This window comes from Pituophis catenifer, unplaced genomic scaffold, assembly GCF_029215685.1.
Source record: "Pituophis catenifer annectens isolate HBS135680 unplaced genomic scaffold, rPitCat1.0.hap2 SCAF_2, whole genome shotgun sequence".
Classification (NCBI taxonomy): Eukaryota; Metazoa; Chordata; class Lepidosauria; order Squamata; family Colubridae; genus Pituophis; species Pituophis catenifer.
Window position 1 is genome coordinate 253,478,202 of NW_027256882.1, and position 288,358 is coordinate 253,766,559.

Sequence of the window (288,358 nt, forward strand, 5' to 3'; positions counted from 1 at the left end):
ATATAAAATATATCCCAGATGTCTAGCCACACAGAGTAACTTAGTTTTCCCCGATTACCACAAGGCAACTATTAGTTCAGTAACCTTTTGACTTGGGGGTAAATGGGGCATTATAAGGCTGGGAACTACAGCACCTGTTTTCTATTTAATAAAGACCTCTGCACACTTTCCCTTAGCTGCTTCATGTGTTTTTGCTTAGCATATTGTTAGGTGATTATGATAAGGTTCTTTCCTCAGAACTGGTGTAGAGATTAGACACTTAAGCAAAATGAGTGGGTAAGTTATTTGCTACTCAACCAAATGTATAGGCATCCAGAGAAGTATTTTTTTAAACTGGACTAGGATTCTGGGTTTTGAGAGTTCTGACTAAGTTACAGGATCCTAACCATAATCAACCCCAATGTCTGTTACAAGTCTTGTTTTGTATAAGCAGTTCCACTGAATTTATGCAGAGTGGTTCTGATTAAAAAATCTTTCTTATTCAGATATGATTTCAGTAATAGATACAGTACATTATTCAGACTTGCTGTTCAGTTAATATAAAGTCATATTTTATGTGAATATTATTTCTGAATATAAGAAATGTTCATTTTCAGATAAGATAATAGCTATCTTTTAAAACATATACAACTTGTTGCCGACATACAGTAATGAAAGTATGTATTGCATTATGGGAAAAACAGATTGTTGGTTCAGTTCAGAACAACATACAAAATTCACCATTACTTGCAAGATTGCACAATTTAATTACAGAAAAAAGATGATAATATTCTGTATCTACCTTCTATTATTAAAATTAAACCATGTTTGTAGATGAATGCATCTTCAAACAGCTGCTTAAATGTTATCTTATAACACTGGCAATTACATGAAATTAAGCTACTCTCTGAGAAGCTTTTTCCAATGGAACATTTAGGAGATTATATAATATATTCCTCACCCAAATATAACATATTCCTTTCAGTAGGTACAATGTAAATATATTGCATTTCTCTATTAAACAAAACTGCCTTCGCAGTGTCTGCTGTATTGAAGCGTTCCCTGATGATTTGGATGACCCAATGTTGGTGGCATTTCATAGGGCCTCAAAGATCTGGATATTCCCTCAGGAAATTTAAACCAACCCTAACTACTTCATTGACTTCACTGACTAAAATAGAACAAATTTTAGATACCAGGCATATTATTTTGGACATTTATTGATCATGAAACATTTTTTGTTTCAACCTCTTGTGCACTGCCTAGTCATTGTTATGACATAGCAGTTATATAAATATGTATATGTATAAAATGGACATATTATTAATGTGATTTATTAATAATGTATCATATACATTAGCACTTATGGTGAATTCTTTATCTGAGAATGAGTTCTACTAAGGGATATATTAATTACGTTTCTGAAAAGCCTTTATTTCCTGCCTTCATTTGCCCTTCTCCAAATAACCCTCCAATGACTGAAAAAAGTGCTTGAATCATATTAATCCATGGAAGCAAGAAAGGATGGTTAACAGAACTCATAATTGGATAATCAAAATCACTTTGTTAGCACAAATTAAGTTAACACAAATGTATATTCAAGCTTTTGAGTTCCTCAGAATTGTTCATCATATCTTTTAACATAGAGCCATGTTCAATTTCAGTTGTATTTCTCCTTCCCATTTTTTTTTTTTTTGTAATATCTTGTCTGATAAAGAATTCTAAAGAACTGAAATGTTTATGCATTGTTTTCTGATATTTGATGTAGTCTTTCTGGTCAGTCTGTAGTTTGACCAGGGATGAAACCAGGGATGAAATCCAGCAGGTTCTGACAGGTTCTGGAGAACCGGTAGCAGAAATTTTGAGTAGTTTGGAGAACTGGCAAACACCATCTCTGGCTGGCCCCAGAGTGGGTGGGAATGGAGATTTTCCAATATCCTTCCCCCAGGAGTGGGGAGGGAATGGGGATTTTGCTGTATCCTTCTCCGCCACGCCCACCAAGCCATGCCCACAGAACCGGTAGTAAAAAAATTTGGATTTCACCACTGGATAGAACCAAGATCATGTAAAGTGTTAGCATCACTTTATAATGCCTTGGTAAGACCACACTTGTAGTATTGCACCACGTGATTTGATCACCACGTATAAAAAAGATGTTGAGATTCTAGAAAGAGTGCAGAGAAGAGCAACAAAGATGATTAGGGGACTGGAGGAGCCCTGGTATGTTTAGTTTAATGAAGAGAAGGACTGGGGTGACATGATAGCAGGCTTTCAATATATAACAGTCTGCCACAAAGAGGGGGGGGGTCAATCTTTCTCCAAAGCACCTGAAGGCAGAACAAGAAACAATGAATGGAAACCAATCAAGAAGAGATCCTAGAACTAAAGAGAAATTGACAATTAGAACAATTAATCAGTGGAATAGCTTGCCTTCAGAAGTTGTGGATGCTCCATTACTGGAGGTTTTTAAGCAGAGATTGGACAACCATTTGTCTGAAATGGTATAGGGCAGTGATGGCTAACCTTTTTGCCATCGCGTGCCAGGAGGGGGGGGCGGGGGAGGGTCGCACGCGCACGTGCCCACACGCATGCGTGCGCAACCCCCTCCCCCCTCCCCCCCGCTCCTGGCACATGATGGCCTGGTAGGCCTGTTTTTCTTTCTTACCTGGTTCCAGATCCTCTCTGTGTATCTGGGAAGGGAGAAAACAGCCTTTCCCACTCCCTTGGAGGCCCTACGGAGGCTGAAAGGACCCATTTCCCAACTCTCGGTGGGACAGGAAGTGACATTTTTTGCTGTCCCCAGCTTCCAGAACCTCTCTAGGAGTCTCTAGGAGCCTCTCTAGGAGTCTCTAGGAGCCTCTCTAGGAACCTCTGGAGGCTGGAGACAAGAAAAAACGTCACTTCCTGTCCCACTGGGAGTCGGGAAATGGGCCCTTTCAGCCTCCGTAGGGCCTCCAAGGGAGTGGAAAAGGCTGTTTTTGCCCTTCCCAGATACACAGAGAGGATCTGGAGCCAGGTAAGAAAGAAAAATGGGCCTTCCCCCCCACCCCCAGGCCCTCCAGAGGCAGGAAACAGCCTGTTTCCCTACTTCTGGTGGGCCCAGAAGGCCCGAAAATCAGCTGGCTGGTGTGCGCATGCGCCCCAGAGCTGAGCTGGCGTGCCCACTAATATGGCTCCGCATGCCACAGGTTCGCCATCATGGGTATAGGGTCTCCTGCTTGAAGACCTCCAAGGTCTCTTCCAACTCTGTTATTGATTTTTCCATTCTTGGAGCCTGTTTATCATAACAATGCCCACAGAGGTAGTCTTTATTTTATTGCAGTAAATTGTGTCTTTTATTTATTACATTTATATAATATATAAATATATTTTTATATAACAGCTTTCCTTCAGTGAGCTTATGACACACAGTATTTTGCCTTTCATTTTAATTTCACAATTAACTTGTGAAATAGTTTAGTTTGTGAAGTTTTTTGAGACAGCAAACAATTGAAGATGGTTCTTTTCAGCTCTAGGAAAAAGCTAGACAGGCTACCTAAGCAGATGTTGTCAATTAGTTTGAAATTAAAGTCAGATGTGGGATTTCATCCTGTTCTAATCCTGATCCAGATTTGGGCCTTTACAATCAAGGAAGTTGAGCACCTGCTGTAGCAAAGATGATATGTCATCAGAACATTTCTCCATTTAACTACCTAGTTCCCTGCTCCATCTGACTTTATTTTTTAAAATATTCCTTTAATTAAAGCTAGGAAGCTGGCATGCACCAAAGTAAATGTATCATCTTCTATGTCAACTTTATTTACATGAATATCAGTGGTATCTATAAAGGCTCTTCTGTACAAGTGTAGGAGGTCAAGAATAAATTTGTTTAAACTGTAGATAAACTTTTATCTAAAGAAAAACTTTGCTAAATTTGATTCACAATGTCAAGGGCTCATTTGCTGCCTAGATTGTGAGAATTCGCTCCTAGGTTTTAGAAATCTTTTAGTGTTTCTAAATTGCTGGTATAACTGAAATTCTTTCTTCATTTTCAACGCTGGCACTCTTTCGTACTCCGTGCCTGTTTCCTTATATATTGGCACTGTATATTACCAAATAGGCCAAGGAACCAGTGTTATAAAATCAACAATATATTCTTAAATCAGTCAGTATTGATGGTGAAATATTTGGGCTTTTATGGCATATGTTTTTAACAAAGGAAAGTAATCAAACCTGAATCATTATTGGTAATTTCTGTTGAGTTTAGGCTTGCCATTTATTCCCTCTGTCTGTCCAATAGATTTTTTCCCCCTTTGTGGCCTGTTTTTAGTATAACAATGCATTGTGGCAGGCACTAGGATTAAGTCTGGATAGCTACTACATTTTTGTACTGTTGCACTAAATTATTTAGTCTTTTCATACATCCCATTGTAATCCCAGGCATTTTTACATGAAAAACAAGGCATTCCTACTTTAAGTTAAACTGCTGAGGTAATTTCCTCCAAACAACAAATAGGATTTATTAAGCCTGTCATTCACCAATACTATAAAAGTTTTGATTGGAAAAAATAGTCTTTCTATTGTAAAATGTGTTCTCAATCTATAGAGCTCAGCCTATCTCACTAAGTGTGGAAATTATATCTTTTGATCTAAAAACAGCACATAAATCATTTGTTAGCATAGTTCCCTTAAAAATGAATTATATCTGCTGCAATAAAAAATAACTTTAGTCACTATTGAGCTGAAAAAGGAAATGATCCAGAAAACATAGCAGTTTGATTCTTTGTCTTAATTCTTTTTACTTAGACCATCCTCTCTGCCTAATTGACAGATGTACTACCAGACAAATGAGTCCTAGATTTTTCTAAGTAAAGAATATAATACACCAACCTGAAGATTTATTTTTCAGTATTCTATGCCTGGATGTGTCAAATACCATTATTTCATTAAAATCTTTTCATCACCAGACTAAACCTAACAGTGCCACCACATTTAGTAATTTGTAGAAGAGGGATAGAAAAAGCAAATACTTACACAACAGTCCCAAATTTTAGGATAATTTTACCAAACAGAAATATTAGGCAAAAATCAACAATATATATTTCAACAGGGACAAATGCAATTAGATAGGGCAAATCAGAGGGGTGAGGTTGGTCTATTCTGGGCAGCAGTACACATAAAAAGGACCTGAATGTCTTGGTAAAATCACAAGTTGAATTTGAGCCAAAAGTATGATGTATCTGGGGGAAAAAAAGCAAATGTAATCTTTGGTTGCATCAGTAGTATATCATCAAGATCAAGACAAATCATTATTTTATATTTTGTGTCAGACCATACCTATAACATTACACCCAATTCTGGGTATCACATTATAGGAAAAACAAAAAGAGAGATCAACAATCAATATGGTAAAGGACTTGGAAGGAAAAACTTAAAAACAATAGTGGGTAGTACTAGTAGGTTTAGTCTGGTGAAAAGAAAACTGTAATGAAACAATGTGATTGTTTCCTGTAGAAGACAGGAAAGAATTGTTCATACTGTTCCAGAAGATAGGACAAGAAACAATGGGTTGGAATTACAAGGAAGGAGATTCTGTTTGGAGATCAGGAAAAAAGTTCTTAGTGGCAGGAGCTGTTTAACAATGGAGCAGATTGTCTTAGGGAGGTGATGGACTCCTTGTTATTAGGGGTGTTTAAAGAAAAGCTAGAGGGCTGTGTTTCAGGGATACTGTAGTAGTGAGTTTCCTGCACTGATCTGGGAACTAGACTGGATAATCTCCAAATCCTTGAGAGAGAATTATTCCTTTATTAATTTGCCCATTCTATAACTGCAAAACTCGTCAACTTGAGATAAGTCCTTCTATTAAGACTAAGAAAGGTGAGTTAATCTTTTATGTCCTTTTATTCTCCCCCCCACCCACCCATATCTGTAGAGTCAGCTATGTTGCATTCAAGGAGGATGTCATTTGGTCCATTCTCTCTCTTGTCTTTTTGCACAAAACCTTTTTTTTAATCTGCCAGAAAGGTGGCATTGATATTTCTTATTTTTGAAACCATTCTAATTGCAAATTTCAATATATTTTGTTTCAAGACAAAAAAGATTTAAAAAAAGAAATTTAAAAATAATTAGAAATTCTCTATGCATTTATCAATGAAAGGTGGCAGATTTATCTCCTAAGAGCAAACTGATTTTCCTATATTTTGTTGTATTTGGAAGGGAGGAAAAGAAATTAACAAAGAAAGAAGAAGAAAAAGAAGCTAATGAACCCTAGTGAGTCATCTTCAGTTATTACTCTACCATTTTTTAAAAAAAATGTTCATAATGCAATAAAACATACAAAAGAATATTAGTGCCAATAATATGTATTGCTCATTTGTCTGTTCCAAATACAGTGGTGTTTAAAAATTTGTGAACCCTTTTGAATTTTCAATATTTCTGCATAAATATGACCTACAATGTAATCATTTTTCTTAATAAATAAAATGAACAAGTATAATGCTATTAGAGAGCTAGTTTGGTACAGTGGTTAAGGCATTGGGCTAAAAATCAAGAGACAGCGAATTCTATTCCCACATTAGGCACAAAGCCATTTGGGTGACCTTAGGCCATTCACACACACTCAGGCCTAGAAAGGCAGTAGCAAACAACTTCTAAAATCTAAAACTGCCAGGACCCTAAGAACAACAACAACATCTGTAACATCATCAAACATCCAGACCTGCCTATCCCAGGTCCTTGATAAATACTCGATAGGTAGACAAAAATGCCAAACTCAGTCTGAACATCTGGCTGACTCTGTGAAATAATAATAATAATTAAAAAAACCCTGAATAATCCATTTCCAACAGAATTGGCAGTTTAGAGAAAATCAAATATAAAATATAAAAAATGAAAAGTCGGACAAAGAAAAAGCCCTAAAGTTTTGGACAAGCAATAGGAGTCACAATAGGAATGCAATATGGAGTTACACATGTTGAAAATGCAGTGAATACCCAGTATGGAGAAATTACAGGTAATTTTGAAATTAGGACAATGCTGTCCTTTTGGTTTTTGTGAACAGCGGCCCTTGGTTGCAACACTGGGTTCAACACTGAAGCGACTTTAGCACTCTCAGCCAGCTGCTACCACCCCAGGCTCTATTTAAACCACAGACCACCACTGCTTCTGAGAAATGCTCTACCTCAGATGCAATCACCCCAGTAACATTGTGTAAAGCTCCAGTTGCCTCCATCACTCTGTGCTTCAGAGGTACTATGTCCAATTTGCCCCAGTTATAATGCCTTGAATATATAACATTAGATCATAACCTGAGTTTTACAAGGCTTAGCTTAAATATACTGTACTTATACTAGGTCTTTGTCAGTCAGTTAGTGGTGGGTCTGGGTACTTTCCATTATACCATTATAGCAAAAAGAAACCAGGACATGGTGTAACACTGGTCAGCAACCTGCGGCTCTGGAGCCGCATGTAACTCTTTCACCCCTCTGCTGCGGCTCCCTGTCACTCAAAATATCACTCACAGCTGCCAATGTGTGACACTTGCCAGCACGCGATTTATTGAGCTTTTCAACCCCCGGTAGGCCAACCATGGATAAATCCAAGAAAAGAAAAATTTGGAAGAAAACAGAATGTTTAATTCAACTATGTATGCTAGTTTTGTGGCCGCTCAAGAAATAGTCAGGCACGGGAAGAGTTTTGTGGCGCTCGGTGTTTTCTTTTTCTGTGGGAAACAGGTCCAAATCTTTGAGTGTGTAAAGTTGCAGACCCCTGGTGTAACAGAATGTACTTGGCAATCCCATCAGCAGGTGGCCCTTGACTTAATGACCATAAGGGATCCTGCCCATTATGTTCATAAACTGTGGCAGTTGTAGAGCAGGTCACCCCCATGACTGACCCGATTTTACTACCTTTCTTTGCAACACTTGTTAAGCAAACCCGACGTTTTTGCCAAAAACTGAAAATAAATTTTGGTTTCCAGCAAAAACATCATCAGTTGCAGTCATGTGACCATGAGATGCTGCAAATGGTTGAAAATATGGGCTAGTTGTCAAATATCTGAAATTCAATCATGTTATCTGGGGGGGGTCTGATCTTCAGAATTAGGTTGTAAGTACCTTGGGGGGGGTCTGTTTGAACTTCGGTTGCATTGATTGGGGTGGGTTAGGGTGGGAAAGGAGATCAATTCACTTCCTGTGCAGATCTAAAGTTATATGTGGTAATACATTAGGATCAGTAGTTCCCTTAGTACCATGATGGTGAACCTGTGGCACATGGAACCATATCTGTGGGCATGCGAGCGTTGCCTTAGCTCAGCTCCAGCATGCATGCACGCGCTGGCCAGCTGATTTTCGGGCCAACCGGGCCCAGCAGAAATTGGGAAATGGGCCGTTTCCGGCCTCCGGAGGGCTTCTGGGGTGGATGGGAAAGGCCATTTTTGCCCTCTCCAGGCTCCAAAAAAGCTTCTAGAGCCTGGGGAGGGCGAAAAAGGGGCCTACCAGGTCCACTGGTAACCTTTTTGCCGTCACATGCCAAAAGCGAGGGGAGTGCAGGGGGAGCATTGAATTATGGGTGTGAGCACGCAGACACATGACCTCCCCCATGACCTCCATTTTTGGCACGCAATGGCAAAAAGGTTAGCCATCACTGCCTTAGTAGAATGATAGCATAGGAACTAAAGACCTTCAACAACCTCTTCCACACTGAATAAAAATAACCTGTGGTTAAGTTTTCAAAAAGTATACTTTCTAGTTTCTTTTGTGTGGAGGTGTCTTTTTCCTTTTATATTTGTAAACTGCATCTTTATTCTAGACACTGTGATCCCTGCATTTTCTGGTCTATTGAAATCCCATTTAGGGAAAAAAAAGAGGAGTTTCTTGTTGTCTTTTTCCTTTCTTCTTTGAAAAATCTTATAATAAGGAATGCTATTCCTTTTCTTTGTAGAGTGAAGAGATTTCAGACAAAAGAGAAACTATATCCAATCAGGATTAGCTATCTCTAGTTACTAAGGGAACTTCTTTATATTTCCATCATTTTAACATGAAACAATAAAGGCATTTTATGTTTTTTTGCAGCAATTTGGTGGAATTGCATTTCAGAATGATTTTATTTATAACTTTAATATTTGTTTGTTTGTGTTTTGGTTAAGACTTGGCAGTGATGTATTAATTTTCCAATAAAGTAAATTTACCAGTTCATGGAACTATGGTAAAATATTTACATAGCTGAAACTTGATAAGGAATGAATATCCACTGTTTAGAATATACCCTGGGATCCAGTATTACTTAGGCATATGAGGATGGATTGGGATCGATAAATCCTACTTCACCCTGAATCATTTTCAAGTAGAAATGAAACTATTCTTAAAACTCCCTTTTGTTTAGTAAGAAGAACCAACATGTGTAAGATTGATTATCAGTATAACATTTTGGAATCAAAAGTGCTTTGAACAATAAATAATGCTATATAACCCTGATGGGTGGCCAATAAAATTTATAAATGAATGAATGAATGAATGAATTTATCTATCTTTATCTATTTAAATTTATATAGTATCTTTTTCTGAATCTCCCTGGTACAGCTCAGAAATGATTATCTGAACTATAAACTTAACTTTTGGTAATTTTTGTTTGTGTTGTGTTTCAGACTTATCTGGAACTTATCTGTCAGTAGTTAATTTGATCCAGTATTGTAGTACTAAATTTAGATTTTTTTTTTCCTCCTGGTTGATGTGCATGATCTCTATCAGCTTTCCACCTGTAAAAATATAGATTAATATCTTTAGTTGCTGTTTTGCTAGAGGACTTGATCATTCAGAAAATACATTTATCAGGAATATTTAATGCCTCTGCAGAGATCTTCTCTGTGGAGCTGTCCTATGAAATTTCAGAAATAGAAGAGTAAGTGTGCTATGTTAGGTCTTTCTAAACATAAAAATAATATTTTTAGTAAAATCTCACTGGCTATGGCTTGTATAATAGATTTTGGGTTATAATCTCATTAGACTAATTTCATATGATTACAAACCTTGTTTTCTCTGGGCTGACCTGTTAATTTTTTTGGTGTGTGCAACAATAATTTGAATGACTCTGAGTCCCCATAGATCTTAATAAAAATTGAACATTACCAGTTATATCTTTTTGAGAGCTGTTATTTTGACTACCATCTATTCCGCATAGATTAATTATATTATGAATATTTGTTTAGCCCTAAATGTCTAGAATCTGAAGGAAACTTTGTAATTACTCATTAAAAAACACTGCAAGCAGTTCAAGTGTGAATTAATCAAATAAATAAAAGTTGACTAGAAAAAAAAACATAAATTTGTCTAAAAAGTATTTTCTGTTGATGAATGAAATAAGAAGCATGCAGGAGGCCAAATATGTTCTATTTTCCTGTTCCAAAGATCATAAAAATTTTACAATCCCCCTCCCTGTTTACTTAGTGTTGCTCTGTCCTAGATCTGACAATACATACTTCCAGTAACATAATGAAATCCATGGAAAGTAGGAACAAAGAATAGAGGAGGAAAGACATCAAATAATGGCAGCTTTTATTTCTCACTGTTGAACTGAAAATAGTTTGTAACCAAGGCTAAAAAAGCATTTAAAGCTTATTTACAAGACAATAAATAATACAAAACCTACCTGACAAACATTGGAGATAAATGCCATCATTGAATTCTTCTATTGTAACTGTCAATGTTTCCTTTATTAGATTCACTAGAATAAGGTTGAAGATGGGAAACATTTTTCATACGCCTTAAGAGTCCCAATCACTACACACCTTGGAAAATACTACATTTTCTCATATTTATTGGAATAAGATTAATTGCTGAGTTTTAAAAAGATATTGAAATCAAAAAATCTTTCTGAAATAATATTTGTGAGTCTTTATAGTCTGTTTACCCCGATGCCTCTTTCAAATGCTGCTGCCTTAGAACTTTACATTGAAATCTATAGGCATTAACCTATAAAGCCTAGAATGCCTTAGGACCATGTTACTGGAAGAACTCCTCCCATATTTCCTAATTAGACACAATTACCCCCATCAGATATCCAGCTCTAAATTTTGTTGCCCAAAAAGCAACTGGAGAAATGAGGAAGAACTCTGTTCAGTAGATTTGCCTGGAAGTATATCGCCCTTTTAACAACAGATAAAAGACCTTTTTATTTTCATAGGTCTTCTAGAACCGTGGTTTTTGTGAGATACTAGACAATCTGTGACCCATTGGATCATCCTTCCTTCCACATGTAATACAGCCTTGCATTATTTCCTCTTCCCCCCTCATGACTTTCAGGAGAGCCACGGTGAAGCCTTGTCCTCTACCCCCTCTGCTAATCTGCAGAACTGTCTGCTGTTTTGCAGGGGGAGGAGGGAAAAGGGGAATGGCAAACCATGAGAAAAATTGTACCCTACATCCCCATTAAAGCATGTTCCTATGAGCCCCCTCCAGGAAGGAAGAGAAAGGAGACACCCATTGTGGAACACACACACCCAGCCAGACTTACCTTGTTATCAGGCATCCCAGTCATTCCCTCATCTTTTCTCTTCCCACATATTTTCCATTTTTGTATTAAATTTATATGTCACCTATCTTGCTATTATTGGCTTTAATTGCTCCATTTCACCCCCCACAACCTTCAGCAGAACTACACGCTGCCTCTTCCTCGTCCTCCGCTTCCATCTCCTCTGCCTCCTCCTCACCTAACCTACAGAATTATCTGCCATTTTGCTAGGAGGAGGAGAAAAAAGGGAGCTGTGGACCATAAGAAAAACTGCATCCTTACTCCCCATTCCAGTATGCACCCAAAGACCTCTTCCCTTCAGGGAGGAAGAGGGCTCAATCATTAACTGCTGATTTACTAGTAGGCATCTGAGTTGCTGAGTATATATATGGGGCTATTTTATTTATTTTATCAGGTAAAAAAATGTATTTTTTTAATGGAACAGATCAGTGAGTTAATTCTTCTTGTGACCCTTCTCCATAAAATGTAGAAATCCAAACTGTTTGTAAAGAAGTAGTAGTATTTCTCGTCTTCATCCTTTTAGTTCGCACAATAATCTTAAAACTTATCTCGCACTATTTTACTACAAATATTCCTTTTTATAGGTGTCCATTTTGAATATTTTTATATGTGAAAATGTGAAAAATATGATAAAGAATGAGTAGAATGTCAAATTTACATATTTGTGCTCCAGAAATGGAAGTTAGTCAAGACAAACTGTTCAAGGCAATTTGGGCTGCGTTCTGAATATGAGAATTCAACTTTAAAGAAATTTCATAGATAGCATGGACAAACCTTTGTAAAAGTTAACATAACTAATTCTTAACATATATATACCCCTCCAAGACCGAGTGGCTGTGGCTTCCGGCATCCCGGTATAGTCAGCTGGTACCATCACTGACAATTGGGGATGAGATCTTGCTCCCCACAGAGAGGGCCTGCAACTTGGGTTCTCCTGGATTCACAGCTATCTTTAGAAGATCATTTGACGGCCGTGGCCAGGGGTGCCTTTTATCAGGTTCGCCTGATCCGCCAGTTGCATCCCTTTCTGGATCGGGACGCCTTGCGCATGGTCACTCATGCCCTAGTCACCTCCCGTATGGACTACTGTAATGCTCTCTACATGGGGCTCCCATTGAAAAGCACCCAGAGGCTCCCACTGGTCCAGAATGTAGCCGCGCGGGTGATTATGGGTGCAGCTCGTTGCGCCCATGTAACACCTCTCCTACGCGAGCTGCCCTGGCTCCTGGTGGTCTTCCGGGTGCGATTCAAGGTGTTAGTTATCACCTTTAAAGCGCTCCATGGCTTAGGACCTGGGTACCTACAAGACCGTCTTTTGCCATCAATAGCCTCCCACCGACCAGTTCGTTCTCACAGGGAGGGACTACTCAGGGTACCGTCAGTCAAATTATGCCGACTGGCAACTCCCAGGGGGAGGGCCTTCTCTGTGAGGGCTCCAACCCTTTGGAATGAACTGCCCCCTGAGATACTAAATATCCCTGATCTCCGTGCTTTCCGCCGTACCCTCAAAACCCTGATGTTCCAACAGGCGGGGCTAAACATATGAACATGTGAATGTTTTTAAAATGTTATCTAATTTTAGGTTCTATTTAATTGGGCCAAACTATGTTATAATAATAATTTTAATTAGCAATTTTATGATGTTTGTGTATCTATATTTTTCTTGACTGTACACCGCCTTGAGTCCTACGGGAGAAAGGCGGTATAGAAATATTATATATATATATATATATATATATATATATATATATATATATATATATATATATATTGTTATATATATATATATTGTTATATATATATTGTTATACCGGTAGGTAAAATGGATTTCATATGAAATATGCAATATAAGAAATAAATTAAAGCTGAACTTCTTGGGATATATAAGATGTAAATGCCCATTCATGTTCTTTAACATATTACCATATAAATATTATGTTTGCCTTATTCAGGCCCTGTAGATAACACATATGTTCTTCTGTTCAGGTTTGTACACAATGTATCAGTGAAAAATATATCATCATTCTGTGAATCTTGGCATGTTTCGTTCTCATTGGCATTCATTTATTGTAGACAAAATGCATAATCAGTCTTACTTATCTTCTGTAATCCTGCTAGCAAAGAACTAATGTATTCCAGTTATTGTTATAGCCCTTATTGCCATGGTATCTCTTTTGAGTTGCACAGTAACCTCATTTTTATGTCACATTCAGTTTGTACAAACTGTGTTAACTCTTTTTGAAAATGAGTTCCACTCTGTATTTACTTTTTATTCATTAAAATTTTAACTTCTTTTTTATTCTTAAGAAAATATCCCACAGCAAATATTATCACAGTCATTGGTTTTTCCCCTTGATATTTGAAACAAGAAATTGTCACCTGCTCCAGGTCAAAGATGACCTTACTCTAAAATATGCAATAAAATATTTGTTTCTCTGTGCTAATCCATAATACCAAATTAATCTGATGTCATATTTACTATGCAGCAGTCAGGGAGGTAAAAAAAATACAAGCAAATTATGTGGCCTATTTGGTGGTGTAGTCTCAGGGTCTACTTTTGCTGTGAGGTATTTGCTGCACACTCCTGCCTGAAGCAATTTTTGTTTTCTCAGACTGGTACCCTCCGGATATATTGGCACTGTAATTTACAAAATCTCTAGCAAATTACTAAATGCTGACAATTCTGATAGGTGTAGTCTCCATTCATCTGGAAGACAACAAGTTTTGAAAGACTGTTCAAACTGTTTGCAAGACAGCTACCGTAATTGTTTGTATTTTTTCTAAATGTAAATTTTATTGAGATGATCATAATATAAAATAAAAATAAAGATAATAGGGAAGTGGGGGAGGGGAAAAGGAAGAAAAGAAATGTGGGACAAAGGAGAAGAAGGGAAAAAAGCATTGACTTTTTTCAATGCAACAAAGTACAAAATTAGAATTACAGCCTCAACATTTTACTTTTATATACTAAATACTAGCCATTTCTATCACAACACACTACTCTGATCAGCATAACCCAGTCAAATTTCTATCTTTTTTCTTTCTTTTTTTTTGCTGGAAGCAGAAGAAGCAGTTTCCAGTAGAAACACAACTAGATACATTCTTTTCTCTGAGTAAAACAGTTAATTATGCCATCTTTGCTAGCTCCATCTATTTTTCCATCCATTGTTCCATAGCGGTGATTAATATATCTTTCCATTTTGCTCATAAAGAACTTTGGCTGCATACAGTAAAAAAAAAATCATTTTTTTCGAAGGATTCCTTATCCAGTAATCTTAAAAACAAACCTTCTTGGTTTTTATGTTCATTGTAAGAATATTCTGGATTAAAACATAATCTGGCCCCAGTATTTCTTTGCTTTATTCACAAGTCTATCAAAGAGGATAAAAAGTTTCTTCTTTACAATTACATTTCCAACATACATTTGAGACACCTTTATATATCTTTAACAATTTGTCAGGCATTTTGTACCAGTGATGCATCATTTTGTAAAAGTTTTCTTTCATATTATAGTTCAGTGTCAAACCATTTGTCCACATTGCTCAAGCATTATATCCAAAATTCTTTGCCTATTGAATCATGCAGTATTTCACATACTCATTTTCCAGTTCAGTTTCAAAAACATTTTTCAATAACATGTTCATCATTGGCACCAATACAATTTCAAATTTTACAGTTTCAAACCATAATATTTCTTGTCTAAATTAAACCTTTCTTTCAGTTTTATGTATGTGAGCCAATGACAGATATGCCCTTTTGATTGCAGTTCTGCTTTTGATTTGAGGTTATGCTCGCTTTGATTAAAAGATATTTCACCGTAAGTCTACCAATCATCATTTCTTTTCTAAAAAAAGCTTCCTGTTGTCTTCATAATTTTATTATGAACACATAAAAAAGCAACATAAACTAACAATCAAGAGAAAACAAAGAGTGAAAAGAGAATAAGGACAGAAATGTAAATGGTATTAAAAAAAGAAAGGAAAACAAAAATATATACAAAGAATAACCTCTGACTACTTCTTTCAAGAATATAATCTAACTCTTACATCCAACTCTTAGTTTAAGACTATAATATAATGTTTATTCCCCTCCCTCCCCAAAAGAAAGGGGAAAGAATTTTTTTTCTTTTTAAATTTTAACAATGATCAAATCCATGTCAAAATTTGACTTTTCTCTGTCTCTTGCAAAATGTCCCCAAAGAACTTCCAATTATAGATTAATTTCTTCGATGATTTCTTTTAAAAGAGCCGTTACCTTACCTTGATTACTTAACTTGAAAATTCTTCACTGATTTCTATGAAATTTGGCATGTTTTATTTCTTTATAATGGATTAAGTTTTTTATGTTTCATACAGTTCTGGTAAAAAGCATATAGTAATAACTGAGATTGTTAAGGTGTAAAATTTAAAAGGTTCTGGAATGTTTTCATGAAATTTGGAATTTTATTTTCTCCTAATGATCTAACTTGCCAGCAAGAATTGTCCTATTCTGATAAAATACAACAGAAAAGTTGTAGTCACTCTATTAGCTTATTTATTATTAGAATGCACTTTTATACCTTGTAAGTAGATTTTTGTGGCAATTGAAAATGTTAAGATTGTTCCTCTATTTTTACCTCAAAGAATACATATGGCTTAAAATAATTTGGGTTTATTAGGAATTTAGAATTATTATTAATTGTGATACTTTTACAAGGAAAAACCCTCTTGTATTACACTTTTATTTGTATATCATATAGTTATTTAAATCTGAATCTGACAAGGTCAGCATAACCTATTATTTTCAACTCAGACCTGACTATTTTTCAGGTTCTTGGAAGAAAATAGTGAAATGCTTTTTAAAGCCTTTACAATATATTAAAAACAAAACTTTTTTTTTAGTACAGGTAGCCCTCACTTAACAGACATTTGTTAGAAGTTCCAATCATGCTGAATGAATGATAGTTACAACTGGCCATCCTTTGTTGCAGCACCCCACAGTCATATGATCCAAATTTGGTTGCTTGGCAGCCCACCTTCATTTATAATCATAGCATGTGCTTCATCTTACCCCATTGCCTAACTCCCCCCATCTCTTCCCTTGTAGCCATTCAGATGAAAAAATTGATTCCTGTAACAGTCCATCTTTGTTTTGAGAGAAAATACCAAAAATATTTGACAATGGAATATTAGGGACTTTCGGTTTGCTGAAACTGGCTCATATGTTTTGTGCTAACACAGCACCTTGCTGGGAAAAAAGTGCAGCTTTTCACTAGCCTGGAATATTTTCTCTGTGAATCTTTAGAACAGGAAATAAAAAACAGCTAATGTTTCATGGGGCATGTGGAATTAGTTTAGGAAAAGCTGAACCCTTATCCTTCTGTCTGCCTCCTTTTTCCAGTGCTGTTTTGTCTATGCCTGCTTTCGAATATGTCAACAAATTTTCTTTACGCTCCAAAGTGGAGAATGCAATAGGTCTGAGGAGAATAGTGGCCCTTTGCATTTAGAGAGAAAATGTAGAACAGATGTGTATTCAAGAAGGTACAAGTTGATCTTGTTAAAATATTTGTAAAGAAAAATAGCTTCAGGATCTTCCAAAGAAAATCTCTTGAGCTCTAGAGATAGAAGAAAGGGGAATGTGTTTTGTTATTCTGATAGCATTCTTTCCGTACAAGAACTGATGATGAATCAAGATATGCTTCGATCTAGGAATCTAAATTGAAGAATTATAAGTAAGAACAGAAAGCAGTTATGACTTGAGGCTGGTTTATTGTTTTTTTTAGTAATTCTTAAGCAGAATGATAGTTTCATGGCCATCCTTATTTACTGAAAAGAATACTGTTGCAGCAACACAGCTAGTTCAAATAGAATGCTGTATATACCTAGGACTACAACTGTGTATCTAGGCTGTGAAAAATGCAGACAATTTGAAGTTGTCCAGATGTTTGCAGCTCATATGATAGCTTGAACAATCCTGACTTTATTATAAAATAATAGGTAGCATTTATGAATGATACCTTCCCCTCTAAAATAAACACTGATAAAATCTTAGCAATTATTTAAATAATTGTCATGTATGTTAGCCATATTTTAGGATTTATTAAGGATACTTTTGTTAAACTTTCTTAAAGAACAATACAGACAGTCCTCAACTTACAACCATTTGTTCATTGACCGTTCAAAGTTATGATGGTCCTGAACAAATGGTGGTTACAACCTGTCCTCAGAATTCAAGCTGTCCCACTGGCATGCACTTATGACTGGTTGCAGCACTCTGTGTTCATGCAATTGCTATTTATAACCCTCCCTGCTGGCTTCCTCAGAAAGGTAATGGGCAAATTGGCAGAGAAAGTTACAAGTAAGTCTCCCTTACCTGCGTACCCATCCCCAGCCCCTCTGCACTTCACCCACACTGGTCACTTGTGCATCCTCCCCATCCTTTGTTATGCGTCTCTTGCATTTTCTCTTACCCTCCACAAGCCTTGATGTGCACCCTCATGCACTCTTCCGGATCTTTGCTGATCATCCTTGGGAACCCTCACAGACACTCCCTGAGCCATCCCATGCCTACCTTGCATTCTCGCGACCCTCTTGTTCCATCCTTCATCTGGCAGTAAATGCTGATCTACCTGATAGCTTGCTTAGGACTGTTCGAGGACCACCTGTACTATATAGGAAAGCAGCACGTCTTACAGTATTTAAAAGTGCTGTAAGATGGAGTTTTATCATAATTGAAAAAAGGAATGGCTGTACTTTTTTAAAAAAGATTTTTTAAATCCCATCTTTATTATTTTTACCTATAATTCAAGGCAGCCGACATACAGTGTCGGATACTCCTCCTTCCTCCTATTTTCCCCACAACAATGAGCCTGTGAGATGAGTTGGGCTGAGAGAGAGTTACTGGCCCAAAGTCACCCAGCTGATTTTTCATGTCTAAGATGGGACTAAAACTCACAGTCTACTAATTTCTACCCTGTAATTTTAACCACTATACCAAATTGGCTATATAACTAATCCTTTTTTGTGACTCTGTCCTTAAGACATTTATAACAGATTGTTTTTCAACCAATATTGTTAACACCTTAACTACCATTATTAACTCCTTTACTTAGAACAAGCAAGCAAGACTATTTTTAATGAGATATTCAGTAGTAGTAGGGATTATAAAGACATTGGTACAGAACACACTTTCTCATACTCCTTGTCATTTTATTTGAAATATACTTACTATTACTGGTAATATATTTTGTACAGCTGCAAACACTTTGAAAATGATTTGGAAGTACCTAAGGCCTGATTTAAGGACACCCTTAGCTCCTCTCTATTACTTGTTCAAGTATTCAAGCTTGAAAAATGATGCCACTGCTTTGATAGTCACATTAAAGACATGCTATTATAATTATTAGATTTGATAGAACAGCATCACCTGTTTTTCAGGCTTATGTATTCGTTTGTACTTGGAGAGTACTGTAGTTCAAAACAGAGAAAAATAAAATATTTATTAATGTGTGCATTTTAAAATATGCTATTTTAATGTTTTACTGGGGAAAACTATAATCAATTTACCAGTAAATGTTGATTGATCCTCTTTCTTATAATCCTCAGGACAGTGAAAAGAAAGGATTTATGAATAAACTCTATGCCATTCAGGAAGTGTGCATAAGTGTTCAGAACATCCTTGATGAGGTGGCTTCTCTTGGAGAAAGGATTAAGAAGTAAGTGTTGACAAATGGTGCTTAGCTGTTCTCAGATTATGTCTATAATACTGTATATGTATTCCCATTCCAATTACAAAATGTTACGTATTCTGGACAAAGGACAAAAATGTTACTATAAAAATCACATCATCCTTACTTTGTCATTAAAGTTCTATCACTTGGACCGGGATTCTAAAGAATATGATATCTAATGTCGAACAGAAAGAGAAGAAGACATAAACCTACATTATAGTAGAGAGATGTAATTCCTTCTTTTATTAAGAACCTGTCCTGATAACCAAATATGAGATAGGCTAGATAATCTTAGAGAGAATCATTTAAACTTCATCTTTTTAAATGTTTTATTCTTTTATTTATTATTCAATTTGTATCTCACCTGATTCCCAAAGACTGTGAGATGCTCACAAATACAAACATTAAAACAGAATATACTCAGAAACCAAAACAAGGAATAAAGATGACAAAAATTGGACTTGGAACAGAAAAAAGAATCTAAGGGATCTTCATTCACTATTCTAAAGGCTGGGAGGAGAGCTGGGTCTTCAAGCCCTTTTGAAATACCATAGAGTAGGATCCATGCATATCTAGATGAGACCCTCATTTCAAGAGGGCGTGGCACTATTACAGAGAAGATCTGCACCCAGGATGTCAATAGATGACATTTAATTAAAAGTGCCCAGGTTGCACCAACATTGATTGCACCAATTAATCAAGCAATACTATGAGAAGGATTTGTGTACTTCTCTTTCAAGCCCAGTCAAGCCAAGCCAAGCCAAGCCAAGCGGCACAATATTGGGGAAGAATTTTGGAGAAAAAATTAGAAAAAATTGCATGAAGTTCAGTTTCTACAAAGTGTAAATATATGCTCTCATGGAGTGTAGAGCAAATTTTAGCTCCAAAATTGCTTTTTAGGGATTGGGTCCAAAGCGCCAACACATGCCATATTCTACACTCATGTGTATTCATAAACATGTTGGTTCTTTCACTGAAGATTAATCTTGTTCCATTTAAAGATCTATATTCTACCTGCAGTTGCTTTGGGTTTTTTTAATTTTTTTTCCTGTGAACTATTGTATTTCTGATCTATTAATTTTTCATTCAGTATATTCAACTGGACTATTCCATTCTTAAGCTGGCTGGCCATTGTTGCTCTCTGTGTGTTCACAGTCATCCTGTATTTCATTCCACTGAGATACATTGTCCTTGTCTGGGGTAAGTAGAGACTTTCCCCTCCAGAACTCTCTGTAGAACATAGAACAAATAGCTTTAAATCTATGAGATATATTATCTTTAGTGAATATCTGATAGTGGATGGAGAGTGTCCTGTTTTTCTAAATTCACAGTGATGCTCTAAATGTATCAGATGGAAGCTTATACCAATAAAATTGAATAATATTGCTGCTCCTCTTCTTCCTCATACACGTTTTCTTAACATGCACTTTTTATAAATACAAATATTGACCCAGTATTTAAAAAAAAATTAACGGGCATATTGGTACATTGGCATTCATGCTTTTGAATATATTGAGTCTGCATTAGCTGTTATCATTTTGGCATTCAAAAACCCAATTTGGCATTACTCATCTATGCCTTTCTGCCGAGTAAAATTATTTTCTTGCTGATAGAGATTACCTTAGAACCAGGAGTTCCTGTTTCCAAGGAAAAAGGTATGAAGCACTAATCAAGAATGGGTGTACAGCTAATCCAGCAGTCCTATGCAATTAATTTTACAATGACATTAAAGCATCAATACTGATCTATGTGAACTGTTGCTTTGTTCAGGCATCAACAAATTTACAAAGAAACTCCGAAGTCCATATGCGATTGATAACAACGAACTACTTGATTTTCTTTCCAGAGTCCCTTCAGATGTGCAACTGGTCTGTATACACCTTTGATGTTAAACCTGAAGATATATTATTTTTTGAAGGTTAATTTTCTAGTTAAATTGTGAGTTAATAGACAAGCAGTGCTTGAGTGCTTTGAAGCAACAGCTTCAGGGATTTAAGTTGATGAAAGCAGAAAACACCACTGTAAAAGAGCAAATCGTTTCACTAAGTGCACTGAAATATGAAGCAAGTCATGCAAGAATGCTGTGATGGCAATCCTTTGCACTTTAAAAGGTCCTCATTTGATGGAGGCATTTACATTCCCTGAAAACTGCCCCGTATTCATCAAAGAATACTATGCTAAGAATATTTCTACTGACGAGTGCCTATTTCTTCCTTGATTGTACAGTTATAATTGTAGCTTACCTTTGTACTAGAGCTCTACATTGTCCTAACTTTAAAAATGTCATTTTAAAAAAATTCTGGCTTTTTTAAAAAAATTGTCATTTGGCTTTTTAAAAGTTATTCCTTATGGAAAGTAGGGTAGGAGAAGGCTTTACTGAAATGTTTACTGCTATGGTCTCCTTTCCAACATATTGATTGTGTTATTTGTTTTGTTTTTTGTTTGTTTGTTTTCCTCCTTCCCCTTGAAATTTACCAGGATTTTTTAGGAACAGTGCCCATGTTAAAGTTTGCCAGGACAATATTGGTTTCTTCCCTAAATATTTCTAGCCCCATGGTGTAGTTGTATTTTTTTTTTTAAACCACCTTGGTTTGCTGAGTTGAAATTGATGTCTGAATTCTGTGTTTAAACAGGTGCACTATCAAGAACTGAAACAAGACCTTTCTCACAGCCCAAGTAAAAGGAAGAAAAACAACCTTAGTTAGTCAATTCCATGTGCTGGACAGATCAGCATCTGAACAAGGCATCACATCATCTGAGGAGAATTCCTTCTCTTTCTAATTTTTTGTTTATTTTCTTTTGGGTAGTGATTCTTTTTAAAATTTGGTAATCTTAATGAGAAATGTGTAAATACTGTACAGAAAGATTTAGCAGGGAAAAATATTCTTTCCGTTGTACAGAACTACAATGAAAATTTGAAATTTAGCTTATGCTTTAGCTTTCTGGATGAGAAAAGCCATCAATAGCATGAATGTGGAATGGTACATGACAGGCACGTACAAAGGAATAAAGATGTGTTAAATGTAATTTAATTCATGCTAATTAATATTAAGAAACCAAATAACTGATCTTTTTAACCCAAAAAGGATGTTCACTTTAAAGTTCCATTTTATACATATTAGTAGACATGCAGAGTAAAGCAAATTCATTTATTTTATCCATCATTGCTGCAAATAACCAGATATTATAAATTAACCAGAGCTTGCTGGAAGTAAATGAGTTACATGCAACATGCAAATGTTTTAATGGATCTCCAAAGATAAGGATTTCTTGATACTTTTATCATTCCACCGCCAGGTTTCGAAAAAAATATTCCTATCTCTAAAATTACTGCCAGATTTATAACTGATTCCATATCTAATTTTTATAAAACCTTTAATCTTGATTTGTAATTGTTAGCCTCATGAACAACTTGCATATATTTTGTAAGCAAAATCAGTTTTAAACACATTGCTTCAGATGATAGGTAATGAACATCTTCTGTGCACCTTAGTAATACCTTAGGTTTACATTGTCCTAGATTTTTATAGGAGTCAATGGAAACACATTGCAGGCAGATTTTTTTTCTTTAATTAATTAGTGGCCTATTATATACGTTTTCTATATTATTGACAATATGGAAGTTTAAGTTATTGTTATTACATAACAAATAGCTTTGGATATATAGACTTAATGACATATTGGAATCTTGAGTTGAGCCAGTATACTTTTTTAAAAAAGCTTACCACATAATTTTTATACAAAACTTTCAAGGGGATGTAAAGAAGATTAATTTGTGACCTCAGGGGGGGAAAAGTATTCAATATTCAATATTTCTCTTGACTTGGGGTTACTCCCCAGATTTTATTTCACTACTGCAATGGAAAGATATTAACCCGTATATTTACATTAAAATGTGACAAAGGGAGACATATATTCCTTTTTATCTATTCTTGAGCATGTCTCATGAAAACTGATTTTAGATTGTGTATTTGTTGGTTAAGAGATCTGTAAATGAATCTTGCCTAAGTATGCAGTCTGCTTGATAGAATACCAAACTACAGGGAAAGCTAACCCTGAACATGTTTCTTGAATAGCCAGGTAATTTTGATATGCATATGTATAAAGGAATTTTCTGGTTGCTTATTATTGATGGGCAATATTTAATTAATGAAAACAAAAACTTTTATTGATGTGAATATTGGGGAATAGAAAATAACTCTAGAACATTATACTAATTTAAAAACTTGTTGCAAAGTATGTGAAAGGTTTTTCCCTGTGATGTCATCATTTATTATTATCTATTACCTTGTGGGCATACATTTCCTGCACAAAATATTTATTTATGCAATTAAATATGAGTTTAAACTACATTAGAATAAGTGTGTGTCTCTCCCTGTCAGTGTGTCATCCATTTTCTTCATAAGAATGCAAGGGATCAGTGCTATGAGTGTTATTTTCAATTCTTGGCTCTTTAGCAACAGCTTATCCTTAGATCAGCAGTCCCCAGCCTTTGGGGCTTGATGGCTCTGCTGAGGTGGGGAGAGGGGAACTGCGTCATGTGAACAGTGGACTGGTGTGCATGCATGCATGACTCGACTTGTATAAGTTGAGCTGCGTGTGCGTGCGCAGGCCGCCACTCGCGAGAATCGAGAGTGCTCACTGTTCATGCGACCCAGCCCACTGCTCATGCGACCCAGTTGCAAATAAGCCACGGCCCAATTGTGGGCCGCGGCCAGGGGTTGGGGACTCATGTCATAATTTTAGCCTGAAAACAATTACAACTGATATTGGACTGCCTCCTAAATCTTCCCTCCTGGTTAAGGAAGGATAAAGCAGTCAGCTTCAGAATCTCCCACACTGCATTTTAAATCTCAAATTCCCTTTTATGTATATGAAGAAATGTGTGAACCGAGATAACCAACCTAAAGAAAGTCCTAATTTTCACTTCTGGGTACCATAGCCTTTTACCAAGCAATTCAAGCTTCCTATTTCAACCTGGTAAATGGCCTGTGTTCTTCTGGACTTGCTGCTTGAGAACACTCTTACTCCTATTTTCCACTTCTCTTCCTAAGGATTGAAGGAAATTCACCCAGTGAATGTCATAAAACTTGCTGTTTGAAAAGTTCTTAATATTTAAAAAGTGGGCTAGACAATATCAAAAGTGATTATGAAATTAGGCATGACCAAGCTTCATGTCTATATATCCATATAAGCTGCATTATAACTGTGAACTTAATTGGAATCTCTGAACTCCAAGCCACTTATTTTATTTATTTTATTTTATTTATATACCGCCCTACTCCCGAAGGACTCAGGGCGGTGAACAGCCACAAGATAAAAGTACATCATACAAAAGTTAAAAACCATTTAAAAGTATATTAAAAAATTTTGGCCCAAACAATGAATTTAAAAACACCCAATTTGTATAAAACTTAAAAGCAAATTAAAAGCACTTGCTCACCATTCAGCCACAAAAACTTCAGTCTGCAGTCTTTTTGCGAGGAGCAACTGTCCAGAACACATCTGGATGATCTCACAATCTCTCCTTTCTCTGAAGAGATTTTGTCAGCTAGGTCCACCTTCTGGTCAGCAACCTCCACCACAATGCTGTTTCCATACTGTCAGGGCCATCTAGCACTTCACTAAAAGGTTTCCCACATAAACAGATTTTATGTGGGCAATCAATCCCTAACCTGTTCTTTTAAGTCTCCCAAGGGCATACTCATCACTATTGTAACTGAGTCCATCAACCTTGCTGTTGGTCACCTTCTTCTCTTTCTTTCTACCTTTATTACAGCTTTTTGGGAGAGCTGTGTCTTGGCACAATACACAGATAATGTTCTGATTTTATGATGTAAGACTTCAGTTCAAATCCTGATTTGGGCATCTGGAAAACATCAATTGTAGAAAAATTTAGGAAGAAGTCTGGCCAGCTTGGGGCCAAATTCAAAGTGAACTTCTCAAATCCAAAGCTCTGGTCTCCCATTGATTAGCATAGAAAAATTTCACATACACCTGTGATTTTAAAAAAAACTTTAGAGAGCACAATGACATTTTAATTAATAGACAACAGATGGTCCTTGTTTAACAATAGTTCAGTGATTTTGAGCTTACAATGTGCTGAATGATGGATAGTTGCAATTGATCCTTGTACTTAGGACTGATGCAGCATCCCCACAGGCATATTATTGTGGGTTACAAATTTCTTTGTTGGCTTCCTAAAAGCAGTCAATGGAATAACCAGCAGAAGGTCAGATAGTGACCACATGCCATCTTTTCTTAATGACCCACAGGATTTAGTTAACAATGGCAACTGGAAGTGCCAGAATTTCTATAGTTCAGTGGTGTGGTCATGTGACTGTGCCTTATGACCATATTGCTTAGCAATAGAAATCCCAATTATTGTTGCTAAGTGAGGAGTAGTTGTATGTGATAACCTATGCAGTCTTCAAAAACTAGAGATGGGTGGTTGGGATTTGATTTGATTTGATTTGAAAAGTATTCTTCAAAATTAAAGAATATTTGTTTATTGGTCTCTTTCCTTGCAAAAGCCTGTACTATTATAGTTGCAAGAATAACAGAGTTGGAAGAGACCTTGGAGGTCTTCTAGTAGGGTTTAGACAGGAAACCCTACACCACTTCAGATAAATGATTATCCAGTATCTTCTTTAAAACTTTCAGTGTTGGAGCATTCACAACTTCTGGAGGCAAGTTGTTCCACTGATTAATTGTTCTAACTGTAAGGAAATTTCTCCTTAGTTCTAGGTTGCTTCTCTCCTTGATTAGTTTCCACCCATTGCTTCTTGTCCTACCCTCAGGTACTTTGGAGAATAGTTTGACTCTGTCTTCTTTGTGGCAGCCCTTGAGATATTGGAACACTGCTATCATGTTTCCCCCAGTCCTTCTTTTCATTAAACTAGACATACCCAGTTCCTGCAACTGTTCTTCATATGTTTTAGCCTCCAGTCCCCTAATCATCTTTGTTGCTCTTCTCTGCACTCTTTCTAGAGTCTCAACATCTTTTTTACATCGTGGCGACCAAGACTGAATGCAATATTCCAAGTGTGGCCTTACAAGGCATTATAAAGTGGTATTAACACTTCACGTGATCTTGATTCTATCCCTCTGTTTATGCAGCCCAGAACTGTGTTGGCTTTTTTGGCAGCTGCTGCACACTGCTGGCTCATATCTAAATGGTTGTTCACTAGGACTCCGAGATCCCTCTCACAGTTACTACTATTGAGCGAGGTACCACATATACAGTATATGTACATTTTGTTTTTCTTGCCTAAATGTAGAACCTCACTTTTTTCACCATTGAATTTCATTTTGTTAGATAGTGCCCAATGTTCAAGTCTGTCAAGATCCTTCTGTATCTTGAGCCTATCTTCTGGAGTGTTGGCTATTTCTGATAGCTTGGTGTCATCTGCAAATTTGATGAGTTCCCTATCTATCCCCTTGTCCAAATCATTGATCAAGATGTTGAAGAGTACTGGGCCTAAAACAGAGCCTTGGGGTACCCCACTGCATACTTCCCTCCATGTAGATGCAGTTCCATTGAGGACTACATGTTGAGTGCAGTTGGTCAGCCAGTTATGAATCCATCTGGAGGTGATGCTGTCTAACCCACATTTTCCTATTTTATAGTGGATTTCTATTTTTATCTACTTTATTGGTAAAGTTCCAGTAAATTATATCGACAGCATTCCTCTGGTCCACTAATTTTGTCACTTTGTCAAAGAATGCAATAAGATTAGTCTGGCATGATCTGTTTTTGACAAACCCATGTTGGCTTTTGGTTATTACTTTGTTTGCTTCTAGGTGTTCGCTGATTCATTGCTTGATTATCTTTTCCAGAATCTTCCCTCGTATTGAGATCAGGCTGATAGGCCCTGGATCTATTTACCCCCCCCTTTTTTTTTTGAAGTTGGGAACTACATCAGCTCTTTTCCAGTCCTCTGGCAGTTCCCTGGTGCTCCAGGATCTTTGAAAGATATAGTTCAGTGGCTCTGAGATCTCGTCTGCCAGTTCCTTCAGAACCTTGGGCTGTAACCATCCGTTCCTGGTGATTTGAACTCATCTAGGGTAGACAGGTGCTCACTTACCATTTTCTTCCCTATTTTAACTTGTGTTCCTAATCTGTTTTTTGTGGTGCTGTTTTTGATATGTTGGACTGTTTTTCCCCTTTGTGTAAAGACAGATGCAAAAAACGAGTTAAGTAGTTCTGCTTTCTCTCTGTTGCTTGTCACGTTATTCCCACTTTCTCCCAGCAATGGACCAATTGTTTCCTTGACTTTTTTCTTGTTTTTATGCCAAGGAATGTTTATAGTTTTAAGGTGATGAATCTGTCTTCCTTGATTATGCAAAGAGGGAATTTATCTAGAAACTAAAAATTCGGTCATTGTAGAGATTGCCTATTTAAGAGGCCAGTCACAAGTATATGATCAATTTTAATGTTGTAGCTGGAAATAGAAAAAAAGCTTAACAATGGATTAAACAAGAAATGATGAAAGAGTAAATTTGATAAATAAATTAGAAACCTATATCAGAAGGATGAAGGAACTATTCCAAACCTGATTGATCCTCTTAGCATGTCCACATCTACTTTTGATTAGCCATTCAATTTTAACTGTAGGCAAAAGAAGTCCTAACCTCCTTAAAGCACATATCTAATAAAGTTTTTAACCTATATTCTAGAATATTTTGAGCAAGTGAAAAAGTAAAAATCTTTCAGCCCCGAGAGAAAGTTTAACTTGATTTTGAGGGAAGAAGATGTAACACATCAAATTTTTTCACATAACAGCAGGGGATGATTCACATTTTGCAGAGGGTGCAAAATGCTTGCATGCAATTAAAAATTAATAACATTAGATGAGACGGTTCTCATGGTTATATTTATATATCATTTACATCTATTCAGTATAAGTTTAGAAAGCATGGCATAGCCTGTTCTAGAAAGAGTAAGAACTTGTTCAAAGAAAATTGATTAGAAATTTTTCAAATACTTGTTTTCTAGATTTTCTTTTGTTTTAGATTGTTACCCATCTGTCAAAAGCCTTTTTACAAATTTATCAAGACAAAACCCCCCACTCAGCTTAATGTAATGATAAGTCTGAATTCTTCTTAAATATATCCATTGCAAAACTTTCATAAGTGGACTCAGGACTTGTAGTACTTGGTTAATGACTGTAACTGGAACTAGGATTCAATCACTAAGTGATGTGTAATAAAGCAGATAAAAATAAAAAATAATCACATGGCCATGTGACCAACTGATGATGGCAGGTCTGATTGTAGTGATTAAGCAAATTCCATGTAGCCCTTCTGTGTGATGTCATATGACCATGAGTTACAATTTCTTGCCAGTTTCCCCATTGACTTTGCTTGTTGAAAGCCTGGAATTAAGCTCACAAATAGTGATCAAGTGACTGTGAGACAATATGACCATCATAATTGTGTTCTGTTACCAAGTGGCCAAATCATGGTACTGTGACTGCCAGGCATAATCTCTAGGACCAATCACAAGTCTCTTCATTCAGTGCTGGCACAACTTCAAATGATTGCTGAATGAGTGGTCATTCGTTTTCTTTTTGTGCTGACCTGAAAACAGACAAGAGAACAAGTAATTCTTCATGTTCCATGAACGCTCCAAAACTCATAATAGTTTGATAGAGAATGCATATTGCATTGTCTACATGGTATTTATGTTAAAAAAAAATAGTTAACAGTTTAAAAGCCATCAGATCCCATACGAAGAAAAGGTCTTCTTTCAAAAGTTTTGAACTAAAGATTAGTTGATCACATCAAATTGATACATCACATTTTTCTATGACCATTTAATATATAACACAGGAATTTGAGGACATTTTAGATAATTCAAAAGTATATCTTTATAAAAAGTTAATAAGGCTTGGACTTCCTGGAAAGTAATTGTGCAACGAATATGGCTGTGCTTTCAGCAGCTGACAACTGTGGTGAAATGAGAAGCCAGCAAACAGATTAAAGTGCCAAATTTCGTCTCTGGATAAAGAGGAGGAGCTGGGATTGCCCATAAACACTCAGTACAGAGGCTCCCAGTGTGGAAACTGTAAAACAGTGGTCTCCAGCAGGATTTAGAACTCTCGGAGCTGAGGGAAAGTCAGTTTTGCCCAAGCTGCAGTTTAGAGCCTTCAAACTTATTGGATTCCCCCACCTCCTTTCTTTATTCATGGACTTGCTTGTTAACTGCTTTTTGACTATAAAAAACCTTCAGAATTAGAAGTTTCATTGTACTGGGAGATTCTCCTTCAATATTCAGTGAAAGAAGTTTCATGTAAGTTTAAGAACTTTAAGAAATACTCTGAAATAAACAACAAACGGGAGAATATAATGTTGAATTTGAAAAGTTATACATGGACTAGGGGGCCAGATAGATTGGAAATAAGATTTTGAAATTATAAGAATTATTCCTATGGGTTGTTTAAAATCATGTTAAAATGTTTGAAGATTTATCTAAGTATAAGAAAATCCTGTTGAAAAGTATTGGGGATAAGAAAAAACATGAGAAGATTTTGAAGGCTGGACACTAGAAGCAACCAGAAATTAATTACAATTAAAAAAGAAAAGACGCACTAATATAGAATAAAGTATTTTAATTTTGGCAAAATTCAAGAATATTTGGGAACAAATTTCTATAATCTACTACCATTGTATTAGATAATTATATATACAATTGTAACTGTTTATTGTTTTAAAAACATACTCTGTCTTATTACATTTTTAATTTTTAAGAACTTATGTATTTTTTCTGATAATGTATATATTTTTTAACTTTTCAAAATCAACATTATAATCTCCCTTTTGCTGTTTATTTCAGAATACTTTTTAAAGTTCTTACAGTCACATTACCATGATTTGATTTGGTTTGGTTTGGTTTCTTTTTCTTTTTTGATAATTCAAAAAAGATTGTCTGCTACTATAAAATGAGTTTAAAAGAGGAGATAGAAGAGGATGCAACTGAAACTGTTTTGGATTTGAATTTAAAAATAACAAGTTACAAGAGAAAAAATATTTTACACTGGATTTACTAATAGGACACACAAATAATAAGAGTTACTTGGACAACTTTCTTCTCTTGAACTTATAAAAAGATGTGTTGTAAATTAGTTCTGAGAAAAGGCAAAATGAAAACAATTTTTGAGACACTGTTTAAAGGGGATAAACATCAAGATTTTTAAAATTGGCCTATTTGATTAAGGTTAAATACATATATGATCATTTTCTAGTAGCTCTTAATAGGCTTTTCTCAGTGAGGACTGAATGACAGAGCTTTAAAGATTTGTTTATACGTAAGATACGTAAGATATGGGAATAAGGGATTTTTAATAACGTACCGTGTGAAAAGTAAAAGAATGTGAAATTGATTTATTTGACTAAGATTAACATTTATGTTATTTCCAATAAACCTTAATGATTAAGATTGAATGACAGAGTTTTATAGCACCTTTTTCTTTTTACATGTTATATTTTTCTTAGCTTTTATTTTCTTTGTATTTTTAAACTTTAATAAAAAGTATCATAAAAGAGTTTGTAAAGTTAATTTTATGATAAGTAAAGCAGAGCATGTAAATTGTTATTAAGGAAGGAATGCTAATTAATGCACATGGCCATAATAATGAATAGCCATTAAAGCTGGGGGTGGGGGTTGGGAGAAGGAATCCTACTTTCAACCAAACTCAGTTTAGAATATGATTAACTCTTAACTATTGAGAAACTAGCATGTTTGTAACTCTAATGGGAAGTTCAGTTGAGCAGTATTAATAAACCTTCATAAGCCTTTTTTGAACTGGGATAATTCACTTTCTACTATTTATTTGCTACGTATTTAAATTCTATGTGATTGTAAATTATACCATCTATGATTCTTCTGTAATACTCCTGATTACAATATTAATACACAGTGTGCATTTATATTTTAGCAACTAGTCTGTAAAGGCCACTTTGGAGTAATGTTTAAGGCTCCAAGCTACAAACCAGGAGACCATGAGTTCTAGTCCTGCCTTAGGCATGAAATCAGCTGGGTAATCTTGGACCAGTCACTTTCCCAGTCCTAGGAAAAAGGCAGTGGCAAATTACTCCTGAAAAATAGTGCATGAACTTGGCAGGCAGGCACAAAGTATCAACACTTGCTCAAAGGTACTTATCTCCCCCATTAAAAAACCACTATTTTTGTACTGTTTTTATTTTGACTTGTAGACTGTTAGGTTTTTTTTTTATTGTGGGAGAAGCTCTAGGTAATGTAGAGTAAGAACACAATTAGCCGAATAACTATATTTCATTTTTATGTAATTAATAAATTTATATCCCATCTTTATGTTTATTCCAACACTCAAGAGGCTTACATTTTTGTACCATAAAATGTATAAAATGAAACAATTAAAATTCATTGAAAGCTTGGCAAAGAGTTAGTGTCTGTTTGTTTTCCAACTTCCTGAATATTGGAAAAGTGGGAGCTAAATGCACTTTCTTAAAGAGAAAAAGCATTGAAATAGATCAAGATAACTGTTGCTAAGTCTGACCAGCTCAGGAAGGTTACAGTTGGTATATTGCATAATTCTGTAATTACAGAAATAGGGTTCATTGTTCTTGCTGCCATCTACGAATCCAGTGACAACTTAAGGTTCAAGATTACTTTCAAAGGGCAACTCCACTCTTTCTGCGAGAATTAACCACATCCAAATCAAGTTTCATTTCAATCCAATCCAGTGGTGGAATTCAATTTTTTTTACTACCTGTTCTGTGGGCATGGCTTGGTGGGCATGGTGTGGCTTGGTGGGCGTGGCAGGGGAAAAATACTGCAAAATTCCCATTCCCTCCCCACTCCTGGGGAAAGGATATTGCAAAATCTCCATTCCCACCCCACTGGGGCCAGCAAGAAGTGGCTGTTGCCGGTTCTCCGAACTACTCAAAATTTCTGCTACCGGTTCTCCAGAACCTGTCAGAACCTGCTGAATAGCATCCCTGATCCAATCCCTTTATCAACAGCATTTTCACCTTTAGTTTTAGCTTGTTCTCCCTCATCTGGCATTATTGAGATTAATGGCATTCAAGGATACTAAGATTTGGGTTGCTTTAGAAATAATGAATGGATGGATAGATGAATGAATGAAGAAAAATAGTTACTAGAGAGCTGAGAGATAGATTATAGCAACATGAGTCCATTATGCCCAGCATCATCCCAACAGGAAAGAGCAAAAGCAAAACAAAACCATTCCTCCAATGCTTAACTCTGCCAGAGGACCCAGATAAAGTGACTGATGCTACTAAAAGCTTCCAAGTATAATCTCCCAGCATGACCAAATAGGTCTCAGACGAAACCCCAATTAATATGATTGCAGAAAATGTTTCATCCAGATGCAACTGCAACTGAAAAACTCATCCAAGAACAGAATATTTAACTGACCTATAATTGGAATAATGTTCTGGATGAAGGAAAAGCTTTTTCAGTAAAGGTCTTCTGTAGGACATAACACTCTGCACAGGAAGATATTGATCATCACCCAACCTCACCTGACTGATTTAATCAGCCAGAAAGGGCAAGGATCGAGCAAAGTCCTTGTATCTGTCTTCTGTCTTCATCTTTCTGAGATGCAAGTTGAAGAATATTCATATGAACCTGCCAAATGGTTACCAAGGTTACTTTTCTATGACCTATCCTAATACTGGAATCCAATTGAGGGGAATGATAGATTTTGCAAATAATAATGAAACAGCTCAATTTTCTGGCTTTCCTCGCCCCACATCACAATGGAGGATTTCTGCCTAATACAGAAAAGTATCACTGCCCCATTTCTGTGCAGGTGCAATGGAAACAAAGCTCATGGATCATCCAGGGCTCTAATGCCAAGACAAATTTATCTACTTATTAATAAAATAAATGTTGAGGCCCACATGATTCCACAATGACACTGTGGTTTAGAAATCCAAAAAGGCCAATCAGAAAATAAGTTGCTAAGAAGAAAGAATTAAAAACCCTCTGCCCCATAATACATCTAATCTAAAAGGGCCTGACAACCTCCAAAGGCTGGAGAAGAGCCAAGTTTCTAAGGCTCACTGAACGGCAGACAGGATAGAGGGCATTTCAAAATTATTGAAAACTATTCTAGACAGCAGGGGCTCCAGCACAGAATCTTATTTCCGATCGATGACATTGTTTCATTGGACTTGGAGCATGCCAAATGTGACCATGCAGGACAGATAAAAACCAGAGACAAGTCATTCTTCAGATAATCAGGCCCTAGGCTATATAGGGCTTTATAGGTAACAAACCAGTACCTTGAATTGCACTTAGAAACCTACTGATCATCAGTGAAATTATCAGAGAAGAGCCATTACATGAGCATTAACAAAACCTGCCCATTACAACTCACACTGCTGCTTCCATGTAGATCAGTGGTGGGTTGCTACCGGTTCGCCCCAGATCGGGCGAAGCGGTAGCGGCGGGGGTGGGAGGCTCCGCCCACCCACCCAGACGTCTGTGCATGAGTGAACCGGTAGCAGCCGAAATTGAAACCCACTACTGATATAGATCTTAATCAAGACGGGGTTAAGACTTCTGAGGCCTTGACATCTGATGTGCTACCTCTCCCACTTAGTCCCCACAATTGGTCCAGAAAAATATAACAATCAATGATATAGAAGGTCCCTGAGAGAGCAAAGAGAACAACCCAATACCAGCATTATCAATCCACACAAATAATTCCATCTCAGCTTTATGCCCTACTTTGAAATAAAATTGAAAAAAAAGTTTGGATAAATTCATCCATAAAAACTGCCTGGAGATGGTTTAAAAGAAAAAAAAAGTACAGATAAACTTCATTGCAAAATCTGAATCCCATTAAGTTTTGAGGAAGATTTTCATGGATATGCTGCTTTGTCTGATAAGGTAATCTTGGCAGGAAGGTGAGATTTCTTTGTACCTTGAGATCTGTGTAGAGGCTAGGAGGAACAAGAAGAATGTGTTAAGGCCCAGCAAGTTTGTGCTTTCGTTTAAGAGTGAAGCAGGATTGGGTTTTAGTTACTATAAAGAAGTATGTGAGAACAGTCTTTCTGTGGGGCTCGTAACTTTGAAAGTTCTCCTTTGTCCCTTTCAGAGACAGAAGAGAGAGAGACTTATTGAAAAAAAATACTCATGCTCTTTGATATCTCTTAGCAGCAGAGATGTGATCTTACTTTCCTATATCATCCCTTTTCAAATGAAAGACACTTCATTCAATGTACTTCCTCATTTGAACACAAAATAATTACCGCTTAGTACCACTTGGCAGTAATTACAGTTGCAGAAATGCAGATATTTAAGGCAATACGTTTAAAAATGAAGTACATATGTTTAAAAGAGTTTGGAACATTTATTTTTCTAAAAAAGTATATGCAAACTATTACATAAAAAATGACTTGTTTATTTCAGTATAAACAACAATATAAAGACATATATATCTTTTGGAAATTTCACATATACATTATCACCATAAAATGTTCAAACTTACAGACCTGTATTCTGAAAACCCATCAGTGTACCCATCAAACCATCATTATATAATAACTTGAAGATTAATTGAATTAATGCAGAACAATTATTTGAACCCACTTGTGCATTGTAACAAAATTCACACAAATGTAACAATGTCATTTGTTTGTTACGTGAATGAACCACATTGGGCCTCACAGTAACATTTTATCAATCCATTCAAGAAATTAAAAATTTGTAAAAAAACTGGTTTGTTCATAGCTGTGCTTATCAAAAAGCAAGAATCACACTAAATTGTTTAATCCTGGCATGTTGTAAAGCTAGTTTAAAGCTTCCTGAACTGATGAATCATTGAGAACTATATAGTTAGGGTAAAACTAGAAATCTCTTCAACTACTCCACAAAAGAAAGTGGACATTAAAGTGGATGATCATAATAGTTTGCATATTAGGGTTCTCTAATATGGCTTACAACCAAGCCAGTCTTCAACCTTTCACGTGTTGGGAAAAAACACAACTGTTCATGTGTTTCACTTATCCAAGCAAAAATTGCCACTGAATATTACAGTTTATGTATTTTAGGCAAGTCACACTAACTTTGAAGTTTGTTAGTTAAACATGAACCAGACATCTGAATTGTAATTATAATTTGCTGTAACATTGTGAAAAAAACTTGTTTCTGTTCTTCTGGGTCATTTTTAAGATCCTCAATAGTTTTCTGAAGATATTCTGGAAGTTTCTGAAACGTTTCAAGCTCTTTAAAATATAGATCTATTAACCAATGATTAGAAGAGTTCATATCAAGCTTATAACAGTCATCTGTCACCAGGAATGGATCTGAGAAACCAAGCTTTTTAAAGGTAATAGGAAAAGGTCTAAATAAGTCATATACAGAACAAAGATTTAACAACATCTTGCAAAATAAGTTTATCCATAATTCTTTGCGTTGTTTATAGAAGTTACTTTGTACTTGAGCATGAAATTCCTCAACTGTCTGTTCTGGCTTCACAATATTCAAAAGACGTTGCTTAGTTGCTGGACATTTTATGTAATCAAGTGGTAACTTTCCTTTAGAATCTTTTTGCTGTAGCAATATTGATCCTGTAGGAGACAAACATCAGTCAGAAATTATACACACACATGTAGACAAAAAGTGCCTAAGAAAAGTCTGGACTCTCCATGAATCTTAAAGATAAGCAAAACAACAAAATCAGATTTTATAAAACTAGATAAATAGCATAATTTAAATCAAGATTAGATGATGTTTTATAATGTGATTTTATCCTGTTAAGACACTATACCATGGCTATTAAAAAGTCTGTTAATGCATGTCTCTTTTTTTTGAGGGGATGCTTCATTGCACTCCCTAGAACCTCATAATCATATAACAATTGAGTCATTTTTTTCAAAACTGAGGGTTCCTTTGTTTTAAGTGGCACACAATTTATTCCTTAAACCCTTTAATAATGCAAATAAAACTTGTCAACAGCCAGGCTTGATGCAGACTCCAGCTAGGGATCCAAGCCACCTTTCCCCCCTCAAAAAAAAAAACAAACTTTCCTGTTCAGAGCAAAGGTTATTTGTTGTACATAGTTTTATGTATAAAAACAAACTACAATTCTAAGTATATTTTCAGTTGTTTGCAAAAATGTAAGCATCCTGATGGAATTGTAGTCAATGACCTGAAACAAACATGCCTCCAATTCAACCATGTAATAATTACAAGAAAGAAAAATAATGGTTTTGGAATAGGCTTCACAGTCCTCTAGAGTTGACCATTATTGAAAGTAATTTCAAATATGTAAGGAGATCCAACAATATTTCTCTTATCAAGGTGTTCTGTTAATTTTTACTTTCATGCACCCTTTAACCAAGTAACTCATATTACTTCTATTAAATTTCTTCTGAATAGACATATCGAATGCAATAGGGATGCAATAAGCATATACATCCAAAATTATTGTAACTTGGTTTTCATCAGCTTACATTATATTACAACAGGCGTCCCCTGGGCAATGATGATGTCACCGGCTGACATCACCATTAAGCACTTTGGTGCTTCTGACATGTAAGTATAGTATATTACAATATATTTCATCATATCTCCTTGCTGTGTTTGAAATAAAAGTCCCAGAAATCCTAATTAGCAATAATCATGATAGCTAAAATTCTAGGTTATGATCCCACTAAGCTGCAGAAATCTGATTAAGTAGAAGGAAGTGGGGTTTTCTCTCATTTTATATAATAGGGCCTCACCCATTGGGGTTGCTGGGAGTGAGCGTGGTGGTTCTTAGCTTGCCTATATTGGTGGTTCCTTGATGGGGGTACTGTTTACTTCTTGAGTGTTGCACTAGTGTTAATTTTAGTGTTAGTGTTACTCTCTGCTAATCTAGGTGTTGATTCCTAATGAGAAGGTGTTTTGGTCTTTTTGTTTCCTTTTTTGGATTTTGACTGTCTCTCTTGAGTGGTGTGTAGATGCTGTTAATCTTTACCAATTCCTACCAACACTGACAGGGCAAACACTAGCTTATAAAATGAGAGCAAACTCCACTCCTTGCAGTACTGATGATGTTATCTAGTTTGGTAATAAAATGTCTGCAAGAAAAGAACCAAGCTCAGAGAGCACTAAGGACCTCACAGTTCAATCTTGAGCTACAAATAGTCTCTTCTATCAGTAAATCTGATTACAGTATTCATTCTGGATTTTAAGTATACGTTTAGTCTATTTTTCATTGAACTTTCTGTATGTAGTTATGATCTATGAAAAGCACATTGTCTCTACTATTTTGGATTTAAAAAAAAAAAAACAACTGTCAAAATTTATTCCTTTTATTCTGGAAAACAATCTGGTTCATGCTGCAGCCTAACTATGCCTTGAAAGGGATGAGTTTCTGCGCTTCTATTTCATCTGGGATTCTCTTTATGCACCATGGCAACCCATGTCTGTATAGGCTAGAAATTTGGCCAATGATGTAAACATTTGCAATGGCTTTCCATTATGTTCTTACTTTGTAGGAAGTCATGCAAACTACGCTAATATAAAAGCTTTTTATATGATAAAATCTCAACACTGTCAAGGAAAATATGATTTTTTTGCTTCTACATGTCTACACTGAGTAGCTTACCTAGAATGCATTTACTTTAATTCAGCAAGTATGTAGAATTTGTACATATAAAAGTCCATATTAATCAATGTTTAAAAGCATGCATCCAGGACTTACTAGAAAGTAAAAGTAGAGACCTCTTTTTTCTTAACAGTGATCACTGTTCATATTTTGTTTTGTTAGAATAGGGAAAAAAATATTACTATGTAATTCACTGCCATATAGACATTATTCTAGTTAGGGAAAACATCCCATCAATTTAGATTTTACAGGATTGCAAACCACAGGATAAGAAATATATATTTTTTTGGAATTGGCAAATAACATGGGTAGTCATAAAGAATCTGTTATTTACATTTAACTGGAATGCCCTTTTCTGCCTAAAAATCGTTATGCTAAAACTAATACAGTACACGGAGGTAAGAAAAATGTTGTTGGATAATCCTGGCCAAATTATAATCTTTCAAAGTAACCTGTTTCATAGGGTTGTTGTGAGAATTAAAAGATGTGCAGAATATGGGGCACTAACAAACAGATTAATATTAGTATAACTGTGATGAAAGTTTATAGAGATGAAATTACCTGGAGTAGTAAAGAGAAATGTAATTAACTCTAAAACATTGATACTGCATTGTAGTTAGTTACTTAAAAAAAATAAAAGGCACACGGATGAAGAGAGTGAAAGTTTTGAACGGTTCTGAAGAATAAGAAATGTGAGTAATTCTACCCTGAATATGCAACACAGAGTTCTTGTCAAACTCTTGTCAAAACCTCTGACAGGCCAAAGCCTGGCAACTGACAGCAAAGATAAGTCTGAGCACACAGCCTGTAAAGTTGCCAGAAGACCTTGATGAATGAAAGAGCAAGTAGATCTTCTCCCTTAGGACAAGGGGATCATCCAGTGGCCATTCTTCATTGACACACAGGAAAAATGCACATCTGTCAGTGGAATGCCACATTCAATTGAGGACTTGGACTTGCTGTAATATTGGGTCTTGCATCACTTAGACCGATTGAAGAGAAGCCAGGTATTGGCTGGGCCTGTCATCTGCATGGTGCAGTAGATAAATAAAACACCTGGGAGATCATGTTACTGTTCTGGAAAATATACACTGAGAGGGAAGAACAGGGATATATTGATTGGGAAAGAATGTCAGACAGAGATCAAGCAAATAGCCTTTAGGGGGCAGGAGACAACTGCAAATACAAAGGAGCCTTCCAGAGCAAACAAAAAACAGCATTAATTTGTAATTTGGGATAAGTTTAGGTAAAAAATCAGGTACAGCACTTTTTTTTACTCTATGCAACTGAGTTATATAAATCTGGAAACAAGATAAAACATGAAATCAGAATGACACATGGCATAATAAAGATTACAAACTATGCTATGCATCTAGAGATATAAAATGCTCATGCAAATGTAAACCGTTATACAATGTAAGTAAGACACAAAAGGTGGTATAAGTGGCATCTACAATAGTTTTTTAGTGTTTTGCTATTAAAATAAGGCACCTTTTTCAGAAGAAACAACCCAAATAAAAGCACTTGGTTATTAAGTAGCACGAAGCAATCAGCTTAAGCATACTGCAGTTCATTGTAATATAATATAAAATCAAGTTTTGGGATAGTATGAAATGCAATCTATAGTGTTGTTTATTAAGATAATCTTTAAAGCAAATCTGCAATTCAGCAAATATGAAAAAACAGCCACAAATAATTTAACTGACAAGATGAATGAGTATAAATATGGCAAGATACACATCAATATTTATGAAAACCTCCAGCTTTCAAAATGACATTCCAAACAGCCTCCAATTTTAATACTCTGCAATTTTTAGAGATTCAAATTTCTCTAAACTTATTTAGCATAAATACACTCACCACCATGCTGAAGTAGAAGCTCAGCAATCGCTACATGTCCGTTTGACAGTGCATCATGCAAGGGAGTCACTCCATCCACTTGACTGAATAGGTTTACCTCTGGACAATGCTGCAAAATTTCACGGACGCACACTGTGCTACCATGGTTACAGGCTTCATGTAAAGGTGTCCAACCAGCATAGTCTGAATTATAAATTATGAGGAGTTTGAGGAAATAGCAAAATCCATATTGTTGGGATGTTCATAAAAATAAAATTCAAATTTCTAAAAAAAATAATAAACACATTTCTACACAAATAAACTTCAGTAAAAATCACACATAATTTGGTACTTTATTTTAAAAGAGGAAACATGACTTGAAAAGATGTATTCACTGCAATTTTGCAATCTAAAAATAAGTTTTCCACAAAGCAAATTAATATTAACAGTATTATTAAAATAAAGATTTTTTTAGAAGTCAAAATGGGGCTGGTTTACTAGAATTTAAACAATATTCTTATCCAGGGGATAAGGCTACCACTTTGAATTCATAATTATAAATTGGCTAGGTAGGAGTAATTTTTAAATAATTACTCTGCTTAACTGAAAATCTCAAGAATTATACGGAACAAATGACTGGTTCAACAAGCTTTCGTTCCAAGCTACCACTCAAGTCTTGCTTTTAATATATTTTTTTATGGGTAAGAAAATCATCGTGAAGAACGTTACAAACACATACCTTTCACAGCTATTTGGAAGGCTTATGGTAGCTATTTAATGCCAAAAAAAAAAAAAATCAACCACTTACCTTTAACATTAATATCTATTCCTGGTACAGTCAGAAGACGAATCAATTTCTTCACATTGTTGCTTTTGCAAGCAATATGCAGAGCTGTCTCCCCTAGAATGCAAAATTCATACAGTGTAAGCAAAACAGAAAATCAAGGCAATAAGCAAAGTGAAAGGAATTAAGGAGTGCTATTTGCCAGAACATTTATTCATCATAAATATCTCCTCTTCCCAGTGCAAATATCTTTAAAGAACACTTTTAAAAACCACCAAGCTTCTCTTCAGTCACAGATCCAGCAAGGATTGCACTACTAAAGGGTTAACCTAGGAATTATCTCTCCCTTCCCCCCACATTTGGTTGTAAAATGTTTCAGTCACATTATAAAAGCACCAAATGATCATGGAATACATGCACAAAAATGCTTGGATTTGAAGCCGTAAAAGTTTAGAATGCAGTTGCCCTCCCTTAATTATATTCATGAACCCACATTAAGTGCATGGCTTTTTTTGATACAGCATTTGTAGCTTAATTCAAATGAATGTTTCTGTCCAAGCACGAGTGCCTCTACACACTCAAGTATAATACGAAACTTCAAATCTGGTAACAGATGGTTTACTGTTTCTCAATAGGCTGTCTGGCTCATGTACAGTACCAGAATGAAAAGAGGGGGATGGGGGAAATGGAAGAGATTAAAACGAATAAAATGATCTTTTTTTTTCTTTAAACCCCCCCCCACATACAACCTCATTTAGAACTAGAAAAAGATTAAACAAAAAAATCTGCCACCCTGAAATATGAATTGCAAACTTCTAGGTAGTGTTGTAATTGCAGCAGGCCAGGTATTAAAAAACTATTAATCTACAATACTTTGGTGAACTGATTATATCAGAACAAGAGCATATAAAAAACATGTTGCTCAACATAAATAATGAAAACTTTTTTTAAAATCGTTTGCGCCATTGGATTGGGTCATTATTTATCTACATGTAGGAAAGGTAAAGTCAAGCTGTTTATGCTGCATGCGGCTGAATCCATCATAAGCCACTTTACCAGGCTTTGCTTTGTATTCAGAACATTATATTTATGCAAAGAATATTTGGTGGTGGTTATAAGAAAGTACAATATCTTACCTTCAACTATTTCTACATTAAATGATAATTATATGCCAATTTATTCTACTGTACACTCTCATTAATCAAGAAAAAGATATAAATTTTAAGTAATTGTTTCTGACACAATTCTTGAGAAATTGGCACAGACTGAGAACAAAATATAAAAATCCACGCAAAATTATTTTTTTAAAAAAAAAATCCTTTTATTTCAGGCACATAGTATAGGAGGAAGACCATTTTAATTGCATCACTCTTACCTTTCCTAACAAATGTCAAGCTTAAATTCATCATCATTTTATCACAGAAACCCTATCACAATTGTACTGTAGTACATTTCACTGAATTTGTGCTTTAAGTAGAACTTGGGTAAATTACTAAACTGATAATTTAAACCCTCAACATTTATCTTCCGATACAATGAACAGTAAAGCCTGGGGCTGAATGCCGAGAAGAAGAAAATACTCCACATGCTTAATAAAGATATATAATACAGCATGCCCTTCAGTCTTTGTTCACAAAATGTCTAGGAGTGGAGGGGAGCAAGAGAATTAGACTTTCAAATCAGAAGATAATGCTGATCCTTTCCAAGCACAGGTTGGGGTGAATTAGTGAAATAAGGCAGTCAGGACCCAAATGGATTTATTTAAGGTATACTATCAATTTAAAATTGGTGTGTTTGGCAAACGTAGGTAAAAGAGGGGGAAATCCTGCAAAAAAAAGGGGGGGGGCATTCACCCTTATATATATGACTTCTCATATTTATGCATCTGATGATGTGCAACATGTAAAGCAGGGAAGTGATGTCTGGCTTAACTAATTATGTGACATTGCTTTACTGCAAATCCTTTGATTTTTAGCATTAGAAGTGCACAATACCTTTAAGATTAATCTTATGGACATTCATCTGGTTCGCTGAAGAATGGCAATTTTCTTTGCCATGCAATATGGTAGGCTTGGTTTTCTTTTTGAGATTTTTTGGTAGATGAGCAGAGTTATCCTTGGTTTGTACACTGCAGATAAGCAAACATTGAAAAGAGGGCATGATAGGTTTACCTTAAACACAACTACTGTGTATTACAATAATAAAGTATTCATAATTCTAACTGCTTGCAATTAAAACAGAAACAGCAAAATTTAACACAGCAGCACATAACTAGCTCCAAAATTCAATAAAATTAGAACAATCAGTACGTAGAATATGTTAGACGGAAAGATACACACACCCTTGTACACACACAAACATGCTCATCACTGAAACAGCAAGGCACAATAATTTGCAGACATCACAGGTCACTTAGAGTTCAAGAAATGGGTCAGGTCAGAAGCTGTCCCTCAAAGCAGAATCCTACTGTAGTGGTGTTGTAGATGTTACTTACGGTACATCAGGCAGGACTTTGGTTTGGTTCTGCTTATCGCCACTTAGCATCAGTAATGCCCTCTGAGAGTCAGAGCATGGCCATTGCCCTATTTTCTTTTTCTTTTCTTTCTCACACACTCCAGCTTGTAAAGTAGGCAGATAGCAAGAAACCTGTTGCAAGAATGACATTTTGGTCTGAGCATGTTGAAAGATTTTAAAAGCATTACCAGTCTCCTCTTCTTGCATCTAAAGCTAACATCGTTAAATAATATCTTTCAGATAAACATACTCTTGAGTTTACACAACAGTTTTTTATCATTCTTAATGCCAAAGTAACTCCCATGAAACACATTTCTTATGCTTTTATACCCATTATTGGGAATTCAAAATGGCTCAACTTGCTATAACAGAAAAATACAAGGGAAAAAAGGAGCACAAGAAATTTAGTCCTGTCCTTCAATGACTGTGACAACATTGTGCTGTATCTATATACTGTAATGAAGCCTTCGGTCTATAGCACTGTTCTTCAAAGAGGGCTGAATCTAAGCTTTTTACTGATTTTTTTCCCTACACTTTCTTCTAGAAGGAGAAAACATGTGATTTAGCAACACCTAGCTTTTGAAAAATTAATATTTAAACTTTTTTTTTAATACCTTCAGTATGTTCTGTTCACAGGCTTTTTGATTTAGTGGAGATTGATCTGATCAGGACTAAGAAAAAGATGATTTTTATTTCCATCTTTCCTTCTGCAATTCTGTTATGCTTTCCTCCATGCAATTTGCCCCACAATACACAGAATAGGTAGGGAATTGGCAGAAAAGTAGTAATTGAAAATGTTGCCTACTGTAGTCTCAATTGAACCAAAGCCCCTCCCAAGCCTTCTTTTGACAGGAAGGACACAGTAGATGCAACTGATATATATAAGCTGAAGAAAAGAAGGAAAGCGCTCGTCTACTGATATCTTCTCCGCTGGCATTTCTACCATGATGTTTATCTTACTGAAAGATGCCTAAACTAGGGGAAAAATCCTTTCACTCAAATATACAGAGTGATTATTTGCTCAGCTGGAGCAGGGAAATGCAATGTTACTTTCCTCTGCCTGCCTAAAGTCCAGGATTATTAGCAGCCCAGGTGAGCTAAACACCACTACATCAATAATATCTGTTGGAAACTCTGTCTCATATATTCTAGCTTTAAGAACAATAATAAAGAAGATCACTATTTTTGTCACATTAAAAATTATGAACTATAGTTTCAAACGTTCAGACCACAATGTGAAATATGATGTCAGAAGTATGGGCATTTGCAAGAAAGGTGTCAGGCAATGACAATACGTGTGTCATGACCTGTAGTACATACTTTACTTTCTTATACATATGTAGCATATAACAACTGCACATAAAGAGAAAATATGTTCTCGTATTTGGAGAAAGCCGTCGTGTTTACTTTGTACCATGTGTACTGAAGTTGTATTAGGTTATGGTCCCTCAGGAAACACATAGTTTGATCTGAAGTGCCTAAACTTCCACATGGAACTATAATTATTTAGCCTCTTTCCAGGGTCCTACTTTAACGTTAAATGAAGGCCACAGCAGATAAGAGTACGAGCAAATAAAATGGCTTAGATAAAAAAAGATGAATAAGAAACACAAAGTCTCAGATCAGGAAATCTGAAGGTGCAACAAAACAGCTAAGTCGCTAACATGGAAAGTTAGAGATCTTAAGTTTCCTCTCAGAAGTCTTTTTAATTTTTGCCCCAGCCCTGCTTCTTATTTCACAAAGGAGGGGGGTCGGCCATCACTTCCTTTCAGGCATCACCTCACTAGTCTGTGAGGGAGACTGGTCTCATCAACTGTGCTGCCTTTTGCATGGTTAAAATATGTAAAAAGTATAGTAATTTCCATTGTGCAAACTCATGGCTGAGCAGTTAATGTAGAAGAAGGTGACTTGGCCTTCCTTCCCTCAACAAACAAAATCAATCTTTATTTAAAGAGAAAGCATAATTTCCTTTTTTTAATTTTATGTATTAATATACAAATAGTCAGTGTTGGAACAGTACAGATAAATAATACAGGTGTTCATATCAGAATACCTGCCCTCTCAAAAGGAAAATTCCGAAAGAAAATGTGATGTTCCATCGTAGGTAGACCACAAGATGGGAATGATCTGATACAGATACAAGGTTTTTGGGTGGAATTTTAAGAGAGACACTGCAGGGATTTCAATGTATTACAAATAATAAGAATGTGAAGATATGCAAAATACAAAGGTATGCAAAATGCAAATAATATTTTCACGCTCAGTTGGTTATCAGCCTTTCAATGCAGCCCAGGTCAAGATACAGACTGCACAAGTAATACTGGAACTCTTGTTTTCTTGATATAGGGTATAGCAACAGGATTTTGAAAGCTTGACACCATTTTTCCTTCCCTCCCTCGTACACTCGGGAGTTAAGGCAAAGCAAATTTTGAATTTCTTTCTAGTATTCTCTTAAATCAGGAATCTCCAAACTTGGCAATTTAATGACATGTAGACTTCAATTCCCATAATTCTCCAACCAGCAAAGGAGTTGAAATCCACAAGTCTTAAAGTTGCCAAGTTTGAGACTCCTGTCTCAAATCATCTCTTTAAGTATAGGCTTAAATCATGCTAATAGCTAATTGCTATCATACTGTTTCTCCAAGATCATGTTAATAGTTCTCCATATTTTGGTAGCTTCTTTATGTACTGTATATGACAGAGACCATGTTTTCCTTGAGAAAATGGGGATTGGGGACTTCTACAATCCATACACTAGGACTTCTGATAATCAGGCAGATTCACAACAAGAAAGAGAGAGAGATGAAGCCAACAGTAAAGGACAGGTCAGAATAACATTAAATGAGCAAATGGCACTTACCATTTTTTGAAGTGAAAGCAGTTCATTAGAAAGAAGAGTGCTGTTTTGGAAATACAGATTTTTAAACACAGCTTCTGCGACAAACATTCCAAGCCACAGAGATGGGATAGAAGAAATGAATACTTTCAATTCCTCATATGAAAAATCTAAAAATAAAGTGAGCAAACATTAAACCTTAGACCAGTAATCTGGAAAAAAAATCCCTTGTAATATTTGCTAAACATCACATCTTTGTAGTATTAATAAATAAATAATAAATATTTTAATTATCACTCATTTAATTATCTGAAGAAAAAACTGATTAAAATGATAAAAAGAGCAATAATTTCCAAGGCAATTTTTTATCAAGTTTTCACGCTTAAATTAAAAGCTACATATCTCTAAACAGAATCTGTACTATGTTTTAAAGTAAAACATAGATTCAGAAAAACCAATGAGTCAATTTGGCATTTAAGGAAACAAATACAAGGCAATATTCTTATTAATGCAACTAAAATTGTTACAATTTTAACTACAATCTCAAAACCTGTACCAGGAGAACCATTGCCAAATACTTCTATGTATTTAAATTTACATTATGTCTACCCAAATTTAATATATGGTATAAGCTATTAGTGATCAATACAATTTTCTACTTCCAAATCTTGGATGTAGCAGATAGTATCTGTTGAAGTTCTATATTGTCAAGCTGATACAATAATATAGCTCTTAATTACAAGCTCTATCATCTACTTATGGAGCATGTCATGCAAAGGCCAATTTTAAGAATATATGACTTAAAATATTTTTAGCCTTATACTTCACCATATACTTTACAAAAATTCAAAATAATTTATTAGGGAAGTATGGATGAGAAGTTCATTTTTTTTTTTACATTTTTTGATGGTATATATAATCAATTTGTATTCTGCATACTATATAGCCAGGTGTAGTGATTAGAGCATCGGGCTAGAAACAAGGAGGTTGTGAGCTCTAGTACTGCCTTAGGCATAGAGTGAGCTGGGTGATCTTGGGCTAGTCACTCATTCTCAATCCTAGGAAACCAGCAATGACAAACCACTTCTGCAATCTTGCCAAGAAAACTGCAGGGACTCATTCAGTCGCCAAGAGTCAACACTGACTTGAAAACGAAAAACACCCAAATTAAAAGTGCATACTAAGATAAAAAAAAGGAAGGTGTATGTTCCATCACTGTGCATATACACAGTGCCAAGCTACATTCTATTTTTGTATAGTTTGCTGTCCTTTGGTTAATATTAATATTAATAATACATGTGGGTTTTGTCTCCTTGGTCAATTTGTGATATTAAGGCACTCGGAATGTCTTAGAATAACAATGATTAATCTCATTTAAGTTAACAGTTACAATTTATAGTTTTTTATAGCATTAAACTGTTTACTGTCATAGTTGGTGTCTGTACCTAACTGATTTGATGGGTACTGAAAAAGGAAAGCAGGATTAGTTCTAATTAGTACATAAGTGAGAGACCACCAGGAATCTCAGGTCTGTAAACGAGGTGAAGAAATTAAGAAAAACATCCCCCCAAACATCCAGTGATATACCATCTCTGTATGTTTTGAAGAAAACAATATTTGACAAGGGAGATTTCAGTTTACAACAACTGCTAACCAATTTGGCCTTTTTTATGGACACAGGTAGTCCTTGCTTAATGAATGTTTAGTGACCATTTGCAATTGCAATGGTGCTGAAAAAATAACTGGTTCTCACAGTGGTCCTCACACTTACGACCGTCTCAGGATCCCCACGGTTGTATGATCAGCATTAAGGTATTTCACACCTGTGGGTATTACGACTGTGGCAGCATCCCCTGGCACAGTTTGTATTTCACAGCCACCTTTTGACAAGTAGAGTCAATGGAAAAGCCAAAAGTTAAACCATAAGTTGCGGTCACATGAGGTCTCAATTAATGTGTTGTTTAGTATTATGGCGGAATAACCTTTGGGGGGTAAGAGTGGAGGTGGGAAGCCCACAGCTATATAACAGACAGAAAAAAAATCCTCTCTACCCTATCAGGTTTTTTTTTTTTTTTAAATTGATTTATATGCCGCCCTTCTCCGGAGACTCAGGGCAGCTTACAATGCGTTAAGCAATAGCCTTCATACTTTTTTGTATATTTATACAAAGTCAGCTTATTGCCCCCACAAACTGGGTCCTCATTTAACCTATCTTAGAAAGGATGGAAGGCTGAGTCAACCTTGAGCCTGGAGAGATTCGAACTAGCAGTAATTGCAGGCAGCTGAATGATAATAACAGGCTATTAGTCTGCTGCGCCACCAGGCTCCTTTTAAAAGGAGACAGAGGAAGGTTTGTACTTTCTGAAGTACTTAACAGAAACATTCTGTTAAATGCCTTACAATAAACTAGAATTAAATCATTTGGTCACATTTTCTGTCTGATCTACCTTGGGAGGGCTGACAGACAGAGTTGCTGGTCCCAATTGAGGTCATTAAATGAGAACTGCCTGTAATCAACACCTTAAAATTACAGTATAAATGATAAAGAATTAGTGTAATGTTCCACAAATTCAAGGGACATAACATGGGTAGCTCAACAATGTCAATCACTGGATTCTGAGATAAAAAAAAAAAACCCTTGAGAAGGAACGTCAAGGAGAAAAGTTGCAGAGAATTAATAGTAGATGAAGGCTCTACTGCACATATTCCAAAAGTCAAACAGGTTTTTCATTTATATATAATATAGGCTATAAATAATAAGGGCTATAATGCTTAATGCTTAATTACTAATTATTAACATTACCATCACACGAAATGGCAATATAAGCAGCAAGGTCATCAGCTACAGACGGCAACATATTTCTGTCCATTATGAAGCCTGAAATAATCCAATATTCCACAACAGCTCCCAAAACTGCATTTAATAGCTCAGCTATTTCATGTTTGAAGACCTGAAAAAGAGTACAAGTTCTATATTGTTATTATTTACTAACATACACTCATATTTGTCTGTATATTATTCACTTTAATAAATAAAATGTTTTCTGAGTTGCTAGGAGTAAAGAAATTACTGCTTCAAGATAGTGGGCCCAATATGAAGCTACAAAAACTGTCTGATGTGGTCCAGATTGTTTCAAAGGTAGTTCAATATGATACAACCCCCCCCCCCCCGAAAGATCTCTTATCTATCCATAATATAGCAACGGTAAAAGGTACAAATACTTTTAAACTTATTTTTCAGCAGAATAGGACTTTTTTAAAGGGAAGTTGGAATTAATGAGTGGATGAAGCATGCTGAACTTCATAGAAATTGGTGGGGGGAGGTTGAACATCTTTCAAATAGGTTGGTTGTTTTAGCAGGCTGAGGGATGACACAGAACACAATTATCATTTTTGTGAATAATATATATGACAATATTGAGACTATGGGTCTTTTGTGCAAAAGAAAGGGATATTCATTAGGAATAACAATTCTTCTTCCTCATGTAAAGCAGGTAATTGTCAGGTTTTCAGGAGGAACGTAAGGGATTACTTTGGTGTTCTTTTCCATAGAAGCTAGCTAATACAGTTAAGGAAAAAAATATCTACGATTAGATTCCGATAACAATGAAGTAACACATATGATAAAACTAGAATGTCTGTTAGCTTTTAAAGATCTTTTTATCTTTCCACATGCTGTTAAAAGGAGGCTGGTCACAAGGATCACTATGAATGGAGGATGGGCCTGTCAACTGTAAAAACTATACTTGCATTAGACATGGTTACCAGCACTACAGGTAGCCTTTGAGTTACGAAAGTTGGGACTGGGGCAGCTATCACTAAGTGATGCAGTCATAAAGCAATCCAAACAGTCCCGGTTGCTGCTGTAACCCCAAGATGCACAGGTTGTTAAATGGGAAATCCTAAGTAAAAAGCACAGGAATATGTCAGGATGGCATGTACACAAGTGGAATGAGACTGAGGGAAGGAGGGCTTGGGTGTATGTATGTTAAGTGTAGAAAGGTTGAGGGAAGGACTGGGTGTATGTGCGCGAATGCAAGACTAAGGGAAGGAGGACAGGGCATGGCGTTTAGGAAGGCAGGAAAGACTTGTGGCCTTCCCTGCGGGCTATTGCATTGACTGAGAAAAAAACCCCATGTGTGTCTGTACTGTTGTCAAGAAACAGTCGCTAGATGTATACTTCATATGCACAGGTAATTTATATAATAATCTGTGTCATACTACAAAATATCAAGTCTGTATTACATTGAAAGTATGCAACAACGAATATTTATTAACAGAGCCTTTCTGAAAGTGGGACATCTAAAAATATTATTTTTCCTTCTTTATATTTATATTAGGTAAATAACTTACATCAATTCTCCTGTACTTTTCTCTGTATGAATATATAACCCAGTCTATTAGAATATTTATTTGTTTGTTGAAAAGCAATGAATCGTTTCCTAACCAAAAGGTGTTCAAAAGAACAGTCTGTGGCATCACTAGCGGATTATGTGAGTCACTTCCTTCATAAAGCCTGTAAAAGAAAATTTCATTTCTGGATTTAACTACTTAATTTGTTAAGACTTCAGTATGCTGCATATTTTCAAAACCTGTAGAGTTTAACAGTATAACAAAGAATCTATAGAATGTGTGATAAATAATGAAGTGATGTTTTAGGCTTCATTTAAGGCATGTAAAATGTAGAAGCTTGCTATCTTGTCATTTAGAGGCGACTTCTTGAAGAACAAAATATTTTAACCCATCTGTTATTTCAAACAAAGGACTACAATAGCTGAAGTTCAATAGCTCAACCACAGCATACAATAAATATGAGTACCAAGATTGCCTATTAGCAAAGCTATAATATAATATTGTTATCTTAATTTACAAGATTATTTTTGTTTGTATGTAGGAACTTCAAAACTAAGAAAGAAACCACATTAGAAAATATTATGGAGAGCAAGGCAGAAAGGTGAAATCAACATTAAATAACTCTTTATGGTCTAGCTAATCAGGGTTAAACAGCCATGTGCCTTTGGATACAAGACCTGTAATTCTCAAGAAACAAAGAAAATGATAGTTCACAATTTCTGGAGGATATCAGATTTCCCATACCTGAGCTAAAGTGGAATCTCATCCCACAAATATGTCCTTAAAAGTTGTGGGAAACATTATGATTTATATAGTAACTAAGATAAAGATTATATATTTCACAGGAAGGAACTGCATTCTGGAAATTTGGAACGGCTAAACTGTAATATGTAATATCTGTCTCTTAGTTCTCCAATGCACTTTACAGTGTATTACAGCAAATTGTGACCTTTATTTGCAGGTTGTGTAAAACAATTTTAATTTGCTGCAGTTAAAACTTCAAATAAAACAGAACACCTTCAATACTTAAACATATTATTTTTAAAATGATTTAAATACATGTCACGAAATAATTAATTATTGCAATAGGGCTGTACACCTCATTGGATTTGAAAGCAAAAAAGTGCTTTGCAGCATACAGACAAAAATGTAGGCCCTTGCTTGAAACTCTTGAAATCAAACATGTCTTTCCTGGGTTAAATGACAGTGTGCTGGGCAACTGCACAATCCCAGGAAAAGGCACAACTAAATCCAAAGTGATGTACAGCCCTAATATTTAATGTATACATTTCTAAGTAGAACAGCCTATCTTTGAAACAGAGAACATAATTTACTGTAAAACAAGATCCACTTTAAAAATATAAATAGAAAGGCTAAAAGGGAAAAAAAATACCTTCTTCGTAATGCCAACACTTCAGCCTCAAACAAATTCATAAAAAATGTCAGCAATTTTTTGTGAAAGGTTCTGTCCACATTTGTAGTTTTTGGCTCCGTGATTGAATGACAAATATTATTGTAATGAAGACAAGAACTGTAGAGGGAAAAAACCCCACAATAATTAAGATTCTATCAATTTCACATATTTTCATGTACCTTTGTATTTACCACCCAGACATTTACATTTAAGTCCAATTCTTTGGGTTCTGAGAGTGTTCTCCTTGTGGTTATATCTTACTGGAACAGAGGTCTAATTTTGCAAAACACTGCTGAGCATGAAAAAGGGTTGCTGATAGGTAGAGAAAGGAAATTGCACAAGGATACTTTCAAAATAAGGAAGTAACTGTATTTAGTTTTTATTCCGCTGCTCTTCAATGTGTACAGAGAAATATATAAAATAATATCTACAACAAAGTGTCATAATTCAGGAAAGTACAAGGTGCTTCAGAGATCATATATTTTTGATAATATATTGTTCTACAATTACAGGCTCCACTTATTATTGTGAGGTTGTTAAAAATCCAATATTTGTCTGACAAAACAGGTAAGCACAGCAATAGGTTTTTTTTTAAAAAAATAATCCTTGTATCTTTGTATACACTTGAACTAACATTTTGACAGTTTTAAATTACTTAAAAATGGTTTTGCTCATGAACCTCATCTTAGAAAATGTGCATCTGATAGTAAAGCAATTAACCTTTTTGCTAGCTTTGATTGCACTCAAAGCTTTTTAAAACTTCTTTTTCATATCTATTAATAGTAGCTGATCAGCAGAAAAAAATTCTTAACATTCACTTCATATGAAAATCAAACCAAAACTCTATTTGCTGCTTCCGCAATGATGTAACAATTTCATTAAGGTTTTACCTGACAAGTGTTTCTATCAGAGACCATGTTCCATTCTTACAAACAGGACATTGAAGAATTTCAAGGTAATACCGTAGCACAGAAGGTGATTTCCAAGGAGGATTATATTCGAGGAGAGTATACATTATATGAAAAAACTGGACAGAAAGGGTAGGGTCTGAATTGCCCTGCAAGCAAGCATGAATGTGTATCAGTTTCATGTTCTGCACCAAACTTAATCTGATTATTATTTTAGTTTAAAACTGAATGTCTTGAAAAATTTAAGAGTGATTTATTTCACACGCATACCCTATATCTTTCTATATTTTATCAAATAATATTCTTACTTTTGGGGATCTGTCATTTAAGCAGAATCTCTACTTCACTGCAATCTTCTTTCTTCATAACTAAGTTGAAGGTAGTATTACAGATGAGTTTGGCAAAGTTAAAAACTCTTACCCCTAACCCAAATACCATCTTCTCAGAATAAATGAAGCACTGCCTTAGCTAAATGGTATTAAATTGACCAACTATCCCATTACAAAATCTTTCTCAAGAAAACTATATACTGTCAGCTAAGCCATCTAACATTTAGGAGGTGAAGGAATGCTGATAAGCTGTGAAAAGTTACTGGAAGATGAGCAGAACTTTGGGAAAGCAAAGGAAACTAACTTCCTAGACCAGGAGTGTTAAACTTGCATTGTCACGGTGGTGTCCCGTGACGTATTGGGACTTCCCCCGCTAAACCGGGAGTAAACGTGGCCAGAGCATGACACATCCAGTCTGCGGGCTGCGAGTTTGACAGCCCTGCCCTAGACAATGTTCATTACATATTGCCTCTTTGTTCTTTCAAAACACCGCTATCTTTGTAGTCCTGCCCCCATTATCTCATAGTTCCATCCCAATAGTCTCACTGATTGCACATGATTTTTTATATCTAGTGAAATGTCTGGCTAATATAGCCAATCGTATATATAGTTTAAGTCTACAAAGAGGGTGTGCAATCCCAGCTTTCTTTAGGTCTCCCTTTAGGTCTGCCTCTGTCAATAAACCAATTTATGCTTAATGTAACGTGTCTTAGTCTTTGGTTTAAATATACACCTAAAAAATTATATCACAATGTACAAAGGTACAAAGATTACCACACAATCTTAATTTTCACAATCTCAGCATAATTGAGTTTCACTGTGGTTAACACTTATCATTTCAAGATGCGATTTTTTTTTTTTTTACAGTAACGAGTAAAATATTGTTCTCACCTGGAGGATATGCTCTAAAAGTGAATGAATTAGTTTAGCAGGAGGAATACAATCTTTTCCAGAGAAAAATTCTGTGATTGCAATTGGTAAAAAATGATCATCCACTAGTTCTTCCAATATCTTGTTTCCCCTGGAACAGGGAGCATTTTCAAGCTAAGAAGTAAACTTTTAAGAATTATTATTAATGTACTTTTATTAGGTGTTAACAAAAATAAACAAAATCTTTCTGGATTCGTAATATGAATTCATTGACTAATCAATTATAATTCTGTATGAACATAACTTAACAGCATAAATAATAACTTGAAATTTGGTTGATTGAGGAAACAAATTCTATTTTGACTGGTTGATAGCTGGTATTCACAATTTTACAAGAATCTTCATTAACATTTGTTTTTATCTTATACTTGATTATAAACAAAACAAATTAATCTAAATTTTCAGACCTAAACTGTTTTTAAGACTCCACTTCCCAAAAAAGTGTTACAGATATACTGTATTTAGATTAAAAATTGAAACTGTGAACAAATCTGTTGTCCAAAAAATATTCCCACAAGAGTGCTAGTACTGTAACTACAAAATATCTGAGACGAAAAGACATTGTTGTTTGTTATCACTATGTTTTAACCAGGGATTTCATGTTCTGTCAATATTAAGCAGGGTGGATAAAAATCAATGATTTTTTTTTATTTAAATCGGATTTTTTTTTATTTAAATCGGATTTTTTTGATTTTTATCAAATTTATTTTAATAAAAAACTTTTGGGGTAAAAATCTATCGTAACATAGTTTTCTATTTAAGATACATAAATAATTTAGTTTATTCAGCATGAAATGGAGCTTAGTTATGTAGCATGAGGCTGTATATTCTGCAACACTGGGACTATCGGTGAGTTAACAGTGGGTCAAAGGAGTAGCAGAGATGACAGTTGCTCTTTAAAAATTATGATTTAAATAGAGTTGATTTAAATCAAGCCTTTTTACTAGTGATTTAAATCATGATTTAAATTGTGATTTAAATCAACTCGATTTAAATCAAATCCACCCTGATATTAAGTCACCGTGTTATCTAATGTTATCATTAATTGCAGGATTCACACCCTAAACAAATGTTCAATTACTGTGAAATATGCATTTGTATTGAGATATTCCTGTCAATATTTCAATAGTCATAAAAGATAGATTTACAACAGTATTCAAGTGTACTTAATTACTCCACAGTAGAGATTTTGAGGTGATCCAGAGAATTAAAATACAGAATTTTGTGCATTTTTTGCACATGTAGACTCTTTAGTACTTGGGATTGCAATTACTATTACTGTTGCTGAGCATAACCAGTTATAACCAATGAAGAATTAGTTCACATTTTTATAGTAACAAAGTTTATTATTCCTTCAAGAATTTGTACATTAAACTAGTTTATTTTAAAGTTAAGAGCAAGCAATTCCAGTTCCATACTCGCTTAAGCAAAAACCTATGGCTGTCACTATATTATAGTATCATATATGCTTAGTATCTCTGGGTAAAAAAGAACCTGCTGAAATTCAGTCCTTCCAGAATAGCATTTATAGTGAAACAAAAGGAAAAGAAACATATGTGCATGGATACACTCTGTGTGTCACTTTTAGGCATTCCTTCTAACTTCATTGTTTTAGAATCTTACCTCTTTGTTGCAGTCTATCTTCTGGCCCATTTGAGTGTATTTGCTTAGCATTGCCTATCAGTTAAAAACAAGTTGTTCTTGTTACATTCAATTTGTTACATATAGTGCATAGAAATATTACATGACAAATTAAATAGGCATATGGTTTATCAATCCTGCTAATTTCTAATAATACTGATAATTATAGTCAAATTCATTTAAAGGACTTTGCAGCTGATTCCTAAGTCTAATTTTTTCTGATAATATTTTATATTACATTTCTTGTAAAATACGTATTACGTGCATATATATTACCTTATTGCAATTTCCTTATTTGACAAAGTTTCTAATAGGCAGACCTATTTTTAAGTGAATTGCTAAAACAGATAAAAACAGATCTATATTTCTGCTACTTTGCCTCTAAATGTCTAGTCTCTGATATTAGAATGTCAGATAACATTCATTTTAGATTAATTCTTTTTAGATTAATTTCTATAAAAACACCTTTGTACAATTTTTAGCAACTTTACCTTCCAAAATAGTTCAAATTGTTCCGAAAGACCCCAACAACCTGAAAAGACTTTGGAGGGTTCTAGAGGAGATAATGCCTATTAGGTTTCCATTGTTTAAAGTAGGTATCAAATTACCTGAAGTAACAAGTGTAAGACTGAAACAACTTTCACTATATTCAGTTCTGTCTGAAAAATATCTCAGTTGTTCTTGAATAGTATTCACACTTACTGAATAGGTTTTAATTTTAAAAAATGCTAATAACTAAGTCAAGCATCTCTTCTTTAAATACAGGAGGTTTCCAACCCCTTCCACTGGTAATCCATTTTTGGGATTTCATATCTGAGGTTTAGTAAATCTTAATGTAATATCTCAAGCTTCCTACATTTAACTCTTCACCCAAGGTCATCACTGGATGTCTTTGCTCTGGCTATTTTTAAATCAAGAGTTGGAAACCTTCACTAAATTGAAATTAACAATGATAGCCAAACTAAGTATGTTAGAATAATTTTGGTTCAACTCTATTTACATAAGTTGCATTCTTCTATTTGCAGTTGCTTTTGTTCCTGTTCTTTCATACCATGACAGCAAGAGGTTTATAAAGATTAGTGCTTGCCTGTTGATAATATATATGCTTGATAAGTGCATTTTTCATTTCATCAAATTGCGTATCAATCATTGCTTCTCTCGATTCTTGCTCATATTTAACATTTTTCTTCTGGTATTCTTCAATGTTGCTTTTAATTTCATTCTAAGCATTACATATAATACATTATTTTTTGTACAAGCAAGATGTTAGCCAACATAATAGTATGGACTCAAAAAATTGTAGTTAAAATATAATTAGAGCAGAAATACAAAGCTTAATATAAAATAGTACTGTTTATATTGAACCAATTGTAAATCAGAGGGAATAAGTTTGAAGAGAACCTGCTTAAACAGTCAATATATACAGTAGGTTTCAAATATCTATATACTATATAGTAGTTTTGAATATGGGGATTGAATGAGGAAATCTAGGCACAGAAACATATATCGTTCTTGTTCAAGATTAAGCCATGATACATGAAAAAACACAGCCCATCAGAAGATATTGTTTCTAATTCTGCTGCTTCTAAAAGCAATTTGGCAAAATTCTGGATGTTCTGGTCTTACAATCACAGGGTTTATATTGTTGTTCATTGGCTAATAGGCATGAATACTTTAGATTGGCTTTTTGCCAGTCATTTTTTTCAAAACCATTTGTGATATTGCAGAAGGAGTTTGCCTTGTCTAAAACTGGGAACTGTCTACATTCAATTAAAACATCTTTTGATTTTGCAATCTGGTCTAGTTGTATTCACAGCAATTATCATTCCTGGATTATTGTTAGTATTGAAACATGTTTTGGATAATTTTGAATGTATATTTTTAAACAGACAATTAAAAATATTATTAAGATTAACATGGATTAATTTAAGAGATTTGGAATAAAGAACTAGAATGCCTGACATTAACAACTTAATAGTTATGAGTCAAATAGTAATACATATTTTCATGTGATCTTATCATGAGTTTTATTCCACATTAGAATGTTCATGTTTATTGGACACATCAGAAATTCTTAGGAAAAGGCTGGTAGTCAATTTCAATATGCTCCAAGTATAAAATCATGGAGGGAATACTTGCATGAATATGGGCTTATCCTATCTAGAGAAGTATCCACAAATTTGTTACTATGGTTTTAAGAAGAACAAAAACATGTTAATTTTGAAAGCCAGTTTGGTCTAGTGATTAGGAGAAACCAGAAGACCATGAGTTCTAGGAAGGTGTGTTGGATACCTTCGCTACCTTATTTGTAAAAATAATAAAGGTGGAATATAAATAACATTATATAAATAAACAAAATAAAGAATGTAATCTTAAATATAGTGAACATGGAATTTGGGGGCATACCAAAGTTATTTGTTTATGACGGAAAGAGAGATCCACAATACTTTAATTCAGTGATATGTGCTCATTCTGTCTTGAGTAAAAAGAGTGATAAATTATTTTATATGATTAAGGTTTAATGCTCTGTTCAAATATTGAATTGCTTTCTCTATGTATTCTGATGTGTTTATATGCCTTTTCTTTCATTCTTCTGTAAAGCAAATAAAAACAATAAAAAATCAGTCCCTAATTTGTTTGTAACAGACAACTGTGACTAAGTGTATCTTTTGAACTTATGTTCTGCTAACATGAAGGAAAATGTAAAATCTGTATGTGTATGTGTGCCAACTGTATTCACATTTAACAAGTTACTATTTAATTGGGCTGAGGCTGTAATAACTCTTCCCTCCAGTTAAGCAATTCTTGACAGTCAGGATTGGTTAATCTCAAACATACAAAATCACAGGCATGCCCTGAATAGTGCCATATTTGATTCAACATAAACAAAATAATGAATGTAATGATAACTAATGATTCTCACTTTAGAACCGTATCTACTATTTTTTTATATAAAGTTCAGAAACTAATATGATACAGTCAGAAGTATTACACAATGATAATTTAATTTAGAACTAGTTGATCATGACTCATCAGCTATGTTTAAAGCATGGATTTTGTTTATATACTTGCCTCTAAAAGATAACTTCCTAAATAACAAATTGGGTAGCATGGAGCCCCAAAGAGTTGTTTCAGTTTTCCTTGATTTAATATTGTATTATTAGTTAAAACATGGGTAATATCCTTTGGTGTGCTTAGTGCTGTATAAATATTGGCCTCCCCAGCTTTTAGAACTCTGAAAAAAATGGAAAGATAAATATTTCAAATGTAAATATGATTCTATTTCAAAAGCTAAGTTTATAAAAATAATAATTCTTTCCCATAGTCTTTCTCATAATCACAAAATGGATATGTATTTTTCGGAGTAGAAGACGCACATTAGGTTTTGGGGAGGAAAACAAGAAAAAAAAATCTGTCTCTGCCCTCTGCATCCATTGGTATTCATTTGGCTAGCATCCTTGCAGAAACAGTAAACAGCCTGGTCAACTTCAGCACATTATTGCAGTCTGATTCAGCATGAGCAGCTGATTGGCGGTTGGATCAGCCTCCTGGAATAACGCCAATCAGCTGTTCAAGGCTGCAGGGATCATCACAACTCATCGCCACCTCTGCGCATTGCATTTTTGGCCTCAGCGCGTCATGTTTTTGGTTTCCGCGTGTCACATTTTTGACCTCTGCACGCTGTTTTAGATCCGTTCCAGGCTGCCAGGATCACCATAGCATATCGCTGCCGATCACCGCCTCCGAGCATTGCATTTTCAGCCTCCATGCGTTGCATTTTCAGCCTCCATGCATCACGTTTTTGGCCTCCGCACACCCTGTTTTTGGCCTCTCTGCATCGCATTTTTGGCCAGTTCCACAGAAACTGGCCAAAAATGCAATGTACAGAGGCCGAAAACTAGGTGTGCGGCAGCCAAAAACGCAACGTGCAGAGGCAGTGATCGGCGGTGATATACTGTGGCAATCCCTGAAAACATGACGCGCAGAGGCCTAAAACAGCCAAAGGGTGGGGGCTGGCAGATGGACGGGGCTTCGGCAACATTCAGTGTATAAGACACACAGACATTTCCACCCACTTTTTTTGGGGGGGGGGGAGAGGTGCGTCTTATACTCCGAAAAGTACGGTATGTGTTTGTGAATATAGGTGCTTGTATATGTATGTGTGTACATGTATGTAAATCTCTCTAACAGTGCTTCATTATCTATAAAACATTCTATCTATTCTTATTACTATAAGTGAATGTCATGAGTTCTTATTGTTCAAGCTCTATTAACTGTTTCAGGTAGAAATGATGTTAAGGAAAGAAATAATACTGAAGAGTAAAACACTGAAAGCTAAATAATTAAAACAACAATAACACTCAGACATTTTCTAATGTTAAATTTAAGGGCTCTCAACCTATTCCCAAATCAACAGAAAACTATTTTGGCTTGAAATTTGGTCTCTCCATAACCAATTTCTATCCTCTCTTGCCTGTGTTTGGAATCACTGAAGTCATCTGACTTTCTTCATTAGTAATGAGTGACAAAATCAATCAGATTTTATATCTTGTTGTTGCATTTGAAATAGTATTAAAATAAATGGAAAAGTACTACTTGAATGTCAGTACATCTAAGGATAACTTATTTCTGTCTCATGGATGGCAGTGAGACAAATATATCATGGAACATGACAGAAAAACGTTGCCATGGTAAATTTGTGCCATGGTTTGATGTAAATGAGGAAAGATCCTTAAAATAAAACATTGGTATACATGCGTGTTTATATACATTTGTATACCATCCCGCCTAAGATTATCATATTTACATTATACAGTACACATTTCGCACCCTCTCGACTTGCACATCTCACGCACTGCCACACACATCTTGTCCGCACCCCACCTCTTGCTTAAACTTCCTGACTCTCCCACACACCTTTGTGCATTTCCTCTCTGTAATGGCATGTGGGGATAGGATAGGATGGGTGGCTGGAAAATATGCTCAGGTAAGAGAGGGCATACCCACAGATGCATAAGGGGCAGAGGAAGACACTCAGAAAAGAACTAATTTCTCAGGATGTAAAAGAGATGGAAGGAGATTTGTACCATCAGACTTGCAATGTAGCCTTACAATAAATAAGGTAGAATTGGCTTATCTGGTTATATGTGTCCAATCTGATCCACTTGAGGTGGTGACACTCCCACACCAAGCTGCAGCCACTTACAATTGCCTAGGGCTTGTGGTTTCTTGCTGGTTCCCCCACCCTAACTTTGGTTGCTTCAGCTAGTGACTGTGGGATTCACTTAACAATAGCAGCTGGGACTACAGGGATTGTCATTGCTAAACAATGCTGTCCTGCTTTATGACCACATTGCCTAGAGATTGAAATGCCATTCCCAATGGTCATCTAAATCAAAGGCTATCTGTACAGAAACAGAATTTTGTTCCATTGCTTTGTGCTCTAAAAATATACCCACAATTAAAAAAGATACGTTTAATTGCAGAGATTAACTCATATTAAGAGCCTAGCAGATAAAGAATACTATTACAAAAGAACTGATATCCAGCTTAGTAACAAGAAAAAAAATACAATTATTTTCTAATGACTTAATCATTCATTAGATAAAATTTCAGCTCTTTTCCCTACCTTATCAAGGAATCCTTTCGTTTATTACCACTCATAATAAACAGAACAACATTCCATCTGTGGAAGGCTCCTGTAGCACCAGAACGACTGAGTTTTTCGCGCCATCTTTTAGGTGCAGATTGCATTTGAGGTGAATAAAGAGAATCGTTTTTAATTTTATAACCCCATTCATAAGTTGTTTCATCAAGCCATCTGCCACTTTCAGCACTATTAATTACGTAGTCCTTAGTTAGTACCCATTTTCCTGAAAAACAAATGAAGTATCAACCACCAAATTTTTGCGTAAACAAACTGCTGTCAAAGGTCAAATATAAAAATTAGCAAAAATTCTTAAGACAAAACAGTTAGAGATTAAATGATATTTTACATTACTATATTTAACTATTTAATTTTTTTTGAATGCATATTTTTTCTGGCCATCATTAAATCCTGATCTTAGCTTAAGACCTATACATCTATTTAATAGCATATTATCATATTTAATAAATAAATACTGTAAGCCTATGGAAATATATTCAAAGGTAATACATTACCTAATTTTTCATTATTCATTCATATCCATGGCAGCAATACCATGTCTTTTATATAAAAACAAACTTTAGCTTGCTTCATAGTTTGATGCCAATCAGTTTCATTGGAGAGCAAAGCAGATTGTGCCATTGCATAGTACTATTTTACCAGATGGTATTTCTATAGGTGCTAGCTTTGGATGCCAGCAATCATCTGATGGAAAGGTACTCTCAGCCTCTTTGGGACAAGCTATTTCATTATGCTATAACACTGAATTTCTGATTGAAATATGATATAGCATATAATGAAATAAAATGGATAAAAATAATGGTGGTTTGAATGAGTGAAATCATAATTATCAGATACTTAAATGCTATAACTACATCGTGCACACATAATGGTAATACAAGTTTCATTTATTATACATGTTATTAAAAATTCAGAACGAATTGAGAGACATTTGCTCAATCCAGAGGGGGATATTGTGGAATAAATATATGTGGAAAAAATTATGAATTACTGAGACTTAAATATGACATCAAAATTGAACACAATGAAAAATAAATCCATTGTTATACCAATCATGACTGAAGGCCTCAGAGTGATAATTAAGGGACTTGCTCAATATCTGGAAATACTGAATTTACCAGATCTGAACACATTATTAAAAAAAAAAAAACCAATGCCTCTGACATAGCCAATCTTTTCTGGAGAGCTATCCAAATCTCCCTATCAGTTTGGAGGGATACATTCCTCTTACTAGGATAAACTCAATTGGAGGCAAGTCATTATGCATTTATTTTAATAGAGATTATTAGAGATAACATTATTAGAAGATACATTTGGAGAAAAAATAATCAAACAGCTTTAAAGGTAATAGAATATAAAAAGAAATAAATTCAACAAAATTTTGTGTTTCCAGGTTTAGAGAAAGAATATCAATGAGATGAATACAAGTAGCCCTCGACTTACAACTATTTGTTTAGTAACCGTTTGAAGTTCCAACAGCGCTGAAAAAAGTGATGTCGCCATTTTTCACATGACTTTTGCAGCATCCCTATGGTCACGGGATCAAAATTTGGATGCTTCGCAACTGGCATCTATTTATGACAGTTGCAGTGTCATGGAGTCATGTGATCACTTTTTGAGATCTTCTGACAAGCAAAATCAATGGGAAAACCAGATAGCAGCAATAGCACTTAGACTTATATACCGTTTCATAGTGCTTTTACAGCCCTCTCTAAGCGGTTTACCGAGTCAGCATATTGCCCCCAACAATCTGGGCCCTCATTTTACCCACCTCGGTAGGATGGAAGGCTGAGTCAACCTTGAGCCAGTGAGATTTGAACTGCTGAACTGCAGCTAGCAGTCAGCTGAAGTAGCCGGCAGTACTGCACTCTAACCACTGCGCCACCTCGGCTCTTAATCGACTTAAGATCCATTTAATGGATTAAGTTAACATGGCATCTAACATAATACTGTCATCAACAATCCATGTTTAGGAGTGGAAGTGAGAATGGTTTGAAAGCTAAGGAGAGGAATAATGAATGTGTTAACATAAACTATGTCTTGAATTTTGGCCTTTAATTCATTCAGCTTAGCATTTTTACTTCCATTTCTGCACTTAATGGTGCAGAAGCACATAATGGTGCTTACTCAATGCATGATAATGTTGAATATATATAAAGAATAAAAGAAAAAAATGTATGTTAGGTTTTGGTTTTTTTACTCAGACATGTCAAATTATATTTTTCTTTGTATACTGTATAAGCAATAGAGAAATCCATGTCAAGGTCGCTGCTATATTTTCATATGCCATTCTTTTCCAAAGAATCATTATAAGCAACTGGTCTGAAATCATCTGAAATAACTACAGTATATTGTATTTACCTGCTGCACATGCTGCTAGAAACTTTTCACTCTTGCAAGGTCTTTTTGCTATAAGATGAGTACAATTTTTATATTGCTAAAGAAAAAAAAGAATTGTTATTAAAATGTGTTTGTGTTATTTAAGGATTAGCAGGCATCTTTATTATGGATCAGCATATTACATTAACAAGTAACTCTTAGTGGGATGCACACAGTAGTATGTTGGCTGCACAGAATATTCTAGCTTGCATAAAATAGTATGGGCATGTTTGGAGTAAAACTGAGCTTTGGTTGTACTTGTGGCAATGTGATCAAAATGTGACAAAATTACTATTGTGTCCTTACTGGTAATAAGAAATATTACCAGAGGTACAAGCATGACTAAAACTGGTAATTAAGGTTCTACCTTATCTTACTGAAAAACAATATGTGAAAACTTATAATGATCAAAGCCACAATAAAAGTCATAAGTTAATATCTATGCGTCCATTTAGTACTGTGCTTCCTTTTCTTATCTCATGCCTTAATTTCTTACTTTTTCTTTATTCTGTAAATGATATGTATCCTGAAAGAAAATAACATATGTATATATGTATCCATTTATACTAAGACCAGAAACTAAGTTCAATTTCCAATCAAAAACTCTTTCCAATAAAACTGCTGCAGGCCTGTAATTACCTTATGTATTTATCAAGTACTATCACTTACCTCACTGTTAAAGAAAAAACAGTCTAATTTCAGAAGCAACTGGATTAGAATCTTCTTTTCTTCATTCTTAAATCCAGTTAACTGAATCTTTGGTTTCCCTTCCATCTATTTAAAATAGTTATATGAAACAAAAAAGTATGACTGAAACTTCCGTTATATTGAGATCAATGAGTTTCTGTTCAAATTTTAGTAACATTATATATAGATAAAAAGGGTCAGCCCTAAGGACATTGCTTCATTTCTTCTAACCAGACAACACATAGTCAGTTTTGACTAATAGACTGCAGGTGTGGAAATGCAGCAATTTTCATTTTATGAATGGCCAGAAGATTAATGGCCATCAAGTACTTCTCAACAAAAGATATTCCCATTGGATACAATTACATTTGCAATTAGTAAGTTATAAGGGGTGGGGGGGACTGCCTGCTCACTTATTTTCATACATACCTCCAGTGTGTGTGTGTGTGTGAGAGAGAGAGAGAGAATGTGTGTAATTAACTGCCCAGGGCAGGTCTGCTAAGTAGCACATCTTTGAGGTCTGGCAATTTTGCTCTTGCTAGCTGAAGGCTCCTGATAAGCAACAATCAAGGAGTTCAATACCTGCAGAGTGACATTGTTCCTAGTCAGATCCCCAATAGAAGAACTTGGGAGCAAGCAGACATCTGACTGGGAGCAAATAGTGACTGGAGGATGGCATGGTAGCACCTTAATTTCCCCCCAACACTTTATCCAGATGAAAAGCTACCCACAGTGATTCTGAATGCTTTCTTCATGGTAGACAATCAAGTACCTATTCTTTGACAAAGTCCTCCAGTTCTGGTGAATATGGCTGCTTTCACAGGATGATTAAACCAGCCCGCCTATTTAATTTCTCTGATGCCTACTCTCAATTCTTAGTAACCCATCATTACCAGATGACTGATAATTATAAAGCTGACATAAATGCAAGCTTAACTGCCAGCACTTGTACTTTACTTTGTCAGCCTGATGGGAAGTCCTGTCTACTTTGCTATACAACTCCGTGAAAACTAAAATGCACCAAGTAAGCCAGCCAGTTATGCAATAAGTAATTGCTTCATATGATGCCAGTGTTCTTTCTACAGTTACAGGAATTATGTTTATGTCCATAGTTAAAATAAATATTGGGCTGTATCCAGGCATCCCACTCAAATTAAGAGGATGTAAAGGGTTATGCAAAACTTGATCTGCAATAATTTCGGTGTGATTACCTGAAATAAAACTAAAGCAGGACCTCAACTATTGCGACCAACAGAACAAATCTTTAATCCTATGTAAAAAAATGCTAAACAACAAACTCAACCTAAGCATGCACTGGACTAGATTCCAAAGCCAGTGACCATGGAAGAGCAATTAGCCAATTTGTTAATGATCTTACTCTCCTCAAGACATTTCAAGTCCAACAGCAATAACTATAGAAAGAAAGAAAAAACAGACTTCACAACATGTCTCTGGAGATTCTCAGTCATCCTGGTCATGGTTGTCCCAAAGGTATTTTTTTTTCCAGGAGGCAACTGGCCTTTCTGGTTTTTCTTTGAAGACGTTTCACTTCTCATCCAAGCAGCTTCTTCAGCTTCGACTGGAGCCTTCCATTCCCCATCATCCAGTCAGAGCTGAAGAAGCTTCTTGGATGAGAAGCGAAACGTCTTCAAAGAAAAACCAGAAAGTCCAGTTGCCTCTTGATGAAAAAAAAAAAAAAAGCACCTTTGGGGCAGACTCCACAACCATTTCTACCTGGAGATGGAAAGATCAGCATCCTAGCCACAGTGCCTCAAACTTCTTCCACCTTCTTAGAGGCGTTACGTATCTACGTTACGCCAGAAGCGTAAGGTTGGAAAAAAAAACCGCTTTGGGACGGTGGGAAAGATAACGGGAGAGATAATTGAGGAGCCTCTGCCTCCTTTAAAACGGTGATTTGTCAACCGCGGGTATCGTTCGCCATTTCACCAAAGCTTCAAAAGTGGGAAACATTCTGTCCACCGAGTCCAAAAAGCCCCTGAAGAAAAGCAGCCACCCGTCTGTTTCTCCATACCCCCCGCTCCGCCCGCCCCCCGTTATCTCCCCCCCCCAGTTATACTCAGCCGGCCGCTACCCAAACGGAGCCATTACCTCGAAAAGTTCCTTCCGGGCCCCGCGAGCTTCTTCAGTCTCCTCCCTCGTTCCCGCGCGCGGTTCAGGCTTCACTGGCTCCTCCCCCCGGATGTTTGAGCCGTTCCGGGCCGTCGCTACTAACGCTTGCTTGGTCTCCGGGGTTACGAGGCTCGGAACGCAGGGGCGGCTGGCCTACCTGGTAAGTGACGTCGGGATGCATTTCCCACGCAGTGGTGGTGGTGGTGGTGGGGGGGGGGGGAAAGGCTTAGGTGATACGTCGGAATCTGTGGGCCTTTTGCCTCCCTCGATCTCCGCTGGGTTTTCATTCACCTCTTAGTGTTCCGCGCCCCTCCCTGAGATTCAGGTTCTTGACCTGCCGTAAAAAAAAGTGTGGTGGCATTTTGAAAACTGTCCCACGCATTAATCCTTCCGTCTTGCTTCCCTGCAGCTGACGAAGTAGATCCTAATCCATGATATGTTGGATGTTTAAAGGTGTCTCGAGGATTGTAGGGTTTCCTGCCTGGGCAGGGGGTTGGACTAGAAGACCTCCAAGTTCCCTTCCAACTCTGTTATTCTATTCTATTCTATTGTCGTTGCATCCGGAGTAAAAGATATCCCTCGTGAGGGCGTATTTACATTGGGGCTCAGGCCATAGACTCGCTGTTTTCCATTCGCTGCCTTCCTCCTTCATGCTTGTCAATGCACTGAATGCAACAGGGTTTATTTTTCAGGAGTACACAAACTCACGTCTTTGCATAAGTCTATGTTGTAACTTTCTAGATAAAAATGGGATTAGAGCCGCCCATTCAATATAAGGCGGGCAGCTATATAAACGTTTTAAATAAATAAATGGATTTATACAGTGTAATAAAATACACTTAGGTAGCATTGATTCACTGTTGTATGGACTCTAGAAATAGTACCGTGGTTTAATAAACTACAGATTACATACATAGCTTTTACTGATGTATAACAAGGTAAATATGAGATGCTCTTGCTTACAACTATTTTTGCTTCTTTCATCACTCATTCTTCACACTGTATATTGCCTGCTACTTTATTATCACCAGTTATGTATAATTACTTACACTATTCTTTTGTTAGTTATGTACTTAAATTATTTTGTTATATGTATAATTTGTATAATTATAATATGTATACATATGTATAATATGTATAATTTGCAATCATTCTATTTTCTTTGTCAGACAAAACTGTTTTATGTCCTTAATTCCTTAATTTTAAGATTCAGATTCTTCATTGCATCATACAAACTAACATTCACTGATTTTATTCGGTTTCTCATTCATCAGTTATACTGAAAACTACATGTTGATTCATATCCCCAACTAACATCTCTAATATCAGCACAGCATTCCCTATATATTTATAATTATGTACTGCAAAACCACCAAGGAAGCATCATAAATTCATGTCTTACCCCGTACTTGATGTACAAATATCCATTAAACTGTTTATTCACTTGCATGCTTTTGTTTCCACCAGATGCATTTATTTATTTATTACTATCCTGTCTTTATTATTTTTACAAATAACTCAAAGCTGCGAACATATACAACACATTTTCCTCCTATTTTCCCCATAACAACTCCATGAGGTGGGATGGGCTGAGAGTGACTATCCCAAGCTTACCCAACTGACTTTCATAGCTAATATGGGACTAGAATTCACTGTCTCTGGTTTCAAGCCTGGTGCCTTAACCACTATGAAGCTGATGTTATATGAAACTGGCTGTTATACATTTCAGTAATCAATGATTAATTCCACATTTGCACAAAATTTCATAATTGGACCTACTTTGTTTTATCTGAATCAACAAAGATAAACTTTCTCATACTGACAAATATCTCAATGAGATATTGAAAAACATTGTAGAATATTTTTTTAAAAATATGTTACAAAAGAAAAACCTCATATATGGCTAAGAAACCAAGTTGACTTCGCTTTCCCCTATATACAATGAAAGACAAGACAGCAGACACCAGGAAGGACAATTATGTTTGACCTGGTGACAGAGTCACATGCTAGAACCAAAACATAGGCAACCCATGCGCCCCCAAGCCCACATCAAAACCAGTCCCCCTATAAAAAGTTTCAAAGCCTCCTTTTTCTCTGTAACCCCTAAGAACAAATCCCTTCTTATTGGGAAATAAACTGATCAACCTCCAGCAGTGCCTCGTGTCTTATTTGCCTGTGTTCTCCCATCTTGGAGAACAGGACCCAGAAAAATTCTTTTAACACTTAACTTCTAACAAAAACCTACCTGATAATGAAGGATTCAGCAAAAGGGGGAACACTAGGCAACTATAGACCAATTACCTGCTTACCATCAATTTTCAAATTGCATTGTGTAGTAGCCAATGCAGTCCAACAGCATCTAGTTGAAAACAAGCTCCTTCCAACTGAACAGAAATTTAGGCTGCACAAGACCAAACCTTAAGAACAAACGCATACAGAATGCAGTAGTTATGTGCATTCCTAGAATGGTGCATGTTACGCTTCTGCTCGACAAACTTCTCAAGACTCCAAGGTGCTGGTTTTGATCTCTTAAAGCCTACATACCGTGTTTCCCCGAAAATAAGCCCTCCCCCCAAAATAAGCCCTCCCCGAAAATATTTAAACCCATGGGTAGCCGGTCCCTGCCATTTCCTCTGGTTAGGGTTAGGGAGACAGAGCTGGAAGTCAGGTAAGATGGCAAGAGGAGCCTCCACACGCCCCACAATAATAAGACCTCCCTGAAAATAAGGCCAAGCGCTTATTTTGGGGTTAAAAAAAAATAAGACAGGGTATTACTTTTGGGGAAACACAGTAGGTTATTTGAAGGACATCTCTCCCCAGTTACATCAGTGTACTCTATTAGATCTGCCAGAGAATGCATGCTAGTATACCATCAGCTAGGTGCCTATATTTGGTGGGTCCCAGGAGATATACAGTACCTTTTTTACTGTGATGCTTGCCTTCTGGAACATTCTTCCCTGCCTGATTATATTATCTACAAACTTTTGATATTTCAGAAACCCCACAAGATCTTGTTATATTAGGCCTGGGGCTCCCAGAAAACTGGAGACATGCTTAGATGGCCCCATTATTGAGCTGGCTATTTTTATTCCTCTTCACCTAGAATTTGTATCTCTATGTTACTATTAATGTGATTTATATATTTTTTATACCTATGATTTTTAATATGTGGTTTTACCTACTGCTTGTTCATCATACTGAATCACCTTGGGCGAGATGGCTAGCTATGTAAACTTCATTACTAAAAAAATGATAAAATGTACATTTTTATGTATATGTTCTTTATGGTTAAATATTCGGTTCCAAAGGAAAAGATTTATTAAATATCTATATGGGAATTGCTAATAGCTAACATTCAGTGCTGTTTGTTATTTAGGTCCCCATATACTGTCTTTATATGACAGCTTAACATTTTAGGCTTATGTTTCATAAATGGCAACATCTATATAATTGATGCTAAAGTTGACAAGATCATTTTCCTTCCTCATAAGTACCTGTCTATTCCTAAGGCAGTTAACTTACAACTGAATAATATATGTGAATCATAGGTAGTAGTCATAAGAATGTTGTTTTCTACCAAGAATTGTACCTTCTCTGATATATTTGAAAAAATGGCTACATTTGGTGGAATTCCTGAGAATAACAGTTCTGTGTAATTATGGTTTATCATCAGAAAAACATATTTCTGCTCCAAAGCCCACCTCTGAATGGGCTTAATATTGTGAATGGGAATCTTGAGAGATACAGAACTCTGTTCTGTGAATTCACATGTGACTGCTAAAAATGCCTGTTTTTCCTAGCTATAAACAGAATAGATGCTGCCAACCCCTCATCCCCAAAAGAAACAACCATTGAGGGAAAGAAAAGAGAAATATTTTCATGTTTTTTATTTGCTAGCAATTTTACAATCAAGTTTTTATACCTATGTCACCAATCAAAAGGATTTGGACATTTTATTTTCTATATTTATTTAGAAATGGAGTGGAGAGGTGATTTTTCTCTTGAGTTTTTGAACTTGGATTGTTTGCTAAACTCATTTCCTGGAAATCTGGAGGTTCAACAGGTACTTGGTGACATTGATGAGAAAATAAAGAAAAATACTTCATGGTAAGCTGTTTTATTTTTTCAATATTGTATATAATTCAGTGACAAGAGTTTTCTGAATGTTTTTTAATTACTGTATTTATGCTGCTTATTCATTTATGAACTTTACATAACAGTTGTTTGAAACATGGAAGAACACAAATGAGGACCAGGTTTGTGGGGGCAATAAGCTGACTTTGTATAAAATAGAATACCGCTTAGGGGTGGCCAAAAAGCCCTACTAAGCAGGTATATAGAAAAGTATGAAGGCTATTGCTTAAAAGCATTGTAAGCCGCCCTGAGTCTCCGGAGAAGTGCGGCATATAAATCAAACTAATAAATAATAAATAAATAAAAATATCTCTTTTCAAATTGTTAGAACAACCACATTTTTGCAAGGCTTACATGGCTACTTCAGAAGCTTCTCCTGGCTATCTTTGCAGAACTGTGCAAGCATAATCTGTTTGATTCAAGTCAGAGTAGTTTTGGAAACATGACAAATTAGCATAGATGTCACAGCACAATAAGGTACCCTGTTTCCCCAAAAATAAGACATCCCCTGATAATAAATCCAATCAGGCTTTTGAGCAAATGCGCTAAAATAAGCCTCTCCCAAAAATAAGCCCTCCCTGAAAATATTTAAACTCAGAACTGGAAATCAGGTAAGATGGCAATAGGAGCCCCATCTTGTTCCATGCGCCCCAAAATAATAAGATATCTCCAAAAATAAGGCCAAGCGCTTATTTCGGGGTTCAAAAGAATATAAGACAGGGTCTTATTTTCGGGAAAACACGGTAGCATTATACAAACATAATTAACTTTATTTATTTGAATAAATACTGCATTTTCTGACCCTCTGGAATGAAATCAGCCCTGGGTATAGTAGTAATATGGTGATGCTATTCTAATCCATTCAACCTTTCTATGCAAATACTTCCATATGATATTCCTACAGAAATATTACTTACATTGGTCTTCCCAAATTAATGGCCAAACTGAATTCCGGGAGTTGAAATCCAGACATCTTGAAGGTGCCCAAGTGGGAATATATAACTAGTTGTTTCGAAAATTATAAAGTGATGACATTAGTCTTCTTTTATGACAAATTAAGTAACAAAATTATAGGGTGACATAAAATGTTGATATTCTGCAGAAAATAGGTAATATACTAAAAATAATGAAAATACTTGTTTTTCTTTTTTGGTGTAGTGTGGAACAATGCCTTAAGGAACTACAACTGGAATTAAATGAAACTTGTTCTGATGAGTTGTTGCAGGACACAACAAGTTTTCTTCAATGGCTAAATAACCATGATTTCAGTTCAACCAAATTCTCTTCAACCCATCAAGGAGAATTAATCAAGTTTCTCCAAACACTGGTGAAAATGCTACTTTTTATGTTTGTGACAGAAAAGTTTTATAGCACACTTGTCCTTTGGGAATTTAGTTGCTATTAGCTAGTGTAAAATGCAGTTAAATTGAAAAAATTGCAGAATTTTGTGCAGTGTTTTTGCACAAAACACTGTTTTGTGAAACTGTGTCTAGAATTTTGGACAATAATGTTTAGTTTACAAGGTTTTCAGTCTTAACGACAAATTTTAAAGTCATGTAGATTTTTCATTTCGGTACTTATCTCTTGAGAGTAGATCAATACTGTTTGATATAATCAGTTGCATCCAGGCTGCACATATTTTAACCTGTTCTTAGATAAGATTAAATTTGTAATTAGTTAAAAACATAATGCTAATGATACTTAAACCTGTATGGATACATAGCCTGTTTCACTGGTTTCATATAGAGGTAAATAGGAATGAGGAGCAGAATTGAGCCTGGGGCACATCTTGATCCTGTAAATCAGGCGACTTATGGCTAGATCCCTCCCCCCCGACTAGAATTAACTTTGGAGGAAGGATGAAAACCTATGAAGCATAATGCTCCTCATTCCCAAACCTCTAAACCAGTTCAGAAGTATGCTGTAGTTGATGGCATTGAAAGCCATCATGAAATCATGAAGGGCCAGAGCTCATCATGAAGGACCAAAGCCATCATGAAATCTATCCCATCAGAGCTCATCCACAATGGCAGTTTACAGTAATCCAGTAAAACATATTGCTCATTAAAATGTCCACAGTAAACATTATTAAAGTAAACATTATTAAAGTAAAAATGTATGCAATGTAGAATAATAATGAAAAAATAACTACCGTATTTTTCGGAGTATAAGACGCACCTTTCCCCCCCCTAAAAGTGGGTGAAAATTTAGGTGCGTCTTATACACCGAATGTAGCCCCGCCCACCCACTGCTCCCCACCCTTTGGCCTCTGCTTCACAGCAGTTACCTCCTTGCAAGCAAACAGCAAGAAAAAACAGCTCCTTTCAGCTTCAGCACAGCCTAATTAGCTCAAGTTGATTGGATCGGCCTCCCGACTCTCAGCTGATTTGCTCTCAGCTGTTTTGCACAGGGCTCTGGTAAATTGCTGGAGCAGATTTTCTTTTTCCTTGTGCTAATCAAGCTATGGTGAAAACAAAAATGAAAGTAAAGCAGGCTGTTTGCTGTTTGACGCAAGGAGGCAAAATTGCTCAGAGGCAGGGTGAGATTTCTTTTTCTTCTTTTCCTCACCAAAAAAGGTAGGAGCGTCTTATACTCTGGTGCGTCTTATACTCCGAAAAATACAGTAATCAAAATACAAGAAAAGTGCAGCATATCACTTAAATTGAAGTTAAAAAAACAGTGAAAACCAGTCACCCAATGCTCCATGGACAACTTTGATCTTAATCAGCTTTTAGAATATGATTTTATTTATTGTATTTTTATGTACCTGTATTACTTTATAAGTAACTCAAGGCAATAAAAATTCCTTCCTCCTATTTTTCCCACAACATCAATCCTGGGAGGTGAGTTGGGTTGAGAGTGAGTGACTGGCCCAAAGTTATCCAGCTGGCATTCATGCCTAAGGTGAGACTAGAACTCACAGTCTCATGGTTTCTAGGCATGGGTCTTAGTTCCTAGGAGAGGACATTCCATAAAGCCAGAGCACTAGTTAAAAAACATTGCCTCCTGGCTGCCATTCCCCTTACCTCATGAAGGTGCAATGCAACTCAAAGAAAAGAATATACCACAAGGGCTGATTTAGAAAGATGAGAGGAATTTGTTTTTCTTACAAATATGCACTGAAGAGAACCTGGAAATTTTTAATATGGAAGGTATAAAATATATATACTTATGCTTGTTTGTACTGGCAAAATGAAAATGAAATGTATATATTTGAAAAAAACCTAGACTTTAAGAGATAATGATGAAGCTTTACTTTGAAGATAAATATTACAGTATTTACTTTAAATAGATATTCATGTATTACATATATCATCTGTCATTTTCCTTTCATAGCAAAGGTTATTGAAGAATGAACAAAATCAAGAAGAAACAATTCTTCAATTTCTCCTTGAACTCTCCAAGCAGTGTGGTGTCTTATTTCCCTGTACCCCAAGTGGAGCATCTTTTGATTTCGTATCCAGTAGTTCCATTCATGGTATTGAAGACGATACAGCAGTGGATGTTCACTGCATTTGGGATGATATAAGATTACATCTTCGACGCTACTTAGTACATCAATTGCAAAGTAATCAAGAAACAAAAACTGGTACTTTACAACATCAACTGCAATTTAAAATTCAGTGTCTGCAGCATCTCTTATTTCTTTATCCTGAATCTGAAGTTCTAGTCAAGTATCAAAAAATGCAGAATAAATTGGTTAGTGATCTTTTGCAGAAATGTGCTCAGGGTAAGAGTGATGAAATGAATTTTGAAAAGATTGTTCATAATTACAAAAGTTCTATTCCTGCCTTCTGTGCAATGATAAAAGAAGATTTACATATACTAAGTGGAATTACTGATCCTTCTTCTGTACTGAAATTTATTAATGAAACTTACTTGGATACCTTCACTGAAGAAATCACCTTTGTTCTTCACATACTTTGTGAGCTTCAACTTAAAGAAAAGGCACTACATGCTATAAAGACAAGCAAGAACTCAAAGAAAAACAGAGGCATGGTTCAAGTTGGGGGTTAGTGACATTTTCTTTATAGTCATTAATTGTTTTCTCTTTATTGTTTAATTTCTGATACAAATTTTAACTGTGATTCAGCAAAAGATTTAAGTGCAGGAATGTAATTAATGTCAGTTTATATATAGTATACTGCCATATATACCTAAAGAAATGCAGTCCTAAATTTAGGATTACAGTTCTTCCCAACCCTGGCAAAATTCAGCAAGATAATCTTGCTCGCCTCCATTAACAAAGAAGAAGCAACCTTCCAATTTTAAAGGTAAATTTAGTGGGGAGGGTGGGGAGGTAGCTTTTCTTTTAAGTACAGTGTATTTATTATCCGCAAAAATGTCAAGGATATAGATTGACAGAAATCCAGTTTCTGTATTCTCTAACTGCTTTTATACATATAAGAAGAATGGGCTTATTTCGTTTTTTACCCACTAATTATATCTAGATTGAAGTAGCATATTTATAAAATTATATGTAGTTATTTATATGGATTATATTAATCTTAAACTATAACATTCATCATATTGTTTGAGCATACATAATTTGAAAAGAGTCATATGCATTTGAAATAAAAATAGAAATCTATTTCTGAAACCTGGACACATTGTTCAATATTGTTAAAGTAATTAGCATTTCTTATTTAATTGCCAAAGTAATATAAACCTTTATCAAATTATCTTATTAATTCTATAATATGAGAATGTGTTTGGACAGAACATGAGCTGCATAAATGGCCTGTCTCAGATTCTTATTTTTACTGCTGTCCTGCTGTTTCAAATTCCAATCTCTGTCACCACAATTGTATAATGGAAATGGCATGTGTAGAGATGCTGCTTGAGTATCTTCTTATCCCAGCACAATTGGGATCTGGCAGCTCACCAGATAACTGGTTAGTTTGTTGACAGTCCGAGTGGGGTAGATAATACAACATATTGTTTTCTTCATTTCAATCATGCATTCTCCCACATCGTGCTGACTGGCAAGGGAGACAGATTGGAGCATAAGGAAGGGAGGTTCAAATTTTCCTCTTTCTGTATGCTGAGCTGTATGCACAGATAAAGAAAGGAAAAAGAACACATCAGCTATTTTTAGGTGGAAGGATATTACTTTAAATGAATATTCAGTTGATGCTGTTATCATATAAATGAAAAAGTTTTCCATGTGTGCTCTTGGGGAACATCATCTGTAATAATTCTAATGTGTGAAATAAACAAATCAACAGATGATACTTCTCAAACTTTATAAGGAATAATGGTTGTTTTCTAAAAAAAATGAAAGTTACAAATCAAATCAAAATAACCTTTTCAAATATATTTTATGTAAGTAAACATTATTATTGAGGTGCAATAATTTTTGACTTATTTGTGAATTTATATAACTGAAAAAATAAGAGAGAAATATAATCCTCTTTGTATTATAATTTTATGGGAGAAAATTTTATGATCACTTTAGGTAAAGGTAAAGGTTCCCCTCGCACATATGTGCTAGTCGTTCCCGACTCTAGAGGGCGGTGCTCATCTCCATTTCAAAGCTGAAGAGCCAGCACTGTCCGAAGACGTCTCTGTGGTCATGTGGCCGGCATGACTAAATGCCAAAGGCGCACGGAACACTGTTACCTTCCCACCAAAGGTGGTCCCTAGTTTACTACTTGCGTTTTTTACATGCTTTTGAACTGCTAGATTGGCAGAAGCTGGGACAAGTAACGGGAGCTCACCCTGTTACGTAGCACTAGGGATTCAAACAGCTGAACTGCCGACCTTTCAATCGACAAGCTCAGCGTTTTAGCCATTGAACCACCGCGTCCCTTATGAGCACTTTAATATGATTTATTTGGGGTAGGGTGAGATTTTAAGTGACTAGACGTTTGCATATATGTGTATCCTTGAGCTGTTTCTTTGAATCAATGGGGTGATACTTCCAGATATAAGGTACATTCTTATAAATGGTACCTACCTATGAGCATGGATTTATAATAATGAACAATCTATAATCGCTTGATCTGAACATAATCTACCAGATTTTTCGGAGTATATGACGCACCTTTCCCCCCCAAAAAAGAGGGTGAAAATCTGGGTGGGTCTTATACTCGGAATGTTACCTCGCCCAGCCTCGCAAACGGAGATTTCAGAGGCTGAAAGAAGCCTCTGAAAGAAGCTTCAGAAAAAAAGTCTCTGAAAGGCTTTTATCTAAAATAATATGGCAAGCAACAAAAGAATCAGTAAAGGTTCTAACCAAACTATGCTAACAAATCTGGAGAATGACACAATAACCAACAGATCGGAAGAGGTTAATCTATATACCAACACTAAAGAAAGGAGATTGAACAGAGTACAGATAGTTCTTCAGAATAAAAGCCTCTGAAAGAAGCTTCAGAAAAAAAAGCTTCCAAACAGAGCTTCAGAAAAAAAGCCTTTTTTTCTGAAGCTCTGTTTTGGAGGCTTTCAGAGGCAGAAAAAAAAGTTTTTTCGGAAACAGAGTTTCAGAAGTTTCAGAGGCTGAAAAAAAAGCAAGGCACAGAGCTCACAATCAATGAACCTGTTGCTAAAATTCACCTCTGGGAACAGCTGATTGGGGGTATTCTGGGAGGCCGATCCACCCACCAATCAGCTTTTTTCTTATTTTTCTCCCCAAAAACTAAGGTGCATCTTATACTCTGGTGCATCTTATACTCCGAAAAATACTGTATATTTAGGGACACAGCCAAAACGTACATCCTAATATAATAAACTACTGGCAGAGTACATTATGGTCTCATTCTGCAGAAACAATACTAGAACCATCAGAGGAATATCAATTATTTCCCCCTTCTCTATTTCAATAAAGAATCAATAAAAACCATTAAGCATATATGATAATGATCACAGATGAACTTAGCAGTTAGGAAGAATATAGCAGAAAATGAAAATAGGATATAAAAATCATAACTTAAAGTTATCCAAACTTAACAATAATTTGAATCACCTTAAGCACCTTTTAGCATATTTAGCGTATTATGCTTAATAGCATTAGAATAATGAATGAATTGCATCTTTGGATTGGTTCAGAGTAAACTGATGAATAAAGAGGAAAAAAAAGAAAGCATAAAATGTAGGAATTGAAACAGAAGAGCCCTGTGATAATAGATAATCACCCGAAAGGTTGGAAATACTATGGTTGATTGCATCGTCTGTCAGTCATGTATTTAGACTGGATTTGGCATTTTTATCCATCTATTAAATCTTTCCCAAAGACCTGAGATAAGCAGATGTTGTTTGATAGTGTTAACAGTGTCATCACAGGATGTAAACTGTTCCAAGTAAAGCAGTTGACTAATGATGATTTTGTTAATGCTGATGATGTTCAAATGGTGCTCGATATTTGGGGATTGCACCCAAGGGTTCTGTATCTATTCGTACACCTTTGCTTTCTTTTGCCATAGTCATACTACTTTTACTTGCAAGTCTTTGTATTTTGTGATTTTCTTCAGTACTTTCTCTTCTATTTAGCTGTCTCCATATAATATTTAACAATATCCACCATACAGGCCTCTTTATCTTTCTTATTGACAATTGTTAAATATGAGTAGTCATGTGTCAGGTCCTTCTCTGTTTGAAGTCTCAGAGCACTTTAGCTGTTTTATTTTCTATTACTTTGTTATTTTGTAGTTCCATCAGTTCTTGCTTGCAGACAAATGGTATTTCTTGCAGATATTCCTATGCACCTTTATTAATACTTTGTCATACTATAGTTTGTAATCATTCTGTGTGATCTTCTTGCAGCAGCTAACCTGGTGGTCCACTGTGTCTTCAGCTTCTTTGCATAGATGGCACTTGCTGTCTTGCTTCTCAATTCAGTTTTGTATACTTGTTCTTAAAGCTTAGTCTTTCTTAAGCACTAGTCTTAGAACTAGTCCTTCTGTCGCCTTCTCTCTTTCTTTAAGTTTCTTGCTTTTAACCATTGTCAGATCTTGTTATTATCTGTTTTCCCTGCTATTTTTTTAAATGTGCTAGCCATGCAATGCTTTCTCTTCCCATATCACTTTTTTGTTCTTCTTTGGTGTTTCTCGTAGGCCAGTTTGGTCACTCAGTAAGCATTCCTGGTGTACTAGCTTCAGTATATATTCTTCACTATCCTTCAGATATTGTTCCATTCCCCTATTTTCTTCTTTAATTGTCTGATTTACTTGCAACATTCCATGCCCACTATTTTCCTTGCTAAATGTCAACATCGCTGCAAGGATGAAGAGCATGATCTAATATCATTATTTTTCTGGTCTTCCTATCCAGGGCCTTCAGTTCTGCTTGAGTCCAATTCACTGTTCCAGCTGTGTATCTTATGACTGGAATTGCCCAGGTATTGATTGCTTGGTGGTATTTCCACCATTGAATTTAGATTTTAAGATTTTCTTCACTCTCTTCATGTATTAACTTCTAACCTTTTTCTTGACTCCAGTGTGCTTGTTGTGGTCAGCTTGAAGGATGCTCAAATATTTGTAGTGATCATCTTCATACAGAGTCTTGATGGTATTTCCCTAAGACATCTTGATTCTTTTAGCCATCACTGGTTTTCTTATTTGATCATGAACGTGACACATTTCTATTGCAATATCTTGACTGGATATACAGACAGTCTGGAGCAGCAATTCTATTTCAGATGGTGGTTTTCCATACAGCTTCAAATTATCCATGTAACGGAGGTGGGATAACCTGGCAGATATTTTTCAGTTTTGATAGCTATGACCTGAGTTATTCAGTTTATTAGTATTGTTGACAGAGGAGTCAGTGCCATCACAAACAGTAGAGGAGATAGTGAGCCTCCTTGAAAGATTCCTCCTTAATATTAACCTCTCCCAAACTATACATTGACCAACAACCGTGCCTTCCATATTGGTATCTTTTAATCCTTGTGCTAAGTGTTTCTCTGGAACAAGCTTCAATGCAGGCAATCTTATTCTGTTTTTGTGCTGTTTTAGATGCTTAATGATTCTTTGTTTCAATTCTTCTATTTCTTTAGTTAGAGAGTTTTGTTTTTTCTAAGGCAGAGGAGAGAGTGCCTGATTTTGCAATGAAAACTGTCCTGCCATCCTTTATTGCCAACTCTCCCTGATTTGCCTCTACAGTCTGAATTACTTCTGGCTTTCTTTTCTTTTCCCTGAGTAGACCTTTGCAATTCTTCCAGTTCTGTTGATTCTTGTTGGGCTTGATCTGTAACAACAGATCATTATTTCTTTTTATATATCTCTGTTTACTTGCGATGGGTAAACCAGCTTCTGGCCCTGATTGCTCAGCCAACTTTCCTGAGTCCTGTAGACCATTTTTGATTTGATGTCCAGGAAGTCCAACACCTAACACAGCCTTTGACCTTCTATAGACGATGACCAAGTTGGAATGTGTTTCTGTAGTTTACGTCTCATATTTTTTATGGGAGAGACAGTCTTTCTCTGACTCCTCTGATGAGATCTATCCAACATGGTGGAACCCTCTGGCATAGGTCTCATTTTCCTCAGAGCACATAAGCCTGACAACCATGAAAAGGTAGTGCCTCACTGAGGATGGCAATTATTATTATTATTCAGGATAAACTTTTTTCCTCACCTCAACATAATTTAAACTGGTTCTCCTACTTTTTACTGTTAACATAAAAGTATTGAAAGAGAACTAATTTATTGCTAGAGAAAATTGTTGCCAAAATGTTATGACTTGGAATCAATACTCATGGAAAATGTATTGAACATTTTGGCTTCTGTTCTTGCATTTTATAGGATGTGATCTAAGCATACGGGTAGTCCTTGACTTACAACAGTTCATTTAGTGACCGTTCAAAGTAACAACAGCACTGGAAAAAGTGACTTATGACCGTTGCAGCATCATCATGGTCACGTGATTTACATTCGGATGCTTGACAACTGACTCACATATATGACAGTTGCAATGTCCTAGGGTCATGTGATCCCCTTTTGCAACCTTCTGATCGGCAAAGTTAATGGGGAAGTCAGATTCACATAACAACCGTGTTACTAATTTAACACCACTTACACTTAACAACTGGGACAAGAAAGGTCGAAAAATGGGGCAAAACACATTTCTCATTTAGTAACATAAATTCTGGGCTCAAATGTGATCATAAGCTGTAGTTGATAAATCACTGTTGTTTGCCAAGTCCCCTTCATGCAGTTTAAGGGGAAGTTTGCCATGACCAATATTTGGTTGGAATTTTCCTTGTGGTTTAATTGTTGTTTTGTTTTTGCTTTTTGTTGTGTTTTAATACTAGTATCTGAAAACACACAATTATTCAGGAAAATAATGAATGGCTTATAAAGATAAGATGGACCTTAAACATGATCTGCTATTTGATTTTTTTTCAGTGACCTTCAATACCTTTGACTGTAGATTGCTGATAACTCTTCCAAAACACCTGAATCAAGAAAGGCTGTACAAGTCCTGACCCAATGTCTAAATGCAGTGATGGACTGAATAAAGATCAGTAAACTGAAAATGAATCCCAACAAGGCAAAGAGCAGGACAGGTGGTTATCTGGGTTATAGGAGACGGGAGTGAGTAGGTTGCATATTATAAACGCTATTGCATTCTTGCAGAAAGTATATTTACATATTTTGAGAGAGCTTCCTGAACTGTAACTGCCCCTGGCAATTTTAAGTGATTACAATGTCCAGGAGTGCATATTATCACTATGCCCTTTCCTGGGCATGACAGCTACAGTTATTCATGCACTGTTAGGTTACACGAGCGAGTATAATGTCTTCAATGGGAACTACTTGTACTTTTCTACTTGGTACAGAAGATGCAAATGAGGCAGAATGTGGTATCTAGATTGCCAACAGGACACTTAACTATCCTGAAGCCAACTTCCTTTGAAACAACTACAGTGATCAATTGGCTGTCAAGCCAGATTCAGTTCTGCTTATAAGAACTAAACACTTGAACAGACTATATAACTGACTTTCTTCTCCATCGCAGTCTGGTTAATTACTGAGATCATTAGGGGAATGTGCTAAGAATTGCACAATGCCATCTGGTGGTTACTTATAAGTAAGTGGGTCTTTTCCATTGCAGCACCTTGATTCTGGAAGGCTTTTTCATCTGAAATTGCTGAGGTACCTATTATACTTTAGGTGCCTGTTAAAAATCTGTACAGGCCTGTCATGTATGGATGGTAGGGGAGTGGATCTGTTGTTACTTTTTTGTTAACTTTTGAATCATTATGGTTTATATTGCGTCATTATTGTATGTTGTATTTTCTAATCTGCATACGGATGTATTTGCATAGGAAGCAGTATAAAATGGGTGCAATAAAGAATGAAACAAAAGCTTCAAAAACTAAAAAGATTAGAAATATTTTTCTTGATGACATGATTAAACTTTGGGAAAAAGTTAAGGGTAATGCCCAATCTTTCATTATGGCAATGGAAAGTTTCTGTTACTTTATTAGAAGTGAAGGAGTTTCTCACCTTAGAAACTGACATATGCTTTGAAAATGAGAAGTGGAGATTTTAAAGACTCTTATAAACAATTGTTTGAGCTGAAGAAAATGTTTCATTATGTTCATACGATGCTGAAATGCTTGCTTCTTTTCAGCTTAGAAGATAAAATGTTTTCAAACTATTTTTTCTAAAAGAATTTTGAAAGTGATGCTATGAATATCTTACTATTCAAATCGCTTATTAACGCCATTATATGAAAAGGGAATCTTATTACTGTACATAGGACATTGGTATTCTTGGACAGGGTTACTTCATTAAAAAAAGGTTATACATAATTTATAATATATCTTATGTTTAAAAGAATTGTATTATAATTTTATTTTTTCCACATATATTGTGCAATAATACTTTGTTAAATGTTAAATTTAATTTGCTAGGAATATTTTCCAAACAAAACAGAATTTGGTCATTTTATCTAAATATTTCCAGTTAGAAACACTGTTTCTATCTCAAAGCCTCCTTTGCACACCTGGGTGTTCTTCCTATGGTTAGAAAAAAAAAGGGTAACTCACCATGCCCCCTAATTATTGCATTTTCCTCCCAAGCATAAAAGATAAAAATGATTTAATTTTTGGTCTGATTTCTCTTGAGCGGTCTGGACTCAATATGAGATTTATGTATTAAAGTATTTTCTTTAATAAAAAAAAGAGTGTGACAAAGAAGTTAAGAGAGAATTAAGTTACATTTTCTTAAAATCATACAGTAGTGTGTAAAGGAAACCATACATGCCTATGAGACTTAAAAGAAGAAGGATTTCTAAAAGGTCTCTTGAAGAGCTTCCTAAGGCACTTACACTATTGTTTGAGAAAAAAAATGTTACATGCCTCTTTATTAGACTCTTTTCAACACATATCAACCGTCTCCTGAGCAGAACTTAATTAAGTGCTCCTTGCTGAGATACTATTAAGCTGTGTGGCATTGTGCATGCTTTCAGTAATATAAAGTTTGCTTAGCTTTAGATTTTTTTTTCTTTTTTGAGAAATAACCTCATTAAAAATGGTGCACATTAAATTGGCATCTGTGAGAGAGACATGTTTAAAATTTGAATATTACTTTCTGATAATTCAGATTAAATTTTAAAACAATGGGTTTGAGGGATCAATTCTCAGCTTCAGTTAACTATTGTCATACTGACCCAGATGTGAATTTTCTGTTTGTCTTTTACTGCAGAATAATTTATTCCTTTTTTTTTTTTTTTTTTTTGCTAACAAAGGATCTTTGATCCATTTTTTCTTCCTAAACCCCAATTCCCATCCACTGTATATTTTTCTAGGTAAGTTAATACTGTATGTACCTGGGCCTTTATACAAATGATCATCTTTATGAGCTTTTCAATAATCTGAACTGAGGGGAGGCAGACAGGCATGGATTTGTGAATTTATTTTGAATATGTCTTATTTTGAAATATTACTACAATGCAGAGAGTCCCTTTTTATATTGCAGTATGTTTACCAGATGTCAATCATTGGGATAAAAACTGTCTACAGATTTGGAAACCTAGTATAATCAGGGTTTAGAAAGTTTTCATAATATTGTTCAGTCTCATAATTGAAAATAACTATGGTCCTTTTAAACATGTTCCTGACAAGCATACCTGCGTTTAAACAAATTATTGTATTTTGATTTGTGTTTCTTATATTTTGTACCTTCCACCTCATTTTAGCAATAGTTTGCAAATTAATAAAAAATAGTTAGAATATTTAGATGCACTTTTATGTATACTTTCTAACAGATCCATTTCTATAGTTACATTTTTCTCAGTTTTCTTAATGTTTTTGTGAGCCTACTCTCACAATAAACATGTATTTCTGAAAACGTACCCCAATGTATACATTTGAATAGACTTGAATAATATAAACATTTTAGTACAATATATAGTTTACTGCTGGCATGTTTCAAAACAAGCTTTAGAAGCAAGATACAATGGCCAATATATATTTCTTTAATTTAGAATGTAATTTTTCTTTTATGGGTGTAGATTTTATCAGTAAAGAATTTAGTTTTGTTAATCTATTATTAAGGAATGGCATGCTTAAAAATACATTGTGAGTTTAACACTTATCTCTATGTTATTTTCTAAAATGGCTCTGGAAGTAATTTTCACAATTTATTTTTCTTTGCCACAGAAGAGTCAGACAAGACAAACATAAAATGTATGATTGTATTTCCTATAATTTGATTGTTTTGTACTAAAAACCTGATATTGATGGCAGTATATCTAACATTGATATTAATGACACCAGCATCAACTTTCAAATCAATCTTTGCATTTAGAAAATTGAGTTTTATGGATCCCAGTTATACAGAAAGTGCCCCATAATATCACAGATGCTTTATGCCAAATATTTTGTTTTAAATTATAATATGGTTTCTTTATTACATTGAAGTATTCTAAATGACTGGATAGTTTACATTTCTTCCCATAAAGAAAGGCATGTCCAGTGAGATTGTATTTTCTTTGAATATAAAGCCCATATTACATAAGAACCTGCTTTTTGAAGTCCATGTGCTTCAAAACTGATTTACCATGTGGCATGGCAGCTGCTATTCAAGAAACACATGCTCAAAGCTCTCTAGTGTATGTGGAACTAATTGTACTGCTTTTTGGATCCCAGCCCATACTTTCACTCTGTTGAATTGACTTTATGGAACATGGTTTGTGAATGCTCTCCTAAAAATCCTTTTCAATGTGATTATATAATCTCATTGTGGGGATTTTCCATATAACAATGTTCTGAATTTTCTGAATTTTTTTGCAGAGGTTGAAAATGTTTTTCATGCGATATAGAACTATTATAGACATAAAGACCTACTTACTGGTAGGAGGATAATACAGTTTTTCATTTTGAGAAGAATTAAATCTAAATAGCTCAGAATGGATTTTCTGCTCATCTTAGTCTCTATTTTTTTGTCCTCTAAAACACATTTTTAATATTAATAGGTTTCAGTAGTTTAAAAAAGAACTGAAAAGCAGCAGTATTTTAAAGCTTAAATACTATGCTAATGATTTACATCAACATTGTTTCTTTTAGCACCTTAACATTTTTTATGATTCCATCTCTTTCAATCAGCAGAGAACACTTATGATTAGTATATCTGATAAACTTGTCAATGCCTGTTTAAAGCAGAATCTCCTAGTCTGCTTTATTCATCCCCCTCTCTCTTACATCATTTCAAGTATAATCTTGATAAGACAGAGATATGTTCTGGGCAGCTGTGTATAGCAAGCTCAGACGACAACTAATTTGTGAAGGAAAAAATTAAATCAGGAGGTAAATTATTTCATGATTGCTCATTCCCAACAGACCTGGGCATCATTCTGAAGAAAATATCAAATAATTGGTTTCAGACCGTGTCACACACATGCAATTCCCTTCGCTAATGGCTGTGTGAGGTAGCACTAGGCCTCAGGGGTCATGAAAGAACTGAAAATAGCTTACTGCCAGGCACAGCAATAGAGAGACAGTGCGAGTAGGAAATGAAGTGGCAATAAGTGCAATCCATAGGGGAAATGTGCTTCACTTGGAGTTTAATATATTGGTTTGGAATCTGGCAGTAAGCCATGCAACAATTGTTTACCTATTCGTCAGCATCTGCATCTGTTCTGTTTGGTAAATAGCACTTAAATCACTGCCCACAAATACCAAGATCAATACCTATTACTGGGTCTTCTTTCTTTTTCATATTATATAACAGATGCAATCTGTGAACAATATTTGCATTAGATTAACAAAGTCAGAGAGATTCGCTTGAAAACACTTTGTAGTTTTATGGATGGACTGTACAGTCCAATCATTTTGTGATTCGAAACCCTGTTGCCTTATAAAGATGCTAGCTTTTAAATTCTAATTATTAAAATTGATGTGCATTTTTAAACCACTACATCAAGTTATATATGGAAGACTGTTACCATTATTCCTAGCAGTTTAGCTTGGAACAGTACTATAGCATTCCAAAATATTAAATTGCATAAATTATTAGACAGCAATACATAGGTTGTTAAATCTAGTTTAAGTTATTTATGTATATAACAAAATAATTTTAATTCTTTACCTACTCTTTCATTAAAAGTATTTTTAGCTTAAAATAAATGATAGGCGAATATGATTAATATATATAAAATGAATACAGTGTTTCAGAAAAAAGGGGAATAATTATAAAGGTAGCTGTTTGATATGAGTAGATTAAAAAGTGATAAATGCAAGACACAACAATAAATATAATGGAGATTTTAGAAATTTGAATTATATTTTAAGATTTTAGAAGGCAAATAGTGGCCTTAATCATAATGCACGCTGTCCACTTTGTGAGATGTATATACTGAAAAGAATCCATCTGAGTTAGACAAGACATCAAGGTTACTTCAATCTGTCCTTTCCCAGCAGTAGAGTCCAAATCAAGGCAAATCTGATCAAATTAATCTTCAAAGAATTAGGCAAATTGATAATAAAAAGTCTCTATCTTTTCTAGCTTTCCTTCTCTAGCATTTTATGGAAGAATTACTATACAGTACAGAAAATTGTTCCTGCCAAGTGCAATGGAGAACCAGGAATAAGAAAAGGATGGAAGACTCCCGTTTTTATGTTCAAGCCAGTTTCTCACAAAGGGTTCTTCCATTTGCGCTCAACAATCTACTTATCTGCTTCATTCACTTAGCTCCCCTGTAAACTGAAGTGTCCAGGTGCTCTGCCAGAGGGAAGAGGGCATTTACAATCAATCATGTCAATGGCTGGTATACCCTCCTTTCATTGCAATGGCCAAGTTACAGCTTTTCACTATATCTCCCCTGCTGTAATGTTTGTAGGCCAAATTCTATTTCCCAATCTCCTGTTTTTCTAACACATTCCACAGACTAGGCAACAATTAATTGTTATTTCTGCTATTAGGAGTTCCATTTCCCCCCCAATATTTATTCATGGGGATAAACAGTTTTAGAACACAATAAAAAGTATAATAAAAAAATATTACACTGTTACAAATTATACATTTTCAGCTGGGAATCAAACTCATAGGCTCTTGTGCTATATACAGTGCATTTACCTTTATAAGTCACAGTGACTTTTTAGGTTGGCAAGGAGCAGGATATATGGTCCATTGGTTCAATTCTAAGTAGATGGATTGAACCACATAATTTTTAATTAGTTACTATGGTTGTGTGTGACAGAGAAGTTCCAATAAAGTTGAAACCAGTAGCACACTGCCTCCCGGTGTGTAATGAATGTGTAACAACTATAGGAGTATCTACTGATATATTTCCCTCCTGGGAGTTGAGGATGGAATTATGAAATCTTCTGTTTGAGACATATCATATTAAAAGCTTTATCTCTCTAGTCTCAGAGTACCTATAAAGAAAGACATTTACTGTACATAGATGTTCAATACTGAGATAATGTCATTGACAGCTTACACGTGACTAAGACATAAAATTGCAATTAGTCAGACCACAGGCTTAAACAGGGCTGTAAGGCCAAAGGCTTAAACAGGGCTGAAAGAGTCAAGTCATATCAAGACAGAATCAAGAACAGATTCATATAAATATAAAAGAAGAATAAAGGTAAAGGTTCCCCTCACACATATGTGCTAGTCATTCCCGACTCTAGGGGGTGGTGCTCATCTCCATTTCAAAGCCATAGAGCCAGCGCTGTCTGAAGATGTCTCCGTGGTCATGTGGCCGGCATGGCTAAATGACAAAGGCGCACGGAACAGTTACCTTCCCACCAAAGGTGGTCCCTATTTTTCTACTTGCATTTTTTATGTGCTTTCGAATTGCTAGGTTGGCAGAAGCTGGGACAAGTAATGGGAGCTCACTCCATTACGCGGCACTAGGATTCGAACCCCTGAACTGCCGACCTTTCGATCGACAAGCTCAGCGTCTTACCCACTGAGTCCCTTAAAAAGAAGAATAGTCAATCTATATATAGTATCATTTTCAAAGAGGCAGGAAATAGTCATTTGGATAAGGATAAGACCAAAAATTAAATATACAGAGATTCCAGACAATAAATTGACCTTAACACCACACGAAAATAAAGATAAGTGTATCTCCTTTCATAATTTTGATTTTTGTTTTGCAAGGCATTAGAACACAAGTGTCAAACGTGCTGCATCATGTTGCTGTCATGTGACATTTCGCAATATTTTTCCCATTTGCGGAACGGGTGGGCGTGGCCTGTGCATGACGCATCCAGCCTACGGGCCACCAGTTTGACACCCCTGCATTAGAAGAATAAAAATTTCAGTTTAAAGTCTTCATTTTTACTACTTTATATTATGTTGCTGAATGCTGTTAATATTTTTGGCATTTAAAATTGTTTTTGACATTATTTTCTCTGTTCTTACTGAAGTCAGGATACACAGCAATTTAAAAATACTAACATACTGTATTCAACTGTGACCAAAACCTGGCATCCAATATATGAGAAAATCAGAGTTTGAATGTCCTCAAATTATCTGTCTGATAAGGAGGCAAGCCACTATATTTTGCAACTGAAAAATTTGCAAGACTGAATTCTTATAGAATGTATTTTCATAACAGATATTCAAGAACGCTTAGTAATGGCTTATGATTGCCATTATTATCATTACTACTGAAAGGATGTCAGATGATACAATCAGGTGTTCTCAAACAAGATACTACTGGTTCAGTCCCTCACCTGAGTTTTAAATAGACCCTGCTGGTTGTAAATTATTATTTGTGGAAATGCAACAACAGGCATTTTTTACCAAATATTATCCAAAAGTGTTCTCTTCATCATCTGTTGATTTTGTCTTTTTTACTAAATTAGAGCATCTTATATTTTTAAATTATATTTTATAATTTAATATAATATATTATAATACAATTTATATTATAATAAAATATAATATTTTATATTAAATTATATTTTAACATACTATTAAATTTAGATAATCCCTTAAAATATTGTGAATGAGCTATATCCTTCTTAGACTTTATTGTCATGAACCTGAGAAATAGCTCTAATTTCTCAACATTCCTACATAAGAAACTAAACATTTTTTTCACAAATATCACAACAGCTTTCTGTTTTATTCATATATACATAAAACATGCACATATTCTATCTGTCATTTTTAGAAATAATCAGAAGTTAATTGCAACATATACAATTTAATGATATAGTTGTCACATAACTCAAAATGACTGCATTTCCACAGCCAGAGTAGCCTTTTAATCCCATCAGAAGGAAAACAATGAAAAATATACCACCTAAAAGTTCATCTAGGAAGCAAATGTGACACATGAATCTGATTTTCTTTCTCCTTATTTATAGTTGCAGAGGAACATTCCAGAAAAGGAATGAACCAGTGTTTAACATTACATCAACTCAAATGCCTTTCCCAGCTTATAAAATCATTTTTGTTGATGGAAGAAAATATTGAAGAGCTATCTTCAGGATTACTGTTAGTATGTATGTCTGAGAACAAAAGTATTCAAGGTAAAGTATGGTTATATTTTCCATATACTGTTTTCTTCAAATAATTGATTTGTAGAATTTCAATACAGTCCTTTGAAATATTTTGTTCTTGATGGTTAATTTTCCTTTCTAATTGGATAAAATTATGCTGCATAAAAACATATGAGATAGACAGTCATAAAAATTGTATAAATAAATAAAATGTCATGTGATCCATTGTGAAAAAATTATCTGATATGGACTTCCGGAGGGAAAAATAGCAAACGGAAGATGGCTATGCAAAAAGCAGAGCCAACAACTGCAGCGAAGAGTCAGTGAGTAGACTGACTCTTCAGAACTTTACTGGATAAGGAAAGCCATGTGACCACTCATATGCGCTCTTAACAACTGCTCCTTGCAAGATTGCAAGGCAGTTGTCCCTGGTGGGTTTCCAGCACCAGGAGACAATGAGAATAGCCATGTTGTTGACAACTATGCCTTTTAAAGGATATTAAGTTTGCAAACTTCTCTTTCTAATCATGTTTACAAATTGCTTGTCAACTACTTTTAAGCTATTAGAGTCCATTGGATTGACAAATGGATTAGTTTGCCTTCAGTCCTTAATGAAATAAAATTTTAATCATAACCTTTAATTTTTTTAAATGACATAAATAGCAAAAAGCTAAATAAGACTTTGATCCTAGAAAAGTATAAATGAATTAAGGATCCAATAAAATTTAGAATAAAATTTTGGAATTAATTATAAATGATCCTTTATAATTAAATTCTAAAATCTTATTCCAAATGTATCTGGATCCTTAATTCATTTATAATTTTCATCAAAGTCTTCTCTAGTTTTTTGCTATTTATTGACAGTTAATTAAGTGGATCCTATGAAATGACACAAAACATAACACTGAAAATATTAACATTTTTAAGAATTCAGAAATCAATATCAACAATATGAATAGCAATGTTTGTTTCTATGGACAGTCCCAAAAATGTTATAGAAGAAATGGCAGATGAGGAACAAATTTTATTTGACCATACAAAGATGGCATTAAATGACAGGCCACGAGAATGACATGGAAAAAGATATTTCATTGGATATACAAAAGTAACCCTATGTTACTTCAAAAATCAAAAGGGAAATACAAATAATAAATCAAGAAAATGAACTGGATAACTTTTATATAGTGGATTTACAAAAGAGACTTATTAAAGATTTGAAGAGTTTTGTAAGAAGGAACAAGGAAGAAATGAAGAGAAACTAAATTCTATGACATTACTTGAATCGGTTACATACAGATTAAGATTGTAAGAAGTAAATGAAGGAATATAAAGTTGGTTTATTTGATCAAGATTAAAACGTTATATGTTGTTATTTCTAGTAATCCTTAATGGACTTTCTCTTTGCAAGAGAGTTGAAAAGATGATGCTTTATGGATTTATCTGTAGATAAGAAGTGGGATATGGCATGAAGTAATCATTGGTTGTGTAAATAAGAGAGGGTGAAGAGTTGCAAAAATTATTTATACTTGTGATAAAAGTTGGAAGTCACTTCTTTACATATTTTTTTCTCTTTCTTATTATATATTTTTCTTTTTATGTTCTACTTTGGTCTTTGGACCTTGTACTCTTTCTTTCTTTCTATTCTTTCTTTCACTTAAATAGGATCCTTAAATGTAATTAAAATCCTTAATAGATAGATAAATGAAAAATTACCTGATATACAACATTGATTATTCAGAGAAACATGAGTTGAAAACAGGTTTTAGAAATTATCAGTCCATAGGAAATTGAAATAAAATTTTGATAGAGGACAAATGGGAATATAAATTGGTGGTACAATAGTGACTATTTTGATTATACCATGACATTTCTATGTATGTTTATTAAAAGATAGTAACACAATGGGTTGTTTTAAATGAGTTAATTAAATACTGATTAAAATAGAAATAGATGATAAGGAGATCTATATGGCAGTTATGCTACTGAGCTGATTTTTTGCTGACTTGAGTTAAAGTTAAATTTTCTTCCTCTTAAATTAGTTGTGATAAAAAATTAATAAAAAAAACTTCAAACTGTTCTCTCTTCTTCCTCCTTTCTCTCTCTGCCCCCCCCCCCTTTTGCAAACCATTTTCCCATTTCCTCTGCCATCCCTTTTCCCTGACCAGTTTTAGGCTAATTCATAACCCAAAATAACCTATTTCTGCAGCCAAAATAAGCTTTTAAGCCTATTAGATGGAAAACAGTGCAAAAGATCTCACCTAAAAGTTCATCTAGGAAGCAATATCAATGAGGAAGCTTTGTTTATTAGATGAGAAATGCAAGTATGCCATTCTAATCAAGTACATGTTTGCTTATTTTAATATTCTATCAACACTGGAATCCTTAGCTAGGTTGTCTTGTCATGGTTTTGCTTTACAATAAAAGAATTCTTTTTCTTTCTGTTTAAATACTTATCTCATTGCTCAAACCGTGTTCATGAATCAGATTCTTTAGAATTCCCATCTCTCAGTCCCAAAGTATATAAGAATCACTGTCTTTCTACTGTTCGAGGTCCCTCTTTTTTGGAAAGCAGGTACCCGATGATCATTAAATAAAGTCTGGCAATATCTCTTCAGTGTTGTGCTCTTTTCTTTGGCCAAAACTTCCATGATATTAGTATTGAAATAAATTGGATTGCCAGATAAATTTTACATCAGTATTGGTGACGGGGTAATGCCATTTGCCAGAACTGAAAAGTAGCAGGCTATTTTTATAGGTATCAGTCAACAGATAGATAGTAAGATACACAGAGCTTTGTCTTCCTATTGGTAATAAGGATCATTGGGTTAAGGAAGAATGTTCAGGGAACATTCGTATCTGTCATCTTTATGGAATTGCCTCACTGTACTTCATTTTGCTTTGTACTGCGAGTTAATTTATAAAAAAATAAAAAGAAACTGGTATTGTTTAGCTGTTCTCTGTTTGGATTATTATGTTAGTATTTTTGGTTTGGTGTACAAAATGTTTGTAAAATTTCATTTAAAAAACTAAAATGTTCTTTTAAAAGTTCCTTATCTTTTATTTTAGTTTTGCTAAAGTAATGTCTGGTTTTTAGCTATACGAGAAGTTTCCTTGGCCATCATTTTTCTCGAGATCAAGTGATGACAAAGAGCAATGGCTGCATAAATTGGATGTAAGAAGAACACTTAGGGTTTATTTTAAAAAAAAATCAAAGATGTCAGATCTTCTGGCAGATTGTTTGTAGTCTTAGAGGTCTTAAGAGGGGTCAGATAACTTTCAAGATTTCCTTAGCTGGATGATTATGGAACTGTATTAGGGAGGTGTACATAGTTAAGGCTAAAGTGGCTCCCAGGGTTTGTAAAGCTCATTACACTAGAACTGTAGCTGCTGTTTGGGCGGAGAGGTCGAAGGCTTCCATGTTGGAAATCTACAAGGTGACCACCTGGGCTTCTCTTCATATGTTTCCATAGTGTTATAACTTCGATATAACCTCTTCTGCAGATTCTCTTTTGGTAAGAAGTTACTTATGAACCAGAAAGAAAGAGAGAGAACTTTGAAGAAAAGAGAGACACTTAGCGTACACTGTTTGGAGCTACCATTAGGACAAGTTCTTTGACAGCTTGCACAGTGGAAAGCTGTGAAAGTCAATTTAGATAGATGAAAATAAAAGTTACAGCTCAAGCCACTAATGCTCTCTGACGGTAATGCCAACAACAAATGATACCGTTATAAGACATATGGTATGCAAAAAAAAAAAAAATGAAAATATATATGAAATCATATTTTAGCTTAATAAAAATTAAATTTATTTGGTAACTTTCTATAATTTAAAATGTCTATTTCAGTTCTGTTTAGTTTAGGAGAATAACATTCAGAAAATTATTTCAAACTGTTTGACTTCTGTATATTTATGTTATATTTCTAGAGTAGTTCAAGAACTACAGGCTACAGGATATTTCACATTCATGTGAAATATCAAATATGAAACTAATAAAAACATGAACAACTTTCACAACAGAAAGGTTAAAGTGGTTATGCTGTTGGCCTAGAAATCAGGAGACTTTGAGTTCTAATCTGTCTTGTATGAAAAAACTGGAGGTGACTGGGTCAGCTATTCTCTCTCTGCCCAACACACCTCATAGGGTTGTTGTTGTAAAAGTAGGAAAAAGGATTATTGGCTTGTTTGTTACCCTGAGATAGATAGATAGACAGACAGACAGATACACACACACACACACACACACACACACACACACACACACACACACACAGTATTTCTCAGAAAATACAACCTACCCCGAAAATAAGCCCTAGCTTGATTTTTACACCTGTGCCTAAAATAAGCCCTATGCCCAAAATAAAGCCTAGTTAAGCCCCACCCACCTAGTTGTACTAGGCTTACCTGAGGCCCCCGCAGCCAGGCCATCAACATCCTGACAACTGCCTGGCCTTGTGATGGTGACTCCAGAAACCCCATTCAGGACCCCACATGGTCGTCGGCCTGCTTCTCCTTGCTCAGCTCAGGAGGCTGAGCTATGCACGTGGGGTCCTGGAAGAGGCTTCTGGAGCTGCTGCAAGATGAAGCAATTGTCAGGATGTTGATGGCCTGGCTGTGGGATGTAGGGGCAGCTCTATACCCCCCACCTTGCTTCATCCTCCACCCCCCAACCACTTCATTTTGTGGCTGCTGCACTGGTATGTCACTCAGCCTCCTGCTCCGTTATGGCGGCAAGCAAGGAGAAGTGGCAAAGAATGAAGAAAAATGAAATGAGGTGGTGGGAGGGTGGGAGGATGAAGCAAGGCAGTGGGTGCGGAGTTGCCCCACACGTCCCGCAGCAGCTTACCTGAGGGCCCTTCAGCCAGGCCACCCATACCAAACCCTCACGCCCCACCCCACCCCAGCGTAGCCACATCACTTAATTAACCTGCTTTCTAGCTCCGTTCGCCGCCACCGCGTACAGGGCAACAAAAGTAGTCTGTGGGACTACGGTAGAAAAAATAGTTCAGACCTTCCAACTTCGCAAGATCAAAATTAATCTGAAAAATATGATGTTATGTAAACATGAATATGCTTGATTATATGAATCAATGAACCTCAGAAAATAATAAAGTTTCTCAAATGCTAAGCTAGTTGATTGAATTAACAAAGTGAAAATAATTCATCTTAAAAGCAGCGTCACTCAAAATTTTATATTTGTTGTTTGGGCAAAGATTTGGGAGGTATTTCTAAGAAAGGAAGGGTGTCTTGATTTCCTGCTTTCCTAGAACTAGCAGATAATGGAAGAAAATATGACTGGTAAATCAGTTTTGGTCACCAGTGAGACGAATGCTTCTTTTATTTGCTGATCTATTGTTCTCCTAAATTTACATTGCAACTAAATTATTGGAATATTTTACTGTACCTAGTACAATCTTTATAATTGGAGATAAGATCCTTTGAAGGTACTTAGAACATTTAGTAGAGATCAAGAATACTGTAAAGCAGAACATCTGTATTAAAAATGAGGGATATTTGACCAAATAATGTTTTCCTCCCTTCTAGTAGGCTTTCTCATGTCTCTGATATTTCAGAGATCTCTTGTTAAGATTTTCAAAAACATCTAACATACTTTTCATCTTTCTCTCATCTTTTTTCCCCATTTGTTTGAGAAAGGTGAACAGACAGATCTGATAATGAGCTCCAAGAATAGCTTTTTCCAGTGGAGCTCTTTGAAACCACCCTGGGCAAACTTCTCAAGACGAGTTTTCAAGCTTTGCTTCAGGAAGCTAGAAAGATTTGCAATAGTCTTTTCTTTGTAGATTAAGAAGAAATCTGTTACTGTACATAAATCACTTGTTAAAAACAATGCACTTAGATGTATCAATTGCTTTAGCTGAAGCCAGTTTAACATTTAGATTCTGTCTGGATTCTAAAAAGAATACTGTAGCAAATAAATATTATTTTTTTAGGAAACATGGTAATAGAGGAATAAAACATTTACTCAGAACACAGCAATCAGACATTGTTTAATAGGCTTGCTAGAATTTTTCTACATAACCAAACCATAGGAAAGAATATAGGTTTACAAGCAAGTGATCACATTATAAATTCTTATGCTTTCTGGATGCTTATTGTCTTTCTTATTTCTAAAATATCATACTCATAATTTTTTATTGTGGAAGAAATTTTGAGTTCAATGCCAAATAATGATAAATACAGTGACTGGAAGATTAAATATATAATTACAATCCCTGTCAGGGCAATAGAATCATTTCTTTTAAATTTCTATGAAAAAAAAAACCTATTTCAATCCAGAATGGTTGTCCCTTATGTTCTTTACCACAGATGGTAATCATTTTTAAGATGGGAGGATCCATTTCTTCAGAAAACAATATTTTGCATAATTAATTAATGATGCTGGAAAGCTGACATTCCTATTCATTTTCTTCTGACTCACTTTTCTACATTCGTTTTCTCCTTCTCCTTCACTCTTTTCTTCATTTCTGTTCCTGCTGTATTAGATTGGGAAGTAAGGTGAGGAAGAAGGAACAGTTTCCATTTGTGCAAATTGTATAGAGGATTTATATTGTGTGGATGGAGGGAAGAGAACTCTAGCATCAATATCTTCCCAAACACCAATAGAATCTCCTATTGAAGAGGTTTGGGGACACTCAAGATCTACTGTTTAAGAGCCTGTTTAGTATGACTTCTGATTCTGTTGCCTCTGAGAGTTCAGTAAGCATTCATATCATGCCACATGTGTTTGCTGTAAATTGGTTGATAGATGATTGATTGATTGCAAAATCCTTAGATAAATAAATTGTAGCAAGAAACCACATAGATAAATAATAGCCAGAAACAGCAACAAAAAAGGAGAATCATGTTCTAAATGTTGGTAGTTATTTTCTCTAGACATTGGGACATGTACTAGGAAAGGGAGTGCTAGCTTAAAATCCATGTTTTGTGAGGGAAGCACTTCCCCCCAATATTCTGAAAATATGAAATCTGCTAGCTAAATTGATAGAGTTAGTCTCAAACATCAAGGATTGCCAGAAAAAACCATTTTGCATCACTAGCAATCCCTGGTAACAGGGCCTTCTCCTATGTGCAGAGGCCATTTTAGTATTTGTTTTGCCAACAGCTTTCAATTAAATTCAGAACATCTTTATAGATCATACTTATGTTTCAGAAAGTTTGTAAATTACAAGTTTTTTCACAAAATTAATCTTAATTTTTACTGATATTTTGCAGGAGTTCTGAAAAATGAAAATGAATCCAGCGAATTTCCTGAGCATATTCTTAAGGTGAAAAAGGTGCGTAAAATAAAAATTAAAAATACTTTAATTCTGAGAGATAGTTTTTCTCTGTACACATCACTATAGATTATTAACACATTTATTACAAATCTCTTATATGTAGATGTTAATATCAGCACGATAACTAATTTAATTTAAGCTTGAGTGAAAATATTAATTTTGAGAATATAGAACACTTTGATGAGCCATTTTAGTCCTACTAAAACATGCAGAAATATTTTCCCCATGTTTTTGTTGATTTTTAAGAAATTAACAAAAAAGACTTTAAGAGGTCTGTTATTTTGTTAATTTGGGATAGTTATTTCCTATTTGCACAGTCTATACAGCTTACTACATATAAAAGACACTTGTATATATTTCTTGTGGTTGGCACAAAAACAAAATTCTGGTATTAGTGCTACCACAATCTAGAGCTGGTAGGAAAGGGCAATTGTTTGCTCACTTTGCATGAACATGTAAAAGCTTTGGTAAAATAATGGCCCCCCCTCAATTCCATGCACCATATTTTGGGGCCTAGGAATGACAATCTTAAAAATTTGTCATATTATATTATATTCCAAATTAACTCTGGCTTTTCCTTTCCTTCTCCAAGCCAGGTCCAAAATTTATCTGAATGATATTGAGACTTGACATCTGTCAAGTTCCCAAGAATAAATTATGTAATGGGTAGGGAAAATACAAAAGTAATTGCCTATTTTTTGTTGCTGTCATTTACTTTCAGATAATCCAGATAGATGTTTAAAACTGGCATAGATATTCGAAACTGCACATTTGTATGTTAAATATTTATTGTATAAATTTATATTTCAGTCTACCATGCTGGAGTTTGGATGGAGAAATGTTTTTAAAGACCTGTCCCCTTCAGTAGCATACAGTTTAATAATTGCAGTTGAAGATTTTTCCAGTAAAATTCTTGAACGTGAACAAAATGAACAGTCTTCAGCTACTTATTATATGATGTGTCTTGTAAATGTACAAAACATGAATGAATCCTGGAGAGTTGTCCATGAGAAAGAGCAACCAAAACAGATTTCAAAGGCATGTATCAAAAAATATGGAGGTTGGAGGTTCTATAGGATATTATATTTGTTGGAAGTACCTATAAAGCCAATAATACTCATAAATACCATCATTGGTCTTGTTTATTTAACAGTCAATTAATTGGAGTTGTAAGTTGTAAGTTATTACTGTAAGCATCTTAGAGTATGCTGGAGTTGCTTGGTTATTGTAATAGATTCTGCTTGGAATGGAGTGAATTAAGATTTAAAAGGTGTACCATATTTACCCAGTAGATTCACCCTTCCCAAATAACTACCGTATTTTTCAGAGTATAAGATGCACCGGAGTATAAGACGCACTTACATTTTTTGTTTTGTTTTTTTTATAAAAAGTTTTTTTTTATTTTTTAGACAAACACACATACAAACATACAATGTATTTTCTTTGAACAGAGTATTTGGCCGGTTCACAAATTTAAACAGTGTTTAGTCATTTCAATTAAATTTACAATTTCTATATTTCTTTTTTGCCATAATTATTCTTCATCTGTTTTTTTTAAAAAAACCAATATTACCCTTCATCCTCATCTCTAATCTTAATCAAATTCAATTTTTCCCTTTTATTCTATATTATACCCCTTCCCATTGTCATATATTTTTATATCCATCCTCACATTGGTTAATTATGTAATATTACAGTTGTTTAATACAAATTCAACATTTTAATATAAGTCAATTAATTATATAACTATCTTTTTTGTATATTAATCAATATGAATATGAATATTCCAATTATTTCCATGCAATCCAATGTCTTACAAATCAATTAATTATATTTACCAATAATAATAAACCAAATAATTTCCCCCATATATTCCTCCAAACCACAATTTAACCATTTCTTTTTTTTTATTTTTTTTAAACCCCCTCCCAATTTAACCATTTCTGCTTTCAACACAATATACAATTAATAGTATCTCAATTATTACAATTCCCTAGTTAAATAGAGCTTTCCCCTTATGTTACTCATTTTCACATCTTAAACTCTCCCAATAACCCAAATAGTTTTGCCCATATAATCCTCCAAATCACAACTTAATCATTTCTACTTTCATCACAATATATAATTAAAAATATTTCAATCGTTACAATTTCCCTAATTAAATTTTAAAATGTTCTAGCTGTTATCCAAGCTACAACTTAATCCTTTTTATTTTCACCACCATATAACATTAAAGGTATTTCAATTGTTACAGTTTATACTTATTCATATTTCAAAAAATAAATAAATAAATTATAACTTATCATTGTCTAGATTTCAAAAATACAAAGACAAATATTCCAATTATTATTCATTTTACAATCATGATTTCCCATTTATTTCTTACTACTATTCATATTTCAATTCTAAATATGTATAACATCTTTCTCTTTCATTTCTTTTTCTTTCTTCCCATTTTTATTTTTGCCTTTTTCTTTCTCCTTTTTTTATTTTGTGTTTTAAAATCTTCTCCTCTTTTGCCCTAAATTCCCCATTGTTTTCACCTTTTTTAGTGAGGAAAAAGAAGAAAAAGAAATCTCCCTCTGCCTCATTTTTCCTTGCAGCAAACAGCAAACAGCCTGCTTTACTTTCAGTTTCGCTTTCAGCATAGCTTGATTAGCACAAGGGAAAAAAAATCTGCTCCAGCACTTTGCAGCAAGCAGCAGAGCCCTGCGCAAAACAGCTGAGAACAAATCAGCTGAGAGTCGGGAGGTCAATCTAATCAACTTGTGCTAATTAGCCTATGCTGAACCTGAAAGGAGCTGTTTTTTTCTTGCCGTTTGCTTGCAACGAGGCACAGGCCAAAGGGTGGGGGCCAGTGGGTGGGCAGGGCTACATTCGGTGTATAAGACGCACCTAAATTTTCACCCCCTTTTGGGGGGGGGAAAGGTATGTCTTATACTCTGAAAAATACGGTACATATAAATTGAGGAGTGTTATTCACAGTGACAGAAAACAAAACAAAAGGGTCAGGAATGTTACTATAAAACTGCTGCTGAAAAGATGGATGCCTTTGAAGATAAAGACTGCTTGCCTGTTGAATTTAATTCTTTTGTGGTGTTTAAATAGATCATCTTTGTCTTTATTTCTTTCAGTGCCCAATTACCTATCTCTTGCCTCATCCATGTCTCTATCTTTTCTTCTCTTCCCAGCCTTCTGCTTCCTTTTCCTTCTATAGCAGGAGTGTCAAACTCATGTCGTCACAGCTTTGTCATGTGACGTATCACGACTTCCCCCCCTTGGCTAAACTGGACGTCGGCATGGCCAACACGTGACGCATCCGGCTTACAGGCCGCGATTTTGACACCCCTGTTCTATAGCCATGGTCATTTCTTCTACTGCTGTTGGGATGTGGGAGAGCAATGTGTCTGAAAATAGTTTGTGAATAAAAGAGAAAATTGTTGATATAGGCAGATGCAATTAATTTTACATAGTAATTGTTAATTCAGTTACTGAAGATTATTTTCACCTATCCCAGACCTTTTGGAGTATAGGTTCTAATGCATATGTTCTTGCGTACATACACACACATACATGTATGTGTCACAAATAGTCATTTGGGGACGAGAAATTACTAAGATTAGTTTCAAGTGGAAGTTATGGGATTTTTTTTACAAGTTTGGAGAAGCTGGCTACTGTACAGGGTTATTGTATGGATTTGAATATATAATTTTCTCTATCAGCTCTTTCTGTGAGAGAGAGAGACTTACTTAAATTTGAATTGTCTTCCTGTTTAATAAGCTTGGCATATTGCCTATTTGAATGTAATTAGGTTTTGTCTATTCAGTCATTGGTTAGAAATTAATGTATACAACTGCAGATCAGATATATTTCCATTAAAAAATGTCACAAGTGACATTTTTTAACATGTTCTTAATATCTACAAGATATATTTCTTTGTACTTCATCCATGTATTTTAGTACAAGAAAATAAAATGATTTCAATATTGATTTGTTTTATATGTCAAGTATACATTTCAATGATACATAGTATGCCCTGCGTATCATTGAAAATATTTGGAATTAAAAATAAGTGAATCGCAACATTTATATTTCTTAGTTTTGTTCGGACATCATGGAAGTACTTGACATGTTGCTCCCATTGGCTCTGGCATGCACAGTTGAATTTTTCCAGGAAATTAGAGCAAACTTTATAGAGGCTTGCAACAAAGTGGCAACAGCTCTCCTGACCAGACTGGAAGAGAGAAGTAAAGATGTTCCCACAAGAGCTCCACTTCAGAACTTATATATCATTCTTTCCACAGCAGTACATATATATCAGCGTTTTAAAATGTATCAAAATGAAATGAAAGTGGACTCTGGAAAGTAAGTCTCTTTTCAGTGATAACAATGTGTTTTCATTATTATTTTTTCTTTCAACTTCCTTTATGATCTATTCTGGCTAAATTTTGACCTAATTTGCTGCTAGAACTGAGTGTTGATATTTAAATGTGAAGTATTCCTTGGGGGATATTTGAGAAATCTCCCCTTCCTAGTTACATCTACCCATTCCATCAGATCTGGCAGGAGAGGCATTTTGTAGGTCTCTTCTATTAAGGTATGTCATCTGACATAACTCCATGTAACTGATTTTTTATGGAAAGGAGGGCTCACTTTTGTCTTATCCAATCAATTTTCTCTTGTAATTTCCTTTGATGTGTTAACTATAAAAGGGACTGAAAGCTGAGTCTTTAAGTTCCCTCTTTGAATGAGAAGAATGTCTTTTAATCAGAATGTTCTGAATAAATTGAAATAAAATGATCTTCCTGTCTCAGTCAGTTTCATTGGATGCTGAGGCATGAGCCTAGAAGCCATATTTTGGCCCCAAGGCTTCAGACAGTAAAAAAATGCCACCTGATAATTTCCTCCAAATTACTGATATTTTTAAAACAGGCATTTATTGTAACACAGTAACATCATTATGAATGAATTTCAATTGCAGGAAATTTAGTACTACTATAAAAGCATTCAAAATTCAGAAAAATCTTCTGCCACAAATCCTACCAGCACTTGCTTTGATAGGTTTATAACAATAATATATTTAATGACATTTCAGTATTTCTTCTAGACTGGGGTGTCAAACTCAAGGCCCAGGGGCCCACGGGGTGGTTAGATATGGACTGCGCAGCCACCCTGGAAATAGCAAAGGACCGGCCGATGCCTCTGCCAATGAAAATGGAGCTCAGAAGGGCTGTAGCCGGACCTCCCAAGCTCTGTTTTCACTGGCAGAGGGTTGCAGAATGCCATTTTTTCTGTCAGAGGGTTGCAGGAAACTGTCACAGCTGAAAATGGAGCTCGGGGGCTCATTTTTGCTGGAAGAGCTCAGGCCACTACACGCACCCCTGACCTGAGTGACGTCGAGCTGGCCATGCCCCCCCTCGCCACGCCCCCTCTGCCCCCTCAAGCTCAAACACAATCCTGATGTGGCCCTCAATGAAATTGAGTTCAACACTCCTGTTCTAGACCAATAGATTAAGGAGCACAAATTGTTTTCATTGGCTGATTTGTTGTTCTGCCTAAGTACTTAGTAAATGACAGGAGAAATTAAAAATATTCCAAGGCTAGAAAAAGCAGCTATGTCAGGGAAGATACTGACAAAAGAATACATTTTTAAAAAAGCTTTTCATTTATTATTTTAAAAAGTTGAAGTTAAATTTTGTGACTAGTTAAAATTTAAATTGATAATTAAAAAAATTAAGTTAGCTATTAGTAAAAGGTAAAAGTTTCTCCTGTCTCGTTGTGTCCGATACTAGGGGGCGATGCAATAACTAGCCTTTATGACTTCCTATCCTTGCTTAATCTTTCATATTTTTGCACCTTATATTGCTTATGCCATATATTTGAAGTTAAAAATTATCCCCATAACCTGTATGTTTATATCACATGTATGGATAGTGTGTGTTTATATACTGTATATACTTATATCACATGCATGGACATGCATTTTCCTGACAGTTAGATCAATTAATCAGTGGAACTACTTGCCTCCAGAAGTTGTGAATACTCCAACAGTGGAAGTTTTTAAGAAGAGATTGGACACAACCATTTGTCTGAAATGGTATAGGCTTTTCTGCCTTAGCAGGCAGTTGGACTATACAATCTCCAAGTTCCACTCCAACACTGTCACTCTGTTATTCTGATTGTGTGTGTGTGTGTGTGTGTGTGTCTGTGTGTGTTAGTTACAAGCCTAATATTTATTTTAATTTTAAATTCACATTAGTGTATAACATTTTGTCAGTCTAAATAAAAATGAATTATACATTAATAACCCTGTTGTTTAGCGGTATCAGGTATAATAATAGTATGTCTTTTAATAATAGCAAAATAAATATCTGATTATTTAGCTAAGTATTTTTTTCTTTATTAAGTCTTCTTCTAACCTTATAAATAGTATAGATTTGTAAAATTACATGTATTTTCAAAAGAGCATATGTAGTGAAAAGATTTTAAAGTTAATGTGGAATCAATGGTAATAGATAATTGCTTATTTAATCATCTAAACCATTTGTAGAATTGTAGATTGCTGTCTCCTTACAGGAGTGTTCTTAAATCGTTCCCTATGATCTTTGCAATTGAACAGGCCCTTATTTCTAGCACTACTCCAGCAGTATAAGGAACTGATCAGTATTCTTCAGTTTCAAGTTACAAACTATTGCATACAAGTGTGTGTTACAAGCATTTTACAGGATGCTGAGAGTCATTACTGGGATGACAACAAAGCTTTTTATGAGGTACGAAAGTAACTTTACTATCCTTCATTTTTATACAAATGTGGTTTATTTTTCTTTATTTTTCACTGATTTGAAAAACAGATGCAAAACAATATGGATTTAAAATGAGGTTTTAAGATTGTATCCACTCATCTGATTGCCTGATGTATCTTTCAATGGATATAAAACACAAGGCCAGTAAGCTTCTTCTGATTCCCAGATATCCTGTTATATATCTGTGTTAGGTGTGATTCCACTGTTCCTAATATAAATGTCACAAAGTTAAAAAGGGAATAGTCCAGAGTAATTGGACTTAATTAAGATTACAGCAAATTGTATTCTAATTTGCTGTAAATCTTATGGATTTAAGTTTATATTTTAAGGTTGCGACTGATTAAAACAATCCCTGAAGCACTTTATTACTGAAAATGTTTATCTACAAAAAGTGTAATTGCATATTGTTTATTAATCATTTCACCAACTTGATGAATTATCTGAACCAACTAATTCATAATTCAATAATTGAAGTGGATAAGAATCCATAATCTGGAAGTACTGTATTTTTCACACTATAAGACGCTCCAGACTATAAGACACACATTAGCTTTAGAGGAGGAAAACAAGGGGAAAAAAATCTGCCTCTGCCTCCCAGCAGCCATCTGGTATTCATCTGGCTAGTGTCCTTGCAGCAAACAGCAAACATCCTGGTCAGCATCAGCACATTATCACAGCCCCAACACGTGGCTCGTCAGAGTTCTGCTCTGTTGCCCCCACCAGCTGAGCTCAGCTGCTGCCGCCAGTGGGGAACACTGGAGCAGCTGATTGGTGGTTGGATCAGCCTCCCAGAATACTGCCGATCGGCTGTTCTAGGCGGTGGGGATTACCACTGCCTATTGCTGCCGCTGCCTATTGCTGCCAATCATCTTTGGTGCCGCCGCTGATCACCACCAGCAGCTACTTGGCAGCGAAGGTTCCAGCTTTCCCTGGTGGCGGCAAGCAGTGGCAGCAGTGACAGGTGGTGGCAGCTATTGCTACCGCCGCACCAACCCCCTCCTCCCGCTGCTCTATAAGACGCACAGACATTTCCACCCACATTTTTTGGGGGGAAAAGTGTGTCTTATAGTGCGAAAAATACAGTAAGTGGTTTAGGAAACTGGAGTACCTAAAGATATATTAAGTTTACTGAAAACTATTCTCAGCAACAAACACATAAAAAGGAGCAACTATCCCATAGCTTTCTACATTTTACAGGGAAATTTGCTTTCATCACTGCAGAATTGGTGTTTGGACACATTTTAGTACTGGCAATCATTTTAAATCTGGAAAAAATGTTTTATAGTAATTCAAATTTCTGTTATTTGGATTAATGTAAAAATGGTGACTTCTAACTAATATAGCATAAGCTGTAGGGTTTTTAAAAGTCACAATCTGTTTTAAATATTGTGGGGAGTTTAACTCAGCATCTTTTGTTCTTCAGCAGTTTCTTTTCAGTCTCGATTTTATTGAGAGAATCCAACTGATATTGAGGAAGATAGGTTTCTATTGTTTAATCTTTGGTTGTTTTGCCAGGGAGAAAGATGCTCATTTTCTATCCATATGTGGCATTATTTCTGCTATGCTCTTCAACATGACCTATGGACTGTTCTATCTCCTGAATTAGCTCAGGAAATTCTAACAGAAGTTCTGGAAGAATCATTAGCACTTTTGGCTTGCAGATATTTTCAGGCCCAGCCCAGTTACAAAAGGACGCCACAAATAAGGTAATAATTTATCAAGTTATGTACTTTCAATGAGATGATAGCAACAGTAGCTTATTCTTAACTAAAAACAGCTATTAGAAATGAAAGAGGAGTGTTACAGTTAAAATAATATTAAAATCATATTTTTTAAAAAAATTATAATTTAAAGGCAATTGATTTAAAGATAAAAACAAAAAGAACACATTAAAATCCTATTGAAATCAAAATGTATAAAGTAAAACAGCCAGATGTTTGATCATACATTTGATAGAAGGTTATTTTACTTTATTTATTTCTATTTTATTAAATTCTGAGGGTGTCCAACTTGAAATGATTCTGGGTGGTTTATGTTTTATTTTTTTAACATTAGAGACTGTTAAAAAATAAAGACAATTTTAAAAAAAGAAAAAGGTACAACTCCCCACCCCCATCCCCCCAAAAAACAATAGGGACTTATCAGCTACCATTCAACCAGGCATAGGAGTAACGTTAAATTTTCAACAACCTTTTGAACACTATCAGGGTAGGAGTTGTATGGATCTTTGGTGGATGCTATTCCAGAGTGCAGGCACCACAACAGGGAAGGTACATTTCCCTAACATGACATTGATTAATTGGAAGGACCTGGAGCGTGCCCACTATGTCTGATTATAATGGATCGTAAAAACTAGAGGCAAGTGGTCCTTGACATATGAAGGGCTTTATGGGCAATAACCAGAATCTGGAATTGCATCTAGAAGCCAACTGGTAAACAGTGCAACAAATTTTGTCACAGTACTACGGACCTCAGTCCTGATTAATACAGGTCCAGATAATCTACTTCATCCAGGGCATGCCACAGCTGGAATCCCTCTGCCCTTTCAGCAACCTTCCCAAAACAGCAAAAGTTAGAGACTGGATGGAAGTTATCCAAATCTTACTCATGGTCACTCATGCCTTAGTCACCTCCCAATTGGATTATTGCAACACACAATAAAATAGAGCTGCCTTTGAAACCATCCAGAAACTGCAACTGGTCCAGAATGCAGCAACATGTGCAGTTGTGGGCATCCCACAGTTTACCCAAATTACAACACTGTTATATGAGCAGCACCAGCTCCTGTCAAGTGGAAGAAATCAGGAGTCCAGCCAGTCCAAATGAATATATGCTTGTTATATGCTAAAGCTGAGTGGTGGCCTAGAGGTGAAGACACTTGCTTTCCACTCGGAAGGTTGAGAGTTCAGTCATAGGCAGGAGCAGATGTTTCTGTATCAGGTAGCATATTACAGTCACTCAGTCTTTTTAAAGAGATGATTGCAGATATGTACTTTTGCTCTCACGTTTGCTGTTTTGAAATAAAGCCTTTGCCCGTTAATATCAGTGAGATACAGTTTGTCATCTAAGTATATGGTCTGACTGTCTTTTAATTGCAAGTTACTTTTGTGACAGCCAGAGGTGGGCATCCTAACATAGTATTGTGTTCTATGGAGAACCGAATAAGATTGAAAGAAAAAGAAGAAAATAGAAGAAGGAAAAAAAATGCATATGAAAATATTAAAAAAAATTGAGTGCTTAAAATTGCAAAGCAAACATAATATTAAATAAATTAAAATCTATAGGTGAAATCCATTAAATATTACGTATCATATTTATACTTAGTATTGGCTTTGAAAATTTTTAAGAGGCAGTGATAAGAAATGACATCCATTACTGAACAGATTGAAAATGTAGATAAGTGTTGATTGTATTCATTGAAACAGCTTCAGCTGACAACATATACTGTATATGGAATAGGCAAGTTAAATTATATTGTTGAATGTGTTTTTAAAATAAAAACTAAATGTTACCTAATAAATGTTAGCAAATAATAATTCTGATCCAGAATTCAGCATGTATACGAGAAAATTGCTTTCCTTTTCATCTTTATGGAGTGAGGTAATCCACGTATACAGAGCAAATATTAGAGACTATATTAATTACATTTTGCTAGTGAATTGTTTGAAGTAAGTCTGAGTATGATTCTAGTTCTTTTTTTTTCTGGGGGCGTTGCTTTATAACATGGGTCTCTTCTACTATATTATTATACAGATAGTCTTCCACTTATGACCACAATTGAGTCCAAAATTTCCATTGCTAAGCAAGACAGTTGTTAAGTGAGTTTTGCCAGTTACCAAACGTCTGAATTTTGATCATGTGACCACTGGGATGCTGCATGTGTCATAATAAGTGTGAAAAACAGTCAGAAGCCACTTTTTTCAGCTGTTGTAACTTTGGTCACTAAACAAGTGTTTGTAAGTCAAGGGCTACTTATAATCATTTACTTTTGCCTAAGAATCCTGATAATTTTAAGAGTAAAAAGTATATCCTTTGGAATGTGGCAAATAAGTCATGATTATGGATTATATTATATTGCTAGATTATTTCCAGAGTTTTTATTTTATCTCTTACAGAACAGATGTCACAGCAATCCTGATGACCTGTGAAAACATGCTGTGGTCAGTTTGTGGTTCCCCGCAAGAACTTTTAGATCCACATAAAGACAGAAATCCTCGTATTTATAATATCCACAGATACTGCAATAATTTACTAGCAGCTGCTCTTGTTTTAACTTCACCACTAGAGAATTTGTACAAGTAAGTGTGATTCTTCAAGATTAACATACATTTAGCCTATAATAGGAGTGACAATTGTCTCTCTTTGTTTAATGGCTGATTTATAATATGATAATAAAGCCCCAAAGTCCAAGCATTGATTTCTTCCATTAATTACATACTACTTTAGTAAGTGTAGTTAATTTGCATTCAGTTTTTACATCTTAATTCCTTAGTATGTGTTAATACTTGTGAATCATCTGATTCAGTAATTGACTCAGCTGTTTACATTGCACATAGGGCTTAGGCCAGGGGTCTGCAACAGTGGTGGGTTTCAAATTTTTTTACTAGCGGTTCTGTGGATGTGGCTTGGTGGGCGTGGCATGTCTTGATGGGTGTGGTTTGGTGGGCGTGGCAGGGGAAGGATACTGTAAAATCTCCATTCCCTCCCCAATCCAGGGGACGGTTACTGCAAAATCCCTATTTACTCCCGATCAGCTGGGACTTGGGAGGCAGAGAATAGATGGGGGCGGGGCCAATCAGAGGTGGTATTTACCAGTTGTCCGAACTACTCAAAATTTCCATGACCGGTTCCCCAGAACTGGTCAGAACCTGCTGAAAGCCACCTCTGGTCTGCAACCTTAAACACTCAAAGAGCCATTTGGACCTATTTCCCACAGAAAAAAAACACACCGGGAGCCACAAAACCTGGGTGGGCTTGGCCAAGTTGATGTCACTCAGTCCCACACAATTGCATGACCCCTAACCATGCCTACCCAGCCACAAAACCATTCTCTCTCTCTCTCTCTCTCTCTCTTTCCCCCTCTCCCTATCTTCACCGCTCTCTCCCCCCTTCTCTCTCCCCCTTCTGAATCTCTCTGTCCCTCTTTCTCTGTCCCTCTCCGTATCTTCCCCACTTCCCCTCTCTATATCTCTCCCCCATCTCTCCTCTCTCCCCCCTCTGTGTCTCTCTCTCCCTCTGTGTCTCTCTCTCCCTCTCTCTCTGTATATCACTGTGTCTCTCTGTCACCCCCTCTCTGTGTATCACTCTGTGTGTATCTCTCTATGTCTCTCTCTCTCTTTCTCTCCCCCCCTATGTGTGTGTGTGTGTATGTGTGTGTCTTGGAAAGCCGCGGCTGTGCCAAACCAGCAAATTCTTCATGGGCGCACTTCGCTACTCCTTTTATTTATTCTTTTTGGAAATCCAGGCTGGCTGAAGAAAGATCGCCAGCAATGGCAGAGGCTTCCCTTCGGGTGACCGTCCTCCTCCTTCTTTCCTCCTTCCCCTCTCATGACCTCCTGGCCGGGAGCATACGCACGCGTGGGGAGACCCTCAGCAACCGAGCGCCAAAGCGCAGCAAAGGCGTGCGCGCTTAAGGGTCTTAACAGGACACAGCTTCTCTCCTGCACTGAGGCTCTGGCCATTGCCTTGCCGTGTCATCCCCCACCCCCGACAGGTCTTCGGTCGAGCGTAGAGGGCGTGAACTCCAGCCCAAAGCAGCAGGAAGTGAAGGCTGCCTTACACACAAATGTGGCATGAAGGCAGGTACAGGGCCTCTTCTCTCCTGCACTCTCCAGTGACCCTCCTCCCCCTCCTCCTCTCATGACCCCCTGGCTGGCTGTGGCTGAGCAGGGAGACCGTCCTTAAGCGAGTGACCGCCTGCACCTTTCTTGCGCTTTGGTGCTCACTTGAGGAGGGTCTCCCTGTGCATGCGCATGCTCCCAGCTCAGCCACAGCCAGCCAGGGGGTCATGAGAAGGGGAGGGGGAGTAGGGTTGCCCAAAGGGGCTCTGCTGCGGCTGGCAATCGTTCCTCAGCTAGCCTGGATTTCCAAAAATATCCAAAAAAGAAATAAAAGGGGTGAAGGGAAGGACCAACCGGTGATGGGACAGGGAGCCACAGCAGAGGGCCCAAAGAGCTGCATGCGGCTCCAGAGCCGCGGGTTGCCAACACCCAGCTTAGGCAAATAGGCCTTGTATCTGCAGTCATTTAGACAAGGGCAGAACAGATAGAACACTTCTGAAAAAGAAAAATTTAAAAACTGAGCCTACAGAAAGAAAGATAAATTAAAAAACCAGAAAAATATAAAATCTAGAAACTTGAGATAAAGTATAAAAATATAACAAGAATTCTGTGTAAAACAAAATTATACCAAAAGTAGCCAAATGTATCTGACCAGATCTGTACCATCTTTAAAAGAACATGTGACTCTCCCTGTCCCTGTCCCTCTCAATTATATGTTGTATATTATGTATACAGTTTTTATGGTCCTCATCTGTTGCAGTGCAGGAAAATATATTTTTTCTTTTAAGTTGCATGAAACCAAGCACATGGTCTCAGAGACCAAGTGGCAGCATTTCCCTTGAGATTAGGATGAACAAGATAACTGCCTGTTTCTAAACTTAAATCCAATGGATATTACTTTTTGGTAACTGTAACTATTGATTAATAAATACTTGCACAAATAATACATCTAACATCCTGTTACACATGCTCTTGATAGCCAGTTTCCATTCCTCAGAGAACTGAGGCGTGCTTTGCCACAATCAATAAATAATGTTATGATAGTGACCAGTTTGGCTCTAATTCATTTTGAAGCCTTCAAGCTACATACTTTTTTTGTTATTCTTCCAGACAAAAAATTCCTTTTATTAGTAGAGTGCCATAATATACAGTAAGAGGATAAAGGAAAAGAAAATATTGATAAATCTTTTTAAAAATTGACATATTGTACTTTGCTTAGCATTGCTATCGGGGAACATCAAATATTACCTAATAGTTAAATAATATGATTGTTCTTTTCTGACTGATAAAATACTAATAAAATAGTGTATTTACTGATTTCTATAAAATTTTCACATCAGTTTTCTTGTGCATTCATGAATAAATTAACTTGAAATAAAGTTTTTGTAGTTAAATACAATTCACTTGAAAATTATATGAACATTTTGGATGAAAGTGCCAGCCAAATTATGAACATTTTGGATGAAAGTGCCGGCCTTCTTGACCAAAATTCAGCAGAAAAATATAGCTCTCCTGACATATGATTGTTCGGTTTGTTGCCTTGGTATGACTTGATAGAAGAATTAGAGACAAAACTCAGCTAATTTAGAATCTTTATTGTAGACAAGATGAAGCCGTTCAAAACAGTTGATTGTTGATGAGAAGAAATGTTATATCCTCAGGGATTTACACTTCTGGCTTCTTCTGGTCACCCTTCAAATTAATAAATAATTAATATGGATATTTTGGACCCTTAAGGAGGAGTTGCTGTATATTTAGTACAAAGAATTATTGGATTGCTTAATTTGTTTAAGTGTGAACCATTAGCTTTCAAAATTTAATTGAAAGGAATGGCAATGAATAAGCCTGTGCAATTTGTTGCACCCACAAAGACTTTGTATATTGTGATCAAACTGAGTGTTTATAGAGCCAAAGACATTCAGCATTTTCCATACAGAAATGCTGCTTATTGAGTATGACATTGTTCATATTCTATTTCAATTTTTTTTTGAAGTCTGGGTATGCTTCAGGTGTTGTTTCTAAAGTTTTATTGTATTTTTGGCAAAATAGGGGGGCTCTTCCTAAATTTTAGTGGGTTTTTTTGACAGTCAATCATTAAGCATGTTGTTACAATAGAATCTTTTTCACTTAGTGATTCATAAGGTATGCTGATTTGCATATGTAAATAAGCTATCTAAATTAAATGGCACCTGGGCTTTCTTTTTCCTTGACAAGTTTCATTTTTCATCCAAGAAGCTTCTTCAGTTCTGATTGAGAATCTCCATAGTTATCTGAATCAAATGGGTGCTGTACTGTTCTTTTTCTCTGGGAGTATTTCATTTCATATGAAAAGAATGGGAGGGTATATGAAATTGCAAGGATTGAAATTTCTTGTGAGGTACTTGGTCAATCATAATAAAGAAACCAGCCAACACTTCAAGCAGCTACTTGGCTGCTGGTAACCCTCCAGCTGCATTTCTTCCTTCAGATGACCAAATAAGGCATCAGTGCTACTAAAAATATAGAAGATAAAGAATATATGTGATTTTAATCAGAAGTAAAAGAACGTTAACCACTGAATCTCTATCCAGAATGACATTTGTACACAGGTAATTTGTTCAGGGAAAAATAGAGTAATAATAGCTAAGCAATTGTGATCAGTTTTACTAAACTGAATTTATTACATGCCTTATTTGACCAGCTGAAATGCAGTTGGACAGCTACCAGCAGACAAGTAACTGCTTGAAGTGTTAGCTGATTTTGTTATTATCATTGACCGATAAATTCACAAGAATGTTGATGATGCTATCTGTTCAATTGTGCCTTATTCTCAGCAGTTTTATGGATCAGTTTTCTGCACATTTTCTTTTATTTGTTTTAGTTCTGAAATGAACGCTTAATTGTAATAGTTTTCAAGGGGTTTTTTTCTCTTTTTTCTCTTTTTCTCTTTCCACACTTTTAAGAACATCAATTTTCCAGTGTTTTGCTACAATAATCTATTGCTCTATATTAAATCCATTTGTTATGCTGCCTCAATATGTTTTAGGAAAAATGGAAAGCTAACCAATAGCAGGATTCATTGTCAATTTGGTAATTTCCCCAATTTCTTCAATTTTTTAAAGAAAGATTTCTTGGAAATTATACTACTGTATAGGAGGAATTGTAAAAAAAGAATGTAAAAATTTGTGACCTCATATGTAATGTAAGGCAAGATTACCCATCCCCTCTCCCTCTCAATCAAAATCTAATCATTTTCTCTCTGGAAGAAAAGCATTTAGCTGTTCCCTGTGCCCTAAAGTTTAAATATCAGTCTGCTAATACACATAGGAGCACAATTGAACCCAAAATTTCTGATGTTAAGTGAGCCATTTGTTAAGTGAGTTTTGCTCCATTTTATGACCTTTACCACACTTGTTAAGTGAATCACTGCAATTGTTAGTAACACAGTTGTTAAGTAAATCTTGCTTCCCCATTGACTCTGCTTGTCAGAAGGTAACAAAAGTTGATCATATGACCCCAGGACACTGCAACCGTCATAAATATGAGTCAGTTGGCAATTGGCTGAATTTTGATCACATGACCATGGGGATGCTGCAATGGTCATAAGTGTGAAAAACTGTCATAAGTCATTTTTTCAGTACTATTGTAATTTTGAGTGATCACTAAATAGACTGTTGTAAGTGCAGGCTTACCTGTACTTCAGATGGAACACTTGTTTTACTATAATTTACATTAAATATGATGAGAGAATTTAGGATTTCTAAGCAGCATTCTGCTCACCTTACAGTCTCTCATTCATAAAATAATTTCCTTTAGAAGATTAAGCCCCCCTGCTCCAGAACACTTGGAAAACAGGATAGATAACTGTGCCTGGAATTACCCACTTTGCGGTATTTCTACATATTATTTCAAAGAAAACAAATGAGGTGTCTATAAAGTCACCAGGAGTCAGGTTGAGTCAAAAGAAACTTTTTATTTAGCCCTTACTAAAGATACTAAATACAGTATCTTTTCTTTTGAAAAAAATATGCAGTCTTAGTAGTTAAAAGTATTTTTGTGAGTTTGAAAAAATAGTCTAAATTCATGAATCTTGATATCACATGTAATTTAAGGAGATTTTCAACAATTTAAATTTTATGAGGCATCTATTAGATCATTATTTAGGCAACTCATAATTTCACACCAGTGCTGAAATTTACAAGATCGCTTCTCACCTTGTCACTTATTACAGAAGAATAACACCATCGTAATATGGAATTTTTCCTTGATATCAGATACTTCCACAGATGCTTCTCCCAGCTTTGAAACACGAAGCAGCTGCTATAGCATATATTATATATAAAGAACATCTACTAACTAAAGTAATGCATTATCAATCAGCAGAGCAGGAAAATGAAACCAAATGAGCCAGTGAAGCACTAGAGCTGGGTATAGAAGGTGAATCCCCTAAAAGAGTCTCTCCCTTGGTTTACTCATTGAGCACTGTCCCTGCTTCTGGTTACTATCTAAATTCTGATCACACAGAAGTATCTTTTTTGGGATGCCCATCATCATTTGGTCTGGCTGCTGGACTCCCTGATCAGTCTAGCTGGAATGTAACTGAGGGAGAAAAGAATGAAGCAAGAAACAGAGCCAGGTCTGTCTTTTTTTCTGTCACTTTAGTCTGGCTATAAGAATTGCACTCAGACTTCTCCTTATGCAACAAGTTTTATATCTTACTGCTATAGAGCCATGGGGTCCATAAAAACCATTCTTTACCTTGGTTGATCGTTTGATGTTCTACAGCATGCTGAATGGGACAGTGGATTGAACTGAAATACAATACCATGGCAGTAAGCCAAAATATTTCCATTAAACATGAAGCTGTTGGAATTGAAATCAGTTACCCATTTTCTCTTCATTGCCTGCCTGTCAAAGGAATATGATAAATTCTGATTTTGAATTGCTTATTTTTTTTCAGAACAGTTCAAAGCATTTTTGATGACTTGTCTTCAGATATTTTGGAGCAAGCTGTTTACCAACCATTGCACTGGCTATCTGTCATATCAGAGTTTTCCTCTTCATTGTTAAAGTAAGTATCTTTGTAATATAGACAGGACTCGAACCCATATCTGTGTTTTATATTGTTGCTTTTACTGATAAATTGAAATGAATTATACCACTTTGAAACATTTTATTAAAATATATATTTCATTGTCTAGTTTCTTTAAAAAACTTGTTCTTGCTTTACAAATTTTATACAGCAATTGTTTTTATATTTGTTTTTTGTACTTGATTTAACTTTGAAAAAGTAGCAATCTTGAGAATTGGTGAAGCTACTAAAGCTTACATTTATTGCTTTGTTCGTATTTGGTATTTTTAGAAAAATGGCATGTTTAAAAGCAAATGCATAATTTTCTTGCTGTTTCAGTAAGTGTAATAACAATTTACATATGAGACATATGCTACCAGCTGTACTGCCATTTCTTTTCTAACTTTGGATCAAAGTCCTCTCACATCCATTTCAAAACCTGTTTGAGCTTCTCACAATATTTTGTGTCCCTTCCTAGTAATCTTTAATTTCTAATTAAATACTAGACTTTTTTCATTTGTATTATGAAAGAAAAAAATGTTTAGCTTTATTATTCATGTTTTGTAGTTTTGATTTTTAGTTTTTTCTCTTCTGCTTTATACAATTGCATTGCTCTAAAATAAAATTTCAGTAATTATATTATGTAGTTTAATAAAGCCCCAATTTGGGATTAGGTAATTCTGCTTAGCTAAATCATCATCATCATTTTGTAAAGAGTATATAGAAGATGTTGATGCTACCAGAAGTCTGTATGTGGCGCTATGAAGTACTCTTCAACTGCAGCAATGTTTTATTAAGATGGATGCAAACCATAACTTTCCTCATTACAGAATTGTTTATTCATGTCATATTTTATATGTAGTTAATCTTCTGCTGTATGTGGGTGTGGCTAGTCTTATATTCGTGGCTATATGAGCTTGGAAGATGAAGTAACATATGTTTCTCCATATGACCAGTGAAAAAGTTTTCAGTAGTTTTATTAGTATTAACACAATGACTGAGTGAACATTTCAATTTGCACAGTGCTTTAAGAGTCTAGAGCAATTGCTAAATACTGAAAAATAGCACCCCGTCTGATTAGGTGTAAGTTTGTATGAATTCCATGTTACAAAGATCCAGCTCTTTTCTAATTAATAATTGTACAGTCAATTTGCTGCTAAATTATATTTTATGATAGATATTGAATTATAAATAGGTGTTTAGGCATTGTTATAATGTTATGTTTTATTCATTTTTTAATATCCAAATAAATGTACATGAAAAAAGTTTATGTATTGTGATATGAAGCTGAAGAATAAGCTGTCTAATAAATAACCTTTGTACTGAATATGTTTTGCAAGTGTGCGATATAGAATGATGTGCTAGTATACTTATACGTTTAACTGTAAGATATGCTAAAAGGCCACAATTAAGTTTTTTTTATATACAGCACAATTTATTTCTAACCAAGAAATTAAAATCCTAAAACAAGGCCAAAAAAGCTTCATTTAAAATTGCAACCAACCATTGTATATTTTTCTTTCTTTCTATTATGTGTCAGAAGAACTTACATAGGAACACAATATATTGAGAATTTCTCTTACATAAACTTTGTTTAAATAAATTAAACTCTTTATTTATTTGTTTTATTATAGAGAACTTATATGTGCCTTCATTCAATATTGCAGGATATACTGTAGTTGAAAATAAAATATTCCCAAATATGCTCCATGAAGCATTCTTATTTTAGAGGCAGATGTCTATTAAATACATGTCTCTAATAGTGTGTTCTAATATTGATCTTTAGTTAGAATAGTTATTTTATATCAGTACTTCTTTGTATTACTATATATATAGTGTGTGTGTGTGTGTGTTATAATTCTGCTTATGACTTTAGACTTCATTTCAAATATTTACGGCAATAATTCTAAACATACATAACACTCAATTATACTAAAAGATTTCATATTTATATAAGCATTAAAACAATGTCTGGCTCGTGAAACAAGAGAATTAATAGTCCCAAAAAAGAAAATAATTGAGGTTGCCTTGTAACTGTTATAGATGTATTATTAATCGTTTAGCATATGTTAACTGGCTTTTAGGGTATTAAGATAAATATAATTCCTTCCCCCAATAGCATCAAGTATACATATAGTAAGCAGACATGAAAGCATCCATCAAACTGTAAGGAGTTAGAGTTTAAAGGAATTAGCATTAACCTAAACTTTTAGGGCTGTTGATTTCACAGGTAAATTAAATATATTAATCTGTATGTATCTTTCATTTTGAAAGAACTCCATCAGCTGGAGAAATGACAACTCAGGGTCATCTGAAGCTACTATTATCCCAGCCATATTGTAACTGGAACTTGCTTCTACGAACACTGCTACATCATGATTGCCTCTTAGTGAAAATTTTGTTGAGAAGTTTTAGTAAGTATTAATTTTATCATGTTTCTAATAATATAAATGTGCAAACATAATTATATTTTCAATAGTTTAACCCTAACCCTTTAAATTATTCAAATATTAATAGGAGGACTTTATGATATTGTGGAATCAAAACAACAAATAATCAAAGCTCACTGCATTGTTTATTAGACAGTACATACTGAAGGGGTCTCTTCCAAAATTATTGTGAAAGACCCTCTTGCAGACAAAGAGATGCATATTTATACATTTCAGAATGGAGGTGAAAATGATGCAGGCAAATGTATACTGAACATAAGAAATAGATGATATACGATACATATTCATGTAATAATATAATAAATCTTAAATTACTACTTACTCTTATCTATGTAAAATAATGATCTTAGTTAGAAGAAACATTTGCATTTTCAGATTCAAATGCTGCTACGGGTATAATAATAGCAGGCCACTGTACAACAAAATTCCGTAGGTCTCAATTTATCTTAAACTATTCCATCATCTGAAAACTGATTTTTGTCACAATCCTACTCCCTCTTGAATATAAAGCCATTAAAAGATTTTTGAAGTAATATCAAGGCCTTCAGATCCTCCAATTCATTTTAACAACTGTTTCCGATGGTTATATTAGCATGTGTACTGATAGTGAAAAAGACAGATATCTATTGTAGTACTTCATTTCTCTCTTCCTTGCTATTTGCTTAGTTCTGAATTACTCCTACAGATTCTAAAAAATAATCTCTAATTACTAACTACTAATAATGGTTCAAAAAAATTTGATTCATCCTCTGAGAGGATCGCCGTGAGAGGGCGATTTCTGGACCTGACCCCCGGACGCTGTCTATATGCATCGGTTCATTACTGCCACCCCACCACAAGAGGGGGTTGTCCAGCTGACCTAACCACCGTGAGAGGGTGGTTAGATCTATTTCCCCCTTGGAACTGTGGTCGTCCTGGCTTTGGACTATGTCCTCTGTTGTGAGGGGACAGGGGACTTGGTCCTGCAAATATGTCTTTGAGATCCCCCATTCCTTTGTCTTCTCCTTGGTCCTTTATATACACCCTCAGGATATGGTCGTGTTACCCATTATGATTAATGTACTCAGCAGCGGAGCTTCTTGGTCTGCGAGACTCCCCCCTCTCGCAGGCTTGGCCCTCCATTCTATCGAGAGCCTACCTCGATGACGGGCTCTGGAGTCCCGAGAGGTGGCATGCCGCAAAGAGGGGGTTGCGGGGTTTTTTAAAATTGTCCTTGTTTAAACTTTTAAGGGGTTCTGGGAGGGGGGAGGGGGGTGGGATTGGAATTAGGATTGTGGGTTTGGGGGATAACCCACTAGGGGGAGAGTCGGGCTTGGCCAGGACGTTCGGCGGGGGTGGTAGGGGATCCGGAGGGGGTCGAGCTGGTCCAGACTATGCTTTCACCATCGGTACTGTGTGTGGGAGGGGTAGATATGGCGGGAGCAGGGGGCCATATCATGTTAAGGGAGCACGCACCCGCTGTCTTCAAGCGGTAGAGTGCTCCGGCCCCCAAGGCTCCACCCGCTCTCCAGGTAGTACAGACCTTCAGGGCCCGGGCCTTCGTCTGATGTTGTGCAACGCCAGGTCTGTAGTAAATAAAGCCCCCCTCATCTGTGATCTTGTTTACGAGGGGGGAGCGGACCTGGCGGGTATTACGGAGACCTGGTTGGGCCCAGAGGGAGGGGTCCCTCTGGTAGAAATGTGCCCACCAGGTTTCCACGCATTCCATCAGCCAAGGTCACAGGGGAGGGGCGGGGGAGTAGCGGTTATTATTAAAGAAGGCCTTAGGCCGAGGGAGACCACTGTACCTCAGACAGCTGGTTGTGAGTCCCTCCGTGTGAAGTGGGGCCACGGGGTTCAGATGGGTTTGCTGATCACGTACCTGGCTCCCTGCCACGTGGCGGCAGCCCTGCCCGAGCTACTCAACGTTATTGCCGCGGTGGCGGTTGATACCCCCAGACTTATGGTCATGGGGGATTTCAACCTGCCATCCGTGGGTGAGGCGTCTGAGGTGGCTCGGGAGTTCATGGCTTCCATGACGGCCATGGACCTGACCCAACTAATTCATGGCCCTACGCACACCGGGGGAAACACACTGGACTTGGTTTTTGTCTCTGGACAGTGGTTGAGTGATCTCGAGATAGGGGATATAGTCATCGAGCCCTTGTCATGGTCAGATCACTCGCTCCTTCGCCTTGACCTTCGAACCGCAGCACCCCGCCGCAGGGAGGCGGAACCGGTAAGATGGTACCGCCCCAGGCGCCTGATGGAACCTGATAGGTTCCAGATGGAGCTTGGGCCAATCCCGGAGGTTCTGGCTCACGCCTCATCTGGGGACCTAGTGGCCGCCTGGGATAGGGCGGCGGCTGGAGCCCTGGATCGAGTCGTGCCTTTGCGGCCTCTGACCCGGCGCCGATCTCGCCTGGCTCCTTGGTTCACCGAGGAGCTGAGGGAGATGAAGCGCCGGAAAAGACGCCTAGAGAGCTGTTGGAGGGCTAGTCTTTCTGAATCTGACCGAACACTGGTAAGATCTCATATTAGGAGTTACCTAGTGGCGATAAAAGCAGCAAAGTGTACTCACTTTACTGCTCTTATTGCGTCATCAGATAATCGCCCGGCCACCCTGTTTAGGGTGACCCGCTTCCTGCTCCACCAGGAAGCGCGGGAGGACCCCTTGGAGGGAAGAGCCGAGGATTTTGTTCAGTATCTGTATGACAAAATCACTCAGATTCGGGCAGGTCTGGACTCCGACGGGATAGGTCCAGCGAGGGTGACGGAGACAGGTCTTGAGACTGTTATCTGGGATGAGTTTGATCCTGTGACCCCAGATGACGTGGACAGGATTCTGGGTAGATTGAACGCGACCACATGTTTGTTGGACCCGTGTCCCTCCTGGTTAGTGCTGGCTTCCCGGGAGGTGACGCGAGGCTGGCTCCAGGGGATTATAAATGCTTCGTTGGGTGAGGGTGTCTTTCCCGCCGCCTTGAAAGAGGCGGTGGTAAGGCCTCTCCTCAAGAAGCCTTCCCTGGACCCGGCAGTATTGGCTAATTATCGTCCAGTCTCCAACCTTTGCTTCGTTGCGAAGGTTGTTGAGAGTGTGGTTGCGCGACAGCTACCCCAGTACCTGGATGAAGCGTCGTATCTAGATCCGTTCCAGTCGGGCTTCAGGCCTGGGTACAGCACGGAAACGGCATTGGTCGCGTTGGTTGATGATCTCTGGAGGGCTCGGGACAGGGGTTGTTCCTCGGTCCTGGTCCTGTTAGACCTCTCAGCGGCTTTTGATACCATTGACCATGGTATCATGCTGCACCGGCTGGAAGGGTTGGGGGTGGGAGGCACCGTTTTACGGTGGTTCTCCTCCTTTCTCTCTGACCGGTCGCAGTCTGTGTTGACAGGGGGGCAGAGATCGACCCCGAGGCCCCTTATATGTGGGGTGCCGCAGGGATCGGTTCTCTCGCCCCTTCTGTTCAACATTTATGTAAAGCCGCTGGGCGAGATCATCCGTGGTTTCGGGGTGAAGTACCATCTGTACGCTGATGACACCCAGCTGTACATCTCCACCCCGGACCACCCCAACGATGCCCTTGAAGTGATGTCCCAGTGCCTGGAGGCCGTACGGATCTGGATGGGGAGAAACGGGCTCAGGCTCAACCCATCCAAGACCGAGTGGCTGTGGTTTCCGACGTCCCGATATAGTCAGCTGGTGCCATCGCTGGCTATTGGGGGCGAATCATTGGCCCCCACGGAAAGGGCTCGTAACTTGGGCGTCCTCCTGGATTCACGGCTGTCTTTAGAAGAGCACTTGACGGCCGTGACCGGGAGGATTTTTCATCAGGTTCGCCTGATTCGCCAGTTGCGTCCCTTTCTAGATCGGGACTCGTTACGCACAGTCACTCATGCCCTCGTCACCTCTCGTCTGGACTATTGTAATGCTCTCTACATGGGGCTCCCCTTGAGGTGCACCCGGAGGCTCCAACTGGCGCAGAGTGCGGCCGCGCGGGTGGTTATGGGAGCAACATGGAGCTCCCATGTAACACCTCTCCTGCGCGAGCTGCACTGGCTCCCGGTGGTCTTCCGGGTGCGCTTCAAGGTTCTGGTTACCACCTTTAAAGCGCTCCATGGCTTGGGACCTGGTTACTTACGGGACCGCCTACTACCATCATCAGCCTCCCACCGACCAGTACGCTCCCACAGAGAGGGGCTCCTCCAGGTGCCGTCGGCCAAACAATGTCGGCTGTCGGCCCCTAGGGGGAGAGCCTTCTCTGTGGGGGCACCGACGATCTGGAATGAGCTCCCCCCAGAGATACGGAGGATTCCGGATCTGCGCACCTTCCGCCGCGAGTTGAAGACGTTGTTATTTCATCAAGCTGGCCTCGCCTAAATCTTCTCCCTTTTAAATGTAAATTCTAAATTTTAATGGATTTTAAAATGGGTATTTTTAAATGGGTATTAATTCAGCCAAATTTATTTAATCCGTTTTATTCGATTTTAAATTTTGTATATTTATGTGTTTTACTTCATGGCTGTGCACCGCCCTGAGTCCTTCGGGAGTAGGGCGGTATAGAAATTTAATAAAATAAAATAAATAAATAAATAAATCCTCTGAAGTTCTGAAACACAATTATTGTCCTCCCTAGTTTAAGTGGTAGGGTATCAATCCTTTCTCTCTACCTTGTAAGATTCCTATGCAAAGAAGCCTTATGAAAAAAAGTACCGACTGTCTTCGATAGGTGGTTTCCACAAAGAGCTATTAGAGAAGTTGATGAGAATACTAGTTTTCAACTTGTAAAAATAGAAGACCACTATGCCTAACCTGCATGTCCATTTGAATGATTTATAAATCAAAATCAGTGCATTCATTATGTGCAAATGCCCACAATACAATTACAAAGCAGATTGAGCTTAAATTGCCCTATTCATGTATAATTTCCCCAAATGCATGCACAACACCTTGGGGATAACAATAGCCCTTCCTTGGAGACTTTAAGGTGATCTTCTACTTCTTACTCCAATTTATCAGAGAACAATGTTATTTGTACCTCAGCTGATGATGACTACATCCTGTTGAACTTGTTGCACCATCACAAATGCACCAAATGGACTGATTCTGTTAGTGACTGAAACTGACAGACAGCTTACCTAAAATATGCTTACACATCTAACTGCTCACTCATACATTTACTGAGTTGCCTGCTGTCCATAACAACTTCTAATTGCTCCCTACTATGGCTTTACATGACCCTCTATCATCACAGAGGAAGTGACCAAGGGGGAAAAAAACCTCTGTAATGCTGCTGTCATGGAATATTGCATGATAAGATCTAAGTTCCCCAGATTCATGAACAATTCTACACAATTTGAAATCCTATTATTCTCATCAACATCTCTAATAGCTCTTTGTGCTTTATAGGAAAAAAGTCCTAATTGTTCTTCTTATAACTGTGGCTGCCATGAGGGATTTTTAATTGTCTATCTAACTAAGGATATATTTTCTGAATGATGGGAAGGGAATTGCCTCAGCTTTGATGTTATCAGCAGAGCCTTTCTGCCTAAAGCTTGGCCTTGAATAAGAATGGCCACTATGGATACTTGATTCTTGCCTAGCAGCCTTGCAGAATCATTTGCTTTTATCTTGCATGCTCTTTCCATTCCACTTTATCTTTCTAGCTTCCAACAAGGAAAAAATGCCAATGTCCTTGAAAACACAAAAAGGTATATTATGGAACCTTCCCAGATAAACCCACATTCTCAAGAACATTAAGGGAAATGTGGCATATTTGAAGGTAGGGCTTGTCCTTGTAATTTTAGCATGGCTAGGTGGCCATTTGCTAAAAGAAACTCATACCTTCTTAGTAGCAGTATAATGCTCCTCTAGAATACTTTGTGGAGTTGCCCCACTGTTGATGAATCAGCATCATCACCATCCATCAAGGTGATGTGTTGTCGAAGGGCTTTTGACACTCGACAGGTACTTTCTATTGTTGTACACACAACTTGCTGTATGAGAGATTTTAAGTTGCAGCTTTTAATGTCAACCATTAAAAGTTAATCATAGACGGATATTGTTAGTGCAGTCTGGTGGCAATTATTGACTACCACATTCATATCTAAGATTTGAGATCTAATTTTATTTTCTAGTTCAAGTTATAACTTGTCCTCAATCTTCAGTTGGAACGTATCTTCCAAAATTGTTAACTCTCTCAATCAGGTAAGGTTGAACCAGCAATTGACTTGAATTGTGTATTATTGCTGTTGCTGGTGCTGTTACTAGAACACAGTAGACTTTTACGAATGAAGGCATGTCCCAAGATAATGTTGCAGGATCCAATCTGGATCAGTCACTGGGATGAAAGGTTTTGTCTTCTGAGCTTTGGACTCCTGTTGGAACCCATCTTCAGGAAACTTCTCTCTAGCAGAGTGTATGCTGTTCCGTATGAGGTACTTATAGTGCCTGTTATAAGTGGCTTTTTAGATTTGATAGGGGTGTGTTGATGTCTGGCTTTTAAGTCATTAGCTGTTGTTTGCTTGTGCTGTCCAGCCCTCACCTTCTAAAGACTTGAAAGGCTGGTGGTAAATCAGCACTTCTGTTGATTGACAAGGGGCCTATTTCCCAGACTTCAATCACTTCCCTGGTTGTTTTTGTGCCTGCTTGTCCAACAATCTTAGTAGCTGCAAAATTGAATGTGTGTCCTTGTTCATTGCAGTGTAAGGCTACCAATGAGTTCAGGTCTCTTTGTCTGACTGGTTGCTTGTGTTCTTGCAATTGATGGTTAGCTTCACTGTCCTACATAGTCACAGAGGCAATCCATGCAGAGGATTTGATGCATTACATTGGAAGTATCTTCCACTTCCAAAACCGGGCAAAACCGGTTCGGTGACATCATATCGTCACCGCTACCGGCTCAGTGGAATTGGGCCGAACCGGGAGGAACCCACCACTGCCTATGAGCCAATGTTTCCTGCCAAATCTGCTGCAGTTCTAAAAACCCCTAATGTGAGCTTTGTGCATAGACTTTCCTTGGCTCCTCCTTTTGTTCCCTTTAATCATTAATTAATTTTCCAAATTAATCAGAGAAGAAGAAATAGTAATTGTACAATCTTACAGTACTTCAACTCTGTGCACCTTAGCTACCTAAACTACGGTAAAGAACTGCAAGGTGCTAGAATTGGCCAAAGCAAGGGAAAAAATTGGCCCCTTCTATCAGTTCTGAAAATGGCCCTGAAAAGGTTAAAAAAAAATCCTGTCTCAAGTGAGCAGGTAATGGAAGAGAAAATAAGTTATAGGCAGGTATTTCTAAGTGTTAAGAATTATGGGTTCAGAGAAGGCAATTCATCCATTATACAGAGAAATTATCAGAGAACGTGAAAGAAGAAAGGATATGTTTTATCTTTTCTAAGCTCGCTATACTATTACCCCCTAATGATATATTAAGGTGCCTTATATCAGTCTGCTTGTTCATTTATCTGTGCTGTCTCTTCTTACTGATAGCAATTCACAAGAGTGTCAGGCAGCTACATCATCTATTATCTGATCCCTTTAAAGCAGTGATAAGCAACTTTTTTAGGAGACAAAAATCTGTTCCAGCATTGGATGTTGCCATTTCATTTACCTACACATGACTATCTTTTTTCTCTAAATTTACAGATAGTTAGCAGTTACTTTATTTTTAAAATTGTGTTACACTTCCTTTTTGTTGGGAGATTCAAATCCAATAGCACTGATTCTTTAGCATGTTATCATTTATTGACCACAAGGGAAAACTGAGTGTAGCTAAAGAGTTAAGGATTTCCTATGTGTACATACTTTGTCTATCACTGTGCTGCATGCTCTTGTCCAAGGGATCCTTAACCTGAGGTCAATTCCTTCTGCTTTTATTTCCAGACACATACCAGATTAATAACATATTTTTTTACTTTCTCTTGGTAAATACAGTTGACTAGATGCTAAACTTTGTATATTCATATAATGTATTCTGTAGAAATAAATCTCCTTTCTGATATAGTTAATAAACCTGCCTGTTCATTTAACCAATTTCTAAGAGCACCTTTAATCCTTAATCAGATCAGATTCCTACTCTCAAGAATGCTCAAATTGCACACACAGAACAGTTTCTGACTGTTCCTTATAGTTCCCTTGCCATTTTGAGGTGATTTTTACCTCAAAATGAAATAATTTATTCTCAATAATTATAGACAAAAGTTTCAGGAATCCCATAAAAGAAATCTGGATATATTGGTTTTGCCTGCAACTCTTGTTATAAAACTATTAGCTGACTCTTATTTCAGGACAACTAAAAGCTTGAACAAAACTATTTCTGTTAAGATCTGAGTATACACACATATACTCACATAAAGACACACAAACACACACATATATGTATGTACATAAACACAGAGACATGCACAAAGTATATGTATGACAAAGAATGCACACAATTTTAAACTGATTGGGTTAACAAAAGCTATTCTAATTTATTCCATTCCATTTTTTTAAAAAAAACGAGCTATTTGACATCTCTGCTTTTGAAATGGCATATATAACTATATGAGTTTACATTTTATTATTTTGTAATTTTAAACACAACACAATATATCTTACAGCAGTGATGGCTAACCTTTTTGCCATCGCGTGCCAAAAGCGGGGGGAGTACGGGGTGGTAGCACATGTGCATGCCCGCATGCATAATTCTATGCACCCTGGCCCCCCCCTGCACAAGCACACGTGATTCCCCCCATGGTCCCCCCATTTTTGGCATGTGATGGCACAATGGGCCCGGTAGGCCCGTTTTTTCGCCCTCCCAGGCTCCAGAGGCTTTCTAGGAGCCGGGGGAGGACGAAAAGAGCCTTCCCCACACACACCCAGAGGCCTTCCAGAGGCCAGAAACAGCCCATTTGCCGAATTCCGGTGGGCCCAGAAGGCCCGAAAATCAGCTGGCCAGTGTGCACATGCGTGCTGGAGTTGAGCTAGGGCAACACTCGCATGCCCATCAATATGGCTCCGTGTGCCACCTGTGGCACGTGTGCCATAGGTTCGCCATCACGGCTATACAGTTTATTTGTTTGTATTAATTTTTTATACTGTCTTATTTTTGTTTAACTCAATGAAGTGAGTTTGGTTTTAATTCCTAGAAACAGTCTGGCTTTAGTGGTATTTGAATAGATACTGAAAAAATAAATTGTATATTTAAAATTTATTAACATTTATTTTAAATATTTAAACATTTCAGAAATAGTTCATTTTGTTGCTTAGCAAATTTATTTTTTGCAATCAGGATTAATGATTTTTGTTCAACATGTTATCCACACAATTATATCAACCCTTGACTATCTCAGACAGTTCCAATGCATAATGTGGGAGTTCTCATAGATTCATGACACCTGTTCAAGGAGCAGGCGGCAGTTGTGGCTAGGAGAGCCTTTACAGAACTTTGTGGCTAAAAGAGCCTTTTCAGAAGTTTCAGAAAGCTGCGCCCTTTCCTGAATCCCGAGGAAATGCACTCAGTCATTCATACTGTGGTTATCCCTCACCTGGATTATTGCAATAATAATGATACTTGGGGGTATATTTGAAGAGCATTAGGAAGCTACAACTGGTCTGGAATGCAGTGGTATGGCCAACTGGCAGAATCAGATTTTAAAGGTCTCACTTTATGAGGTGGATCTCACTTGGAGAGGTACAACATTTCAGAGGGGAGAAGTCACAGCAGTTAAAGGCTTTTCTCCTGGACTCCACAGCTGGAATTCCTTGGTTGACAGGGTCTGCAGGATGCCCCTTCTGCCAGCATGAGTAGGGCAGGTGAAGCCCATCGGGGTGAGAACGTTTCTCAGGTAGCTTGGATCTATGGATCTCTTGAGTAAAAACATTTCTTCTAAAAAGAAATTAAAGTATGAGTGCACACTGACATTGAGACAAAATTACGGTAAGTAATTAAGAATTGAGGAAGGTTTTATTGGCTAGGATTTAATCCTAATTGATTGATTGATTAGGATTGAGTTGAATGGGGAATGCTCCGGGGGGGGGGGGGCTTTCATAGTTTTCTCGTATTTCTGCAAACTTGAAAATTCCTCAAAGAGATGATATCTTGCTTGTTTCTTAATTAGTCAGTGGAGTAATTAAGAAACAAGGACAATGGAAAGAAAAATAGGGGGTAATGGATTCTTGGATGGTTAGTGATTATTTGGATTAAGTTCTAATCAACAATAGTTCTATAGAATATATGGACATACTAAAACTTTTATTACATGTCTTTTTCTTTTTCTTTCTTTTCTTTTTCTTTTCTCTTCTTCCAGAATCTGAATTGTCTAAAAGTAATGAACAAAGTACTTGCTTAGACATGAAAGAGAACAATGAAATCAATCTAGCTGAAGCAATATTTACAGTATTGTCTTATTGCACTTTATCTCCCAAATCTCTTGGTGATGCCCTTCAGAACTACATGGAAAAAGAACACATTTGGGATTTTTTACATAATATATCAGGTATGTATAATGTAATAAAATATATCTTGAATATTATATACACAGTTTTCTTGATTTACAAGGTGTGTTAAAACATAGATCTTAAATTATTCAATAATACAAGCGTTCTCTTTCCCTCCAAGATGCTATGGTATAGTAATTAGGGCAAGATAGTGTTTTAGACCTGAGTTGATACTGTTGAATATTACATTTGTTTTCATCAGTGAAAACAATTTCATATATAAAATATTAATTCTGCAAGAATTAATGTGGCATTTGGACAGTAACATTATTCCTCTGAGAACATTTAATTTCTGTCTTTGAGATATTTTGAAATACTACAGAAATTACTTCCTACTCATCTTGATATGTAGTACCCCTTGGCACTTTCAATTTGAACTTCATTTCAGGGATAAACTATATGAAACATTAATCATGTAGTTTGTCCTCAAGTGCAGGACAGTTTTTTCACAAATAACTGTCACAGAGGGATGGATTGGGACATTAGCAGGGAAGAACTTTAACTACTTGTTCTTCTGCAGTCCTCTCAGATTCACCCCATGTCTGAGTTTTAACTTTTCATTTATGTCAGAGAAGCTTACATAACTTCTTCAGTAAAATAGTATATGTTAGCCTTATAAGGCTTGGGATTGTGAGGCTGAAACAAAGTCAGTCTGGTGGTCTGGAACAAGTATCAGGTATATATATATATATTTTTACAAATATTCTTTGTATTTAATTTTTTGAACTTTTCCTTTTTTTAGTCTCATATCAAATATCTCAAGAGAATGATAATATGATGATAATAATAATAGACATTATTTTTCTAAATGTATGTCTACCAAAAATATTTAACAGTTGAACCAGTCATAGAAGCGTTTTTAAATTTTAAACAAACAAACAAGCAAACAAAAGAAGTATTGTGTTGGATGCTAGTTGTAATCATTTTTATTTTTTCCTTTAAAGTATTCTACTGAGAAAAATAAATGTTTAAAGTTACAATAATTATGCCATACAGAAATTTAGTTCCATGGGTTCTATTTATGATAAGAATCTAGCAATTAAAACCAAATGAAACTTTATAAAAATCCTAATATTGAAATTTACTCAACCCTGAGTTTACTTGTTTCACTATCATCAATGTTTTTTGTTCTGTAGTTTCTAGTTGCAGTGAGTCAGAGCCAGAAGTTGTCAAATGCTTGAAATCGACTTTGATTAATTCAGTTAATGGAACAGTAAAGGAGGTAATTTCCTTGATGCATTCATGGGAAGCATCAGAGAAATATGGCACCTATCTGCCTAATAAAACTGTTCCTGAAAGGTTGTTGAGTACAGTTCCAAAGGAATGGAACTATATTTATAAAGATGTAAAAACAGAAGAATCTGGGAAATGTAAGTATCTTTACTTAAACCTGTCAAAATATTAATTAACTGTTTAATGAAAATATGTAAAAATAGAAGAGTTTTCAATCATGAATATCTTGGTAACCACTTTATTGTGGTTTTTTTGTTTATTAATAGAATAGTTGACTTATTTTGTTTAGAAAGTTAATGGAAAAAAAGGGATAATTTTAATAAAGAGGATGCAACAAAGTAAATCATGTTCAGAGGGCAGGAAGAAAGAGCTCTTTACAACTGAATATTCTGACATTTTACCTAGAATTCTCTGTTGTAGTTGAGCTCCGTCATTTCTGGACTAAAGAACTACATTTACTCTCAGTACGTTGAGTTGTTCTATCTGTTCCATTGTAGGAGTTGGTGACAGTTATTAAATGTCTGTAATTCACTTAAATGGATGCGTTAAAAATATTGAGAACATGCTAACCATAAAGCACAGTTAAATAAAAACATTTAAAATGTTTTGGGAATGTAGTGTAAATTAGAAGCAATATGTACTCTTAAAATTAATAATGTAATTAAATGAATGTTTGTAAATAGGTTTGGCAGAATAAGAAGTATTTTTTTCAATTTCAATTTTTTTTCCTTGCAGCAAATTTAATTTAATTTAATTTAATTAATTAAATTTATATGCCGCCCCTCTCTGAAGACTCAGGGCGGCTCACAATATATTTAAAAAAATAATTATAAAAAAACATTGAAAAATTAAAAACATTAAAAACTCATTCACGCCATTCATGGCCGGATCTCGCCAGATCACAAGAGCAAGATCAACGGCCCCAGGCCTGCCGGAAAAGCCAGGTCTTCACCGCTTTTCAGAAGGCCAATAGGGTGGGGATGGTCCGGACCTCAGGAGGTTACTGGTTCCAGAGAGCTGGGGCAGCCACACAGAAGGCCCTCCCCCGTGGGCCCACCAGCTGGCATTGTTTAGCTGACGGGACCCAGAGGAGACTAACTGTGGGATCTTACCGGTCGCTGGGAGCTATGCGGCAGAAGGCGGTCTCGAAGATAACCTGGCCCTGAGCCATGTAGGGCTTTAAAGGTAATAACCAACACCTTGAATTGTGTCTGGAGACCAATAGGGAGCCAGTGCAGCTCGCTGAGAATTGGTGTAATGTGGGTGTACCTAGGTGTACCCGCGACAACTCGCGCGGCTGCGTTCTGGACCAACTGTAGTCTCCGAACACTTTTCAAGAGTAGCCCCATGTAGAGCGCGTTGCAATAATCTAACCGTGAGGTGACAAGGGCATGAGTGACTGTGAGGAGAGCCTCCCGATCCAAGTAGGGTCGCAATTGGTGCACCAGGCGAACCTGTGCAAAGGTCCCCCTAGCCACAGCTGTCAGATGTTGCTCTAATCATAGCTGTGAGTCTAGGAGGACACCCAAATTGCGAGCCCGTTCTGAGGGGGACAATTTCTCCCCCCTCCCCCCAGAACCAAGGATGGACAATCGACATAGTCTTTAGGAGGCAATACCCACAGCCACTCGGTCTTGTCTGGGTTAAGTCTGAGCCTGTTGACTCCCATCCAGACCCTCACAGCCTCCAGGCACCGGCACATCACATCCACCACATCACTGAATTGATGATATATGCCTCCAAGTACACTTATAGAATACCTTGTATTCATATTGCTATAAGTTGCATTAGCTTCCAGGCAACCAGAAAAAGTCATGTCAATGAGCTGAGTGGCCACAAAAATTTAATAAACAAATAAACTAACGATATTAGTTGTTGTGAGTTTGTAACACTTTTAGCAGCACGGGATGGGTACACTACTGTAAAAATATGATATGGCCTATTAAAAGGAAAGAATTTGCTTTTACAAGATTTGCACACACATAATAACAAAATCATTTGTTTTACTGTTCTGTAAATATTGTACACTGGAGCTTTATTGAAAAAAACCCCAGTAAAATGTGTCCTTTCACAATAGCTAGCTAGATAACCCAATCTAAACATCTGAACTTATGAAGAGCAGATTAATCATTCTAGGAAAGAATAAAATAAAAATAAAAACACATTCCAAATGGGCCTCTGCCTGTTCCAGTGTTCACATGCAGTGCCTAGTCTCTATCAGATTTTATCTGCATGGTTGAAGAAATGGTGATCAGGTTGGCTCAGTCTCATAAGCCATAATGGACAGATGAGTGAGAGAAATGTGTGACAGACACAATTAAATTAAATTAATTTACATTAATTTTATAGGTTGTAACTCATTGTAAAATAAAACTGTTTAATCTTAATTATATCTGACTTCATTTTTCTTTTAGGTTTCACAAGGCTTGCTGCTCAAGTTCTATCTATTGTAATCAGCAAGTTACCTTCTGTAATAGCATGTTTGCCATCCCCAATTAAATATTTCTTTTTAATATCTGATAAAAAAATACCAGAAAAGTTTATTGAATCAGAGAAATACGGTTTTCTTGTCAAGACGTTGATTATAATTATATGTCAGATATTTGAGGATGGAAACATCACAGAACTTTTAACGGGTGCAATTCTTGACAGATGGAGCAAAGAAAAGCTCAGTTTAGTTTGCATATGTTTGGAAACTATTATAGGAAAAAAGAAAAAGAATCCTAAACAAGTAATTCATAAGATAATTCAGAGCATTGAACAGGAGAAGCCAAACTGGATTGAAAAGCAACTACTAAAAGCAAAAAAACTGAGCACAGAATGGTAAGAAACATTTTTCTTCTTTGTTGTGCTGCTGCTGCTGCTGTTTAAGTATAGTTCATGTTCAAATAGTTTATAACAAAATAGTTAATTTTAACTAATTATAATAAAATAAAGTACAATAATTTATAATAGAGTCATCTCTAGAGAAATGGGTGGCACATAAATCCAATAAACAAACAAACAAAATTTGAAGTAAATAGTACTTGGTTCCAAGAAAGCCTTCTTAAAATAAATAGAAAACAAGAAAAATATTTTCCTTATTTGTCCTTTCATTACTTAGAGTTTGACCATGAATTTTGCTATGGAGATTAGACCGTGCTTTACATAGAAGCTTTCTATTAGATTATATGATTGGTATTAAATAAGAACCTTTAATATTGTAATATAAAAATAGACTTAAAGGAAAATTGAAGCATTTCAGAAAAGCATTAAAATGTATATTTCACAATCAGTAGTTGAAAGATTTGTTAGCTGAATGAAGGTAAGTATTTTATGTCTTTCTGACATGTATCTTTATCATCTACTGATAATGATTATAAGAATACATGTGGCATGTTGCATACTTTCCAGATGATACTAGATGATTCTGGAGTTCACTGTACTTTATTTCTGTTTTTTTAGGGCAACCTCTTTAATTTCTGAGAAAATAATACAAATTCTCTGGGGAAAAAAACGTGGTCATTCTATTCAAGTCCTTCTAATTATTTAATGGGCTATACTCAGACTACTTACGCTTCCAGCTATCTTTAGCCTGGACTATAGGAGAGGTCATCTTTGAAACTCTCTCATGTCTTTATGTCTTTGAAGGGTTTTCGGTCTTTGAATCAAAGCCTTACTACATTGCCCAAATCCTGGGTCCCTTGAAGTAAATGTGTGTATATGCATTGTTACGTTTCTGTATCTTTGGGTTTCTTTCTTTCTGCCAAACACTGTATAAGGAAAGATGTAAATGCCATTGAGTCTCAGAGATCCAGGGGAAATTTATAACCCAGTAAATCCAGTTTCTTTTTTGCCGATGTTCCAGACAGATTAAACTAAGAGAGGGTTATATATACCCTCTCTTGGGCCTTGCCCTTGAGCTTCCTGTTGCAAGGGCATGTATTCTGTTGGTTGCTGTCAGATTCCCATGGGGCTATGCAGGGGTCATAGCTAACTTTATAGGTGCTGATGTAGGGACTTGTGTGCAGTCCTATTGTGGCTGAAGGCTAAACTTACCTTTGTTCAGAGCCACACCTTGCTGCAGGCAGAAATGGATTACCAAATCTGCATTTCTAAATTACTGCCCCAGCTCAGTATCTGCTTGGGGGGCAGGGGGCAGGGAGCTGAAGCTCTGAGTTTCTGTCTCCCTTAAGGTTTCTATTTCTCTTTTAGAGAAAATATAATTTTTTTCCTTCTTAATATTTCTCAAAATATTTAATTTTTCTAGGAGATGGATGGGTGCTAACTTTCTACAATAGTAAAATGTAAAAAATCAACTCACAAGTTCCTCAATATGACCAGGTTTCATTTCTAAAATCCTTTTGCATTTTTTTGTGCTTATTGCAATTTCCATTATACTTTTTATTTTGCAATAGGCTACTAAGATTTCCTACTAAAATAATTGAGTTTTGTGGTGCTACTTTGATACTTTGGCTATATCCCAAATAAATACATTGAATTCTTTCAGTGCACTTTATATATGTGAACGGTCTTAACTGAAGAGATTGTTGTATTAGCGATACAGGGTTAAATTCACAAAGATGTATTTTTGGTCATTGTTTAAATATCTATTGTGGTTATGTATCGGGAGGTGGTTTAATATCTGAGGCACATTCCTGTTTGGTAACATAATTTAAGATCAAGTGATTCAACATGATTTACTTTCATCCTGGAGCCATAAAGCACCATTTCAAAAATGTGTCTGATGAGGCAATGTTCTCTCACTCAGAAAAGAATCCTTGGCCTCATGTGCTTCGGGGAAGGGCACACTGATGATGCTTATAGTTCTTGCCACATTTTTCGCAGGATAATCTGCTTGCAGGTTTTATTATAATAGCAACCCTTAGAATTCTTACCTTCCCATTTCATTCTGTTCATTGTTTCTTCTACTGTGGCCTCTGTGGCTGCACCACTAATTTGAAGACACACTCTTCTGTGAAGGTGAGAGAACTTAATTATAAGTTGGTGGAATCTTCCATAGTACATTCAGTCACATCAGGCTTGACATCAGTTGATTCTGCCACACTTTAAGGAAAAGTAATTTGTATCCAAAATAAAAGCACAAGTCCTTACTTCTGAACACTGAAAATCTCTAGATGGAGGAAAAGTAAGTGAAGCATCCACCAAAGTTACATTTTCCCTGATATACTAGAGCTACCTGCAGTGAAATTATTAGATTAACAATGCTGTGCCTTCTCTACTCATAGGACTGTGAACTTTGCTCTAACATTTTCTTGTATCAGTATTAGTGTTCTACTTCAGGGGGGAAAAATTGAAGCAGTTTTGGAAGCAGTCAGTGGAATCAATAGATTTGGTGCTTGTCTCCTTTAATCTGCTCTCAGTGAGTGATTATCTGGATCAGTGGTCCCCAACCCCCGGTCCGCGGACCGGTGCCGGGCCGTGGAGTACCTGGCACCGGGCCGCGCAGCGGCCGGGGGACATGAACGCTGCAGCGCAAAGGCTCCTGGGCCGTGCGCAATGGGCTGTGCGCAAAAGCTCCTGGGCCGTGCCCCCACCCCTGCGCGCGCTCAGCGGGCCGCAGCGATAAAAAGGTTGGGGACCACTGATCTGGATCATCAAAGGAGTTTATTTTCTTTTCTGCTCCTGTTGATACTGATTGGATAGGATGATAATGATGATATCCATTCAGTTGTGTCTGACTTTTGGTGATTCTATAGATTTCTCCACATCTTCCAATCTTGCACTACTTCTTTGAGTTTTTCTATGACTGGTTTCAGGTTTGATGGTGTCCAGCCACCGTGTTCTTTTGTGGCCTGGTTTCCTTTTACTGTTCCTACATGATCTACAATGATAAAAATTAGGTTGTAGATTGAGTTACATAATTAGATAGTTGTATTTATATCCTGCCTTCCATTGACCAATTTTTCCCACTAGAAATTTGCAGGGTAGGTTGGGCTGACATATTGTGACTGGCTGCAAGACACACACACACACACACACACACACACACACACACACATCTGGGTTTTTTTCTTGCATCTTTTAAAAACCATTCTTAAGCTCAACCAGATCTTTCTGGATTTGCTTCAAGATTTGTACTTGAGCCATGATCTTTTTTAACAAGATAATTGAAGATTCTTCTTCTGCCATCTTTTCTGGCTCAGCAGATAATGACACACAGTTGGAATTTAGCTAGGTGTTATCTGTATGAGTCTCACTTAAAACAATTAATTTTTAATTTAAATTTCATTTAAAACAAGAAAATATATAATACAAAAATTTAATTACCCAGTGATCAGAATCTTTATGCAGAAGGTCTGATAATACAGGAGTTTGAAAACCCTTAGTCGGGAGAGAAACAAGAGACAGGCCTATAGTTCCATCTCAAAAGTGGAAGTCCAGCATTGCAATTGTGTTCATGCAGAATTCTCTGATAATCCTGGAACTCATTGTTACTCAAAGATGATGTTCAAAGAATATATTTCCTATATTACCCATTTATCCAAAGAACATAGGCAGTTGTTTTTAATTTCTATTAGTGGGCATGGATAGAAAGAAGATGACTGTTAAGCAACTGTCCAAAGGAAACTGGCTTGTTTTGGACTTATTTCCTCAGACAGGGAAAGATTCTTTGGAAATATGACACTGTGTGCTCTGGTTGGCACAACTCCATTTTTAATAAATGGCTACATTAAAAAACACAGTTATAGTTTCCATATAAACTAGGAAAAATGAAGCAAAAAAAGAATGTTTGTATTTAGGATATTGCTTTTTTACTATCCTCCTGAAACATTAAATTTGATTGTGTGTAATTTTATAAACTTTGTAGTATATATATATATATATATATATATATATATATATATATATATATATATATATATATATATAGGTCTTTGGTTATTCGGGTCTTCTCCCACGTAAAATTGGAAGTGTCTTGGCGACGTTTCGACGACAAGCATAACATCAAGACAGCATTCTGCACAAACCGAAAAATATCCACCATCCTAAGGAACCCCAAAGACAAAATTGAGTTAGAAAATCAAGGAGTATATGAAATCCCATGCACCGCCTGCCCCACTACATACATCGGACAAACCAACAGATGAATAAGTGCACACATAGAAGAACACAAGAACTCAGTCAGAAAAGAGGAACCAACTTCTTCCCTGGTCCAACACCTTAAAGCCACAGGACATGATATTGACTTTAAAAAGACCAGAACTATCGCCAAAACTGAACACTTTAACAACAGAATAATCAGAGAAGCCATCGAGATAGAAAAACGCCCACACAGCATGAACAAACGAGACGATACCTCCCGCCTACCAGCCATTTGGAAACCCGCCCTTATTGACAAACAAGTCCCTAACACGACAAATGACACCAGACCCACACTCACAAAGGCCACACAGGATGTCACCACCACACATCCACGCAGAAAGCAGACTCAAACCCACACTGATAATGAGCCATGACCAAGGACCAGAAGCCAGACCGCAGCTGCATCATTAGCCACTTTAAACCCCTCCAATCCATACATGAAGCAGACTGACACCCACCATGAAGAGCTCACACGGCCACAAACACGAAGCCAAACAACAACAACGCAGCTCACCAGCTCAAATCCCCCTGCAACTCAGACTAAGCTGAGCACAACCAAGCCCCCACCCAAACAGAACATACCCCCAGCCAATCAGAGCACAACCAACCCCCCATCCAATCAGAGCACAGCCAAGCCCCTAACCAATCAGAACACACCTCCACCCAATCAGAACACAGCCAAGTCCCCACCCAATCAGCTCACACCCCCACTAGCAGTTAAAAGGAAGAGACAGCTGAGATCTCACATTGCTCCTGGAAGCACGAAGCCGAGAACACCAGCCTGAAGATGACGAATGAGACTTCGTCGAAACGTCGCCAAGACACTTCCAATTTTACGTGGGAGAAGACCCGAATAACCAAAGACCTACATACAAACACCCGCGAAAACCTGAGAAAACAAATATATATATATTTGTTTTATATATATATATATATATAAAATTTGATTTATATGCCGCCCTTCTCCGGAGACTCAGGGCGGCTTACAGTGCATTAAGCAATAGCCTTCATACTTTTGTATATTTTATACAAAGTCAGCTTATTGCCCCCACAAACCGGCTCCTCATTTTGCATATGTTAAGAAAATTAAAGTATCAAATGTAGTTTTGATTATGGTATATTTTGAAGAATATAATCTTAGCTTAATAAAATATTACAATTAACAGACATAAATTTCATATTCGTAGAAATAGTGGTCAGAGTTATGGGAAAAGTTACAATTGTATTCATTGTCTGTCTTGTACATTAAACTATTACTAAAATAACCTTCACTTTATTATTAACTACTCCCCCCCCCAAATTATAATTTATCAACTAAGATTGTGGAGAATACACAGTCTCAAAAGAAATGTCTGCTTTTCAATGTAATTTGTTGAGTCGAACATTATTATTTTTCATTATGGTGACCCTGAGTTGCCTGACTGGGTGCATATAAAGATTAAGATGAATGCAGTTATTCCTTGGCTGAGGTCTGCCTCTTTCAGGGCACATTCTCCCTAATGACATGATTGATAGGCAGTCCCAAATCTAGAGAGGAACTCATTAATCACAACACTGACTGAATCCAATCATTTGCTTCACCTGCAAAGTGATGGACAGGAAAGGATACAGTTTGTGTGCTGACACTGAAACAGTCATTTGTCAGAGGGCCTCAACTTTTTCAATGTCATCCTGTAAGCAGCTTGACATAACATTCAGCTGCACTACTATACAACTTCAAAACACTACTTTTTAATTTTGCTATGCTTGTAAAGATGTAGTTCTTTGGAAACTTTTAGATCAAATGTAATGATAGCATATATCTGCAGAATTAAATTGTAGTAACTATAATTTCAAATTATTTACTGCCTTGAGTATTCTGAAGTGATGTATTAGATTGTAATATTAATTACTGGGTTCTATGCACATACATGCATCATGCAAATAGATTTAAATGTACTTAAATTTGTTGCTTATTTATATATAAATATATATATTTATGCCTATGGTCCTATGTATGTTTATCTGAGGATGGGCCCACCTGAATTTAATGAAGCTTAATTCTGACGTGACATATACTAGAGTGCAGATAAGAATAAATACTTGGTTTTCATTGAGAATATTGTATTATTGGCTCTACTATAATTAAAAATGTTATAATAGCTTTTGGAGTTTCTAAATTGCTAATTGAGGATGGATACAGTGCTGTGATGCAGTTTGAAACTTATAATCAGATCATAATATATTGAATAATTAATATTAGAATGGGAATAGTTTAGTAAATCAGCCCAGGTGTCACATACAAAAAGGAAGTGCAAGCTTTTAACAATTTGTTGTTTTCCCAAATTGAAAATTGATATAAGATTATTCAGTGAGTAATACCTTGAATTTTAAAAAAAGATTTTAAAATCTTAATATAAGTTAATATAATAATATAATATAATAATAAAGTTAATATAATGACTACTTGTGTGGTGTGTTAATTGGGATTTAAAATAATGTAATAAAATAAGAAACCAAGGTTACGTTACTGAAAGTGTGCTTTTTTTTGTTAAGAATAATAAAAAGCATGTAATTGTCTTATATTTTTATATTAAACATGTTTTTAATATAATGTTTTCCTTTTTTTAGGATACTATTTCATAAAGTGAGGAGAGTTTAGCATGTTTTTAATTTGAAGTATTATGTTTTCTTTTTACTGGGGTACTTGTTCATAAAGAGAGGACACATATATTTAAAAAGACAAGCAGAAAGGTAGTTGTAACAGTAAAAAGATACCTGCAAAGTTACATTTTTCTCTTCTTTAACTACACTGAGGGACTTTTGCAAAACGGTGTTTCTATCATTTTATCATATAATCACACACTGTAAGGACTGAAGAGCCCAAATCAGGAAATGTGACTATATTGGTCTCCTGGATTAAGGCTCTATCTTTTGGCAATATTCATTGTTTCATATTGTAATACTTGTGCTTCCTTTTTAGTACAATTACTACTGCAAAAGATAGTAGGAACTCAGAAGAGGAAACTATTGAGCTTGAATTGACTGAGCAGAAAATAAACATGATGGCCTTGGATATCTGCCACAAACCAGGTGGCAGTGAATACCTGAGGCAAATTTATCACATCATCCAGCTCAATGAGGTAGGGAAACAGCCTTTTTTACCGAGCAATTAGGTGTGTAGTGGCCTGAGGCAGCATCTGCTGGCAGCTAAGGGTTACTCAAGGAGGTGATAATGCTTCCTAAAGTCAATACCTGAGTCAGTACCTCACTGGGTTACACTGTTCGCTTTAAGATTTTCTGCATTTTTTCATAAAAGGTTATTTTAGGGCATTATATGCCTTTTATTTACGTATATAGACTCTGTCATCCTTCATTAATTGATTTCTGATTTCTAAAACTGACACAAAAAACATTTGTGTAAGTATGTTCAAAATCATTTTGATTCCATTTATTTTTGTTTTGTTTTATTTCCATTTTATTTCAAGGAAAAGTAGATTAATGTAATAATTAAAAGAATATGGATGCGTACAGATCATATTTTTAAAAATATAAGCTTATATTTGTTTCGGCTTTGTGCCAATTGCCCAATGAGTAAATAAGGTAACTTTTATTTTTGAATTGACTTCTGAAGCATTTTTTCTTTGTTACATTCAATGTTACATTGTTCAATTACGGGCCACTACTGATTAATATATTAGATTCATGTGTATACTTGTACTCCAAAATTATATAAATGAACAAGATTGCTAGTGTTTTAATTGTAATTTCTTTTGTCAGCTTTACATCATATGTACTAGTTTCTGTGATCATTTCATTTAGGAGCAAATGTTAAAAATGGAATTTGTAACTTGATTATTCACTGTAACTTTGTGTACAGTCTGTTAATTATTTGAGGAATTGCCATTTTGATTTGGGTGTAAATAGGTGGAAGTAAAAATGAAGAACCACCAATCAAGAACAATCACTCAACTCCATAAAGCACTTTTTAAAACATCTCCCAGAGTCACTCATTCAGTGTCTTAGTCCAATGCCTAAAGTCCAAGGGTCATATCTCTAGGGATTTTCAAAAAGCCAATAAGGTTGGGCCTGACTGAATTTTAGAGAAAAGTGTTGCACAAAGCAGATGCCACTAGAGAGAAGGATACTTCCTGGGTCCGATCAGATGACATTGCTTCACTGAAAGATGTTAGAACATGCCAACTTTGTTGAATGTGGTGATCAACAAGAATTAATATTGGTCAAGCAGGTAAATCAACTCTGTGCCATAAATCAATGGTCCCCAACTTTTCCAGCTTGGCATACCAGCAGGAAGGGAGAGGGAAAGGTTTTGTGCGAGTGGCAGGTATGTGTGTGAGCACGCACAACTCTATTTGCACAAGCAGCCACCGCTCACACAAGTGGAGCTGCTTGTGTGCGCATGCTTGCCTGGCAGTTGTGCATCCCAGTTCCGAATGGGCAGTGGGCTGGTAGTGGGCCACTGCCCAAGAATTGGAGATCCCTGCCGTAAAGGGCTTTACAGATGATACTCAGCACCTTGAATTCTATATGGAAATCTATTAGCAGCTCATAAAGTGGTGGTATAGCATAAGTGCAATGGTATGTGGCCATAGCTATCCACACTGGCATATTCTCAACTAGTGCATCTTCTGAATAACACTTAAGGACAGATCCAAGGCTGCTATCTGGTTCTTTAATAGGAGCCATAATTCCAGGAAGATCCCCAAATTATATTCCAGTTCTGCCTGGGGAAGTGGATGCCATCCTATCCAGTACTAAAGGTGGAAGGTTTCTCAAAATATTGGCCCAAAAACCATTCAATCTTATTAGGGTTGAAACTAAGCCTGTTTCTCCCCATCCAGATTCCCCAGAGCTTCCACACACTAAAGAGGAACCTTGGAATCAAAAGAGGCATAAATGTACAATTAATATTATCAGAGTTCAATGACAGTTCAACTCATGCCACCTGATGACTTCACTCAGTGGTTTTCTATAAAGTTTCAATAGGATTAGGAGTTTACAGCCTGAAGTAGCCCACAAAGCAGGTTCCTAGGGTTTAACCTTCCTCCCCACCCAAAAACTGGAACAGCCCTTTAAGGGAGGAAGAAAACTACAACATCATCCCACCCTCTAAATCAGGCCAGGAAGATAGCATGATCATTGGTAATTAAAAGCCATTGTCAAATCAAGGAGGGCCAGGCTAAGAATACCACTGATTTCCTGACTCCTCCAAGGTTATCCACAAATGCAGTCAATGCTGTCTTATTGCTATAGTCAGGCCTGAATTCTGATTGAAAAGAATTGGATAATCTGTTACTTCGAGAATCCATTGAAGCTGAAGCTCAACTACCATTTCCATATTTTTTCCCAAAGAGGAGGCTGGAAATTGGTTAAAAAATATCCCATGCGTCAGGTCTAGTGGTGGTTTTTTGAACATGGAAAGATTGCCCTTAAAGCCTTGAGGTCATCCTTAATAGAGATTCTTACACATGTTTGGTTGTTTTTGCTTTCTCCAATGATACTTAGGCATCCCTTTTGCTGTTTCATCTCCCATAGATCTTTGAAAACCAGGGGGTACCATCTGATCTGTCAGCACCACAGCAATGCCAGGTGCAAACCAATCTAAGACCATTGTTGCCCTCTCATTCCAAGTGGCAAACAAGGCCTCTGTTGAGCTATGCATCAGAGCCTCAGGAATAATCCCAAACTCACTTTGAAATTTTTCATAATGGGAGCAGTTCAGAAAAATCCAAAAGAATCAGAGAACCATGATTGGGGACTGATTTGAATGCCCTCTGTATCCAGATTGTGTTGCTATTGTCCTGAGACAAAACCAAATTCAAGCATCCCCTCAATGGATGAATTTCAGTCTGAATCGCATCATGAAGATCTTAGCAGATGTACATAATCTGTTGCAACATGTGCCCTGTGGAACAGCTTCCCCATATCCAGATGGCTTGTTGGCTTTCTGGAAGGCTATAAAAACCTGGCTTTTGCTACAAGTGATAGGGCCAGGCCATGACTTCACAAGCTACTTCTGACTCCATGCTCAAGAAAAGCAAGTTGGAATCCCCTCACACTATTGTGATGTAATCCATTACTAACTTTGCCACAGTTTCAAGCAGCTCAAGCAGGGAAGTCACAGTGCCTCATGATATTGTAGAGTAGCCACAATCCCATCAGTGTGAAATATCTAAAAGATTTATTCTAGATACAAAAGATACAATTATTTAATTATGTTTCTGAAAAATATATAGAAGGAATTTAAATCCTTCATGCATTTACATAACAAACCAAACCTCTTTGTTCTTCTCTGATGTAATTATTACTCAGTTGGAATTCTTTTTTTAAGGATTATTTGAACGAACAGCTATCTTATGATGGAACTTCTGAAGAAGATCCAGCAAACATCAGACATTTATGTCTAATGTTAAGAAGCAAAGAACAGCCTGTTTTTGACCCTTTCCAAGTGCACCACTGGTATTGCACTAATGTGTTAAAAAAGGTTAGTCATTATATGAAATACCTAATGTTGTTTATTGTTTAAATCTGTTAACAAAAGAAATCCAATGCCTAGTTCAGATTGCTTTTGAAAGCCTTGAAATTATAATTCTTTGGATATACATTTACACCATTTGACATGGTGGATGGGATGGGACAGGAAAGAAGGAAAGGAGGAAAGAAGGCAGGCAGGCAGGCATTTGCTTTCAAGTTCCTAAAATACAAAATACAAAAAGGATAGTAGTGACATTTATCTTATACAATTAAATAAAGCTTTTCATACAGTTCCAGCACTGGGAATTAGCAGAGGAGATGTACACTGATAATCTACTGCATGCAATAATGAATCATGCTTATAAGTGATTCATAGAAGCAAGGATTGGTATCTGTATTGGCAAGGTTTCTCCTGTTATAGCATCTTCCCCATGTTGCCACCTCATTTCATTCCATTCTATTTCATGTATTATGATTGTACTCTTAAGATTTCATCCAAATACTGTAAGTTGAGTTGAGATATAATACTGACCAGTATGGGATGGAATGAATACTCTTACTAGAAATTGCTTCCAGTTAGGTACAATATTACATGTTAATTGCTTTTTCACATAATAGCAATAGCACTTAGACTTATATACTGCTTCGCATTGCTTTACAGCTCTCTCTAAGCAGTTTACAGAGTCAGCATATTGCTCCCAACAATCTGGGTCCTCATTTTACCGACCTCAGAAGGATGGAAGGCTGAGTCAATTTTGAGTTGATGACATTCAAATTGCCGAACTGCTGGTAGCCGGCAGTCAACAGACGTAGTCTCCAGTACAACATTCTAACCACTGCACCACCATGGCTCTTATACATAAGCACATTTATAAATTGATAAAGATAATAAATATTATTATATAGAAATTTTGAATTTGGTTCAATCATTGTATCTGATGTAAGGGGTTAAGAGATACTCTAATCACCACTTGTGTATTGTTCCCTAGAAGTTTGAAAGTTAAGGCTTTGGGTGTTTTATTGGTTTCTCAAAATTCTTAAGAAGCCAATAGATCTTTTACCAGAAGATTATTGTCTTCTTTTGACCCCTTATGCCTAGAACTATACAACTTGGAACTTTTGGCAGTCTTACTAGCTGGAACATCTAGATCAATCTCATCTCATGGAGAATTATCTTCTTGACTCAGAGCAGCTTCAGATCAGTAATATATAAGAGTGTAACATTCTTGGTGATATTATGGTTTCAAGTGAAATTGACATGTAGCAGAGATTTGAAGTTAATATATTGGTTTACTATGTGAGGCAAACAGCAAATCTATTCCCAAATTATAACAGGATTGTATCAGAGAGGCTATAATAAATCCCAAATTATTTTGGTTACTAGAAGTAGTTAAATTATGGAGATGTTACCCTATGGAATGTCTGTGTGCAACCCTGCTCCTTTTTCCAACGTGAAATATAGTCTTACCTAAGCAACCAAGTATTACCTAACAATTTGACACAAATCTCAAAGAATGGGATTCTTGCATATAATTTAATTGCCAGAATCTGTGTGAGATGGTTCTGTGGTTAAATTGATGGCCTTTCACTAATTAAGTAGGATTAATTCACCGTAGTGGTACTCATCTTGGTTCCCTTTTTACTTTTGTAGAAAAATCCTCCTTGAATTTTCCCTTTTAATTAAAAAATAAAATGGTTAAGATTGTTTAACCACTGAGCCACCTGGATAACATTTTATAGTTGCCAGAAGAACCAAACAACTCAGTATTTGTGTCTCTGATTTGCAAGCATCTCCCTTCTGTTATAGAAGACAATATTAAAATATCTGAGAGGACTGTTGAAAAACCTCCATCAATTATAGTTGCCAGGTTTTAAAATTCTATTTTCAGAAATAGCAGATTAAACTCCATGAGAAACATAAATCAACATAAACATTAGAACAAGATGGATAAATCTATTATTTGCTTGGTATAATAACTCATATTAATTTCTTGAAATTTGAGTTTGAGGGGGTAGAAGCCACCTCAACATTCTAAAAATTCTTCTTTCATTTTTTATTTTACAAACTCCTCAATTATGTCCTCTCCCCTGGTTTCCCTTTAGATATCATGAAATCCATGAACTTTTGTTTTCTTTACCAGAAATATAAAAACCTGTCTTGTTTTGAAAACTTAGTAACTCAAATCTAGAGATCTGCTGGCCAGCAGATGGTCAGTGTTTACAGCTCTGATACACCTAATTGTCCATTGCAAAAGGAATTAGATTGTTATGAGCCATGCCCCAAACAGATAATCAACATTCTCTGAGTTAGTAGTACTTTTATGATGCTCAGCGGTGCACGCAGATTCTGAAGCAGCAAGAACGTTGCAATCATTGTCTCATATGCTGAATATGTTGTCTCTAGCACACAAACACACACAAACCTTGAGGCAGCCTTGTTGTTTTGTGTATCCAGGTAAATCATTCTACAGGGTAATTAACAACAACATTATCTCTATTGCTCTGTAGTGCAACTTTGCAAGATGGCCAACAAGATATACGGTATATATGTCTTAAACTCAAAGGCTTCATATCTTGAGGGAGCCAGTATGGTCACATATGACCTTCTCTGACTTGACTTTGAGCAGCTTGTTAGGCTAACAATAAAGCTGTGCTTGAGTGTGCTGAACCATCAGCTTGTCAGAGCCAGTAATCTGACTACTTGCTTACATATTCAGAGCTGAATTTGACCAGGAATTTATGCACAAAATTATGTTACTTTTTTGTTAATTACTTTGCTGCATTAGGAATTATTTATAATCCCAGTAACGGTGTGAGAGCTATTCCCCATACTGTTCTAGGAAATATTAATAGTGGTAACCTTGGCAATACATGCATGAGACATTAAGGAAGGAGAAATGATAACTTACTCCTGGGAAAGAGAAAATGTGAGAAAGAACTTAAACTGACCTCTCCTTGATTCTGTTTGGTATAAGAAGGGGCTAAGGGAAATTCTGGCAGGCTTTCAAGATTGTGTTTATTAAACCCTATAACAATAAAGTAGCATTTCACTAAAATTTGTGGCATCTCTTTGCTCACTCATCCTGCCTCAAAACATTGAGTGCAGAGGATAGAAAATTGAAAATATTGGCAAAAATTAGTTTGAACATTTAATGAACACATATTTTTATCATATTGTATATTTCTATAAAAAGTTGATAAAGGTACTCATGAATGCTGGCTAAGCTGATTAAGGTTTCATTTCAGATAAATTCAATTCAAATTGAAGATTTGTCTTTTGGATTTTCTGCTGTCTTAAATATTGCTTGACTAAATGCTAGGCTTTAATTTGGAATGCAGGTAATATTTTTAGCTGTTACAACTGACTCCTTCATTCATTAATACTGTAGTACTGTAAGACCTTCAAAAGCTGACAACTCTGGGTAGAATTCAGTCACCGTGTGACAGGACTGCATTGCTCTATTAACCTGCAAGTGACAAGCAATTGTTACTGTACAATAGTTACAACTTCAGAAACCTTTGTTATACTACCTCGACTTTGCAACTAAGAGATTTTTGTAAAACATTCTTTCATTATGCTATCATATAAAAATAATCCAATAAATTGATATTGTTAACAAGTAATCAGATTTTTCTTCAAAATATCCACATAGTTATATCATGTTTTACTACCTTTATTGGTGATTCTATGTTTTTTTGTCATAAGCAAGGTTACAACTAATATTTGGCCATTTATTTGGTAACTTGTGCCTTCTTCTACTAATGACAGTATAAGGGAAAAGAGAGATTATTGTTGTTGTTTCTTTTTTCCCATTGTACCTTTTTATATTCTCTGGAATTCTTGGAAGTGTTTTCTTCACTCATTTTTTAAAGACTGTGACCCAGCAAGAGTATAGTGGTATGTTTAGATCCTAAGAGATTTCCGTATCCTAAACTTCTGAATATTTCTACTTTGTTAGTTAAAATAGGGATTGTGGAAAAAAAAGAAAGCCTCTGCATTCGGAGTGAGGAAATTGATTTAAATGGAAAACATTCAATTATTGAGTATTTTGTAACTTTATCCTATCCTTTTTTAATAAATCTTGTTTAAGAAACTCTAGAAAAATCTTGCTATCTATGGAAATGGGATGACTAAGAACTTGATAATCGATGAGTAGGGATTCTAGAAGTAAGCAGCTATCCAGAAAGTCTTAATGGGAAATATTTCAAGATGAAGAACTTCTGTTAAGAAGGACCCTCATGGAAGCTAGGAAGAATTTGTTTGGAAGGCACCATGCAAACCTGAATCAAAATGCTTTGAAATAATTGTGTGAAGGAGGAGCCGAATCTAGAAAATAATGCAAAGCCAAGCCCTGGACAGGACAGAGAAATATACAGCATGAAGAGACCCAATAATGAGCATATAAATTATGAGCATATAAATACAGGAAAGGATAGGCCAAGTTACATGCCCCCTAGAATCCCAGTATACTTATAAAACAGAGAAACAGAACTAGAAATCCTAACACTGAAAGATGAACATAATTTAGTAGACATTACTGAAAACTGTTGAGATAAAATCTCATGAATAGAATGTAAAGACTGAAGAATATAACATTAAAAAGGGTTTAGGACAGAATTAAAAAAGGAGAGAGATGAGGAAGAGGGCAGTGTATGAAGACCCAATACTGAGAACAAGAATTTGAGTAAAAGACTCCTAATACAAATGCTTGATTAAGAATATAAGGAATGGGGAGTAATAAATATATTATTATAGAAGTCTTAAAGACTTTCAAGCCAGGTAGAAGATCTGGATAATGCCCTTGTGGATGAGATTACAGAATGTTCTAGGTGCCTATAGCTAATAATGGGAGACCATCTGTCTGGATGTCTGTTGGAAAACCACCTTGGGGAAGACTGTAAAGTCCCAAATATTCCTAAATGGTCTTATTAACTGTTTAATTTTTTAGAAGATAGAAAAATAAATGATATGAGTGCACTCCTAAATCCCAATTCAGACTAAAGGGGGCAGCGGGTTGAAGAAGTAAAAGCAGTTGGGAATCTTAGGAAGAAGTGACATACCATCTTGTGGATCAGGATACTACAGAAAGAAATTGGAGCATAATTAGATATGAGGGCAACTAATTTCATCTGGTTTAGAAAATTATTAGGTGGAATCCTTTAGACAGAAATCCTCAAAGGAACTTAGAAAGATCCTGCAAATAAAATTACACAATATTCCAGTGAAATGAAAATGGGGGCTACTTAGGAAATTATAGTGAATACATAGGAAGTTTTTGACTGTGCTAGAAATGTATAAGCAGTGGAAAATAAGTATAATAATCAAGAAAGTATACTAGCAAAGTGCCTAGTATTTGTAGAAAGCTGGAAAGACTAAAACACAAGAAGAACTTAAATGAAAGTAAAAAGAAACAATATAAGTAAAAGGAAGAAAAGGGAACGTTAGATCCATTATTAATAGAAGATAGAGAACAGTAAACTGGAAACAGTAAACTGGAACAGTCACAGGAAAATGGCAGGAAGACATGATAGAACTACTGGAAGTTGTTAAACGGGCCGTTTTCGGCCCCCGGAGGATCTCCGGGGGGTGGGGAAGGCCGTTTTCGTCCTCCCCAGACTCCTAGAGAGGCCCTGGAGCCAGGTGAGAAAAAAAAACAGGCCTACCGGGCCATCACATGCCAGGAGCAGGGGGATGGGTGGGTCGCACGCGCATGCTTGGGGGCAGGGCATATAGAATTATGGGTGTGGGTGTGCGTGACCCCCCCCTTCCTGGCACGTGATGGCAAAAAGGTTAGTCATCACTGTGATAGACTGTCATGTACTAAGATGGGTCAATCAAAGTTGTTTCTGAAAACTGGACTGCTATAAAATAGACTGCCTTGTAATGTAGTAGACTCTTCTTCACCATACCACAAAATCGTACTCAATCTCTCAATGAGGTCTTAATGAGGACTGATAGATATCACACATTTGCTGGGATTGTGCAGAGACTGAACTTTAAGCGCTGGAACAGCTTCCTTTACAATTCATTCTCCTTAGATTAGTAGGGGTAATGGAATTCTTGTCCCTCTGCTTCATTTTTATCACATTTCTGCCTTGCCTTGTGATACCTGCTTACCACCTTATGTTTGTCTCCTGCAGTTCTTAATCGCCCATTTTGCCCTCTGAATCCAATTTACAAATCTCTATGTTTTGACTTGATAAATTAGATTAATGACCTTGCCTTGTGTGAATTTTTGAGATGGTTTCATTAATTAATGAAAGCCAGTGGACCAGGATATTAATGAAGCCAACCACTTTTTGAGGATCTTTTAGCATATCTGAACTTAGCAATAGCTCTTTCTAATATTTTTTATATGGCCTTCCTTTGTTGTAATTATGTAAAATGGAAGCATAATCCTAGCTTTCTACTTCCATCTTTAGAATCAGGATGTTTAAATCCTGGCAGATAATATGCGACTTTTAGAATGGCAATCTGAGCTGTTGTTTGTGATTAGGGCTACCTGATCTGTGGTATAAAAATTTGTATGACAAGTAGATTTTTTATAGCAAAGAAACACGTGTGTCATTAACTCTTTGCTGCCACTTCATGGTTGTCCAAAATTTGGAAATCTTACTTAGTTCAATCAGGTAAGTGTACTAACCATTCATATTTATGATGCAAAATGATGATCTCCCAAGAGAAATAGATGGTTCAAAAATGGGATAGATAATTTTTTTTGTGTGATAGGTAGACAGACAGACTGTCTGACAGATATAAAAAGGAACTGATAATTTTCAATTCAATGGTGAAAAAAATAAGGTTCTACATTTAGGCAAGAAAAACCAAATGCACAGGTACAGTATGGGTGGTACCTCGCTCAATAGTAGTGTGAGAGAGATCTTGGAGTCCTAGTGGACAAGCACTTAAATATGAGCCAACACTGTGCTACAGCTGCCAAAAAAGCCAACACAGTTCTAGGCTGCATTAACAGAAGGATAGATTCAAGATCACGTGAAGTGTTAATACCACTTCATAATGCCTTGGTAAGACCACACTTGGACTACTGCATCCAGTTTTGGTCACCATGAAGTAAAAAGGATGTTGAGACTCTAGAAAGAGTGCAGAGAAGAGCAAAGATGATTAGGGGACTGGAGGCTAAAATATATAAAAAAAGGTTGCTGGAATTGAGTATGTCTAGTTTAATGAAAAGAAGGAGTAGGGGTGACATGATAGCAGTGTTCCAATATCTCAGGGGTTGCCACAAAGAAGAGGGAGTCAAGCTACTCTCCAAAGCACCTGAGGGCAGGACAAGAAGCAATGGATGGAAACTCTTCAAGGAGAGAAGCAACCTAGAACTGAGAAGAAATTTCCTGATAGTTAGAACAATTAACCAGTGAAACAACTTGCCTCCAGAAGTTGTGGATTTTCCAACACTGGAAGTTTTTAAGAAGAGATTGATCAACCATTTGTCTGAAATGGTATAGGTTTTCCTGCCTGAGTAGGGGGTTGGAATAGAATATCTCCAAGGTCCCTTCCAACTCTGTTATTCTATTCTATATAACTGTAGGGAGTTTTTGTATGTTCATCTATCCACCTTGTTCTGTTTGAAGAACACCTTGTAAATGTTCCTCAGGTACTCAGGATGTTGTCAATCTTCAGGGTAAGGTGGTGGGAGGGGATGGTTTGCACACACAATCACGCTCACATACCACTTGCACAGCCTGGTTCCGAACAGGCTTCAGCCCAGCACTGAGCTATGGATCGAGGGTTGGGGACCACTGCTGTAACAGAATCATGAAAATCAGAGATTTCTCTGTGTCCCATTTTATACTAAACAAATCAAGGTGCAATTATCTTGGGTTCCTTTCTCATGCTTGCTTCAATCTCAAGACTGTGCAATCTTGTCTGATCTTCTTTTCAGGACCTGTTTTGGAAAGACATTTAATTGCTCCTTTGCAAAAGCCATCTGGAAACTACTATGATTTAAATAGGTTAAATGTGAGGTTATATGCTAGTTATTTTAATAAAAGATGTCTAAATATTAGAATAGGAGAACAGGGGCGCTAGTTTTACTAATTAAATTCTGTGAACTTACATCCGAGAGTCTTTACTTAATTAAGAAAAAAACTGAAATATGTCCCATTAAAAATAGGTAGAACTAGGGCAAATGTGATTAATTTTCTGAGATGTAATTATCAACAAGCAATTTATAAATGGGTTGTCTACAAGATAAGAAAATAATCCCAAAGTGGAATAAAACACATGATGTCAGAAAAGCATAAAAATGATGGATTGATCAGGACAGAGAATGGTGAAACATCAAGCCGAAATATCTAATTCAATTGAAGGGCCCAAAATCAGCCATTTATAGTGCTTAAATTTACTTTCAAGGGATAGGACATTTGATTTGTTCCAATTTATTATGAGAAATTGATTGATTGATTGATTGAGTGAGTGAGTGAGTGAGTGAGTGAGTGAGTGAGTGCCACCCATCTCTCTCTACCAAGCAACTCTGGGGGGCTTATAATACTAATTTTGCCTGCCCTATTCAACAATGGCTGTTAAAAGGCCAGTCTTGAATAGGAGAGCAAAACTCTGTTGTCAGCATATATTATAAAGCCACAAGCATAGTTTTATATGGTCAAGAGAAGAGAAATGGCCTTCAACATGACTCCAAAGGTATTAAAGCAGATGTTAAATAATGTTGGGGCCAAAATACAGCCCTGAGATTCATTCAAAGGAATAACATTTTAAAAATGCCATCTTTGCCACATCTTATTTGTAGTTGATTATTTTTGTACAAGCTTTTACAAGGAGTGTTTGCTTGTTGGATACCATTGCATTGAGTTTTTGCCAGACTTTGGGTCTAGGCATCAAATTTGGCCTTAGATACATAAATGCAGCAAACTGTTTCCCTCCTTGAGAGACTGGAATGCTTTTCTGCAACATGAGAAAGGACCAAACAATGATTCAGAGTAACAATGATTCAGAAAAGCAGCTTAGGCTTCTGTGATTAAGAATCCTTTTGTAGAAATGATGCTAATTTATTATTTAGAAATCTGGCATACAGTTTCCATATATACTGGATAAAAATCTTAAAAATCTGTAGTTTGCAGGGTTTATTGGGTATCCTATTTTGTGGTTTGGGGCATTTATAACTCTGTTCCAATCCAAAGGAATTGTCTTAAATTGCTAACAGCCATAAATAGTGTTACAACTAGAAGTACTTACCAAGTCAGATTGTGCCTATACTAAATAAGGAAAACAAATTGTTGTATCAGGAAGTTTCCCTAATAAGAATTGTTGAACAAGGGAACAGATAACAGTTCCAGTTATAGGATCCTTAAAGGAAAATTGATAGTATTAAAATTTACATTGTCTGTGTCAGAAGTCTGTTTAAAAACAAGGTTTTTTTTAAAAAAAAAACTGGGTAGGAACATTATAAACCAATGAGGTGGAAGATCAGGAACATTATTTACATGATATGAAATATTGACTTCTTTTAATTTTGTCATAAGAAAGAGACACTTTTAATTAAACCAATTATCTATATACTTCATTTTGCTGTTGGTTATTGGATTATAAATTTTAGATCTCTCAATCAATAAATCTTAATTAGAAATGACTGTTTATTAGAACTGTTTATAACATCTTGAGAATTCCTATCTCAATTATGCTAGGTTTAACATTTAGTAGTTTAGGAAGATTTAAATGAGCCAGCATAAAATCATTTAGACCTGGTGACCATTTCGATTTGACTATTTTGTGGCCATGAAACTACAGGGTAAAATCATTTAGTTATTCTTAGATCACATTTGGGAATTAAAAGATGTGTTCTTAGAGTTAATTTTAAAAAACTGAACTTAGCTGGTAGCATTTTGGAATGCAGGCAATAATCTATCCAATCTTTTCAGTATCAGAAACGCCCTTTCAGTTCAAGCGCTGAGTTCTATCTTTCCATCTTCTCATTATGACATTGGATTTTGCTATAACCTAAGGACAGTTAATGTTGTATACGCACATATTCCTTTGGATGGCATTGTCTTCCATGAAATCATTTGACAATCTCAAGGAAAATGTTTGTATAATATGGATATTACATGAGTTAGCATTGATTATATAAATTTTCAGAAATATCCAATAATCTAGTGGAATATGGATTATTTTATATAACAGTAGATATGTAAAGTCATACTGTAGTTACACTAAAGTCTTCCTGTTGGCATATTTTATGTCAGTAAAAAGGTAATTTGCTACAATGAATAGAAATGTATAATCTTTCAAGGAAAATGGTTTAGTAAAATGCCATTAACAACTGGAAAATTCAAAAATTGATTTATCTTTATATAAATAATGGCTGCATCCCCAAATGGATTTATAAATTAATTGCTGACTTACTAGAATAAAACACTTCCTCTGTTGATAAGATTGATGTTATCTGTGTAAGTCCTTGCTCTAGCCCTCACTTCTCCTTATTTAGTTTATCACAGCTGGAGTTTTAATTTGCTGATCATATTAACTCTGATTAATAACTAAGCATACTTTCTTTTTTTACATCAACAGTGTGCCATTAATGAGTGGAAGTGGGATTGGTCAGATATGTTGCCAAGTTACTTGGGACAAAATAGAATCACCTTTGGGACACTGCTAGCACACAGGTATTGAAATTACAGAAGGGGAAAGTTTTCTTGATAAGTTTTGATATAGAGTTATATAATAGAGTTTGATCAGCTTTGTGTTGTTTGATAAAGTGTAAAATGATAAAATGTGAAACAATGTAAAAATTCATTTAACTAATGTACTAAAAGTTTAAATATAAACATCTGTTTCTATACTGATGCTCATTGCATCTTTTTTGCTATCTTCCTTTTTGAAAAGATATTTCTGGAAACGAGGTGCTACCTTATGTGGGATGTATTGTGGGAATGCTTTAAAATCCATAGAAACTGATATTCTTTCCTTGCACGTGAAATTATGTTTTAAATGCAATAAACAAACAAACAAATAAATAAATGGCAGAATAGAAGAAGGATTCATTGTGATACTACAAAGAAGCCACATGGAATGAGTTTGTGTTAATTGAGTTATAAATGGTGAGAAAATGGTGAAAAGTAGGATATATATGTATTATTTTCTTAGGTATGACTTTTTCATGATTTTATTGGCATTAATGTTCACTTACATGAAAAGATGGCAGATTAAGAATGTTTCTAGAGAATTTCTATCATAACAAATGACCAAATAACTCATTTACTGTACGGCATGTTGAATAATGGTAATGAATACTAAAAAGAGTGACAAGTTATGTATTAGTGAAGAGATTTTTTTTCTCTCCTATGCAGTACTAAAACAGAGAAGTATGGGCCTCACAAAGTCTCTTGTATAAGAAGAGCTACAGCAGATTTCTGTAACAACCAGCTCATAATAAATTATTATTTATCTGCTATTTGCAGATAAAAGAAAACTCTGATATGTTGCCCAAAGATAGCCTGAAAGAACATTAGAGACAACAATAACAAATGAAAAATTTTAAATTACTATGCAAAATGGAAGAGTTGAAAATGATTTTATTTGAGAATTACTGAAGTATCAATTCGATTTGATATACAGGTACTCCTTGACGTACAACCACAATAGAGTCCAACATTTCTGTTGCTAAGTGAGACAGCTGTTAAGCGAGCTTTGCCCCATTTTACAACCTTCCTTGCCACATTTGTTAAGTGAATCACTGCAGTTGTTAAGTTAAGAACATGGCTGTTAAGTGAATCTAGCTTCCTCATTGACTTTGCTTGTCAGAAGTTTGGCATAGGGGATCACATGACCTTGGGACACTGCAACCATCATAAATACATGCTATTTGACAAGCATTTGACAAGTGACATTTGACATTTTGATCACATTATCACAGGGAAGCCACGACAGTCATAAGTATGAAAAACAGTCATAAGTCAGTTTTTTCAGTGTAACTTTGAATGGTCACTAAATGAACAGTTGTAAGTCGAGGATTAACAATTTCAGTTGTAAAAATAACATAACTGACTAGATAGTTTTTAATATTCTGAAATAGCAATGCTACTAAATCCTTAGCTCTAGTGATGATTGTTTAAAAAAAAATGTATAGCCTGCATTTGGAAAAAACTGTTTCCTTGCAGAATTTATTTGTGATGAGTATATGTTAGGACAAAGTTGTAACATTTCTTCACAGATCACTAGATACATGGTTATATATTGCACCCGGCCACCTGTAAAATGTTAGTTGCACATTTTTAATATGCAATAGTATTACTATTCTTTTTGAAATTATCAGAGAACAAGACAAGGAAGGGAGTGGAATGGAATGGAATGGAATGGAATGGAATGGAATAGAATAGAATAGAATAGAATAGAATAGAATAGAATAGAATAGAATAGAATAGAATAGAATAGAATAGAATAGAATTCTTTAATGGCCAAGTGTGATTGGACATACAAGAAATTTGTCTTCGGTACATAAACTCACAGTACATATACACAGCAAGTACTAGGTCATAGATCATAATGTCTATACATATATGTCTATACATGTATGTCATATATAGCTATGTATAGAGAAAATGTTAGTATATTTATAGTATTGCTGATTTTCTGTAGCAGCATGTTTTAAAACCTTTATTATTATGGTATACATAATAATTTGAACAATTTTCCAAAATATATTAAACAATGTTTTTGGCACTAAGGGTATCTGCATTTAATCACGTAGTATAGAAAAGAAATGCAGTCTAGCTCTACTTCTTTTATCCCTTTTATAAATATTATCTTTAACAAATGATAAAGTTGTTCTATAAAAAGACTCAACTGTCATAATATTCCGTTTGAATGTCTCATCTATTAATAGTTAAATTCTCTCATACTTTTTTCCCTCTAAATTAGAGCCTATTTGAAACTGAATGTTAGCCCTGACAACAGCCTTTCCTTTCTGTTCTATTGATCCCTTCTCTTCTAAATCTATGATGATTGTGTGCATATGGGGCATACAATTGTGACAGCAATATTTCTTTGGAAACCTAAATTGAAACCAGTTTCTTTGGAAGCTGTTATTTAGGGGAGTATTGCCTCTAATGCTTGAGGTAATATGTTGTTATTGTGATTAGTAACTCTTCATAGCTATATTCTCTTTTACAAAGGACAGTTATACTGATAGATTATATGCTGTTAAATTGTTCTGACTTTTAGGAATGAGATAGTTAGTTCATCTCCAAAATGATCTGTCCCCAACCTGTCTCTTCAGAACTTTCAGCAGTGCACTCATTGTCTTTATAACAAAGTTGTACACCATGCTGCTGGTTGTCTTGCTTTCTCTTTTCCTCTACATTTCCCAGTATTATTGATTTCTCAAGGGAGCAAAGTCTTCAGATAATGACTTCAAAATATGGAAATTTCAACCTGGTCATTTTTGCCTTATTTAATAATCTGTTTGTTTTCTTGCTTGTGCATGGTGTTCTCAGGCATCTTCTTCAACACCAATATTCAAAAGCATCAAATACTTTTCTATCCGGTTCATTTAGATTTATATCTACTGTCAAAAATTGAGGGGTTGTTATATTGTTCATTCATAAAATTAAGTCAGTCTGAACTAATGCTGGTGTTACATTTGTGTCTTCCAGTGTTAAAACTAAAAAAGCAATATCCCATGTTTTGACTAAAACTAATTACTTTACAGGGTGCTCTCATTGAAGAAAATAAAAATAATTTTGTGTTTCAGCATTCTATAATCTAATTTCATAATTAAAGTTGAATAACAACATAGTCTACTATTTTTTGTGTTTGGCAAAAATAATTTATCTATCTTTGCTACATCTTATTTTGTATAATATGGAGAAAAAAATTGCTTCCTTTTTAAGCATTTTTAAAATTATAGCCTATTTTTCTTTCCTCCAAAGAAGATTTTTTGTCTTAATGAATGAATGCAATTATTTTCAGGACATTGAGCCAATTATAATTGCCTTCACACTTCAGATCATATTTTGTTAAGAAAAGAGAGTTTGAAGACTACAGACAGCTCTATAAAAGGAGAAAGTTTATCTAGTTAGCCCAAAGCATTGATATTTTGGCTCATTGGGTAGTTATCTTTATTGCCTACAGATTCCTTTTGATTTAAGCCAGTTGTTCTCCAAGGAGAGATTTAAAATCTTGCCATATTTATAGTGTTCTTATTTGTAAAGTTGGCACTTACTTTATTGTTTCACTGTAGTATTAATTGCCAGACACATAAAAAAATGTAAATTACAAATTCTTCAGTATAATGGCAGCATATGTAAAGATTTCTCTTGAATCATGTAGCAAATTCTTGTTTTCAAAGGGAAATTCCTTTGTTGCAGATCTCCAGATTGTTGTGACGAGAGAATAGTGTCACTCCAAAAGTTTGCAGCATATAATATATCTCTGAGGGAGGCTTTTTAAATAAATCTTTAGGTTGACAGTTATGATACAACTATATTCTCCTTTCTTCAATTCGTTTTGTTTAATTTTACATCCTTTTTGATTTGTCTAAAAAAAAACATATTTTCATTTGCTTTAACCAGGTGTGGGTTTTTTTGTACAGACGCTAGCACGGTAGGATTGCAGTTGAAAGTGAATGAACCAGTGAAGCTTGGAAAGGCCATGGCCCTTCTTCAGATGGTAGCGATAAGTTGAAAGACTCATTAATCAACAGCAGAGTCACAGGTGTGGTGGCTTTCCTACAAACTGCCAGCAGACTGTGAAAGTCATATCTACCACACAATGCTGTCAAAATGGGATTGCAAACACTTGTGCCTTTTTCTCTTTCAACTTGAAAAATGCTGTGGTTTAAGTAAGGGAAATAAGCATTTGCACTAATTTTTAAAAACTGGATCTATTTTTATCTCTAAGGACTGCAGTAATAAAATGTGACTACATCGATTTATATGCATACTAGCTTTGCTATGTAACTAGTTATTGTTTTATAATCCTGAAAGGATCCAGTTGGCTTACAATAATAATTTGTAATTATTAATTACAAGCTTCATTTATAATGTTAATGAAAATTTAATGTTAGTTAAAATCTAAGCATCAGGAAATTAATTTCCATCCAAAGACTGGTTTTAATATAAGAGCTGGTATTGAAAATGTTAGGAATGGGATATGCCAGCCATGTTAAAATGTATACAGAAAGAACATTAAAAAATCATATTTATAAGTTTACCTTTTATTAAAAAGGAGAGTTTTTTTAGGGTCAAATTAGCATATTTTTCTCTCCTAAAAACAGCCTGCTCTGTTTATTATAGCAGAAAGATTTACTTTTTTATGCTCTTTGCTATATCAGAGCTATTGTTATTAATATGGGGAGGAATAAAATTGTCTTTTTCTGACCTTTATTTTTTTATACTTCTTTTTGTTATTCTTTTAATTTAGTAATTGCAGCCTTTTAAGAAAATTCATAGTAAAATATCATGAATATGTGCGTATTAATTGTACTAATAAAGAACTTTTTAACCACCTGTAAAGAACTAAATCTTTGTCAGTGAGGTTTTAATAAAATTAGCAGTAAAATGATATAATTACTTCTGAGATAATTGTATAGGTTATTCAATGCTACATTTGATTTAAAAAAATGAAGTCACTTCTATGCATAAAGCCAAATCTCAGTAAATGCTATATTGGATTCAATAACTTATTGTTAATGAAGTACAATGAATTCTTTTTGTATGCAGAGCAGCAGAATCTCCTTAATCAAATTTTCTTATCATCAATCCCATTTTAAATAGCTAATGTAATACTATTCCACTTGTGGTTTTATTTTCTTTTTTTTTACTTCCCGCTATCTCCTTTTTTGATCAAAATAAGATATAATTGAAGACAGTTCTTTTCTTAGGATTTATCCTGTATAAATACCCCAAGTTTTATATGATACTTTATATTAGCATAAGAAACTAAAGCAAACAAAAGCATATGTAATTTGTAATCTTAATTTGTAAATTTAGATTTCTTGCATACTGCTATAATTTTTAAACATCTCAGTTCACTAGGGCACAACGAATGTTAAATGCCAGTGTCAGTCAAAGCCTATAAGATAGGCTTTCAAGCACCTACCAGATATTTCTGGATATAAAATGCCAGCAGTTAGGAATTCTAATAATTTGAATCTTCTGTTTTTGGATGGATGGATAGAGGAATGGACTGACCAATAGAGTCTTATACTAATTCTTCATCGCCAAGAGCCCTGATCTCCTAAACTAAATGACCCAATTAGGGAGGAGAAGGAATACTAGAAAGGAAAACATTTGGGGTTTTGCTCTTTATGGAGTGGCATGAATAAATTACAAAGTAGCTACATATTTCTTTTGATTAAATTCACTGGAAGTTACTTGAAAAACATTCCAATAGTTCATTCCATATCTAAGAAGGTATCATCTTGTTGTACATGATAATCAAAGGCAAGTTAGACCAATGGATAAAATAGTTATGAAGCCTTGTTACCTATTTAGGTCACCAAAGTTTATGATTACAGCAGAATCATATCTTCATACTTTTTTATTTTTAGCCCCAAACATTTATTATCTAGGAGTTCCAGTAAATAGTCAGCAATATCTGTTATTCTGCCTCTTATGACCCATGCAAACATATCCCTAAGACTTTTGCTTGAAACCTGATAAATATGCTTGAGTCCAGATATTCATTGTATTACTCTTATTTGATTTGCTGCCCAAATAATTCCTTTTTCTAGAATTTGGCTTTCGAACTGGATGCAACATTCATATAATTCTTTATTATTGTAGGAGATGACCAGGCTGAACCCAAGGGAGAGGGTCACATGTGCACCAATCATGAGTCCCTTCACACCTACAAGAGATCTAAGTCCAGCCCACCTTGAATTCCTTCTATTCTTATCTCCCACTAACTTCCTTTGGCCGTTAGTAGTTCAGATTCTTGTAGAGAGCTCAAGCTTACAATAAATCTTTATACACATTTGAACTATCTTGATTTCCTGATTTTCCTAGCGCTTGACATGTTTCCTGGTGCTTATTCTAATATACACTCCTATTTCCAAGTTCAGAATCTCACATTCATTTTTTAATTACTTGATTGCTTCATCGTCTGTAAAGAAATCTATTTTGAATTGCCTTTTGCCCGAAACATGTTCCTTCTGAACAGATAGCTCAGTTCTACAAATGATATGGTTTCAATGCTAAATCTTAAAGGAGCCTTTTAGTCCTCTGTTACTCTGTCTTTAACTGGGATGCATAGCTTCATTTGAAATTTGACTCTAAATTGAATATTCTAGAACAGTTTCACAATTTTTTCCTAGTTTGACAGCCACACTTTTGGAAATTTTCCAAGAGTTTGGATTTGAATGTGGTAAAAACTACATCAAACTGAAAAAGTTTTGGAAAGTTTACTGATGAAGTTCTTATGAAACTTTGAGGTCCAAACTGTCAGGAATCTTGTTCCTAACAAGAAGAGAGCCATAACAAGAGCCAGTTTGGTGTTTTGTTTAAGTCACCAGGCTAGAAACCAAAGACTGTCAGGAGGATATCTGAAAAGAATATAGCAATACTGGAAAAAAACAACATCCAGAATCAGAATTAAGAGATCAGAGCTAACAGATCAATGTTGATTTATAATATAAAATATTCACACAAGCAGAATTGGAAGAACTGTAAAAGTCTATCTAGGGCAAAGAAATCAAAGCCTTGCCAGAAGTAGCTAAGGCAAACCACAGAGTTGGCAGCAGAGGAAGCCAGCACAATAAATCATTTTCATTTTCAAACCAGGCACCCACTTCTCTGCCTTCTCAGAAAAAAACAAAGCCATCTAATTAAAAAAGAAGAATTGAGCATATTGAACAGCATCAAAACAACAGAATAATCTTGCTTGCATTGAAGCTTGTACCAAAGAAACTGCTAGCGCAAGTATTAAAAAGATGCTAGTACAGGTAATCAACTTATGACCAGAATTTATGTCACTATAGTAGTTAAATAAGTCACATCCAATTTTATAAACTTTTTTGTCATGTTTGTTAATTTATTTATGTATTTATGTATTTATGTATTTATGTATTTATTTATTTATTTATTTATTTATTTATTTATTTATTATTTAAATTTTTATACCGCCCTTCTCCCGAAGGACTCAGGGCGGTGCACAGCCAACACTAAAACACACATATACAAAAAATTTAAAAGCAATTTAAAAATATATTAAATAATTTGGCCCCGATATTATTAAAAAACTAAAACAACCATTAAAATTCATGTTTAGGCCAGCCCAGCTTGTTGGAACAATAATGTCTTGAGGGCACGGCGAAAGACAGGTAGTTCAGGGATCATCCGTATCTCCGGGGGCAATTCATTCCAGAGGGCAGGTGCCCCCACAGAGAAGGCTCTCCCCCTGGGGGGTCGCCAGTCGACATTGTTTGACCGACGGCACCCTGAGGAGTCCCTCTCTGTGGGAGCGTATTGGCCGGTGGGAGGCTATCGGTAGCAGAAGGCAATCTCGTAAGTACCCAGGTCCTAAGCCATGGAGCGCTTTAAAGATGATAACCAACACCTTGAATCGCACCTGGAAGACCACCGGGAGCCAGTGCAGCTCGCGCAGGAGAGGTGTTACATGGGTGCGCCATGTCGCTCCCATAATCACCCGGCTGCATTCTGGACCAGTTGGAGCCTCTGAGTGCTCTTCAAGGGGAGCCCCATGTAGAGAGCATTACAGTAGTCCAGATGGGAGGTGACGAGGGCATGAGTGACCGTGTGCAAGGAGTCCCGGTCCAGAAAGGGACGCAACTGGTGAATCAGGCGAACCTGATAAAAAGCCCCCCTGGCCACAGCCGTCACATGATGTTCTAGAAACAGTCGTGCATCCAGGAGGACACCTAAGTTGCGAGCCTTCTCTGAGGGGGCCAAGATCTTATCCCCAATAGTCAGCGATGGAACCAGCTGGCTATACCGGACGCCGGAAACCACAGCCACTCGGTCTTGGAATTACTGCAATTGCTAAGTGAATCACACTGTCGTTAAGCGAATCCAGCTTCGCCCATTGCTTGTCAGAAGCTGACTGGAAAGGTTGCAGTTGGAAAACACATGATCCCAAGATGCTACAATCGTCATAAATACATTGCCAAGCAATTTAACAACATGCTTCAAGGAAGTGAAATTGAAGCTTGGTTAAATTTAAAGAGGCAACACTAAGCAATTACAAGCCAATTACCTGTTTATCAGGAGCTTTCAAATAGCTAACATGCATTTCCAGTCATTAGATACATAGCTGGAATAGTGGATGGGATCCAAGCAGAACTAAGAATATCTGGATGTGAGGGCAATCTGGCTACAACATCTGTCACCCCATTGATTGCCAGAGTTGATTCAGCTGATCTGGCTGGCTAGGCGGGTGTCCCCTTTCTCCCTCACTGCTCTATGTGTGTCCCTCCCGAAGCTGTGCGCTCGGTGGAAGAGGACACCATCCCAGATAGGAGTGTACCAATCTTCGATCAAGGGTATACGATAGCTGCGCTCCCCTGCTAGAACTTCCAAACAAGCTCAAGGTCTAAAAGTAAGAATATCACAAAAATAATGATGATGAATTGAGAAGACAGCAACTGGAGAAACAATGTACCACCTAGTTAGTTGCTGCAAGAAGATTGCAGAGACTGAATAGAAACAATGGCATGAAAAATAGCAATAATGGTCTAGAATACTGGTAAGAAATTCCAATTGTTTGCAAAACTTGTGGGATCACAAAACTTGTAGGACAAAGTAATAGAAAATGAAGAAATTAAAATGTTCTGGGAATTTTAAATTTAAACAGACAAGCACTTCCTATATATAATATCCCAGACTTAACAATTCTCAATAAAGTCTAGCTAGTGAATGTTGCAGTTCCTAAAGACAGCAGAAGAGAAGAGAAAAAACTTGAGAGAATCACAGTATGCAAGGACCTGCAAAGTAAAATGACAATGGTAAAAGAAAGCAAAGATACCACCAATAATAATATGTGCCTTGGGTATAATCCTAAAACATGTGGAGTATCACTTGAACACCATTGACATTGACAAAATCACGATCAGTCAGTTTAAAAGGCAGCTTTACTTGGAACAGCTTACATCCTGTGACAATACCTTTAACACTATCACACAGTATTGCCTATCCCAGAATTTTGAGGACTCAATAGATGGATAAAAATGCCAAATCCAGTCTAAACATCTAGCTGACTATGTGATCAATTTAAATGCTTAATTTAGACTGAAGAAAAATCATACCGTATTATATATTAGTTATCTCAGTGAGGACTCAGATTGTTTACTATACCATAGTAATGATACGTTAAATGAATGTTTTACTGAAAAACTAAATTATAATGTTTTCATTATCCTTACCCTGCAATTTTTGTCTATATGTCTTTTCTTTGATTTTTTTCCTTATCATTTTTTATTTCTAGAATAAATTTCCTTTCTAATGTAGCAAGTTTTCTACTGTAATCAGATTCCTATTAAAATAAAAGTGTATCTTTTCAGCCATGTATAACTTTTTATATAAGTTATTATAAAGTTGGTTTCAGTATTTTCATAATATTGTGACCTTCTTTTTGCCCATCTGAGATGTATGCCAGATACTTCTAAATAATACGTACAGAAGATGTTTTTCCAGATCATAAATGTTGAATCTTAATTTAGTATTTTCACTCTTATTTTGTATATGACATAATCTAAGATATACCGTTCTTTGTACTATTTTGTAAGGAAAAAACTGGCATGAATATTTAACTCATTGAAAAAATTCTGTAGTTCTGCTCATTATCACTGAGTTTCCATGAGCAGGTAACAAAAATGTTCTATCCTAATTCTGTCCTGTCTAATGACTTATTGCTTTCTTGATATGAAATGTTGGAAACATAGTTTAATGAGTTTTTGTTTTGTATTAAAAACACAGCATATAAACTGGGTGCCATTAGACTCAACCCATTATCCACAATCAAGTTTAATGTATTTGAAAATAGAACTTTAATAATTTTACAGTATGTTCTATTATAACTTGATTTCCCTTTTGCTGAATGCCAGCATTCTTTTAAGGTTTAATTTTTTGTTGCTATGTGTCATAGTGAAATAATATCCTCTTTGTAGATTTTTTTTAATAAATTATTGTAATCAGACAAATTCTCTGTGCTTAATATTTAAGAAGATTCTGAATTAAACCCAAAATTCTTAGATTAGTCACAATGTTTAATATACTCATAGAGCTTTTTTCCAATGTGTTAGAAATAAATGTATTCTATTAGGCAAAATATATGAAAATTGGTAATAGTATGTGAATTTATACAAACTTAATTATATTTATCACTGAAACTTTATCTCAAATATTTTGGCTGAACAGACATGTTCTTGAAACTCACATTGTAGTTTTTAAAATGGTAGTTTTTATTTTTCAGAAGGTTCTTAGCTGCTAGTGCATTTGCCACTATCATTATTTTCCACTGTAAACTTCATGCATTTTTAAATTCCGTTGGGAAAATGTTTTTTTCTATACCTGTTTCTGTAAAATGACTATTAAAAAAACATGTTAATGATCAGTTGTTCAATTTAGCCATATTTATTTATATTATGTTGGCATTTGGTCCAAAGAAGCAGTTCAAATTAAGCAATTATACTACTACATTTAAAGAAAGGTAGAATGTGATATATAAAAGATATATGAATATCTTAAGATTTCATGTCTGTTTATTAGTTATTCAAAAATTGTTAGTAACAAAATGGTGCTATTAGAAATTAAGACAATATTTGAACACAAACATTCATACACACATTTTATTTTCATTCTTTAGCATTTGCACTGATTGTTTTGACTGATTTTTTTATACTTTTAAATGTGTGGGAACATTTCATGAAGATCTTTTTTATATTTAAATGTGCAGGCTTTCTGTCCAGCAAGTGTCTCATTGTCGCAATGTCACTACATCTCAAGATCTGACCTTTGCACCATAAGGATTCATGATAGTCCATGTTTTTTTACAAACTAGGTTGCTTTTGTCCTCCCGCTAGGGGGTATCAAAGCCTTTTGGAGAGCAAATTTCAAGTACTGATTGATTTGTAAAAACAAAAGTAATTTTTTGCATATACTTTGCACCGCCAGATGTCGCAAAGGCTTCATTCATTAAATGTTTTTAATCCAAAATATGGCACTACTAATTTAGTGTTTAAAGGGCCATAACAGGTCAGTAGATTGTCCTTCAAAGATTTGATTTACACATTCACAAATACGTCAGCATAAGAAGATAACCACAAGTCTAACCTAGATGTTACTAGCATTGTAACTGACTGATACAACTATTTTAATTAATATAATATTTTTAGTTGGAACTATTGTGACCCAATTTCTCCTATCTCTATCCAAGAGAGAAAAGAAATCCTTTATGGGTTGAGGTATGACCAAAATATGTAACTTTTTAAAAAGAAAATCTAGAATAATGAGGCATAATGTAAAATATATTTCAACTGAAATTATTTATCTGAGTACTAGTTGGCACTTCAACCTCTAAAATGTGAAAACAAGAATTTGATCCTTCTTTAAGACTAACAAAATGAGAAAGGGAGAAAAAATTGAAAGAAAACAGGATGTTTTTCAACATGTCTCCAGAATAAATGAGAGGCCTGTCAAAAAATTGAGCTAAACTAATATCTTTTAAAAGATGAATTAACATAAGTATATCATTTAGTTTATTGATGATATGCTATGTTTTTCTGTTCAGAATATCATACATTTTAAATTGCAAAATCTAGTTTTGTTAAGTTGTATTTGGGGATGAGTTTAGTAGAAACTAAAGGAATGTCAAATTAAAAAAATGATAAAAACCATATTCCACCTAACCAGATTTCATAGAACTTGAAAGATCAATGGATAATTTTGCTATTCAATTTTGTTAATCGAAATTATTTGATTCCTATTATTTATATCAATTTTATATGCACAAAGAGTTTCTTATGGCAAATAACATGCTCAAACTCACTTTTTTCTGTCCAGTTATATTTAAGATTACATAACCAATTATCCTCTACTTTCCACCAATTCATCAAATTAGCCTAGATATTAATTCAATAGAACTAAAATTGTATTGCTGGTGTTCTCAGGGGATTTGCATGGATGAGTGCACATCATGATTGTACCTTCCCACATTGTATCTATGTATCTGTGCAATAGATAAATAGATAGCTAGGGGCTATCTAATAGGTAGATACTGGCAAGTTTAGAAATCTTAACAATAACATTTTTAAATTTATCTGCCATTGTCCTTTTCCTTTTTTAAAAAAATGTTTTTTAAAAAATGATTCCTACAGACATTTGCCTGATCTGAAGTTTGCAATCTTTTGCACTCAAGGAAAGCAGTATTTTTTTTCACCAAAGATCTTAATATTTTATTATTTCATTCTTGAATTTTGTTTACTATACTTAGGGAAATGATTTAAAGCCATTTTTGATTAAGTCATTATAATAATTGATTATGATATGTTTACATTCTTTATAATTACACAAAGCAGATAAATGATTATAATAATAACATAACAGACAATGAAATAGATATAAACTTATTTTTAAGTAATATTAAAATATTTAGATGTACATTAAAATATTGTTTATTATCAGTAATTCTCAAGATTTTTAAAGGTTAAATCTAAAGGTAAGTGTTTCACTAAATCTTGAAATGTTTTTATTATAATTTTATGCCAATAAGAATTCATATCAAAACACTTTATTTTGGTGATGACCAGGTCATACCAAAATTTATTAGTATAAAATAATCCAAAACCTAAGAATAATACAACAAATAAAAGAAAATTAGAGAAGTTTCTTTTTACCAATCAAGAGTCAGGCATGTTTTTCTGCAGACCACTGTACGGAATTTAGCTACCTTTAAATAAATAAACACACATACATACACATGTATATTTATGAATAATTAGTTTACAAGCAAAAAAGTAAAGAATGCAGTATGTCTTTTCAGATAGGAGGGCATCTTCTGTTCATTTGTTGATTTCCTGGGCTAAGTTCAAAACGTAGTATCTGTTCTTATAATTTTGGCAAGAGTTTTTTTATCATACTTTATGTAATAGGAATGTTTAAAAAACAGGCCATGGAATATAAATATCTGTGGCACTTCCTACTGGGCTTCTAAGGAATTAATATGAATAGGTATATATTAGCATTTACTAAGCATCCTGAATTTACCACATCATATTCAAATGTAATATATATAAAAGGATATATTAGAATATTGGTTTACATACATAATTTATGATAGAAATTCAAAAAGTATAGAGAACATACAAGAAAGGCTAAATATAATGAGATACACAGAATTTCTAGCCTATAAATTGGTGTTTTTGTTATTTTTTTATAATTTGTTTACAGTAGTAGGTTATTGCTATATAAATAAAATACAAAACATTTTGTCAATAAATGAAATTTTCTGCATTAGGTCCAGAGTTACATGAACCTGAATTTTCAGAATGTGGGAAAGTTGCAGTAATTTCAGCCAATTATCTGTGTAACTACTTTGTCCTCCAAAATCTGCCCTCTGAGGTCAGTTGGGCCTCTACATTAGATAGAAGTGTCTGCAATTAGGGAGGGGTTGGAGGAAGAAGAAAGGACTGGCCAAAATTATTCCCATTTCTTCCACTTAGTATTTTTGCTGCATCCAACTTCTATTTGCAATTGGATCACGGAGAAGAAGATTTGGACCCCCAAATTATTTTTATATTTTATTTTTATGAATACATTTATTTACAAAATATTGTTTATTTATAGCCCTTCCATATATATTTATTTGTCATCTGGCTGGGAATAGATATGAGAGGAAAACTGAGGTGCATAGGATTGGGTAATACTATGTTAGAACATTAGAAAAATGAATACTTTCTGAAAACCATGTATGATTCTACTTTTTAAATCCTTCCATGTATTTCTTTTAAAAGAGCATTCACTTATGTTACAAAAACACTGGGCCACATTTGGATTTGGGTTCTATATTTGTTCTATATTTGGACTCTCTCTCTCTTTCTTTCTGTCTCTGTCTGTCTGTATGTCTGTCTCTGTCTCTTTGTGTGTGTGTGTGTGTGTGTGTGTGTGTGTGTGTATAGTTACAGACTCTGAAATTCATGATCTCTCATGATATGCTAGGGAAAAAAATGAATCCATTTCAATAAATTAATAGGGATGAAAATCCCAGTCCATCCTTCTTTTCAGAGGTTCACATGCATTGTAATGAAATGCAATGAAATGCATTAGTAGTTTTGTTCACTTGAAATCCAAATGAGACCCATTTTGGCTCACACCCTTGACAATCTCTTTTATAAGCACTGCTGTCTCTTGTTCATGTGTGGGCCTAGTAAAAGGGTTTCTTTGTAAGATGCACAGAGACAATATAATGCCACGAAAGACGAAGATGTCAAAACACAAAGTTGGAGGCAATCTAACCAATGCCTCCCAATTTTTGTCTTTGAAAGCTTTCTTCATTAAAACTATTTAATTGTGAAGCTTATCTGGAGGTAGAGCTATTGCTTAATATTTTCCAGTGTCATTCCTTGGACAGTCATTTGTAACTTTTTTATATACTTTCAATCTTCATTGTTTAGTAAATTGGATGCCTTATTAGCAGGATAGTACTAGAATGACTTCTGTTTGAATTATTTGGGTGTAATGAGGTACAAATGTTTCATACATATCCCTTCTCTTTTTCCTCTTCAAAGCTGAAAGAGCTTTATACAACATGCAAAAATTATATATTATAAAATATATTTTAAAATATATTCAGTACTTTTCAATTATCTGCTGTTCTTTCTGTTTTCAATGAATTTAAGTTGCCACCAATAATAATATGATTAAATATACAAACATGGATAATTTCCAATATGCCCAAATATAAATGTTATTCATTTATACAGTTTTCCTAGAAATATTGCATTAAAATAAAACTTAATTGCTATTTAATATATTAATATATATTGAAATGAGCCATAGCTAATGTGCATGTTTGTTTAAAAGCGATCATATATTTATGGACAAATATACTTTTGCAATTTTTCAGAAAAAAGTAGTTGAGCCCCTATGGTTTTATTAAATTACTATTATGAATATTAATTTGGTAAAATATGTTAGAAATAGTGAATTTTTAGTGTAGACATAATGTCTAAGAATGAACAGAAGCAACTCTGGCCTATGCAGCGAGTAAACTTCGTAATTGTTTGTGATAGGTGGTTTTTTTGAGTCCCATATGTATAAAAAGCTCCAGGCCCAGCTATCTCATCTGCTGGCAAACAGATTTTCCAGGTGATGAATATTAAATTTTAATATATTTAAATATTAAGAGAATCATAGCTTCAGTAATTTTATTCTGCAGTTGTACACAAAATATACCAGAAGTAATAGCTACCTAAGGAGGATACATTTGTTTGGAATAGTTTTCAACAATAAATATTTGATTTATTTTATCATTTATGTAACATTCCATGCATAATATATTAAAAACATTATACAATTGTTTATTCATGTAGTTCAAACTACTTTGTGAACAATTTTATGTGAACACAATGAATGAAGGCAGTAGAGTTCCAAAATACGGTCAGTATTATGCCTAATTCCGTAACTGCAGTTGCACCCTGTTGCCGACTTAATGTCAGCCATTCTAGATTTCATGTTGATAGGCCTTTTTTTGGAATCAGGGAATATTTGTAGGGGGATAAGGTTTAGTTATTATTTATTATTAAGGAGTTATTATTTATTTACTTATTTATTAATCAAATGTACGTAGCTGCTAATCTCTTTCCAAAGGGGAGATAACTTTATGTGCAAAGTTGCATATAATAAATTTGTAATCATTATTATTATATAAATGTATATCATTACTTATTGTATCTATATACTACAGTACTAAAATTCTTGTGTCTCAAATGGAGTAACTTACAAAATATTGGGACCAATTACTCCCATGCAAATAAAATTTGTAAGTTCTTGACATTTCCATACTGCAGTACTGTTGCTGCTGAGCACTGTGGCCAAACTGCTACAATCACATGATCCTCATTTACAACATTCCCTGACACAAATCAATGGGGAAGCTTGGAGAGACAAAGTCAATGGAGATTAAATGACCACAGCTGATAGTGGGAGCACAAAGGCAAGTTTGGATTTGCAACTTCCTTCCTGGGAAGCTGGCAGGAAGAAAGCCAGTGGTGAACCTTATAGGGAAGGTCACAAGTTCCTTGGGTAAGTCTCCCACACTCAAGCAATCTGTGCTCACAAATATATCTGAAAGGATGATCCAACAGGTCATGGGTTGTCTAGAACTATTGTTGTTCATAACATTTACTGTTATTGTTCATATGGATAATGAAATTTCTTCATTGTATTCATAAAAATTGTATGACAACATCATAGATAGATCTTATTGACTGAAATCCCATTCTCTGTATAGCTTTTTTGATATGGCTTCCAATCTGTAGAAGATTGGGAGATTCCTAGAATATTTTGGGGTTAGTGCAGGCATCTGCAGAAAAAGAGAGAATGAAAACTCCTTTAGTGTAGGTATTATTAATACTTATTTAATACTTAATTTAATCCATTGTATTCAATACTAGTAGGAAAAATGCAATTGAAAAAACCAGATGACATTTTATGTGCAGTATTATTTCAAATGTTTATGAACAACTTCCCTCAATAAACTATAATTTTATTTTGCAAAAACATTTATTTTAAAATAATAAATATGTACTAAAAGCAGTACCCATTTAAAAAAACACTTTGAAGTGGTTGCTTCGGTCTTTCAGTAACCTGCTACATATATTATTTACATAGCCTCTGAAATGTAACATTAGTTCTAATCTGTGTTCCCCACTTTGAAATAGTGTAATAAATTCGTTTTTAGGATGAGAAGCAAAATATTTAATGAAATCATTATATTTATTTGTTGGTATCAGAAAAATCACTAGCATCTATTTTTAAACCTTGTGAATATTGGTCCACAAGCTTCCACTCTAGCCCACATCAATAAGAAAGCAAATATTAAAATTGAAATGATATTTACACATCTTTTTTTGATTTTTTTCTATTTCTAGCAAAACAAGGATCTATTTCCATTCTTAACCTACATCTACTTACAAATGGGTCAAAAAGTATTTTAAAAATAGCAACTTTAGACTGAAACAATTGCCTACCACTATCAAAAGCTATTAGACTGAAACAGTTGCCCATCACTATCCAAAGCTATTAGCATTTTATGGAAAAGCTGATTAATAACATCTTCACTGATATCAGCAGTATTGGACCAACCATTGTCCTCTGAAAACTGAAAAAAAAAAAAGTAAGGCCCCATGATGAATTGCTGGTAGAAACTATATCAATGTGAAACCCTAAAAGCCGGAAAAAATAAGTTTCTGTTAGATTCCATGTTGTGGGAATCTGTACAAAAGATCATTACTGAAGATATGGATGTGCAGAGGGCTGAGGTGTTATTTTTTCTTTAAAGAGTCAACAGTTTCTTGAAGAATATTAATACTTTAAAATGAAGGGAATAGTTTTATTTTAAATAGCATGTGTTTTCTTATAAATGATAAATAGATAGACATGATTCGCTATACTCTTTTATTCTATATTGACCTGGATAAAATCGCAATAGTGCTTTTTAATGCATTAAAAGATGATTTATTACAACAATACTGAATGTCCAAGTCTGAAAATCAAAATTTATTTATTTATTTAAATGTGTTATGACCGGTTACTTCTGCAGACTTTGGGTTGCTTACAAAATCTAAATTACTGTATATGCATCTTAATTTCACATTTTTAATTAGAAAAAGATATTTTATTCAGTAAACATTATAGATCCTAAATAAATCTTTGTAAATTTGTTACAACTGTGATTCAATTGGTTGTACCATCAGCTGTTAAGCCCAAATCCAGTATTGTTCTTTTTCCACCAAAAATAGTGTATCCCCTTTAGGCATTCTTCTGGCAGTGTGGAAATACTTCTGTATGTGGGAATATTGGTTTTACATCACTTTCTCTGATTGTTACTTGAAGTGAAATATGAGCCCAATAATTGTGGTTTATTCAATAAACCATAGTTATACTAGCTATGGTCTGGTATGATGGTTCAATCTGGCCAGTGATAATTTGCTAAATTATAGGGTGTGTTTTTTGTGTGCAAATGAAGATGTTTCAGTTTATTTTAAATTCATGAGGTAATACTCTAAATGTAACATATGCTTATAATCATGGTTATGTTAATATCAACTCCTAATATTTTGAAGAAATATGACTTATAGAGGAGTCATTTACAGCTTAATATCTTCTGTAGTATATAAATTGCTTCTTGTTCTCTAGGTCTTAGAATTGTCCTCCCAGAAAATGGGATTTTCTAGAATTTGCCAGTTGCATGCCCAATACCAAAACTACTTCAGAAACATGGGAGGGCCTGTCATTATATTTATTTTGCAGTAATGCTTCAAATACTGGGAAGAACTCAAACTATATTTATTTCTCAAACTAATATTACCTTATTGAAATTGATTTGCGAAACCACATAGTCCCAGCAATACAGGAAGGAGCTATGCTGTAACACTTTGCTCATCTTGCGGTACTTTCACATTATATTATAAAAAAGGGTGATTTGTTGTATTACTTGACATAGATCTGTAATATCATACTTTTCAAAAACTGATAAATATGGAAGATATTATGTAATAATATTTGTCTTATGCTATCTGCTTTTTTGCAACTGACATTAAATTATGGAAGTTTTGAATTTTAACATTGTTTGCAACAGAATTCAATTGAAATGACCATAGAAAACTGAACAAATCTAATTGTAGAGAACATAAAAAACACTACTATTTGTAATAGGTCTCATTATAGCATAGTTATATGTTACAGAAGCAACTCTACTGTTCTTTCCTGCAATGTGTTAGTATATAATATTTTAAAAATCAAGAATCTAATTTCCAGGGCTAATAATTGTAGTGTGGAACTCTAAGATATAAATCATAGCTATCACTCCTATCAGCTAAGCTATTTTGTTTTTCAGGTTCTTTTTGCATTCAAAATGAATATAGGAATTAAAATCCTGTGTTTTGAAGATTGTAGAGGCCTACAAAACATATGTTCAACACTATCGTTTTCCATGCTCAGCAATTAAAAAATGGCTTTGGGCTTTTTTACCCTCAGAGGTTTGCCAACTGCTATGCCTTTCAACATTTGTAAAATGATTTCTTCATTTGCTGAAATATGAAATTAACTGAATGTAAGAATGGTTTGAAACACTTTGGAAAAAGTTCATTTCAGGGGTTCTGGTTTTCTATGCATAGAAGTTTGGTCTGTTATTTTTCAGATCCTAAAGACAAAAGTAATAAGTCCTTTGTCATGGATAACAAAGAGACGATTCCTTTTTAGTACTTGTATGTTGTCATGCCAGGCTTAGGAAATTAGCCTAATTTATTATTTAAAACACTGGTGGGATTTCTAATTGCATTCATCATTAGATATGACATGTTTAGAACCAAGAACTGTATCCAGTGAGAATTTTTCAGATTGAATTTTGAAACAAAAATATTTTTCAAGAGATCCCTAGCTCTTCCTTGTTACCATGACAACAGTTCTATTTGTGTGAGAGCTCAGTCCATGGCCAATGAGAGAGCAAGCAGCATCAACTAAACATACGAATACATCAAAGACAAATTCATATACTCAATCTGATCAGCTCAATTAATGTAAGAACAGAAGCTGAAGGGGGTTAAAAGAGGGCACCCATTCATGATAGATAGAGCTCCTTTTAGCAGAATATCTACATTGGCCTTTGGGGGGAGGAATTTAGCACACTGTCAAAAACATTATCAGAAAGGAAAGTACTAGGCCTCCTACACCTAACAGATATGAAGCTGTCAGACAAAGAATAGCACTATTCATTAAATGACACTTATTTTCTCCCACTTTACAAGAATACAGCGAACAAAACAAGCAGGGGAGCAGCTGAGAAAGACACTTTTTTCTTTTCCTAGTGATGACAGACATGCAGCAATTATGGTGATAACTAAGGAATACTAAACAAGAAGCCAGCTTCCATTCTGTTTATCACCTCAAATTTTATGTTACTAAATTTGCATGCAACTCTTGTTTTTTTTTTATTATTTACGTCTGGGGAAAAATTAGATCCTTTTGTTTTTAACATGGCATTTTCAGTTTTGGTGAAGAGTTCCTCTGAACAATAGATTTGCTCTTACTTTTAAATGGTGATATCAGGCCTGAAGTACTTTTTGAAGTGAGGTATTTTCAGAACACAATAAAAATGTTGTTCTCAATGGCAGATGGAGGAAAGAAATAGCATTAGTGTAATGGCAAGTACAGCACAAATTTATTGTGTTAAATTTCAGCTACTCATAGTGTAAAGGAAATATAGTGAAGGTCTTATTAATTGCTGCTTTATGAGTGTACAAAAAATAAAGGTATATGTGTGTGGTTGATTTTAATAGATTCATTTCAGCTAGCTAGAAAAAAGTCAGTAATAGAAGGTGCCAACCTTCTGTAGTTTGTAATAGGTGGAAGGAAAAAGGAGTTCCCTCTGAGTTGATAGGTTTTATGAACCTTATCTTTAAACCAAAATAGTTTGATTCTGGATGTATTATCAGTAGTCTGTTACTTATATCTGCATGATCTTGGACTGATTGAATCAAGCCCTGTAGCCAAGTGCTCTATAATGTGCTGTCAGGAAAACCTGACAATTGTAATGAAAGAACAATAAATGTGGGATAGAAGTAATGTTAGGGTCCAGCTAGACTGTATGAAAACTGATAGCTGGGATATTGGCTCTTATGTACTCACGTATACTAATCCCTTTGAGAATTTTTTTTGAATGAATTAAAATAGTTCCCTGATTCAACAAAGAAGTATGAAGAAAATCATTTAGTGAACCTGTGAATTTTGCCACAAATCCTGTACTAAATAAATGCACACAAGCTTGCAATTCTGGGCATATGTAACATTCCATAAAATTTTCCAAGTTGACACTTTGAAACATAGTGTGTGTATATGTGCGTACGTGATGTATATATAGTATGTTTTGAAAAATGGTGAAGTTGCTACCCTAGACAGAATTACTTAAGAATCATTGCGCTTCTGAATAAAGATATTTGGGCTTTTTATATTCTGCTTTTGATTATTGATAGGTAGAACAAACCTATGACCCAGCTTTTACCTCTAAGCTGGAACTTGCCTAAGTGATTAATAGGGATTTTAATATGTTAACACTAGTAGAAAAGATAATTATAGTGATAGTTACTTAAGCTGCATGGTTGTAAATTCTGTTGGTATTCCCACTCATATTGCCTATCTGAAATAAATATCATAGAAAGCAACAATCAATATGTGGTGGTGATTTTTAAAAAAGGACAGTAATATTCTAAAAACATGCTATACCTTGTCACAGATACTGTACTTAACTCTTAATAGACAACTGATACAAGCTGCCGAATATCCAAAGTTAAATTTGAATTCTCTGGCACCCCACACAGAGCTAGACGTAAGGGATAAATAAATTCTTTTGACAGAGATACAGTCAGGATAGAAGGGAAAGAATGTCATTCCAATCACAACAGTCAGTCAGTGTCATAGTATAAGTGGCCTGTGCATAACATCCATAAGCAATAGGTCTCTAAGAAATGAATCTGAATCTGACTGAAGTACAAAAACACATATAAATCAAAACAAGAGTCTCATTCTACTATGTAGTCTATGATGAAACCAATTTTTATTGCCTAGATTTAAAATATAAAGAAATAAATATTCATTCTGCTTATGATGTTTTATTTTATTGGTTTTATGATGCTTTATGAGTTTCACTTATTGTATGCAGTCTGGCTCCTTAGGACACAGGTGGAATATACATAAATATAAATAAATAAATGGATGGATGAATATGGAATCAAACATCACTGAAAAACACATGAGGCTGCAGTTTTGAATCTTAATTAGAGCTTCCAAGTCAAACTTGCATTCCTAAGACTAATTGGAGTGACAGGTAGATAGACCAGCAGTGTTATCCATCTAATAATACTTTGTATTAAGTGATAGGTATTTTTTGTGGGAGGAATGATTTGGCAAATGCAAGTTTAAATGTCAACATGAATCTCACTAGGTGACCATGTGCAACATTACTATATCTTGGAAGAACCAACTTATAGGCTTGTTGTGAAGAAAAATGACAGAAGAGTTACATCACACTGAACTGGTCAGAAGAAAATCAGGACAATACTTATAATTAACTGATTGCTTTATAATTTGAAGTTCTTTCCCATTATGAGCTCCATCATAAGAATAAGAATTAGGAGGTAGGTCTTTTATGTCAATGTAAAAACAAAAGACAAGTAAGAAATATTGTTGAGCAGCATCAGTAATCAAAAGTCCTGTGTCCTGAAGGTTAGATGACTGACAAGTCTTCCCTATCAATTACTATCCATCAAGCATTTAAAAAGTCATAGTAGCTTTGGAAAGGAAATTATTGTATTCTTTAAAAGAGTATCTACTGTTGCAAATCAGAAGTTAAAACCCAAAGAACCTCATTCTAAGCGTTGAATACAGTAAAATTCATCTTATTTCAAATATTCCTATATTTTTCATTTATATAAAGATTGTTATCTATAGGGATAAAATTAGTTTACTATTGTATATTGTATATGCAGTGACATAAACCTATTGCACACTGGAGGTCACCCTTGTTACTTAGTCTACATTTTTGCAAAATACAGAGAATTGTATTTTATACGTACATTGGTGAAATGTCAGTTATATGGAGTTGAATGTTACAATCACCTAATCAGTAGAAAACGCTGAGAGAAATGTCTATAATTTACATTCAGTGACGATGAAAATAGCAAGTTCTTATATTATTAAAATATTAATATTGACTGCTGATTGAAAGATACTGAATTATTTGTGAATATTACATGATCTGCAATTTATCCTATGCTACTGAACAGAAATTATTTGATGCAGAAATATTTTGTGCTATGCGTGGTAACATCACTGGTAAGAGGCTTTCAGCTGGAGCTTTTAATGAGTAGTCTAGGCCTTCTCATGTAATTCCAGATGACATCAGAAACAAACTAATCCTCTTGCATTTTCTGCCTGTTTTCTCATTCAGTGAAGGAAGAAAATAATATATCAATAGCTTTATTGGAAACAAAGATAGCAAATTGTATAATTCAGAACCTGCAAAAAAATTAATGCTATTGATCAATGATGTATTTCGGATGCCCCTTTTTCTATTACTTAATATGATTTTTAGTTCTCAGTACCACCTTATGTGGACACTGCAAATCCTTCCTCTTAATCTATTGGCATTCATTGTTAATTCATCGCATCCTAGCATTAGACTTCATCAATCTACACACCTCAGTAATGAGTAGAATAACTGAAAACAAAATGCATTTTTAAAGAGTTTACGTGCATGGAGTCTGGATTTAGTCTTTTAAATTTGCAATGTTATTCCTCCCTAAAAAGTGTCCCTAACTGAGCTGCTTCCAGGAAACATCTGGGTTCTATCTATTTCCCACAGATAAGATTTACCTAGACAGGTGGTGTGTTGGAAAGTACAATCTTACATTAGTCAAGAGCCAAGTCATTGCATTTTATCTCATTTGTAGTTTAATTGTATTTTACAAAAGTATAATTCCAATATTTAAATATTAATTAAATATTAAAATTATAATTATATTTAATTAAATATGCTTACAATTTAAATTTAATACATTGGTAAGTATTATATATACATATCATTTAAATATATAGATATTTAAATATTATTTAAAACCTAACTAGAACCGTGTTGTTTATATTATTTGGATTACATATTGTTTAGAACTTATTTTACCATCTATTTCATTTATTTCAATTTACTTGTAGTTTCCAATATGTTGTTTAGTGAGATGATTTATTCAAATAATCATATCATATTTAATAAAGAGCAGTCCAAGGCAAACTGAGCAAATGTCTTTATCCATAAGCAACCAAATGAGAAATGGATTTTTATTCAGTCAAATCTTTTTAGTCAATGAAACTGCACTTTCATGCATACTGCACACAAGTGATAATTAATATAGTCTAATTCAGGACATGATACTTGAATTGATGTACTGTCATTGATACCCCATGTTAAAATCAAACCTTGACAGGAGTTTAATACCCTGGAACAGGTCATCATATGATAATACTTCTTTTGCTTTTCAGTATTTGTCTTCAGTCAAGCAAAGTATTACAAGATAGGTTAAAAAAAAGAAATAATTACAAATGAAGAATGACGCAGGCTGTGAATAGAACATATGTTAGGCTAGGCAGAGGCATCAGTGAATTATATCATTTTGTGATGAAGCAGCACTGAGGCTGAACGGACCTATTTCAGACCTTGATGTATTTTATCTCTACAGTATTTGGACTGTCATCTTTAGAGAAAGACTTTGTGTAATTGAGAGTCAACTCTAATCTTCATGACTCAAGCATGAAGCATAGACTAGATGAAAGTATTATGGAAGAAAGAGAAGCATCTAATAATGTATAAATGAGTTATAACCTGTTAAACCACAAACTTTCAGTGAAGTAATGTACAAAATATAATTTCCAAAGACATTAATTTCAAGTGTGATACATGTAACTCTTTAAAATTATATCAATTACAAATTTATTTTGATGTGTTAAAATAATTTTTATATACATCTTTAGAAATACTTTTGATTGAATTTCAAAGCCTGAACTATATTACTTTGATGATCAGTCAAGTAAGATTTTAGATTGTCATATTGACTTAAAAACTATTTGACGAAAATAACAAGATTACAGTTTTAAAGCTTTCAGTTATTATTATTATATACACAGCAATGTGAAATTACAGCTGCCAGTTCTTTAGCTGGTGTTGACCTTCATATGCCTTAAGTTCTTCCCAAGAACCTAGGGTTTAGGAATGTATGGTCATAATATATGTACAGTGTGGCTTTATGTGATTGATAGATGGAAATTTTGTCAATGCACAATTTTTTCAGTGCTGCCCAAGATTTTTTGGTGTGAGACCCAGATTCACTGGGATCGCCATGACTGGTTTATGCCATTATCTTTCAAATTTGATCTTTGTTCTTCTCCAATTCTTTGTCTTCTATTTTACTGTCCCCTGATAGTCCCATATCAATTATTCAGACTTTCTTCTTTTCAACCACAGTTAAATCTGGTGGCTTACAAACTTTATCAGTTTGCATTTGGAAATGCCACATTATTTTAATTTTGTAACAATAATTTTTATTATGGTTGATCAAACAGTAGATGTTTTGACTGGATTTGGCATTTTTATTCACTTATTAAGTACTTCCCAAGAACCTGGGATAGACAGGTGTTGTTTATGGTATTAAAATTATCATTAAAGGATGTAAACTGTTTCAAGTAAAGCTGCTTTTTGCAATTGACTATTGGTGATTTTGTCAATGCCAATGGTGTTCAAGGGTGCGCCAGATGTTTTGGGACTGCATCTAAGTACCTATTACTATTGGTACTATCTTTGCTTCCCACCCACCACCCCCAGTTTTACTTCTATTTGTAGTTCTTTGTATTCTGTGATTTTCTCCAATTCTTTCTCATTTCTCATTCTCAATCAGGTTGTCTCCTGGTTTTGCTATATCCATTGTCCAGATTTTTTTGTCTTTCTTATCAACAGTTGTTAAATTTGAGATGTTATGTAGCAGGCACTTATTTGTCTAAACTCCAAAGTCCGAAAACACTTTAGCTTTTTCATTTTTTATTACTTTGTCTATTTTGTGGTCCTATCGGTTCTAGCTTGAAGGTGAATGTTATTCCTTGCAAATATTCCAGTGCACTGTTGTTGCTATTTTGTCATGCCATTGTTTGTAGTCAGTGATCTTTTTGCAGCAACTATTTAGATGGTCAGCTTCCATTTGCTGGAAGAAGTACTTCTTGAAAGTAGATAGTGATACTTCTAAAATCACTCCCAGATGTTCATTTGTTCTTTCAGAGGAGGTGCAGTCTCATTCAAAGCAGTTAACATCCATCCAGTGGTATAGAAGAATGATTCTAAAAACTATTGAGAAATCATGGAAAATCAACAAGGTTGTATTGACAAAACAGTGACAAATACTTCATCAATCCGTTATGCAGTCCTAAACTCAGAGTGGACATTGGGTTGGGTTTTTTTTACAATAGCATCTTTAGCTGTTCTACCCCTGAACAATTATCTAAAATGGTATATTGATTTATTGGTTAAGGTCCAGTGTGTGTTTGAGGAGCAACTGCTACTGAGTATGTATGTCTCTTTCCTTAGACTAGATCAGATTAGCCATAAAGGCAGGGATCAAGCAGACATAAGATCAGAAATTTAACTTAATCTCTTTGCCTGTTTTATTATCTCTAGGAAAATGAAGGCTGTTTGCTGGGCTCATCACCAATGTAGAAAGCAGGTAGTGGTCTTGACAGCCATTGGAATCATAGCTTGTTTGTTAATGGGAACGTTTATCTTTTTCTGTTAGTGTAGTAGGACTGACATCAGACAGATACCTGTCGGGGACTTCAACCTAATTGTGCTAGCAAAGCATTATTAGGAATAACATGGAAGTGGACTGCTGTTGTAAAAAACCATGTCATTTTAAAGGTCCCTGCTCAAATGTGTATGAAATTTCAATGAATTTTCTGTAGGTAGTATCTTGAAATGTGAAAAATCGAACTGTTATAAGCATTTTCACAGCATAATTTATAAATGTATGTGATTTAAAGTCTATTAATTTCTATGAAATTTGGCAAGTTTTATGCCCTTATTAATGGATTAATTTCATTCAAATAATCCATTATCGTAAGAAACTGTAAAGGTACAAGTAGTTAGTTGTTTGTTTTCATCAAAACCTCTAGTTTTCCTGAGTGGGAATAAATCAGGCGTACCTACACTCCAGAACTAATGTAAATTGAGTTGAGTGCTTTCTGAGCTAATAATCAGTTTCTTTCTCTAAAGGATGTATTGGGTTCTTTTGCTCAGATATGCTTCTTGGCTTTTATTTTGTGTTGTGCTTAAAGATTGAAAACCCTGGTAAATTATATAGTTTCAGAGAAAATGATTATATGTGTAGGTTAATGCAAAAAAAAAAAGCATCAGGATGTTAAGATTTTAATTAGATAACACTACCCTGTTTTCCCGAAAATAAGACCTAACCGGAAAATAAGCCCTAGCACGATTTTTTAGGATGCTCGTAATGTAAGCCCTACCCCCAAAATAAGCCCCAGTTAAGATCGTCAGCAGACAGAGGCGATTAGTACTGTATTTCCCCAAAAATAAAACCTAACCTTATTATGGAAAATAAGCCATAATCCATCTTTTGGAAGATGCATTAATCTAAGACCTGGTCTTATTTTGGGGAAAACATGGTAGACTATTGGCCCATTAAAACCTATTGGTTGCTGGATTTGTCTTCATTGAATAGGGTTGTAGATGGATTTTTATTCAGTTTATTATGCCATTCAGAAGAGTAATGCAGCTAGACATCTTTCTAAACTCCTTAAAGAGCTCCCTGCATGTGGTTTTTTAAACATGTAAAGTAATTGGATTTGTTAACCAGCATTTACATATGTCTGCTGAGTGACATCTGAATTTATATCAATGCATGGGAAAAAAATCTGTATGAAAACTTAAAGGAGACATCAGCTCAATATAATATGCTGATGATACTCAGCTGTATATCTCAGCCCGTGGTGAGTTAAGCGATGCCGTGTCCTCCCTCTTGCGTGCCAGGAGGCTGATAGGGGCTTCTATGGGGAGCAAATGGGTTGGGTTGAAATGGGATGGGTTAAACTGAACTGATCGACTGGCTATGGGTTTGGGGTTCTTTGGGCCAGGGAGAATTGTATTAGATGGGGTGGCACTACCCCAAACAAATCTTGTGTGTAATCTGGGGGTTCTTCTCGACTTGCAACTCCTGCTCGAAGAGCATGTGGTGGACATAGCCAGGAGGGACTTTGCACAACTGCAGATTGTGCGCCAGTTACGCCCTTTCCTGGACCAACAATCCCTACTCACAGTCACTCATGCCTTAGTTGCTTCCCATCTTGACTATTGCAACACGCTCTATATAGGGCTGCCCTTGAAGAGCATCCAGAAGCTCCAGTTGATGCAAAATGCAGCGGCCTGCATGGTTTCATGCAGACCTCGATATGCACATGTATCACCTCTAATGCGGGAGCTGCATTGGTTGCCAATTTCCCTCTGGGTGCAATTCAAGGTGCTGTTGTCACCTTTAAAGTCCTTTATGGCTTAGGACTAGGTTATCCGAGGAACCATCTCTTGCTGGTCACATCTACTCAACCCACCAGAGTGGGGAGGCAAGGAATGTTGCAGGTCCCATCCCCTAGGGAAATACACCTAGTGGGACCCAGAAGAAGGGCCTTTTCTGTGGTGGCTCCCTCTCTCTGGAACATCATTCCCCCAGAGATTAGAATGGCCCCCACTCTAACACTCTTCTGGAAGGCACTGAAGACCTGGTTCTGCCAGCGGGTGTGGGGAATGCGGAGCAGGATGGAGCCCATTAAATGGCTCTTGTGATGTGTTGTCACCGGGGTAGTGGTGGGTTATTTTATTTTATTATATTATTTTATTAATTTATTATATGATTATTCTCTTTTATTAGTTTTATTGTTTTATATATGAGGTTTTTATATTCCTGTAAGCCGCCTTGAGTTGCCATGTGCATGGAAATAGTGCAAGTAGTGAGGATGGCTCTGGCTACTATGCATTTAGTTGCAAGTAACTCCTTTTCAATCAACTGATTAAATTGAGAAAGCTAACTATTGCCCAAACTATTTCACCTTCCAAGATGTTCTTACCTTGCCAGCACATAAAGCCTATTCAAAAAAATATTCAAAGAAAGAATAATTTTTCAAATAATTGGGGTGGGGGTAACCAAATTAAATAAAATATATATTTAACAATTTCCATTTTGGCCTATATTAAAAAATTTTTTTTCACATTTAGTAAGCAAAATGTGCAACAAAATTAATATGCTTCGTAAGATTTGATTTGATTAAGTGCCATAAAGTCATTGTTGATTCTTAGTTACTACATACATTTTCTTGCTGACAATGTTACAACGCATTGGGCAACCCCGCTGAGATATACTCTTGGCACACATTCTCAAGATTGTTCACTCATCCCACCCAGGAGATCCCACTATCATAATGAAGCAGCACTGCAGGACCTGGGAGGACATTAAAGAAGAAAGGGATAAATCTGAGTTTGATTTTGTTCCTGATGAGTTTGATTAACTCAAAGCTTTGGGATGAATATGAATCTAGATGTTTTTGTCTAGCATTAAATAAAAACAAAATTTAGGATCTGCCAGAATTTAAGACATATACAAGTACGTCTTTTATCCATTATGCTCGTATTACTTACTTTGTAAAACTAGAAATGTGTCATAATATGATATTTTAAAATATACCATATAACTATGCATATAACAGCAATGGATCATTACTTTTTACATAATTAATGTATTGTTGGATAATATATAAAATATTTTAAACTCTTGCATATTTTTTCTGAACAACAGAGAGTGTTGATGAAGTGTAACAAACTAGTTCACTATTGTTTAGTTAATTACAGGATTTCCTTTCCAGATTTCAGTTTCATATAGCAGCTGGTCAAAATTAGTTACTGTCTGTAACACCAATCTAATCTTTTAGCATGAAAATTAATTTTCTTCATTTTGGCGTACGAAGACCATAGAGTGCCCCCTTACCTCATTACCTGAAATTTTACAGTGGTAGCAACAGCAGGAAAAGTTATGGGACAATTTTTACAAGTCAAAAGTAGAAGCATTGGGAGTGCTGACATTCATAGACTCTGTTGATACAGCCCGTTCATCTTCTAACTGTGATAACATGTAATTGTTTCATGCTAGTTTATTTTTCTGAATAAAGCAACATGTAGTTTATGACTATTTTACTTTGTAGCTTTTCTTATATCAAGAGAAAAAATAACAGTATATATTTAAAATCCATCTCAGGTATACTAATGGTAACCTTAGTGACCTCAGTTGGAATTCAAAATGGGACAAGTTGAAATGGGACAAGTAATTTAAGTTGTTCTTTGCCGAGATGGGAAATCCCATGAAATTAAGAAGAGAAAAGTTAGATAATAGACAATAATATGGGTTGAGTAACACTAAGAAAGAAAAATATGGCTTATGAAAGATCAGTTTGTGTTCATAAAAATTAATATTTACTAAACACATCCAGTACCAATATTGATTTTCCCAAAACAAAACTTAATTTAAAATACTACATATAAGAATTCTGCTGTTTAGTTATATTGAAAATGTTTTGGTGCAATCATATATAAGCCTAGCCTCAATGGTATCAATAATTCCATTTCACATCCTGTCAATTGTATTTGGCTCAACAAATCATTGTAAATATATAATTTGCTAGCAAATAACTAGAATTAGGCACAGAGGATGAATTCAGAATATCTGATTCCACACAAGTCTTACAAATGACAGAACTGAAAATTACTCTGGGCATTTCTAATAGCAGAATAAGAGATTTTTAAATAGCTTCCTTACGTAATTTGTTCATATGTCCAACATTTTTTTCAGAGTCTCTACTAAGCATTTCCTTTGCTGTATCATCAGTTTCTTTATTTTAAACCACTATGTTAAACCATTCTACGGGTTCAGACATATGTCTTACCTCTTAACATAATGTGTATAATACTGTAAAAATAAAAATTGATTTATCTAAAATAAATCTGATGATTTCTTCTCAAAAGCAGCTGCAAACTGCTGTCTCTGGTTTATTTTAAGACAAAGGTGTTATGTGAATTCAGAATTATGTCTTCTCTATACAAAATAAGGAATTCAAACAAACTTTAATCAACAAGATGTTTTCTGTTTGGGTTATTTAGAATAAATAAACTATGGTGCTAGATTCAGAGAACACAATGTTTAAAGAAACCTCATTTGTGTGATTTGTAGCAGATACCTCTTACATTCAGAAGCCTTTAGAAGTACTTACATATAAAACAAAACGTGGCTATATCATGCCTATGTACCACAGGGTGTTTTCAGGGTGTTACAGGAAAAAAGTATTTTCGGTGATACTATACAAATACACACGCACACCTTGCTAATCCTATGTTTAATAACAATGGTAGTAACTTTTAAACTTTTATCAGTATTGTTCAATGAAACTGTACATGGAAATGGCTTTCTTGCCATTAATTAAGTATAGGCAGATGGAGAATATTAGGTTTAGTTTTCTCTGGGATTGGAGCAGCTTGAAAAATTACACATATTTATTTCAAGCACACGCAGACACACAGAGATACATGCACACATACAGCTGAAAATAGCTTATCTTATTTTTCAAGACAGTCCAATTTAGTACACGTACAAAAGTTGATTAGAATAAAATTAATTGGATATTGTATACAAACAAAGCAAAATAAATTGGAAACAGCTACTTCAACAATTTTTATATTGGCCCTCAACTTATTTTGAAACAATCCTTTTAATCAACAAATAGTAGTGATTGTATATAGATTATTCCTATTAGGTAGAAAACATTTTATACAATGTAGTACTTATCCTTTGTAACTAAGAAGAATCATAAAGTTAGAAGGAATCATTTAACAAGCCTCCTAGTTAGTGCTGTAATCCAAATTAAGGTGTCCCTGTTGCGTAATTTTAAGGATCAGACTCAATAAATGATTCAAGAATGAAGTATTTAAATATAACACTATTTATTTACAATAGGCATTCTATATTCTCTGAATGATGGTAGATAGAAGCAAGGAGGAGGTGCATACATCCCCTTTTATATTAACAAGGCGGAGTAAAGGATGGGAGTGGTTACATATGAATACATTAAGGGAGGAAGAATAAATTAACCCCTGATACCCCGTGTATATACAATTCCCTTATTAGAGAATAAGGCATTTACTTGTGACAAATCCCCCTCTAAATGCCGATTCGATATACAGCAATAATTACATTCAGATTCAGAACAATACAAAACTTGTAATTTAGAAGTTAAATATTTGTGTTGTTTAGATGGCAAAGGCTTAGTCAATATGTCAGCTATTTGTTCTGATGTTTCGCAGTGAACGGCTTTAATAAATCCATCTTGAGATAATTGTCTTACGTGTTTGAATTTGATATCTATATGTCTGGATCTTTGACCAATAGCATCAGATCTAGATATCTCAATAGCAGCTTTGTTATCTTCATGTATGATAAATGGTAATGAAGGATTTTTCCAAATATTTGATAATAAATCATTAAACCATACAAGATTGTTGGAGGCTTTAGACAAACAAGCATATTCTGCCTCAGTTGTTGATGTAGCTACTAAATCCTGTTTTCCAGTATACCAGTAGACTGGACAATCGTTAAGAAAAAATATATAACCTGCCCAATCCGCATCAGCGTAACAAGTGAGGATGGGCTCTTTAACATTATTAGGTTCCAGTAGTAGGCAGAAGTCTAAGCTGTGCTTTAAGTACCTTAATATTCGTTTAACGGCTTCCCAATGATACATTAAGGGTTTGCTAACATACCTGGATAACAGATTGAGGGGTAAAGCAATATCAGGTCTAGTCCAATTAGAAATATACAAAAGGGAACCAATAACTGATCTGTAAAGTGTATTATCTTTAAATTCAGGGGATGATTCATCCATGTTTCTTAAGAAATCTGTCTGCATAGGAGTGTCACAAGTCTTAGCATCATTCAAATTACATTTGTTTAGGAGTTCTATAATTTTATCTTTCTGAGAAAGTTTAAATCCTTTTTTGGTTTTACTGATTTGAACTCCAAGATACTTATTTACCTTTCCCAATGATTTTAAAGAAAAATGTTCATTTAGTTTTGTTACAAATGTATCTCTTTTCTCTTTATGTTTACCGATATATAAAATATCATCCACATAAATTAACACAAATTCTAGAGAATCACCCTCTTTTTTGACAAAGAAACAGTTGTCTGCGGTGGTGGCATTGAAATTCATAGTTTTGAGTACATTGACTAAACATTCATACCAACGTTTGCCAGATTGCTTTAATCCGTACAAACTTTTATTTAATAACCAAGTTTCATTTTTGTTAGTGTATTGGCTATGAGGTGCTCTTACATATATCTCTTTATCAAGTTTTGCGTGTAGATACGCAGTCTGTATGTCATATTGAAATACATCAAGGTTAAGTGCAGATGCTATAACTAAAGCTGTCTTAACACTCTCAGTCCTTACTGTGGGAGAGTATGTGTCTGTGTAATCCTCAGGATATTTTTGAGCATAACCTTGTGCAACTAATCTAGCTTTATATAATGATTTGTCTTCTTCCAGATTTTTAATTTTGAATATCCACCTGGTGCCTATAATAGTTTTGTCCTTAGGTGCAGGAGTAGGTGTAAATACACTTAATTCTCGTAAACTGTCCATTTCTTTGGCCATGGCTAATTCCCATTTTTTTCTTTCTTCAATGGGGAGCTTTAATACTTCCTCGTATGTGTTTGGTGTTGATGCTTCACTATTCATGTACATTATGTAATCCTTGTATTTGCTTGGCACTTGATTTCTGTTACATCTGATTGTTTTTTCTGGTTTGCTATCGTTATCGTGTAGGTATCTTGCCTCCTTTTTTGTTAATGAATCTGTTTTTATTCTGTGTTGACTATTTGTCAATGTTTTATTTTTGTTTCTATGTGTGTTGTGATTGAGTTCTTCTCTACCTATTTTATTTTGATGCTCAGTGTCTAAATTTGTGGTTGGGAATATTTCATTAAGATGTATTTTAGACCAATTGGCCTGTTCGTGAAATACAGCTGTTCTAGAAATTATGAATCTGTTGTTATTATCAATAAATCTGTATCCTTTTGTGCCTGTTTCGTATCCCATGAATCTAAGTCTTCTGGATACGTTCTCTCCTTTACGCCTCAATTGTTTTGGTATGTGTACATCCGCTGTGACTCCAAATATGTGCATGTGTGTTATTTTGGGTTTTCTATTGTATATTAATTCGTATGGCGTTTTGTTTATGATGCTGGACCAAGTTCTATTTTGTGTATAATTGGAGTATAGTAATGCTTCTGACCAGAATTGTTTTCCTAAGCCAGCATCTTCTAATGTACACCTAATCATGGTTTGTAGTGTCGAGTTCTTTCTCTCTGCCACTCCATTTTGAAATGCAGAGAAAGGGCTAGATGTGAAGTGTAGCATCCCTTTGTTTTTTAGCCATTGGGAGAATTCTTTTGACATGAATTCAGACCCCCTATCTGTCATGATTTGTTTTATTTTAATATTATGTTGTGTTTCTACACGTTTGTAAAACTTTAAATTTTTGAAATGTTTCATCTTTGTGTTTCAAAGTGTAGACAAATCCGTAACGACTATAGTCATCTACAATAGTCAGAAAGTATCGTTTTCTATATGTGATTGATGGTGTTAATAGACCAACCAGATCCATATGTACCAGATCAAAAATTTGATTAGTTGATCTTGTTGCCTTTCTTGGTTTGGGATTAGTTCTGAGTTTTGTGGACTTACATACTGAGCATTCCAAATAATTTTTACAATTTTTTATTTTAACACCTTCAGCATGTTCAATCATTTTTTGTACTACAGGAAAACTAGCATGTCCCAATTTTCTATGTAAAATATGTGCACATTCATCGTGGATTGGTTTTCCAATTGTAGGTTTTTTGTTATTGGATGTGTCATTAATAGATGTGTCTTTGTGGTTATGAATTGTTTCATGTTCCTCATTATCACTATTGCTATTGTCTTCATTTTCTATGTTAGTGTCATCTTCCATGTTAGAATCAATATTGTGTAACCATTTTTCTTTTATAATCAAATATGGTAGACCCCCTTTGATAATCACACTACCCAAGCTTGTTTTGTTTTTCTCTAGTGTTGCTTTTCCTTTTGAGAATACTATATTTATGTCAGAATCTCTACTTAGTTTTATTGCACTAAGTATGTTATGAGGTATTTCTGGTATTAATAATACCCCCTCTATTTTTCCTAGACCGGGTAAGTTTACATTTCCTCTACCAATAACTTGAACTTTTTCTTGATTGGCTACCTTAATTACAAATTTATCTTCTATAAAGGAAGATAATATATTTTTGTTATGTGTTGTGTGATTAGTTGCCCCAGAATCAATGAGCCAATCATTATCCCCTGAATGTTGTATGTTAGTTATATTATGTTTATCTAATCCATTTAGTGATCCAGACTTTCTATCTCTCGAATTATCTCTGCCCCCTCTATGCTCTCTATAATTAGGTGAGCTTCTATATCTATGTCTATCAATGGATGATTGTCTGTTATGGTATCTACTTCTATAGTCATGTTTTTGCCTTTCTCTAAGAAATTTAGGACAATCTCTTCTACAATGTTCTTTGGATCCACAATTGTGACATTCAATTGATTCTCGATATTTTTCTTGAAATACTACTCTCTTACTTTGTCTATGTTCTATGTGATTATTACAGCGACTCCTTCTTGAATTATCTTCAGCTATTAACTTATTTGATAAATTCTCTATGGATAAATATCCTAAATTAATTGTGTCTAAATGTGATATGTAGTTATCCCACGATGGTCTAATGAATTAATGATAACACTTTTCATTGTTTGATCTGAAATTATCTCTCCCCTTAAATGTAGCTCTGCTCTGATTTTGTTTAGAGATATCAAATGTTCACTTATAGTAACCCCAGGTTTTATCCTAGCTGAGAAGAAATCTTTAGACATTCTTGTAGTGGTTGCTACACTTTCACTATGAAACAATTTAAACATGCATTGAATAATTTCTGAGACAGTCAAGTTATGCTTAATACTATGGTACATAGCAGGAGATATACTAGATATTAATAAGTAGAATGCTCTGTGGTGCAGGCAGTCCAATTTTAGAGTCCAAGGCCTTTTGGGGGGGTTAGTTATAAAGAATAATAAGTTCTCTTTTAGAAAAACAACCTGAAGTTGTTGACACCATTCCTGCAAATTAATACCATCTATTCTCAGTTTTGGGAAATCATTGGGCAAGTTCCCAATATTATTTGTTTCATTGCTTACAACTGGAGGTAGTCCGTGATCTTGCAAATGTTGATAGTTGCAGAATGGTGTGGGTATGCTTGCAATGAGTCTGAATGGCTCTCTCTGCTCTTCATGTCCTCCGTAGTTGTCTGCGTGTGTTTGCACATGCGCGTTGCTCATTTCGCTTCTGAAGCTGTCGGAAGAGGTTCTTGCTGCTGCAGCTCCCTCGTAGTGTTCTTCTTCCGATGACTCGGTCTCCGGTTCGATCTTGGGTGTCCAGGTGACGACTGGCGCTTGTTTCTTTTCGTTGAAATAGTTCTTGTTGAGGTCTCTGGTTCCTGGAATCGTCTGTGGCGTGGGGGAGTATTTGCAGGGTTCTCTGGGTTCAGGCGTCGGTGCTCTCGTCGTTTGGATAGAAGCGGGTAGATTCTGAGATGTTTGCTTGCTTGCTTGTCTTTTCTTTATTTCTTGATTGCTAGCTTTTGTTGATTCTTTTGCAATTCTTAATTTTGGACCGAATGTTGCAAAAAGAGTTTTCATTGCCGATTCTATTTGCGTTTCAATTGAAGTTTCTTCAATGTCCGTGTCAGATTCTTCTGAAAAGTAGATTTTTTTCTTTTTTTCTTTTTGCATTATGTAGGGCTTTTCGCGCCAGACATTTTGAATTCTGTTTTCTGATTGGCTCTGCTTCGCTCATCTTAGTGGTCTGTTGAAACCAAGATGGCTGCCATTCAAAATTTTGTGCGGGACCGTTAGTCTTCTTTTTTGTTATATTCTTATCTACAGGCAATTCGCTCACCATTTTTAGTTCTTTAGATTCATCTGTGACGATGTGTTTTTCTCTCGCTGCTCCGCTGTTTTTTATGATGTCTTGGAGGTTCGCGATGAGATTTTCGTCATCCTTTTGGCTTTTCAAAAGTCTCAGTATCTCTGATCTGAGTTTGTTGTTTTCTATTTCGTTCTCTTCCTGGTCATCCGTTTCATCGATTATCTCCTCGTTGTCTGTAGTGCAGTCTTCAGATTCTTTTGTCATTATAGTTGTGGATTCATCGATCATTTCTTGATCCGTTTCCATCTCTTTATTGTGTGCCCTGGTGTTGGGTCTTTCTCTTTTGTTTCTGGAGTTTTCTCTCTTAGGCATATCTGATTTTTATTGAGTCAATCCAACCATCCTCTGCTACCAGATTGTTGCGTAATTTTAAGGATCAGACTCAATAAATGATTCAAGAATGAAGTATTTAAATATAACACTATTTATTTACAATAGGCATTCTATATTCTCTGAATGATGGTAGATAGAAGCAAGGAGGAGGTGCATACATCCCCTTTTATATTAACAAGGCGGAGTAAAGGATGGGAGTGGTTACATATGAATATATTAAGGGAGGAAGAATAAATTAACCCCTGATACCCCGTGTATATACAATTCCCTTATTAGAGAATAAGGCATTTACTTGTGACAGTCCCAAATGGCTTTCTAGTTTCCACTGGAGCATATCCAATGAAAAGAAGTCTACCACTTACCTGGGTGATTGATTCCACTATAGATCTACTCTTTCTATTAGGCTGTTGTTTTTAACATTCATTTTTTGCAATCTACTTCATGTAACTTAATGATTTGATAATGTCATTCTGATATGAAAAAGAACAGGGCTTGACTTTATTTTATATAATATCTTTTCATGTTTTTAAATTATTGCAATTATAATGTAATTTACTCTAGGAAAAGGCTTTTATACAGTGTCCTACAAAAGAATTAAAAATTTAATAATTATCCTGAAATTCAGCAGAAGTGGAGGTCAGGTGGAATACTGTAAAGAAAATACTACTCATTCTTAAAAAATTGTGAACCAGATTGAGAAAGTACCTTGGGAAATATTGTATATGATTATGATCAAGTCACAAGTGAAGCCTTACGTCTTCAGTTTGCTCCATATAGTTCTAAAATCTACTTAACTGCATGTCTTGTTCCCATGTGAGGTAAAGTAGTGGCAAAGATAATATTGTAGCCTGATAATTTTGCTGATCTTGCAATTCACGTTACCACATTTATTTGTTTGTTTATTAGATCTATATTTGACCTTTCTTTCAAAAGCTCAAAGCAATGTCCATAGCATTTTCTGAAGTATATGTAGCCAGGAAAGAGAACAATAGTAAAGATGCATCCTATACGATCAAGCAATTTTGTTAGTATTGCAATATTGTAAGTCCTATTCTGTATGAGTTTAGGTATGATTTGAGAGTCAAGCCAAGTAAGAAAGACACAGTCACACTTGTAGTTTATATGTTTGTCTCAAGCACAAAAAATAAATCTGAGGAATGAAACAGGATACTTGGATAACAAGAACCCAATCCTTTGCCTTCTGCATTCTACTACTGAAACGTTTTTCTAATAGACAAATTTTCTTGTATTAGAAACATTATGATAAATTCTTTTAAAAATGGCTTAGTTCATCTGTCTTCATATTTCAATTTCAAATATGAACAGGATGAAAGCTCAAACAGCAAATCATTCTGACTCGGTGCTTAGAATGTAGCTGAAGCTATTAGAATAAGAAATGTAAGTATGCTCAGTAAATTTTGTAAAGCCATTACAAAAAAACAGTTCACAGACTTACTAAATAATGGAATGAATAGTATCTGTATATAATCCTAAGAAATATAGGATTATATATTGTATTTTTAATATATGGTACATTTTATATATGGCATTTTTTTCATATTGAGTAGTCAGTTGATGCCAGTACAAACTTCGTTTCTTTCAGATTCGTTGAGCTTCAGTTCCTACGCCTTACCAGAAAACACTGCTATATAAGTCTAAAAGTTGAAGACTATAGGTCTATAGAATATGTTGAGAGAAACTGCTTTAGAATTACCATATTGCTTTTGTACATTATTGCATATTCTTCAAATCTGTATCAAGTCAAGAGTCTCAATGAAAAAAAGAGCTATTAATTTGAAATTTGACAAGTGTTGCTATAAATATGATTTACAATAATTTATGTACATTAGCATAGCATCAATATAATTCCCAGATATTACTTTTGCATTTTAGAAGACACTACTTTGGATTTAAAGATGATAAAACATTACCTTTATATTTATTTAAAAAGTTATTTATTAGAAAGGATTTAAGTTTATTATATCACCACCAGTAAGAGAATTTCTTTTTACTCCCAGATATTTCCAAAGAATGGTATGATGTTTGACAGTAACAATGTCTTGTTGCAGAAGCTGAACATGAATAATTAATAATTTTAATACTTATTTTTATCTGGTTCTGAATTATTCTTTTTATGTTGCCTTGTTATAAGTTTATTAATAATAGAAGTAATTCTTACTTTATAAAAGTCCTTTGTTGTTAAGTTAAAATTCCTTTGAGTTTTCATATTACATATCTATATGTTAGTGAAAATATTTCATTTTTCTGGTATACTTCCAGAGCTGTATCATGTAGTGAAGGTTTTATAGTCAATATACAGTGCAGCAGATGTCATTCCATTTGCTTAAGTCCTGCTGACATTTGGAGATGTGGATTAATTGAGCTACAGAATGGAATTTAATTAAAACTAAATACAGACTTGGCCATTGTATCTGTTCATTTCCAGCACTCTAGTGTGTACATTTGTAGTCAGTGCCATAGTTAATTTGTTTAATCAGGATGCTATGTAGGAGAAACTGTACTTGGTTTTAAGCTGAAAGACAGAAAGCATGGTAAATGCCAAGTTGAAGTGTTATCATGCTAGTCTCTGTGAAAGGTGAGACTGATTCATCTCTTGAAACCATTTGGAGAGTGTAAGATATTAATTTTCTGAGATACTAGAAAAAACTGTAATTATTATGGATTTTCTGTGAAAAGAGTACTTAAAATTGTTTGTTGTAGGTCATTGGTATGTGGCAGAGTATGTAAAGATAGCATAATGTCCATAATAGTTGAAAGTATTTTGATAATTTTACACTAGTTCTTGGTTATTCATATTCTTTTGGCTTCAGTATTGCATGCATGTACTGTACAAGGCATTATGCCAATATGACAAGTATAGTAGAACAAGTTGGCCTTCTTTCTATTTATGGTATCTGAAGGCTTTTTTGGAATCATTGGGTTGTCTTGTTGTTTTAAAGATATATATGTTTATAGCAGAGGTGGGTTTCAGCAGGTTCTGACCAATTCTGGAGAACCGGTAGCAGAAATTTTGAGTAGTTCGGAGAACCGGTAGTAAAAATTCTGACTGGACCCACCCCCATCTATTCTCTGCCTCCCGAGTCCCAGTGATCAGGAGGAAATGAAGATTTTGCAGTAACTTTTCCCTGAAGTGGGGAGGGAATGGGCATTTTACAGTATCCTTCCCCTGGAGTGGGGTGGGAATAGAGATGTTACAGTATCCTTCCCCTGCCACGCCTACCAAGTCACACCCACCAAGCCACACCCACAGAACCAGTAGTAAAAAATTTTGAAACCCACCACTGGTTTATAGTAAGCAATGTAATCTAACTAAAAAGGCTACATTGATCATCAACCTGTTCAGTGAAGTATATGGGCAATAACTAATGGTAACAAAATCAGAATGATCTCCATATTGAACTGCTAAATATAGCTATTTTTGAAAAGAATAGATTCATATAACAAAATGTAAGCAAATAAGACAATAATTTAAATAGAATTAGCTGTAATCGTTCTGTTAATTTGTCAATCATTCACTTTAGTGTTTATTTATAAAAGAAAAAAGAGTGCATAAAGTAATGTTTAAAAGCCAGAATTATTTTATTGTAGTGCTAGAGAAAAGCCTTGGTATAATTTTACTAATTGCCATATTAGCTTGAGTATAATAACAGGATCATAGAAAAACATACACAACAAATATTTAATAGAAGAGTAAAATCCATGTTGCGGAAGACAATCGGACAACAAAATTTTATTGAACAAAAGTAAATAAGGGAAGACCCATCTTAAATTGGAATAGACGCTAAGTGATAAGCTGTAAGTCAAGGACTATCTATACAGTATTAAAAACTAAAAGGCAGGTTTCTTTGAAATATACGAAAAACATGCATGCGAAATACATATCATCTAAGGAAAGGAAATCTAATCATGGACTAGCCTAAAATTCCATAGCATCAGTCCTTCTTTTTCCAAATATGTTAGCCCATTATCTCTTTAAGTCCCCACCCCTACCATCAATCCTGAAAAGACTACCATTTTTACCCCAGGCTCAGACTGATCAGTTAGTCTTTAGACCAGAGTTCCTCAACATTTTCAGCTTTGTGGACTGGCGGGGGGAGGGATTGGTTCCATGCAAGCGGTTGGCAAGTGCATGCACAGCTCCATTTGTGCGAGCTGTGGGCATCTGCACCCGCCGCTCACGCAAATGGAGCATATGTGAACATGATCACCCACTGCTCATGCAAGTGGGGATGCGTGAACACGAACATGCGCCCGCCATTTCTGCAGCCCAAACACCTCACTGCCCACTAATGGGCCATCGCATAGAGGTGCGGACTCTTGCTTCAGACAGAGAAATTAATGAATAATTAGTCTCTAGTTTTTCCAAAGGATAAATACTGTGTTTCATATAATGATTTATATTAGATTAGACTTTTAGCAGTCCTCTTCTCTTTATTAATGCTGATTCCTTAGCATATTGTCACTTGATTTACTTTTACTACTTGCTGGTAGGTGAGATTCTTATTTGCCAACTGTTCGCACCCCATTAAATTCTGTAGTTACTGTTAATTGGATGATAATCATTAGATGATCCATATCAACATTTTTTTTTGTCTATAAGAAAAGTCTTGAAAGCTATTTCTGCTTGTAGGTCTCCTTAGCATCAGAAATGGTTCTTCATGCTTTTAACCATTCTCCTTTTATATTATTTAAGGTTCTTTTTTTTCATTTGTATATTTTTAAGACAAATTCTGCAAAATGCTCATTCTTTCAGCCTTTGGCAAAATCAGGTGGGCACAATTTTTTTATTTTTACAGCTCATACATTCCAAAACAAACTTCCAGACACCCTTTACATCACTAATGGATAAGGGCTCATTGTTATGGGATGTCCATCTGGAGCATATGATCAATCTCAGAACCAAAATTGATAAGTAACAAATTTAGCATACGCATCCCGGAAGTAAAACAGAATACTTCATGTTACAAGTGAACAGGTAGTCCTCAACTTACAACCACAATTGAGTCCAGAATTTATTTTGCTAAGTGAAAAAATTGTTAAGTGAGTTTTGCCCCATTTTCTGACTTTTCTTGCTACATTTGTTAGGTGAATCACTGCAGTTATTAAATTAGTAACACAGTTGTTAAGTGAAATTGGCTTCCCCATTGATTTTGCTTGTCAGAAAGTCGCAAAAGATGATCACATGACCCCAGGATACTGCATCCGTCATAAATATAAACCAATTGTCAAACATCCGAATGTAAATCACATGACCATGGGGATGCTGCAATGGTCATAAGTGTGAAAAATAGTCCTAAGTCATTTTTTTCAGTGCCATTGTAACTTTGAACAATCACTAAATGAACTTTTGTAGGTTGAGAACTACCTGTATAAATTATGTAAATATTGAGTAATTTAAGAAATCACATAGCTTTCTACTGAATTTTGGGAAAGAGAATATTAAGCAATATGAGTTTTTTTGGAAGTTCTGTAACTTGAAGATACTATTTACACATGTGTGAATGTTATTAGAAGTTAACACAGAAGCTGATGCTCAAGTAGTGTATTTTTGGACTTTCCTAAATGATAAGGATGAGACATCTGTTAAATATAATGTTTATTATAAAAGAATAAACTGAATTTTTAGCTTCATATTTTTTGTATGATGTTGCTGAAGTACGTTCTCACTGTTTTCTTATAAAATCTGTACTAAATCTATATTATCATGCAACATAATTATGTAGCATTATATAATCCTAAACCCTAAGAGAAGTATAGTAAGCTGAAAACATTTTATACTGTTCATAAGAATACATTAACTGCTCCCCTTCAATATCTGTTCATAACACATTTATAAATTGATACACAAGTAGATCTAATATAGTCTACTTAGCTATGACTTGATATGATTATTTTATGGATCGCCACTTTAAGTGATTGTCTTTTCTGATTGTCTTTACTCTATTTTATGAAAGTTCTGACTTCAGTGTTCAACTCATTTTCTTTTCTCAGTGTGTTTATAGAGTCATCAAAAATTAATGAGGTAGCATCAAGAAATTTCTCAGAAAGTCATTGACTCTTTCACTTTTTCCCCTAATTAAATGTTTTAAGTATGATAAACCATGATAACTGAAAAAGCTCACTAGAAAACTATGAGTTTATAATATAGGACTAGGTTTTTCTCTCACATAACAACTGTAAAACAAAAATGGTTTTTCATTATCTGGGAATTATTTTATTGTATGATTAACACTAAGAAGCCTGGATAGCTCAGCAGATTAATCACTGTAATTTAACACCAGCTGTCTGCAATTAAAGTAAGATCGAATCTCACCAGGCTCAAGGTTGACTCAGCCTTCCATCCTTTCTAAGGTAGGTAAATTGAGGACCCAGTTTGTGGAGGCAATAAGCTGACTTTGTATAAAAATATACAAAAGTATGAAGGCTATTGCTTAACGCACTGTAAGCCGCCCTGAGTCTCCGGAGAAGGGCGGCATATAAATAAATAATAAAAAAAAAATTAAAAATAGGAGTAACGGCAACATAACTGTATGTTAGTATTGATCTGTTAAAGTCTATTCTTGTCAAAAAAGCTGTTCCTCCACCTTGTTCAAGTGGATATTCAGAAGTAGGTAACATATGGACTTTGGAGGAATTTTGAGAATCCTCTTATAAAATGCTGTTATACTAGAACATGTCTTCTTCATAAAACGGCTGCTATGATGGCTGCCAGTCACAGAATATCTAGGCTGCTTGCTGTCCGTACTGCATTCAACATGTTTGCCTATGACATAATTTGTGACGTGTTGCACATTCATATAAACAAAAAAGGCAGAAACAAGCTCTTAGATACATTGACTTCTTTCTATAAAAAACATTGTTTTGCATAAGACCACATTCTGTCTACCATTTTCTACCAATATCTTAAAATTTCTCCAATTTCTATCTTTATTAAACATATTATCAAGGTACTAGTATTATTGTTCTACTTTTCCAATTGTTTTGTAACAATGCATCATAAAAATAGTATATTCTGTGATGAAATTTTCCTTGAATTTGGTTTTTTTATATGATTGTGTTATTGCAAGTTGCTTTTTATTTTTTTACAAAAGATGGTTAAGAAAATAAGATGGTTTGCAATGGTAGAAGGGAAGGAAATATTCTTGAAAATTAGGATCAATCATATGGGTTCAGTCAAAATATTGTTCTAAAAGATACTTTTCTTTTTGCCAAAGTTTTGCTCTAGAAGATCCTAAAGGGATTTAATATTTTTAAATAGCGACATCAAGCCACTACAATAATATAGATACTTGTTTAGAGGAACTCACACTACTAATGCGAATTGTAAATATTTCCCTGTTCCAATTTCTTATAATAAGGTACTCTAGGAAATTAGGAATTACATAATTATATCTCCAGTGAGATATTTTGTATGTTGTTGAAAGTTCAGAAATGTAGCTGGGAAACAGAAAAATTTAAAAATAATGTATGAACCCATGCAGCTGCTTCTTAAAGCGGCCGAATATATTTCTGAACAGTAGCAAGGAGATTTTTGTATACAGTTCTTCAGAGGAGATCCTGTTTTATGTAAGAAGTATATTTAAAAAGCTAATTTCTTTTCTTCTTACTCTACTGCAATCCATAAAGCATGACTAATAATAGATTTAAATTTGCTAAGTGCATATATTCCTTTGTGCCATCATAAAGAGAATCTATTACTGCAAATTGAAGCTTAGTTCCAAATTGTGCCATTATGAAGTTTTCTTCCAGCAATGTTTTGTCTCTAATACACTTCCCTCATTGTAATTCTATTGCAAACCTGATGTCTAGCATCAAGTCTCACAATAATTATTTTAAATTGCTACTAGGAACAGTAGTCCTGGTGGGATATATTACTACCATTCTAACAAGATGAATTTCAATGCACTTGTAACCGTGTTAGAGAGTATTGAAAGAAGTAGGATCTTTGAGTACTCAGTAGACAAGCATATAAACAACATTGAAAAATTATATCGACCTCGTGTGTACACCATGTTATGTTTTATAAATTTATTTAAATATCTAAAATGGTGTAGTTGTATGTAATAATGCATCATAACATTCTACTGTAATATTTTCCTATAATACTTATATAAATTAAGTGTTTCTTGTAAATTGTATTTATATGTATATTCTTGTTGTTATTATAGCTGACTTTATTAATATTGAGATATTAAAAGGCTGATGGATTAGAGCAGAAGTGTCAAACTCGCGGCCCACGGGCCAGATGCATCATGTGCTGGTCCCACCCCCGTCTGGTTTAGCGACGAGGAAAAAAGTCCTGATATGTCATGTGATGCCGCCGTGATGCTGTGAGTTTGACATCCCTGGATTAGAGAATAAAGGAGCCAATTTGATATAGTGATTAAGGCACCAAGTGACAAACCAGGAAACCATGTTCCATCCTAGGCATAAAACCAGTTGAGTGACTTTGGACCAGGCATTCTCCTTTAGCCTTAGGAAGCAAGCAATAGCAAACCATTTTTGAAACCTTGCCATGAGAATTACAGGGACTAGTCCAGATGGTTGTGAGGAATCAACCAAAGCACCACTCCCAAAATATTAGAGAATATAGGCAACTAGAGAAAAAATCATTAAGAATTTCTAAATAATAATGGTAACTAATCTTCAGATATTTTGCACACGTATAATTTCATACTTGAACTAGTGTCATATTAACATTATAATGAAATAATATGTGTGTGTGTGTGTGTGTGTGTGTGTGTGTGTGTGTGTGTTTTTCATATTTAACATCTGTTTAAAGAACCGCTGGGTTTTTTTTACAAAATATGGAAGTATTCCAGTTTCAATCATACCCATTTATAAACTAAGATATGAACCAGCATTACAAATGGAAGACTGAATATAGAAGTTCTGTATGTATAGAAGGATTATAAGGTCAGCTGTGCCACTCATGAGGAGCATGGATATTGATATGGAATATCAACCTTATTATACCATGTTTTTGCTATTAGCTGTTTATACATGAGTTGGCCTGCTTGAACAAAAACTTGAAAAGTAACATAAAAGGGTTAATCAATGAATGGATAATGTAATAGATATGTGGCATAATGCTTTGAAATGGCAATATAAAATATCTGGACCATCAACTGAAGTTCTAGTTAGCTCAATATTATTTATGTTTAGGTGTAAAGTATTCTTTGTTGCACTGTGTGGCCAAACATACAAATTATGGCAGTGGTGGGGCTGAGTTGAGGGGACCTATGATGAGGGAAAAGTTCTTACAAAAAAAGGAACTGTAATCTTAGTAAAATATTGTTTAATGCAAGGGTGGAAAAGAAGCTACTGAACTGCAATTCCAGACTTCTACAAGCACCTATAATCCAACATATGTATGGCCACAAACTCCTATATTATATATCTAATATTTACAAGATGGATGGATGGATGGATGGATGGATGGATGGATGGATGGATGGACGGACGGACAGACAGACAGACAGACAGACAGACCCTTCTCACGCTTATGGGTGGTATGTATCTTCATCAATTTTGTCTCTTCTACCAGATGCCTGGGAGTTTGAGTGTTTTATGCAGTACCTTAGCTGTTCTAACACTACACTCTTCTGGACAGAGCGCTATGATGTTCTTCCTGGGATTTAGTGAATCCATTTTTCTGGTTTAAGAGTCACAGCCCCAAATGCTCCTGCCACCACTGGAACCACTTTGGCCTTTATTTTCCACATCATTTCTATTTCCTTTTCAGCCCCTGGTACTTCTCCAGCTTCTCATGCTTCTTTCTGATATTGCTGTCAGTTGGCACCTCTACATCTATCACCACCACTGTCTTCTGTTCCTTGTCTACTGACATGATATCTTTTTGTTGGGCTAGTACCTGCCTATCTGTCTGGATCTGGAAATTCCACAGAATCTTAGCCCTCTTATTCTCTACAATCTTCTGTGGAATCTTCCGTTTAGATGTTGGATGATCTACCTCACACACAGTGTTAAGGTATTCCTCTGCACAATGCCAGTTACTTAGTTGTGCCATTCAGTGTATATTGTACCCACTTGCATCTTATATACTGCCATTACATGTTGGACTGCCTCTGAAGCCTGCATAGTTTACACTTCGGATCCTGTCTAGTGTTATAGATCCCGTTTCTATGGATCTGGTGCTTAGTGTCTGTTCTCACTCTATTATGATCACTGCCTCAATGCTGTCTTTTAAATCCAGCTCTTTCCAGCCACTGGTAGGATTTCCCAATGTCTGTTGCCTCATCTATCTGTTGATGGTGTATCCCATGAAGAGTCTTGCTTTGCCATGGCACTTCCTCAGCTTGATCTTCCCTCGGTAGTTCATCTTCGGTATTCCTAGGTACTTGTCCAGGAAAGGGGCTTTGACACTCCCCAGACCCAGCCTGCCCTCTTTTCATCTGATGTGGAGTATCTGGGAGTAGAAGTTGGGGTAGAAACATCAGTACATTGTGAGGAGCTTCCAGGTCTTTGCATCAAGAGCTTCCATGTTGTGCTTTAGCCAACTCAGTATACAGGCAGGGTGTCTTATGACTGGAACGGCATAAGTATTGATGGCTTGGGTCTTGTTTTTCCCATTGAGATGGTTCTTCAGGACCTTTGTTTATCCTTTGTTGATACTTGTATGCTGCTGTCTTCCTTGCTTCCTCATCATGGTTCCCATGTGACTGTTGAATACCAAAGTACTTGTAACTGTCTACATGTCTGCTGTATGGCCTGCTGGTAGTTTCACCCCATCAGTCTTAGCTACTTTCTATTCATTGACTATCTTCTCTGGCTACACTTCTCCAAATGATACCCCCATGTCCTCACTACAGATCTGTGTCTGGTGGATCAGCAAGTCAATGTCTTATTTACTATTAGCCTACATCTTGAACTTTTATGGGTGTATGTGACTTACTTTGAGACTAGATTACAGTGGGTTACTATAGATAACCACTTTGTTAATAACCAAGTGTTATTTCCATGTAGCTGTTACTAAACCCAATGTTTTTATGGTTGATCTGGAACACATTGTTAAGTCAAGGCTATAGGATTTCTTTAGATAACTTCTCTGGCACATAATTAGTTCAGTTTGGGACTCAAAGACTGAAGCAGTAATCTTAAACATGCCTGTGCTAAGAATCTGCTGATCTGATTCCTGATCATAACTCAGTTTACAAGCAACAATATAATTTATAGCTGTTCTCTGTGTGGTTCCACTAGGCAGAGATTTCACGTATCTACAGTATTAGTTACCTGCTTGTGCAGACAGTAGAGTTGTGGTCCTGATACCAGATTCACCTTTGTTAGTCTGCTGAAGCATCTAATCTACTTCTACTTATATGCCTTTGACCAACCTGACTGAAACTATGTCTGCCTTCAGCTTTATGTGTAATGATTACCAGGAGCTCAAGGCTGTTGACTATAACTATCAAACTTTTTAATTTTTGCTGTCCTGAAAAAAGTACTGCTGTTTTTTATACTGAAAGGATTTGAATAAGTTGTTTAGGAAGATAAATTATAAATGCCATAATAATTATTCTTATCAACCTTGTCATCATCATAATTAACTTGTTATTCTCTATTCTAGCCCTTCAGCATAAAAGTGCTTGCAGAAACAATCACAATTTAAGCAACTAGAAGCTTTATAATTGCTTAATATTAATAAAATAAAAACAGCAAGTAAAGTAAATCAGTACTAATTTTAAAGGTTTAAAAAGCTTGACAAAATATTTGACAAAGTAACATTAAAGTACGTTTAATCCAGAATGTTCTTTAAGAAGGATATTTTTTATGGTATACATAAAACTGATTAATGCTGTGTGGGAGGGAAAGGAAGTTCTTAAAATGTTAAACTCAAAGTCCTACTTAAGTTTCAAATCCTCCTAATATTTCAGCACTATATATTAATAAAGCAACTATTTTCCTTCTCATTTCTGAAAGTTCCACAGTGTTTTTATTGTAAGATCTTTTCACTGTAATTTACAATTTTGACTTCTGGCTAAAACTGAAAAGAAGCACAAAAATATAAACCTGATTTGTTTTCCTGTTCCATGTCCCATTATATTGTCTCAGTGGAAGTATTTTGAAACGAGTATGTGAGCTTTGCAAATGCTTTTAATGAGCGAGTGAGAGGGTTTTATTTGTACTACATTTCTGTGGAATTTTTTGCACAACACTATAACACAGTGAGCCAATAAAAGTTTGAAACCTGGGGGAAACTACAATTAATGAACAATATAAAAAGTTGCTTTGTAGATAGGTAGAATATTTAGAGTATTAGTTGAAAGTGAATTGCTTTGTATATATTGTGCATTACATGAGGTTCTTTTTTGCTTTAATTTTAGTGGTGCTAAGCAAGAGCTACTTGAGTGATTTTACCTTTTTTAATTGCTTCAGTCCCCCCTTATGAATCAGTTTGGATCCACCATGCTGGACCAGGGCATAGTTCCTCTAGTAAACCATATTACTGATGACATTTGGTCTGTATTAAATAACACAATCAATAACCATCTCTTTGAGGTAGATGGGAGGTTTAGAAATATAAGCAAACAAATAAATAATATCTTACTGAGTTCAGTGTTAACACAGAAGTAATGGAATTAGGATTGTAGCTCTATGAATGTAGAATCAGAATTAGATACATTTCCCATAGTGTGAAAGTAAAGCATCTTGACTGTTTGCCTGGAAACATTTTTACTCTCTACATGGAAAAATCATCCAGTTCATGGTTGTCCCAAAGGTGGGTTTTGTTTTTGTTTTTTTGATGAGAAGTAAAATGTTTTCAAAGAAAAAAACCCAAGAAAGTCCAGAAAGTAATCAGTTCTCAGTTTGGACATTATATTGGATCTGGATCAGTGGTGGGCTGCAACCGGTTTAAGAACTGGTTCTGTGAGTGCGTGCCTAATGCGCTTGCACTCAGCGTTCAAAATACAGCAATTTGAAGCTCAGCTGCTTATCTTCTAAGGCAGCCCCGTTAAATAGAACAGCGGTGGTGCGGAAATAAGCTGTGCCGCGTGAATCAGCTGAGCCAGAAAGAAGGAAATATAGGACAGGATAGGGGGTGGGTGGGGCCAGCTGATCATCAGAACTACCAGTTTGCCCGAATCGGTCTGAACTGGCAGCAGCCCACCACTGATCTGGATGTACCTTTGTTGTTCTTCCTTCTCAAAGTTTTGCTTATACTTTGTGTAAACTATGTGTTCTGTCCCCAACCTCACGCACACACACCAACAGACGTTCAGGAGTTAAAGACCAAACCAGCCGGCAAAATCCTTTTCCTTATGATAACGGAATTTGGCAACAACCTAGTGGCTGCCTGCCAAGAGTTTATTATTTACAAAGAGGAGAGATAACTTCTCCCCACTTCTGATACATCAAAGGAAAGCAGCTCAATAATTACAGAATTAATCAAGTCCAGAGATACTCCAGCAAAGTCTTAAAGCAAAAGTCCGGCAATGCAGAATGGTGTGGAAGCTTTCAGCTTTGTTCGTCACAAGATTTGACTGACCACCACGCTCCCTTTTATATCCTGTGGGGTGTGGTCCAGTGACTCAGCCTAATCTCGGGCACGCCCTTTCTTCTGTTGCGCACGCTTATCTCTGCGATGCTGGCGTGGGTCCAGCCAAGACTCATTACCCTCATCACTGTCCATCTGTGGCTGCGTGGACATGCTTGGCCCTGGTCCTATCTCTTGCCCTTCGGCAGACACCGAAGGCATTGCCAGAGAGGAGGGTCCTGGAGAGGGAGGCCTTGCCAACTCCTCCCCTTCACTCTCAGAGTCCTCTCCTGACGATGACACAGGCTCCAGTAATGGAGCCACAACACTATGATGGTTCTTAAACATACAGATTTTTTCCATTTTTATTAACTTTCATACATAAAATACAAATTAAAGCTTCTTCCCTCCACTATAGTACAATTACCAGTTAGGGCAGGGGGGGTCAAACCCAATCACATCGTGGGCTGTATCGTGACGTATTGGACCGCATTGTAATATATTTGGATGTTTTTTGTGTTTGTGGAGCCTGGATAGGTCTGGCCTGTGCGGGCCTTATCTGGCAGGCCTGAGTTAGGGCATCAACTCCCTTCTAAGAGAAATAAAATATGAGCTAGGACATTCTGCTTTCTCATCATTACCTGTTACTAATTACAGAACTGTAAGAGGCTGTGAGGAGACTAGAAAAAGAATGGAAATGGAAGCAAACAATCAAGAGATAGCCAGTTGATAGTTTATCTTTTTAATTGTAACTTACTCCAGGTGGGATGGCACATTTGAAATAATTTGAAATGATTAACTATTAATGAAAATGTGAAATTCAGTTTATAATTTTCAGGATTTTTTGTATTTACCCCAGAGTAGCATTAATGATAATTTACTGAAATCTGTAAAGCATTTGTTTCTTTGTGTGATATGGAGCTTGATAAGCCTCTTTGCCTTTCCTTTTATTTTTTGCACACCTGTAAAATCCTTCTTTTCTCATTGCAACATTTCTTGCAAGCCTTAACTTTCACAGGATTTTCTGTCCTTCCCATACATTTTACATTTTAAGGATTTTAAGCGATTGGATCTAATGTACCATCCTTGTAAATTCAGCAAAAGGTTCTCTTCTGAAATCTAGATTAACTCGTCTGTATTCCTGTTCCTCTTGATATCATAATATAGTATGAGCATTTTCTCACACATTCCAGTGACCCTTTATTTTTCAACCTTTTTTTCCCCGTGTGGAATCCTTGATGCGCTCTGAGTTTGGTTGTTTGCATACAGATGATTCATTACCCAACTAGGTAACATCATCGGTACTAGTGAGAGAGGGGTTTGCTGTTTATATACAGGATCCTGCCCTGCCATGATAGGTGGGGGAGTAGTTTTCTCCTTTGTAATTCTTTATGGTTTTGTTTTCCGCTTGATTGTTTGTCTGGTGTTGACTACTAAAGAGGATGTGTTCTGGTCTCTTTGTTTCCTTCTTAGCTTTTTATTATCCCTTTCAATAGTGTGTAAATATGGTTTATCTTTATGTGTCTACAGTATGGATGTATCTGAGTACCAAGCTTCCAGGAATTCCCTTGTTTTTTTTAGGGAATTTATCTTGGTCTAGTATGCTCACAGTTTCCCAGTTGAAACTATGGTTGCGTCTGTCCATGTGTTATGAGATTAAGGAAGTTTCATCATGTCTTCTGCCTCTCTGTCCTACATAGTGGTTTTTACAGTCCTTGTATTGTATGCTATATTTCTTCCCTGTTAATAATGATTAAATCCAAAATAGAAGACCTCCTGTTCCTCTTTTTTTTCTGATAAATTACAATTTCAGTGATAGTAAAATTCTTTACTGGATCTCTTGTATCTTGGCAGCATTGTCAGGGCACTGATAATTGTCACAGTTGTGTGCCTTTTCAAATTGTGCTTATTTGGCATAGGAAGTCCTTATCAGTATTTTCTTCCTGATCAGAGAATTTAAAAATGAACTCTTTTGAACTCTATGAATACAGCTTAACTTAGAATATTTAAAAGTATCATAATACAAAGTGCTGTACTTCTATTATTGAAAAGTATGTATCCAGCACTGATTGTTTAATTACTATTGAAAACCAATACTACAATGGAACACCGATCTACAGCAGTCCTTTTCAGGACTCCAAATATGCTCTGGAAGCTCTTTGGAGAGCTCACAAGTTAAAAGAAAAAACAACCAAAGGTAAAGTCATATTTATAGGTGGAAATCTACTCACTTTTTGGAAATAGCACAGTAGCCAAAAAAATTAAATGTTATATTCCTTAATTAGACGGAATTTCCCAAAGTACCTAAATATTCATTAGTCACTGACAGTTATACATGAGTATTAATTATCTTCTAAAACAATAAAAGATTGGTTTAATTGCTGGCAAACATGCATTTTCAAAAAATTTAGCTTTGCTTAATTGAAGGAAACTACAGACAGTGCTCTACTTACAAATGGGTTATGTTCCAAAAGGTTGTCCATTCACAAGTTCAGCAACATAAAAAACACATGCAGTACAATTCTTACCTTAAGTTACGGTTCTTCTTGTTCAGCTGATTGATTGCAGACTAACCTTATACTTCATACTTCAGAGCAGCAACAAGCTCCTTGGCTTCCTCTCACTCCCTTAGGCTGTTGGGACCATTGCTGGAGAAGGGCCAATGGTGAGGCAACCAGATACCACTGATTGTACAACCTGTGGACCAAGGGATAAGGTGTACACTGATTAACCTGAACCCTACAAGCAATGATTAGTGTCCCCATGCCCCTCCATTCCCCATTGACATAAGTAGGGTTGTGTTTACTTGGGTCCCAATAGCCATTCTTATGCCATCCCATTTCCTTACTGCAAGCCTCTCTGGGGACATTCAGTGAAGATGTGGATGTGTACTGCCCCTCCAGATAGTCCCATGCACAATTTTTTTTTTTTTTGTCCACCTTACGATCACAGACTATGTAGTCACCTTGGGGAGGAGCCTTCTGGGTAAGCTTTTAGGCAGATTAGATTCTTTCCTGCCTTAGTGACTGTCTTCTCTCCTGGGACATTTCGATTCTTTTCTGGGTGGGTCCACTCCTATCTCCACTTTGCCAAGGCGTTTCATCAGCACCAAGGCATTTCATCTCCTTTCATCACCATTTCATCCATTTCATGATGAGCCGAGGTGGCGCAGTGGTTAGAGTGCAATACTGCAGGCTACTTCAGAAGACTGCTAGCTGCAGTTTGGCAGTTCAAATCTCACCAGGCTCAAGGTTGACTCAGCTTTATATCCTTCCGAGGTGGGTAAAATGAGGTCCCATATTGTTGGGGGCAATATGCTGATTCTGTAAACCACTTACAGAGGGCTGTAAAAGCACTATGAAGCGGTATATAAGTCTAAGTATTATTGGTATTGCTATTGCTATTCATTACCAAGACATTTCATCATCACCAAGGCATTTCACATATCTTTCTCAACAGGAGGCTTATGCAATGGCACTAACAATCATATGTATGCAACATGTGATGTAAATTAATCCTTTCCCTTTTTGTCCCAATGTCCAAGATCTTTTAGGTTAGAGCTGTGGACAAGTTTGTTAATATCAGCGAAAGTTCACAACTTGAAAGTTTGTAAGTAGAGTAATGTCTGCAGTGAATTTTATAAGTAGCTTTCCATATGCTACCAGTCAAAGATGCTTTCACATTCAGGTAAATTTTGTGATCCAAGTGATGTTGTGGCTGCCCTTTCACTGTGTCGGGAGGCTGTGGAGGCCTGGAGGGGGGACAACAGGCTTTAACTGAACCATGGAGTGGCTGTGGGTATGTGGAGTCTTGGCATCTGGAGATCTATTATCTTTCGTTCTGGAGGGAGTGGTACTACCCCAGATAGACTCGGTGCTCAACTTGGGGGTTCTCCTAGACTCACAAATCCTACTTGAAGAACAGGTGGCAATCATGGATAAGAGAATCTTTGCACAACTTTTTGTCATGCTTCTTTTTCTTTTCCTGGATCATGGAGACTTCATCACTCATGCCTTGGTCATCTCCAGCTTGGATTACTGCAATGTGCTCTACGTGAGGTCACCCTTAAAAGTAATTGGTCCAGAACACGGATGCCCTTAGGGTAGCACATGTAATACCACTGTTACACAAGCTGCACTGGCTACTAATCTGCTTCTGGTAGATTATTGTCTTTAAAACCCTTTATGGCATGGTCCATGATACAGAACTGTGGAACTGTATTTTCCCAATGGGATTGGCCCATTTCACTCATGCTGGCAAAAGGGGCCTACTGCAGAGCCTATCAGCCAAGGAATCTTGGCTGGTAGGATCCAGAAGAGAGGCCCTTTTTGCCATGACTCCTGCCCTTTGGAACATCTTGCCACAGGATATAAGATCCCCACCCCCACTTTTCAGGAAAAGCCTTAAAAACTGATTATGCTGACTGGTATGGGGTCCTAAAGATGAAGTTGTTGGCTCAACTAACACACAAGACAGCTTTACCCTTTCCCCTCTAAATCCTTGTTTTTTAGCTTGTTTTAACTTTTGTAATTTTGATTTGGTTTTATATTAATAGTTGTCAGATATCTGTCTGTTTATCTTTCTGTAAGCCTCTCAGAGTCATGTTGAACTGTGAGATGGATGTCAAATAAATTTGATAAATAAATAATCATTGGCTTTTGTCCATTTATTCATGATACTTTTTAATCTAGTTTATTATTTTTAACTTCTTCTCTTCAGTCTGCATAACTGCTTATCTCAAAATGGACTATTGTGATGAATATATATCCATTTACATATGGATGCATGCTAAGGAAGTTAAAAATGAAAATACAAGGTACTACAGAATGCACTTTTAAGTGTTAAATGTAAAAAGTCTTAAGAGTGAACTCATACCATCACTTATCACTTTATGGGAATTATCATGACCTTTGATTTAAAATATGAAGTAAGCCTTAATAAGTAAAGTTACCATTAAAATGGTGTATTTTTTGCATTTGCAAAGGGATTTATTTGCTAGTTCATGAAACAAACAAAAAGTGGTATTGTAATATGTCAGTATTACTTTAATCCCACAAGATATTTATATTTTTATATTTAAAAAAATACAGAGTTCTAACAGAATATCTACCTATTTCAAATTCTGCAGCTTCTCGATAGATTTCCTGTCGAGAAACAAGCAAACTGAAATTTAATGGAATACTGGAGCTGGAATACTGGAAACTAACTCCATGATGCATTAACCCTAATAATAATGTTCCTGACATAGAGGAAAATGATGGAAATTAAACATCTAGTTATGCACACTGTGACTGCACAATGTGCTGCATGCACCGCATGTGTTAGAATTTCTTCTGAGATCTTTTTTTAATCTTTTATTCATAGCATTGCAGGTGATAAAAAATTTATGCTTTGAGTCTGGCACTGAAATTAAATGCAAAATGAAAACAGAAGCAGTTTATTGTAACATCTTAAATATCTTCATCTAGCATACTATTGTGCTATAAAAATCACAGAATGACTTTTAAAATTTCCAAGTGCAAATATGTAAGAGTTGTGCAATAAAAAATAATGGGCAGTGTACATATTACCAATAAATGTGTATATCATTATTAGTAATGGATTTAAGGGATTGTTACAATTTCCCATCTATATTAAGTCCTGTATAGGCTGATCAGTGACAAATCATATGAAAATCATAGTGACATACACATAATAATAGTGTGTATTAAACTTGATAAGCTGGATTTTTCTATAAGTCATATGAACAGCAGATCTTGAAATCTGAATATAGATATCAGACAAAGTCTAATTATTGAGGAAGTAGATTAAGTTAAAATTTTGTCACATTTAATTAAATTTTCAGCACACTTATTCTTAAGAATGTCATCTGTTGCTACTTCAGTTTACTTTAAAGCAGATATGCATTATAAAGGGTTTTAGATGTACTTAAATCTTTACCAAACTTGCGTTCGTTAGCCAACTTATAAATTACATGGTGTTATGAAGTTTGTATTGATACTTGGTATTTTAAAAAGTGACTTTTTTCTCAATTGCCCTTGTTTGGGACTATATCAGTTTGTTGAGAATTCTGAACTGATTTATCTATTAGTATTGCTGCTGTATTTAGTGAATGCCGCAGTGCCATATTTCCAATTTACATAACTTTGTAAAGTTAAAATTACACCAATTAATAAAAGTATTTATACAAGTAAAAACTAAAGTTTTAAGTTTTGGGGCCCTAATCAGATTAGCAATAAATAATTCAAAAATGAACATCAATGTATTGCCTATAATTTTACTACTACTTTATGAATTTATATGCTTTTATATTTTCCTTATAAAATGAATATGCATTATTCTATAGATAATGTTATATACATTCATAATTGTCCTAAGACTACCTGAAAATATATTTAATTCAGTTAGTGATTCATATATTAATGATGTTCATAGTATCAAGTTAAAAGGTTAATTTGAAATATATGGGATTCTTTAAAGTGAGTATTATGATAATTTTATTGTTACTCATAATGAGCATTAGAGAGACAGTTAAAAGCACAAAAAGTTTTATTAGTAATTAGTAAAATTAGTAGCAACTTTAATTCAAAAATTTTGCCTTTAATAATTTTTCAGCATTAATACTCAGAACTTCTATAATATTTTTTTTAATGTGCATATTTTGAAATATAAGGCATTTTATCAGAAATATTAGGCATTATTCTGGTAACTGGATATATTGTTAGTTGAACAGTAAAAAAATCCACTTTGAAAGCACCTATGAGAAACAGAAACGTGTCAAGTTAAATACATTATATTGAGCTGCTTTTAGGAGCAGAAATAAATTTGCTAATTTGTACTTAAATGGATTAATAAAGTCCACTGGTCTGCAGCTACTATGTTTGGTTTTCTGTGTAAATTCCTCTCATTTCCTTAATCATATACAAATTTAATATCTGCATGGATGAATCTAAATTGTTTGCTTCTTTCTTCCTAATTCCTGAAGCTGTGTAAAAACCTATAGAGGTTTGAAATGACAGGATTACAAGCAAGGTTTTGCATACAAGGCCTTTAGGGAAGAGCGGCTACCTTGCATCTAATAAATAAGAAAGTGAATTCATTGAATAAAAATTAAGCAGCATAAGTTGTGATAACAAGGACCAAATGAAACTTCTGATGAATGATATTTGCTTTGTGTGGAGGTATCTTGAGAAAGCCGAAACAGTGCCAAGAGAGCCTGAAAAAAAAAAAAAAGATCATGAAGATTTATTTATTTTTTTGCAGAAAACAGTGTAAACACTGTTTTAAACACTTACAGAAGGTGTTTTATTTTTGTTTTTAGTGGGTGCATTGCTGTTGCCTCTTGGACTATGGCAGTTGTTCTATCAAATGAACCATCTCCACTAGGAAAATCACTCTTTTTTATTCTTTTAGATCTTTGGAAGTAAATTCTAGTGAGTTTTAGTTTTAGATAGATCATTATCATCCTACAATTAAATAAAGATGTCTAATTGGTTGAACCATACTAAGGTCATCATCTGATCATAAAATATGGCTAATCATAGGTAATAGTGTCCAGCTTGTATGTGGCTTTTATATTGTTTTATTATTCTTAAATTGTTGAATTGCTTTGGTATTTTTATATTATTTTTAATTGTTTGCAAGCTGCCCAGAGTCACAAATTGAGATGGGTTAGGGTTAGGGTTAGGGTTAGCGCTTTGGGCACTCAGTCCAGAAAAGGTTAGCCATCACTCCCCCCATACAATTTCAGATAGGTCGCTGTCCAGTCTTTTTTAAAAACTTCCAGTGATGAAGCCCCTCCAATTTCTGAAGGCAAGCTGTCCACTGGCTAATTGTCCTCGCTGTTAGGAAGTTTCTCCTTAATTCCAGGTTCCTTCTCTCCTTGATTAGTTTCCATCCATTGTTCCTTATCTTGACTTCTGGTGCTTTGGGAAATAAGTTGACTCCTCTTCTTTGTGGCAGCCCCTCAAATACTGGAATACTGCTGTCATGTCACCCCTAGTCCTTCTTTTCTCTAGACTGGCCATACCCAATTCCTGCAACCATTCTTCATATGTTTTTGTCTTCAGGCCTTTAATCATCTTAGTTGCTCTTCTTTGCACTTTTTAAATTGCAAATGCTGTTTAGTATATAGTGGAAATCTCATCTTATGTCTACAGCTCATTCATAGATAGTATTATTTGACTGTATAATTATCAAATAGAAGTTATGAAAATAAACTCAGGTTGTGCACAGAGAACAATCTTGTCATGAAAATGCATTATTGTAATAATTTATAGCAACTTAATGCAAAATGGGATGGCAATGCTCCACTTCTTAAGTACACTGTCTTAAAATACATTTCTCTGAAGCAATGTGGAATAATAAAGTTTACTATTCAAATATTAGGTCAGTACCAAAAAAAAGATGTTTAGATTTGTTATGTTTTGTTCTTTACTACCCAGTTGAACAAAACACTACTTTTTAAACAGTGGTGAAGATATCTGCTGACAATAGTAACAAATTTAATTGTGATGACACTAATGTGAATTATATAATGAAGATAACCTACTGAAAATTACTGTTACTATATTATAATCTAATTTTTCAATTAGATTAAGTAACAGAGATTAGCTGAAATACAGGTTTTTAGAATTAAAGATGGAAAGCTGCTCAACTTTTTTCAATTGTATTTTACACTTAAATATTTGTTTAATTTAATCAGAATTAAAGCACAACAGCACAGAGAAAAAATAGATGATAGTTAAATGTAAAAAGTATGGAGTGGAGGCTTTGCATCCACAGTATATTCTCTGACTGATTTTCCCTATTTTGTTTATCTTTTCTTCTTTTTTCTCTCCATGGCCTTTCCCACAACACAGTGCAACATTCCCCATCACTATGATCCTTTTCAGTATTCTCTATATGAATGGAATTTGATTGTAATTTGTGCATATATTATGTATCACCATACAATATATTTGTCCGTTTTGGGGCTGCTTTGTAAATTAACAATAAAAGGCTCATTCAATGTTTCTAAATACTGTTATTTTACTTGCAGTGTCCAAAAATATCTAAATTGCTTTAAAGAATATTATTATTATTATTATTATTATTATTATTATTATTATTATTATTATTATTATTTTATTAGTTATATTTCTATGCCACCCACTCTCCGAGGACTCTGGGCGGCTTACACCAAAGACAGTATACTAAATAGCATATTTCCCCCTAACAATCTGGGTCTTCATTTTACCCACCTCGGAAGGATGGAAGGCTGAGTCAACCTTGAGCCAGTGAGATTTGATCTGCTGATCTGCTGAACTAGCAGTCAGCTGAAGTAGCTGCAGTACTGCACTCTAACCACTGCACCACCTCGGCTCATAAATATTAAATATTCTTAGGATTATATTCTAAGAATATATATTTAGAATATAAAATATTTTAGATTTACTGGATATTATAGTCCATATTTGTGTTCCCACTACCTTGCATCATAGTTTAAGTACCACCAACATTTTATTCACTTTTTTATTTGTATGTATTTCAAAATACATTTAGTTTTTTAGATTTAATGTCAATTGGATGTTATATAATATTTGGGAAGGCTACCATAACATGTAACTACCATAACATGTAATAAAAATTGTACTGTGCCTTGCTTTATGTTGAACATTGTGCAAAATATAATAAATTCCACCAATGTCGTATTTTATAACAGAAACATTATACAGCAATCCCAAAATATATTGTGTATTTTCTGCACGACTACCTTTTTCATTCATTTAATTACTCAGTATTTATTTATTTATTTATTTATTTATTTATTTATTTGATTTGATTTGATTTGATTTGATTTGATTTGATTTGATTTGATTTGATTTGATTTGATTTTACACTGCCTCAGTCATACAACATTCAGTAGTTAAGGTTACATGATTTGTCAGGAAAAGATTTTATGTCCAAATTTAGGACATAGGAAGCTGCCTATAGCACAGACCACTGACTTCAATTGCTCAGCATTATCTATATGTGGACAGCCACTGTCCTAGCATTCAAATGAATTCTTCCTAGGCTTAGGTAGAGAAGCCAACATTAAGAATGAGATTTTCTGTGTGCAAATGAGAAACTCACAGTGGACTTATAGCATTGAAACATTTATGAACATTCTGTGTAGAGTCTGTTGCAGGGGAACATTAGGGAGAAATGGATACATTTGGCCAAAACTTTACTGTGGTTGATAAGATATATACCCAATGGCATTTTTAAAAATCTGATCAATTAAAAGCTTAATTCTCAATAGATAAACTCAATTTAGTTTATGAAAACCTAGGTTGTTTGGAATATTTCCTCAATAACTTATCTACCTGAAGAAAATATTTATCTGGCATTTATATTAGAATATATAAATTAACAGTAGTTCTCAGGCCGGAGAGAATGATGATGTGAATATAATATTTAGGTGCCTTCCAAGGCTATTAAAAAACAGTTAGGTATTCAGAAATACAGAAGAAAAAAAGTTAAAGAGTTTGGAGCATACCGTAGACCAATATAATGTTTTTGAGCTTTGCTTTGCTTATTTTATTTATTTTACTGTGTATAAATCTTCATTATTTTATGCAATAACAATTCTAAAGTAGTCAAATTATGACTCAGAGACTTTTGCCAAGTTAAACCATTTGCTGAAGAAAGGTTAAGTTTCCAAAGAGTTATAATTTATTTCTGGTCTAAAGCTTGACACAAACTGTACACAGAGTTGAAGCTAGTTACATTAAAACAAACTGCCAAGATTCAAGTATAGGTAGTTCTTGTTGTTTGAATAATGTTTCAAAGTTATGTCAGAAAAAATGATTTACAATCTGCCCAATCTCTATTTTCAACTGGGACAGCCTCCTGCAACCCTCTGCCAACCCTCTGACCTCGGGGTGGGGCAGCCCCCCCCCGAGGTCAGACACAACCCTGATGCAGCCCTCAATGAAATTGAGTTTGACACCCCTGGTATAGAACATGATTGCCAAATGGTGGAGAGGAAAAATAAGGGATTTATATAAATTCAGAGGCGAATGTAAGGCCAATAAGGTTTGAGATTTAAAACACTTTATGGCAATTGCCTCTCAATTCTGTAAACTATTGAAATAATAAGTCTACCTTTTAAAATAATAATATGGTTCAGAATTGGCCATAGATTTATCATATATTTCAATAAAACATGCATGCTGATATGATAAAGATTAGTTGTATAAAATGTGGGGCTCATATAGGCAGGATAAAGTAGCACTGCCTGTTCATAATTGCATAGAAGTAACTATAAACAATATTATCAATTAGATGTATAATGTAATTATATATATATGAATTAAGTAATTCAGCTGTGATGTCATTAAATTCATTGATTGAGCCATCCAGAAATTTCTTTGATTTTGAGAAATTCCTAACTAGCAAATCAGATAATCTATTTAGCTTGCTTAAAATACATAAATCTGGGGAAAGAGTGAGAAAACTGTATTTATTTCCTTCAATCACAGAGATACATGCAATTTTTGCTATAATTTTCAGATCCACAGATTTCCAGGAGTTCGATACTGACCAGCTTAAGGTTGACTCAGCCTTCATCCTTCCAAGGTTGGCAAAATGAGTACCCAGATTGTTGGGGGCAATATGCTGACTCTGTAAACCACTTAGAGAGTGCTGTAAAGCACTATGAAGTGGTATATAAATCTAAGTGCTATTGCTATTTCTATACCTGACAGTGTGTTGGGACTCTTCCTGTGAGACCAACCTATGCCCTGCCTGTCTGTCTGGGTGAATGGGTGGGTAGGTGAGTGGATGGGTGGGATGAGTACCTGCATTTGTGGATTATAGGAGGGAGAATGGTCCAGCCATCTTGCACATCAGCACCTAAGGCTGCAACTGAAGAGCAACATCCATTAGTGCTTATTCAGAGCTGGAATGGAGCTGAAGCAACAATGTAACAGAATGTAGTGAGAAGGTGGATTCCTAGAAGGAAGGAATGCATTCTAGAGGAGTAAGAGGAAAGAGAAAGAGGATGAAGGTAGCCCCTCCCTAACAATTCACAAAGTGATAGTAGAGTCTTCAATCTAGCAATATTTTGTCTATAGATGTGAAATATAATGGTCACCTCTGTCACTGTTGGATCATCTCCTGATGAAATCTGGAGTATTGTTTCTCCTCTGCAAGGATGGTGTTCTATGGTATTTACTTAGAAAAACATATCCCTAACTTAGAATTAAACAATTTATATATTTCTTGACAGGAACAGATTGCATATTCCTTCTAACTAAAGATTCTAATTGTAATAGGGTCAAAGTTATAGCCCATGTTTATAGATAGATAGATAGATAGATATTCTCTCTATAGATAAATAGATAGAGATTCTATAGATAGATAGATAGATGATAGATAGATAGATAGATAGATAGATAGATAGATAGATATCTACTATCTATAGAGAGTTTGAGAAATAGATAGATTAGATAGATAGATAGATAGATAGATAGATAGATAGATAGATAGATAGAGATTCTCTCTATAGATAGATAAATGATAGATATCTACTATCTATAGAGAGAGTTTGAGATATAGATAGATTAGATAGATAGATAGATTAGATAGATAGATAGATAGATAGATAGATAGATAGATAGATAGATAGATAGATAGATAGATGATAGATAGATAGATTAGATAGATTAGATAGATAGATAGATAGATAGATAGATAGATAGATAGATAGATAGATAGATAGATAGATACTATCTATATAGTTTGAGATATAGATAGATAGATAGATAGATAGATAGATAGATAGATAGATAGATAAAAAGATATTGATACAGCTATTGATATAGATAGTATAGAACAGGATATTATTTTTGTTTTGCATGGAACTAATAAAGCAGAACATATTTAATTAAGAAACAATAACATTGGCTCTTTACACAACCTTGACATAATCCCATTCCAGGAGATACAGCAGTTTTAGAAACAGTTTTTAACATTTATCACATCTAGCAAACCTGATTGTACATTCATTTCTTTATAATCTTCCTCCTCTTACTTAGTATCTCCATGTTTAAATTAGCTGATTCTAGTTGTTAATTCCACAAAATGAAATGATTTGGCATTTGTCAAACAATCATGTTAATGGTATTATACTATAGAGCACTGTAATAATTAATTAACTTCTTTAAAAATGATAAAAGGTGCAATTATATACACATTTATCCAAGAATAACTATTTTAACATATGAAATGTTAAGATATACATTTTTAAAAGTTTCATTAAATTAAAAGTGTTAATTTTTCCAAAGAAGCTCTATGAGATACCATTAAGTGCTGGTGCATTGACTTTACAGAATAATAATATCTAAATGAAAATATTGGTAATCTGAAGCAATAGTTCTGTAGTGTTTCAAGAATTTAGTGATTATAATTATTTTAAACTGGTCTGGGAGACATTTATTAATAAAAGAAAATCTTTACAGTAATCCAAAACTAAACTTAAATTAGTAGTCATTACTAACCTTCCTCCTGAAGAAATCAAATTATCCTATGATGTTTGGAAATAATGGCTTCAAACCAAGTGCTTTGTTCTCTGAAGATCAGAATGGAGGCAAGCCTGGGTTTGACAGATGTTATTTTTCTATCTTGGTAAGCACTTTTTAAATTCTATCCCTAAAAATCCATAACATGTTCCCAATAATTGAAATTGTATTTATATTGCTCCATTTTTTAAAATTTACAAGATATTCTGTATAAGATTTTGAAGATATTTGTACAACAGAATACCTACTTATATTGATTATTGTGGTATAAGTATTGTCAATGTATTAGTAGAGTAATCAGATTTCCTTTAGCTACAATAAGATAAGTGCATTCTTGGCTCATGAAAGTATGGTTTGCTCTCTCAAGCCAGCTATCCCCCTTTTGACGGTAAATGTCATTGCCTGGATTTCCCTTTGACAGTTTGTCAACTCTGAACCCCTGTTATAGTATCTATTTATTTGTCTTGTTTTCAGCTACATTAATCCATTCTGTTTTGACAAGTAGACTGATGGGTAATTGATAACTGTGATAGACACAAACAGAAGAGTTAGATGCTGAATAATTCAGCACTTTTCAATATCAATAAGAGAACAGGTTGAAAAATTTTTGTCTCTATTTACACTTAAACTGAACTAAGTCAGTCTAGACATTTGTGCTGCCAGTCTATCAGAAAATCAACAGTGTACATTGGTTTCTACCCAACAAAATGTTTTATAAGCTTGTAACAATATGTGTGAAGCTGCCAGAATAATAAATAGGTACAGCAGCCCATGCATGCTAATGTTATGTTGTAAGCAGTTTTGTTGACAAGTGCTAATACTTCTTTCATACTATCATCAAAAGCAGCTAATACAACAGCCATTATTTGCTGGCTTTCCAAGCAAGACATGATGGATTGTGACCTTAATATGGGTTAGCCAAGTTTTGAAAGTTAAACAACTTGCAATAAATCATAGAATTATTACAATGCAGTTTAATTGGTTAAGGACTGTTTATTTCCTAAACAGGGTGAAAAATTTCTGTTTCGGCACTTCTAATTTGCAAAGTGCATTTTCATTATGAATGGCAGTTTAATATTCACCTCTTTTGTCATGCAAAATATGCAACACACAGGCAATCTATTAATTGGATAAAAATGCATTGCAAGCGTAAATTATCCTTTATATCATCACTTGTGAGCTTTTACATCTATTAAATGTGCTAAATGGAACTTACTTAGAATATACAGCATACAGTTAATCCTTAAACTTAATTCAGTCTCAAAATTATTTTAACGACCTTTTTTGGCAAAGTAAAGTAATTAAGCAATTGTAAACACATAGAGCAATTACCTTTACTTAAAGCCCTTAGTGGGTATGTTTCATTGACTTGGCAGTTTAGGGATATGTATAATTTTCCAATATGTAACAAACCTGTATTGTTTTCATTCAGACAAATGTTAATATAATGTATCCATATGCAAACAGAAAATGCTCAAAATTGATGTAGGTTTGTACTATATATTATTCATAGTACCTTTTCAATCATATATAAAACATTTTGTGCATAGAATATTGTAATATATTTATTATTTCTAGTATATCCACCTAGGCATTTCTATGGCTGTATGGTGCTTCCTGTTTTATCTTAAAAATGTGAACTTTTTTGCTGAATCAGGGGTTTCTTTATATGGCCACCTAGTTCTAAATGTTTTTCACAAATTGGATAAATGCTTAACTTGTTATATTTATAGTTCTCCAAACTTAATGTTGTTTTCTTTTGGAAAAACACATTTATCACAACTAGAAAACAGATTTGTGTTGCATGGACACTAAGTCTTAATTCCATCTTTATTACCGGTAGTTATTCATTTTTAACAGAGTTTCAAATTGCTTTTTAAATTTGTCCTAAGAAGTTACTTATTGATCTTGATAGCTGAATCCTACATATGGGGGAGAACCAGAATGGAGAACAGAACTGGATCCTGAGAAGGGGATCTTTGGGAAACTGGATCTTAAGTCTGAGGCAAGGAAGAGCGATGAATATTTGGACTGAAGTTGTTACTGGTGATGGGGACAGGAAAGGGGCAGGGGAACATAAAATAAAGATTGCAATGGCTGTGCACTGGCAAGAGAGAATCAGTGAAAAAAGTGGGAAGAGGAAAAAAAATAAGAGCAGGACTTGAGAGAAAAGGGAACTGATTGTGAAGAAGACAACAGCAACATGGTTTGCAGACGAAGAAAGAACTGAAAGCAGATTGGGAGATGTAGCAGTGGGGCAAGATTACTCAGAGACTGTGTCAGCCTCTTTAAAAATGAATGAGCTAGACAATTTTGCGTGTCTCTTTTAAATACTCTCCTGTGAATATTGAAAATATTTAATTGATCTGAACAAGGAGGAAATCTATGAGATCCTTTGTGGTGGCACAGTGGTTAGAATGCAATACTGCAGGCTAATTCTGCTGGCTGCTTGCAGTTTGGCAGTTCGAATCTCACCGGCTCAAGATTGACTCAGTCTTCCATCCTTCCGAGGTCAGTAAAAATAAAACCTAACATATTACTGTTCATATCATTACAGAACCTCCAGAGTAAAACAATAAGTGCAGGACATCGAATTCAACCAACTGAAGAGAAATGCATTTAAAGAGCCCTTCCTAATGTGTCCTTTCTAGTTGCTAATGGACATTCCTTACATCTCCCTATTTACAGGATAGGAAGGAGAAGATTGGCTCAGATTTCACTGACATGGATGATATGCTAGATTAAAAAAAAACTAAAAACAAGTTTTAAACATTCTTTTAGAGGCAGGTTTAGGCCTAATACATAAAATTTTCTTTCTTAGAGGCCCATTCTCTGATTCTGTTTCCTTATCTCTTAATTTTATTCCACCAAGGCAGAAAGTTTGAAGTAGAAGGAATTAAATGATTAAAACAGTGTTTCCCAAACTTGACCCTTTGAAGATGTATGGACTTCAACTCCCAGAATTCCTCAACCAGGCATACTGGTTGAGGAATTCTGGGAGTTGAAGTCCATACATCTTCAAAGGGTCAAGTTTGGGAAACACCGGATTAAAGGGAAAACTCACTGACAATTGTATATCAGTATTGGATTTAACTTGCCTCCATACCTGGTTTTTCCAACTGCTGATTGTCTTCCTGATTCTGCTCCTTATGTACAGACCTGGGAGTGATACGAATAATATGAGCATGGCTGCTCAGATTCCAGAGCAATGGATGAAGAGGACTTGGACACTGAGAGGAAGTTGTTAAAGCTGTGACTGACAGTCATTATCCCCTGAAGTTCTCAGAGCTCTGAAGAGGGAATTAAGCTAAACTCTTGAAGAAGGTTTTCAAATCCAATTGCTTAAAGAGCAGAATAGTTAAGAGCTCCTAGCTGTTGATCCAAAGGTGGTAAACTCAAATCCTATACAGATTGGAATATTTTAACAAAAAGAAAAAATATGCAGAGATGGGGGTTTTTTCCTCCAGAGGTTTTTCTTGTACTGCTATCAAAAGCATGTAAGAATTGCCCTTGAGAAGGCTATTCAGCATTTGACGACAGAGGAAAGCGACAACACTAAATTAGTCTCCTTGTCAGAAGTGACCAAACTTTGGTTGTTTTTTTCCCCTTCCCATTCTTCCTTTGAGTAATTTTGAAGGCAGGGATCATAAACTGAAGGAAAATGGTCCCATAGGTCAGCAGTCCTCAAACCTTCTGGCACCAGGGACCGGTTTCATAGAATAGAAATTTTCCATAGACTGAGGGCATGCATGCATGTGCAGATGAAGCTTCGCTCGGTCACCCGCTGCTTGTGCAGCCCAGTTCCTAACAGGCCATGGATCGGTATTGATCCACAGCCCAGAGGTTAGTTTAGTTTAGTTTAGTTTAGTTTAGTTTAGTTTAGTTTAGTTTAGTTTAGTTTAGTTTAGTTTAGTTTAGTTTAGTTTAGTTTAGTTTAGTTTAGTTTAGTTTAGTTTAGTTTAGTTTAGTTTAGTGTCATGGTACATGGTACATGGTACAATGAAATTTAATGCCATCTTCAATTTACTTTAGTTGATGCACTTTAGTCTGTTGGCTGCCATTTTAACATGGTATGATCATGAGCATAGTTAGATAAGCCACACAGTCACCTTTTTGGGGAGGATATAAAGGTCTGCAAATAGAAATAGAATGACTGTGGCAAAAGAAAGCAAAGGTAATAACAATAGTAATAGGCACCCTGAGTGTAATCCCAAAACAACTGGAGCATCACTTAGACAGCATCGGCATTGGCAAATTCACCATAAGTCAACTGCAAAAGGCAGCTTTACTTTAAACAGACTAATCAGTGGTGGGTTTCTTCCGGTTCCGCCCGGTTCCGCCAAGCCGGTAGCGGTGACGATATGACATCACCGAACTGGTTCTGGCCCCCCGCCCCACCCCCTGCGTTATTCTTACCTTTTATTTGGCCCCACCCCCAATCTATTGCTGCCTCCTGAGTCCCAGCTGATGGCTAGAGGGAAAAAAACTGTTTAAACTCTTGCCGCGGGGCTTCAAAGGGCCGCCCTACAGCTGATCAGTGTTAAAAGAAAACAAATGAGTTGACCGGAGCCTGCAAAAATACATGGGTAGATCAGTGCCTACAAAAATACATGAGTAGATCAGTGCCTGCAGAAATACATGAGTAGATCAGTGCCTGCAAAAATAAATGGGTAGACCAGTGCCTCCAAAAATACATGAGTAGACCAGTGCCTGCAAAAATACATGAGTAGACCAGTGCCTGCAAAAATACATGAGTAGATCAGTGCCTGCATAAATAAATGGGTACACCAGTGCCTGCAAAAATAAATGGGTAGATTGGTACAGCTCTGCAAGCAGTTAAAAGCCTGGTAGACCAGTACCTCTGCTAAATCCTAAATAATTGTCACAAGACCATCAAGCCACGCCCACAAAATAAGCCACGCCCACAGAACCGGTAGTAAACAAATTTAGAACCCACCCTTTGACTACATCCTGTGACGATACCCTTACCACCACAAAGCCTCCACATCTGCCAACCCGAGATCCTTAGAAAGGACTCAGTAGATGGATAAAAATGCCAAATCCAGTCTGATCATCTAACTGTGTGAAAACCGTAATAATATAAACTTGCTGAGTTATAAATTCAGATTCTTCCTTATTAAAATTAATTTTTATGAGGCACTGTATATCTCCTTATGGTTCCCGCTGATTGCTTTGGTTCTAGTTAGAACAAACTCATTACATAAAGAAGAGTGCACAGATCTATAAGATAAATAGGTAGAGGAAGGCATATTTAATAAATTTGGTATTGTAGCATCAACTCTTTTCATGTGTGCTGCTAATTTCTGTTGTTTCTGATGCCTTACTAGAGCTATGTGGTAAGATTTCTGAGTCAAGCTCCTTGGACATTCCTTATAAAAATGTTTACTCTAGTGTTGCCCATAACAATGCGCAATTGGGTTATATTCCAAAACACTAGTAAAATGATTAAACATTTCCTTGTATGTTAGAAATTATTCTGGATTCTCAGCTCTTTGCGTATATTGAGTTATATAATTCCAATGAGCAACCCCAAGATCAATGGGACATGGTCAACAACTATTACTAATGATTCCACATTATAATATATCTGCTTCTTTTTGAACTCCTCAGTGAGTTCTGTCATGAACTCAGTAACACTGCTTTCTCAATGGGTTTCACAGAGAAATTAGTGCCCTAATTGGGGAAAATTGCTAGAAAGGTTTAGTGTCTTCCTGTTGTAAAGAAACTGCATGATCAGGTTAGTACAGATTACTGTAGTATGGAAAGTAAGCACAAGCAATTTGCTTAGAATTGCTTAATAGTATTCAGCAGTTTTCATCTGTTCATATTCTGTTGCAACATGGTATTCTAGCACCCATGATACTTGGGTGATTGTCACACAGCCACTTTTTATTGGATCATTACACCACAAAACAGGTTAGAGGGTAGTCACCACTGTAATCTTAACATAATTACAATAAATCCTCAGATAAGAAGCAAATCTTGCCTGCCATCAGTTTATTATGGTCAGTCTGTGCTAGAAAGTAATTCCCTTCCCTTGGTACCAATTTTCACTCCTGTGTCACATGGAACATCTAGTATAGCAGGATATAATTCTTTAAAATAGCTCGTTTACGTTTACTTATACATACAGGTTATGTATGTAGATAGATAATCATCCTTACAAGTTAAGGCCTTTGCCTAGTTGTCTTTCAGAATCATTAAGGTAGCAAAGACTAGTGCATATTAAGGTTCTTTTTTTCTGTGCTGGCTAATTTTCAGCAACTTTTCTTTCCCCGAACGTCTTGGCTGCTTTTCAGGGATCCTTCCTTCCCAAACTTTACTGTGCTCCAATTCTTCACTGCTCTGAATTTTCTTCCAGAATTGGGTTTGTGTAGTTCTTAGTGCTCTCTGCTGATGTTTCATTACAGTAGCTTGCCCTGCCAATTTTGATAGGGTGTGGTTTTCTCCTTGGTAGTTCCAAATATTTTTTCCTTGATTGTTTGCCGGATATCAATCCCTGTTTATCTAGGTATTGGATGCTGGGTATTTTCTTCTTAGCTCTTTTTAATTGTCTTATTTGAATGGTAAATATGATTTATTGCAAGAACACAAGCAAGTGTTCTTGCAATAAATGTTTGGATCAGACAGGGAGACCTGAACTCATTGGTAGCCGCACATTTCAATGAACGAGGGCATACATTTAATTTTACAGCTACTAAGATTGTTGGCTGTGAAGGTACAAAGATAGTCAGTGAAATGATTGAAGCCTGGGAAATGAGTCCCTTGTCAGTCAACAGGAATTCTTATCAGGTATTTAGGAGCAAAGGGCTTGGCAGCACAAGGAAACAACAGCCAGTCATCAACCATCCACACACCAATCAGCCAATATGAAGGCACCACACAAATACAACTCATAGAATAGCCCAAAGCACATATTCCAGTAGAAAGAAGTTGCCTGAGGATAGACTCCAGCACAAGTCTGAAAGTTCAGAAGACTAAACCTCTGGTCCCAGTTGATCTATGATTTATTTCAGTATTTCTATTGATGACTGATTTGTCTGAATGCCAAGCTTCCAGGAATTCTATAGAGCTTTTAGATTTAGCTTCGTCTAGGATAATGACAGTTTCCCAGTTGAAATTATGGTTCTGTCTGTCTATGTGTTGTGAAATTAAGGAGATTTCATTGTGTCCTCTGACTGCTAATTTGTGTTCATGGAAGCGTTCTGTAGTTTTCCGTCTATGTGTCATACAAAGTGGTTGCTGCAGTCTTCACGTTGTTATAGATGACTCTTGGTTTTTCCTCTTGGCTCATGGGTTTTTCAATTTATTTATTATTTGTAGGGCTTTAGTTGGTGTGCACTACAGTGATTCTGTGTGGTTATAATAGTCTGTTGGTTGTCTCTAAAATGTTTTTAATGTATGGTAGTGTTATCCTTTTCATAGCTTTTGTGGATTTGCTGTAGAGAGATGAGTGATCAGACACTTTGGAAAAGTTGTGTGGCTATCTATTTTGTTAGAAAACGTGGTATAAACAGTCTTGTTTTCTTTCTCTGGTGTTCTGTATTGCTGCAGTGGCTCAATGGCTTGACCAAAATAATCTTTTAGCATACAATGAAAATATTTCTAGTGGATGTGGGCATCTTTCAGGTTAGAATTTAATGGAGATTTTGTCAATGTTTTCAAAATGTTGGTTTTGGGAAATGTTAACAAATCTTCATTAAATTCCAACTTGAAAGACATTAGCTTTTCAAATAGTTGAATTCAAATAATTTTATAAATGTTATGGATGGATGGATGTGTTAATGCTAAGACAGTCTTATTACAGCCTGAGCAGACCACTCTATGGTAGCCTTAATTTTTTAATTTCCATTTATTGAGCTGTAGCTATTCTAGGTCTACCTTAGAAAGAGATTGTCTGTCTGATGGATAACTTCCACAAAGATTCCTTGCTCCAACTCTTTCAGGTCTAAGTAAAAAAAAAAAAAATACAGTGAAAATGTTTACCTTGAACTATCCTGGTAATAATCAGAAATGAGGTGGAAAATGCATACAGCAACCCTCCTAAACCATGATACCATGGAAACATTTACTGTCTTCTCATTATTATTATGGAAACATGAGAAGTATCAGTCAATTCTTATTTAGCCAAATTTGTCCAAGTGTCAAGAGCCCTTTCATGATGACAAATTAAAGAAAATCATCTGAATGAAAAGAGTTTTCTCTGTTAGCTATCCACTGGTGTCTCAGCCAAGCTGCCTGGACATTCATGTATATATAAAATTTATCTACTACCTGAATTCTGTTAGACTCTAAATGGCTTGAGATAAGATATTCTTTAATATAGTCCGATGAAATAAATTTCAAAGGAGAGTCTGACTTCTCAATAAGCGAGTAGTTTCTACTGGGTATTTTGGAAGGATGATCTTCTAGTAACGTGCACTTTTGTTGTCACTTCTGGTCAGATCAGAACATGTATATTTGAATTCAAGTGTTATTAATTCAGATAATGGCTGTCAGTTATGGTAGATTAATAAAATGGAATTCTCCTGTTGTGACCACTTTCCATGGATTACCTTGCTACCTACTGAGGCTTTCCATCCTGAGAAACATTATGATCTGCAACTAAACTCCTTCAAGTGTATTTCTGAAAATATAGTCTGCCAAGAAATCCTGAAGCAATCCTGAAGCAGATAACCTGGAGGGAACACTATAAGCTGTGTGGATTTAATAGGGACAATGAAGTTTTTGCAATGTCTTGAAACCGAAATAGATCCAAGCCACTGGAGCTGCAATCACTATCCCTTAAAGCTGAGAGTGCTATCAAATAAGCAAAGAAGAAACTCTTTATGAAACCCTCCAGGAATTTGGTCATTCTTTTGGAGGACGCACTCAAAAATTACCTTGCGTGCTACAATGTTTACAGACATTCAGAAATGAAGGATGTGTTGGGAAAGTTGCAAGGAGCTTTTGGATTAATTGAGTAAAAAGCATAGTTCTGTAAATGTAATAATGTCTATTGCATGTTCAGAACTGAATTGGAGATGGATGGAACTATGATCAGCAGGCCTTAGTCCTTAAAAATTCCCCCAAAGCCACTATAACCATAGAACACAAATAGAAGCTAGATATTGACCAAATGTACCTATTGATAGATATAGATATTGTGTTGTGCCATGTGCAATCCTCCTGAATCCTCTTTCCGTGGGCTGTTCAGAATATAGAGATGTTCCTCCATCAGAAATCCCCAAGAAAAAAGCCTTTGATCTTAGGGCTTCCATTAGGAATTAGTGTGAAATTTATGAAACAATTTAACTTCAGATCCAGCAAAGCTTTTTCAGGAAAAGCAAGGAAAATGGAGAAAACTATGCTTTCTGTAATCAAAGGGTATAATCAGAACCACTGATTCTGGTTTGGTTTTATTTTTTTATATAGTTCTTTTGTTTTTAAAAGAAACAGCACAGAGAAATAATATTCTGAAATATTTTAGCTTATAATAGTTTTAGTGCTGTTCTTCAGCACTAATTTAAAACTAAATTTGGTATTTTAGAAGTTATTTTATAATCTATACTGTTTGATCCTGTAAGTTAGAAATGAAACCATGGGTATCTTGTATAAAACCAAGATCATCACTCTTTGCTACTACTATCAAGTTATTTATGCTTAACCAAGCATTTATTTATCAGTTCTTAATGACAAAGTCTAACAAGGTTATTACACTTGAGAGAAAAATATTTAAGACAGATTTTCTAATTAATCACAAGAAGGGTTCAAGAAGGTCTGGCTATTTCTGTCTATAGAACATCTTACAAGTGTCTTTCAAGGGTTTATTAATAAAACTCCTGCGATTACATTGTTTTAAATTATTGCAGCTTTTGGGGATGGGTGTTAATGTAGTCTTTCTATATCAGAACATACAAATAAATGTACCTAGTAAATTGTGGTTATTTATTGTGCTTATTAATTGTGGATGTAATCACTCTTAGCTAAAAAAACAGAATATAAGAAATTAAAATTAAACTCAGACAACAAATCAAAATAGTTTTACATCAAGAAACTTCAGCTTTCAAGGTTAAGACAAAAATCTCATCTTGCATAAAACAGCGTGGGCAAGAAAGCTTGGAGTATAGCTGGGCTTCAGCTGCACTTGTGGTTTACTGGCAAAATATGCCCAATCTTTTTACTAGTGTTCTTACTCTTAGCAGTAAGGACACATGGGTATAGCAAAGACAGATAATCTGGTTCTCATTTTTCGTATTTTACTGAAAAGTGTTATGTGAAATCCTTGATTGACCACAACTATTATGTTTAGGAGAAATAAATATGTATGTATGGACACATCTGGTCATGATCAAGTTTTGCAGTCTAGAGATTTGTGTGGAATAGTAGTGGTATATTAAGGAATAGAATTGAAATAAATGCTATCAATATTAATGCCCAAGAAAAAATGGTGAAACTAATAAATTCTTCAAGAACATTGACAAATAGGGTTTCAGAAGTAATTAATCTAAATGGAAGCATGCTATTTTTTATTTATTTATTTTGTATTTGTTAGATAATATATATAAATTTAAGCATGAATTGACTACATAAAATGAATACAATTAAAGGGAACATTAGGACAGGGAGGGTAGGCATGCTGGTGCTCTTAAAATATATGTGGGTGTGATTTGCTTTTGGGATGGCTTTCAGCTTGTTTAATGTGTTTGTAAAAACTGCACCTGTGGGATTGGGAATATATCATTGGAATTGAAGGCCTTGAAAAAGATATTTGGATTCTGTGATGTGTGTATATCTACAAAGATCAGAATCATGCAGGCAACCAAGTAACATTGATCATTGAACAACTTAATAAATGCAAAGTTCTAAATAAAGATTAAATAAAGATAAACTAATAAATTTAGTTTTTTTCTTGTAAAATCTCCATTTTTTCTCCTTTGGAGTTTGTATTTTAATTTTCTGTATTAAAAAATAAAAATGACCAATGATCTTTTTCAAGGCCTTCAGTGTTAGCTTACCAAGTACTAGTCTCTGGTGTATTTCTTGACTCCCAGTTCCTCTAATGTTGATGGTTGATCCTAAAAGGCAGAAGCTATCTACTAATTCAGTATCTTCACTAAATTTGATTGCTGTATCTGTTGTTATTAGTTTATTCTTCTTTATATTTAATATTAGTCCTATTTTTTCCACAGTACTCCTTAGTTTAGCTTTGTATTTTCATCTATCAGAGTAGCATATCACAGGTTATATTTCTTCCTCTAAATTTAAAACTAATTTTAAAAGTTTATATTCTTCCAATCCTGCTTCAATATATGTTCCATATATAGGCTGAATGTGATGGAAGTAAAGTATATGCGGGGAAGAAATTAAATATTTGCAAATGGTTCAACACTGGGTGTTGAATGGTTTAATGTATTTATAAATAAATAAATAAATAAATACACAAGACAGTTGGTAGTAATCTCAGGTGTGGATTGGTTGAGGATGTGAGTAGCTGTACTTTTGCATGAAGATGATAGTGTGTATTATCTGAGAGTTTGAAAGTTTTGCAGAAAATGTCAGGTTGTATAAAATCTGAACTATATGGATCTAAAATTTGATAAATAAAGATCAAGATAGCTATGTTTGAAAGGGGAAATGAAGTGAACAATTGCAAGTTATACAGAAATGGCAAAAAAACATATAGCCTTAAACTGTGACAACAGATGTAATGACCACAGACAATATATCAATATCTATCAACACATCTATACTGTACACATTAGACTTATCATCTTGGTCCCCTATATTTTACTCAGTTCTAGATGTTGCCACACTGGATTGTGTTTAGAAGAGAGGAACCAAAATAAATGGCTTAGGAAGAACAACTTATGGTAAATGGTTGGAGGCAGTGGATACATTTAGTCTGGAAATGAGAAGTTTGAAAACATGGCAGTTGTCTTCAAGCATCTGAAAGGCTGTCATGTAGAAGATGAAGCAGAATTGTTCAGTGTTGTTATAGAACAGAGGAAGTTTAAATTACATGGAAATAGATTTTGGTTGGATGTCAGGAAAATTTTCCTAATTGTATGAGCTGCTCAACATTGAGCAAACTGCCTTGGGAGATACTGGACTGTTCTTCAGTGATAGGTTTAAATAGAAACTGGATTGCCAACTGTCAGGAATGTTAAAGTAGTAGATTCCTGCTCTGGACTGCAGATTGCTGTAGATAATTGCCAAAACCCTTTCCTTTTTCAAAAAAAAAAAGTAATTTTATTAAAGTACAAAAACTAATATAAATTTAAAAAAAGAAAAAATAGAAAGTGCAGAAAAGAAAAAATAGAAATAAACATAGAAGAAAACAAAAATACAGCAAAGAAAAAGAAAGAAAATATATAAAGAAATGACTTCCCCCTTCATCGCAAGTACAAACAATTTAAGTAAACTACCACCTTCTCTTAAAATACTAAAAATCTCTTCACATACCTTAAAGCCTCATTGTTTCAGTCCTGATCAGCAAAAGTCCATTAAGGGTCACCAAAGATAAAAAAATACCTATTTTTACTTTAATCAAATAAACCAACTTTATATTCCTTCCTTTTACTTTTAACAATCTTGATTTTTAGTCCTTTCAGATAAAGTGCTAGAACTTGATATGTCTCTTTTGTAAATCCACTATAGGAAAATTATCCAGGCCACTCTCCTGGTTTGTTATTACTATATCCATTTTAATTATTAAGACATCAGCAGAGTTTCATTTGTATGTCCAGCATAGCATCTTTTTACATATCATTCTTGTAGCCTGTCATTTTTAAATTCACTTTCAGATCATGCTAAATCTTGGCAGGTTAAATTTATTACTCTTTTATAATATCCTTTAAGCATAATCTATCTATAGAGGCAAACAGTCTTCAAATGAAACAAGCCCATTGTTCAAAAATATCCTTCAATCTTTATTCTTTATTAGTACGTCAAATGTATTTAACTTCTCTTTTAATTGCAATCTTTAGTTTCTTCTGATTCCTTTTAGTATCCAACCTTCAAAGTCTCATCCTATCATTTTTTCTAGAGAGAATTCAAAACAAAAGCATTTTTTCCACAGGAAGATTTCTTTCAGTTAGTTCCAAAATCTTATTTAGAATCCATCTACACCTTAATCTGTTTGTAACTTGCCAAAATCAATCACACTTTTGCTGTTTTTACTCCTCCTTCCCATTTTTTTTGGAGTTGAAAGCTTATTTAAAACTTACTTTGGTAAAGACTGAAGGAAACTCATGGGTGTTTTCAGATTTGTCGATCCAAAGATTTCTAATATATAAATAGCTGTATAAATAGCTGTATATCAATATTAGTACAACATAATCTAAATTAACAATAAATTGTACCCTTTAAGGTTTTCCTCTTGCAATGTACACTTGCAGTTTAGGGCTAAAATAGTATATCCAAATTACTGTATTCTCTTCTATAGAAACCCTACTCAACTAAATCATTTTGGGGAAAGTAGAGGAATTGTCTAAGGTAGCAGTTTTGTTCCTCTGACTTCTTTAAAGTTGGCTCTTTTCACTTCAAGTGATTTTTAAAAAGCAAATTTGATTAAATCATTAAGCTTTTGGTGTTTATTTCATACAGTCCATAGTGACATATTGTTTCAGATTGCATTGCTTGGTGTGGTGAGTTTTGGGGCATGTGTGTGGTCTACATGCATGTACTCTATTGATGCCCTTCTGCAGTGTGCAGATGCGTTTGTGCAAATATATATGAACTTACACACCCAGCTACCATGCAGATCACAAATAGGTACTGCCTCAATCTAAGAAAATATAGAATTCTGAAAGCACATTTTACATGACTTTTATCATGGAGATTAGATTAGATTAAATTAGATTAACAGAATTGGAAGGGGTCTTGTAGGTCATCTAGTCCAACCCCCCACTCAAGCAGGAGACCTTACACCATTTCTGAAAAATGGCAGTCCAATCTCCTCTTGAAAGCCTCCAGTGATGAAGCTCCCACAACTTCCGAAGGCAATTTGTTCCATTGGTTGATTGTTCTCACTGTCAGAAAATTTCTTCTTATTTCTAGGTTGAATCTCTCCTTGATCAGTTGCCATGCATTATTCCTTGTCTGGCCTTCAGGTGCCTTGGAAAATAGCTTGACCATTTCCTCTCTATGGCATATATATATACTGTATTTTTCGCCGTATAAAACACTTCGGACTATAAGACACACCTACCTTTTTTTGGGAGGAAAAAAAAAATCTGCCTCTGCCTGTCCCTCCCAGCAATTTGCCTCCTTGAAACAAATAACCAACAGCCAACAGCCTGTTTCATTTTCATTTTCAGCACAGCCTGATTAGCACAAGAAAAAAAATCTGCCTCTGCCTTCCAGCAAATTGCCTCCTTGCTGCAAACAGCAAAGTGCCTGTTTCATTTTCATTTTCAGCATAGCCTGATTAGCACAAGCAGCTGATTGTTGGCTGGATAGGCCTTCCGACCATCAGCTGTTTCAGACTGCAGGGATTGCCATACCCTATTGCCGCCTCCCTGCGCCCCATTTTCGGACTTTGCGTGCTCATTTTGACCTCCACACACCCAATTTTCCACCCGTTCCATGCAATGGGGATTGGAATGGGCGGAAAATGGGGCACACGGAGGCCAAAAATGGGGTGCACGGAGGCCAAAAATGGGGCACGTGGAGGCGGCAATAGACAATGGCAATCCCTGCAGCCTGAAACAGCTGATGGTTGGGAGGCCGATCCAACCAACAATCAGCTGCTTGTGTTAATCAGGATAAACTGAAACTGAAACAGGCTGTGCTGTTTGCTGCAAGGAGGCAAATTTCTGGGAGGCAGAGGCCAAAGGATGGGGGCCGGCGGGTGGGCAGGGCTACATTTGGTGTATAAGATGCACCCAAATTTTCACCCTCTTTTGGGGGGGGGGAAAGTGCGTCTTATACTCCCAAAAATACGGTAACATATAAAATATAAGGCTTATTACATTTTCAGAATTACAACCTATGTATATCCAGCTAAATCTTTAACTGTATTGCTATTTACAGTATTCACATATGTACAGCATATAGAACATGATTTTGTTCTTTAACCGTAAAATAAAATAATTACAGAATGTAATTCCACCCAAGCTCATGATATTTTATCTAATTCATATGAGTACAAGATTTAGGCATATGTACATGCCTATAAATTATGACAAAATTAATTCTACAATCTGTATGAAAATAAAATTGTCTGGGATAAATTTTCAGAGTTGTTATGATTGTTCTTTTAATCATAAACCAAGTATTCCATATTGTCACTAAGATTTGGACCAAATTATTACTTATTTGGACAGCAAATTTAATTTAATCTTTGAACATGCTAATATAATCCTAAATAAGGTATGTGCCAGTTATAGATTTAATAGACTTATCTGAAAGTCACATTGTTAATTTGGAATAATATAAATTGAAAACTGGCAGTTCTACTCACAGAGCCAGGATTTTAAAATGAACAGATTCATCTAACTTGAGCTGGTATATGATCACATTTTGCCAGCTGATGCTGCCAAAATAATGTAATATATTTTGGATATGCTAATAAAGGCATTTCTGCTGTGGACATCTCTGGAGCTTTCAATACTAAGTTCTGCTTTTTATGCAAATGAAAATAACTTCTTGGCATCAGAGTTTCTTATATTTCTGGATTTCTTTAAATATAATAATGCAATTACATCTAAGAAGCATGCAAATTATACTTGATATACCCCTAGGTTTTCATTTTAGAATCAAATTTTTATCACTCAAATAGTAATAGACATTTTCAACAAGTATAGAAAACTGCTACTGAAGATGGAGCTCTTACTGAATTGAACTCTCTTATGATTATTTATAAGTGGATAAACAGCTTGTCATATAAGGAGTATCTTAGTGCCATATTTGTGTTACTCAATTTCACAAATATTTAAATGTTTTATTTTATTTTTTAAATGTTTTATTTATAGTTTATGTTATATGTAAAACAGGAAACTTTATCTTATTAAAATAAATACTTCAAATTAAATTTGTGATTTCAAAATACTGAGTCATAAATTCATATTATGCTTATTAGACGTGTGGGATTCATTCTTTGTGATACACCATGGAGTAGAAAAAGAACTCTGCCTGTTAAATTAATGTATTTCATGTGAAATTATTGAAGATATGTGACATATCTGTCTGCATTTTCTGACTTTATTATTCTTATTTGCTGCTTTTCCATTGCACCCTTTTCCCAATTTTCATGGGCTCATTGAGCAAGTACTTCTTACTCTAAATTAACATACCGTGTTTCCCTGAAAATAAGACCCTGTCTTATATTTTTTTGAACCCTGAAATAAGCACTTGGGCTTATTGCCATGCACTCAAAAGCCAGATTGGGTTTATCATCAGGGGATGTCCTATTTTGGGGGAAACAGGGTACAAGATATTTGTAAGAAATCTAGTTTTCATTTAGTCAAATGCCCAGTCATTTTGTAGGGAAGATGGGCAGCATAAAAGTTTAATTTAATTTTAAAAATAAATAAAATATATTTAATCCATTTATTAAAATAAGTAAACAAATGCACATAGTCTCATTCCAAGTCTGTCCATTTCCAAAACAATAGACAGGTGGAAATTGTCCCTTCCACCCAAGAGGGAGTTACTTCAAGCCCTCTACATAGAGCAGGCTGTCAAAAGAGGAGCACAAAATTGAACATTGCAGTATAAACAGAACTTGAAACAAAGCAGTCACTGAAATTATTTTGTAATGAGCTATTCAGCTTCTTCTTCATAAATCAGAAATTATTCCATCTTGTACCTTTGTATTCTTCTATCTGTTCAATCTAGCTTGCCCAGGAGAAGGTTATATACAAGTTTTTCTTTGTTGTTCTGCCTTGACAGCAACGAATTAAATAAGTGAGAAAATATATGCATTATTAATAAATTGGTAAAATGAGTACCCAGAAGATTTTATCTCTCACAACTATGCTGGTGTAGCTAACATTGCAAAGGTCAGAAGCAAGTGAAGTCGAGCAGTGTGCAGAATAATAATGCTAAACATGGACACTTAGATGACTCCTGTGCAGAGTTTCTAAGCTGGCTGATTCTGGAATGAGTAACCTTTGCTTAATAATGGCAACTCAGCAAAGAAATGCATGGATGTAAGTTTTTTTAGTATTTATATATCCTCCTCTCAATATTGAGACATAAGTGTCTTAAGACATCCCTCCTGTCTGTAATTACTGTAGGGATAAGAGGCTTCTAGTGCACAGTCAGAGATGTAGAGAGCTCAGAATCTATTATGTGTTTGCTGACAGGCACCAAAACACAGAGGAACAAATTCTGGTCTATTTTGTTTACGTTCCTTTTTATACTTTTTCGTAGTAGCTCTATACGCTAGTAAATAGATTCAGAAGAGAACCTGAACATAATAAAATTGAGAAGTTTACAGAGTGGAATATTCTGAGAGTGTTTTTTTAAGTACGTACATGTCAGTGTGCTAGACTTGTAAAAAAAAATGATTGTACAAAAATATAAGAAAATTGTATGCTCAGTAATAACCTAACAATTGTAATATGTTCCCATATAATAACAAGTTTAATTTTTTTTATTCCAGTGTGGCTAACATAAATACCTCATCTATTTAATTTCAGATGGGAGATGAAAGAGAAAGAAACTCTGAAAGAAGAAGACAGAGCAATGCTAGAAGAATTACAAAAAAATTATCTCACACCACTTTCTCTTACTTCAGAAGATAAGGAATAACAGAGAACTTGATAAGAATATCTTTTAGTTATTCATTCTTTTTGTCAAAGAAATAGATTTTTCTGAAAGATGGCATTGAAAAAAAAATACAACAACCCCAACTATATAATTTGTACATTTTCTATTTTATTGGCATTTTCTAGGGAACTGTTGCATCTTATATTCTATAAATGTGTTTTCTTGATTATTTTCTACTAATATTTTGTCACATAGGAGATGAGAAAAAGTTTTAACAATTGTTAATATAAAAGTAAATTATATATAGTGCACAGCATAATATACTAAAATCTGCAGTAGGATCCATACATACTTTAAATCTGTTATATGTACTGTTTTTGGAACATTTAGAAAGCATATCTTAAACATGAAGCCTTTCCTTCCTTGTCTCTTCTATGCTAACTCTTAGCTAAATAACACTATTATACGTTCTTTTCTGGATATTTTCTAGATAGCTGCATATGTGTTAGAAGCAAAAGTAAAAATGATAGATGAATTGCTTTGCTTGATTTACTGGCATTACCATTATAGTAGTCCTTGTTTAGCAACTTCCTTGTTTAGCGACCATTCAGTTATAAGTGATAAAAGTAACTTTGTGATCAATCCTCACATTTACAACCTTCACTGATCTGTAAAGCAAAGGAAAGATGAAGTACAAACATAAACGCAGTTTCACTTAGCAACTGCTTCATTTAGCAACTAAATTGCTGATCCCTCTTGTAGTTCCTAAACAAGGACTGCCAGCATAGTTACATTCACACATGTAACTTCTTTCTTTTTACATATAGTCCTCAACATACAACCATTCATTTAAGCTGTTCAAAGTTGCAACTGTACTGAAAAAAGTTATTTCCAGCTGGTCTTCACTCTTATGACCATCGCAGTATCGCCATGGTCAGCTGATCAAAATTTGGTTGCTTGACAACCAGTTTGTATTTATAATGGTTGCAGCATCTCAGGGTCATGTGATCACCATTTGTGACCTTCCCAGCCAGCTTCTAACATGGAAAGTCAATGGGGATGGACAAATTCATTTAACAACCATGTGATTCACTTAACTGCAGTGATTCACTTAACAACTGTGATAAAAAAAGGTGGTAAAGTTGACTATGACTCAATTCTGATCCTAATTGTGGTCATAAATCGAGGACTACATCTTGTATCTGTCTATGTGTATTTTTTTCTGTATTTTTTTTTAAGAAAAACACAAAGGATAAAACTGAGAAGATAAAGTATCACAAACTTCCTTTTCGTCATATTGAAGTAATATGCATTTCAGACACTACAAGGATATACATCTCATAATTGGAGGAAATTCCTGCTTATGGACTGTCTATGTAGAAAGGTATCAGCTAGACACACCTTGGCTTTATTGAGAAAGTGATTTGATTTTTCTTCTCACGAGAAACTGACACTTTGGAATAATTCTTATTTGATAATGGCTACTATTGGCATTTAAGAGAATCATCACAATCGGCTACTAAATAACAATAATATTAAAACTATCAACACTCTACAAAAAATGAATATAATTTACATAGAAATGGCAGTTAAAACTATACTGCTCAGCCTTGATGTCCTTCTGACTTTAGAAACTGCAGAGATTTTAAAGTTATTGGAGATGGCCTTTATGGAACTCTAAGCCAATAATTGATTATTAACATAAATTAAATATTTTAGATATATATTCAAATAATCTCCTGGAAATTTGGAATATCAAGTTGGAGTATCCTATACAACCAAATGAAAGGTTCCCAGTTTTAAAGAATACAGGTAGTCTTTGGTTAACAATGGCAATTGTGACGGGTTTCCATGACTAAGAAATACTGTCATAAAGAGCGATGTCCCATGAGTATGCCACTTAGCAATGGAAATTGCAGCAGTTCTGTATAGGAACTGTAGCAGTATTTTAGCTTCAAAAAGTTTCAAAGCAGTTGGCACATACTATGGGTTTCTGGATAAAAAGACCAAAATCCTCCTGAAATCTCTTGAGCATTGGGATATCAGACATAAAGGTATCAATTCTCTGAATCGGGAAGCACAAAACCCAAGTACTTAAAACAAGATTGTTGTTCTATTTTGTGCTATTTGAGAGTTGAAAAGAATTTTTTTGAAGTCCCTCAGAAATTTCACACACATTATTTTCTCAAGGTTTATTTATAATGCATGTTCCCTACAGAAGTGAACCTGTGCTCCCACAGCTCTCTGAAGACTTTCCAGGTTGAGATAGTATGAAACAGGATGTGCACGAAGCAATATATACATCCATTAGCCAATTTGGGGGATGAAAGTTCCCAAATAAAAACCACTTAAAGCCATAAAAAAACATGATCTGTAGAAGATCACTTCTACAATTTGATGGGAGCAGGAGAAGGGGGCCTCTTTGAGTAACTGTTTTTAGTAACAAGGAGTGCCTTTGATTAATGTTTCTAGTTTTTTGAAGTAACACACAAAAATATGAAATTTTGATAGACTGGTCCAAACTGGCCAGAGACAAGAATTACTCAAAGAGTTGAACTTTAATCATCTGAAAACTCACACCTACTGAATGTGTAATTGGTTATTAACAAGATCATGCTAAGAATATTATGGAATGATATGAACTATATTTAAAGCAGGGTGGATAAAAATCAATGATTTTTTAAAAAAAATAAAAAAATCAGATTTTTTTTTATTTTTTTTTTAATTTGATTTATATGCCGCCCTTCTCCGGAGACTCAGGGCGGCTTACAATGTGTTAAGCAATAGCCTTCATACTTTTGTATATTTATACAAAGTCAGCTTATTGCCCCCACAAACTGGGTCCTCATTTCACCTACCTTAGAAAGGATGGAAGGCTGAGTCAACCTTGAGCCTTGGAGAGATTCGAACCAGCAGTAAATTGCAGGCAGCTGTGTTAATAACAGGGTGCGTAGATCACTGTACTATCAAGGCTCTTTTTAAATCGAATCTTATTTAAATCAGATTTTTTTTTATTTAAATCAGATTTTTTTTATTTAAATCGGATTTTTTTAAATAAAATGCTTTTTGAGGAAAATATATTACCATCCAAAGGTTATTCCATCATGAAATAAAGATTAGTTTTTTTAATTATGTAGAATAAGGCTGTATATGTTTAATTTTTTGGTAAATAAATTCCATTAATCCATTCACAATGTCATGTTCTTCCAGAGGTTTTTGTAAGATTATTGGGCAGTTTCTCTGCCTACAAGATATTATCACAGATGCTTGGTTTACTTTTGCAGTTCTCAAAATTGAATTTGACTCAGCAGAGATCACATGCCTCTTCTTCACAGCAAAAATGTTATAACATGAACAGAGTTGAGAAAAAGACCTTAATCCTATTGTTCTATAAACCTATGAATACAGAATCAACCCCTTCAGTGCTAAGTTTCAAGAAGTTCAGTGAATAGAATAGAAACAATATTTTTCTGATTGTTTGGAGTGGAATAGATCTGCACAAGAAGAAAGTGAAACTAAGTGTGAGGAGGAAGGGGCAAGCAGACAAGCAGTACAAAATGAAAGTGAAACTTTCTGAGCACAATACTGCACAGCCACAGACAGACAAGTCTTTGGATCTTTTTGTGTGTATGACCTGAGGTTTATCACATTCTTTCCTTGGAGGAAAAAATGGCAGCAGGCCGTAAAAGAGACCCAGTTTGGCAATATTTTAATGAAGTTCCTTTACCTATCGGTAAGGCAGGCATGTGTGCAAACTGCAAACACTGCAACAAAGAAATGCAAGGCCTGGTGGCCCAAATGAGGCAACATCATGATAAGTGCTGTGATGAAGATGACCAAAGAAACACATTTGAACAGGCAGGATCTTTAGGTTGGTAAACATTTTTATTGAATCATATTTCTAAAGACTGCCTTGAACTGTCATGTTTGAGCAAAATTATATTTCTTATTATTACTGCATGTTATTGTCATTTGGTACAGTTATGAAGAAAAGCACATATTCCTTTTGGGGCAGTGCTGTGTACAATAAGCAGAAATTGTATAAACAATAAAATAACAGCATTGACTTTTTTGTTTAGGGGAATTCATGGATTCTGGAAACTATCCACCTTCAAGATCACCATCCTCCTGTTCTACAGTTTCAGAGTTATCCATCCAAGATAGTGCTTCATTAGCATCATCATCATCAGACACCCACAGCCACATATCACTATCACCTAAAAGAAAGAAAAAATCCTTCCCTCCTGGAACCACCATAGATAAGTTTGTGATAGCAGATTAGAAAAAGAGTTAATTGATGAAAAAATTGCCCAGTTTGTTTATGCAACGAACTCTTCTTTCCGTCTGACTGAGAACCCACATTTCATTAATATGATTCAGTCACTGAGACCAGGATACAGTCCACCCAGCAGAGCAGATGTTGCAGGGAAACTGCTGGATAAAGTGTATGACAGAGAAATGGAGCAATGTGCAACAGCTCTGGAGGGTAGAATTGTTAACCTAAGTATTGATGGGTAGAGTAATGTCCACAATGATCCTATTGTATGTGCTTGTATAACAACAGAAGAAGGGAAAGTCTTCCTTGCACAAACAATTGATACGTCAGGAAATGTACACACAGCAGAATACTTACAAGAAGTGGCAGTAAAAGCTATAATAACGTGAACAAAAATTCAAATGTCTAGCAGTTTGGTCACAGACAATGCTGCAAATGTATCCAAGATGAGAAGAAATTTAGAAGAGCAGGAAGGGAATACAAAGCTAATAACATATGGTTGCAGTGCTCATTTGCTGCACCTTTTAGCCAAAGACTTAAGTGTTCGAGAAATAAAGACTAATGTTGTTGAAATTGCTAAATACTTCCGTAACAATCATTTTGCTGCAGCAGCTCTGAAAAGGATGGGTGGAACCAAGCTAACGCTCCCACAAGATGTTAGATGGAACTCTGTGGTGGACTGTTTTGAGCAGTATATCAAGAACTGGCCTATTCTGATGACAGTTTGTGAAGAAAATCGAGATAAAATAGATGGCACTGTCACAGCCAAAATCCTCAACATTGGGCTTAAGAGAAATGTTGAATGCTGAGCATCCTGAAACCCATCTCTGAAGCTTTAAACAAAATACAGAAAAATAGCTGTTTTATTGCTGATGCTGTTGAAATTTGGAAGGAACTGAGTGAACACTTAAAAACAGAACTACACATGGACAGAATTAAATTACAAGCATTAAAAAAAACAAATGGGACAAGTACTGTCTCCAGCTCATTTTTTGGCAAATATTGTCAATATCCAGTATCAGGGTCAAAACTTAAGTGCTGAGGAAGAGGAGTTAGCTATGACATGGGTATCCAGCAATCATCCATCTGTAATGCCAACTATAATAAACTTCAAAGCTAAGGAGGAACCATTCAAGATATATATGTTTGCTGAAGATATTTTAAAGAAAGTCACACCAGTGAACTGGTGGAAGTCACTTAAGTCACTGTTCAAGTAATGATTTCACTTTTAATAGCAGTAGCTTCTTCTGCAGGCGTTGAAAGAATATTCTCTTCCTTTGGACTCATTCATTCTAAATTGAGAAATCGTTTGGGACCCGATAAAGCAGGAAAGCTTGTTTTTCTTTTCCAGATTATGAACAAAGAAGAAGATGAAGATGACGAGTGAACTACAGAGGACAGTATTTAAGTTTTTTATGTGTAGGCTGGGCTGACAGTCTAAGTTTCTTAAAATATATATATTTTGTTTAGCCAAATTAGTTAACAAACATGGATGTTTGTTTAAGCAAATAACATATGCTGTAATGTTATTGTTTCAGTTGAATAAATCTATTTAAATTGTTATTATTAAGGTAATGATTATATTTCTCCTTCCTAAGTACAACAGAAAAGTTGTCCAAATATGAATGATTAACCTGTTAAACTGGGGATAAAAAAACTAATATGAAAAGTTGTTATTCTAAAAATCTTCATCTACTTGCTTATTAAAGTTATACCAGCAAGAATTAGTCTTTATGTAGAAAACTATGATTTAAATCAAGCCTTACTGACTAGTGATTTAAATCAGTTTGATTTAAATCAAATCCACCCTAATTTAAAGTTACTGAACAAGCACATTATATCACAGATGTATCAAATTATGCTGCCCAATGGATGAACACATTTCAAACCCAATATGTATGAGCAATATATAAAGTGATTTTTCCTTTAGAAGGGGCCTCTCATCTTGTATCCAGGGAGGATTTCTCTTTTACTTATGCAAAAATAAATATTAATATACCTTTCCAGCTCAAATCCTATTTTGGCAAAGCCACACCAGGCTAAGGACCTTCAACAAATTTTCCTAGAAATATAGCCTCTTTGCAGCCTCTGTACTTAGATTATCAGCTCTCCGAGTCAGATGGCAAAGTCATGTCTTCAGAATCTTGGGAAGGCCAGCATTATTTGGAACCAATCTGACCTCAGGGTGAATGATATGCCAAAGAGCAGGTGCAATGGCTCTTTGGGTCCTGTCTCCTGGGTCCTGTCACATGATATTGCTTTGTGGATAGGACCCACGTGTCCATCCAGAAGGGACGTGATTGGAGAGGGGCGGTCCCTCATATAACCCAGCTCGTGACATGTAGGGCTTTATAGATCATTACCAGTATCTTGAATTGAACCTGGAAGCAAACTGATAACCGAAATAACTTGCAGAGTAGAGGTGTAACATATGCTGATATACAGGCACATACAGTCAGGTCCAGAAATATTGGGACATCGACACAATTCTAACATCTTTGGCTCTATACGCCACCACAATGGAGTTGGAATGAAACAAACACAATGTGTGTTAACTGCAGACTGTCAGCTTTAATTTGAGGGTATGTACATCCAACTCAGGTGAACGGTATAGGACTTACAGCAGTTTGCATATGTGCCTCCCACTTGTTAAGGGACCAAAAGTAATGGGACAGAATAATAATCATAAATCAAACTTTCCCTTCTTAATACTTGGTTGCAAATCCTTTGCAGTCAATCACAGCCTGAAGTCTGGAACGCATAGACATCACCAGACGTTGGGTTTCATCCCTGGTGATGCTCTGCCAGGCCTCTACTGCAACTGTCTTCAGTTCCTGCTTGTTCTTGGGGCATTTTCCCTTTGGTTTTGTCTTCAGCAAGTGAAGTGCATGCTCAATGGGATTCAGGTCAGGTGATTGACTTGGCCATTGCATAACATTCCACTTCTGTCCCTTCAAAAACTCTTTGGTTGCTTTTGCAGTATGCTTTGGGTCATTGTCCATCTGCACTGTGAAGCGCTGTCCAATGAGTTCTGCAGCATTTGGCTGAATGTGAGCAGATAATATTGCCCGAAACACTTCAGAATTCATCCTGCTGCTTTTGTCAGCAGTCACATCATCAATAAATACAAGAGAACCAGTTCCATTGGCAGCCATACATGCCCACGCCATGACACTACCACCACCATGCTTCACTGATGAGGTGGTATGCTTAGGATCATGAGCAGTTCCTTTCCTTCTCCATACTCTTCTCTTCCCATCACTCTGGTACAAGTTGATCTTGGTCTCATCTGTCTATAGGATCTTGTTCCAGAACTGTGAAGGCTTTGTTAGATGTTGTTTGGCAAACTCTAATCTGGCCTTCCTGTTTTTGACGCTCACCAATGGTTTACATCTTGTGGTGAACCCTCTGTATTCACTCTGGTGAAGTTTTCTCTTGATTGTTGACTTTGACACACATACACCTACCTCCTGGAGAGTGTTCTTGATCTGACCAACTGTTGTGAAGGGTGTTTTCTTCACCAGGGAAAGAATTCTTCAGTCATCCACCACACTTGTTTTCCGTGGTCTCCCGGGTCTTTTGGTATTGCTGAGCTCATCGGTGCATTCCTTGTTTTTGAGAATGTTTCAAACAGTTGTTTTGGCCACGCCTAATGTTCTTGCTATCTCTCTGATGGGTTTGTTTTGTTTCTTCAGCCTAATGATGGCTTGCTTCACTGGTAGTGACAGCTCTTTGGATCTCATCTTGAGAGTTGACAGCAACAGATTCCAAACGCAAATAGCACACTTGAAATGAACTCTGGGCCTTTTATCTGCACATTGTAATTGGGATAATGAGGGAATATCACACACCTGGCCATGGAACAGCTGAGAAGCCAATTGTCCCATTACTTTTGGTCCCTTAACAAGTGGGAGGCACATATACAAACTGCTGTAAGTCCTACACCGTTCACCTGAGTTGGATGTACATACCCTCAAATTAAAGCTGACAGTCTGCAGTTAACGCACATTGTGTTTGCTTCATTCCACAACTCCATTGTGGTGGTGTATAGAGCCAAAGATGTTAGAATTGTGTCGATGTCCCAATATTTCTGGACCTGACTGTATAACTGCCGATTTGACTATATTTTGTACCAGCTGAAATTTCTAGATGTTGGTCAAGGCAGAAGTGTAATATTTGTTACAGAAGTGTAGTATTTGTTACAGTAATCCATGTGGGAGGTGACCAGGGCATGAGTTACTGGTGTAGTAATGGATGTGACTGGTGCACAATCTGAAGTCGTGCAAAGGGCAAAGACTATCTAGCCACAACTGCCATCTGCTCATTTAGTTAAGAGTCCAGAAGACTCTGGATTGTGCACCTCACACAATGCCTACAAAGGACCTCACCCTGCAGTGAGATGTAGATGTTAAACAAGAGTGGAGAAAGAACATGCGGCATCACACAATGTGAAATAATACCTCAGAGCTCAGCATGTTTCATTCCTAGTTCATAATGAATTCACCGACAATCACTCAATCCGCTTGTCAGCTTCACTTGACACTGTATTCTGATTTGCAAGCGTTGACTATTCAATAAACCACGGCTATGCAAAGCATGATTTTGGTTTAGCTAAGTCTTATCGGATCCGGGCTGCAAAAATGCGGCTGACAGCCAGACGGCAGTAAAAAAAAAAAAAAAAAAAACACCAAAAAACCCCCCAGGACTTTCTTTGCCATTTCGCTGCCGCCTAGAGCCTGACCGCCTTTCTGCAAACCAGATTCCGCAATCCAAGATTTCGGACGCCGCGTGAACTCAGCCAAGAGGAAAGCACTTCCGATCCCCGATGCATCCGTTCTAGCGGTCAGTCACTTTTTTTTCCCCCCTGGGATAACGAATGTAAAGATGAAGGTCTCATTCCGCACCTACAGAAAACACGCATAGCCTTCAGACACCACTCAGCCCCGGTCATCCAGAGCAGGGGTCTCCAACCGTGGCAACTTTAAGACTTGTGGACTTCAACTCCCAGAATTCCTCAGCCAGCTCTGCTGGCTGAGGAATTCTGGGAGTTGAAGTCCACAAGTCTTAAAGTTGCCACGGTTGGAGACCCCTTCTCCAGGGCAGGATGCTGCGCGGGAAGATCCGCGCAGGGCAGGTGGAGGGAGAGAACTGCGAGCAAGAGCGCGGAAAGCGCGAACATTCCGATGCCCCGGCTTGACTCCGTTCGCGTCACCGGAACCGGAACTCGGGTTCGACATTTTATTTTTTATTATTTTTTTTGGAAGAACGGAAGGGGCGGGATAAGCCAAAAGCCAAACAGTAAAGAGGAGAAGCGGCGGCGCGTCTCTCGGTAACAGTTTTGGCCCCGCCCCCTTTCCCGGAACTGCAGGTACGTGTAGCCGCTGCGCTTTGCTTTTTTGCGTACGGCGACGGCAGGCATGGCCCCTTTCCCCTCCGCTCGGGCAACGACAAGCCCTCCCGACCCCCCCCTCCTCACCCCTCCCCCTTCCTCAGGTGCGCGTGTTGAGAGTGAGGAGGGACCTTCCCTCCGCTTCTAGTCTGCGTCCTTGGCCTTAAACGTGCCTGGCAAGCGGAGGGCTCCCCTACCGGCGCCATCGACGGGCACGGCTCGGCTGTGGTTACCTGCCACAGGAGGAGAGGAGGGGGAAGCCCCTGGGGCGGGGGGCCCCGTGTCCCTTTTTTTGAGGGTGGGCTGGGGAGGGGTCGCCTGTCACGAGCAGGAAGTAAAAGCGGTCGTATCCTGGAGACTCGCGGGAACTGCTTGGCCTTCCCCCACTTGGCGGGGGCGCCTTTTCTGGGGTCTCTTGAGAGATCGAACCTGACCTCTCTCTCAGGTACTTCCGAGGAGCGTCCCAAAATTAGGCACTTAAAAGAGACGACTCGGCTTGAAAAAAGGAAGGAAGAGAGAGAGAGAAAGGAAAGGAAGGAAGGAAAAGGAAGGAAGGAAGGAAAGAGAGAGAGAAGGAAGGAAGGAAGGAAAAAGAAAGAAAGAAAAAAGGAAGGAAGGAAAGAGAGAGAAGGAAGGAAGGAAGGAAGGAAGGAAGGAAGGAGAGAGAAAGAAAGAAAGAAAGAAAGAAAGAAAGAAAGAAAGAAAGAAAGAAAGAAAGAAAGAAAGAAAGAAAGAAAAGCTGCCTACCTGGATTGGAGTGTCTGATCAATTTTGCCGTACTCAATACAGGCATGCGTTGTGTTTGAAGCCGAATTGGAGGTTTTAAAAGTGCCAGAATGATCTGGATTTCCTGCAGAATAAATAACACCTTGAGATCAGTCACTAAGAAGGTTCACCCACCTGGGGTTTTTTTAGCACTAGATCTCCCAAAGTTCCTGACCCAGAGGTCATCTTCGCCAACGTAAACTAATGGTGGTGGGATAAAATATTCTGTTCCTAATTCAACTTGCCAAATGGTAATAAAAAGTAGGTAATTATCTTCTGCACTAATATCAGTGCAGTTGCTATGGAAACCAGTTGTAATTCTTCAGGGTTCTAACAGATCTGTTTACCATTGTTTACTTAATCTAATAGTTGGGATTCACAAAAAATGCAGTCTGGTTGACTGACCCTATTCTAAAAGTAGGTTGTGCAAGTTGAGCTGTCCATGTTGTAAAAAAAACTATAGCTCTAAAGTGGAATGTAGGTTTGGATGCATCATTGATACCTACTGGATTATGCTGCTTTTCTTCAATATGCCAATAGAGAACAAAGAACATTCCATTCTATAATGCCACATAATCAATTTATCTAGTACATTTTTCTCCAGCCTGGCACCCTTCAAAGTTATTGGATTGTGTTCTTGTGAACCCAGACATTACTTTCAGCATCTGTGGTAATAACAGATCGTAAATTCACATTATTAACTTAACAACTGCAGTGATTCATTTAACAATTGTGTCAAGAAAGGTTGTAAAATGGGGCAAATTCACTTAATAACTGTCTCACTTAGCAACAACAATTTTGGGCTTATTTGGGGTCGTAAATCGAGGACTACCTGTATATGTGTTGTTGTAACAAGAGGACACAACAACGTAACAGCGTAAAATACAACAAAACAAAATAAGGAAAAAGAATGCTGGTGTATAAATGTTAATACCTTTTCCTATGAGGCACTGGTAATATTAATCAGATATTGGGGAGAGGCTTTTATGTTTTTTTTTTTATAGTACAATATTAGTGTCAGGATGAATGTTTACATAACTATTCTGCAGTTTCATCGTTATTGCCATCTCTTTCAAGAAGCACATCAGATGTTCTAACTGTTCCATGGTCCCCAGAGAAAATAGGGAAAAGTCTGGTACACTGGTTCCCAGTTTATACCATTTTTTCCATTTGGAAAAAATAAAACTTTGCAAGATGAAGTTCTTGCAGTCTTTCTATTTTCTTATAGTGCCTCAAAGTACAAGGTGTAATGGAAAGTAACCCTACATAGATCCACATATAATTAGCAGGGGTGCATCTTTATTGATGTTTCAATTCCTTTGGATTGCCCACTGTGCATTGGACAATTGCTAAAATGGTGGATCAATGGGTGTTCCTGTAAGGCAGTGTGTCATTTGCTTATTTCTATATTTTAATTTCCAAAAGTAACACACACTACTATCTTATTCTTCGGTTATTGTCATGTTTATTATACTGTAAAATAATTTCTGTAAAATTAAATTCTGTAAAATTTCCAGAATTTGTACTTTTTTGGTTTTCTTTTTTATTATAATAACATTTTAAATAGGATTAATGTATCTGAAATGATATACACTTATACAGTGTTATGTGAAGTTTGCTTATTCACACTTACCTTTTGCTTGTACATTAAAATTGCTCTGAATAGTCAATTAGAAGTTACCACATTAACATTCTCTAATATACTTTTCCATCTTTAATACATTGTGAAATGCATAAACACTTCCCCAGTATCTATCTATCACTTGGTATTGATGTTTAAATGGTGTATCAAAGTGTAAGCAATTGTCAGCTTCCTTTTTTAGAATACATTCATTTAAAAGCAATTCATTTTTTACCTGCCTCAAGTCAAAATGTATTATTAATGTATAAAGAGCTTATTGGAAGTCTTTAACATAGATACCGTCATCGTTGGTTGTGATCTGACATATTATTTATATTGTTTAAATCCTAAAACTCTTAAACAGCTTCAAGACATTTTAATTCAAAATCTTATATACATTAAAACAACACTAATAAAATGAGAAAATAAGATCAATGTATTTTATAATCTCATAAAAACCAAGATATAAGCATACATAGCTACTGTTAAAGTATCATAAGTACAAATAACAGTCTATGCATTTATAATTCAGATGAAACTTGTTAAAATTCAGTGTAACACAGAGCTAAAAGAAAAGTACTATATAATGAATTAGTGTTCCAGATTTTTATTATTAAAATTGTTGAAATGCACCTGTTTGCTACAAGAATCTTAATGTTTGATAGTACATAACAATGGGAACATTTATTTTCATTCCTGAACATAATTAAAATTTCACACAGGGCAAGATTAAAAATGAACATTTATTATCCCTACTTAAAATGTGTTATCATAAAAGCTTGAACCCAGTATTGAAAAAAATAGTTTCTGGCAAAAAAAAAATGCCAAGTTTCTCGTAAAGATTTTGACTCTTCTAATGGTGACATGTTTTCAAATGCTTTTGAATTTATTTAATATTAAACCATGAAATTTTATGCACCTTTTTATAGGTAGCCCTTCAGTTATCACAACAATTGGGACCTAGACTGCTGTTACTAAGCAATGTGGTTCTGAAGTGCAATGTGACCATATTGCTTAGCGATAGCAATCCCACCAGTCCCAGGTACCATCATAATGTCAGGACCATGGGGTTGTTAAGAGGAAAGAGCCAGTCTTTGGGAATGACCTTGGGAGAGGGAGCAAAGAATGCTGTCTAGGAACAATCAGATACGAGACAGCATAGCCCACAACTGCATAATGGGCAGAGCAAGAGGCTTCCCTAATTTTTCACGCTGTTAAAGTGATGGTGGGAGGATTCTACTTTCAGACTTGCAAGATTCTATTAATGTAGCTTCAGAATAAAGTAGAATTAGCTTATCTGTTTGTGTTCCTCCCTGGTTTACCTTGGGAGGTTGCTAGTAGGAGTCCTAGGCTAGGAATGCAGGGTGGGGGCTGCTAAAGGTGATGCTAAGTGCAGGTAGACTAGTGAGGACTGCAGATGGGTGCTACAGAGTGAAGCTGGGCCAGCAAGGACTGTAGGTGGGTGCTGAAGAGCTGGCAAATTCTGTGGGTGGGTGGGTGCTGGTTCTCAAGGAGTATTGTAATCTAATTTGTTCTCTTTTTAACCTCCTTTATCCTTCATGTTGATAATTTTCTATTAATATGAATGCATGTTGAATTTGGGGGAAGAAGAAGATACCGGTAATCTAGATGTACCAGGAAAAGATAGCTAGCATTTGAGAATAAACACTGCAGATGTGGACTTAAAAATGATTGAGAATCAAGCAGATTTAATCTGATATATCAGGAAAAGCGACTACAGAGACAGGCAAATTACAATGATGAGTAATTTTTTTTTTGAAGTAGTAGGTTGTAGACTGTAAAAATAAGAAATTATATTGATGTGAGAAATATGGAAAGTGAGGTTGCAAAACTTGAAGCTGTTGTAATCCCAGTCATAGTAGACCCTCAAACTCTAGATATTAGATTACAGATTAACAATTATTTCTGTGTTACTTCTAGTATATTATATGATCATCATATTTGATTAAGAGATTCCTTAAAAATGAATTATATTTGAATTATAAATTAAGAGCCATGGTGGCACAGTATTTAGAATGCAGTACTGCAGGCCACTTCTACTGATTGCCGGCTGCCAGAAGTTTGGCAGTTTGAATCTCACCGGCTCAAGATTGATTCAGCCTTCCATCCTTCTGAGGTCAGTAAAATGAGGACCCAGATTATTGGGGGCAATATGCTGAATGTAAACCAGAGAGAGGGCTGTGAAGCACTGTGAAGCAGTGCTATTGCTATTACTCTGTTTCCCCCAAAATAAGACATTCCCTGATAATAAGCCCAATCGGGCTTTTGAGTGCATGGCAATAAGGCCAAATACTTATTTCAAGGTTCAAAAAAATATAAGACAGGGTCTTATTTTCGGGGAAACACAGTATATGGTTAAGAAATGAAGAGAGATGACCAAGGGCAGAGAATTTTGGGGAATGGGATAAAAATTCATGCTGACTGTTACTGATTTTATTGAAAAAACTGCCAAAAGCTTTGGCAAAGATGGAGAGCAAAGACAACTGAGTGTATTTGCAAAGCAAATTGGGAATGGAAAAGAAAGTGCAAAAGCACTTCTTAATTGTTGAATTATTGTTAGGGAGGATATCTAGAATTGTATACCTATGAGATATGTTTTAAGACAGATGTTGAAAATATTTTTTCTTGAGTCATATTATTTGTTTATTTAGCAACACTTCTAGCCCATTCCATTCCATTCTAGCACCCTTTTTCAGATAATATTGATTTTTTAAAAAACTGTTTCATTTCTGTAATGATTTTTTCTAGTCAGGATATTTCAGGGAAATAAATTTAGCATTCTAATTTATAATTTTTTTTCAGCTTATCACCTCAAGATTGATGCATGTTTTCATCATTGCCTTAAGTTTGCTGAGAGTTTGGATAAACATGGCGCAACTCCAACAAGGAGGTCCTGATGAAAAAGAGAAGACTACAGCATTAAAGGGTACAAATTAATTTGGAACTTCTCCATAGGCACTTCGTAGACTGTGTTCTGATGAACTATAATTTTGTGGTTAGTAAAACAGGTGAGCAAGTGCAAATGATACAACCCACATTTCTTGGCTGCAATAAATCTCTTACATATATCCATAATCCAGAATTTTTTGTTCTTTACTTCCAAAAAAGATATATCAGCATGCAACAGGATTGCTGTTAGCTGTGATAGAGATGCCAGTTGGATCTCCTTGATGGCAAAAATCCTATTATGGAAAGAAAAATGCTACAATTTATGCATATTAGTCAACACAGAGAAGGAACAAAGTAGTGTGAGGAAAAGCTTTAAAAAATAAACAAACATACCGTAATGTTGCGAACATCTGGTGGGCTCCCCATGAGAGGTCCAGATTAGAGAATACACAGACACAGGTGTTTCTCGGGATGAGAGAGCCTCGAGCTGATTCCAGACCTCTCTTTTATTATACAAGGGTATAGGGCGTATCAAAAGACATGATTACAGCTATACATTCTTATATTACATTCGTGATACGAAGGATTTTCTCCATATCTGGACATAACTTTCACATCCTACCATATTACAGTAAATCACATGAATTCTAGGAAAGCAATACTTAAGACAGAAACAAAACTTAACTCTTGCTATGTTATCATATTTGGCTTCGTTCCCAGCATCCCATCACCTGCCAACTGAGAGGCCCCGTTATCAGAGATTTACCTCAGTTGTCAGGAATGTTAGTTCAAAGGGATTGCTACACACTTTCTGTTCTACAATATTATGAACAAAGAGAGAACGAAGACGGCCTTTCAATGATCATCTAGCTGAACCCGCTTTTCCTACTTTTTTCCATAGCCAAGCTCCGCATATGTGTTCCAACCAGCCAAACTGGTCTACACATACACCATGGCTACCTTGTTCCCACACCGTAATTGTTTGGAAAAGTTGATACTGAATTTATGTATTATAATAATTTCAAAATTATTTCAATGGAAGAACATACAAAATTCCACCATGGCAGCCTGGTTGAATTAGATTTCTCTCTCTTTCTCTCTTTCTATATTGGGAGGAATCGTTGCTTATTGGTTCACTTTTAATTTGATATAGTTTGGGATTTTGAATCCTAATCCCTGCTGAACTCTCCTCAACATGCCTGTTTTTCTTCCTCTGAACATAAAATGGGATACTATATCCGATTTTATATGCTATTTTTAGTCTTCAGAAATAGAGTGCCATATAAACTGTCAATCAATGTATGCTATCCTGAATTATGTAGAAAACTGACAGGACACAAATATAATCAATATGCTCCTAGGAGGCAGTATTCACATGATAGCTTCAGATATTTTCACTCTGTAAGAGGCAGGGCAATTGAATCTCCTCACTCTTACCATGCTGTCTTCTTCTGCACTTCCCCTCAGTCAATTTAGGTGCAAGTTCTGCCTCATGTATTATTGTTATTATTGCAATGGATTTGCATGATTACTGCTTATCTTTGTTTTGGAGGGAGGGAGGGAGGGAGGGAGGGAGGGAGGGAGAGAGAGAGAGAGAGAGAGAGAGAGAGAGAGAGAGAGAGAGTATGTATAAAATTGAAGTTAGGTGGTAAATATTTACATAGGTTTGTTTGAATACCCTTCCAAGAATAATTCAAATGTGCTTAGTGGTTTACTCATTCAGGAAAACACATTTCTCATCTCCAAAAATACTGTGGGTGGCTTGCAAATTAAAAAGATAAGCATCACAATATGGAGGGGGGTATCATAGTTTTTGAAGGAGAGTATTCCATAAGGTTGGAATGGCCATAGAAAAAATCTGTGATTCTTTTCCTGGCCAGTAGGTGTATATTGAAAAAAAAAAAAACCAAACTCTCTTTCCTATGATAGCATTTCAAGAATTAGAAAACTATTATCATGTTTTCCCTTACCTTTCTTTGCTATCAGTTATTTTAACCCTTTTTCATAGAATTTATCTTTCATCCTCACATTCAAGAGCACACTTTGTTGCTCTTCACTGTTGATTCAGCCCAAGACTGCACTTGCTCCTTGGACAGGTACAGCACAGTGCTAACTCATCCTTAATCTGTTGAAATCCTCCTAACAAGTACTACTGAGAAGCCAGGTGCTGTCTGTTCTATACTTGTGCATTTTTTTTATCTAGTTGAGTGCAAAACTTCACAGTTCTCATGGTTGGATAGGATTTTGTTGAATAGGATACAATATTCAAATCTATCAAGACCTTTTTGAACCCTGAGTGTGATGTGATCTCTGCAGATTTACTGAATATCCCTCCTATTTCTTCATCTAAGTCATAAAAATGTTGAAGAGCAGTGGGCCCAAGATGAAACCTTTCCATGTACACATAAATCCATTAAGGAACATGTATTATGCATGATTGTTTAACCAACTGTGAATCCATCTGGTAATAGGACCATTATTCCATTTTATTAAGAGGCTGTGGTCTAATCCTATCTCAACCCTTACTGACGTTGTGAAGCTTAGGTGTATTATAGCCATAATAGTTTCTTGATTTACTAATCTCATTACATTACTCCAAAGAGATTATTTATTTTTCACATTTCTGAACAGCCCAGAGTTCTTTTCACAGGTCCTGCAACATATCTTCCCAGCCTCACCAGTTGAGATGGGCTAATGTAAGTCACAACCTTTGAAACAAACTGGCATCCAATACTCGGTCATAGAGTAGAAGTGTTACAGGATCCCTTCTTAGGGTGCCTAAAATTGCCTGTGTGACCAGTTGAAGCTTGCAAGTACTTTTCAAGGTCCATGTAAAGTGCATTGCACTAGTCTAAATGGGAAATGACCAGGGTATGATTGACCAATGAGAGCCTACATATCCAGAAAAGGGCATTCAGCTGAAGTCTGTTGTTTCCCATCCAGGCAACCATAACCTCCAGGCACCATGAAAGAATGTCCACTGCATCACTTACATCACCAGGAACGGAGATTTATAACTGGCTATCATCACCATACTGGTGATACTTCATCCCATAGTGATGGGTGATCTCATACAGAAGTTTCATGTAGATGTTAAAAAGGAGTGGAGAACATAGAACCCTGTGGTACCCCACAAAGCTGGGGCCAAGAACTGGATCTCCTTATTAACATTGATTGGGGCCAACCTCAGAGAAAGGAAGTGACTGTGCCACCCATACCCAACTCCCTAAGTCAGCCCCAAAAATATCATGGTTGATGGTAATGAAAGAAGAGCATGGATGATGCACTACCTCCATCCTGCTCCTGTCAGAGATTATCCATGAGTGTGACCATTGTTGTTTCAGTCCCATATCTGGGCCTGAAACCTGACTGATAAAGGTCCAGATAATCGATTTCTTACAGGATCTCTGGAGTGGCAATGTCAGCATCTTCTCCACAACCTTCCCAAAAAATGGGAGATGGGAGAGTAGACAAAAATTATCCAGAATGGCAGGATTCAGCAACGGCTTCTTGAGAAGGGGGCACAGCAACACCAAAGGAGCCGGAAAACTCTGTCTAACAAAGATGAATTCACCAACACTTGGACACTTCCACAGGACACCTCAGGTCCAACAGAATCAAACCATTGCCAGATAACTGGCTAAATCTGCTCCCTGGGCATCTCCACAGTACTTACATTGTGCTTCACATTCAACTGGGAATGAATCAGAGTGAATTTATCCTCCAGATGTATGGAAAATTCCTCCACATGGCCCTGCAAATGGGCCTCTGGGCTCATTTTCCTGAGAACTGTCTGGGTAACCCTAAACTGGGCCACTGGGTGGCATTCTGTGGATGCAATAACAGTGGAGAAGAATTGTGATTTGTTGGACATGATCTATTGTTAACCAAACCAATCTGACTTCTAATAAATATGTTGTTGTTTTCAAGTACTTGCAATATTTTCTTGACACCCCCCCCCCCCCAAGCATTGATGTCAAGCTGATTGGTCTATAATTTCCTGGATCCACTCTTTTCTCTTTTTAAAAGATTGCAATAATGTTAGTTTTTATCCAGTTCTATGTTGTTTCTGCTGTACTCCAGAGTTCTCAATGATTACTGCCAGTGATTTTAAGATTACTTCAGGCACATTCTTTAGCACCCTGTGATCCAATACATCCAGCTCCAGCAACTTGAATGTATTCAAAGCACCAAGACGTTCTCCATTCCTTGCCTGTTTTGACCTGCATTTCCCTTGTCTCCCCACCCCCAATTCTGTATCTTGGGCCAGTTTTTCCTTTTGCAAAAATACAGATGCAAAAGATGATCTTAGTGTGTTGTCATTTATTTGAAGAATAAACTCTGGCTGGTCATGAGATTTTATAGAAATGAAACTAAATCAGGTCTCTGTAAAACTAATCATACTAGTACTACCATAGTATATTTCTGGAAATTCCAGCGTTTGTAAATATACTAAATTATGTTTTTAAAGTTAGAAGGGCAATTCTTCTAAAGTAACCCAGTAGCCTCAAAAAATTGAATGTGGGTTGAAAAAGAAAATTGGGACATTTGAATTCGCAGCTTCAAAATCTTTTTCAGTGTCGGTAGCCTGAAGAAAAACATAACTGGATAGAACTCTGTAGGAACAATATATTGTCAATATTTTTATAGTTTTATTAAACTTAAATGTTTTATGTATATGGGAAGTTGCTGAATATGTTTATGATAAATTAGCAATTCTTTTAAAACAATTTTTGTTAAAAGTAATAACTTTGAGGTCTACAGAAAGACTATCTTCTTCCCCACCTTTTTTCCCCAGACTTGTTGTCTAGAATAGACTTGGATGAACTGATGAAAAAAGATGAACCACCTCTTGAGTTTCCTGATACTCTTGAAGGATTTGAATACACCTTTAATGAAAGTAAGTAATAGTTTCAGAAAAATATCACTTAGAAATAAATATTTTTCCATACCTTATTTTTATAGCTTGGTACTGATTATTCTTTTATAGATGTCTCAAATAATTAGTACAAGCAATAATCTGAAATAAATTTTCCCTGGTTAGAAAAATACAGATATTCACATTCTTGCTATACATGAATAAAAAAAGAATTGTAAATATACATGGGGGAGAAATCTAAACCTTTTTCCTTAAAATAACATTGTGAACTATACCTTAACAACTGATCCTAAAGATACTGCAGATTTTAGTTTAACAAGATACTAAAAATAAAAATATTAACTTCCTTTCACATATTGCCTTTTCCAATTTTATGGAGGATTTGTTAAAAATATAATCATATATATAGTACTTTGATTTGTCAATTATAATTAGATTGTCTTATGTTATCTAGAAATCTATTAATGAAAGTCAGGGAGCCAAGTGAAGAAATAGAACTAAGATTACATATAAAGAAGTCCAAACTAATGACAGCAAGTTTAAAAACTACCCTACTCAACAATGTATTAGTACATAGTCTCTGGCTTTTAGATTCGGCTATTAATCATAAAGAAACCAGAAGAAAAGTGATAATTGCAGACCACTACTTGGTAGGGTAGCAATAAAGGCTTTGGAAAAAATATACATATGTTATGATTTGTTTCACCTATGAAGATCATAATCATGCAGTCAATGTTTTCCCTGTGATACTATGGGGAAGTAAAAGATGAACTTTCAAGAAGCAGGAGAGAAAGAGTATTGACATTTTTGAAAGCTAATATTGGAGAAGGTACTTGAAAATTCCATAGATAATCAAGAAAATAAACAAATGGATCATAAGAAAGATCACTCTAGACTTCTTATATCACCATACAGTATTTGATACTCATGGTGCAAAGATCTAGCTCTCTTGAGAAGTTTCTAACTTTGGGAAAGGTGGAAAGAAAGAAGGAGAGGATGATCATCAACAAGGTGGATGGACTCAATTACATCAGAAAATGGGTACATTGTTGGAAGACCTGAAGGGCCAGATTGATGACAGATGATCCTGAAGAATTTCTATTTCTAAGAATTTTGAAATTTCATCCTGAAGAATTTCATTAACAATAACTTCATGACACATAACAATTAAAAATATAATGTTTAGCTTTTCAGTAACCCAAAGAGTTTCATTGGAGAGTATTACAAAAAATCTTGCTTGTTAAGTTTTTAATTCTTTGAAACAAACAGTTCAACCATTTCAAGCAGTATTCTTCTGCCTCGTTCTAGGGCTTCTCATTTAATAATGCATATTAGCTTGCTCAAAGCTAATAACACATAAATGTTAATGAACAATGTTGAAAGGTTAAAAGTTCAAATATCCTTACGTTTGAAAGGCACTGCTATATTTTAAATAATTCTTTATTCTGTGTCATCCTATTGGGGCTGTTACTAGAATTTTTAATATCCTCACTTGTGATTTGGAGGGAATTTTATTCTGATTTACCCAAAAAAAAAATTCTAGTAGATGATGTCTCAATGAAAATTAAGAGCACTTCAGAATATACTGCAATTCAAAACAGTGCTCTGATTTCCTTAGGGAGAAATAACTTCAGTATCCTGCTTTAAAAATAAATACAAAAATTGAGCAGGGATTTAAAAAAATAGATGTGCTAGAAGAAACAATAATTGGCATTAAGGAAGGGATATTGGAACTGGTTGTGAAGTTGGAGTGAAACAAATTGATAATGAATAAAAAGGCTATTGTAGGAAAGAATATTTTTGCTTGATTAATACATTAAGAGGCAGAAATCTAAAGATAGCATAAAGTACACACTTCATACTAGAAATGATCTTTTCAAACAAAAGATCTTATTACCTATTCGTTTGTTTAGACAAAAATATTGAACTGTATACAACTCAGTAAAATTTCTATGAATGTAAATTTTTCTCTTATATTTATTTGTTTTCATCAATAATTATTATGCAAAATAAATCCATACTATATGAAAAAGAATCACTACTTTTGTGTGTGAGAGAGACTCCTGGTGATCACCTGAACTAGTCACTGCAGTTTTCTTGGCAAGATTTTTGGAAATGGCTTTCCATTGCCTTCCTAAGGCTGGGAGAGAATGACTTACCCAAGGACACCTAACTAGTTTTGTATCTAAGGCAGGAGTAGAACTAGGGGTGAAATCCAGTAGGTTCTGACAGGTTCTGGAGAATTGGTAGCGGAAATTTTGAGTAGTTCGGAGAACCGGCAAATACCACCTCTGGCTGGTCCCAGAGTGGGGTGGGAATGGGGATTTTGCAGTAACCTTTCCCTGGAGTGGGGTGGAAATGGAGATTTTGCAGTATCCTTCCCCTGCCACACCCACCAAGCCACGTCCATAGAACCGGTAGTAAAAAAATTTGAATTTCACCACTGAGTAGAATTTTAGTCTTCTAGTTTCTAGCTGGAACTGGTACCTTAGGTTCTGTACCAAACTGGCTCTTAGTTACTAATAGCACAAAAATGTTTCTCAGTATTTTAATGATCCCATATTTTAAGATTTCTTGAATTTGGTTCCACATTTGAATGAAGGATGTAATTTTAACTGTGATGTTTTTGTTTAGGTGTTTTGCATGTGTTTTGTTAACCTTAAGTGGATATGAGAGAAAAATAATAACAAATCTACATTTACTAATTATTGAAAATATTATTGAGCATTGGAATATAATTAGTGATCCACAGTGACTTTGAAATGACTGTTAACTCATTAATGAATTAATTTGAAAAATTATAATGAATTCCTTAATTATCAAGTTTTATACATGGGTAAAATTTTATGAGCACTATAGAATTGTTAACAATATTTTCCCCTTAAATTATTTTATTTATTGCACTTATTTATATATCACTCCCATCAGAGGATAGTTTAAAACCATACCAAAAACCCCATAAAATCCAGTAAAACCTTTTTAAAACTCCAATGATCCCGATTAAAATATCACCTAAAATGGCAGTCCAATATCACAATTATATTTCAAAAACTCATTCTTTTGACACCTTTATACAATGCCAAATGTAAAGGGAATGAAGAGAGAATCTAGTTTTAGTAATTTTATCTATTATGCACTCATAAATAAGTGCATATGTGTGGTATAAACAGAGAGTGACTAGTCCAAAGTCACCTAGCTGGCTTTCATGGCTAAGGTGAGACTTGAACTCAAAGTCTCACACTTTCTAGCCTGGTGCCTTAATCAAACTGAATCTCTTATGGAACTTAAGCTAACTACTTAAAATGAATATGTTTGTGTCATGAAGTATTATGTCTTTATAGTGAATTATCATTTTGAAAGTTGTGTTTTAAATTTAACACTACTATCTTTCTTTATAGAAGGGCAGTTAAGGCATATAAAAACTGGAGAGCCATTTGTTTTTAACTACCGAGAGGATTTACATAGATGGAACCAAAAACGCTATGAAGCTCTTGGAGAGGTATATATTATTTACAAATAATATAATAATGTATACAGTGTGCCTGTTTTATATTTGGCTAAATAAAGGAAAAAACTTACTATTGTAATGATAGCATAGTACTGATTAGCCTTAAGAGCAAGGAATAAATTTATCAGGAAATTACCTGTATTGCTTTAAGGGTGAACTAACAGTTCAGTGAGGTGTAAATGTATATATCTTAACTATATATATATATATATATATATATATATATATATATATATATATATATATATATATATATATATATATATATCATGTTCTCTGTATTGTACAAAAACTTGCAGTTATTGTGTCAATATTTTTTGTTGCAAATTCAGGTATGAATAGGAGCAGGCAATTCCATCTATATTTATTTATTTGTTGTATAGTTTTTTTTAACACATTTAACCCATTTGTGTTGATTTTGAACTCGTTAATATTTTATCAATATCAAACAAATGCCAAATTCTTGTTAAATAATGTTTTAGGTTCTATTTTCATTTTGTTTTCTCATGTAAGTATTGATATATTTTGGGTAACTTGCAGTTTACTTCGTCATTTATATATTTCATTTATGAAAATCTGATTTTTAGTAAGATACTAACTTTATTTAAACCAGCATTTATACCAGATAATGTATTGACCTTGGTGACATTAACTTATAGTTTTAAAAGGTCTTAAAATTTCTATATTGAACTTTAAGCTTTTTCATTACTGTGATCATCAAGTTTTGTCTTGTGTACAGGTAGTTCTCACTTAACAATGTTAAGTGGGACTGGAATTTCTGTCATTAAGTGATAGGGTCGTAAAATGCAACATCACATGACTGCCACATAGCAACAGAAATTCTGGAATTGCTGCAGTTAAGCAATTCATTGCTGAATGTTAAGCGAGGTTGTCACATAGTCACCATTTTGCAATCTCCTGCCAACTTTCCCAACTTTGCTTGTAGGAAGCTAACCAAGAAGATTGCAAATGGTGATCACATAACTGCAGGATTCTGCAATGTTGGAATTGGAAGCCAGTTACCAAGTGCCTGAGTCATGATCATATGGGAATACTGTGACAGCCTTTATTAGAGACCTAATTGAGTGTCACTCATTCAACGCCATTGTAATTTCATTTGGTTGTTGAATGAGCGGCCATTAAGTGAGGACCATCTGTAATGGATGATGCAAGAGAGACAATCAATTCTAGCATAGCTAGACATTCGTTAGTCTCTTATTCGTTGTTTAGAGGAGTGGCAGATTGAGCAATGATAGTATGCATTGATGTTAAAAATAACAAGTCTGATACTGAATGTAATTAATAAAAATTCAAAGGTTATGTTACCTTTTCTTTTGTTTTTGTATTGAAAGTATGTGAGAAATAAAGAACCTCTGATGCCATCAGTTTAGTATGGCAGAAAGACCATCTGTAAATGTGTCCATGTGGTCAGTCAGTCAAGTAGGAAGGCTCTTCAAGGAGCTATGCCAGGTCTGCAAGAAGGAATGCCATTGGACCTTTTAATCAGCAGGCTCAGAAAATAGTCATGGGAGAAATAAGAAGCCTTCTTCAGGCAGCAAGTTCCAGAATATGTACAAACTCCCCCTCAAATCAAATCCCACAGCCCTATTTTTCATTGGAGTAAAGTTTTCAAATAAAGCTGAAAATGTACCTTGTTTGAACATTAATATGGAAACTATAAATATCAATGAAAAAAGTTGGCTCTTGTCCTGCTGTTGATACAACTAAAACATAACAGGATATGTTATCTCGTTGTAGCTTCCATAAAAGTCTTTTTATGGAAGCGTTGTAGCTTCCATAAAAGATAATCGAGATGCTGAGAAATATTAAATTGAATCTTAACTATATTTGGGGAGAGAGGAAATAAAGGTTGGATGAACATAATCCAACAATTAAAGCATAAAAGTAATTTAAAAATGTAATAGAAGCATTAATTTTTGAAAATGCAGTGTTTTTCTCCTCCTATTAAGAAAAGTGCCAAGAATGAACAGATGGAGTTATCTTTTTCAGGAGAATGGACAGGATCCCTTTTATTCAAAGTACTTAATACTTTACTTTTTAAAAGATTCTTGTTTTTGACCGATTTGTTATTTATAGCAAATCTCTCACCTCAGGTACTGAACTTCTCATGGCATTGGCTGTGACTTGTTTACATCTTAGCAATATGGTAGGCTGCAAATGAGCTAAAAGGTTTTCAACTACAGGTTTCAAACTATATTATAGATTATTCAGCATAATTTAGTACCATGCTAAAAAAAATTAACAATTTAAATAAGGCACTCTTGCTGTAGCTGTAGCAGCAGCAGCTGAAGCCTCCATAGCTTTAGGAGTGCCTGGGAGCAGAGGCATCTGGCTGCAGATGGTACAGAACTAGTTGTGGAAGTGGGGGAATGAAAAATAAGAAGGGGGAGAAAAGTATTTGAATTAGGCTATTCTGAGCTCTTGCACAGTTCTTCCATTATTTGACATTATGCTCTGTTTTAAAGTTGAAAACAATATAAAGCTAAAAGTATAGAAAATAAAATCACATTCCCAGCTGGCAGTTGTAATCCTAACAGTGAATATTTTAAGAGATGTTCCTATCAGAGGAAGTATTGAATATGTTATATGTCAGTCTCAGAATTAAATGCTTGTTGATCATGTTTATTTTATCCGCAAATGTTTACTTCAAGTTTTGTTGCCAATCAAAGATAAAACATGAAATGTATTAGTTAAGTAAGATTTCTGGGAATTTTTATATTGGGATAACTGCTATTTTGGAGTTGCAGAGAAAATCTAGAAATGAATAAATAAAGGAGCTGGAACACAACCTAAGTCCCCCAAATCCCTAAACACACTAAAATTATTACTGAGAACCAATTATATTTAATATGATTTCTTTTAACTTTACAAACAAATCAGGTAGGAGTCCAAACTCAGGTTAGCAAAATAAAATTAGGAATGGACATTTCTCACTGTGCTAGAAAACATATCATTTGCATATAACAGAATTTTATACTTTGATCCCCTACTATGATCCTTTTAATATTTTCGAGTCCTGAGCAAAAATTTTGAACGCAAATTGAAAGGGAGATAGTGAATATTTATCACAAAAACTCAGAAGAAATGACTCTGGGAGACATACATTAATTAATTAAAATGATGCATATATAAAATAATTATTAAAATATAAATATAAAACATTTATAAAAATGAACTATTGGAATGGTCATAGCATAACTTTAAAATGATAACACATAGTAATAATGCTTGATTTAGGTGTTAGATTTTTATACTTGATATAAAACAATTCAATCTAAGCTTTAAATTTTTGAGAAAATTCATATTAACTTTTGCTTACTTTGAACATCTCCAAGAAACTATATTGAAAGCTTTCTTAATATTCAGAGAAATAAAATTCTCTGGATATTAAGATTCCAGATTCTGCCTATTTTAAGCAATTGTATCAAGCATCCAATAGTACTAGAACTTTTATGATTATATGTAAATGCAGCATTTCAGCATACAAAGCAGTTATTAAAACATTTTATTCTATCAGCAAAAATGCTATTAATAGCTAAGCATTCATATTTATCAATTAAATGTATGGATAATTGATACAAATACTAACATCCTTACTTTGCTTGGGATGAAAAATGTTTGCTTCATAAAGACCTGAGAGTTGATTTTAAAAATCTTCAACTGAAATCTCCAATAGAAGATTAAAATCCAGTCTGCTTTGTTCCAGAGAACTAGAAAACTACTAGGACCAAGAGTATTTTAAACTTTCTTACAACTGATTATAGAAACAATTCATTGAAGAGAAAGTAATAGAGATTGCGTGCAGCTCTAGGATAGCTGTAGAGAATGAATTTCATGTTTTGATAAAATATTTGAATTGTACAATTTGGAACAAAGATTTTTTTAAAAAACTATTGCTTGATTAATCTAAAGTTGGTATGTATTTTCCCATATATATATATTAGAAATTGAACATTACTTCTTGCTTAATTTATTTAAATCTCAGGAGATAGAATAGAATAGAATAGAATAGAATAACAGAGTTGGAAGGGACCTTGGAGGTCTTCTAGTCCAACCCCCTGCTCAGGCAGAAAACCGTATACCATTTCAGACAAATGGTTGTCCAATCTCTTCTTAAAAACTTCCAGTGTTGGAAAATTCACATCTTTTGGTGGCAAGTTATTCCATTGGTTAATTGTTCTAAATTGTCAGACAATTTCTTGTCAGTTCTAGGTTGCTTATCTCCTTGATTAGTTTCCATCAATTGCTTCTTGTCCTGCCCTCAGGTGCTTTGGAGAATAGCTTGACTCCCTCTTCTTTGTTGCAACCCCTGAGATATCAGAAAACTGCTATCATGTCACCTCTAGTCCTTCTTTTCATTAAACTAGACATACCCAATTCCAATTCCAGCAACCATTCTTTATATGTTTTAACCTCCAGTCCCCTAATCATCTCTGTTGCTCTTCTCTGCACTCTTTCTAGAGTCTCAACATCTTTTTACAACATAGTGACCAAAACTGGATGCAGCATTACCAAGACATTATAAAGTGGTATTAATGTGATCTTGATTGTATTCCTCTGTTTATGCAGCTTAGAACTCTGTTAGCTTTTTTGGCAGCTGTAGCACACTGCTGGTTCATATTTAAGTGATTGTCCACTAGCACTCCAAGATCTCTCTCACAGTTACTACTATTGAGCGAGGTACCATCTATACTGTACCTATGCATTTGGTTTTTCTTGCCTAAATGTAGAACCTTACTTTTTTCACCATTGAATTTCATTTTGTTAGACAGCACCCAATGTTCAAGTCTGTCAAGATCCATCTGAATCTTAAGCCTGTCTGCTGGAGTGTTGGCTATTCCTGCAGCTTGGTGTTGTCTGCAAATTTAATGAGTTTCCCATCTATCCCCTCATCCAAATCATTGATTATGATGTTGAAGAATACTGGGCCTAAAACGGGTACCTTGGGGTACCCCACTGCATACTTTCTTCCATTAGAAGCAGTTCCATTGAGGACTACTCATTGAGTGCGGTTGGTCAGCCAGTTACAAATCCATCTGATGATGATGTTGTCTAACCCACACATTTTTCTATCTTATAGTTACAGGACATGATTAAAGTGTTAATTATTTAACTTCCTTCACTTGAACCTTAATTTTACAGTAAATGCTTTTGTTTTTTTCTATAGCAAAATAATGATGAAACAGATCTCTCATTTTAATAAAATTATTATTTTACAACAATTATATATTTAGTCAATTATAGTTACTAACACCACAAGAGTATAGTCTGAAATATTACATATCTTAATGTTAAATATGTTAATATGAAGTTTAAATGAAAAGTTTTATGCATGAAAAAGGGGACATGTATACTGGGAGCAATTATAATGCCAAATACCTGTTATAATATATTTGCATATATAATGTTGCAGAATTTATTTGTATATATCATCTTGAGACTTTTTTTTAGTCAATTTATATGGCTGCCTAATTCACAGACTATGACCGTCCAATAATTTATATTCCAAATGTTACAGATGTGGTTTATTCTGTGCCTATAATAGTTAAAAATAGTTAAGTTTTAATTTTTTTTAACTAAAAAATATTTAAAAATAAAAATATTTTGCTTCAAAAATTATGCATCTAGAATGGTTTGTACAATGTTGCCATATGAAGTATGCTGCGTCTGGCAGAGGTCCTATCATTGTTAATATGTTAAACTTTGGTTTAATAGCTGAAAACATGAATCAGTTCTCTGTTTGGAATAGAATAATTGCTTGGAAACAAGTTTAGTTAAAATGTATTTTATATTTGAATGTGAAAGGGGTTCAGAAAAAAAATGTAATGGTTAGATTTTAAAACAAAAACACATATTTTCCCATTGTTATTTTCTGTAGTTGTTTAAATGGTTAAGTTTAGTATCTTACAACCTGGAGGCTTTTGGTCTGTGTTTGTTTCAAGTCCCAGATTCTTATTTATATGTATTGTTAATCCATTTTGGGTTATGGTTTTCTCTTTGTGCTTTTGAGTCAGCCATGAGTTCTGATTATTAAATGGACAAGTCCCTGCAATTTTCTCAGCAACACTTTCAGAAGAAGTTTGCCCTTGTCTTCTTCCCTGGGTTCAGAGACAGTGACTGGCCCAAAGTCTCTCAGCTGCTTCTGTGCCTGAGACGGGACTAATATATCTTACAGATGAAGTGTAACAAGGGCTACTTGGGTTAAATATATTTCAAGTAGTACTCAGCCCATTGTAAAGTTCAGTTCTCCACAAGGTTTTCATTCTCCATTGAAAGAGTGTGACATCTGGAATGTCTTTGCAAGAAAAATAATTAAAATATCTTTTCTGTTTCTTTATGGGATTCTTTTTTTATCTAGGCTTTCCTTCATTTGTCCCTTCTGCTACTCATTGTTCATGTGGGCCAAGATTTGGATATGCCACAATAAAAAGAAATTCTAAGAAATTGTTCTATGCTTATTGCATATTGTTTGAAATAGTTTTAAAAAATTAATCCAAGAGTTCTCTTTATGCCATTGACTATGCATTAAATAGATACATTTTTTATCCTTAATAAAAAACAAAATTATTCACATAGCAGCAGGAAGCAAAATCCTAGATTATATATATTTCTGGACACATTTATTGAAGCTATAAGGCAGAAATTTTTGCTTCTTAACTAGAAGATTTTAAAAAAAAATTACTTTGCAGAATGCATTGTATTTTTCTAAACAATAGCTTGATAAACCATTTGCAATTTTTTACAAAACTTTACAAAAAAAGACCTATTTGTAAATATTATACAACTTTTTTCTCTTGTAGATCATCACTAAATATGTATATGAATTATTGGAAGAAGAATGCCATTTGAAAAAAGTATATGTTCCAGTAAGTTAAATATATACAATTTTTTCTTACAGTACATTAAGTTGTAAAAATGAATGTAAGGAAATAAATTTCATTATAACTTCCTTTGTGAGGGATTATAAAAACCCTATTTCTGAACAATAACATGAGAAATTGCTCATGTTAAAGAACTCATTTGGCTTGAATTTTTTCTCAATTTTCTGAACCTTGCTGAGAAATCTGTGGTTCATCTGAACTTGTATCTGTTTCTCTGTGAAAAAAAAAATTGCTAGAGACACTCTCACCAAACTAGTTTAGTTTGTCAATAAAGTATGACTGTGTGCTACTATTATGACCTTTTTATAGCTATGAAAGTTTCATTTGATATTTAAAGACAACTTGGCTTGAAGGAATGTTTCCAAATGTAATTAAGATTGAAGTTGTAAAGGCTGATTCTAAGCCTTGGTACATATCGACTAATTTGTTTGTACAGATAGATTAAATAAACATTTTGTAATGCATGGATCTTTACAATAAATATTTCTCTCGTAGTTTTACATTGGGCTCTCTAATTGGAATTTTTGTTATTACTAGTATGTAAAGCTATAAAGGTCAGTCTTAACTATCTGCAGAGGATAAGAGAAAGATAAAGATCAGCTCATAAATCTCTAACACAGGGGTGTCAAACTTGTGTTGTCATGGCGGTGTCACATAACATATCGGGACTTTTTTCCCCTTCACTAAACCGGGTGTGGGCGTGGCCAGCGCGTGACGCATCCGACCTACGGGCTGCGAGTTTGACAGCCCTGCTCTAAAATGTGGTGGAGTGGAGAAAATGTATAAGTAAAAAACAAAATTGCTTTGAAAGTACAGCTTTTTAAAACTAGCCAATTGCCAGCTATCTGATTATTTTAGCTGTGGAAAGAAACACCACAAAAATATTCTTCCTCCATCATCTTCCCAGGAGAGAATAATATTGTTCATTGTGTATCTAATTTGAAGTAATACATTGATTCATGATTAAACAAACATGATCTAAAGCTGGCTTAATCCACAGCTAGTATTCTTTCTTGGTTCATCAAGTCAGCTAATTTGTAGTTGAAACATTTCACATATATTTATTATTTATTCACAAAAAGCTTATTGGATGGTAATGAGCTGGGTTGGTTTTACTGCCTTTTTATAGATTGCAATTACCAAAGAGTTACTCCATTACTTGGGAATCTGCAGCAAATTATCAATGTAGGTAAATACAGGTATAAAGATAGAGGTCCATTGGGGATATCTAGAGAAATGATATCCCCCCCCCCCCACCAACCCAGAGCTTTATATTGCTATTTCTAATAAATGGTTTAGCAGACCATTTATTGTAGTAGTGATTTCTACTACTACATTTTATTAAGCATGATCTGTAAACCTAGCCATTCTCTCAAGCTAACTTACCTCCAATATTCCATTTTGGGCTCTTTGAAGAAAGGATAATGTAGAAATCAAACAGCCAAATAAAAAGATGCCTACTGATAATGATGTATGGAAAATGATAGCTTTGGTCTGCTGTTTGCTATTGAGGATGGTGTGCTCTTTTTTTTTGGTCATAGGATAAGGCAGTAGTGGTTAGAAGTTTATTTTCTATATCAATCACAAATACAATCTGAATTGCTGGTTGCAGCCACTGTTTTCTTCTGGTAACTATTTATTATGTGACCCTGTGTAATTGTTTATATTCACTAAATGTTCTCATTTTAGGTAGATGCAGAAGAGACCGAACCTAGGAGTTTCATCTTTATGAGTGAGGATGCACTGATAAATCCTGATAAACTGATGATTTTAATTCAAGGCAGTGGTGTTGTCAGAGCAGGACAGTGGGCAAGAAGGCTTATTATAAATGAAGATCTGGATAGCGGCACTCAGATTCCTTATATTAAAAGAGCTATAGAGGTAAGATAATTATGGGTTTTTCTAAAACAGAGGTGCACAACTCATGCCAAACTGTGTGTCATGCTTTGGTTTCCAATAATTATAATTTAGCCTAATTTTTTTTGTTAATGAGACATTTGTTAAGTGAGTTTTGTCCCATTTTATGACCTTTCTTGCCCCAGTTCTTAAGTGCATCACTGCAGTTGATAAGTTAGTAACCTGGTTGTTAAGTGAATATGGATTCTCCGTAGACTTTGCTTGTCAGAAGATCTCACGCAAAAGGGGATCACATGACTTTGGGACAGAGCAATGGTCATAAATATGAACCAGTTGCCAAGCATCTGAATTTTGATCACATGATCATGGGGATGCTACAAAGGTGAATGGTCACTAAATGAACTGTTGTAAGGTGAGGACTACCTATACTGTATTGGAAGCCAATCTTCCCAAAATGCTAAAATCAAGAGAGAAATTAAACATTAATTTGGGGGGTTAGTGTACATGATTCTGGGTGTGTATGTTGTCTTAATGCATATCAAATGTGTACTTATTGTTTTATTTTCAAGTCATGTATGCAATTTCTGTTGTGTTTCAGAATCTTTAAATGTTGTATTGAAATTTATTGTTACATGTATGATTTAAAACAGAGAAATTAATGATTTGTTAAATTGGATCTTTTTAAAAAGAAATCATTTTACTAGCTTAAAAGGTTTAATCTTAGTTCTGCCTCAAATAAAAATGTTGTCTACCTATTATAAGAAGTTGATCTTAGAAGGCACTTAAGCTCCTATGGGTTTATAAAGAAATGCATTTAAATACAGTATGTTTCTATAAAGTATTCAAGTGAAACAAGTGGACTGTCAGATGCTTAATACTAAAATTTGCATTGCAGTGTTTTATAGTAATGTGTTGCTATTGATTTATGTAGGACAAAAATCAGTGATTGAATTTATAATACCCCATTACAAGGATTTTCTGATTAGTGGCAATTAAGTTTCTGATAAATCAATAATAAAACTTAATTTTCTTGACTTTTCTAAAAACCCGTCCTTTGCCACACTAGTATTAACAAAATCCAGCAATAAAATTAACAGAAAAATAACAAGGCAATGCAATACTTCTCATCAAGTAATAACAATAGCTAATTATTAGTATCTACAAAAAAATCAACCCATGCTGACCCAATTCAACTTAAATCACTCAGAAAGAGTAGGAGATAATAGGAGGAGATAGCCAATAATAAGAGGCATGAAATTTAAGATTAGATTCCCTACATACCAAGATGGAAGATTAGGGATAGGAAAATAAAATTATATCCACCCCACCTATAGTGACTACCTCGGCTAGCAACCATTTGTAAGTACATAGATAACAAAAAAAATCAACTAATGCATGCATTTATGACAAAATTCATACACCTGACAGCAATGCATACCAGAGTGAGAATATTTGTCGCATAGGTATATGAGAAAGCTTTATATGAATAAGACTACATCAAGCAGTGATCATTGCAGTCTCCCTCTCTCTCTTAATCACATGATCACTTAGCAACCCTTTTGCTTTACGACCTGGTCACTGCATTAGAACTTGATCGATAGATAAGGATGGGTGTATAAAATATGTTTTTATGAGCAATAACTATTCCATAAGGAAAATTTGACAAGAACTGAAAATTCTAGAATTTAAATCTAACAAGCAAGAATACATTGCATTCGTCACTGTACCCATATATAATAGGATGGATTCTGTGGAATCTAAGGATTTTATGAGGACTTGAATAAATTCCATGGGACTGGAGGCAGAACATTGTGCAAGGGAGTAAGGGAATAAAACCCACTTCTCTCTGCAAGAAATTAAGTTGCCTTTCCCCTTTAGCTCCTTGTGGAGAATTTTTATCTTGCTTCGTCACTAAGGTATAACAGAAGAGCAGGAATTGTTAGCTGACCTTTATTGTGATAAGTATTTAATTGTATGTATAGTAGTTCATATCAAACTCATTTACATAACAACATAGAAATGAATATACATGACCAAAGGTACAATTGAAAATCGGAAAAATTAAATACCCCATTTTAATTTGGGAGTTGCAATTTAGATAGAGTGAAATGCCATAAACATTTACTTTTTTGCTTATCATTTTCTCCAAAGTATCTAAGTAGAATTACAATAGGTATCCTTCTAAAGATATAACGATCTTGATCTTGAATTCATTTTAATATTTATTCTATTCCTTAAATTTTTACTTATTTGTATTTTCAGTCATCAGTTATCTCTGAGGCTAGGTGATACAGCTCATAGTTTACACATCTATTAACGAATATTTTTCTTGAAAAAAATATTCTCAAATGTATAAGGTTCTAGAAAATAAACAACCTTCATTTTTGCATATTTCTATAAAATCTTTTTTGTTGATTGGCAATATATTAGATTCATTGCAGTCTATTGTATATCCAGTAAAATCTGTCATAGTACACAAGATTAGGTAAAGCATTTTGGTAATTATTAGTAAGACCCGACATATCATCTATATAATAATAATAATAATGCACGTTCAGTTCAATCCACTAGTATACTTTGAATACAAAGCTTCCAGAATCAAATTAAAACAACAGCATGTAAAGAATCCTTGACAAGTTGTATGATACATCTTAACTTCTAGTTGATAATGTAATTTGTAAGAACTTGAGCAGAAGGAATAAAATCAAGAAATAATAGGAAATCCATTTTCTTTCTCACCATACGCTCCAGAAATTTAGTCTGTACATGTTAACACTTTTTGCATATCTAACCTAGCCATGACTGTCATTTCAAGATCTCAGGGTGAATTGCTGAAATATATGCTAATAATTTAATATTAGATTAGAGGCTTGGTATTTCTCATAAAATCAGATTGTGCAGAATATATTATTTATTTGATTTATTTGTATAATGCAAAGTCAATGATTCATGATACTTTACACTTGTAAAAAATATAAACTAAATCACAACATCAATACAAAATAAATACACTGCAGTAATACAGTATAGTAGTATTAACCTGCCTTGGATCACATAGCTGTCAAAGGACCTATGGAATAGTTCTGCCTTAGCAACCTTCATAAAACACACCAGAGTTGACACCAATCTGACTTCTGGGATAGGGGAACTATTATAAAAGAATATTTGCTCTAATTCTGTTTGTTCCTGTGTTTTTACCTCTGTGAAATCATTCATTTTACAACGGTCTTATTTTGCATATTTACACAGAATGTCCATATAGTATACACTGCTCAAAAAAATAAAGGGAACACAAGCAGAAGACATCCGAGATCTGAATGAATGAAATAGCCTTATTAAATACTTTATTCTTTACATGCAGTAGTTTATACACTGCTCAAACAACTAAAGGGAACACAAAACTACTGTATGTAACGAACAAAGTACTTAATAAGGCTATTTCATTCATTCAGATCTCGGATGTCTTCTGCTTGTGTTCCCTTTATTTTTTTGAGCAGTATAATTTGTCTTGAAATACTCTTCTATACACTTTTGGAGTTTTGGAGGCTTAAATTAATTTATAGTAATTGTTATATTATTAGTTGGCGGTAGGTAATCATTTTATGCATTGATAAATGGAGGAATATGGTCTTGTTCTTGTACACAAAGATTTTCTCTCTTTTCAACCCACATACATTCTCCATTTTTATTACGGACAGATTTTGAGGATGTATGAATGTTGGGGGAGTGGGGAAGAGGGGTAATGAGACTAAGAAGGAGTTCCATTGCCAGAAAAACCTCTTTCATTTCAACTACCAAGATACAAATACTAAGGAAATAAATTTTATGAAATATGCAGAGCATTAAATGTCAATTTAATAAATACTTTTTTATCAGTGTCTGTGAAATTTAGATTGAATTAATGAATTTCCAAAAGACAGCTACATGGATATTTCTCACAATTGGATTTATGTTGAGAATTTGTCATAGTTTTGGGTATGCTTAGAAAAAGTGGCTCACAGAAAAGTAAGGAGAATAGTTAAATTCTCATTGACAGACTATATGAAGCCACATTGCCCCCCAAGCCAGTAGAACAAAACAATGAGATGACAGCTCTAGTGTTTGAAGAGAGGTTGTTAATGACAGCTTATTCCTTTATGATTTCAACTCTTGACAGAAGACAGGTCTGCTTGTTGCATCACGGCAGATGTATCATTACCTCCTGGCCCTGTCATGACTGAATTGGAATAAAACCACTTGCAGTTCTGAAAATCCAATTACTTTGTGGAAGTTTGGGAACACTGTCTATGATTCATGTGCAAAGTAGCATAAGTCTCATTGCAGTAGCTGTACTTGAATTTTAATAGTGGTGTAAAGTTTCAGATTTTGAAGATAATGGAAGTAAATACATGATGGTCTTTTCTCTATATATTAGTGAATTTGTTATAATGGGATGTGATTTGTAGTATTGTTTTGTTAGTATTTCTGCACAGTCTTGATGTTTTTAAAAGTATTTCTTCAGTTTTAATAACCCTCATGTTTAAATACAGAAAAAATATCCCTAGCAACTACTGATATTTTTTATCATTTTAAGAATTAGGAGATATTTTCCTTAATTTATTTGGATATTAGAATTCTATATTATTAATACTTTGTAAGAGATTCCTCATAGTGATTCTGGATATTAAAAAGAGAGGGGGGATATATAGATTTATGTAGGTATATAAAAAGTCTTGTGATTTAGGTATGATTAGAATTTCAAGTAAGCGAGATCAGTTTAAATGCAGAGAAAGCAAGTATAAGGTGTTTAATTTCTATCATATTGTTCATGTTTAGTCACTCTGAAATCTTTTTCAAATCTGCTTTTCTCTCTAGCTTTGTCCTATCATATCCATGATTTGTGATCCTCCCACACTTTGTATTTTATTTTAACAGCTGGCCTCTTTTCTGTGCTACTTCTGCCTTTCATATCATCTGATGTGGCTTAAACTGATGAATCAAAGCCAGTTTGGGAAGGAGAGACAGTGTTTAAGATTGCAAAGGAAGTGAATAGGCAGAAGATAACCCTTCTTGCAGTTACAATCAGTGCACTTGACACTTTCAAAGGCAAGAGAAACTATAATTTGCTCAGGGGTTAAACTTTCTAAATCACTTCCCCAGGGAAATCTGCTAATAAGGCGTAATAATTAATTGAACATTTTTATTAGCCTTGCCTAAAATGAAATAAGGTAGTCTTTTATTTATTAATCTTTACCCTTTTGTTTACATTCTTGATTTTTTTTAAAAATAGAAATCTCTCTGCTGTGTGAAGGTGTAATAAAATATTTGTTCTTTCTGTAATCAGTACTCATGCTTTTCATACACATGACAGAATGCATTGTCACTATATACAATGTATATTATTTTTTGCAACTTATTTTTTTTTTAATTTAATTTAATTTTAATTTTAATTTAAAAAATATATTATTTTTTGCAAATTATTTTCTGCAACATTTAGCAAGATTTAAATGGATATTTGTACTGATAAATATTAAATACAATACGGAACATATAGAAAATACAAAAATGGGAAGGTAACCCATTTTGAAATATCTGCTTCTTTGTTTGAACATAAAGTCTATTGTTTCCTTTTACATTTGACATGAAGCGCATGGTTTTCAAATCTGAGAAACAGGGGTGAAATCCAGCAGGTTTTGACAGGTTTTGGAGAACCGGGAGCGGAAATTTTGAGTAGTTCGGAGAACCAGCAAATACTATCTCTGACTGACCCCAGAGTGGGGTGGGAATGGAGATTTTGCAATATCCTTCCCCTGGAGTGGGGATGGAGACTTTGCAGTATCCTTTCCCTACCATGTCCACCAAGCCATGCCAACCAAGCCACACCACACCTGCCAAGCCATGCCCACAGAACCCGTAGTAAAAAAAATTGAATTTCACCACAGCTCAGAAATACATACATTCCTCAAAATAATACCTGAAATACACTAAATATGGATTACATCATGCAAGAACTGGTTCAGTGTGAAAGAGTCCTGCCAATCTTTATTTCTTTTATATTGCACTTTTTAGAAACTGTGAAAAAAAATTACTAATGTGGTTTGAAAGAGTAACCCTGCATCCTTCAGTAGATATGTAAGATGAATATTTCATAGATCCAGAATTGATTGCTTTATCTCTGATGTTTTAAAACAGTTAATAAGTATACACACGTTCATTGCCTTCCTGTCAAAAAGTACCCAGTGAAGTGCACAGTTTCATAATTGCACAGCAACATCAGAAATAAGAACAAGATTAACAACTCAGGACAGAAAGCTAACACTAACACAGTTTCACAGTGGCACAAGTTTCATGTTTTCCACTGGTTAGGTGACTTCACATAGAACTGGTGGCTATATTTATAGTACAGAAGGTATAACAATTTGCAGAGGATTTTGTTGCTGAGGTTGAGATTTGTGCATGCTATTGGACTCTGCTTTCCAAAGATATGTCGGTACCTTAAGGCAGTGACAACTAGTGTTTCGTTTTCTTTCACAGTGTTTCAGGAAGGATTTGCATTTTGGCTTTTAATGGCCAAGGCCAGTCCACAGGATGTGGTCAGAAAACTGAAGATGGCAGCTGGAACAGTGTGATTGAAGTTTTTCTATTTTTAATATGCATTGCATGTACAAACAGTGGGAGTTTTGATCACACAGTGACAGCTTAATTTTTTTTATTATACCGTGTGGAATACCCTATATATAAAACTCCTAAATAATCCCCTTCTTTTATTAATTTTGGATCTGGGTAGTCACAAGAATTTTAATGCAAATACTTTGGTAATTCAGCCCCCCATGTGAAAAGTGGAAAGAAGGATTGTTTGTTGTCTTGTTGTTTATGGAGCTGCATCATCCTCACCATTGGACACCTTTTGCACGTGTTTATGGAAATTTCTCAAAATAAGCCATGAATCGGATTTCTGGCAACAAGTTTTATAAAGTTTCTTTGGCAGACCTGTAATCTGGAAGACTGTCAGTTTATAATACAATTCATTTTATTCTATATTTAAAATATTTGATAATTTATTTATTTATTGGTTCGATTTATATGCCGCCCTTCTCCGGAGACTCAGGGCGGCTTACAACGCGTTAAGCAATAGCCTTCATACTTTTGTATATACCTGCTTAGTAGGACTTTGCCCCCCCCCCCAAATTGTGTTCTTTTTTATACAAAGTCAGCTTATTGCCCCCACAATCCGGGTCCTCATTTTACTTACCTCGAAAGGATGGAAGACTGAGTCAACCTTGAGCCTGGTGAGATTTGAACTTGCAGTAATTGCAGGCAGCTGGTGTTACTTAACAGCACTTTAGTCTGCTGCGCTACCAAGAAATATTGACTAATATTTCTCATAGCTGTTTAAATGCCAATCCCAATGAACCATGTTCATATATTCAGGATTTTCTGTAGCTACCAAAATGAAAATAAGACCATAAAATTCAACAGAGATAAAAAATATGCTTATTGAAACCATTGAAAGTATAGCTGAAAAACATTCTTTGATCTATTAGAATATTAGTTGTGGAATAAAAATCAAGCATTTCTATCTCCCATTGCAAATTCCTTTATTTTGTAACTAATCACGAAATAAATCTGCTACAGGGATTCTCATGCAAAAATTATGTAATATCATAATCATCTGAAAACAATGTCCTTTTAAATATAATCTGTCATCTTTGATTTAAAAATCCTTTATAAAATCAAATAACAACAGAAGAACAAACTGTAGGTGTTGATAATTGTCTTTTTTTCTTGAAATTACCAAATTACAACATGAAAACATTTCCAGTGAGACATGTAATAGGTCATTTGCAGCTGCAGGCGTTTTTTCTCCTTCAGGATGGGCTTGTTTAGTTTCTCTCACTTTCTGCCTGTGGCACTGTATAGTGAAATTCAGACATGTTCTTCCCCTCCAGGGAATCTCTAGGGTTGAGGATAATTTATACAAAATTAATAAAAAGTGCTGCTTTTCCATTATAAACATTCCAATGGTATTGCTATAAAATTTCTTTCAATAAAAGAATATTATCTAGAAAACATACGTTATATGAAAGCAATATCCCTGCTTTCAAATTTAGAAAGTAAGTGTAGCTTATGGAGAGGGAATTTATGATTAAGAGACATTACAGATGATTCTGAAGCCCAGGGAGTGAAGTTCACTGAATAATAATGTTGAAAATGTAAAAAATGTGTGGACAGTAGTCATACTAAGGAAAATATTCTCAAAGTGTAGTGACTTAGCAAGGTGATTACCAAATCTCAAATCTATCTTTCAACTTTGGATAAAATAAATTTTCTATTTGTATCTAAATGCTGAATTATACTTGCCCAAATGTATTTATGAAATAAAAATTCCATAACTCTTAACTATAATCACCTAAGATTTGAACCACATTACTATGAATTGTCATCATTACTGTTAGAAAATCTTGGCATTGAAGCATTCTGAAAAGAGTTCTGGGAACTCTTTTTCAACCAACATTATATTTTCAGGAGGGGTACTTGTTTTAATGTAAAAAAAAAGGTAAACATAAATAAATAGCTAGATCATTTGCAGTTTATAAAGTTATATTGTAACTGATGTTGATTTCTTTGTCTAGAAAAAAAACAGTTAATATTTTAAGTTGATTAAATGCCAGGTTGGTAAATAGTAAGACTGCCCTTAGCTTTCCTGGATGGGCTTGGTCATAATCAGAAATCCAGAAAATTGAGCCAAAACGTAGTCAATTACAGTCAGAGGGTCAGAGTATTGTTGTGAAATCATCAACTGGTATGGTTTAAAAAGGAGCAGAGGGTTTCTGGTGAATGGAACAATTGTTCCAAATAGGGAATTCTGGGCAGGAAAGCTTTTAAATGGAATTTGCATCAGGGGCACCTTTGCCATGTAAGAAACCTCACAGATCTCTTCTGTTCTAATGCTTTAGTCCTGGACCAACCCACCCACCCCATGTACTGTAGCTCCCAGGTGATGTTGAATGTTTCACCCATGAACTCATGTCAATCTCTGGGAGTCTGAGCCAGCCATCACAAGCAAAGGTTTAGCTACAGCTTTAGAAAATTCTGGAAGAAATGAACTATCTGTACTCTTCAATCAGAGTTCATGCTGGGCCGTAGCCCTAAGACAACATTGATTTCTCTAGCAGAGCAGGAATAGGGTGGTGCAATCATTCTTTCTCTCCTTAATTTCCCAGTGGTTCTCAATATTACTGACATGGTATCCTTTTGGAATGGCTTTAGGAATTGACTCGGGGGGGGGGGGGATATGGTGTTGCGTTGGATCTCCCTTTTCTCCAAGTTTCAGTTGATATTGATGGAGAACAAATTGAACCCCAAATCCTTGATCTTTTGGTTGCCACAGAACCTGATTTTCTCCTATTTAACACCTATATGAAGCCACTAGGTGAACACATCTGTCAGCAAAGGAGCAGGGGCCATCAGTACACTTGTAATACCTAGCGATATATCTCAACCCAGGCTGTATGAGTAATTCTCTAGCGTGCTGCTTGGAGAATCCAAGAGCGTGGGTAGTTTCCCTCAGGCTGATACTGAGTGCATATATCTTTAAATAAATCGTTGACTCCGCCTCCAGGTACTGGCTGAGGCCCAGTTCCTTTCACTCAGTCAGGCTAGATAGACTGCATTTTTGTTCTCCTGTCAGTTTTCCTCAAAACGATAGATTCTTCATATTTCACCTTTGGGTTTCTTCAAACCTCCGGGGTTTTTTTTTTCTGTTGGAGCTGTATACTTTGGATTGACAAGACTTGTGAGTCTGATTATTTCCTTGGCTGCCGGTGGGGTTGTGTCGGCCCTGGGGCTCTAGGCCGCCTGCCACCACTCAGTTTATATTGTGACGAAACCACAGAGCTCTGCATCGGCATCTCTGTGTGTGATTGCCTTCACCGCCGGTGAGCGCCCTGGTTGCCCGGCTTGCCGGCATAACCGCCACCACCAACAGCTCCACAGTTACCTTGGGCAGCTTCGGAGTCCCTGCCCAGTGCTCCGCGGCATACTCTGCACCTAATTTCACACTTCGCTGCGCTAGGAACACTTTTGAGTGTTCGCGCGCTCGGCTCTCTGGCAGAATCACGAAGGCGCTTTGAGGCGGTTTCCCGCGCTCACGCCATTTTGTTTTCGATTGTCGGCCCACGAAGGCGCTGGGAGGATTTCTTCGCGCGCCAGGACTTTGCTAACTGCCGAGCCGCCGCCACACAGCTGAGTCGGCCGGCTCTTGTGCCATTATAAGGTGCCTGCGAAGCAGCGCGACTGGAAGGGGGATTCTCTCTAGCGCTATCTGATTCTCCGCCATTTTGTGTATGGACATTATTAGCTGATTCCTTCTGGACTTTTTTTTTTGTGTGTGTGGACGCTTTGCTCTGTCAGCGCCTGGCCTCATTGCTTCTCTTCGGACGCTTGTGCTTCCAGCGCCAGAGTCGCTTCTTCATAATTGTGTGGTCCGTGTGGGGGCAGCGCCACATACAGGTCATACTTGAACTGCGCTCCCCCTCCTTTAAAAAAAAGGCATTTTACTATGGGTGATTCAGAGCTTTCCTCTGATCTTGAGCAGGCCCATAGTCCCCCCCAAGGCCCAAACGCCTGTACCATCTACAAGCAAGGGGTCTAAGAAACGGTCCAAACAAGCTTCTGACACTGTCAAGCCTCCAGCTTCATGGGGCCACAAAACCTCATCAGCCGATGATAAAGCTGCCAAGAGGAGACATGATGCCTTAGAATGCCGCTTTGAGCAGGCGCAGCGCAAGGCTCAACCGGCTGCTCAACAAGTGGCGCCACCTGTTGCGGTGTCCATTCCACCGGACCCTTCGGGCCCTCAGCCCCCTACTATAATGCTTCAGGGGGATTCCGCTGGGGTAATTCGTGTTTCCCAAATGGAAGCTTGTAGTCAGCAGGGGAATTTGGTCTCGCTATCGACAATATCTGTGGTGGGTCCATCAACCCAGCCTCCTTTTCATGACCCCCCACCGGAGGCCACTTTCATCCCCACTGCTGCGGGGCTCCACACTGGGGAAGGGCCGCAACCGCCCTTTTACTGCGATCTTCAGGCGATGATTTCTGCGACCGTCTCCAGGATGCTGGCGGCTGGACTCCCTCAAGGGGCCCAACCAGCCCCCTGCTCTGCAGCCCCCCGCCCTCTAGCCCCACCACGTGGCGAGGTCAAATGTAGTAACTACTCCCTACAGGAATCCATTCACAGCGAGGATTCCCTGTTTGATGACGATGAGAACAGAGACATGGAGTTCTCAGATGATGAGGGCATGTTGCCAGATAAACCAACATTTACAGGTCTTTTCAGGCCCTCTCTATTCAAATCCTTACTCTACAAAGCCATTGCTACAACTTAGCTGGCCGCCGTCAAGCTTAGCCTGAACAACAAGGGGACCCTAGCCCTCATGATGCCCTGTTTGTGGTGCCCAAGGCGGAACAGGAGTTTATCCCTTGTCCGCAGCTTTTCTCGGAAATGATTCAGCGGCCTTGGGCCCAACCCGGGTCTTTGGCGGCACCAAATGGCCTCGACAAGAAGCTGTTCTGCTTGGCACCGAATCTCCAGGACTTACTTGCATTGCCGTCAGTGGACGCGCCGGTTGCTGCCTTAACCTCCTCCATGATCCTCTCTAATGACATCGTGGATGGACTACATTCAGAGGATAGGAAGGCAGAACTTGTTTTCCGCAAATCTCACCAAGTGGCAGCCTGGGCCGTTCGAGCCACTACATCCGCCTCCTTTTTCAATCGGGCTTCGCTGATCTGGCTCCGCCAGCTTCAGGCTCCCTCCCGACGATAGACGCCTCCATCAAGACATTAATAAATTGGTGGCCGCTACGGAATATTCGGCCGACGCAGCCCTGGCCGCGGCCAAGTTCACCTCTCGTTCCTTAGTCTCCACTGTTACTTCTCGCCCCCTCTTGTGGCTCCGACATTGGAGGGTGGATATGAAATCCAAATGGAGACTTGCCTCTGCCCCATATAAGGGATCTAACCTCTTTGGGGAGGCATTAGACCCTATCCTCATAGAGGACAAGGACAAACAAAAAGTTATGCCCTTTTTTTTACCGTAGAGCAGATCGCCGCTATTCCCCATACGCCCAGCAGCAGCCCTTTTGGACTGACTCTGGGACCAGCGGGTCCACCACTTACTACCCATCATCTTTCACCTTTGACTGACCCTCCGACCGGCCTGCCTTTCAGGACCGCGGCAGATGCCAACAGCCCGCCAAGCGCCCCTTTCGAGGAATGGGCAATCGTTCCTTTAGACGTGGCAAATGACTGCATCACTCCGTATCCCATTGGCGGCCGTCTTGCTCACTTCCTTCGCCAATGGGAGCTCTCTACAACAGACACATGGTTCCTCCAAATGATGCGCCTGGGCCTCACCCTGGAATTCTCCTCCAGCCCTCCCAACCGCTTCATCCAATGCCCCATCTCCGACATCAAGAAGTGCTTGATGTCCGCGGAAATCCAGCACCTTCTGGACATCTGCGCTATAGAGCTGGTTTCCACAGAATACCGTGGGACCGGTTTCTACTCAATATTTTTCCTCGTTCCAAAAAGTTCCGGGGGCTGGAGGGGGATATTGGATCTAAAGGAATTAAACAAGCTGATTACGTACCATCAATTCAAGATGCAGTCACTCAAATCGATCGTGGGTTGCATCAGGCAGTCGGATATGATGACCTCAGTAGACCTCAAAGAGGCCTACCTCCACATACCGATTCGGCCATCCCACCAAAGGTTCCTGCGCTTATTTTATGCCAACCAGCATTTTCAATACAGGGCCATGCCATTCGGGCTCTCATCGGCCCCCCGAACCTTCACGAAGATCCTTGCAGCAATTGCAGCCTCTCTCCGACTCATTCCCATCAGAGTCCTTTGCTACTTGGACAACATCCTTGTCCTGTCATCTTCCCATCAGCAAGCGCTCAGGGATCTGGAGATGGTGTGAGACACCTTACAACGTCATGAATTTTCTCTGAATTTGGACAAAGCCATCTTCAGCCCACCACTCGTATCCTGCATCTCGGAGCCATCATCAACTCTATTACGGGACACGTCTTCCTCTCTCAGGATCGTCGTCTCAGCATTGCAACCTTGATTTCGCAGGTCCGGTCCTCCAGGTCTGTCCCCCTGCTGCTGTTGTCTCAGCTGCTCGGGAAACTCATCTCGTGCATCAACATAGTACTGTGGGCCCGCCTCCATTCCCGCCCCCTACAATGGTACCTCTTTCCGTACCAGAATTCACTGTGCAGCAATTCCAAGGCCAAAGTCCTGCTGCCTCATTCAGTCAAACGATCTCTCTGTTGGTGGACTTCCACAGCTATAACAAGGGGCTGCATCTTCCAAGAGCTGCAGCGAATTACTGTGACAACGGATGCAAGTCTGATGGGTTGGGGTGCCCATCTCTTCTCCAGTGTGGCTTAAGGTCGTTGGTCACCGACAGAGCTCCAACACGATATCAATTGGTTGGAGCTACGGGCAGTCCACCTCGCCCTCAAACACTTTCAATCCAAGGTAGAGGGGCAACATGTGCTAATTTTAACAGACAACACCACCGCCAAAGCACATGTAAATCAGGAGGGCGGCACTCGCTCCAAGCCTCTACTGGACGAGGCCATGACACTGCTTTCCTGGGCGGAGAAGCACACACTCCATCACGGCGCAACACATCTCCGGGTCGAACAACATCCAGGCGGACTGGCTGAGATGCTCTCAGATAGATCAGGCAGAGTGGCACTTACACTCCGCGCTCTTCCAGGAGCTGATGACCAGGTTTGGGGTTCCGCTCGTGGACCTGTTTGCGAGCCCCTGCAACGCTCAACTTCCCCGCTTCTTCTCCCGGTTTCCTTGCCCGACGTCAGAGGGAACGGATGCGCTCTGATGTCCCTGGCCTCCGGGCCTGTTATACGCATTCCCACCCCTCCCGCTCATCCCGAGAGTGGTGCGCAAGATCCTAGCAGAAGGCGCGGACGTTCTCTTGGTCGCCCCGCATTGGCCACGCCGGCCATGGTATGCAGACCTACTGGACCTGTCGGTCTCCTGTCCCTGGAGGATCCCCCAGGATCGGATTTCTCTCAGCCAGGGGGTCATTCTGCACCCAGAGCCACAGTGGGTCCCGTTGACCATCTGGCATTTGAGAGGATCCTCCTGAGGAGGGACAACCTTTCAGTGTGGATGATCACCACCGTGCAAGCCTCTCGCTGCACCTCTACCAACCAGATCTATGATGCCACTTTCGACTGGTGCTCCAAGAACCACATCGACCCAACCTCTGTTTCTGTTTCCGTTGTCCTCGAATTTCTTCAGGATGGCTTTGATAAGGGCCTTGCGCCGAATACACTCTACTGCCAGGTGGCTGCTCTACACTCGGTCTTGCCGGGCACGTCAGATTGACCCCTAACACAGAACCCGAGGATTCGGACTTTTCTTAGGGGGGCTACTAATCTCCGTCCCCCTGTAGTCCACCGATACCTGACATGGGACCTTTCCCTGGTTCTCCAGGCGCTAATGTCTCCACCCTTCGAGCCCCTGTCCTCCATCAGTCTCCGCTTCCTGACCTTGAAAGTCGTGTTCCTGGTGGTGATTACCTCTGCAAGGAGAGTTTCTGAGCTCGCAGCACTCTCAGTCCACCCTGACCTCTGCATCTTCCACACAAACAGAGTGATCCTGCGAATGGACCCATCTTTCTTGCCTAAGATAAATTCGCTCTACCATCGCTCTCAGGAGCTTGTCCTATCTGATTTTTGCCCGAGGCCCTGACATTGGGTTGAAGCTCAGTGGCATACCCTGGACATCCGACCAGCTCTCCACAAATACATCAAGCATACTGCGCCCTTTTGAAGATCTGAGGCACTTTTAGTCTCCTTACCTGCATCGATGGGCCACAAGGTGTCTTTGGCGACGATTGGCTGCTGGCTCAAGGCGTGCATCGCAAAGGTATACGCCCTTAAGAACAAGCCTCTGCCTGGGTGTATTCTGCCGCACTCGAAGAGGAATGCTGCCACGATGGCAGCTTGGGCCACCCAGGCATCAGTGATGGACATCTGTAGGGCGGCAACTTGGACTTCACTTACACCTTTCATCTGCCACTACAAGGTTGACTCCTTCGCCTCGGCTGAGGCGTCCTTTGGACGGCATGTATTGCAGACAGTTCTCTCTACTCCAGCCACCCGGGAGCATTCAGCCTCTCTCCCTCTCTGGTACTTGCTTGGGTATGTCCCATGCTCTTGGATTCTCCAAGCAGTGCACTAGAGAACGCACATTGCTTACCTGAACGTCCCTTCTGGGCGCACTGCTGGAGAATCCAACCCATCCTGGCCGGCTTCTGCTCCGTGGTTCTGGATGGCTCCTGGACTTTCGTCTCTTGCTCTCCTTCGTGAAAGAAACTGGGCCTCAGCCAGTACCTGGAGGCGGAGTCAATGATTTATTTAAAGATATATGCACTCAGTATCAGCTTAACTGAGGGAAACTACCCACGCTCTTGGATTCTCCAGCAGCGCGCCCAGAAGGGATGTTCAGGTAAGCAACATCCGTTCTGTCAAGTTATTGTTCCAGTACATAAAAGCTGTGGGGGAAGGAATAGGCTTAAAATCAACCCTATCAAGATTAAGTGGCTATAAACCCGCTGATCCATGGAGATTCCAGTTCTAGTTTGAAACGGAGTAGCAATTCCCCAAATGAAACTGATGTGCAGTTTGAAGGTCTTCCCAGATTTGTAGTTCCAGCTCAAAGAGGACTTAGCAACTGTATTGTGGGAGGCTTTGCAGAGATATTTTGTGTGCCAATTGTGCTTAATACTGCACTGAGAGCCTCTTCTCTCTGATGCTGTTCAATTTCTTTGGTTTTCAATGTACTTTATACATCTCCCAAGAAGTTGATTGGCTTTAGAAATGTGAGTAGGCAATCAATCAAGGTCAGAGAATATGAATATTGGTAATGCTATTAGGCAACACCACACACAGTGGATGCTTAAAATACTTTCTTAAGTTTCTGCAATTTTCAGGAACTTTTAATGCAACTTCACAAGAATTGGCAAAACCACTTTAATTTCCCCAACAGGACAAATCATCGCATATAATTATTTTCTAATATTTACAAAAACTTTACCCATAATTGAAATATGTTCAGTTCCTTCAGTCTCTTTATAGGATTTGGTTTCTAGTACCTGATTATTATTAATTTTTTTTTATCAGAACTTGTATCAGAGCATTTAAACTAAACTTAAAACATGATATCCAAAATTGGATGTAGTACTTGGATCAATGTAGAATAAACTAAAAAAAAACCAACACTAATTCCAAGATTATGCATTCTCTTTACTCCAGTATTCCTACTCTTTCTACTCCCTTGACTAAGTTTTCTCTACAGATTAGTATCAATTCAAGAATAGTCGATTGTCGCATGTGTTCTCTCTGAAAGACAAAGTTGTCAGCAAGACAAATAAGACATTTTCTGCAAGGACCAGGTTTGAAAGAGTTTGGCTCTCGGCAGATGAAGGGATAATTAAAGTTTCCTGTCACTGTTACTTCATACAGAACAGCATTGCTACTAAGATTTTCTGTGTTTCTTACTTCTTGATATTTACTCATTTGTTTTGAAGTCTTCCTTATGGAGAGTTGTTTTCACTGTCAGATTCTGTTGTAGAACAGGTTTTTTTTTAAACTGATAAATCTTCCTCTGTCTCATCAGATGTGTGCTGATATGTTTGTTACTCCAAACCTTTGTCATTTTGTTCAAGGACTGCTACAAATTTACACTGGTTACATTGGGTACAAATAGATAGCAGGGTCTTCTCAGACAGAAAGACAAATGTGCCATGAACATTGCCAAGTCATCGCTCCTGTTTTATCTTCTCTCCTGTTTCTTAAATCACCACCAGTATATTTTTATCTTGTTCCTTTCTCAGGTTAATCACCTATAGACTATTTGGAAGGAAAATTGGCTATGCATTCTGACCTAAACGTCCTCACCAACCTTCAATGGAAAATTCTTTTTAACTATTTCCTTTTATTTTACTCTAAAACACAGGATTTTAGAGACTTTATTTATTTATAACATTTATGAAATGTTTCTTTAAGAAGAAATTTGCTTTTCTTATACAATAGTGAGAAAGTCAGCCGAATGCAGTTTTAAGTGGTAACTTCTTTCTATGCTAATCTCTAGAATTGGTTAAATAAAACAATCTTCCAGAATGCATAGTCCAGTAAGAAGTTGTTGTTGTTGCACTTAAAATTGTAAGAAAACCTCTAAATTATAAACATTATAGGTTCTTAGTTCATGTTCATCTTTGTTCATAGCCATGCACAAAAAAGTTTGAACATTCCTTAATCTGGTTAATTTATGATCTAAAATCAATCTTATTTTAAAACTCAGTTTCATTGGAAAAACCAGTAATGTAAGAATATTAATAAATGTGCTAAACGTGAAAAAAAATTGAGTTTGGGATTCTAAATTAGAAGCTAACAATTTCTAATCTTGGATATATTTTCATGATTCACTAAGTAAAGCCTGATGCTAATATTGTGTAAATTGCTGACATATAGATGAGCAGCAGTGGCTTGCCATTCCCTTTATTTTTCACAAATACGTCAGTTACTTTTCTCTTTTATTTAAATTAAAAATCCTAGTCATTGCATACAAAGGTAAGGAAGGATCCAATCTGGGTTGATCACTGAGACCAGAGGTTTTGTCTTCTGAAGTTTCGGACTTGTGCTGGAGCCCATCTTCAGGGAACTTCTCTCTAAATTAAGGAAAGCTGGTATCTTATTTTACTACAACATGTCAACACATAAGAAAGTATGCTTAACATCTGGATAGCAAAATGGGCAGCATATAAATTAAATAAATAATAATAATGCAGATGAAAGTACTAGCAATCATTTTGTAGTTCTGCTTTGTTGAGATTAGTTAATTCATGTTCATCAGCATTTTGGTTTTGAAATATATTTTTAAACATTAAAAATAGCTAATGATTAGAACTGAAATACTGGTTGCGAACTATATTTTGTCAGTTCTGACAATGAAATTAAATTAAAATAAATATTTACAAGTCAACTAATGTCATTTTCTTAAAATACATCAAAATTTGAAAATAGTAGAAAATGTAGTGTAATAGACCTGGATCACATGCACCTTAAATTAAAATTGATCTGTAATAGCCTAGATAGGAAAGTTTTCTGGCTGAACTATAGACTACATTGGTGAGTGTACAGCATAGCTAATCTATTAATTTTCTAATATAGTCATCCATATGGTGGATGATTTCTGAAGGGCTCGGGACAGGGGTTGCTCCTCTGTCCTAGTCCTATTAGATCTTTCAGCGGCTTTTGATACCATCGACCATGGTATCATGCTGTAGCGGTTGAAGGGTTAGGAATAGGGGGCACCGTTCTGCGGTGGTTCTCCTCCTTCCCCTCTGACCGCTCGCAGTTTGTGTTGGTAGGGGGGCAGAGGTCGACCTCGAGGCGCCTTGTATGGGGAGTGCCGCAAGGGTCTGTCCTCTCGCCCCTTCTGTTCAACATTTATGTGAAGCCGCTGGGTGAGATCATCCGTGGTTTGGGGGTGAAGTGTCATCTGTACGCTGATGATACTCAGCTGTACATCTCTACCCCAGACCACCCCAACGATGCCCTTGATGTGATGTCTCGCTGCCTGGAGGCCGTGCGGGTCTGGATGGGGAGGAACAGGCTCAGACTCAACCCTTCCAAGACTGAGTGGCTGTGGCTTCCGGCGTCCCGATATAGTCAGCAGGTGCCATCGCTAACTATTGGGGGTGAATCCTTGCCCCCCACAGAGAGGGCTCGCAATCTGGGTGTCCTCCTGGACGCACGACTGTCTTTAGAAGAGCATATGACGGCCGTGGCCAGGGGGGCCTTTTATCAGGTTCGCCTGATTCACCAGTTGCAGCCCTTTCTGGACCAGGACGCCTTGCGCACGGTCACTCACGCCCTTGTCACCTCCCGGCTGGACTATTGTAATGCTCTCTACATGGGGCTCCCCTTGAAGAGCACTCGGAGGCTCCAGCTGGTCCAGAATGCGGCCGCGCGGGTGGTTATGGGCGCAACTCGTGCCCACGTGACACCCCTCCTGCGCGAGCTGCACTGGCTCCCAGTGGTCTTCCGGGTGCGATTCAAGGTGTTGGTCACCACCTTTAAAGCGCTCCATGGCATAGGACCCGGGTACCTTCGAGACCGACTTCTGCCACCAATAGCCTCCCACCGGCCAGTTCGCTCCCACAGAGAGGGTCTCCTCAGGGTGCCATCGATGAAGTTATGTCAGCTGGCGACACCCAGGGGGAGGGCCTTCTCTGTGGGAGCCCCAGCCCTGTGGAATGAACTGCCCCTGGAAATGCGTAAGATCTCCAACCTCCGGGTATTTTGCTGTGCACTCAAGACCCTGTTGTTCCGCCAGGCCGGGCTATCAACATAATAATTTTAAATTGAGTGTTTTAAATTTCTGGGGTTTTAAATTGAGCCGAATTTATTTAATAATTTTAAATTATTTTAATTGATGTTTGTCTTGTGCTTTTAATAGGCTGTACACCACCCTGAGTCCTTCAGGAGAAGGGCGGTATAGAAATTTATTTATTTATTCATTCATTCATTCATTCATTCATTCATTCATTCATTCATTCAAGCTTCACTTATGTCTTTAGGCATTCATGAATTTTCAGGTAAAATAAGAAGGTGTATATTTCCTAAGAAGCAATAAGAGAGATTAACCAACTTGCCAGTAATCATTTTAACTATTTAAAAACTTCTAAGAAAAAAATGTAGTTGAATCTGGGATTTTAAAAAAGAATATTAATGAAAAAAACATTTGGAGACATATTAAATTAAAAATTAAATTTACTTTTAAAAATCTTTCTGATTTGTTTTATGTTAATAATCATAGGGCTTACTTTTTATATCAAATAAAATTCTTGTTTTAATCTTTTGCCTTCTCTATATGTAGTCATGTGGAACTTTTAAACTGAACTGTGGCAAATTTACTCTATATTGTTGAAGGCACTAAGTAGAGGAGCTCATCTACTGATTTTATATATGAAAGCTTTTCTCATTCCTATAATTTTTTTTAGCAGTTGATAAAAGAGATGCTAATTTTGGGCTTTGTGGCCTTTTTCATTGTTTTCCATACTAACGAGTTATACTTTCAGCTATAAAGAACCATCTCCATGCTTTGACCTTTGTAACATTTTCTTTGTGTTATCTGACATTCAGGCAGTGGTAACGGAGGATTCTGCCATTCAGCTATTGGCCTATTCGTTCAGAGATGAGTTCCCTGATGTCAATCTTGTCAGTCAACTCACTTTGTATTGGGGGGAATGGTAGTTGAATGACTTTTGATATGTTTTTCAGCTGTTACCAGCAAAACATTTACTGCTTAAACACTGAAGTAGCTTCCTTACTGTTTTATTTTGAAAGACTATAAAATTATCATAGTTAACAAGATTGACTTAGCTTTAAAATCAAGCTTATCAAAAAGTTGTATCATGGGGAAGTGCAATTTTTAAACCAGGGAAGGTGCTTTTTTTGCAAATTTGCTGCATAGGGAAATAAAATGTGAAAATTAAGACTGTAAAGCATGAAAATGAACCACAGTATACATATTATTTTAGTGTTAGAATCAAGCAATATTATCTACATGGTTAAGTTTGGGAGAAATTGATAAAGCCTCCAAACCTTGTTTTTCAGTGTTCCTTGAATGAATAATATATACCAAAAATGGGGATGGGGGGGGGTGAGTGAGGGAGTAGGATTCTAGCACATGCACCAAGTCATTTTCAGTTTCCCTGGCCCGCCTTTAATTCCGTCTCATTCTGGTTTTGCTTTATTTCAGTGAATCTATTCCACTAAATAAAACTGTTTTATTATGCAAGAGATTTCTAGAATACAAATCATTTTTTTTCTCTCAATAAAGTTTTAAGAATGGTGTGAAAAATTGTTGAGACTGATAGTCTCAAATTTCAATCTACTTCCAGATTCCAGTTATGAACTTGCAACAGTACATAAAACTACAAGATGTTTGGGGTGGGGGAGGTGGGAAGAATAGGAGGACTCTTGATAGTTTCTGAAAAGTTTTTATGCTTCAAGAAACAAAATCAACTAAATAAGAGGCAGGGAAAGGTTGTGCCTGTTCTTGATGTTTCTTAAATATGATTAAAATAGTCCTTATATGTTTAAGTGATGTAACTGATTACCTGTATAGCTTGTGTCAAATTATATTTAATATAATGATCTAGTTTTATGATGTTATTTGGCACAGGCAATCATGGTGAAAAATAGTTACCCTATCAGTGGCATATATAATTGA

At 35.8% G+C, this 288,358-nt stretch overlaps 4 protein-coding genes across 9 annotated transcripts in view; 3 read left to right on the forward strand and 1 right to left on the reverse strand.

Moving 5' to 3' along the window:
* MCTP1 (multiple C2 and transmembrane domain containing 1) overlaps positions 1 to 21,897 on the forward strand; it is a 150,966-nt gene extending 129,069 nt beyond the window's left edge. The window contains exons 18-21 of the mRNA XM_070935753.1: positions 19,068 to 19,177; positions 20,283 to 20,392; positions 20,963 to 21,060; positions 21,826 to 21,897. Of these exons, the coding sequence (XP_070791854.1) occupies positions 19,068 to 19,177; positions 20,283 to 20,392; positions 20,963 to 21,060; positions 21,826 to 21,897 (390 nt within the window). The remainder of the gene's footprint in view (positions 1 to 19,067; positions 19,178 to 20,282; positions 20,393 to 20,962; positions 21,061 to 21,825) is intronic.
* A 12,809-nt stretch (positions 21,898 to 34,706) lies between these two features.
* Positions 34,707 to 64,172, reverse strand: SLF1 (SMC5-SMC6 complex localization factor 1). The gene is made up of 17 exons (XM_070935755.1): positions 64,068 to 64,172; positions 63,381 to 63,456; positions 60,981 to 61,224; positions 58,424 to 58,586; positions 56,439 to 56,573; positions 55,334 to 55,387; positions 53,672 to 53,824; positions 52,434 to 52,600; positions 51,523 to 51,660; positions 50,130 to 50,292; positions 48,580 to 48,727; positions 45,801 to 45,946; positions 42,921 to 43,072; positions 42,421 to 42,554; positions 40,451 to 40,543; positions 39,664 to 39,846; positions 34,707 to 35,779 (listed from the first exon to the last, which is right to left on the reverse strand). The coding sequence occupies exons 1-17, from the start codon at positions 64,170 to 64,172 to the stop codon at positions 35,271 to 35,273; spliced, it is 2,763 nt and encodes a 920-aa protein (XP_070791856.1). The 3' UTR covers positions 34,707 to 35,270.
* A 2,147-nt stretch (positions 64,173 to 66,319) lies between these two features.
* Positions 66,320 to 235,123, forward strand: KIAA0825 (KIAA0825 ortholog). Of its 2 annotated transcripts, XM_070935757.1 has the most exons (21): positions 66,345 to 66,375; positions 70,190 to 70,322; positions 71,508 to 71,676; positions 73,686 to 74,361; positions 89,128 to 89,292; positions 96,494 to 96,555; positions 97,369 to 97,596; positions 100,658 to 100,923; positions 103,178 to 103,328; positions 104,877 to 105,067; positions 107,477 to 107,659; positions 114,081 to 114,191; positions 116,466 to 116,605; positions 126,911 to 127,099; positions 128,237 to 128,470; positions 130,748 to 131,156; positions 138,382 to 138,541; positions 141,751 to 141,903; positions 152,440 to 152,534; positions 179,311 to 179,356; positions 234,852 to 235,123. In XM_070935757.1, exons 2-21 carry the CDS (start codon positions 70,192 to 70,194, stop codon positions 234,954 to 234,956), a joined length of 3,864 nt encoding a protein of 1,287 aa, XP_070791858.1. In that variant the 5' UTR covers positions 66,345 to 66,375; positions 70,190 to 70,191; the 3' UTR covers positions 234,957 to 235,123. The 2 variants fall into 2 exon arrangements, with proteins under 2 accessions (XP_070791857.1, XP_070791858.1); XM_070935756.1 differs by lacking the exon at positions 179,311 to 179,356 and having other exon boundaries at positions 66,320 to 66,375.
* A 9,431-nt stretch (positions 235,124 to 244,554) lies between these two features.
* ARB2A (ARB2 cotranscriptional regulator A) overlaps positions 244,555 to 288,358 on the forward strand; it is a 224,095-nt gene continuing 180,291 nt past the window's right edge. For 3 of the 5 annotated variants that reach the window (XM_070935758.1, XM_070935760.1, XM_070935762.1), the window contains exons 1-6: positions 244,555 to 244,565; positions 249,796 to 249,919; positions 254,681 to 254,782; positions 258,160 to 258,260; positions 265,091 to 265,156; positions 266,861 to 267,052. In XM_070935758.1, the coding sequence (XP_070791859.1) occupies positions 249,814 to 249,919; positions 254,681 to 254,782; positions 258,160 to 258,260; positions 265,091 to 265,156; positions 266,861 to 267,052 (567 nt within the window). In that variant the 5' untranslated portion in view covers positions 244,555 to 244,565; positions 249,796 to 249,813. Of the gene's footprint in view, positions 244,566 to 249,046; positions 249,110 to 249,795; positions 250,002 to 254,680; positions 254,783 to 258,159; positions 258,261 to 265,090; positions 265,157 to 266,860; positions 267,053 to 288,358 lie in introns of those variants that run through there. The other 2 variants (XM_070935759.1, XM_070935761.1) reach the window with 2 other exon arrangements.

Coding starts and splice junctions, on each gene's coding strand:
- SLF1 (XM_070935755.1), bottom strand. CDS start 64,172: ATGGAAGGGAAACCAAAGATTCAGTTAACTGGATTTAAGAATGAAGAA. Junction 53,825..55,333: donor AGATAGACTGCAACAAAGAG/GTAAGATTCTAA, acceptor TTTACTTCTTAG/CTTGAAAATGCTCCCTGTTC. Junction 42,555..42,920: donor AAAGTCCTGCCTGATGTACC/GTAAGTAACATC, acceptor GCTTATCTGCAG/TGTACAAACCAAGGATAACT.
- KIAA0825 (XM_070935757.1), top strand. CDS start 70,192: ATGGAGTGGAGAGGTGATTTTTCTCTTGAGTTTTTGAACTTGGATTGT. Junction 71,677..73,685: donor TCAAGTTTCTCCAAACACTG/GTGAAAATGCTA, acceptor TTCCTTTCATAG/CAAAGGTTATTGAAGAATGA. Junction 179,357..234,851: donor ATCACCAATGTAGAAAGCAG/GTAGTGGTCTTG, acceptor ATTTAATTTCAG/ATGGGAGATGAAAGAGAAAG.